This window comes from Erpetoichthys calabaricus, chromosome 2, assembly GCF_900747795.2.
Source record: "Erpetoichthys calabaricus chromosome 2, fErpCal1.3, whole genome shotgun sequence".
NCBI lineage: Eukaryota > Metazoa > Chordata > Cladistia > Polypteriformes > Polypteridae > Erpetoichthys > Erpetoichthys calabaricus.
This window is the reverse complement of record NC_041395.2, coordinates 250,897,155-251,185,512: the sequence shown is the minus strand read 5'-3', so window position 1 is coordinate 251,185,512 and position 288,358 is coordinate 250,897,155. Positions and strand designations below refer to the sequence as shown.

The following is a 288,358-nucleotide window of genomic DNA, read 5'->3' as shown; positions in this document are numbered from 1 at the left end:
TGGGAGAACATACACAGTAACTAGGCCAAAAGATAAGCCCAGGTACCTGTAGCTGTGAGGCAATGGTAATACTCGCTGCACAACAATGGATTTTTTTCCTATGAATAACTCTGTCATTAAAGGAATGTTTAATGTATATTTCAGTTTCGTGTTGCTCTGCATTATGGCATTGTCGCATAGTTTAATCTCCTCCATTTTTTTTCAATTTTCAGAGTTTTCCCCTAGCACCATCTTTGACTTAAGTTTTAGTCTCAAATTCTTGATTCCAACTGTGCAGAGATCCTGAGGGAACGTTTTTTCTACAGCATGGCGTGTTTCTGAAGACTCTTTATATGATTTTGCACTTGTTGGGAAGTTTACTTGTTTATTTTTAAGGAAATTTTATAAAAGTGCTTTAGATCATTTAAGATCTTTCTGCATGGAACCTATAATAAATTTAGAATGGTAACTATATTTAAGGAGAGTGTTAAAGTTTTACTGTTAAATATTCTAAATGCTCAAAACTAATTATGTATTCATTCACTTCTTTAGGCTATGCATTTCTGTTATTTCAAGAAGAAAGCTCTGTGCAGGCTCTGATTGATGCCTGCATTGAGGAGGATGGAAAGCTGTACCTGTGTGTCTCCAGTCCTACTATCAAGGACAAACCAGTAAGCTCACTCACTGTAGTAATTAACACCCCCCCCAACATCCACCTTCCTCATGGCGAGCAAAAATATCTGGTATCTTCTATACTGTAACTGGAATACCCAGCGACAACATGATACTGATCATTTTACTTCAATGAGGGTTGGTTTGTCTTGAAGATCTCACCATTGCCTTCTTTTTTAATTAGCTTTTAAGTGCTAATCAAATACAGTATGATGGGATGTATGTTACCATTACAAAAAGCTGTCAACTCCATCCTCTCCCTAAAAGTTTTATCTTGCTTATAGTCATTACTGAAAAATCTAAGTATTTCTTTACTAGCAGTTTATGAAAATATAGCACCTATTAAAGAAAATCCAGAGACGTGCTTTTTGAAAAAAGTTCAGATTGTATAGGTATGTATGTTCTACTTGTTCATGCATATAAAGAAAAATGTGGTTTGCTTGAGAAGAATACAAATACAGAATGGGACTAACACAGGCAAAATTAAGCTGACACACAGCAACATGTAAATTTCCTTTAAAATAACATAACATTATCATATTTGTTTAATCCAATCCATGGTTGCACAATGAAGAGATTTTAAGGGCTGGTTTATACTTCATGCTCAGAAAGCATATGCGCACGCATCATTGGCTGCCATGTATTCCCAGTGTTCATTTGATGCATTCTCTGAGCACATCCTCAGAAATTAACGTGACGTGTATGAGTTGCAATACCAGCAAAAAATTGGGGGGCACAGTGTGTTCAAGTTGGAACCTGACATCAGATTTTTGTTTGTGCATGCTTCAGTGTTTGATGAATGGTTCAATGTGGTGAAGCAAATCATCAAACTTAAATGCTGACATACAAATGCATTTGTGGTGTTTTTATACATCTATTTCTTGTATAGGCAATACAAGTGTTGCATATTCCCATCGTAATGACACAATATATTTTAAAGGTCTCACATATCACTTTCTGTGCCTTTTTTTTTTTTTTTCTGCAACAGCATCAGAATGTACGGAAGCATATTGGAGCCACAGAGAAAACAAAATATTTATTTTGTCATTAATGTAGAATGTTGTAAACATCATGTTAAAATTGACCCAGTTGTTAATTGATTTGTGGTTCTTGGGCTTCCGCCCGCAGTGGCAGGCAACGATTACCAGACAGAATACATTAAACTTATGATATTCCAATTCTCTACACATTTAGAATCCTTAGATTTATATCACTTGATATCACTTTCATGATGAAATCTGTTAAAGCATGTATGTTACATTTTACAGCTAAATCGTTAACTTCATTTAAATTATTAATACTGTTAATAATTACATATGTGGGGGCTCTGCTGCCTAACAGTAGGGAGTCAAGTCCCTGGTGTTCCCTGCCAGGAGTTTGCATGTTTTCCTGGTGGGTTTCCAGAGTGTGCTCCAATTTCCTTCCAAGGACATGCAGGTTTGAGGATCTGGTGATGCTGAAATGATGCTTGTGCATGTGTATGCTTGTATTGCGATGAACCGATGTCCTGTCCAGAGATTGTTTCTGCCTTGAACCATTTGCCTGCTGGAATGGGTGTGTCCCTGGATTGATGGATATAGTCATTAAACATCCATCCTTTTCAGAGATATTGTAGCAAGGTGTCCTGGGAATTTAATGGATGTTTCAGGCAATTTTACAACACATTAAAGCAGAATGTTGCTTTGTCACTGTTATGATATCTCGCAACTGCTACTTGGTAGAATCCTCCAGATTTACATAAAGTGTGCACGCAAGTATAAACAGTACACTGCTTGCGTAGCGGCAGCATCCGCAGGCACCCGCATCACGTGAAGTATAAACCCGGCCTTAGACGGCATATTAAAATGTAACACAGACTGCTGAGGTGCAAGTGTTTTAAAGGCACTTTTCATCTGGTGGTTTTGTGAAGTAGAAACCAAACTTTCATACTGTATGTTACAGTTACATAAGACAAGAATAACTTTTATCAATTGTTTGACCCTACTTTGTTCATTACATTGTCAATGGAAGGTGGAGAATATACTAGCAGCTTTAGGTACTGGGATGGGACACTAACCATTATAGGGCAATGACTGACACTTGGCCAATTTAGAATCAACAGTTAGCTTAACAAGATTGCATTTGGAATGTTAGAGGAAACCAACATGGTTGCAACGTCATGCATTTAGTGACAAGGCCAAGAATCACACCTAGGTCTTTGGAATTATTCTGTATGCTCATTACTACATGCATACACCAAAGGTTCTTGTGACCATGGGTTAGCTCTTTGCTAACTTTGACTAGTATGTTACCTGGTTATTTGTTACTTATGAGCCTTGGCTTAGCTGTTTGATCATTGAGAAGGCATAAGGGTAGGACTTTGTAATTAAACGGACAAAGAAACAGGAACATTTATTAAACATTTAGACAGAGATGTTTGTTATTAACTTGTGTTGAAGTTTTAAGAGAAAGAAAAGGACCTGAAATATACTTGGAATGAGTTAATTCTCATGTACATCTTAGTGACATTGACATCAACTCTTAAAAAAAAAAAAAAACAACAAGTTTACCGTATTTTTCTGATTCTTCACATGTATATGTTGTCACATTTTATCTAACAAACTGTTTCTAAAGCACTAGCTTCATCAAAGTATAATATTAATAGTGGCAGTTATTGGGCCAATTTGTGGTCTATGTAGCGTATTAACATGTATTGTATTAAGTAGTATCAGGAAAGGGCTTGACTCATTTTGCAAGAGAAATTAGAAAGAAGTGTTTTCATGAAAGATGCAACATGTTTAAACATTTGAGTCAAATGGTCTTTGTATGCAAAAAAGTGTATATTCATTGTCTGTTTCAACAGTGTTTGAGGTAAACTTAAGATTTTAAAAAGCATACAATGAATTTAAAATGAATTAAAGCTTAAAACGTTTAAGCAGTCATTAAATTAAATAATAGTAATTAAATGTTAAAATTTTGGTAAAACTAAGTATTCAAAGTATAATACTCCTGTAATTTATTATCCCAACTTATTTTAATTTAATTGAGTTTAAAATGTGCTGTATACACAAATAAACTACAGCACTTCAATATCCAGTGTATTGACTGCCTGATAAAAATTAAAGCAGTATATAAATGCATTACATAAAAATGTATTAAACAACCCAAAACTGTCATGTCATTGACATATTAATGCTATAATAATTACTAAATTTTTAAAGGTTTTTTTTTTTTTTTTTTTTTTACAATGGATCTCCAATTTTAAAAAAAATGTGTGAAATACTAAGCATTCATTGTAAACTGTTAAGCTATTGTAAGGCCAACATTTTAAGTGAAATGAAACCAGAGAATCCTATTTTGTTGATAAAAATAATATTTTCCCACCCCAAGTGTGCAGTTGGGGTAAAAAAAAAAAAAAAGAAAATCATTATTACTAGAGCAAAATCTACTGGAACAATTTTGCTCAAAATCCTTTACGTTTCTACTAATTTATAGTGCTAAGAGTAAATTCAGAATGAGTCTTTAGTTTTTAAGTCACAATATCCATTCTTTCACATAATGAGTTATTTTCAAAGTGGTCAAATATTGCTTGTGGATGCCTACAATATATACATCCATTGAAAACTCTATAAGTTTACAATGGATTTCCTATTTGTAGAAAAAAAAGATACTAGACTTTTTTAAATTAAGCGTGCTCTTTTCTCATGTCGCATATTCTATTACATTCAGTTTTGCTTATATGTTAATAATTTATATTAAGTAAGTAATGTTAAATTGTGCTGAATATTAATGTCAAAAGTTGTTAGCATGATTACCCCACACCATTTTCATTACAGAAGTAGTATATGGCAAATATGTATTTAATGTCTAAATGTAGACCGGAAGGAACCTTCAAACTCAGGGTCAAACATTTATGGTTCTTTTCTTCCCCCCTCCATTCAGTCACAAAATGTTTTCTCTTATAGGTACAAATCCGACCTTGGAATTTAAGTGACAGTGACTTTGTGATGGATGGCTCCCAGCCACTTGATCCCAGGAAGACCATATTTGTAGGAGGAGTTCCACGACCACTTAGAGCTGGTAACTGAAGTTTTACCAAATGTAATAACATCTCTTCTATGTGCCTGCTATGAATTATTTTCATTAGTACTTTCTGATTAAAGAAAAAAAATATAAGCTGTGAATGAGGAAAAATCTGTAATTTACCACAAAGCTTTATTATTGGTTCCATCCATCCATTTTTAATACCTGCTTCAACTTGCAATGATGCCTCAAAGCTCCAAGTTCTTGGAGTTGAAACTTTGCCTGGGCTTTATCTGTATGGAGTTTGCATGTTTTCGGTATGCTTTTTTCCCCCTCTGAATACTGATATTTTCCTTCCACATCTCAAAGATATGTGTGTTAGACTAATTGGAGTAGCTATGATATGAGTGAGTAATAATAATATAATAATTCTTTGCATTTATATAGTGCTTTTTTCACTACTCAAAGCACTCAGCAATTGCAAGTTAAGGGCCTTGCTCAACAGAGCAGAGTCTCTATTGACATTTACAGGATTTGAACCGGCAACCTTCTGATTGCCAGTGCAGATCCCTAGCCTCAGAGCCACCACTCCGCCTTAGGTGTGAGTGTAGGTATATGGATCAGTGTGTCCTACTGTGTGGACTAACACCCCATCTAGGCTTGGTTCTGGTGTTCTGCCAAAGGATTAAGCACATTCAATATTTAATATAATATCATTAAAAACTAACATTCTGAAAAAAGTAGTGATTCATTCAATTGTATATCTTTTTATACAATTGGTAAATTGGGATAGGGTTAGTTAATTAATAAGAAAATGTATAAATAATGAACAATTGAAATGATAGAAAGTGTAATTCAAGTATAGGTTTATTGTCATGTGTACATATTACAGTTAAATCCTTAGTTGCATGCCTCCTCATAAATCTGCCAGTAATACAATACCAACAAAAAGTCCAACATAAAAAAGCATATATGGACTGCAAAATATATAAACTCTCTCATATTTGTATACACACACACACACACACACACGAACATGGACACTATTTGTTATGGCTGTGCTGGTACTGCACATTTAGCAGTGGTTCTATATTAATCTATTTCTGAGGTTGCATAACAGTGCTCAAGTATTCAAAATAATGTTTTCTTCTTTCATTATGTGTCAAGGATGCATTTATACTTTGAGCTAATAAGCAAGAATGAGTCATATCCCTGTTCAGTTCACTCTTTTGTACCAGGTTTTTAGAATGTGGAAGCATTACTCATTTTAAGTTTTTATTTGAACTGTTTTAGGTCTTCTGTATATGCATGTATTTGTGTATATTGGTGGTCCCCAACTCCAGTCCCAGAGGGCCACAGTGGCTGTAGGTTTTAATTTACTAACCCTTTTCTTAATTAGTGACCTGTTTTTCCTGCTAATTAACTTCTTTTGAATTCATTTTAAATGACTTGTTTTTTTGGGATTTTTTCCCCTGAATTTCTTCATTGTTCCTCCACATTTCTTCATTTCTTTCCTTAAATGGCACTCAAAAAGAAATGAAATGTGAAGTGAGTGAGCCAACAGAAGACAAACTAAGTCAGGGAGTTAATTAGGCGCCAATTCTTGTTGTTAATTAAACCTGTTTTTTAATTCCATGGCTTGTTGCTGCTCTCATTGTGCAATAGCATACATTTCTGAATCTGTTGATTTTCTCTTTTCTGTGAGCACTGTTAAAATGTTTTGGGGACCTGAGCAGATCATCATTCTTGAGACCTTCATCTTTATTTTAAGATATTGTATGATGGACACAGTTTTCTGGTCATATTTGACTCATTTTGTATCTTATTATTGTTTGGCTGCTATTAAGGAAAAAGAAACAATTAGTCTGAGTTATCAAGTGAAAATCAATTAAAATTAATTCAAAAGAAGTTAATTAGCATCAAAAACAGTTCACTAATTAAGAAAATGGTTAGAATTAAGACCTGCAGCCACTGTGACCCTCCAGGACCGGAGTTGGGGACCATTGGTGCATATACTGTGTGTACTGTATGTCTAGGTGTCGTAAGTACATGTATGTGAGCAATGGTTGCTTAAATACAACATGGTAGTCAATTTACTTAATTAAACCAATTACTAAGTATTCTGTTGTATTGTTTTGTTCAATGTAAACATTACTGTATAAAGCTGCTTCACTTAATGTTCATATCCTGAAAGGGTATTAGTTTACTTCTCAAATACCTTCAGTTAGAATCTTCCCAAGTCTGATATTTCTCTTCCGGTGCTACAGAAATACCAATACTTTTCCTATACTTTTATGACTTATTTTGCTCTATGAATTTAACTCTGGCTGATGAAGTGGTTCTTGACCATGCATTTTCTGAGATACATATTATTTAAGTAAACCATAAAGAACTATTTATCTATATACATTTTTTGCAGTAAAGCTTTAAAGACCAATCCAAACTGACGAGTAAACCCACCCACCAAACTTCTCAACCCAGGATCATCATTTTCTTCTTTCAGCTGCTCCCATTAGGGCAGGGGTACTCAAACACGGTCCTGGAGGTCCGCAGTGGCTGCAGGTTTTTGTTCTAACCCGGTTGCTTAATTAGAAAGCAATTTTTGACAATAATTTAATTTCATGGCTCGTTAATACTTTTACTCTGCTATGTCAGGTCATTCTCATATCCTGGATTTTCTTCCTCTTTCTAAGGATATCATCCGAATGATCTGAACGCTAAAATGGATGAGTGATTCTTAGTCCTTCACTTTTTTCTCTTCACTTTCCTTCCAAATATTTAATTAAACCAATTAGTGCACGATAAATACAGAGGTGTAAATGGTAACAAGCTAAATGGAGAAATGCTGGTCTCTTTTGTCATTTGCATGTTACTGCTAATAAGGAGCAATTAAAAACCAAGACTACAGCTGTTTAAGACTAAAATAAGCAATAAGGGTTCAAAATCTTAACGAGCGAGACAACTAAAGTGAAGCAGAAGTGTTACTTGAGCAGTAAGTGCTTCTTATTAAGCAATTGGGTTGGAGCAAAAACCTGCAGCCACTGCGGACCTCCAGGACCGTGATTGAGTACCCCTGCATTAGGGGTTGCCACACCTTTTTTCATATCTTCCATATCTTTTCAACTTTCTCAACCCAGGATGTACATCAAAAAATAAATCCCTTGGTTTTCAGTTAGGATCCTTGCCTCACAGAAAATAAAATCTGTAATGGTTATTTAGGAAAATGGATTTAATGGTACAAACACAATTCTTCTGCACTTATATACAGTAAAGGTTTTATTCAATACTTGTTAAATTAGTTGTGACTGTGAAATTTGCAGTTCTTCTGACTGAAGTTATCATCATTTTATGAACTAGCAGTGCTATACAGTAATACTGCTAGCCAGTGTTCTTGGGAAGTGCTCTGATTAGTCTTCTGTCTTGCAGTTGAACTAGCTATGATCATGGACCGGTTATATGGAGGGGTCTGCTATGCTGGCATTGATACTGATCCAGAGCTTAAGTACCCGAAGGGTGCTGGCCGGGTGGCTTTCTCCAATCAACAGAGTTACATTGCTGCTATCAGTGCACGTTTTGTCCAGCTACAACACAATGACATTGACAAACGGGTAAGCGCAATGCTGCTGATTAACTTAAACGCATGAAGCAGGGCATTTTAGTGGAGGGCTGTAATGAGAATTATTTATTCTCCTTTCTGCTGCTTCCCAAACCCCACCTAACACCCCCACCCCACCCCAAATTTCATTTGCTTGATTTCATCTTAATCCGACCAGTACTGTATTTCAGAGATTTTTTTTTTCCTCTAGTGCAAGAAATATACAGCATTAAATATTTATTATTTGCATTCTCACACATTGAATATTATTTCACTACAGCTTTCAAAGTCTGCATTTAAGTAAATATAAGCATGAGCTTATAGGAGTCTAATGTATCCAGATTCCTGGGTTGAAATTCAGCACTTGGTCATTGGTTTTGTGTAGTCTACATGTTCTCCCCATGTCTGTATGGGTTTTCCTTCCACATTCTCAAAGATGTGCTGGTTTGTTGAATACCAATTTCAAACTGTCCCAGTTGTGAGTATGTGAGTGTGCGGGCTATCTGAAGGAATGGCCATCTGCCAGTGACTATAAACTGGATTAAGTAGGCCTCACAATATTCCTTTATCTGTGTATATTATTTTTTAATCTCTGCAATATCTCTTTCTGCTAAAGTGGGTCTATTATTTCATTAATGCAATGTTGATTATCTAACAATATTAGTATATGCAGACCTTTACTTTAAATGCAACAAGTGCTACAGGAATACCTTTTAACAATATTATTGTTAACATTAAAAATGAAATGACACTATTAAACTTATGTAAATTCTATTTTAAAATGAGCCATTCATTTTCCACTAATTAGGTTTTTTAATTTCTCTGCTTGTCAAATGATGCTGTGTCAGCAGGTGTTGTGTAAATAATGTTTAACTTTGAATAGTGTACAGAAAATCTGTCAATGGATTTATTTTTTTTGGTACTTTGTATTTAATGTAACTATGTCACTCTTTTTTAAATGTGTTTCTTCTGTTCCACTCATCTGGAGAATTACTTCAGTGTCAATGTAATTTTTTTGTGGGTTTAATAAATTCACTATCTAATTCTTTACATGAATTGGAAGAGTTTTACAAACCCATTTATGTCTATGGCCTCATGTTTCTTGATATTTTAACATGCAAATAAATATAATGTTGCATCATATGAATTTAAAAACTGCAGTACCATTTGTTATGTAGAATATACAGCAAAGATGATACTGTATTCCTGATTTTGAATGGAAAGAAAGTAGCCTCATGTAAATGACTTCTTAAAGGTGTCGAGAAGTGCATTCTTATTAAATTACGTATAACTACAGGAAATATTCCTTGCCCATGAAACAGGACTAGTATATTAATGCAGTTGCAAAGTTAATATAGTTTTGTTGTTGTTGCTTTGTTTTTGGTTTTATGAGATACCCAGTTAGCATTGTATCATCAAGGCCTATTGAAAACCCTAGCACTTCATGTTGAGCTGTACTTGTTTGAAAAACTAACAAACCTTTAGATAATTGCACAAAAATAGAAGTCATACATGTAAAATTTGTCCTGGAGGGCCACATTATTTAAACCACTTCCAGGCCAATTAAAACTGTGAGACTGCAATCAGATTAATGAGTTAAGATTAGAAAAACGCTACCAATATATACTGTAAAAAGGGAAAGTAGTGGTGCCTGTTACAGCACTGGTTGTAGAGATAGAACGAAAGAAGCTTGCTGTTTAGTTTATATTTGTTTGCCTTATGTTGTCTATAACTTTGTGAATATGGTTTCTCTGTCCTTTTATTTAGAACCCAATACATTTTAATATAATTTACTAGTCTTTGTTTCAAAATATTTGAAATAAATAATCAATTGCAATGTGTTTCTTTTAACAGTTGGGCTGTAATACATCAAACCCATATGCATACTTGTGCTTCACATCTAAATTTCTCTTTTACTAGTGTTAGATCTGGTGTTTTGTTACAGTGGTGATATACAGTATATTGTAGTTAATCATCTGTCAAATAGAAAATAGCTTTTGCTTTGACACTGTCCCTTAAAGCCACTTATCTTTATTTTTTTTGAATGAATGAAATTTTATTTTTCGGCATCTTGATGATTATATAATCAGTATGACAGGCAAACTTTTCTACACTTGGGGTGGTGCCTTCAATAAAATTTAGTGTTTCTGAAATCGTGAATCAATTTAATTATGCATTGGTAGAATTTACTCAACTCGTTTTTGATCAACCAGTTTATTAGGCACTCCCATCTAACAACATGTTGTTCCCCCATTTGGTTTCAGAACAGACTGAATTTATCAGAGTGTACAATACAAGGTAACTAAAGCAGCATACAAAGGTACTACACTGTTTTGACTCCAGTTGTCCCATAGTTGTTGCAGACTGGTGGTTGGTGCTTATCTACTTTAAATAATCTGTTCAATTTAATTTAGTTGAAACCATGACATTTAAACTGAATTCATAGCCCTTTATATGAAAATGAGCATTTTCCAACTGAAAAGTTTATTTGCTGCTATGAAGCAAAGCACCAGATTGGTAATGATGTTCATATGTCCTGTGGTATTAAAATGTTGCTCTGCTTAGATCAGTGAATGTTTTGTGTGCCACAAACATATACACCACATGATTACATAGTCACTTCAAACTTGCATTGCTGACACCTGGCAGGATGGATTCATTACATTTTTACTATGTTTTACATCAATGTGGATTACAAGAAACTGAAATTCTTCAGTCCAGAAGAGATTTATTTTTTTCAAGTTTTTAAATAGAACATAACTCATTTGGGTTGTGAGCTGCTATAACCTAGCTGTAATAGATTGTCGCATGCTGTGCATTATGATGTGTATTATGATGTGCCTCTTTTTTTACCACCATTTTACATATCTGTCAGTCGGACTACAGGCTGTCTGTTAATCTGTCTTACTTTTTTTTCTTCAATAATAATATGATTACCACTGGCTGGGAATATTTTGGGTGGTGATCAATTCCCAATACATCCATTATGTCATTGTGTTTGAAGACTTCATCAAGGTAGCTGTTCCTTATAAAATAATTACTTGTTGATGCCTTCTACCATGTCACATTCAAAGTCACCCATTAGCTTTACTATACCATTCATAGCTGTGCTCTGAATACCATTATCTGTGTTTACTACGGTGTCCTTTACTGTACCAGATTCTGTACCAGAAAAGGAAACAAGTGTGTTTATAATAACTTGAAGAAACAATTGAGAAGAAATGGCCCTGTATTTTCCATTAGTTGCACTACAAGAGTGTTTAAGAAACTGTATAAATTGTTTCTCATCTGCAAAAAAGCAGACTAATAGCCTACCGAAAATGACTCGGTAAAGAGGAAAAGTATAAAAAATGGTTTGCAAACCCATCACATGCAATACATGTAATATATGGACTGTTGTCCAACTTGGTGAGATCTTGGATTACATATGTGATAAATCTGTGAAAATAGCAAAGGTTAGGTTAGTAGCTGCTTTTCAAGAGCACTATCAATAGAAGGCTGAAGACCCAGGTAAACAAAAGAGAACAGCAACAAGAAACGGACCACATCATATAAAATTTGTAGTCATGTAGTCAAAAGAGGAATAAGACACCACAGCTGTACTTTGCTTGAAAACCACGAAAAAAACTTTATTCAACTCAAGTTAAAGTAAATGAGTGGCAGAAAAGGGTCTTACTCGTTCCTCTATCTTCTAGCCAGCTCCATATGTAGCAGAGATCAGAAGTCAATTAACAGTGTGTTGCTTACCTGGAGTGAGAGTTTCCCACATAACACAAACAGTGGACAAGCTACTGATGAGGGAAATTTAAGATCTCTAGTTACAGCTCATGTTGGAACAAATCATATTGCTAAGTCTGCTACATATTCCTTGCAGAGACTTTCTGAAACTTCTGGGACACAAAAGGTGAAATCATTGAAAATGGTGAGAAGAACATATGAAATGAACTGAACAAGCATTTCACCAAAGTGTTTGGAAGGGAAGAAATAATTGGAATGTCCAATGCAGAAGGGAAACAGGCTCAGACTTCATATACTGTATTTTAAATTAGGATCTGATGGGATTTTACCAATTGTAGTGAAAGAAGTGAAAGATGTCTTTTATAAACCCTTACTAGGCACATATGAGCAGTCATTTGAGAAAGGAGCAGTACCTGAGGATTAGAAAGTTGCAAATGTGACTCTAGCCTTTAAGAAGGGAGACCAAATGGATCCTGGTAATTACATATCAATAAGTCTTACTTTTGTACTATACAAGATTATAGAAGTTATAATAAGAAATAAATTAGAAAAGTACCTATAGAAAAAATATACTAAATAACAGCCAACATGGATTTATGAAAGGAACATCTTGCCAAACTAGTCTTAGATTTTTTTTTTAACCGGCAACTGCAATATCTAACAAAAGCAAAACATACAACATAATTTACAAAGACTTTCAAAATAACTTTGTGTAACTTATGGACATCAGTAGAGTCCATTAGAGGTCTGTTCTGAACCAATACTTTTTTTGGATTTATATTAATGACAGATTTTGGTATAGTAAGTAAATATGTGTAATTCGCAGATGGTACTAAAATTGGAGGAATGACAGACACTGAGGAGCCAGCAAAACAATTCACAAAGACTTAGACAATATGCAAAAATGGGCAAACTCTTAGAAAATGTAGTTTAATATAGACCAGTGCAAAGTACTACACATAGGAAAAAGAAATGTCAATTATAAATACAAGATCAGAGCCATTGTCCTAAAGGAAGCAACTCTGAAAAAGATTTAGGGGGTTATGTTGACACAACATTTTCATCATCTACACAATGCGCAGAAGCTATTAAAAAGGCAAGCACAGTGTTAGGTTATTTCATTATATCTCTTGTGTATAAATGAAGGGATGTTGCGCTCAGACTATATAATGCACTAGTGAGACTACTTCTGGAGTACTGTGTGCGCAGTTGTGATCACCACATTATAAGAAAGACATAGCATTATTTGAAGCTGCACAGAGCAGTGAAACCAAGTACCTCCCAGAAATGTCCTAGTCCAAAAGACTTGGAGAGTTAAATCTGTTTAGTCTCAAAGAGAGGAGGCTGCGAAATTCCCCAAGGCATTCATAAAGTAGATCCAGAAGAATTATTTCCGCTTACTGGTGAATCGCATATTTGAGAACACCAATGTGTTTAGTATTAAAGCCAGGAAGCATTTCACTACTGAAAGAGTTGTGGGAATCTGGAAAAAACTAGCCAAACATGTAGTTGAAGCAGGAACCTTGACAAATTTTAAGAAATATCTGGATGAGATATTGGGACAACTTATCTATTAGCTAAACAAACATGCTTGATGGGCTGAATGGTTTTCTCTAGTTTGATTTCTTATGTTCTTATATTGATGGAAGAAGCAGACAAGCCAAAGCAAAGATCACCCGTGGACATAATGTTTCATTATCACATATTCTCACTTGGCTAGTAATAGTGGCTAATGAAACAAAATGCTGATTTGGAGCTGTAATTAGTCATTCACTGGCCAGAAGAATGGAGTTTTCCTAGTTAGAGTGAGGTCACAGTTGAATGCAATAATCTCTGATTCCAGCAGAGCAGGCTGTCAACTTAGAATAAATGAACATATTCAGTATGTTTTAATGCACAAGTTCAGCACACACGTTTTATTTCTATTTTTTTCTTTTTCCGTGTGGGAAACGCCTTCCCCCCATTTCCCACCTGTACACCACAGTTCACACCACTGCACAAAACACTTTTTCTTTTCTTCTTTGTCTTCCTCTCTCTCACCTCCACTCCTCCTCCAGTAAGCTTAGTCCACCTTCTCCCGACCCTGGATCCTGGAATAGTGGCAGCTGGCTCCTTTTATAGGGCAATTCGAAGTGCTCCAGGTGTCCGACGACCTTCTTCCGGCAGCACTTCCTGGTTTGGTGGAAGTGCTGCACCAAAGAGCTCAACAGTTCCGGCAGCAGCCCTGATGGCACCCAATGAACCCAACAGGGCTGTGCCAAACTAAAATTAGTGAATTCCAATATAATTCAGGATATTTTCATTTATACCAGCTCCTTAAAGCTGTTTTTGTAGCAACATTCTTTTAAAGTCTGATTAAAAATATTACTAAAGAGTAACATTTAACAGATTAGTCAAATTCATTCATGGTGCTTTCATTTTCCAAATATGTCCTTCTTTTCACATTTATTCCAACTTTAAAGCCTCCTGTATGAAATCAGACTTACCAGATTTCCACTAATCCTCCATTCAGAACTCCTGTTAAATAGGTTTTGTTTTGGCATTTTAATGGTTTCTTGCATGAGTGATCTCACTGTGTTACTGCTTATGCCTGTGTACAAATCTATGACCCAGGCTGCTGTTACCTGTACTCTATACATTTATAGCTGTAAAACAGCGTTATATTCTCCAATGTACAATTCAAATATCTGATGTGTGCTTATATTTATGGGTTATACTAAAGAACATTAGTTTGCCAAATGAATTACACATATTCATTGTTTGCAGATTCATAAGTAGTAATAAAGTATACTGATTTGATTGTCCTAACGATTGCATGTTTCTGTTAACACAGTACACGTTACATTAATAGGGAAATGTGCCTAGTCCTTCACAGTATTCAAACACTAAATACATCTTATTTTGGTAATTACAAATAGATCAACTCATGTCATCACTGGTATAGATAAGCCTAATAGCCACTTTGTTCGAATCTTGTGTTGTTTACTTGCCACAACTGTTAGCATTGCAAGTCCTCTCACATCCCACAGTCCTATATATGTAATTGTGGATGCATGTGAGTTGCATCCCAGAGCAACCCTGAACTGTATAAACTGGTTAAAAAAATGGATGGATTCATGGACTGATGGACATCTGTAGAACTGCTTATTACAATCGTAGAATGAATACAAAGCCTCCATTCATTTATCAGGTCTGTGTAGGATACTATTTAAAAGTGATTAATCTCGTTATCATTTCATGTCCTCTTTGAAATGTGTGACAATACAAGTTAGATTACATCTCATTTGATCCGTAACATTATTTCCCTCTCAAAGCACGCACAATTAACTCCATAATGGGATTAAAGTGGAATAACACAAGTGTGTATTGCATTTTTTTTTTAAATAAAAAGTACGATTCCTGCAATTACATGCTTAAATTTTCTTGTACAAACACAAAAACATTTTTAGACATAACCTCTACTGTTTTTCGACTTGTGTTGATGTGGTGTTGTATTATCAACAATGTAAGCCATTTGTACATGAAGTTTTTTGCTCATGTTTTTATCATATATTATTGTGCCTTCCAGAGTAATTTGTCTACTTGCAATGATGCATGAGTGTAGTACCAATTTTCTCTGCACTACACTGTGAAAAAGCTGGTACCAATACATTTTCAGAACTTTGGTACCAAATTAGTACTGAAATATTCATTCTTGTTACATCCTTAGATCCAACTACCAATCCAATCACTCAAATGTATTTTATGTATATTGAATTTTTAGCGTAATTTTGTATAAATGTTTCCACTAAATAACTTCAAACCAGCCAGTCAGTCATTTTCCAACCCGCTATATCCTAAAACAGGGTCATGGGGGTCTGCTAGAACCAATCCCAGCCAGCACAGGGCGCAAGGCAGGAACAAATCCCTGGGCAGGGCACACACACACACACACACACCCACACACCAAGTACACACTAGGGACAATTTAGGATCGCCAATGCACCTAACCTGCATGTCTTTGGACTGTGGGAGGAAACCTGAGCACCCGGAGGAAATCCACACAGACATGGGGAGAACATGCAAACTCCACGCAGGGAGGACCAAGGAAGCGAACCCAGGTAATTAGTGATAATTACAATAGTAAATTCAAATGTTCTGTTTTTGAAACACACAAGTTTATATAACAAAAAGTGTTCCTGTCTTGACCCCAGTATTGACAGGTTGAGCTCTGGCAACCTGCAACCATGATTTGAACTAATCTTTCATAAAAGATGGATAGGTCAAGTGGCAGTGACAGATTTCTAGGTTTGAGTAATATCAAGGTAAAGAGAGTGCAATTTGGTTGACCAATCATAAGGGATTTTGCCAATTTTCTTTTTTTCTCCCTGAACAGTCCCCCCACAGCCACACTATCATTTTGTTTGATAACACACGTATAGGTTATTCTTTTAGATTCTTTTTCGTTATTTGTGGTGCACATGCGATTATATAATGTTTCAGTTAGCATTCCCACATTTAAAGAGTTTTCTGATCTTTTTCGAATTGCCTGACGTCTTTAGGAAATATATCTTTTTTTCTTTACAAGGTCTGTTTTTTTTCCTTTTGGGAGCTCTTTTTGTTTGATCCTTGTGACTATTTAGCTTTGGTTCCTTTCTTATTGTATTCCTTCCCTCCATTTGTAGTTTGTAATGATTTTTTTTTTTTTTTTTTACTTCATTAGTTTTTTTTTGTCTCTTTAGCTTTGAAGCAAGTCTTTAGAGAAAAAGAATGTTTTTGGAGACTACTTGGTATGATTTCTGTAGCTTCACCTTCTCTTAGGCTTAGTGTTATGGTGAGAGCTCCAGCAGCCCTATTCGTGAGTGTCGTCCATCACAAATCAAATTAATATGGCAGCATGGCGTTTTCTTTTTTACGGTAATTCTAACTGCATTTATGATAAATGACCATCATGATGTAGTCATTGAAGACCTTCCTCAAAAAAATGAAATTTTTTTTTGTCAGTAGAATTACTTTGGGAGGGGGGGGGATACTTTGACAAAAACACAAAATTACAGAATGTCGCACAAAAGACATTCAGATTAGCACAAAGCTAACTGCAAATTTTGAACAGCATTTGAAAAAATTAACATTTAAATATATATGAAGTTAGGATATGAATATGACAGCACTATTTTGAAGGACCAATACTCTGAGGAAGAGAAAGTAGCTGGTGGAACAGGGGATAAATGAAACTCATTGATAGTATATCTTTACTGTGATGCCATTTGTGCTCATCAATGTGAGATCTTGCCATTTGGGCTGAAAAACAGTAGAAATAAATTTTACATTAATTTTATTACTAGTTTGTACTACTACAAGTATTTCCCAGTTAGCTACGTAAACTAAACCTGTCAGACAAAACACAGATAAAAATACTATGATTTGGGTAAATATACAGTATTTATGATGAAATACCTATAGATTCATTGTTTGATGTTTAGATAAAAAATACTGTTTTAGTATTCAAGCCATAGTAATAGTAATAATGATGATGATGATATTCATTACGTTTGCCTCATCAATGTATTTGTCAGCAACCAGTACAGGTTAAGGTAATATCACACTGCCAAACTGCACTCTCTACAGCTGTGAACTGACAATTTATAAAAGATGCTGTGCATAATGGTATTGTTATTAATAATTATGAGTTTGCATGTGGTGGTATTTACACTATGTCAAAAGTGCAGAATCAATTGTAATATTAATCATGGTAAATAATAGCTATTACAATGTACATTTAAATAAAATAAATCAGACACCAAAAATAATTCAAGATGTTACACTTGATGTTTAATTGATTTTTGGCACATCAGTTAGTTTATGATATTTTAATCACAGTTTTTCAAACAATAGGCATTATGGATGTTTATTATATTGTAATACTATTGTCAAAACTTTCCAAGACATCTGCAGAATTTACCACAAGTACTCCTCTGAAAATGCTTGAAGATGTGCTGCAGTTACACACATCTCCCACCTTTCCTCTACTATGCAAACCAGAAAGGTGCCACTCATACTGTATGCCTGTATCTATTGGGTGAACTTGAAATTCTTTCCCAGCCTGTTCTCATTCCACCTTAAACTCTTAGACAGAAAAGGTACAAACAAGTACAAGTGGTCACTAGAGCACAAGATTACAGAGAGGTGTACATGCCCAAAGTACAGTTGTCTTTACCACAGTACGTACAACCCTAGCAACAACTCACAACCTTATCTCTGAAAGTGTGTCATTTCCACTGTGATGTACAGTAATACTAGGGCCTCCAATATAATAAAATTGAATACTGAATTTGTGAATAAATCATTTTGATATTTTCATTATTAGATACAAACACAATTTTTATTTATTATTGGTTTGGCTATAGTACACATGTTGTGATGTAGTAATCTGACACTGTTCTGTGGATCTTTCCTGCCTATGCTTCCACTAATCTGGCATTACACCCTACTCTTACCATTTTGTCTTGTAAATGAACAACCCACATTCCTCCACATCACCATTTCGGACTAAGCCCCGGCTGGGTTATGTGGTTTGCCTGAACACCAGGCACCTGTCAGCAAATGCCATCTCTTTGTCTGGCTCCAGGTGTGGGTCCCACTAATATTATCCCATGAAGGGTATACTATTTTTTAATGTTTACTGTCATGAGGGTCATTGTGAATGGCTGTTTGTTTGATCTTTCAGCCCAAACCTGTTTGCCAAGGGAGACCCTACCAGGAGCCTAAAGCTCCTGACGATCTAATTCTGAACATTCCCAAGGCACACAAGCCCCACCACCACAGAAAGGTGCGTGGGAGTATGATGTGTTTTGTAGATGTGGAAAAATAAATGTGTCAAAATAACACTGGGGTAACAGGGCTGCTCTTGTGTGCTTTTTGTTTGACTTTTCTTTGACTGCAGTGAGAGCTACTCACTGTTGGTGTCAGACTCCATTAAGGCTGTGTCCTGTTACCACTCCTGTTTGTGGTGCAAAAGATATCAAGGTGTAGCTGAGGATGTCCAGTTAGGGAGGCTGGGGGTAGCACTGTTGTTTTATGCAGATAATGATGTCCTTTTTGCCTCATCTGACTGCGACATTCAGCACACACTTGAATGATTAGTTGATGTTAGTGGTGGAGTCCAAGTTTCTCTTTCTTACAATCTTGCTTACAGTGGATGGCAGAAGGGGAACGTGAAGACTGAAAAGCAAATTGAAGAAGTGGCAGATATTTAGTGAGTTGAGTGCTGTACCTTTGCAAGGTGGTGAAGCAGGAGCTGTTTACCAGTCAATCTACAATTCTGTGCTCACCTACACTACTGTTAAAAAGTTTGGGGTCACCCAGAAATTTTCATGTTTTTGAGAGAAACTGATATTATTAAGATACCACTAAATTAATTTAAAATATAGCCAAGACATTTCTGGTGTTTACAGTGGCTAATATTGCTTTAAATGACTGATTTTTAATTTATTATTCACATATGGCTGTAAAGAGTTCCTTCAGTGTCCTAATGGTGAATTCCCTTAGATTATCTGTAATTAGTCATGTTTACAAGTCAATTGGTTATTAGAGAAACCTGCATTATCACCACTGAAACCTGTTATTCTGTTCAAGCTGAAAGTTACTGGTGTTGCTAAAGTTCAGTTCTAGGTTCAAAACAACTAATATGAAACAGCTTTCTCAAGAAACGTCATTTTTTTTGGCTTGCAGAATATGAAGGCTATTCCATGTGACAGAAACTGAAGATTTATTTTTATACTGTTTCTGCCTTGAGAAAAGAGGCAAAACTGGATCTAACTAGTATATAAAAAAGGTAGAAGACCCATGTGCACAACTGCATAAGATAAGAAAGACATCAGAATTTGTAGTTTGAGAAACAAATACCTTACTTGTCCTCAGTCGACTTCTTCTTTAAATATATGCCACATACTGTTCTCATCAGCAACAGAGAAAAGACTATTCTGGGACACTGAGTTTCAAAGCTAAATCCACATGTGAAACCAGCAAATATAAAAAGTTAAACTGGACAACAGAACACAGACAATGGACAGAAGATGACTGGAAAAGTGTTTTTATGCTCAAAATCCTGGATTTGTCTTTCTCTGTTGTAGATGACATTGGTATTTGGTGTGTATTTAAAGAAGAAGTCAACTGAGTGTAAACCTGTAAACAAACTACAGACTCTGGTGTCCTTGTCCTCTTACGCAGTTACCCATCTAGGCCTTACCCTTCTTTTTCTATCCTGGTTAGAACCAGTTTTCCATCTTCTCTCAAGACAGTAATTGACACCATTTTATGAAATTTTCAGTTTCTTGACAATCTACCTTACTTAGACCAAATGTGTGAAGCATGTTGAGCTTATTTGGCAGGTCATAAACCTAAAGTTAAACAACTTGTTCCTTAAGCTGATGTCACGTTACACTTCTACCTGGAGGGAATGTCGTATTACACAACTGTGCGACAGCTTTCTAGCACAATTTCACATTTTTAAAGTACCACTACCATTCTTCTTTTTTTGATTGACAATAACATACAGCCTGACAGAGACGGTTCTCATGCAAAAGGTATACGGGTATGGCTAGTTTAGTTCCTATCTTGCCGTTCTTTTTTTTTTTTTTTCTTTTTTTCATTCTATTTTAGAATGTAAAATACAAGGCAGCTGGATGAGCCGCTTTCCTGTTTGCATGGTCCAAAACACCCATGTTTTTATTCCTCATCACTGCACTATATGCACTGTAATTCCAGGTAAGTACTAAATGGTTGTAAGCTCTCATGCACACAAAACCCACCCCTAAAATTTTTCTAGGCAAGGCTGCAGACTAGTTTGACTGAGTCACTGGGTATCCGAGACTATGCAACTGCCCTCCCCCCTCACCAAGATTATATAAATGTACTGGAATAGTCTACTATTGCAACATGCCCCATTCTCAGTTATACTTTAACAGAGACATTTTACCATTTACACGCAATTCTAGCATTGGATGAAATAATGTTCTACAGAATTGGTAAAATGAGAGTAATGGATACGTGTTGTGCTGAATTTCAGTAACACAAAAAGTAAACGTAAGAAAAAAGCAAAACAAAGGTAACACAAAAGATATCTAATTTTAATTTCTGCATGTATGTGTGTGTCTTTTTTTTCCCCTTTCAGGTTGAAGTAAAGCCATATGTCTTGGATGATCAGATGTGTGATGAATGCCAGGGAGCTCGCTGTGGTGGAAAGTTTGCCCCATTCTTTTGTGCCAATGTGACCTGTCTGCAGTATTATTGTGAATATTGCTGGGCAAGCATCCACTCACGTGCAGGCAGGGAGTTCCACAAGCCCCTGGTCAAGGAAGGAGGAGACCGACCTCGCCACGTTTCTTTCCGCTGGAGCTGAAACATTGGCAAGCTTTCATTACTGGCCCTGTGACAGCAACCTGAGCTGACTAAACCAAGGAAAGAGCAAAAGGAGGAATGCAAAATCTACTGCCTCAGGGCAGGGAGCATCCTGAAAATTGGTGCATTCTTCCTCAGATTCAACAAATAAAAATATGGGTCTTTCATTTTTTTTTAATTCATTTATCTCGACCTTGGTGTCTGATATATTGAAATCTTTAAAGTTTAACTGTACAGAATTTGCACTTTGACGCACCTAAACATGCAACATCTGCTTGGTACTGAAATAGTCCTATTTTAAGTCACTTTTCCATAGTTTTCAGTGCTTTTCTGTCCTTAATAGCCAATGCCAGGCTAATTTTTGAAGTGGTTAAAATATACAGTATATCTATTTTTTTATTTTATATATTGTTTTTCTATCATTTTATGTGACTGGAGCATGCACTTGTTTTCACAAAGGTTGTGATTTTCCCCCTAGGGTTATACACCAAAGGTATGGAAATAGGAAAACAAAAAAAGTAGTTGGCAAAATATGTAGCAAAACAAATTGTCAGCAATCAGTAGTTTGGAAGAATTGAAAAATACACACATTAAAAATAAGCCTTTATTTGCTCTCCATTTTGACTTAAATAATACCTCATAAGCGCAATTTGATTTATTTTTTTATATTTTTTATTATTGCATTTTTTTTAGGTTCTTTAGTGTTATGTAAATCTGTGCTGCAATAGCTTTTTTGCTGCTAAGTGGTATTACTAATACCATATTACTTTATTCAGGCTAGAATTAAAAAAAATAAATAAAGAATATGTATTTAATAAAGTTTAAAAGCTGCTGATGAAATGAAGCAGTACAGCATGAGGCAAATCTAAAGGAAGGTCAGTAGATATTTTGACTGCATGTATGATCAGTTGGCTGCACGCAGTACAACTTATTAATCATGTCTTTTATATAAGTTTGCCCACTGTGCGTGAAGGATTTAAGAATATAGGTGGTCGAAAAATAATTTATTTACAATAGATAAACATATAAAAAAGTAAGCAAACAATTGGAAAATAACTGACAAAAGGCATGTCGTAATTTAATGAATGTGGATTTAGAATCCATGTCAATGCATTAACAAGCCACACTGAAATATAATTATGAGAATAGCTGTAGTAATATATATCCTTCAAAAATATTTTTATGGTAGGTGAAGCAATTTTGCAGTGATCTTTAATATACAAATGTGCAATTTTTTTAAATAGTAGGGTGATTATGCCTAGTACTGTGATTTGCTATAACCGTTGTTAATGTCTGGCATACAATATATCTAATGCTCTAAAACACTGCTAAAATATGTGTGTGTGTATATAATGTACTTAAACACACACACATACATACACAAAAATACACATACATGAGCTCGAGTATTGTGTTGATTTGGTTATTTGCACAGCTTAATATGTCATGCTCAGAAACCAAAGAGCTCACAAAATGACTTTTCTTCAGACACCGAAAATGCACACAGAGACACACTATATACATTATATGAATCATTACAACATTTGTCAGACAAGGTAGGCACATTTTTATTAGTAACTAGATGGTTGTAATACATGGGTGTTGGAAAAGAGAGATTGTGAACTGTATATACAAAATCATTGCTCAAGAAAGGTCTGAACAAAAGTCAAAATGGAGATATGTATACTTTCTGGGTTTAGAAAAAAATCCTACTCCCTTAAAACCCCAGATGCATCCTGCAAAGCTTGAACTATTTACACTTGACCTGCTCTGGTAGGAATATGATTAGCACAAAATATTTAATCGCACGTGGGATGGGTGTGAGGCTGCTGATTGCATTGCAAGGAAGCCAGTGTACTATTCATTACAGCATTTGCTCATGAGCAGAAGGAGCGTAGGAAATGGATGGGGGCAATTGTGTACACTAAGTTCTGTGTTTTTATTTTCATTTTATTTTTTAAGCAGCTGTGGGACAATCTGATTGGATATGAACCCACAAGATTAAGTTTAGTTTTTAAGTCTGTGTTTTGTGGTATTTTTCTTTTGTCTGATTTTGTCCTTTTTTTGTCTAGCTGCAAATATCTTCTTGAGAATGAAGGGGATTTGTTTTTGAAAAAGTAGACAAATACTGCATTTTATATTGGGAAGATAATCTATCACTTTAATTATATTATTATTATTACTAATATCCCTTTGGAAGTTAACTCTGGGCTTTACTTTGAGATGGATGTTTTTGCCCAGTTGGGATTTTTTTTATGTTGTCACATTATCTGTAAATGACATTTTGTTATGCACTACTTTTTTGTATCTGGACAGTTTCAACAGTCAGCTGAAAATATTGGTTTGCTTTTATTTTTATTTCTTTTTTTATTATTACTTTTTTAGATAATGTGTGCTTTCTGACTGACATGATCTTTTGCAATACCTCAATTTTGAAATAAGAGAATTTGATATTTTCTAAGTAAGTTTATTCAGAAAAAGATATATATTAATTTAATTCTGCAAGAAAATGATTTAACAGATAAGTAATTTTATTTTTTTCATGCTTGTTTGCTTTTTTGTTAGATATTTTGACAAAAAAAACTGAAGGAAATAGAGCTTTATAATTTTAATATAATGAGAAATAGTTAAAGTACAGAGTCTACCTAAATGCCGTGGTTAAAACGAATGTGTCTGTAAAGAATTTTCCCCTCATCTGCATTGCCATGGAGTTGTAAAATAATAGCTATATACAGAGAGAATATGGAGGAAACAAATACTGATTTTTTTTTTTGAAGTCAAATAAAACTCAAGGTGTATAAATCTCAACAAGGTGCTGAGAGACAATTAACTGAAGATATTTCCCTTATTTTGTAAATATAATTAATCATTTATTATGCTGACCAGAATTGTGAAAGAAATCTTCTGTTCATGTTATTTTTTAATAAACTTTTTTATGTTTCTAAATAAATATATATTCATACATATATGTATATATATATTCATACATATATGTATATATATGTGTATATATATATAATATACTCCCTTTTCTTTTGTAAAGAAGTGTCCCAATTTTTGTTTACTTGATATTCAGAAAAAATGAGGGTATTAGAGTGATAAAGAATGATATTTTTTAAAAATACAAAGTGTTCAAAATGTTCATTGAGTTTAGAGCCCAATGGCGCATCAGGTCCTTGTGTGACCTTCTTTTCATGTGACACTTGAATTAGTCTGATTTTTTTGAAGGCAAACTGAACATCAATTATGTGTTGTAATGTGCAATACTGTTTGTACTGTTTGTATAAAAGAGAAAAAAGGCATAAATCTACTGCAGATTTATTTTCATTGCAAACATTGTGATTCACAAAGATCATTTTCTACTGTATATGTACCTACTCTTCATGCTGGTATTTTTTCAATAGTAATGTAGCCTTTGTACTGAGAAAAACAATTTTCATTGTTATTTTTAGAGAGATTTTTTGCTAAAAAAAAAATGAAAACATATTAACATTTTTCATTTTTATTTTGTATTTTCCTTAAAACCTTTGTTTCTCAGCCATTAATGTAGTCGTTTCTGGGAGAGACTTTCATATCTGGTCAATGTCATTAATATTATTTTGTATTTTTACTTGGAATAAATTAATTTTATGATGCTAATTCTTTAAAAGTATATTTTGTTTTTGTTTATTTTTGATGCAGAATATCTTTGTAATAATGTTACTAAAAGTGTCTAGTTTTTTGAAATGCAAGAGCTTTATGTATTAACTTGCTGGTGTGGTTTACAATATGTAAAATGACAAAGAAAATGGTAATTTAGTCATGTACATGTAGCATGATTGGAGATGTAAATGAATGAGCGGGCAATAAAAAAGAGAGAAACTGAATGCAGCAAACAAAATTGTTACTACATTGTGATGGGGAAAATGTGTTTCAAAAATATGGTCTTTGGTTAATTATAGGGATGTCACAATTGAACTGCATGATGTAACCACTCATTTTAGAACCTATTAATGAGTTGGCTTTTGCACTTTAACTCAGTGCTCCCTTTTCTATAGGAATTACAATTTTTGCAGTACAGATTGATTTTATTTGGGATGTTTTTTCCACTATTTTATTGGCTTACGTGACTGTAAGTTTTCATTCCAACAAAGGTTTTAATTACCGTGTATCTGTACTAGATTGCCATAACAATGTCATCTGCATGGAATTTGATTGGAGGAAGTTCATACAAATAAAACATCAATAAGTCACAAACAATAGTAGTCATGATTATGCATCAGGCTCCCAAACACTAACTTTAACACAATCTGCCGAATGTCTAAGTATGTTTATTGTACAAAACTCTTAAGGTCAAGATTGCAATTTCACATACAGTACATATGTTAACTAACTGTGACATGCACATTCTGACATTCACTTTTGGGATTCAAAGCAGCTTATTGTGTTCATGATGTTTTGTAAATTACCAAAGATTTTAATAAAAGTTGCAAACACGAGTGTAATCAATTAAGTGATATTTAAGCAAATTATATGTTACTAATTAGCAGACATATTTTAACACCTTGTCACCTAAACAGAGTTGCAGGATCTTGCTTCAATGTGTGGTGTGCAATTCCTTAAAGAATTTTTCAATTAACATACTAAATTTACAGCTGAAAATTTAATCAATGGGTCTTCCATAGTAAGTTGTTTTTTTTTTTTTTTAATAAAATCCTTGGTCTAGAAGAATGCCCTAGACTGTTCATTTCTACTCCAACTTGAATTTCTGAATCTGACATCAACACTGCCCTGAAATTATAATGAATGGTGCTGCTTTATGTTCATTAACTCGTCAGTTAACTTAAGTTATGCCTTTTGTTGAACATAGGAAGTGAACAATAGCACTGTATCATGTTGGAATTGCACGGTAGTTTGCACCTTTACTTGCTAATTATCCTTTAGCTAAATAATTAGAAATAGTCAATATATAAAATAGGAACAATCCAGAGAGGTTTGCAGATAATGAATTCTCTAAACTCCAAGACAGCTGTGCATATTTTTGGTTAATTTATGAACAAAGCTTTGGTAGAAATTTAGAACTAATTGAATTATCTGAAATGAAAATTGGCAAAGTTGGGTTCTAGCCCAGAACAGATCAAATTAACTTTTCACATTAATTGGAATGAAAAGCTGTTATTGATGATGATACCAAAGTACTCTGGCATAACAACTATCAACTCTCTCTTGGTGTTTGAAAATGATTTAAAGAGGCTGTGTGGCAAAATGGCTAAATCAAGGGACTATAAACTGTAAGGCTGCAGGTTCAGTCCCTGTCACTGGAGGGCCCATGAGCAAGTCAAAATGGCTGTGCTCCACATTTAAACAGTTGTATAAATATTCTCTATTTGTAATATTCCTTGGAATGGTGTTCACTGTACAAAGGTGCTACATAAAACATTTTTAGTGAAGAAGAGAGAGTAATATTTCATATTTGGACTGTTATGCCCTTTTGTGAACTATTAGTGAACATAAGCATTTTGCTTTAAACAACAGCACAATTCTGCACTAGATGCTTTCCACTCAATTAAAACAGACTTCACCATCGAATTTAAAATCATAAATTCTTAGTGTTATATTTTATTGGTCTATATAATAGTTCTAATTTCTTCATATGTTTCATCTCACATTCCTGAGACATTACGCTAATTAGGGAATCTAGATTGGCTAGGTGTGGGTGTGCATGAGAGTGTTTCCCATGATTAACAGGTTTCATGTGGATAATTAGTTTCTGCCTCGTTCTTAGCAATTTGTGACGTAATAATTTAAAGAATGATATGGCTGGATTCAATTTTTATAGAAGCATGTAAATTTGAACACACATTCCTACCACCCATTTTAAATCTGGACGTTGGGCATTGATTTTAATACAAACCTCTGTTATTAATAGAGTTCACAAGTTCAGTGTGTCCTATTGCAGAGTAAAGTTCTCAATTGTATCCCCTTTGCCACATTAACTAATACAAGCACATTCTAATTTGCTGTCAAATAAGGCTAGGTTGGCTTTCATCAATACCTACAGAATAAACTCCCTCTGTCTATTTGTTCCAGTAATACTAAAATTATATTTTAATCACATTATCACCTCAACATTGTGACATCCCTAAGTAGATGGTATGTCAAATGATATTTCATATAGGTGATGATGACAACAAGTGTGTTTCTTTATGCTTCTGCTGTCTTGTTTGTACCTGTTACCTTTTGTACTAGTTTTTAGAGTCAGGATAACCACTGTTTTATTTTTTGTATTACTAACCAAACTGTTTCTCTCCAGCTTTGTGCAACAGTGTTATCTGCATCATGCCACTGAGTGTTTTTGGCTCATTTTGTGACTCAACTGCTCTATACCCTAACAAACTGGCAACTGCTGTGCTCAAGAAGTTGGGGATGAAGTGTTACAGTGGTGGGTGGGCCAGACATGTGGGTTTCACTGGATACTGTTAGTTTGTGGCCATTTATTTAATGGTAAATGAAAAAATGAAGGCACACTTTGATATCCACTTTTCAAATATATTGTTCTGTTAGGGTATACAGTGTTGTGGTGTGATCTTTCAGCCATATAATTGACAGCAGCTATTCACAAAGGTTCTCAGACAACCACTACTTTTGAGTGTAACTTTTCAATTACTTGTTGTTTATTATTTTTAATTTAATTTATTTAGTTTTTATGATTGGTTACCTTGAAAAGGCTTTGATTTTTTTTTTTGGCTTGGAACTCTGCTTGTATGGAGCTATGGTTCCATGTCTAAACATGGAGCTCAATACTGCTGTTGCTAACAACTGCTTAAAGTTTGTAGTTTGGACCTTTTTCTGTACTAATAAGCAACTCTTATTAAACGTAGCTGTATGACATTGTGAAACTTGTCATGTTTTGCATGGCCTGGACAGCTCTGTAGAACTGGAAAGAGAAAAGGGGTGGGAAGGGTAATAGAAAGTGCACAATGCATGTGTTTATTATTATCATTAATATTAAACCATGCCATTTAAGGACACAAGCACAGTTTGGAATCTAAAATGTGATGCACACTCTTGAGTAGGGCAAAAAACTTTTTTTTCATTGTTATATTTACTAAACTTCAGCCTATCATGAAGTACCAAAAACGTTTTGTGGATGGCAGTAGGCAAGAATGCCATAACTGCTGTTTTTTTTTTTTTTTTTTTCCCCTATTACCTTGGGAAATGATCATTAAAAGATGCCATCCTTATACAAGTTATACAGTAGTTAAACTCACATGTATTTTTCTTTTTGACCAATCTGTGATTCACATAAGAAGTGTAAAAAAGTGAAATGCCAGTGACCATGTGGGAAGTTTAACAGTCTGGGATGATTTTGAGGAGGAGGAGGAAGCTAGTCTAGATATTACCTTGATTATAGCCCACTATAGTAAGTTTCGGCACAGACTGGAGGGATTATATGTTTCAGCTGGCCTAAGATGACTTGCATTCTTCCCAAAGGAAATTCTAGTCTGACCAACTGAGTTACTTGAGACCTGTATCATTATGCATCTGCAAAATGCTGCGTAAAGGTCTTTCTCACACTGAAAAGAACTTAGAAACGTTTACAGCTGTATACCCTTCGTTAGACAATGGATGCAGGCAGTACAGCCAAAACGTTCAATTTCTAACCTTCTTTCCAAAAAAAAAAAATTTTTTTTTTTTTTTTTTGCAGAGTAGAAGTAACCTGCTATTTTTTTTTCAACTCTTGTCTGTCCCCACTGTGACTGTCTCAAAGGAAAAGGATTATAGATGAAATGTGCAATCGAGCATCCTCTGCGAATTGGGTGATAGTTTCTATCTTCCACCAAATACTGCCAGAAAAGAATCTGACTGTTCCTGAGCCACTTTTGGACAAAGTCCATTCAATACATGGATGGATATAAAGAAATCATGAGTTATAAGGTATTAAGTAATTAAGGAGTAACTTCATTTTGTGTGGTGTGAATCATTTATCAAACAAGTCATTTAGCTTGCCTTTTCTCAAACTGAGCACATACCGCACATGGATTATATGAAAGTGACTTTGGTCACAGTATTAAATGCTTGGACTGTAAGGTTACCTTGGCTATCTTTGATTCAATCACTAAAAAATAAGGAGTGGTCTCCCCTAGACTTTCTCCTATACTCAGATATGGGGATGGATATTTGAGTAGTTAACTGCAAGACAATATTTTTATATTATATACTTTGAAGAACCATCAACAACAAATCAAATTAATCTATTGAACAATTATTATAAAAGTAAGGTTGAATACATAGGACTACAGCTGCATGAATAAAAGGTAAAGTACCACTTCCGGTTAATGGAATTAGCCCAAAAGCTGTTAGAAATCTACGTTTTGTACCTAATACTTGTATGCCAAATTTGGTTGACCTAAGTGAAAGCGTTCTTAAGTTATCGTGTTTACACACATGCACACACACAAACATAATTCCAAAAACTGCATTTTCGGATTCAGGGAGGTCTAAAACATCGAAATTCATCAAAATCTCGAAACTGAGAATTACAATACTTTCCCTATACTTCGTATAAGAGGAAGTCAGGGAGGTGTAAAACAAATTCTCGATATCGAATCTTTGGACGATTACAATATGAGGGGAGGTATTTTTCGCACGTGGATTAGTTGTTTAGCCGGATGTAATTGTTGATGATTTGGCCTGATCCTGGATCTGTCGGTTTTTCGAAACTCTTGCTGGAAGTGTTGTCATAGCAACATATCCTAATCCTCAGACCTGGTCGGAGCAGGTTTGTTCTACATAAATAAGGATTAGCTCACACACGTAATCAGTGTCCGTGTGTGGAATTCATTCAGTCATGGCTTCGCCATTCATGAATGAGCGACCAATTGATATTGGTGCGCAAATTATAAGACGAGAATTTCATATAGAGAGGGGTTTGCGCGATCAGCAAGATCCTTTATTGCTCCTGGAGGAAATTCTTTTCGAAAGATACCGCTTTAGCCAAGGGGGAATATTGTACCTCAAAGATTTATTAGCACCTTATATTCGAAGTCAAACTAGGCGAAGTCGGGCTCTCACAATCACACAGACAGTATGCATTGCTTTGAGGTTTTTTACAAGCGGCACTTTTTCATATACTGTAGGTGATGCAGAAAATCTGTCTAAAAGTGCAGTTTGCCAGGCAAATCGTAAAGTCTGTTTGAAAACCCGAAGGAAATATTTCAGAGCCATAGTGTTTCCTGGACCACCTGCGTGTGCAGACAATAAAAGAGGCATTTCATGCCATTGCAGGTAGGTAATACACAGGTTAAAACACCCACAGTTCCATGAAGAATCTCAATCAGCCTAACAATCTCATTACCCAGGATTTCCAAATGTGATTGGGGCACATGGGACTGATCAGAGTGGAGTTTGATCAAACATTATTTGGAAAATGTACCTCTCCTCCTGATGAATAATCAGAGAAAGTCTTCATCAAATATTTGACCTTCGTCAATATCTCGTTGGTCAGACACAGGTTCAAGGGATATAACATTCCCTGCAACTGACCCAACAAAAAAGAGGGCTATATGGAACATACCTATGGCACACACGGAGGACAAATATATGCAATTACCATCCTTTACCTGAAATGAAGTGACCACTGCATCCTGCCACTGGTTATGAAGAGGAGCTTCCCCCTGGAATGCCCTCAGAAACAGGTTGATGGGCATTTTGCTGGAGAGCCAACTCTTCTGCAGGGGTTAGGTCTGGACCGCATGGACTGCCACCTGTTTTTTGCTTGTCTGCCTTCTTATTAGCTTTAAAATTAATGTTTTTTATATTATATATGATTATTTATGTAAACAATTCTTTAAATAGTTATATACCAATATTTACCAGTTTGAAGTATATTCTTGTACTTCACTTTAACCTGTTCCCATGTTCTCCTTGTGCTCACATTTGATCTGGAATTATGACATATTAAATAATAATTAATCTGACACATAGGAAATGAAACGCTGCATTCAGTAAGTACAATGCACACTACTTCGCGTTTAATTTGTCGGCCACTTTTTGCCAGCTGTCTTTTCTGGTCTGGGCTGCTTTTGCAGTGCTATCCCTTGTGCATATTAAATCTTGAAATTCTTCATGTCCTTCGAATAAAAGGTCTTGCGCCGCGTGTGTGAAAAAAAAAAATGCGCCCGTCATTTTGTTACAGCCTATCAAAGACTTGCTATCATGTTTTCTAGACTCACGCGCTTTCATCTCAGATGACTAGATCCAGCTCCACTAATCTAATACACGGCTGCGTTTGAAAAACCGACCTATCCCGGATGAGTGTCACCGGCATTAACTTATCCAAGATGAGGCACCTGATCTCGGATGATTTAAGCGACGTACGAAAAATACCCCCTTTGTATAAGAGAAAGTAAAAAATGCATGTAAACAATTACACTATTAAAACTCATCCACTAACAAGAAAGAGTATGTAAACATTTACTCTGAAATGAAAAGTTAACCTGAATAAGTTAATCCGTCAAAAGTATATTAGTAAACAGATTTCTGCTTTTGTTGAGTCTGCCATTCATTGTACTTTCGCCTCTACGAATCAGTCAGCTGTCAGAAGCATCTTTCCTTATTATTACTTTTTCGTTATGATTGAACAGTGATTGACATCATAAATCAAGCCACAGGGCGCATCATATGTACAATGCGTAGAAAACCACATATTTATGATAATGGTGTTTATGTGGCTGGATATGAGCCCCCGATGCTTGGTAAAAAGCGAAAATGCAAACTTTTCTCTCCATAGCGCTTTGACGCCTGCCTGCTGTTGAAGCATTATAAATGGTTTCGGGTTTATTTGCTTCAAAAGTTGCAAATGAACTATGTTTTCTTACAAGTACTTTTGCATTATCCGCTCGCACATCAAACCTGATTTGTTGTGTCGGCTTTCTAAATTCATTGTCATTTAGTGGCGTTCTTGGGTTAACTAGTACTAAATAAGCTGAGAACTTAAAAGTGTTTCTCTTTAAAGTAAACGTTATTGAAAATGGTAAAATACTTTGTGCTGCCTGCCAAAGCTCCACATACGTATAACGTACCTGTCAAAATGCCCAGATGCATACTTGCGATGGGACGCCAAAAAAAAAAAACCGCCAGCGCGTTGTTGACCCTTCAGTTTCGGCAGCGCTCACTGGCTCATTTCCTGGGTGATAATTTGGCGGTTAAAAGGCGGGGTTTAGTGAAAAGTGAAGCTGTCCGCCACGTTCCACGATGCTTCTACACTAACTGCGGCCCACAATGCCTGTTACGTCTACGCAGTGGGTGTGCGCGATGTTATATGTGTTACATGGCTAGTAATACCAAAGCGATCATCTCCATCTATAATTTACTGCTTAATCTGAACAAGTATTTGTAGAATCTTGTCAGCTTCCCACACTTTTTCATCAGTGTTTGTGTCTCACGCATCAAAGAAGCCAATAAAACACCTTAACTAAGTCAGCGATATTCAGTTAACTCACTATAATGGACAGCTAACAACGGTATGATGAACCAACTGTCTTCTCTACTTGAAAAAAAGATGATTTAACGTCATCCTTAACAATAAAGTAATTTAGTGCCGAGTGTGACCTGCCAGAATTCCAGAAAATGCAGATAGTGAGCTGTCAAGGATCTACTTTGCAAACAGTTCTGTAACTTTCCTAAATTTGGTCTTATGACAGAATTTTAAATCAGTGAAGTCTATGAGATCTATGACCCCTGACAGCCCCGAATCCCCCCCCAACTCCCCATCAGACGCCCTTGGTATGTTTTCACTCCCACCCTGCCAAGTCTACTCAGTAGTGCACATGCACTTAAACCAGGAATCCTTTATCATTTTCAACAAGATAATAAATAGATAGATCTATAGATCTTTATTGTCATTGTCACTTTTACAAAGGAACAACGAAATTGAAGGTGCTGTCGACTCATTGTGAGGCATAAGAGAAAAAATAACAAACCGAATAGTAATAAAAGTACTTTACAAAATATACAAATTGCACTGGTTGTCTTAAGGTCTATATTGCACATTGGCAGAATGATATGGAGTAGTTTTATTCTGAGTTCAGGGCCATGATTGCTTTTGATAAAAGCTGTTTTTAAGGCAGTTTGTCCTGATTTTCATTGTTCTGTATCTCTTGCCCGATGGCAAAAGCTGGAAGAAGCAATGACCGGGATGTGATGAATCCTGTGAAATGTCTATTGCTTTTTTGCAGCATCGGGAGATGTAGATTTGTTTCAGAATTGGGAGGGTACAACCAATTGTTCTGTCCGCCGTCCTGGCGACCCTGTGCAGCGCTTTCCTTTCTGAGGAGGTGCAGCTGCCGTACCACACACACAGTCCGTACGTGAGCACACTCTCGATGGAACAATGATAAAAGTCAAGGAGCAGATTTTTGGGGAGATGCTTATTTCTGAGGATTCTCAGAAAATACAACCTCTGCTGCACCTTCTTCAGCAGCTCCGCGGTGTTGGCGCTCCAGGTCAGGTCATCCTTCAGCTCAATGCAACACTCCAAAAATAGACGACTTTCCTTCACGTTGATGTAAGTAAAAAAAAAATTTTAATTGTTTGCTTCTGTCGTCGATTTCACATGCGGCTACATAGCTGCAAATATTTACAACGGTGAGATTCTCAACCACCTGCCATACACCCCTACCACGCAACTATGATGAGACCTCCAAAGCAAAGAGCCCCTGCTTTACATACTCATTTGAACTGTGGTGTCCCCTACAGCCTATGTCAAGACTTTCCAGTGATTTTCAGTCTTAGCCTTCATTTAAATCACCATATGAATGCAGAACAAGATATAAATGACTATAACACAGAAATATCGTCTACCCTTTCACTATTTTAATATCGGTGGATAGTTCAGTAGCCTTTGGATTCTTCCGCCCAATCTGCAGTTACTTGTTAAAGGAGCTTTTAAACCAGTTTGCGTTTGTCAGAGAGTCGTAGACTAGTTGGGTTTGAGTCACATTACGTGACCGGCTTCACGGGAGCGCTGCCGAATGCCACCCACTCCCTAAGATTATGTAAATGTAGGCTACAACTGAAAAGTCGTGTAATGTGACTTGGCCTTAACCCAAGGAAACATCCACAATGCCTCTCCACATGCGCTTATATGTACAGTATATCTTGCTGTATGGCTACAAAATATTTTCTTTTCTGTAAGTAGAGTGTAGAATTTCCACATTTACTGTCTTATATTGGATCTGATATTCATATAATTTAAATTAAAAAAAAATTAAACCTATTTACCACTCTCCCCTGAAAATCAAGCCAAGGAGAATTTTCTGAACCTACTGTTTTCACTCATTCCATTAGGCCAGATACTGAATTTCCTGGGAGTACTTGCTTTAATGTTATAAAATAGCAGTAGTCTGATAACAGCCATTAGTGTATCGGTAAACATCGATCTTGACTAACACAGCCACATTGATGATAATTATCTAATCCTTCCCATTTCAAGTCTTGCTTCCCAGGAGCAAGATCATTTCATTATTGGGTTTAATAAAAGTACTAAATTGGTCTTCTCAGTGTCTGTAATTGAGGCTGGTCAAGGGTGTTCTTTGGAAAGCTGGATAAAGTGCTTCAAAGTTTCAAACGTGTAATGTGCTGGGTAAGTGATCGTTTCTCCAAAGGAGTACTTCAGTTATGAGCAGCAGCCCAATTAGTGTACTGTGGAAATAATAGTTTAGTGCACCTGGATCTGAACCTGCCAGGGATAAGCTGTGCAGGTGGCCGAGGCCTGTCTGAGGAGGACAGAAGTATTTGGAGAAGCTGGCATAAAAGCGGCTCCACAATTACCACATTGCAAATTGAAAAGCACAGCCTACTTCCCTTCTCTCATTCTGGGATCACCTGAAGCATTGACACAGCTGAAAGAAAAGCAATACTCTCATTTTCCTTCCAAAAATTGCCAAGGAATCATCACCAAGTTTCCGGCCTACATCCAGATATTGCTTGACATACTAACGCAGAGTGACATAAGTGGGTGAAATGACAATGACATCTCCCCTTTGCTTTAGAATTGCTGAGCCTTCTTTCATACCTAGGCTGACCAGATTTTGATTTTCTCAACATGTGACACAATTCATTATGACAGTTAGTGTGGTACACATAAAATACAGCAAAGTATTTGGGAGATTTATGCTCTTTTGCACATCATTGTATGAAGATTGTCATCATCAAGTGTTTGTTGATTTAGTGTTGAATTTAGGATCTTTCTTATGCTTCTGATTTGTCTTTCCCACACTCCACCTTGATGAGAGGCTGATGGTGGATTGAAAATCCATTTGATTTCTTCCTGCATCATAGCGTTGCCGATTTTTCCGTGTTCTAAGTTTTTAGTAGCTTCTTGTAGCTCTCTTTCTGCTCCAACGAAATTTGTTCCATTGTCTGAGCGCATGATTTTAACTTGTCCTCTTCTACTCGTAAATCGGAGTATGGCTTGGATACAAGAATCAGTGTCTAGGCTATGTGCAATCTCTATGTGCACAGCTCTGGTTGTTAAACAAGTGAAGATTACTCCGTACCTCTTGACTAGACTTCGTCCTCTTTTGACTAGAAAGGGGCCAAAATAATCGACTCCTACATTAGTGAACTAGAATTTACTAGAATATGCACATCATACTGAGGATAAGGGGGCTTTGCACCCGGCTTGCTTCGCTCGCCAAACCCCCCTGGCCTGCGCTACACTCCAGCCACTTCGTGTCTCCGCCGCTTGTGTATGAAGATTTCACTTTCACCTTACAACAAATCTTTTAATCCTCGCGGATTGGGAAGAAACACTTTTCCCTGATGGCAACATGAATTAGACGATCTATAAGTCTCCGACTTGAAGTTTAAATCCAAACATATATTCGATCTCTTTTCACTGTTCCCTTATTTCATCGAGTAATAATTTCAGTTTTTTTGCGCTAATGCGATCTTTACTGTCATTGTTTTGTGACTTTCAAATTTTGGTACTTTCATTATCGCTAACCTGCTCTGCGTTTGTATCGCGCCAACGGTTTTGAATTCTTTACGACGTTCTACTTTGTCATCTACTCTTTGTCTTTTCTTTCTGGCCCCGGGTGTGGTTAAATCTCTTGGCACAAAGTCTCGTCTCGTGGGACGTGAAAGTACCTCTCTGAAAAAGTCTTGCTCGTCTCAGGATTTTTTTATTATAATAGTTCATGATTAGTCTTGCTCTTATCTCTCTATATATAAAAGAAAATCCTGGAATGGAAAGCAAATGCAAGGCTACCATACGTGATAATCTCGAAAGACATTTTAAAGACCCGCGAGACCAAGGAGACTTGCCACGGTGCGTCTCGCGGGGACCGTAAACATGAGACTTGGTGCCAAGAGATTGTCCCAGGGCCGTAGCAAAAAGGACAGCGGCTGTACAGGCTTTAAAAAGATCAATTCTAATTATGCTTCTGGCTGTGAAAGAAACTGCACCCTCATATTTGCTGTGGTGCCCAATAAGTCAGTCTTGGTGCTCCATGTATCTGTTCTCTTCCACACAGAATAAAAAAGGTGAAGCAGGGCTCAAAGGCTCTGTAACTTAAAGCTGCAAAAATAGCTGAAGTTTTGCCTGGCGCTCTTCCCAATCACAAAGTCCTCTGTAAATGGAAGGCAACAGTCAAGGAGATGTAACTTTGGTGTCATTACATTCAGTATCCTTACTACACCTCCTAGTACTGAGACGTCAGATGCTTGCAACATGTATACATCCTTTAAAATACCTAATGTTTCTGATAGGCAGTGCCACAGGGAAAATGAAAATGATTTACTTTATTTTGGTTATTGTGAAGTGGAATGAACCACATAATGTACACATGCCAGCACAATAAAGCATAAAAACTGGCTTTCCCTTAGCACTATGACCAAGGCTAAACAATACAGCACCTGGCAACCTTTTTAGGATATCCACCTTAATAAAAGGTTAATTGTCTGTCTGTGTGTCTGTGTCCATTCAGTTGCTATGTTTATGTCTTTCTGACAGATGGCACATCACAAACATTTGTAATAATAAAATGCATTGCATTTGTCATTCCAACAGTTGTAGTAATGCAATTTATTTCTACAAATGCCTGTATGGTGTGCCAGCTGTTGGACTGACAAATGCAATGCATTTTACGTGCATTACAAAACACATGGCACCCTGGAGATGTTAATTCTGAGGTCTACATTGATTATTTAGATTTCAGCTCATATGAGATGGGTAGCACTGTTAATAATACAAGGGTAAATCAAAAATAAAAAAGATGATTTAAAAATTATATGGTAACCACAATGGATAGAAGCAGACACAATACGGCATGTTTACAGTGACTTATGGGTAGTCGGATTACACACAGCACAGTGCTCTGCCATTAGTCTAGTTGAAGCCAAGGTCAAATGAACATGAACGCTCACTGCAGAATTACACCATTATTGGGCAACATGCCATAGTGAGATTTCTTTGAGCAGAGGGAGTGAAACCTGCTGAAATTCACCGAAGGATGTTGACTGATTATTGAACTGAAAACAGAATGACTCAATGTAGCATTATGAAGAAGATCCAAGTGTTTTGTTACATAAGATGATTCTAAATTGTCCCTAGTGTGTGCTTGGTGTGTGTGTGTGTGTGTGTGTGCCCTGCGGTGGGCTGGCACCCTGTGTTCGCTGGGATTGGCTCCAGCAGACCCCCGTGACCCTGTAGCTAGGATATAGCGGGTTGGATAATGGATGGATGTTACATGAGATGACACATGGATACACCACCGTTGGCTGGAAAGCGAGAGGCAAAGCATTCAGTGAAAACCCCTCTCTTCTCTAGTAAACAAGAAATTCAAACAACATCCCATCGTCAAGAAATCATGATGACCTTTTTTGGGACATGTAGGGTCCTTTTCTGGCACATTTTCAGGAATACAGACAACCTGTGCAACATACTGGGCTATGTTTAGACAAAAACCGGCAATTCAGAGCAAAAGAAGTTGAATACTGTTAAAAGCATTCTTGCTGTCCCATGACAATGCATGTCCCCGTACAGTAGCCACCACGGTGGAGGTAATGCAACAGATGCTGTTTGAACATCTTCCACATCCACCATACACCTTGATCTAGCACCATGCGACTATCACATATTCAGTCCACTTAAAGAGGCTCTGTGTGGCCTCAGGTTCACCTCTGATGACGAGGTTAAGGAAGTTGTGCAGACCTGGTAGCAGCCGAAATGCGTCTTCTCTCAAGGAATGAATATGGGGTACATCAGACTTGCCAACCACAGTTGTTGATGTTGTTTCTGGGCAAACAGTGTGCTGCCTGACAGAGCTGGCACTATACAAAGGGGTTTTCTTTTTCCATTTTGTTGTGGTATGCAAAACATGAGACATCAGACAGACAAGGTTCTCTTCGGTTTACAATTTCCAAAACATCTGCATTTCCTTGCATTGTACTTCCAGATGAGCATTCATTGGTTATCAGCTCTCAGGTACACTCAGCCTGCACCTATGACTAAAGACAAAATCAAACATGTTTGAGATTAGTAGTTGGATTTGAGTCACTGGGCATGTCACATTACGTCACCGGCTTCACAGGAGCATCGCTGAATGCCTCAGACTCACCAAGATTGTGTAAATGAAGGCTATGACTGAAAACGTCTCATAAGTTGACATAGTCCTTACAGGCCAGACCTCACACCAAGTGACTTCCATTGTTTTGGTACTTCAATGTAATACATGATGTCTAGAATGTAAAATTCTGGCCACTGCACCTTGATACAGACTACATGTGAGCTGAGATCAGTGCTTTAGCGTCATGTTGGAACAAATGTCTGGGTAACTACACTAGAAGGCTGTACTTAACGTTTTGTTTTATTTGTAAAATGTAGGTTTTGAATTTATTCTGAATAAAACAAAAAATTCTATTCATATACCACCGGTCAAAAGTTTAGAACAGCTAAGTTTTTCCAGATTTACTTCAAATTTTATAAGTTGAAATGTTATGAATAACCTACAATGGTGAAAAGGTAAGCAGTAAACTGCTAGATGTTTAAAGTTTTGTTTAGCAAAAACTGAAAAAAAGGTAATATTAGAATATTACAAACAAGGGGGCACCGCCCCCTGCTCGCTTCACTCGCCTACCCCCGGTGTTGGGTAATCCGAAATACATTGATGAATGTATGAGATATATTGGAGTGTAAAGGTGTAGATGACGAACAAAGGAAGTATATTCATTAATCCTAATGAATGTTCACTAATAGTGGACTCATTACAGAATGCGTTGTCAGCTAATGGGCGGAATTGTTTAGCGGCCGTCTGTCGTTCCTTTCTTTGCCGTTTATCTATTGACTCTGCTGTTTCAGAGGCGCGTTGTAGGCGCCTACGTTCATTAATTGTATTCACGCGGGCTCGCTTCTGTATGTCCGTTAGTTGAGATGTTTCATTTTGGAGCCGTGACTCCTTTGGTTGCGTTGTTTGAGAAACGCGTTGTAGGCGCCTGCGTTCATTTGTTTTATCCAGGCGGGCTCGTTTTTGTAGCCCCATTAGTCGAGCTCTTTCTTTTTGGAGCCGTGCCTGTGCCTGCTTTGCTTGCGGCATTTCAGACGCACGCTGTAGGCGCCTGCGTTCATTGATTTTATCCAGGCGGGCTCGCTTTTGTATCTCCGTCAGTTGTGGTCTTTCGTTTTGAACCCGTGCCTGCTTTGCTTCCGCAGTTTCAGGCGTCTATGTACATTGTATTTGTCCATGCGGGCTCGTTTTTGTAGCTCCGTTAGTCGAGCTGTTTGGTTTTGGAGCCGAGACAGTTTTGCTTTCGCGGTTTCAGATGCGCGTTGTAGGCGCCTACGTCTATTGTTTTTATCCATGCAGGCTCGCTTTTGTAGCTCCGTTAGTTGAGCTGGATCGTTTTGGAGCCGTGACCGTGACTCCATTAGTTATCCGTTGTCTATCGTTAGTAATATGGATAATTGCACTTACTGTTAATACGGAGCGTTTTCTGTGGTTGTACTGTTAATAATGCATCACTGTAATGTGATTCACATATGCTATATGGTTTGGACGTGTGAGGATGCTGTACGTTTAATACGGAGAGTTCGTTTATTCTTATTACCCAGACCATGCTGTGTAGTGTGGACGTTTAGTTCAGAAGCGCGTTGTAGGCGCATGCGCCTTTCGTACTTTCTCGCACCTTCCGTACTATCTTTGTGGACCTTTGCGGACCCTGTAGTGTCTTCCGTTTGACTCTGGGGTGCAGTGCAGAATCCTCTTTTCTGTGTGGTGTTAGTTGAGTTATTTCGTTTTTGAGCCGTGACTCCTTCGTTAGTTGAGCTCTTTCGTTTTTGAGCTGTAGGCGCCTGCACACTATGTCTCCTGCGTCCATCGCCGTGTACCTGGGTCCATGCCTTCCGGTTTACCATTCTTGGTTAGTAATATGGATGGGCCTTCTTCAGGAAAAAATGAATAGGTTACAACCTATGGATGTTCTGCAGCAACTAAAGTAAATTAAGCCTTGCATGTTGAAACAAACAATTTGCACAGGTGTCCCAACTTCTGTTGATTACTTAAAAAACCTCTGTCTGTCTTAAAGCAGAGTTGGAATGGACTGCGTTACTGCACCCTCTGAAGTACTCCTTGGACAATATTATAGCAGTGTAGAACAAATAAACAAAAAAAAAATAAGTCAAGGAATTGGCCTAACGGTTACCCGCCTAAGATGCTTGCCCCATGCAGCCCTGCCCTTCTGCAGCAGGACAGCTCTCAACAGTATGTGTAGCTGCTGGTAAGTAAGGCAGGATCAAGCACGGGTCAAACGCATGCCCCGAAAGAAATCTCTTGGTCTAAAAGTTCATTTTAAAAGATTTAGTGAAAATTCAAAGCAAACAGTCCACATACAAATAAAAAAAAGGGTTGTTACATATGTAGAATAAAAGGCAAAAAAAAAAAATTGAAAAAAGTCTTTTCTCTAAACTTAGCTTTCTGGTCAAACTTCAGTTATTTTCTTATTTAAAGACACTTTACTTCGCCTTCAGTATGCTCTAATCATATGGAACTAGACGTTCAATAGAGCACGTTGCATTTCATACTATTAGGCACAGTTTAAAACCATGTGCCCTCCATGCCTTACATACGGCAAGGCAGGTCACTAACTGAGGCTAATCTATAGTCAGTGAGGCTAGAAATAGTTAGAATGTACCATTTCAATTCAGCTTGGGGGGGTTATAAGAGCCTCTCATAGACTATGCACTAATATATAGGCAAACATACAATATAACTTAAATGACTAACAAACGGCTCTTACAGTATGCCTTTTGGTTATTTTAATTTCAGGAAAACACAAATATATCTGAACTGACTTTAGCTTTGAAAGACCATTTTCAAGAATAAAAAGTGTTTTCTTTAAATAACCATTTTAGTTTTATTCATACAACTATGGACTTGATACACTTTTGCAGATTGTGGCAACAGGAGTAGGATGCATGAGTTCACTGAGGCTTGGCCTCCACAAATACATCTGGGATAGTAATGACAGAATTTATCCTTCAGTACAATAACATTTATTGAAACTACAGAGGCAGGAATTCAATGATGCTTGTAGACTTAACAAAAAAAAAAATAGAGACTCATCTCGTCCCTGGAGTCAACAGTAGGGGACTGGAAATCTCTGTTGTTACAGGACTCATATTCTTTATGAATGTTAGTCTGTCCACAGAACCGCAAAATAATGGCGGCTTATGATTTGCAAGTCGGGGATGCTGCAACTCATCAGCTGAAGGAAAGGCACTGTGTCCACCAGCCAATTGGGCAGGAGCTGCGACAAATTTACTAAGTGTCCATTTAATTTCTGGATTTGGAGGTGGCTCAACAGGAGGGGTATCTCATTGATGGAGGACTGACCCTGTACGCCAACAGGAAGGATAGGGGAGGACATGGATGAGGAACAGCTGTACACTGGCCACCACTGGGCATGAGCCTCTGCTCTCTGTTCTGCAGCCTAGGATGGGCTTGTACTGGCAGCCTCCGAGCCTGTGATGGGATCAGCACTATATACTCAGGGGGCTGTTCCATCTAACACTGGCTGTTATAGTTCTGTGATTGTCATGCTGGCCTTGCAAAACATCATGGAGCACTTTGAAGAGAGAAGCAGCCAACCACACAGTGAACTTTCAGGGATAAATTCGGCAAACAATGTCTCCAGTGAACCCAGAAAAGCTGCTGTGAAAAAACAGTACGGCAAATTTCACTGATAAACATTATTATCTGAGTTTGTGGATATTTACAAAGCTTTTTGTGCTCTTGTTTATCAAGTTTTGTTTTGGCTGTTTGAAGTTGGCTTCTCTTTGCCTTCAAATTTTAACAGTTTCCTTTAACTTGTCACGTGATTTTCTTGTTTCACGGATTTGACTTTTGCTTGTGAACATTTGCTTTCTTGACCCAGCTCTCTAACATATAGTTTGCACTCATTTTTAAAAGTACCATAACAGAAACTTGGATCACGACGAAAGCCCTGAAATTCTTTAGCTGTGGTAATCGATTTTCAGAACAAGTTGTGGATTTAATCTCAGCTTCTCATTAACTGACTGAATAATTTGAATCCCTCCATCCCACAGTTATGTACACCACTGACTGGGCAAACATTGTGTATATTACTTTTATATTGGGTGATAAGCCATTTGAAGGGTGTCCATTCTCTATGACTTTTGACTATCCCAGTGGTTATTGTTTTGAAGTTAGTTTGCACAATTTCATGGCCATTTTTGACCTTCCTGAACTTGCTGAAGAAGTCATTGATTGGTTATTAAATTTCAGACAGGGTGATCAATCAAGCAGAGATTCTGTAGTTACATTTAGGACTACAGAAACATATGTAGGCTGGAAAGAGTTCACCCTTATTCTACTATTCAGAAAAGAACTCTCTCCTGTAATAAAGGATCTGCGCGGTAGTCACAATCTAAGGGAGCTATTGAATGATCTGATAAAAATAACTTTTAAAAGTAGGGACTTGTTTAAATGAAAGAGATTTTGATAGATGATTTGAAAGAAGGATGTGGTGCAGAACATGTGTTGCACCATCTGCATCTAAAGAAACCACTAAACCAGCGGAATTAAACAAGATTGCCGTGCAACCTAAAGAACAAAGATTGTATGCCCTATGTTAGGTGCATTTCTATATAATCCAAGAAGCACCTACTGCAATAGCCATGTCTGTCTGTCTGCATGAAAGAACTTGGCCCTGTCTAGACAGACTTTGTTGAAATTTGGCTTGCTTATTTTTCAACCAAATATGTTGGTTGAATTTTAATTCAATTTTTTGAATTTTAATTCAATTTCCTTTCAGTTCTCTTAAAAGATCACATTTGCAAATGACATTGTAAAGTACTATTAAAAAGCAAATATTTAACACATATAGTCTAGTAACACATATAATTGCACTCTATGAATATGACTATTACAAAAATATTTAATTAACAAAAATGCGATAATGGATTCTTGGATAAAGCAACTAAAACATGTGAAATGCTCCAACTTTGGTATCAGTTAACACAGTCAAACAAGGCACCTGAATGTTACGCCATGTGTATATTTTCTAACTTATTTTAGTTGTGGGAACCCTGAACATGTAATCGCTAACTGCCCGAAGCTTCCAGGAAACTAAAATTGATGTTGTATTTGAAAGTATGTAGGATGGATGTTTGTAGCTCTCGTAACAGCAGTTTTCCACAATTTAGTAAATGACATATTCCAAGGTATGTTACGCACCTATTCATTAGTTTACATTGACAACATTCTGATTTGTTTCAAAAAAGTAAAGCAGATCACATACTACAGTTTCAGGAATTATTAATGAGACTAAGTGAAAATAATTTGTTAGAAAAGTGCATATTTCATAAGACTTGTAGGTCTTACATGTTCTGTGCACTCAAGACAGTTTAAGGATTTCTCACAGCTGGAAGAGGCTTGCAAGGAATAATGAGGAAAACAATTATAAAACAAGAATTCAAGGACTTGAAGCGAAATGCAAAAATGTTTGCAACCTGTGATTTATCAAACGGGATGTTACTAAGTACCGACGTAGCAAAGTGTCCAAACTTTTGCAAACAGCACATTAACTCTCATTTAACTTTTTTTCAGTTCATTAGTTTACTACTCTGCATTAACATTTTCATACAAATGCCATTGTTTAGTTTGTTTGCTATCAAAGTTGTATTTACTATTTTGAAATATTCAAATGTCAACAAAATAAGTAATTTGGCCAGGGTGTCCAAGCTTTTGCATGGAACTGTGTTTCAACTCTTATCAAAACATCCAATAAAAATTGTGTTGGATTCTGGAGTATTTGATCAATTTAAAAATTTACTCACACACATTACCATTCTTTGACATTCTAATCTATACCTTCAATTTTTAGTTGAAGTTGATACATCTAGCATCAGAAATTTGCAGTCTTTTCTCAGAATTTCTTGACACAATCAAGGTGCATCCGGATACATTTTATTCTGGGACATTGACATCTACTTAACAGAATTATGATGTTGGGAATCGCAAACTGCTTGCTATTAAATTGCCTTTACAGGAATATTATAATTGACTTGAGGGAACAGAAGATCCATTTATGATTTACTCTGACAATACAACAGTTTGCAAAGTAATAGACAGCTATTAAAGAACAACTGAATTCAAGGCAAGCCAGTTTTGCTCTTTTTTAGGCCAATTTGGATATGTGATCTCTTATAAAACAGGAGAAAAGAATAGTAATGCGGATGTCCTATCTTGGATATTTGAACTGGATGAGTCCTTAACTGCACTTGAACCTATCGTGCCATCTGATCATTTTTGGGTCTTAAACTAAATTGATAATCCTGAACATTTGATTACTAAAATAAAAAAAGCTTCCTCAACCTCCTCCAACAAAATGGAAGACAAGACTCACATTCCTCCAGAATTTCGAAACGTATATCAAGCTAGAGAGCTAATTCATAGGTATTTTAGGTGGTAAAATATGACCTCTGACATATATACATATATATAGATAGATAGATAGATAGATAGATAGATCTCCACCAGGGCTGCCCTTTGTCACCAATTCTGTTCATAACTTTTATGGACAGAATTTCTAGGCGCAGCCATGGCGTTGAGGAGGTCCGGTTTGGTGGACTCAGGATTGGGTCACTGCTTTTTGCAGATGATATTGTCCTGTTTGCTTCATCAGGCCGTGATCTTCAGCTCTCTCTGGAACGGTTCGCAGCTGAGTGTGAAGCGGCTGGGATGGGAATCAGCACCTCCAAATCCGAGACCATGGTCCTCAGATGAAAAAAGGTATAATGCCCTCTCAGGGTTGGGAGTGAGATCCTGCACCAAGTGGAAGAGTTCAATTATCTCGGGATCTTGTTCATGAGTGAGGGAAGAATGGAGCGTGAAATCGACAGGCGGATCGGTGCGGCATCCGCACTGATGCGGGCTCTGCATCGGTCTGTTGTGGTGAAAAATGAGCTGAGACACAAGGCAAAGCTCTCAATTTACCAGTCGATCTATGTTCCTACCCTTACCTATGGGCAGTGACCGAAAGAATGAGATTGCGAATACAAGCGGCTGAAATGAGTTTCCTCCGCAGGGTGTCTGGGCTTTCCCTTAAAGATAGGGTGAGAAGCTCAGTCATCCGGGAGGGGCTCAGAGTAGAGCCGCTGCTCCTCCGCATCGAGAGGAGTCAGATGAGGTGGCTCGGGCATCTGATCAGGACACGCTGGAGGGACTATGTCTCTCGGCTGGCCTGGGAACGCCTTGGGATTCTCCCGGAAGAGCTAGAAGAAGTGGCCGGGGAGAGGGAAGTCTGGGCATCTCTGCTCAAGCTGCTGCCCCCGCGACCCGATCTCAGATAAGCGGAAGAGGATGGATGGATGGAAGGATGGATAGATAGATACACAGTCATAAGAAAAAGTTTGGGAACCCCTCTCAGCCTGCATAATAATTTACTCTACTTTCAACAAAAAAGATAACAGTGGTATCTTTCATTTCCCAGGAACATCTGAGTACTGGGGTGTTTTCCAAACAAAGACTTTTAGTGAAGCAGTGTTTAGTTGTATGAAATTAAATCAAATGTGATAAACTAGATGTGCAAAAATGCAAAAATTTGGGTCCCCTTGTAATTTTGATGATTTGAATACATGTAACTGCTTAATACTGATTACTTGCAACACCAAATTGGTTGGATTATTTCATTAACCCTTGAACTTCATAGACAGGTGTGTCCAATCATGAGAAAAGGTATTTAAGGTGGTGAATTGCAAGTTGTGCTTCCCTTTGACTCTCCTCTGAAGAGTGACAGCAAGGGATCCTCAAAGTAACTCTCAAAAGATCTGAAAACAAAGATTGTTCAGTATCATGGTTTAGGAGAAGGCTACAAAAAGCTATCTCAGAGGTTTAACACTAGAATTACCAGAGCCTATGAAAAAACTCGTAAATCTGGCCCACCTTAAATCCGTTCGTATCTCTCCGCCAGCGTCTTTTGTCTTGTAAATGTGCCGACTAAGACAAGCAGCCGGCAATTCCATCCCCCCACCGTCGCAGAAAGTTCACAAAATTCTTCCAGCTCATGCCTTGTTTGATTATCTGGGAGTGAGTGAACTGCTGGAGTTTTAGAGTGGAAATAATAGATCGTTATTTGGAACACATGCATTCATGTGTGTTCCGTTTCTACAGTAATCTGTGTAAAAACATTGTTAAAACAGAAACTTTTTCATATTTTAGTAATAAAATGTTACAAAATGTAGGCATATAGAATGTGGAAAGATCAACACTTTCACAAAAGGTTCAAGGACGATACAACAGCTTCCGTGGCATAGCGGTAAGATTTGCCAACTTGTAATCAAGAGTCCCTGGTTCGATCCTGACTGTCTCCTGTATTTGCTGTTTTCATTAGTGAGCTGCTCTTATTGTTAATATTATACAGTACACACATACGTTTGGTTTGCGTCTGTAACAGACCGTGTACATTTATAGTACTGTACTTGTAAAAGTTACCTTTTTTTTCACTTTTATTCTCTCAGTCACGATCACCATACATACACTGCCCTAGGGATATGACGCTGTTAGGGATAGGATAAAGGGAAAGATGACTGCAGCAATGTACAGAGACATTCTGGATGAAAACCTGCTCCAGAGCGCTCTTGACCTCAGCCTGGGGCGACGGTTCATCTTTCAGCAGGACAACGACCCTAAGCACACAGCCAAGGTATCAAAGGAGTGGCTTCAGGACAACTCTGTGAATGTCCTTGAGTGGCCCAGCCAGAGCCCAGACTTGAATCCGATTGAACATCTCTGGAGAGATCTTAAAATGGCTGTGCACCGACGCTTCCCATCCAACCTGATGGAGCTTGAGAGGTGCTGCAAAGAGGAATGGGCGAAACTGGCCAAGGATAGGTGTGCCAAGCTTGTGGCATCATATTCAAAAAGACTTGAGGCTGTAATTGCTGCCAAAGGTGCATCGACAAAGTATTGAGCAAAGGCTGTGAATACTTATGTACATGTGATTTCTCAGTTTTTTTATTTTTAATAAATTTGCAAAAACCTCAAGTAAACTTTTTTCATGTTGTCATTATGGGGTGCTGTGTGTAGAATTCTGAGGAAAAAAATTAATTTAATCCATTTTGGAATAAGGCTGTAACATAACAAAATGTGGAAAAAGTGATGCGCTGTGAATACTTTCCGGATGCACTGTACACACTGTGTGTGTGTATATATATATATATATATATATATATATATATATATGAGAGAGAGAGCTATCTCTATGTATTAATTCTATGGGGGGGGGGGGGGGGGGGGGGGGAGGGGGGAATACCTACTTCAAAAGATTTGGCCGATATATTTATGACATGTTTCATTTACATGGACTCCTTCCTTCCATTGTGTTGGACAGAGGTCTTCAATTCATATCCAGTTACCACCTGCAGGCTAATGGGTAAACTGAATCAGCAAATAGGGATATTGATAAGGTCCTTAAATTGTATTTTTATTACCACTTGCAGAAATTGCATGCAATATATTATACCACTCTTCTAAAGGTATGCCCTGTCAGATGTCTATGGTTTCAAAGCTCCTTTATTGAATTTACATTTTACCTCTTCAACAACACCCAGCCTGGCTTAGTACCTGGCCAAGTTACATAAAATATGGAAAATGTTCAGGATGTACCTAAAGGCGGCAGATACCGGACCATAGGCGTTGTAAGGCCCCAGAGTTTTTTGCGTCACACAAAATGTATGGCTCGCTATGTGGGACATCTGCCCCAGTGTTTCATCCCATAATATGGCTCAATGATTTAATGGACCTTATTTCATTATTAAAATGGACATGTATCACTTCTTACAAACTTGCTTTTCCTTATCATCTTGAGATCCACCCAGTGTTCCATGTATCTCAGTTGCAACCTGCCCATTCTATTCCCAACTATCAAATTATCTCTGGTCCACCTTCCAAATCAAGTTGATGGTAAACAGGACTTTGAGGTGCAACACACTTTGAAATCCTGACGTAGAGGGTCTACAGTGGAATATCTTGCACACTGGAAGTGTTTTTTTATTTATTTATTAATTTAATTGTAATCATTCCATACATATAGATTAATTCATAACAAGAAAGAATTAAAGACAAATCAAACCCCACCCCTGAGAAGGAGAGCTTAGCCAAAGGAGAATTACTTACGGCTTTTTAATAGGGCAAAACTAAACAAAAGAAAGGAAGAAATATATATAGGTAAATAAATAAAAAAAAATTTAAAAAAAAAAGAAATGGAGAAGGGAAATAAAACGGTAATAATTATTTCTCTCATTCTAAAATATTATTGATCAGATCCTGCCAGGTTTTGAAAAAATTCTGTACAGATCCTCTAACTGAGAATTTGATTTTTTCCAATTTCAAATAATATAAACCATCGGTTTCCCACTGACTTATCAGAGGAGAATTAGGATTCTTCCAATTTAACAAAATAAGTCTGCGTGCCAAAAGTGTAGTGAATGCAATCACCGTTTGCTTGTCCTTCTCCACTTCAAGTCCGTCTGGAAGAACACCAAACACAGCTGTTAGTGGGTTAGGAGGGATTGTGACCCCAAGGCTGTCTGAAAGACACTTAAAAATTTTGGTCCAAAATGATGTTAATTTGGTGCAGGCCCAGAACATGTGAGCCAGTGAGGCAGGAGCTTGGTTGCAGCGTTCACAGGTTGGATCTTGCCCTGGAAACATTTTGGACAGTTTTAAGCGAGACAGATGAGCTCGATATATAATTTTTAGTTGAATAATTCTATGCTTTGCGCATATGGAGCTCGAGTGAATTCTCTGCTTTGCTACCTTCCACTCCTTTTCTGATATATTGATTAAGAGATCTTCTTCCCAATGTCCTCTTGGATCTTTGAAAGGTAGGGACTCTAATAGGATTTTATATAATGCGGAAATAGTGTTTAATTCCTCGAAGTTGACCAGTATTTTTTCCAGCATGGTGGAGGGTACGAGGTGAGGAAAATCGGGCAGTTTCTGTTTAACAAAATTTCTAATTTGAAGATAGTGAAAGAAATGTGTAGCTGGGAGGTTGAATTTGGAACGTAATTGTTCAAAAGATGCAAATATGTTGTCTATATAAAGATCTCTGAGCATTTTAATCCCAAATCTTTTCCAGGTATTAAAAACTGGATATGTTTGCGAGGGTTGAAAGAGGTGGTTTTCTTGCAGAGATGCCGCGGATAAAAGATTTTCCATCTTAAAATGCTTTCTAAGTTGGTTCCATATTCTGAGTGAGTAAAGCACAATTGGGTTATTAGTATATTTGCAATAACTTGCATTTATTGGGGCGCAGAGCAGGGAGTATAAAGAAGTACTACAGGATTTTACTTCTATTGCGGACCAAGCCTGTGTATGTTCATTTTTTTGTGTCCAGGTTTTTATGGCTTGTATGTTTGCTGCCCAGTAATAAAACTGAAAATTAGGTAAAGCCATGCCACCTTCTGCCTGAGGTCTTTGTAGGGTCGCTCTTCGGATACGTGGGTGTTTTGAGTTCCAAATGAATGAGGTTATTGTTGAATCTAATTGTTCAAAAAACGATTTATTGATATATATTGGAATGTTTTGAAATAAAAAAAAGAAGTTTAGGAAGGATATTCATCTTAACAACGTTAATTCTTCCGGCTAGAGTGAGATGAAAGGTTGACCATCTATGCAAGTCTTGCTTAATTTTTTCCATACAGACGGCAAAATTTTGTTGACAAAAAGCTTTATGTTTACTTGTGATATTTACCCCTAGGTATTTAAACTGATCTTCTACGGTAAAAGGTAGGGTGTCCAATCTAATATTATATGCTTGTGAATTCACTGGAAAGAGTATACTTTTATTCAGATTAATTCTGAGACCAGATATCTTTTGAAGTTCTGTGACTGCTGTTAAAACTGCAGGCACAGTGTTTTCTGGGTCTGATATGTATAAAATCATATCATCTGCATATAGAGAAATTTTCTGTTCCAGGCCTTCTCTGATAATCCCCTTTATCTGATAAGAATTTCGCCAGTGGTTCAATGGCGATTGCAAACAGCAGTGGTGACAAGGGACATCCTTGTCTGGTGCCACATTCTAGCTTAAAGTAGTCTGAACAAATGTTGTTAATACAAACTGAAGCTTCTGGATTGGTATACAGTAGTTTAATCCATGCACAAATATTTCGGGCCAAACCCAAATTTTTCCAATGCAGTGAAAAGGTAGTTCCATTCAATCATATCAAATGCTTTTTCTGCGTCTAATGATAATAATATCTCTGGGGTGTTTGATTTTGCTGGTGAATATATAACATTAAACAAGCATCGGAGATTGGAAGATAGGTGTCGGCCTTTAATAAATCCAGTTTGATCCTGTGATATTACCGAGGGCAGCACTTTCTCCATCCTTCTAGCTAGAATTTTTGAGAGTATCTTAACATCATTATTCAGGAGTGAAATTGGTCTATATGATGCACATTGTAACAAGTCCTTATTTTGTTTAGGAAAGACGGTGATTAATGCTTGACGAAATGTTTGAGGTAGTATTTGGTTGTCTCTAGCTTCTGTAAATGTTTCCAATAAGAGGGGGAGCTAGCGGAGTGGAGAATTTCTTATAAAATTCTACAGGGTAACCATCAGGGCCTGCTGATTTCCTGATTTGAAGTGATTTTATAGCATCTAGTAATTCTGTTAGTGCTGAGGAACTGGATAAACCTCTGACGCTTAAAGCATCTATTTGTGGTGTCTAATGTATCCAGAAATGCATTAGATTGTGTGTTGTCTTCTTTGAACTCAGTAGAATGTAAGATTTATAATAATCTCTAAATGTGTGCATTATATTTTTATGGTCAGTGATTTCTTCTCCATTCGTGTTGGTGATTACTGGTATTGCATTGCAAACTTCGTGTTTGTGAATTTGTTGAGCTAAAAGCTTATTAGCTTTTTCTCTGTGTTCATAGTAATGATGACTTATAAATAAGTTGTTCAGTTTCTTTAGTTGTCAAGATGTTGAGTTCTGTATGCAGGGCCTGCCTTTTCCTATGACGCCTGGCTTGTTCTTCATCTATTCTAGTAACTTCGCTTCTTAGCTCTGACAGTTTCTTGGTTTCTAATTTATTTCTGTGGGAAAGATATGAAATAATTTGTCCTCTTAAGTTGATGGTAAACAGGACTTTGAGGTGCAACACACTTTGAATTCCTGACGTAGAGGGTCTACAGTGGAATATCTTGCACACTGGAAGTGTTATGGACCTGGGAAACATTCCTGTTTGTTCTTTGCATATTAATGCCTGTTGTCCTATGACCTTTACATTGTGTCATCTCTCTAAGCTGGACAGAAGTGCCATGAGAAGGACAATGTTATGACAGTCATTCTTTTTAATTTTTTTTCTGAATAAAATGAATTTTCCAATATTTTTCTTTGGTTTGACAACATAAGGAATTGGAATATGTCATTTTATTTTTAAAGTAAACTTGCTGAGCGCTTGGCATTATGACTTTGCTTCCCACTGACTATGATTTTCATACCCCCCCCCCCTTAACGTTGCTATTCTTGACTCCGGGGTTTGACAGTTACTTTTCTTGTGAATGATTCATATCCTAGTCCTCCTCTCTAATACAATGTACCTATTTTTAGCTAGGTTCAAACAATGAAATCGTTGAAATAAATATACGAGGGTACGTTGCATTAGTTTTTAAAATAGCCTTGTATAAGCAATTTGCATCCTACTCAAAATTATTGAACAAAGCTTTCTCAAGGTTTCAAATATTTCTGCAAAAATTAAGATTTATACACTGGTCCAATTTTACCTTAAGGATGTCTTATTACACTGAACTGGGAGGCACAGCACTACAGTAAAAGGAATAACAAAGATGCAATGCAGTCAAAGTGCATCATGCCAGTGTGATGTCACAACACAAGGACTGATTTTACATAGAATCAAAATGGTTTATGCTACTACAGGAAATGACAAAATTGCATGTGCACAGTAAAATCATCAGGAGAGATTAGTAAGATACTAAGATCAAATTTAATGTGTTGAGTAAATAAAATAATGTTCTATGTAGGATCATTCACTTATTATTTATGCTCTTGTTAAACTGGAAATTAGACTGAACCTACTAACAAATGAGCATAGAAAAAAAATAATTTGGCACCCCAGAGTGCTCAAAAATGATACCCATGGATTACCAATAAAATGAAGTAGCAGAACACCATAATGTTGTTAATACAAAGGTTCCAAACTATGTCATTTGCTATGGAACTGAGGAAGATTGGAAAGAGTACATTGTATAAAAATGCAACGCAGACTTAATTATGTTCCATTTTTTTCTTGGCAAGCTGGTTCTTAAATAAAGTGAAAGGCTAAGGACCTCAGTTAGTATTAGTCAGGGGCAACTACATTACTGTAACTGAACAACAAAAAAGGTTTCTTTATATTCAAAAGGAAATGAAATGTACCACTTTTCAAATTAAACATTTGTTCAGAAGCAGCAGATATTGAGATTATTAGAAGTTGGACTGCAAATCTCAACTGGATGAAGTAAAACCAAACTTCTGTATTACTATTTATCAACCAAATTACATAATCTATGGTTGTTAACATCTGGTTTGCACACAGCTTTGAAGAGACGCTCCTCTTTGCTGTTCTGTTTCTGAAAAGAGGTGCACTCACTTAAGTCTCAGCCAAAATACTTTGGATGATTTCACTACTTATATAAGGAGAGAAAAAGTAGTAGTAGTAGTAGTAGTAGTAGTAATACATCCTCCAAGCCAAGGTGAATAATATGGATACACCCTTTGGTGAGGTGTTGATCACATGCAGAACCTCACATGAAGGTCTAACAAGGGAAGAAAAAGAACGCAGTCACAAAATGACTTTTTTCCTTCATCTAAAAAGAAACTTTCTAGTTATTAAGGAAATAGTATATTACAAAAAATAAAAAAAACAATGCAAAGAGAAAAAAAACTCAATATAATTTATTATAACTATCTGCTTTGACAAACAGTAAATACATAAATATTTACACCTAAATATTTAAAACTGAATTTGAGTCAATATTTAAACTATTCTTTCCCTTTGCCATTGCTAACAATATGACTTAACTGTAAAAATGCTGACTTGCAACACTTTTAAACAGTTATTAAATATACATTTTAAAAAACTGTGTGAACGCCAAAACAAGCCCATCACCTGGACATCAAATGGATGACCTGATGAAAGTTTACCATTTATTACTTATATACATGAGCTGGACCGAGAAATCAATCATTTGAAGTAAAAAAGAAAACAATGAAGAGACGAGGTCTGCTAATGTGGAAACTGCAACTACATATGTGGAAAGCGCAGAAAGAATGAAATTCAATGCTTTGAACACAAGTTAAACATATTCTTCTTCTTTTTCAGTATGATGTCTAAACTTTTAAACACAGATTTAAACATAAAAAGGTGAGCTTTTACTTGTTTACCATAAATATCTGCAGCTAAAGAAAAGCCAGAACTGAAAATATATTTAATCTTTAAGACTGGTAACAAATAACAGTCAATGAATGCTATAAAAACACCCGTCACTGTATGATATTGGCGATACTAAAGACCAAACCAGCTGGGAGCTCTCCAGCTAGCTATAGTGTGACTATATGATAAATATAAATTTGTAGAACAGTTCAAATTAAGACACATTTAACTTTGTTTTGCAAAATACAGTTATTCAAGTTGAACTGATTTATTTTCAAAAAATGTTATATTCACATCCATCTCAACAAGTTCACTATATGCTGAATATCAGCAAGTAGTCGTCAGTTTTACTTTCTCCTGACTTGTCTCACACAAACATTATTTTAGAGAGTGCATGAAGGTATCCAGATCATATTCAGCATCATACTGCTCTTGGCTCCAAAGATCTCCAAGGTTGTCAAGGATGGACTTCATTGATGCTTTTCCTGAAGTTCCAGGAGTTTCTGCCTTCTCTTCTGTTTTGCCCTACACATACACACACACAAAAAGTCAGAGTTTAATCATAAGTAACAAAAAACTGAATGAAGGGAGAGCATTATGTGCATTAAGGGACAATTTGGTCAGTGCTGGCCTACATTAAAAACACAGAAAATGTTTTACTTTATTTTACTTGATTTTCTATCAGACTTTATGAAAAAACAAAAACAAACGATCCAACTGAATACACAGTTTAAAATATGCATATAACAGGATATTAGGGAATTTTTATTTTAAATATGCTTAGTACTTACTACAAGGTAGCAAAATTATTGTTAAGTAGTAACTGAAACAATAATTAAAAATAATGAATATTGAATATTGATAATTGAATATTTACCTTGTCAAGAGTAAACAGGTTTAGCAGCTGGTCTGTTCCCATACTTTGCAAACTAGCATTTTCCTGGCTTATGATTGTGTTTGCAATGCTCATTTTAAATTTCTGCAAACCCATAATCTTCTCCTCCAAAGTTCCTCTGGTAATCAGTCGATAAACATTGACAACACGTTTCTACAAAAGTTAAGTAGTACAATTTTTAAAATGAGAATTTTGCCATGAACAACAAACACCACCAAAACATAAATTTTAGTAACACAACTCACACACATACACAGCAAAAGACGAGATCACAGGTAAACCTATGATTTAGATTGAAGCCAACTTCTTTACTTGCTAAACAAAACCACCTGCTAAAATGCATTAAGTACAAAGTGCATGAACCCTACTATTTTGTAATACCTTAATGTATAAAGTTAAAGCAACCAGAACAATTTCTCTTTAAACTGCTACATTGCAAACCATGTCAAAACTAGCCTAAAAACAAGCAAATAAAAGACACAAAAGACTGCAATGCAGCTGGTGCCTGTAGAGCTGTGAAAATTCTCTACCTGTCCAATCCGATGTGCTCGGTCCATGGCTTGTAAGTCTCTCATTGGGTTCCAATCATGCTCCACAAATACTACAGTATCTGCTCCAGTAAGATTTAGACCCAGACCTCCCACATGAGTGGTCAACAAAAGAACATCTATAGAAGGATCATTATTAAACCTGACAAAAAAAAAATGGTGCAACCTTAAGCAAATGTGCCTTTTAAAACTTAATAGCATTTTGAATGCTACAATATCTTGTGACATCATTTAACTATGTTTAAATACAGTAAAAAAGGGGCTGTGGATACAATTTGGAAACAAATTATATACATACAAGTTCTTAATTATATATAATATGAATGCTGAGGATAGGCCAATACACATAATACAAGCAATAATAAATAACTAGAAACAAAATTAAGTGTGCATATGGGCAAATTCATACAGTCCAATTTATTGGGCTGCATGGAGTTTTTTTTTTTGTGCTCAACAAAAATTTTTTATAAACATGATCCCACTTCCTATGACGGGCTGCACAGTGGCACAATGGTAGCGCAGTAAGTTGACCTGGGATTGCTTCCCGGGTCCTCCCTGAGAGGAGTTTGCATGTTCTCCCCGTGTCTGCGTGGGTTTCCTCCGGGTGCTCTGGCTTCCTCCCACAGTCCAAAGACATGCAGGTTAGATGCATTGGCGATCCTAAAATTGTCTCTAGTGTGTGCTTGGTGTGTGGGTGTGCTGTGTGCCCTGCGGTGGGCTGGCACCCCGCCCGGGATTTGTTCCTGCCTTGACCCTGTGTTAGGATATAACGGGTTGGATAATGACTGACTGACTGACTTCCTATGACAGAATGTAAGAAAATATATAATGCATTCTTGTTCTTTCTTTGTGGTTGTTATTATCTATAATATTCCTGTCATGTTAAAAATAATCCAAGCTATATGGTTATTTTAGAGTACATTTTCAAATGGGTTGACATAGGTCATACACAAGATTATAAATTTCAGAGAACTAGTAATTAGCAAAAAAGGAAACAGGGAAAAAATATAAAACTGACTGCCACAAGGAGGTTCTCATATCATGCTGCCAATTCCAAGAGGTAACTTTATTCAACATATAAACAAACATTTTATACACCATTCTTCTATAATGACCACCAGCATTATAGTGCAAGGCTGTAGTCAGTCAGTCATTTGCTAATCCGTCTAGTCCTAAGCAGGGTCGCGGGGGTCTGCTGGAGCCTATGCCAGTTAGCACAGGGTGCAAGGCAAGAACAAATCCTGGACAGGGCGCCAGCCCATCACAGGAAGCTTTACTGCAATGGGTAACAATAACTTTTCAGATTTGGAGCACAGACAGTTTTGGTGACTTCCTAAAGTTCACAAAGGGAAATTAAAAGTACAAATATAATGTTTAATTCCCAGAACCTCAGCACACTGCTTCCTCTTAATTACAGTGTTAACATCTATGACTAAATAAAAAAATCTACAAAATGTTACAGTAGTAGACAGTTTTGAAAATTGCACAAAAAGAGTTAAAGTCATACATTAATAATAAATATTTACTTTTAAAGCAATGCTGTTGGTGGTGGTGGTAGTAGTAGTAGTAACAGTAAGAAAGTGTTTTCCAACACCTACCGTGCTACAATGGAATGTCTCTGGCCAGCTTGAACACTGCCATCCAGCCTAAGATAGGTAACTGTAGGAAGATGTGGCTTAAGGAGATCATGCTCTACGATGTCCAGCATACTTTTGAGCTGGCAAAATATGAGGACTCTGTGCTGTGCAACCACTGCTTCTGTACCACCTTCTGTTGCTCCACCATTGCCCAATCCACAATCCATAAGCAACTGAGCAAGACAAGAGGAAATAAATGTTATAATTGTGTATACAGACATGCACACACACACAAAAGGTTATCATAGTTAGTGTCAAATGGGCTTACAGTTCCAATACGGTGGCAAAAACAAAGTAACCCAACATCCATTGCAGGCAATGTGCAAGGACAATGACACACCCAAGATGGGAATTCAATGTCCTATTTCATGTATCAACCAAAATTCTCTTTCAAACATGTATGAAAATCAAAATACTCCAAGTTATCCTAACTAGTATAGCTGTTTAAATACTTAAAATGTAACAAGTCTAACAATCAAACTGTGCTAAACTAATTTCTGCTAGATCTCTACAGAGAATTATTTTATTGTGCTTAAACCTATAAGGTACTATGCATCAAAAACAATTGTAAATATCTAAATTACCACGAAATGCTACACCACATTAAAAATGATGAACATAGTTGTCTTAGATTATCTAGTCTTTGCCAAGGTAGTTTATGCTGGCCTTGAAGTGTACATAGACAGAAGCCGCCTTTACACATCACTTTAAAACATGCATTATTTTCCTAAAAGTTCCTTTATGAACCACTTATGACATACTTTTAACAAGTCAAAAAAAATTCTCACACCAAAGTACATGAAACATCAATATGTCTCTCTATTATAATAAAAAAAATCTTGGGTCGATACGTGATGTTCTCGGAAGACACTTTGACGTCCCATGAGACAAGGCAGTGAGACAAAAGGAAAGCTGCTGTACAGGCTTTTAAATGATTGACGCGCAGCATGACACGCAGAACACACAGCTCAGCAGCAGCAGCAGCAGAAAGGCAGCACCTCATCCATCTGCATCTCCTTAGCGTGCGTTCTGCCCCACCCCCCTTCACAATGCGAGCGGCAGAGACGCGAAGTGGCTGGAAAGTAGCACGCCCTGGGGAGGGAGCCTGGTTGGAAGGGGGTGAACGATTGAAGCGAGCAGGAGGCAAAGCCCCTTGGTTGTAAAATAATTTAAATAATAAATATATTTAAATAATAATCCAAAAATTGCATTTCTCTTTCTAGTAACAGGACTGGGCACTGCTAGTGCTACCATTATGGCACAATACATTATTATTACAAATTTCAATTACATTTTGGTAACTAATTACAGTTTCCTTTTAACTTACAGCTGCAATCTTGCTCCTAGAAGGTACAATAAAACAAAGTACTACAGCTAATAGGAAACTGCCATACATTTCGTGTATCTTGACAATCCCCACAATCTGATACAATACAGAACACACACACATTGGCATATTGTCTAATCTTCATTCTAGATGATCTAAGCATTAATATTTAAAATTATAAACACACGCACACACAAATACACATTAACTTCCATTAAACTTATTATAAAGAGGTAATTATCACTAGACCATTACAACACTGATTTCACAATAAATTTTTTTATAAACTTTCATATACAAGCAAAGTATTATAGACACTTCAGTTCATATATTGAGGGAAGTTCAATATTAGTCCAAAATAAAATTCAAAAAATAAACGAGAAATGTTTATTATATTCTGTAAATTTAGTTTCCTAAACTGGTGCTCATAACTTCTAATTATTATTATTTTTTTTTTTTTTGACAAAAAGACACTTTTTTACCTGTTTCAATGCAGAAAGCTTTGGTGCATGCTGAATATCTTGTAGTGTAGTCCGCTGGGCATTAAGCTGCTCAGCAATGCGCTTGTACTCTGGATGTACTGGTGTCAAAACTAGTGCTGGATGATTACAAAGCTTTCTTAAATACTGTAGAGCCTGCAAAAAAAGCACAGTGTTTATAGGTGTCTAGGCACAGCTTGCTGTGTTGAGTCCTCAATATTAAGATTGCACTGTTTTCCAGTTGAAGCAAAAAAGGAGAATGTACTGTTTGTCATTTCTACTTAAATGATGAACTTCAATGACAACAGCCACAAATGAATTATTAGATCAGTTACTAAATGAGGAATTCCCAGTTAAATCATTAAAAAAAAAAAAAAAAAAAAAAAATCACACTGAAAACATCACAGTATATCAATACTGTATCTTTCAAAAAGCCAAACCAAAAACCACTTTCCACCCCACAACCATAGCCCACCACCCCCACACAAATACTTTACACTGCATCCTCAAAAGCCACAGTAAAAAAGTTGGACTTTGGCATGATTGAAATTTCAGAACTGTGGGAGCAGTTCTACCATCAAAAGGTAGGGTATTCCAAAGTTTTGGGGCAGCCACTAAAAAAGCTTCCACTGGACAACCAGCTGAGCAACTGTGAAATATTTATTAAAAAAAAAAATCAGAAAGTTTAGGTGGTGGAGATGGTTATTGCCCGTTACTAACCTAAACGCTGCATTTAGAACCAACTGTAGCCAAGCTAAAGAGGACTGACTGAGAACAAAATACAATGAATACAGTAGTCCAGCTGACTAAACATAAAAACAAGGATAATGGTCATCAGGTTTTTAGTTGATAGAAAAATGCTTACTTTTAGCTATATTTCTAAGGTGGAAGAAACTACCCTTGACCTCTGCATGTATCTATCCGTCAAAACAGAAGGAAAAGTGGAAAATGACCCCCTAAATATCTGTATATGATTTGTTATATAGGGAAAGAGGACCAAAGTTGTTAACGAAACTGCCAATAGAAGTAGGACAACCAAAGAGCAGCACTTCTGTCTTACTTTCATTTAACTGGAGAAAATTACTAGCTAACCAGCATTCATTTTCATTGAAGCAATAAAGGGACTTGGGTATTGAGCCCTTTACTCCTTGGCTTCACAGGCAGATACAGCTGTGTGTCATCAGCCTAACAGTAAAATGCAATATTATGATGTTGAATTACTGATCCTGAGGGAGGGGGACAAAATGGACCACATGGTACAGTAGCAGAGGAAGAGAAAAACCTTCCGATATTTACGAAAAAAAAGATCAGTTATTAAGATAGGATTTGAGTATGTAAGGGCAGTAGCCTGAATGCCAGCCAAATGCTCCAAACAAATTAACAAAGTAGTATGGTCATTTGTATCAAAAGCAGCACTTAGATCTACTAGGGTCAGACAGGCGCAATCCACAGCATCAACAGTCAACAGAAGATTATTAGCCACTCTTTAACAGAGCAGATTCTGCACTGTGGAGTGCTCTGGAACCTGATTAGAATACTTCAAAAAGGTGATGATTGTTTAGGAAAGCCAGGAACTGTAAATGGACAGTCTTTTTCTTAACTGTATATAAAAAGGGTAGGAGATAGGACAAAAACCTTAAAGAAACTTTAAGATCAAGATTAGGTTTTTAAAGATAGGCTGGACCACAGCAGTCTTGAGGATGGTTGACATAGTACCCAACACTAAAAAACTGTTTATTATGGATAAAATTCTTAGACCAATGATATCCAAAGCCTCTTTTTGAAGGCGAGAAGGGATAATTCCTAAAATAGCTGCTAGGCTAACACCCAGACCAATAGTCCTTGGGGAAATGAAGTTGTCACAATCTGGAGGAGAAGGTTCAGCAAGGGGGCTAAACTCACTCAGTTTAAGCCAAGTTTCAGTCTCAAAGAGGAAATACAAGGTAAAGAGATTGAGTATGACAGTTGGAAGTGATCTTGTAGTTTCCTGCTCCATTAAGGATGGCCCAAGTAAATTAATTTCTCTTGTAGTAAAAGAGGCCATTAAGTAGCATAACAAATACCAATGATCTAAAACTTAAAAAATGTTGATAGAGAAAAGTATTTGAGAAAAGAAAAGAAAATACCACATACCTGAAACACGTGACCAGCAGCTTTTAATTTAGGCTTTTCAACTTCCTCTGAGATAGACACTGTTGAAATTGTCTCATCAACAGTAACCTTTGCTCGGGACTTTGCAAAATCTTCATAAAGCTGTATCTTTATATGCAAAAAGGATGAAATTTAGGTTATTACATAAACTAAAAAAAAACACAGTATTAGCAATGGAGGACAATGTTTTTAGTTAATTAACTTTATAGGATTTCTAAAGCAATAATGTATCTGAATATTTCAAATGATTTTTGCATGTATGTCTCAAGCTGAGAAATATTATAGTTTAAACATTTAAAATAATGGGTTGTTCACGGGTGAGGGAAGAATGGAGTGGGAGGTTGACAGACGGATCGGTGCGGCATCCGCAGTAATGCAGGCTCTGCAACGGTCCGTTGTGGTGAAGAGAGGTGCCCCTTGGGTGGCCCGTGGTGAAGAGGTGCCCCTTGGGTGGAGCAGTGCCTCAGTTTCCCATAGGGCTCCCTGGGAACTGGAGTTGGGTGCAGCCCTGTTGAGTCCCTGCATCACACCCGGAAGTGAAGCCGGATCTCTGTGATCAAGCACCTGGAGCACTTCCGGGTGAACTATAAAAGGAGCCAGCAACCACCACTCAGAGGCCAGAGTTGGGTGGAGGTGGACAAAGCTTGCTGAGGAGGAGTGGTGGTGGTAGAGAGGAAGAAGAAGAGTGCTTGGTGACTGGACTGTGTTGTGGCTGGAGGGATTACGGGGAAGACGTGTCCTCCAGCTGAAGAAAAATAAATACAGTGATCCCCCACCTATCGCGGAAGTTACGTTCCAGACCCATCAGTGATAGGTGAAAATCCGCGCTATAGAAAGACTATATAAATAAACTTTTTTTTTTTTTTTTTTAATAGTTTAAGCCTTAAAATACCCCTCCCATACGCTTTAAACACATGTAAACTTATTAAAACGCACTTTGTAAACACATATGATATGTGGATGTCGGGCTAGGGATATGAGTATCATCTCTCTATTATAAAAAATCTTGGCAGGGAGACGAGGCTTGATCTTCTCAGAAAACAATTTGACATTCCGTAATCTACTTCTTTGTATTAATTATTGTACATAGCTACACGGGCTTCAGATTAAAACATACCAGTATATCCTTATTTTTTCACATTTATGATGACATATTTGACACTTTAAAGTAAACTTCTAAGTTATGCATCGGAAGGTTAAATACCTACTTGTAAAGGACTGAGACTGCAATAATAATCTTGAATAATTTTGGGTGGCAGATCCTGCAGTACGTCCTCTTTCATTCTTCTCAAAAGAAAAGGCAAGACTTGACGGTGCAAAGCTTCCATTGCAAGAACCCCTTTCCGAAGTAAATAGTAACAACAGTAAAAGTTATTAATCTGCAGTTCTTTTTTAGATTACTGATGTAGCATGTTTCAGAAAACAGTCATGTTATTGCACCTACCTGCCTCCTGCTCCCTTGATGAGCTTCTAGCATCTCTGCTTGCCAAAATTGGTTTCCCATAACGAGCTGCAAACTGGCGTTCTGTACCCAGAAATCCTGGCATTAGGAAATCAAACAGCGACCAAAGTTCCAGCACATTATTCTAACCAAAAAAAAAAAAAAAATACACAGCTCGATCAGTACTGAAACTACCAATCCTGATGCATATAAACCATGACAAATAACTAATACTGAACCATAAAACTACAATTTCTGCTATACTACTTGTGAAAACATAGTTGGGTGTGACAGACTTTCACAACAGCAAAAAAACGTAATATTTACAGGATCTAAGCACCAACTTAGAAGTGGATTTTGTTTATCTCTCAAAGACGTGTACTGCCTCAATGATGGTTTTTCTAAAAATAAAAAAGTATCTTTACCTGAATTGGTGTTCCTGAAAGAATAACCCTGTAGTTGGCAGTTAATTGCTTTACTGCTTTTGAAAGCTTTGTTTTTCCATTCTTAATGACATGGCCCTCATCAAGGATGCAATAGTTAAACTTAATGTTACTGAAAAAAGAAAAACAAAATAAATGTTTCACTTTAAAGATGATTATATATATATATATATATATATATATATATATATATATACACATACACACAAACAATACAGAAAATACACACAGTATATACTGCATATACAGTACATATGAGGGATGTTCAAAACGTTATGAGACTGAATCTGAAAGGGCTACTCTTCAATGCTTATTTTACAAGTGGCCAAAGGTTTGCTCTTGTGTACTAAAATATAAATAAGTTTGTTTTAGATTTGTAGTTTGTGTATGTATTTTACTTCAGAATCATGTCAACAAAGAAACCTAAAGCAACAAAATCAATACTGTGCTATTGCTGAACTTCTAGCACTAGAGAAAAATATACCCATCCTTCTCATTTTGTCTGTGTAGCAAGATTCCCTTCATATACCCCAGTCAAGAGAAAAAATTGTGAGTTGTGGTAAGACAACTTTTTAAGATGAGCTAATATCTGGATAGCCTCTTCTGATATCAGCATCAGAAGAAGATGTCACTGTGGAGCAAGTCGTCAGAAAGTGGGATCAGTTATGGTATAGATGAATCTATTCTTCGGAAACAAAATAAAAAAGAAATTGGTCTCTGTATGTTACAGTGTTACAGGGCCCAGAATGTAGTGTGAAGCATTACAGTATCCAATAGTCCAATGAGGATCTCAAGGTATTACCATTTCATAACTGGGGATTACAACTGGAAACATCACTATGACCCAGAGTCCAAACAGCAATTGAAACAATGGAAACATTGTGACTCTCCTAATTTAAAGGTCAAGGCCAGTGACAGAAAGTAAAATATTTTATGATGTTGAAGAAATAGTGATCACATGCCTGAAAAGACCAACCTAATTAGTCAGTATTATGCTACTTTGGTGTTTGCAGCAGGCAATTGTAAAAAAAAGGTAAGGAAAGCAGTCAACAATCCACTTTTTGCTTTATGATTATGAACCTGCTAACACTGTATACATTGCAAAGACTACTCTATGAAACTGTGGATTGAAAGATACGCCATAATCCACCCCATGTGACTAATACCTATTCCCCAATCTGAAGGAGCTACCGCCATTGGATGTGCTATGTCAATGAGGAAGACATCAAGTTAGCGTCAGAACACAAAAATTTTCGGACAAGGTTTGTGAATTTTTAGCAGGTGTATTAATATCCACTTAGATTATACGGAGTGAAAACAAAAACAAAAAACACACACTTATTTGGTTTAATGGGTGTTTGTCTGAACAGTTCAGGCTCAAAATCTGTCAAATATTGAAGGCTGCAACCATACATAAGAGACCCTGAGTGAGCAAACAACAGTATTATGAAACACTACTAAATTCTTAGTCTTCTCACTAAAAAGACACAAGTTGTCTTGGACTAAACAAGAGGCGACATCAAATTCAAAGGCAACAGTTACAATCAGATTTTAAAGCTACTTCATTAATATCTACACACAATGCAGATACAATTTGCTCCACTCCTACAGATTGTCTTTAGGAGTAGTTGTTTTTTGAGAAGGAACTGCATGTTTCAGGTCCTGTCATATCTTCCTATTATGATTTAGGACTGTACTTTAACTAGGCAATTCTAAAACTACAAAATGTATTCTTACTGTATACATTTTGAATCATTGCCTTGCTAGATGACCGGTTATGTTTAAGCTTTAGCTCAGAGGCTTAGGGACTGACATATTCCTGAAGAATGCACTACAGAACAGAATTCATAACTCCCTTGGTATGGCATGTTATCTAGATCAAGATGCAGCAAGGCATCCATAAACCATAACACTACAACCTTAATTGACTGCTGGATTGTTAACTTTAATTGCAATGCAGATTAGCTCCACAAAATTAATCAGTATTTACTTAATAAATTACCTGAAAAAGTCAATGTCATTTCGCACAACATCATAAGAGGCAACCACAAGATTGTGTTTTTTCACTTGGTGCTGCAGCCTAAAACAGAAATCAGTGAATCAGATGCAGTATCATTTACTAGTCAAGACAAGCCTTATTTATTAAATTAAATCACTAAGCCCATTTAAAAGATACAAAGCTAATTTACTGGCACAGTAAGATATTTGATATCTGCAACACCTTCAATTTGAAATAATAATTATTAATAAAGTAAGGTAATACAAAGATAGATGCAACTAAGCAAATTATAAATGTTGATAGTATGTTTTTTATCTTGCTTTCAAATGAACAGCACACATTAACAGATACTACTGTTACTGTTGAATATACCTTGGAACTGTCCTTGCAGTCAAATGTACTCTAGACAGGAAATTTGTCCAGTCTTCATTTGTGAGTTGCAAACAACAGTGTCATAACCATATCAATATATTTATTTGATTTTAATCTCAAGTGTCTCATGTATGATTGGTCATATGGTATTTTATCACCTGGAGATGGATTTTTGTACTTTTAGGACTTGGTGATGACTGGAAATTAGCTATGGCTAAAACTATAAATCCACAGCATTTAAAGATGATGTACTTGTTATCACTATAAAGTTACATATGAAGTGCTTTTGACGGCTCCTATACAATGTTATTCATTGAACCTCTGTGCACGTGCTTAACTAGTCTTTCATGTATCCCCCCCCATATTCACAAATGAATAAAGCAGCCATCTTCAAAACCTAGAGTAACACAATTACCTAATACCGTATTCATTATCTATATAAACACACACACACTTTTCTTCCAAAAAAAAAAAAAAAACCCACACACAGTTTACATTTTTCAATATTTTTTATATAACTTCATTGCATAGTAATAATTAAATGTCCATAATAAACGTTTCTCATTTAACAATTATTACTTTGTATCCTTAATGTCTAAATGAAAAAAACATGGTAGTAAAAAAATCTCTATGTCTAAAGACAGAGCATAAAAACCTAATGTCACCATAAGCATACATACAGTATCTAATATTATAAATTATTTGTGTTCCTACATGGCAATAATCATTTTCTAAACCCATTTAGCCCAATATAGGGTGATGGGGGAAATAGCCAACCCTGATAACAGGGCATGACAGAAGAACCAACCAGCAGGCTAGCACAGTATGTGTGAGTATGGCCTACTGTAAATCTATCTTACTGAAATATCTCTGGGATTTGTGGAGGTGGGGGTGGGGAGAATTGGAGTACTTACAGGAAAAGTAAGCCATGCACTGGGAGAACATGCAAGCTCCAAACCTCCCAGTTTTCCTAGACCTTTGAAGCAGCAGAACTAACCAGATTGTCCACTCTATAAGAATACCAGTTCTCATTTTACTGTGATTATATACTTATGTACACGAAAATGTTCAAGAAAGTTTCACATGATTGCATAGTTTTTCTGAAATGTATAACAGATGAACCAATATAAAAGACTAAACAGCAGCACAATACAGTTCATTTTGTCAATTCATATTTACCCACCAATAGAACTAGATCAGCACTGCAACTATCTGTATTCATAATTCAATGAGCTAGTATTCAAGTTACAAATGGAACAGAACTTAAAATTTATATTTTGTAGCATAATTATCATCCTAATATAATTTAGTGGTTGTTTATGCATTTCTTTAATTGGAGAACCAGTCAATTTGTAATTCAGGGTAGGTATTAAACACATAGAACTGTGGTTTTCATTTCAGTTGCTTAGCCACTGGACTGCACATCTGAATGTTAAAAGGTTTCTCAGCTATGAATAAGACAAGTGAAAGACAGATGGAGAAAGACTACATTTTTTAAGTCACTCTTCTAAAAAAAATGTGGTATGCATCCAAGGAGGTACCTTGCTCGTTCTGTGGGAGGTCCTGTATAATGCAGTGGATTCAGGTATTCTCTGGAACAAAATTTCCCCACTTCATCTACCCAATGCCCTGTCAGTGTTGGAGGGCAAACTACTAAAGAAGGCAGGGGGCTGCAGTCTGCTGCCTTAGACTTGGCATACTCTTGAGCCCTTCATAACAAAAAGGAATACAGTGAAAAGACTGATGAAGAAAGAAAAAAAAATACTGCTACCTCAAAAATGTTCTGCAATTTTTTTTTATTAATTACCTGAGATAGTGGTCTCCAGCCAAAATACAAATAGACTGTAAAGTCTTTCCAAGACCCATGTCATCACACAGAATGCCATGTAACTTGTACTTGTTGAGAAAAGACAACCAGTTAACTCCATCCTAGGAAACGGCAGAAAATAAATTAGAATTGCAAGGGTTAATCAGAAGAATTAATTAATTGCAATTTAAATGATTTTGTGCTTGAAGTAATACAATTTAATATTAGATATTCTTCGTCAGAAGTGTAGATGCCAGCTAAGTCTAATAGGCAAAGAATGCCAAGAATAAAATTTTCTACAGATAGCATGTTTTTTTTTCCCCAAAAAAAACATGCTATCACAATTTTTCAATTCAGGAAAAAGAAATTTAATGCAAACAATAAATATTAAAACCTTTAAAAAAAAAAAAAGAAAAAAAAAAAAAGAGTACTAATAGATCTTGCCTCCTTGTTATAGCTTTAATGAAGGAGGTTATTAATCATACCGAAAAAAAATCACTACTTAAGCAAAGCAAATCAACAAGCCGAATGTAGTGTCACACACGTGCGACTAGGAGTTAGCTGAGTAGACCAAGTGGAGGTTAATTACTCGCCAGGCCAGGGGGTGACGGGGTACACTAAACCTACCTCTTATCTCTGCAGGCTAAATATGGGAAAACCTGCCTGATTCAACATCAATTCCAGTTCCGGTGCCCAGACTGATGGTCCCTTCCGGTTCTGGCCAGATGACATCACTTCCGCCTTTCAGCTTATAAAGCTGCCAACTTTCCTTAACTATTCATTTTAGTTCAGGACTCTAAACAGTGCACGAGTGCTGTGTCAAAACCCTTTTCCAGCCAGGAACAATATATGGGTGGGTGGCTGGTTTAAACCTTTTTGCGTGTGTCAATGCTATTCATTTCACAGTAGCTAAAGTACAGAATATTGATATAAAGGTCTTATACCTGCTGATATTTTCTAAGTTCTGCTTTGATAGGAACAGGGATTTTGTAGTTCTCTAACTTCCTCCCATCCAAAAGTTGCTCTAGGAAATGACGTTCTCTGGCTTTTTGCCTAATTAAATCTTCAGACATATGGGGAGGATCCGGAATCCCAGCCTGATAAGAAACCAAAATAAAATGGGTTTAATATAATTTCTTAACTACACTAGTTTACCACATATTGAAAAACAGTTAGGACATTCAAATGTTGATTTCTATTGGTATGTTTTTTTCCCTCTCAGCCCTGCATGGATTTCTTAGAATCATCAATGCAAATGTCTAAAGTCATTAAAATGAGAAAGGCTAACTTGATGTTAAAGCTATTTCACAACAAAGATATCAACTTGTTTTTGCTTAACACAACTTCAATTCTTTATTTGATTGAATGAAGACTCCAAAGTTAAAATAATGTTTCAATCCATACAGTCTTCTTTTTCAACACAGAAACGACCATTTTTTTTTTTTTTTTTTTAGATTTTTTTAAATTAAGCAAAAAAATGGATATTGAGCAAAATGCTTAAATCCAACATTACAGGGCTTGGGGTGAACTAGTAAGCAGTTTTGGCCATTCACTGTTCTTGGTTTGCAAACAGGAGCATAGCGGCACATTGCTGTCTGACTTCGAAGGAACATCCCAGTTGTCTGTAATGCTGCATCTATTTCATCACCAAAGTCTCACTGTATATGTACTGTACATAAGCACTAACAATAATCCACGGGGGACAATACCGCTTCAAATTTGTATAATTTATACTGCATTACAAAGAGTAAGAAGAAGCCAACAGAACAGGAAGCACTGTGTGAATACAAGGAGGCAACTTGCTAAGTATGTCTACTTTAAACCTTATAAAACAGTGAAATGGCTGCAAACTGAACCATGTGATAGTTTATTGTTTAAAACAATAGCCTAATCCCAACTGATCTGAACACACAAACTGTGCTGTCTCTTATAGGTGTGCACATACTATAAGCATTCCAGCTGAATAAAAAAACTATTGCAAGTGTCTCTCACCTATACCCCTCCCCCCTTTCTCTTATCAACCTAACAATAATGTATATTAAGTGCACAGGCGTAAAATGGCTGCCATCGCATCATCCAGGTGGGTGCTGCATATTAGTGGTGGTTGAAGTGGTTCCTCACTCACTAGGCAAAGCACTTTGAGGAGTGAGAAAAGTGCTATATAAATGAAAAAGAATTATTTATTATTATTATTTATCAAGTTGGGCTAAACTGGTAATATCTATGTGAAAGTCACCACTTGTCTTCACCTCAAAGTACTAAGCCAGCAAATCTCTAATACAATTAGAGAGAAATTTGGGGAAGAAAACTCCACAAGCTACAAATAAAAATGGATGCATTTAGGGTGTGGTAGGAAAATGTCATGTATAAGCGGCAACAATGCAAGTATAAAAAATTAATATGTGCTTAGCAAGCAGTTTGTAAGCGGGTTCAGTTAATGTATGTACACTAAACATGATACTATACACTTCACTCACAGCAGGACAGAGTGTGTTAGCATTTTTCTGCTAAAATTTTGCATTCACTCTCATTTTAAGACACATTTTACCAGGCAAGGCTGTACAGGGAAAGCCAGGAATGAGACACAAAAAGTCCAGTACTATTTTCTATGTTGGAACTAGTCAAAATAATTGGGGGTGGAGGGTTGAAGCAAGCTAACTTATGCCAAGAATGTGGCTGTACACACCTTTACCTGCTACTGTCCTTTGCCCTCTGTGAAAAAGAGGCCAGAGTCTACCTAGAAATGTGTCTCAGCTATGCTGTTTTAAAGACTATAAGACTTGGTGTTATACAAAAAAATGATGTACAGATAAATGTTATTTCAATGGTATATTATTCTCTTGCCATTCAACAAAAAACTGTCAGTACAGTAATTACTGCTTCTATAATACAGTTGTGTTCCAGTTTCCTCACTATTTTTGGTTATTCTTTCACTCCTCAAAGGTCATGCAATTTTGAATTGTCCTCAGTGAATTCTCTTGGCTATCATTAGCTGGTTGGCAGCAGCTGTCCAATGCTATTGGAATAGGCAGCAAGACCCTCAAGTGGTTAAGCAGGTTTGAAAATTAACAGATGAAGGAGTCCTCGTGACAAGTCATCCAACATAAACATTTACTGTTTCATGAGTCAGTTTATTTTTTCATGCTGTGTGTTACTTTAATACAAATTAAATATGACTTCATTGAGTTCTTTGGGATTTAATTGCTTTGTTTGGGTAAATGTAAAAAATGAAAAAAAATCTCAACCAAATATTTTTGTCCAGTTTTAAATTCCTTCTGTTAACTTCAAAAACTCACCCAAAAGCCACAAGAACATGCCAACATGATTACAAGCTCTGTTGTTGCCACAGCACCTGACCAATAGACAAGCACCTTCATGGAGTAGTGCTCATCGTCGTCATACCGAACCGTACCCTTTGGCTTCAGAAACACCAAATACTTTTTGGATTATTTGGTAAAGGAGGACTTTAACTACTTTTCCAGTAGGGAGGTAGTGGTTCGACAGAACAATACAATTAAAAATATCCCCACACATCACAACCACCATTTGACATGGATGCAATGGATCAAGTTTTTTCAGACATCAGATAGAGAAAACGTTTATTATAGAAAAGACAAACACGTATCTTTGTGTTTTACATATTACGTCAAGCAGTTGGTTGAAGCCTTTTCTCTTTTTTCTTGTTGCATTATACTTGCAACAAAGTACAAGCTTAGTCTATTTAGCTCAATTTTATTTTCACAAAGAGCTAATATTTAATTATGGAGTACCTAAAGCATTTTTGAAAAATGATGGGCAAAAAAGGGCAAATAAGTCCAGGAGAGAACACTTTGTTCAAATAAAGCAGTACTAAAAGTATATATAAGGAAGTTTAATTTTCTTTAACAGGATTTCCAAAATGCATCACTTATCAGTTTGTATTACAGTTCGTATTCTTTAGAGAATATACATATACATTTACAGGAGGCTCAGGAATTAAAAAAAAAATAAGTCTCTTCTATTTAATTTATTTGTGAATTAAACTCTGTTACACCTGTCTTGTCATTGAAACTCTTGGCTAAGATATTGTGAAAATTAAAATATGAATATATAAGTTTTTAGACAATCTACAGTAATAGAATTACAATAAATTCAGTTGCAAGGATGCAAAAAGCTTTCAATTACTAGTCACACTACCACCTGGTTTCAAAACAAACCCCGTTTCCCTCACACTGCTCTCAAAATTATGTAACAATCAGGTTATTAAAAATAAAATATAAGCATGTGAATTAAGCAACAAGGCTGCAATCACATGCTAAAGTAATTTTAAAAAGGCAACTGTCATTACAATAGCCAACTGGTCTGTGTCATTCACAATGATAGGCTTCATTACAGCATAAGCACTGCAAATCTAATGTCAATGGTACATCAAGGCATAGCAGTGATGAAACACAAAAAAAATTACTGATCACCTAAAAGCCTACTAAACAGTTTAACGGCTTTAGCTGTAACAGCGTCAAGATCTTCAAGAATGACTGCTGATGCAAAATAACTGTAAAAGGTAATTAACACAGTGGATGGCAGGCTAATCAATGCCAGATAAACGTCCTGGAAGGATAAAAGGAAACAGTTCCTGAAATGGAACATAATCTTAGCAAAGCTATTTAACAGAAGGAATGTTTTCCAGAAAGGCTCTAAATCATCTTGAGTGTGTCCAGATAAAAAGCAAACAGAAAATGTGAACATTATATATTTTTCAGTATCAAGTTAACAGTTCGGTCCTATTAATGATCAGTAGGCTAGAGCATTGTGTGATTTTTTTCTTTTCAATGTTGAAAGACCTAAGGAAAAATGAAATGAAATTAGCATCTTTGACACTTAAATCAGATGTGTGGACAGATGAACATACAGGACAGCAGATTCCTGTGACAATCACACATTAAAAATGACTGGACCCCTGTAGTGGATGTGTTGCAGACATGCTGCTTGCCAGTCACACCGGCAGTTAACTTGCTGTCTATATGCAGGGCTGCTGAGATGACTTGTTTTTCCAAAATCCTTTCTAACATATCCAATGCGCTGTTCCATCACGTGACTATATCAATCACAAGTTTGTCTATTGGCAAGTTGAATAAATGCTGCTTCTCTTTAAGCATGTGGTTAGACAGCTGTACTGTTATGATGGAAAACGTTTGCAACACACTCCACCTGGCAAAGCAAGCGGGCAATTGCAATTTTCAGAGCAGCATGCTCAAACCAGCCGACTTGCAGTAGCTCCATAATACTGGCGTTATCAGTCACAATGGCCAATTCTATTTCTTTTATGTTCTATTCATTCAATCCGCCACTGTCAACAAGCAGCAGCTTTAGATCATTTTAAAATGTTTGCTTTTTGTCAGAGGACATGTTTTCGAAACCGATTAATTTGACTGCTACAAGTGAGCAATTGAAGAATTATGGAAAGACAAGTCTAATTCAAGATTATTTTAAATGCCCAATAGGGGAATAAATTTGGCTAACAGTTTAGTTGAAAGGAATAGGATATTGAATGACATTTATTATTTAAGAAGCAATATTTGATTATTCACAAGATAATACAGATGTTTTATAAAGTAGATTTCAATGCATTGCATTAAAACAAGGACCCCTTCTCCAATAATATATTATGCATATGTTATGAAGTCACTATGCAGACAGCCTTCAAATAAAGTGTTACTGAAATTTGTCACATTATATTAATGTTCTCTATGCACGATTAAGTAATTTCTAAAAAAAGTCGCCACTTCAAATATATCAGTGCACACTAATTCAGTCAAGATAAAAATTGGGACATCAGTGCTGAATCCCGGCACTAGTACATACAGTATATAAACCCATGATATATATTATATATATATTATTATTATCTTTTTTTTTTTTTTAAAACCTCTAAACATTAAATAAATTCCTAGAATTAGACAGAGATCCGGCAGCACGGTGGCGCAGTGGGTAGCGCTGCTGCCTCGCAGTTAGGAGACCTGGGTTCACTTCCTGGGTCCTCCCTGCATGGAGTTTGCATGTTCTACCCGTGTCTGCATGGGTTTCCTCCGGGTACACCAGTTTCCTCCCACAGTCCAAAGACATGCAGGTTAGGTGCATTGGCGATTCTAAATTGTCCCTAGTGTGTGCTTGGTGTCTGTGTCTGTGTGTGTGTGTGTGAGTGTGCGCGTGCGCCCTGCCCGGGGTTTGTTTCCTGCCTTGCGCCCTGTGTTGGCTGGGATTGGCTCCAGCAGACCCCCGTGACCCTGTAGTTAGGATATAGCAGGTTGGATAATGGATGGATAGATAGAGATCCAATCATTACCATCCTTTCCTCTCCCAACTTACCTCTAGTGGCATTAATCTTATCAGTGTAGCAAAACACTGTGTAGCCATGAAACGCACGCTGTCCGTTTGATCACTCATTCTACCAAGCACAGGAACCACCAAAAGCACAATATATGGTACAATATCTACATCCAGCTGCTCGATAACACCTATAGGATTTAAAATATTAAGGCAAATAACCAGAATGGAGAAAAAAAAAAAAAGGAGAAATTAAAACAAAAATACATCCATATCTGTGTGTATATCTGTACTGTTTACATTTAAGAAAAACAGTAACATGTAGACAAAATTTTCTCCTGCTCCTAGCTCTTCTTTCTGTAAACATTTTTTTAGATTATCACTATGTCCAAAAATTTCTGAAAAAATATATCATATCTACTATTTAGTTGGCAAGAGGCAAGAATTTGGTATAATCTAGAGTTCATTGTACAGAAACAACCAGTACATAACCACTACCAGCAGCGTTTTATTAGATCCATATATAAATAAACTTTGTGGGATTAATATATTGTAGGTTCTTCTATCAAGATCACCCCCAACAGATCATTAAGAATAACAGTGGACAGTACAGTAAAAAGACACTGATATCCATGGCATATGAAACAAGAATCTGAAAAAGAGATTTTGGATTCTATTGCAGATCAACTCCATAATGAAATTATAAATGGAAAGAAAAAAAAAAAAACAATTTTAAAGATTTTAATTTTCAGTAAATAATAACTAATAATGTTTTCCAGCATTTGATAAAAGCCCAAATTTGAGTCACAAATACTACTGTGTATATATAACATTCCCCATCTGTAAATGTAAAGAAGAAAATAAAAGTACTTGAAAGAAAATTAAAGAGAAGAATTTACTGAAAACTACTTAAAAACAAAATAAAAAGGATACACGCCATTGCTTCAATTGCTCCTTCTTGCTTGGTGTTGTCATTAATCGCCCCAAGCCATGGAAGAATCTTCTCCAGAAAGATGTTCATTGTTTCTGTGGTAGCAATTTTGCTAAGAACACCCACACATCGTGCTGCCATGTGTCTTACACCAGTATATGGGTGTTGTAAACACATGCAAAGATGAGGTAGGCGTTCAAGCAGCTGTTTAAAATTTGAGAGAGAGAGAGGAAGAGAGAGAGGGCTTATCTTAATCATGAATCCACAAATTGTTAATGCAGAAAAGGACAATGAAAATAATTAAAACAATCATTAAACAAATACAGTATTTCCAAGAAGAGTGCTTAATCAAAGTTGAGTAGCATAAGAATCTGTTAGTTCAGAGTGAACTAAATGGCTTGCCTGAAAACACTTAAGTTTTAATAATAACAACAGATGCAGTTTGGCTAAAAGAAAAATGTCACTTAAAATTACTGTTCTGGCCCACTTCCAAAATGGAGCCCCAATACACACTTATAACCTAACGTTATATTAGTTAAAATATTTTGGAAAAAAACGACAGGCTGAATGCTTCTACAGGCCAAATGTCCTCTTTAGGGCAGCACTTCTGATGAGACACCTAACGCATGCCTCAAAGAATCGAAGTTAATCCTTGTCAATTTATGCATAGTACCAACTTTTCCACAGAGATCAGCTTCAAAATGTAGCCAGTTAAGAGTCCCTCTTTTTGATTTAGGGATTCCCCCCACCCAACAACCATGCTTGCAGTATTTGTCTTTCTCAGAATTATTCCACCATCTTGACATAAAATGCATGTTTGCAACAAATTCAAACCTTAACCTTATGTTCCCATAAGTATTTTATGGCTGATTTTGAGTTATGTTTTAGAATGTTACCTTCCCAAAACATCCAACCTCTTTTAATCTCCAATTCTTTCAAAGATGCAGAAACATTAGCTTGTAGAACTTTGTGTTTAGCCATATCCACACTTTCTTCTATTTATTTTCAGTGCCACTGGCTATCATGCAATCCAAAAACAGAACACTTTCACTACATGCCGAATGGTCAAAGTGTTATTTTTCTCAGAGTACATTTTTTGTGGTTGTATAATCAATCATTTACAATCTGTTTAATAGGTCCACAATACTTTGTTGAAAAACACATTTGCCTTATCTATACATAGTTTTTCATAGATAGGCACAAAGAACGTTCTTTGTCCCCTGGTGGAAATTTGACTTTTTACAGAAGCTCCTTAAATAAAGATTAAGTAAATAAATATACACACATACTTTTGGTCTGAACACACACTCGAAAGACAGAGCAATAAAATTCAAAAGAAAGAAAAGTTCTGACTTGGTTGTCACAATCACAATGAGGTATGATGTACTGCTGTTGGTAGAAAGGGGCCCCAGTATCGTTTTTTTGACACAATTTAGCTGAATGATTAGTTGGCTGAAAGTACTTAGTGTCAGACAGAGGATGTGCAGCTTTGATCATAATGGCATTCAGTTCTGTTTTAATTTCCTCCTTCGCTGCTACCTCCAGGGGGTCAAGAGTATGTCCTATAGTTGAGGATTCAGTGGGCCTCTCTTGAAGTGATGTTACCAGTCAAGCACACCACAGTGTAGAGACAAAACAAAAAAATAGCACTGACCATCACAGAATTATAGAAGATATGAAGGGTGTCAGTTTTATTAGATGGTGACCTGTGACCACCAGAATAATGAGGAAGTAGAGGCTGAAATAGCTACGAATGACTGCTTCCAATTAACAGACTGGGAAATTATGTGCGACTGAAATGGGGAAAATTTTGAGAGACACTGTCACTAAATCACAGACTATATTAACCTCTGTTTTGACACAGAGGTACACACTAAGATAGTGTGTTGCTTTTCAAACAACAAGCCCTGGATTACTAAGGAGCTAAAAGATCTCCTGAATGAGAAAAAGAAAGCATTCAAATCCAGTGAAAAAGTAGCTTAGAAATTCATACAGTGAGTGCTAAAGAAAAAGCTAAATGAAGGAAATGAAGCATACAAAGCTAAAACAGAAAACAATCTCACTCATATTGTGATGCAATTATGGGAAAGTCCTAAAAGCAGATAATTTTTGTGTAAGCCAAATTGTAAGGCTGCCATAATACTGAAAATCCACCAATTCATTACAGTTAAACCCTTCTATGGTCTTTGGTAGTGGGCTGTATATTGCATATATGACCAGATTTTCTGTGACTTCCAAGTCTAGCCTTGACTTCAACAGTTCCCCTTAACTTCACATCCTAATTATGTTTCTGGCATTGAAAATTTGAAGTTGGAAACATAGTGTTTTTATAGCCTAACTTCATTTTTAAAAATAAATAATTATTTTCAACTCGAAAGATGCAAAGGCAGCCACAGATGTCGAGAGTGAACATGGCATCCTGAGAGGATAGAAGGCCGAGGGTATTCACTGAAGCCAGGTGATGGCAATTCCAGGGTTGAACAGAGTATGAAGACTTGCAATATAATGTTGGAGCTTCAGCAGATTTTAAAATACTATAGGTTTTTCAAAAGTGAAGTTATTTTAAAAACACATTTTCCAAGCTGCATTTAAAACCCCTTTAAAACTTGTCTAGTCCCCAACATATGCATCTCTGTTTATAAGTAGATAACTAAAAGTTAAGGGAAGGTGTACCTAATAAAGAGGTCATTCAGTGTATACTTTAGAGATTCAGCTTTGAGTTTCTTTTTCTTAACAAAAAGTTTGCTGCAAACAGAAAAAAATACTATTTATATAACAAAATGTACCACATATACAGTGCATCCGGAAAGTATTCAAAGCGCATCAGTTTTTCCACATTTTGTTATGTTACAGCCTTATTCCAAAATGGATTAAATTCATTTTTTTCCTCAGAATTCTACACACAACACCCCATAATGACAACTTGAAAAAAGTTTGAGATTTTTGCAAATTTGTTAAAAATAAAAAAATTGAGAAAGCACATGTACATAAGTATTCACAGCCTTTGCCATGAAGCTCAAAATTGAGCTCAGGTGCATCCTGTTTCCCCTGATCATCCTTGAGATGTTTCTGAAGCTTAATTGGAGTCCACCTGTGATAAATTCAGTTGATTGGACATGATTTGGAAAGGCACTCACCAGTCTATATGAGGTCCCACAGTTGACAGTTCATGTCAGAGCACAAACCAAGCATGAAGTCAAAGGAATTGTCTGTAGACCTCCAAGACAGGATTGTCTCGAGGCACAAATCTGGGGAAGGTTACAGAAAAATTTCTGCTGCTTTGAAGGTCCCAATGAGCACAGTGGCTTCCATCATCCGTAAGTGTAAGAAGTTCAAAACCACCAGGACTCTTCCTAGAGCTGGCTGGCCATCTAAACTGAGCGATTGGGGGAGAAGGGCCTTAGTCAGGGAGGTGACCAAGAACCCGATGGTCACTCTGTCAGAGCTCTAGAGGTCCTCTGTGGAGAGAGGAGAACCTTCTAGAAGGACAACCATCTCTGCAGCAATCCACCAATTAGGCCTGTATAGTACAGTGGCCAGATGGAAGCCACTCCTTAGTAAAAGGCACATGGCAGCCTGCCTGGAGTTTGCCAAAAGGCACCTGAAGGACTCTCAGACCATGAGAAAGAAAATTCTCTGGTCTGATGAGACAAAGATTGAACTCTTTGGTGTGAATGCCAGGCGTCACGTTTGGAGGAAACCAGGCACCGCTCATCACCAGGCCAATACCATCACTACAGTAAAGCATGGTGGTGGCAGCATCATGCTGTGGGGATGTTTTTCAGCGGCAGGGACTGGGAGAATAGTCAGGATAAAGGGAAAGATGACTGCAGCAATGTACCGAGACATCCTGGATGAAAACCTGCTCCAGAGCACTCTTGACCTCAGACTGGGGCGACGGTTCATCTTTCAGCAGGACAATGACCCTCAGCACACAGCCAAGATATCAAAGCAGTGGCTTCAGGACAACTCTTTGAATGTCCTTGAGTGGCCCAGCCAGAGCCCAGACTTGAATCCGATTGAACATCTCTGGAGAGATCTTAAAATGGCTGTGCACTGATGCTTCCCATCCAACCTGATGGAGCTTGAGAGGTGCTGCAAAGAGGAATGGGCGAAACTGGCCAAGGATAGGTGTGCCAAGCTTGTGGCATCATATTCAAAAAGACATGAGGCTGTAATTGCTGCCAAAGGTGCATCGACAAAGTATTCAGCAAAGGCTGTGAATACTTATGTACATGTGATTTCTCAGTTTTTTTATTTTTAATAAATTTGCAAAAACCTCAAGTAAACTTTTTTCACGTTGTCATTATAGGGTGTTGTGTGTAGAATTCTGCGGAAAAAAATGAATTTAATCCATTTTGGAATAAGGCTGTAACATAACAAAATGTGGAAAAAGTGATGCGCTGTGAATAATTTTCGGATGCACTGTAAATTGCCTGAAAATTTAATTACTTCTTTTGTACCTGTACACAGTTTTGGGAGTAGACACCAATAAATCAACTATGACAGTCACCTTTTCAGTGCATGTGATTAAATTCAAAGACAGGAATGAAGCAATGAGTGATACTTTTTCATGCTAAATGTAAACTTTTACATTATTTAAAAATATTCTGATTTGCCAAACTTTGCTCAATTCTGAAATCCATCTATGGCCTTCATATTTTAAAAAAACCTTGCTTAAGGTAACTAGCCTTTACTTTCTCTAACTTCCAATTCTTAGGAATCTCCCGGTCTTGTAATTAATATAAATGTAATTTTCCAGTAATTTCATTCTTTGAAAGTCAAAAATTTGCCTGTTTATGTATCTGAATGTCTTTTTGTACTGGATTTGATTTATTTTAATGAAGTACATTGTGCACTGTTAAGTGATGTGTGAAAAGACAAAAAAATTGGATAGGGCAGATGTGAGGATGTTATGTTAAATGGCTGAATACATTTTTTTTGTATAGTCAATTTCTTTAGAATTATACTAAGCCTATTAAAAAAACACACAAAACTACTAAATACAGTTTATACACCACATGGTAAAATTTAAAGAAAGAGGATGACAGTTACTACACTGGAAAAGTATTTGAAAATAAAGCTTCCAATACCTTGCTGTACTCGTTTACCCTAGTAGCTAAGGCTTTGAAACAAAATCACATTTAGCACATAAAAACTGGCAGTAAAGAGTTATTAAAAAAATAAATTCTCACCTGAGGATGAAGCTCTGAAGCCATTGACCCAGCTGTTATTTCTAAAACTTGCAAAGAATTAACTAGATCCTGAGCAGCACTATCGCCCTTTTCTACCAGAGCCTGTCGATCTAATAAAATGAAAATTAAAAAAAAAAATTTAAACTCAGCATGGCAAAGTTCAAAATGAGTATTACAAACCACAACATTTTTGTGAACACACTATATATATATATATATATATATATATATATATATATATATATATATATATATATACATATACAGTGGGTACGGAAAGTATTCAGACCCCCTTTAATTTTTCACTCTTTGTCTTATTGCAGCCATTTGCTAAAAATCATTTAAATTAATTTTTTCCCTCATTAATGTACACACAGCACCCCATATTGACAGACAAAAAAAATAATTCTTGAAATTGTTGCAGATTTATTAAAAAAGAAAAACTGAAATATCACATGGTCCTAAGTATTCAGACCCTTTGCTCAGTATTTAGTAGAAGCACCCGTTTGAGCTAATACAGCCATGAGTCTTCTTGGGAAAGATGCAACAAGTTTTTCACACCTGGATTTGGGGATCCTCTGCCATTCCTCCTTGCAGATCCTCTCCAGTTCTGTCAGGTTGGATGGTAAACGTTGGTGGAGAGCCATTTTTAGGTCTCTCCAGAGATGCTCGATTGGGTTTAAGTCAGGGCTCTGGCTGGGCCATTCAAGAACAGTCACAGAGTTGTTGTGAAGCCACTCCATTATTTTAGCTGTGTGCTTAGGGTCATTGTCTTGTTGGAAGGTAAACCTTCGGCCCAGTCTGAGGTCCTTAGCACTCTGGAGAAGGTTTTTGTCCAGGATATCCCTGTACTTGGCCGCATTCATCTTTCCCTCGATTGCAACCAGTCGTCCTGTCCCTGCAGCTGAAAAACACCCCCACAGCATGATGCTGCCACCACCATGCTTCACTGTGGGGACTGTATTGGACAAGTGATGAGCAGTGCCTGGTTGTCTCCACACATACCGCTTAGAATTAAGGCCAAAAAGTTCTATCTTGGTCTCATCAGACCAGAGAATCTTATTTCTCACCATCTCAGAGTCCTTCAGGTGTCTTTTAGCAAACTCCATGCGGGCTGTCATGTGTCTTGCACTGAGGTATGTGTGGAGACAACCAGGCACTGCTCATCACTTGTCCAATACAGTCCCCACAGTGAAGCATGGCGGTAGCAGCTTCATGCTGTGGGGGTGTTTTTCAGCTGCAGGGACAGGACGACTGGTTGCAATCAAGGGAAAGATGAATGCGGCCAAGTACAGGGATATCCTGGACAAAAACCTTCTCCAGAGTGCTAAGGACCTCAGACTGGGCCGAAGGTTTACCTTCCAACAAGACAATGACCCTAAGCACACAGCTAAAATAACGAAGGAGTGGCTTCACAACAACTCTGTGACTGTTCTTCAATGGCCCAGCCAGAGCCCTGACTTAAACCCAATTGAGCATCTCTGGAGAGACCTAAAAATGGCTGTCCACCAACGTTTACCATCCAACCTGACAGAACTGGAGAGGATCTGCAAGGAGGAATGGCAGAGGATCCCCAAATCCAGGTGTGAAAAACTTGTTGCATCTTTCCCAAGAAGACTCATGGCTGTATTAGCTCAAACGGGTGCTTCTACTAAATACTGAGCAAAGGGTCTGAATACTTAGGACCATGTGATATTTCAGTTTTTCTTTCTTAATAAATCTGCAACAATTTCAAAAATTCTTTTTTTTGTCTGTTAATATGGGGTACATTAATGAGGGAAAAAATTAATTTAAATGATTTTAGCAAATGGCTGCAATATGACAAAGAGTGAAAAATTGAAGGGGGTCTGAATACTTTCCGTACCCACTGTATATACATACATACATACATACATATATTATACATACAGTATATATATATTATATACACACACACACACATATACACAGTACTGTGCAAAAGTTTTAGGCAGGTGTGAAAAAATGCTGTAAACAAAGTGCTTTCAAAAATGGAAGTGTTAATCATTTATTTTCATCAATCAACAAAATGCAGTGAATGAACAAAAGAGAAATCTAAATCAAATCAATATTTGATGTGTCCACCCTTTGCCTTGAAAACAGCATCAATTCTTCTAGGTACACTTGCACACAGTTTTTGAAGGAACTAGGCTGGTAGGTTGTTCCAAACATCTTGGAGAACTAACCACAGATCTTCTGTGGATGTAGGCTTCCTCACATCCTTCTGTCTCTTCATGTAATCCCAGACACTCTCGATGATGTTGAGATCAGGGCTCTGTGGGGGCCATACAATCACTTCCAGGACTTCTTGTTCTTCTTTACGCTGAAGATAGTTCTTAATGACTTTGGCTGTATGTTTGGGGTAGTTGTCCTGCTGCAGAATAAAATTTGGGGCCAATCATACGCCTCCCTAATGGTATTGCATGATGGATAAGTATCTGCCTGTATTTCTTAGCATTGAGAACACCATTAATCCTGACCAAATCTCCAACTCCATTTGCAGAAATGCAGCCCCAAACGTTCAAGGAACCTCCACTATGCTTCACTGTTGCCTGCAGATACTTATTATTGTACCGCTATCCAGCCCTTCGACGAACAAACTGCCTTCTGCTACAGCCAAATACAGTAATCCCTCCTCCATCGCGGGGGTTGCGTTCCAGAGCCACCCGCGAAATAAGAAAATCCACGAAGTAGAAACCATATGTTTATATGGTTATTTTTATATTGTCATGCTTGGGTCACAGATTTGCGCAGAAACAAAGGAGGTTGTAGAGAGACAGGAACGTTATTCAAACACTGCAAACAAACATTTGTCTCTTTTTCAAAAGTTTAAACTGTGCTCCATGTCAAGACAGAGATGACAGTTCCGTCTCACAATTAAAAGAATGCAAACATATCTTCCTTTTCAAAGGAGTGCGTGTCAGGAGCAGATCATGTCAGACAGAGAAAAGCAAACAAATCAATAGGGCTGTTTGGCTTTTAAGTATGCGAAGCACCGCGGCACAAAGCTGTGGAAGGCGGCAGCTCACACCCCCTCCGTCAGGAGCAGAGAAAGAGAGAGAGATAGAGAGAGACAGAGTTTGTTTTTCAATCAAAAATCAATACGTGCCCTTCGAGCTTTTAAGTATGCGAAGCACCGTGCAGCATGTCGTTTCGGGAAGCAGCTGCACAAAAGATAGCAACGTGAAGATAATCTTTCAGCATTTTTAGACGAGCATCCGTATCGTCTAGGTGTGCGAACAGCCCCCCTGCTCAATTCCCCTACGTCAGGATCAGAGAAAGTCAGCGCAAGAGAGAGAGAAAAGTAAGCTGGGTAGCTTCTCAGACATCTGCCAATAGCATCCCTTGTATGAAATCAACTGGGCAAACCAACTGAGGAAGCATGTACCAGAAATTAAAAGACCCATTGTCCGCAGAAATCCGCGAACCAGCAAAAAATCCGCGATATATATTTAAATATGCTTACATATAAAATCCGCGATGGAGTGAAGCCACGAAAGGCGAAGCGTGATATAGCGAGGGATTACTGTATTTCAAATTTTGACTCATCAGTCCAGAGCACCTGCTGCCATTTTTCTGCACTCCAGTTCCTATGTTTTCTTACTTGAGTCGCTTGGCCTTGTTTCCACGTCGGAGGTATGGCTTTTTGGCTGCAACTCTTCCATGAAGACCACTTCTGGCCAGACTTCTCTGGACAGTAGATGGGTGTACCTGGGTACCACTGGCTTCTGCCAGTTCTGAGCTGATGGCACTGCTGGACATCTTCCGATTTCGAAGGGTAATAAGCTTGATGTGTCTTTCATCTGCTGCACTAAGTTTCTTTGGCCGACCACTGCGTCTACGATCCTCAACGTTGCCCGTTTCTTTGTGCTTCTTCAAAAGAGCTTGAACAGCACATCTTGAAACCCCAGTCTGCTTTGAAATCTTTGTCTGGGAGAGACCTTGCTGATGCAGTATAACTACCTTGTGTCTTGTTGCTGTACTCAATCTTGCCATGACATGAAACTGTCTTCCAAAACCTCACCTTGGTAGCAGAGTTTGGCTGTTCCTCACCCAGTTTTAAGCCTCCTACACAGCTGTTTCTGTTTCAGTTAATGACTGTGTTTCAACCTACGTGTGACATTGATGATCATTAGCACCTGTTTGGTATAATTGGTTGATCATACACCTGACTATAATCCTACAAAATCCCTGACTTTGTGCAAGTGTACCTATAAGAATTGATGCTGGTTTGAAGGCAAAAGGTAGTAACACCAAATATTGATTTGATTTAGATTTTTCTTTTGTTCGCTCACTTTGCATTTTGTAAATTGATAACGATAAACAATCATTTATATTTCTGAAAGCATTCTTTGTTTACAGCATTTTTTCCACACCTGCCTAAAACTTTTGCACAGTACTGTGTCTATACATTATATATATATATATATATATATATTATACACACAGACACACACACACTGGAACCTCGGGTCACGAATGTCTCGGACCACGTACAAATCGGGTTACAACCAAAAAAGTTTGCCAAACTTTTGCATTTGTTCACGACCACACACTCGGGTGACGAACAAGCCAGTTTCCCTTTCAGTTCGTATGCGCCGATGATTTCCACACATGTTCAGTCTCTCCCTGTGCATTCCCTGTGCAGCGAGCAAGCGAGAGAGGGGGCTGGCTGCGTAAGGCCAAGAAGGCAGTTAAAGAATGCACTGGGCTTATTTTTAAAGAGACTGATTCGAGCATTGTTTTAACTTTGTTGTATTCAATGAAGACTCTTTTCTATTGGATTTTCACCTCCAATTCACTTCTGTTTACAGCGATCGGTTCGTAGCGTGCATTGTTGCAATTAGGGATGGGAATCGAAAACCGGTTCTTGTTGAGAACCGGTTCCCACTATTTCAATTCCTTGGAATTGTTTGCCATTTTTGCAAACGATTCCCCTATCAATTCCAGTTGCCTCGAATGACGTCACCGCGTTGCGTAGCGTCATTTACCCAGCAGGAAACATGGCGCCTAAGCGGCACAAATGCTCAAAAGTTTGGTTATACTTTACGAGAAAGGATGACAACAGGGCAACTTGCAATACTTGCAAAGTAGATATTTCATCAAAGGGAGGAAACACTACGAATATGCAAAAGCATTTGCACACAAAACACGCGATAACCTTAAATGAATGTTGTGTTTTTGATCCACTCCGGACTAGTGAATCTCAACCCAGCAGCAGCGGTAACGTTTGCAGGTCCTCTCCCGTTAATACGGCAGGTAACTAATCAACTAACATTGCATATTATGTTAGCGCGATTTGCCTTATTGCAAAACCTGCTATTACTGTGCATTGCATTTAGATGACCATGACGAGAGAGACAGACAGAGTCTGGCTGTCTCAGATGCTGGCAGTTCTCGCTGCAGTCTACCGGTAGCTTCTCCTTTCACAGAAGCGGGGAAAAGTAAAATGACACAGGCCAGGATAGAAGAATGTCACCGCAGTTTGTGGTAAAAGGCTTGCACCCATTTGCCACAGTAGATGCCCCCGATTTTCGGTAAGTGAATGTGTTTAATTGTAGGCTAAGTCAGGGAATGTCAAATTTGCGTGTTCTCCTCTTACCGGATGTTTCATCCGTTTCCATTTCTGAGCTGAAACATGTGTTGAAGGCAGCCGTTACTGCAGATGGATGGGCAAGTTTTAGTCAAGATCATTACCTCACAGTAACGCTGCATTATGTCAGGAATGGCCAGGCTCAAGAAAAAGTCCTCAAAACCAAACCAGTGTACCACGCACAGACAGGGACAGCTGTAGCAGAGGAGACTGATGAGATCTTGGAGGAGTATGGTATCAAAGACAAGGTTGTGGCAGCCACTGTTGATAATGCGGCCAACATGGATGTAGCTGTCAAAATAGTTGATGGTTGCAGAATTGCACTGTGCACAGTTCCATTGGACTTGAGTTGATTGTATTTGTTGCTGGCTGATGTAGTTTTATTTTTGAGTGCTCAGCTCATATATACTTTTAAAAAGGAGAGTGTAAATGTTACTGGACATTCTTGTGTAATTGCCACAAGAATAATTTATGTTATACTTTGTTATTGCTACAGAAGAATATTTATTTTATTATTATTTTACATTTACACATTTTTTTCTGGGGACCCCGTGGCACCCCATCGAGGAGCCGTAGACTGTGGATCTCTTAAGATCTCACTGTTGGGTTTGTAAGGTCATGCTACTCCTAAATTTCTATCTTGTTCAAAGATATAAAACAAAGTTCTAAGCTAATCGACCCGTGTGTTCTCCTTTTTTAAAAATAAGAATCGATAGTAGAATCGATAAAGAATCGAATTGTTAAACAGAATCGAAAATGGAATCGGAAATCGTGAAAATCTTATCAATTCCCATCCCTAGTTGCAATGTTACTTTCCTTGGTTGTTTATTAAATTACAGATTTTTCAAATGTTCATGTTTTTCCCTGTACTTAAAACTCATTAAAAAAGTGTTTACAGCGAGCGGTTCGTAAGGCTATAGCATGAATTCTTGCAATGTTACTTTTCTCTGTTCAAGGTTTTCTCAGTGTTATTCAATGTTTTTACATTTAGTTTACTATTATGCTGTGCATTCTATGGTATAATTAACTATTTTTATGCTTAAAAATCTTTAAAAAAATATATTTACATACAGTTTGTACGGTCTGGAACGGATTAATTGTATTTACATACAATCCTATGGGGGAAATTACTTCGGGTCATGACCAAATAGGGTTACGAGCAGAGTTTTGGAACGAATTACGGTCGTGACCCGAGGTTCCACTGTATTGTGTGTGTGTGTGTGTGTATCACACACACACACTCCCAAATTGCCCGGCTGTTTCGCATTTTGGCCGCGAGGTGTGGCCAAAGTCCGAATTACTAGAAATGACCAGCATATATGCTATTTTGGCCGGCCATTTCACGAAGTGGCGAGAATTCCCTGGCCAAAATTTGATGCGCTGATGTAAGACTGTCCGCTCAAAGTGCAAAGATACTTAAAAACTTTCAGATGCAGATTCAGAATCGAGTTTTCCATTCTGCGCGAGAAACTGCTCAAGGTGGGTCTTGTTCAGAAAGTGGATGCCACTTAAGATGGCCTTCCCCTTGCCCAAACACTAACCTGAAGGTCAATAAAATAGGTCCCTGTTGTTAAGTCACTATTTTAGAGCTACAATGTTAACAGAAATATGAAACCTACTTATATACCTAATCTTAATTATTGTGAAACAACCAAGTGGCGTCCACTTTCTGAACAAGAGCCGACAAGGCTACACTCTATGCAATTGCACTACTAAGTACACAACAAATTGCTGCTTATGCCTTTTTTCTTCTGACTTTGGCCGATCGCCCCGTGCCAAATATATATATATTACACACACAAAGACACAGTGGAACCTCAGTTTGTGAGTAACTTGGTTTACGAGTGTTTTACAAGACGAGCAAAAATTTTTAATAAATTTTGACTCGATAAACGACCGAGGTCTTGCAGTACGAGTAGTATGTATACACTTTGTCTGCTGAGCGTCATGTGATCACAACTGAGCTGATGGTTCTTCTCTCTCTCGCTGTGGGATTGTGGGCAATCGTCTCCTATTCTCCGTCTGAGTTGGCGTGCCTCACTCATATAGTCAACATCCGTACGAGCGTATAGTTTACTACAGCATTAGCATTGTGACTGTGTGTGCATGCGCATCTGTGTGTGTGTGTGTGTGTATGTATGTGTGTTTATGCGCGCGCTCGTGTGTGTGTGTGTATGTGATGCGCGAGTCCCCGTCTTGCACCCTAAAACACGAAGCTGAGTCTCAGTACTTTAGCAACACCAGCTTTATACAGCTTGAAACAGACACAGTGCAGTTATTTATACACAGACACAGCAGTCAGGCAGGGCCCTGCACATTTATAATGTTCCTTGTATCACCCATCGACGGCAGGCGCTTATAGCATGTCTGCGATCTTTTCGGATTCGCTTTTACGGCGAACTGCTACAGCGCTGGGTGCCTGCGGTTGCTTCAGGACGCTCTTCTGCGTGTCGTCCCGTTGGGTGCAATCCCACAAGAGTTTAGAAACTCACTCACACTGGCCATGATTCTTTTCAAAGGTAAAGTGCAGGTTAATTTGTTTTATGTATTTTTACTTTATATTTTGTATTAATTATTTTTATATGAATAGTTTTGGGTTGTGGAACAAATAATCTGAATTTCGATTATTTCTTATGGGGAAATTCACTTTGATATACGAGTGCTTTGGACTATGAGCAAGTTTCCGGAACGAAATATGCTCGCAAACCGAGCATAATTTATAAATAATATGTGTCACATTTAAATGTTCAGAGTTGGTGCAAATTATATTGTTCTTCTGTTGAAAAGTTATATATTTCTATTTCATTATGATTTCTATTAACAAAACAAAGCAGTATTCATACCAAACTTCTGAGGGTCAACAGAGCTCTTTAGAGGTCCAACCATGGAATCCCATAAATAAGGGAGGTCAGGGGTCAATCTCAATCCAAAGTGCTTGGTTACAGTTGTGAGTGCAAACTCTGCTCCCCTTCTCTGCACTAAACAAGGCTTCTTGGTCTAAAAAAATAAAAACAAAATTACAGAAATAATGGCAAATTTCTACTGGCAAAGGGAAAAAAAACAAAAACAACAGTGCCTACACATTGAAAAAAATATTTATTATTCTTCATATGTAATCTAAAGGTATTTTGTTCCCTATGGCACGGCATACAGGTGTAATTTAAAAAAAATATTTACTCAGAGCTTACACTCTTCAGGTAAAAGCTATTTAGCAATGTATGAGTTGACTTACCTCATCAACATCTCCAGAGATACTACTTCCAGCAGGATGTTCCCCAGCTGCGTTTTTAATAGCCTTTGGTGTTGGACCGCGTCTGCTTGTAATGGCAAAGGCAGCTTTTTGATGCCGGTATAGTGTTATAATTCCTTTTATCTTGTTAACAGTATGATGCACCCCATCTTTTTCATAATTGACTCCTGTTAAAGTAGAATAGTATTCAAATATAATTTGTTTGTACATTTTGTAAGTTAAACTAAACATACTTTCCTGCAGTTACTGAAACCCTTTCTCAAGATGATCTAAATAAAAAAAAAACAGCATCCCTCTTACATGACTGCTTACCAAGGATGAACACTGTGTACTCCGATAAGGTGGTGACTCCTGCCAAGCAACTAGAGTTAGCATGACAAGTTTAATTTATTAATTTATTGATTGTATATCCTTAGAAGATCCAATTCAGGCCACAGGGGCCTGGGCCTGGGCCTGTCCAAATAACTAGGCATTAGTGGAAGTAACAAGCATGGACTAGGCACCAGTTTATTTCAGGCCACACTCACAAACCTACATCAGTCATATCGGGCCAATTTAGATTCATCAGGAAAATTAATATACATTATTGAAAACTCACACAGACATGGGAAGAACATGTGCACTCCACAGAGAGTGACTAGGGTTCACACCCAGTCTCTTGGAGCTGTGAGGCACTGTGCTACCATGTTGCTCGTGGAGTCTCCTCACAGTCCTGACTAAGGAAAACAGAATTTAAAAATGGATAAAAAATAGTCTCCACCCAAAATACAGCTGTACAAACTTTCTCAGAATATAAAATGAGCCATTACTTTTAGTATTTTTTCACTTTTTAATTTTTTACTGTAGTATTAGCTTACTTCTTACAACCTTCTTTGAATCCCAAATACTTTGATTTTATGAAACCACAAACATGTCTTTAAAACAATTTTAGAACAATGGGCATAGGATCAGAAAGATAAGCGATATAAATAAATAAAAAGCCAGTTAAAACCTTAAAGCAGTGTTTCCCAAACTTCTTTGTTATGGATCACTCACAATTTGTAATACACTAATGGAACACTTATATTAGTGATTATTTGCATAAAAAAATGAAGGTCAAGTGTAAATTCACACATAAAAACAATAATATACATACAGAAATTACAAGAAGGAGATTACAGCTGTGCTTACCTTGTAATACCTAATATACCAAAACAACAAAGTATATTTTTGAAAAGAAAAACAAAAGGCAATTTTTAATGAGATCAAAGGTTGAGTCTTTGAATCACAAATTCTTTTACATCAGACGCAATGTAGAAAAGTTCAATCCTCATATCTAGTGTAGCATCAAGTCTATTCCTATACTTTTTTTTTTATAATATGAAAATACAGTCTCGCACAAACAAGTCATGGTAAAAGGTAGTACTGTATACCTGAATTACTCATTTTGGGAACAACTTCTGTTAAGCTAGCCCAGAAATTATTTAATGGAAATTCCTTATATTCCTGTTTCAAATCAGAGTCATTATTAAATCAATTAGGCTTAGTGAAGCAGACTGACTTAGCTGTAACTACAAATGGATTTAAAACCCAAGACTTCTCAGTGGGCTAGGGAAAATATTTCAAGAGGGATGTTTGCAAATCTCCCAAGTGCTGTAAAATTGCATTAGAAACTTCTTTGTGGATTTAGAATTTATTTCTACCAAAAGACTGTGTAATATAAAGAAGCCAAATTATTTTGTTCAACTGAAGATATTCTAGTTTCTTATTGATGGATGAAATTTTTTATGCTAAAAATTGTCAAATTCTTCCCTTGTATTTAACTGCAAAAAGTTTTATTCAGCACATTAGCTACTTTGTTATGTCGTCAAAAAATCTGTATTAAGATATGTAACAGTATTATTTGACAATTTTACTGCATCTACTTTTTTGCTCAGACTGCTTGTTTAGCATGCATGTTACCAAATATCTTTTGTACAATACTTAATAATCATTTCTCCAATAGTGTGAGCTTCACCATTAAGTAACTTGTGCAAACTGATGCCTGTTGCATTTTTATATTCTGTTTTAACAAGAGCAAGAACTTAAGGTTTACAATTTTCAAATGAGTTTCAATGCCTCTTAAAAATATATGTTTGCACACCATCATTAGTTTCTAAGTGTTTATGAAGTTTAGTGCAAAGCAAGAAACTGTTTCAAAACATGTAAACCCAAAATTCAAGCATAATGACTGTTACATTACATTTGTTTTGGTCTCTTATTAGTTGAACCCTATTTTTTACTGTTTGTTTTGGGGGAATAAAATACTGCAATTGTTTTTCCTTGCCTGTAAGGCAGGAAGTGACAATATTAACTTCACTGCTGCAGACGTAACTTCATAATTATGAAGACAATTCACTTTGGACACAGTAACTATTTTGTTTCATGTACTTGAACTAGGCTAAAATCACACACAATGTCATTAGTCCTAAGCACTGTACGGATCTCATGCCAGTTGGCAGTAAAAACATCATAACTGTGACACTGAATGAATATGGATACTGTTGAAATGAAGACACACTGTAAACTTATAGGATGAAAAATGAGAGTCTATTCATTTAAGCATTCACATTATATTTAAACAAAGGTGACCAAATTACAAAAAAAAGTAAAAAATTATGATGCTACAGAAACTAAAGAATTTTTTTTTTCAAATTACCATAGTCATTTCAATAATTTTTCATGAACATATGTGTAAGTTGGAACACAGTTTGGGAAACACTGCCTTCAAGAATATACAGTACATTTTATAGAATTAGCAATAAAGTAAAATTAATTTTAATAGCAAATATTAATTTTTTTAATGTTAATTTTTTTTAATGTTAATATTTGTTGTTAGGCATGCAAATGAAGGTATGTCAAGATAGATCGGAGGTTAACAGTAATTGAACCTGTTACAAGCAATACAGAAGGGGAGATTTTCCAGCATGGATGGAAAGCAAAGATTAAAAGATTTGCATAGTCTAGAAAAAATATAATACACGAATGGGGTTAGTTTTGGGGAGTTGGGAGAGTTATCTGACAATCATAATGACAATCATAAGAGAAATATTGAGGACAATGAGACTATATAGTCTCATGCCTATGGCAATTTGTGATCAGCTCAGAAAAAATAATTTGGAGGGTGGATTAAGTTGCACACAAGATTCATATGCATATAGCAAACAAACATTTCTCTATGAGTTATCTATTGAAATGTACTGAGTGACAGTAGATTTCTAGAAGGTACTACAGGAGAGGAAAAGAGACAAAAGGTTATGACTTGGGTAAAATTCCAATTATTATGGACTGAAAATGTATTGAACAAGACATACCTTTAGAGTTTTCCTGAATGATGGGGTCTGGCACTGGGCATGCTGCAGATGGAGTCACTAAAGGATCAATGCACACAGAGCTACAGAGGTTCTTAATAATTTTGGGGTTGGGACAGGGGGATCGATGAATACACTGCTGAAGCAGCTTAGCAATAAAGGTTGCTGCATAACACTGAACCAGAGTATTTTCTTCCTTCTTTGTGGCTTCCATAAGTGGTTTGATCACAGGGTTCAGTTTATCTGGAAGCAGCTGTAAGTTTACAATTGCACACGCAGTAAACATATGAACCCTCAAGTGAAGAATCTGCCACTCCTGATTGGTTTCGGTAACAGTGATCTGAACCTGCTGTCTTTTACTTTCCAAATGCTGCAGTGTTTTAGACTTTATATTTAGAGCTGTAGTGAATTCATTGAAAATGGATGTAACCTATATGGGCAGAAAAAAGTTAAAGACATGTTAGCAACCTCACATTAAGAAAAACAGAAAAGTACGATTAAATTATTTACTAAACAATTGAACTTGTCTAATAAAAACAATCAATCAAATGCAACTGTTTTAAGGGTCATATTTACATTTAGAAAAGTGTTATATTAGTGGCATCATCTAGCTAATTAATAAAGAATCCTTAAAACAATATTATATTATGCTATTGGTAATCTTACATTAATCCACTTACCAATTCGCTTGCTTGATCAATTGTGAAGACACTGCAATTAATTTTATTTTTAACATCAATGTGTGCATCAGCTAGTAAAGTGATCAGTTGCTTGCATTCATTCTGCATTCTTGTGAAAGGGATGGCTATCTCGTCATAATAAAGATGCTCTGACAAAATGGCCAATAATCGTGGCTGTACTGCACTTGACACAGCAATACAGTCCTATAAAGTTAGGAAACAAAAACACAGGAACACTGTTTACTGGTAAGTATAAATGTAACATCAACAGAACCACTAAGGTAAAAAAGACATAACAAACACCAAAAATTTACCTGAAAATAGAAAGTAAATTTGAAGTATCCTTAGCTATTAAATAAAGACTTATATAGTCCATTGTATGAGATAAAAATGAAAACTACAAAACACTTAAGATCCCAAATATTAATTTAGGTGTCAGGGTAATGTCCCCAACGTGGTCATTGCACTTGTACAATTTGCTTAATCCAGCGACACATTACATGATTTCTGGTCAAAGTGGATGTGAAACGTGACAAGAGCAGCTGCTCATTTTGTCACTTGAGGATGTCAGTTTACACAACTATGTATCATAGGGGATGCCAAATTAGACATCTCCATGATAACTTTCCAGCAGTTTCACATTTCTGAACCCTTAAAACCATGCAGGTGACTTAGTGCAGTATCTCATTCATATTCTCTCTATTATATATTGAACACCAAGGTACAATTATAAAGTAGGTACAATTATAAAGAATAGTTAGCCAAAACTGAAAAAAAGAAAATAACTAAGCTTATCACTCAGTTCTGCTGCAAAAGGTAAAATACACAGGAAAATTTTAATGTATCTGAAATCAATGCAATTTACATTTATTTCCAAAACAAGCTAATAAAAAGTTACGATAATTGTCAGGGGAAAAAAAAAAAAACTACATACCCATGTACAGCTAGGTCCATAAATATTTGGACAGAGACGACTTTTTTCTAATTTTGGTTCTGTACATTACCACAATGAATTTTAAATGAAACAACTCAGATGCAGTTGAAGTGCAGACTTTCAGCTTTAATTCAGTGGGGTGAACAAAACGATCGCATAAAAATGTGAGGCAACTAAAGCATTTTTTAACACAATCCCTTTTAACTGCCATATTTCTCCCTGGAGACAAATAAAGTTCTATCTATCAATATAACAATAGAATTACTGTTCATTTTTCGTAAAAAACTGTTATATTTAACTTTAGTAATGTTGGCTAAAAAGTGCTAATAGTATAAATAATGAATAATGTTAAGTGTAAGTCTTGGATAGAAAGAAACTCACTATATAAAAAGGATAACTCCAATGTTGACATTTTTACACACAAATGACACATTTTCAGATTTAGGTAACAAATTACAGACTAGGCAATAATTGTTTCAGGATAAATAAAAAAAGACTACCATTTGATGTTTTAAATAAAGCAGACTAACCTTCTGTAGAGCTGCCCACTCACAAAGTAATAATGCTACAGCAATTCGTTGCAAAGCAGATTTGGAGTTGAGATGAAAAAGCAATAGTTGAGCAAGTGACTCAGATGGCCTAATATCCTGGTTCATTGCATTAACCTCAGGGTCACATATACAACAGCAGAGTGCGCCCAACAACCTTTTAATACAAAAACAGCAAAATCTTAATTACAGAACACTTTGTACAAGGTGTGATAACGGAGTTCCAAGAATTCCTGAACAGGTGTTTAATTAAGCAATATGAAATGAAGGGATGTGCTACAATATGGTTGAGCCTTGTGTGTTGTTAAAAAGGTGACATAAAAATAGCTAAGAATTGACTAAATTTATAAAAAATATGCTTTTTGATTCAGAAAAATTAGCTTTGCTGGATTATACAATGACACACTCACTGGTATTCATTTTATGGCAAAACACAAAAAATACAGAATTCAGGAATAAGTGAATATCATCCTGAAGCGCATTACAGAATAAAGGTTAGAGAAATGGTTAAAAGTATAAATGTTGACTCACTAAGTACTGAGTATATATGCACAAGCAAAAACTCTAATGTTATAGGGTAAGTAATGATACATAATTTTTATGAAGACTTTCCAAAAATGTACCTTTCACATTTCCTATAAAAATATATGTGTTTCTTCTTCCCCCTCATACAATATAATTTAAACCTTAAAGCTAACATTTTTTCCATTTTGTGACAATATTTGACAAATTTAAATTTTTATGCTTGACAAATTTATCTGTTTGGTAACAACTGGACAATTACCCGTCTATTCTATATATGGCAATGAAGGTATAACAGTGTGTATAGTTTCCTCTATACATGTAAAGTAATCCCTGCCCTGTATAGAAATATTTTGTTATTCTGTCACATATTTCAATTGATTTTTTTTCCCATAATCTTTAAATATAAAGGAGCATTACTACAGGGGTTAGAAAAAATATTACAAAGCAGAAAACTTCAAATTGAAAGTAATATTAATCCACTTGTTTATTAGGTTTAAATATTGAAATCGCAATTACAGTAATCCCTCACTATATCGCGCTTCGCATTTCGCGGCTTCACTCTATCGCGGATTTTATACGTAAGCATATTTAAATATATATCGCAGATTTTTTGCTGGTTCGCGGATTTCTGCGGACAATGGGTCTTTTAATTTCTGGTACATGCTTCCTCAGTTGGTTTGCCCAGTTGATTTCATACAAGGGACGCTATTGGCAGATGGCTGAGTAGCTACCCAACTTACTTTTCTCTCTCTCTCTCTTGCGCTGACTTTCTCTGATCCTGACGTAGGGGGATTGAGCAGGGGGGCTGTTCGCACACCTAGACGATACGGATGCTTGTCTAAAAATGCTGAAAGATTATCTGCACGTTGCTACCTTCTGTGCAGCTGCTTCGTGAAGCGACATGCTGCACGGTGCTTCGCATACTTAAAAGCTCGAAGGGCACGTATTGATTTTTGCTCGTTTGTTTTTCTCTGTCTCTCTCTCTATCTTTCTCTGCTCCTGACGGAGGGGGTGTGAGCTGCCGCCTTCAACAGCTTTGTGCCGCTGTGCTTCGCATACTTAAAAGCCAAACAGCCCTATTGATTTGTTTGCGTTCCTCTGTCTTTCTGACAGTCTCTGCTCCTGACGCGCACTCCTTTGAAGAGGAAGATATGTTTGCATTCTTTTAATTGTGAGACGGAACTGTCATCTCTGTCTTGTCATGGAGCACAGTTTAAACTTTTGAAAAAGAGACAAATGTTTGTTTGCAGTGTTTGAATAACGTTCCTGTCTCTCTACAACCTCCTGTGTTTCTGCGCAAATCTGTGACCCAAGCATGACAATATAAAAATAACCATATAAACATATGGTTTTTACTTCGCGGATGGCTCTGGAACGCAACCCCCGCGATGGAGGAGGGATTACTGTACTTGTTTTTAAATGGCATAAATTAAAAATAAATTATGCATATGAAGTGGAAAAAATTAATAGTTTATGTGATTGAAGTTGTGTAATATATCCACATAAGCCCAATATTTTACAAAAATAGTAATTTGCACCATTCTTTCATGCTAATTTTAAGTACAAAAATATTTGGGGAAACAAAATCTGCAATCCAAGAGTTAACATGTACAAAAGCAACTTATAAGTGCTACAGATTTAAAGTTTATTATTTTGATATGCATGCCATTTATAATTGCAAACCTAATATCTCTGGAAAAAAAAAAATCACTTACTTTGCTGCCATCATCCTAGCTCTCATAACATAGTAATCCCTTGTTGTGAAATCTTCAGTAACAGTGTCTGCTCCAGCTATATACTCCTGAATCACTTCTTTAACCTGATTTGATCCCTGACGTGTTTTTCCAGAGGATTTTTCCTTTCAAATATTTACAAAAAAAAAAAAAATGACTACATATGTAAAACTACCTATAGACAAATAAGATAGATGGGCAGTTTTATTAACAGTTTATTATCATCATCATACACTTTGTAGAAAACAATAAAATCACCTAATCAGTAAAAAAAAAAAAAAATCCTTTTTTAAGCAGTGACCAGCTGAAAGTTTTTTTTAATCAAGGTTAAAACAACAATCTAATAAAAAACGTTCATATTTTCAAACTCAAATTGCAAAGGGGTTGGTGGAAGGTGAACATACTACACATACACTCGCACCTCTTACTCAAACTAGACTAGACATACTTGACACAAAGAATTTTGATCGACTACTACAATGAGTTATTCAGAGGTTGTTAAATTTTTTCTCTATGTAACCATCAGCTAATTCAAAATGCTGTGGACAAAATCATTACAAGAACTTGATTCTGGTTCCCAGTTAAGCCTTGGGCTGATTTCAAAATCCTCCTTCATACATATAAAGCCTTAAATGGCCAAGGCACTGTTTATTATCTGAACTTATCACTTACAAAGCAGAACACACATTAAGATCTCAAGATTCCCGGCAAATCAAAATTCCAAGGATTACCAAATAACAGTGGGAGGTCACCATTTTACCTACAGGGCCTGAAAAGAGTGTGGAACAATCTGCCTGCTTATAAAAGAGATGCTTCTGGTGTCTCTGCTTTTAAATTTAGGCTGAATTTATCATCTCTGAATCCTGCTGTGGCACCTAGTGCCACTGCTCTACTTCCAAGCTGATTTCCTGCTGATGGGAGGACACCTCTGTTACTTGGAGCACTGGAATCAATGGATGAAGAAATTCTATTTTCACATTAGATCACAATCTCTAACGTAGAATGCCTAGGAGGGGGTGGGTGGCCATTTGGCCTAGGTCTCCAGGCCTTTGATACCTGACCATGGATCCCCAGATGTTTGCTTTTGGCATTTTTCTCTTCCTTTCATTCGTTGTCAACTGACCATAGCTCAACAACTAACTAATGGACATATATTTTTAAGTTCCATTTATTTTATTCAGTTTCAGACTATTTTGTTCTTGTGTCTGTTAAAACAAATGTCTTTATGTGTACTCATCATGCAATTAGCTATTTGTAAAGTTTACAATTGCATTTATCTGTCAATTTGTTACAGTGCTCAGCCTGCATAGAATGAAAAGTGCTATACAGAAATAAACTGAACTGAAGACAGAAAGCAGCCATGAATAGAGCACCAGCCCAACCAATGGCTCCCTTACTCATAATCACAAAGGGTTCCAATATTGAATTGCCAGTCAACCTAACAAGCACATCCTCAGGTTTGTGGGGTGGAAACTGGGATAACTAGAGGAACATCTATGCTAAAATGGATATAATGTGCAAATTCCACACAGAAGAATAAATCACGTGTAAGATTCAAGGCCAGGATGACAGGTCTGCTTTACAATGTGCCAGCAATATTATATACAAATATATAATATTACTGAAAGTCAACATTTCTTTCCCTCCACCTTCATGTTTTCCTATTACACAGGCAACAAATTTCCCATTTACATACCACCAGTATCCACTAAAGCCAAGCCACCATTAAAATTTAGATTTTGCCATTTTATACATCTCCTTAAAATGACTATACAATATGGCTGCAAAAGATATTTAAACACACATTTTAATAACTATCTTTTGTGCTACTAGATAAAAAAATCTTTAATAAACATTGTTTGTTTCTTTTAAGAGACTCCAAACGATTTCCAGAAAGTACAATATATACACAGATGCAGTGCTGTAACTTGGCAATAATTCACAGCAAGCACCCCAAATCCTCCCCATTCCACAAAGCTACAAGTGACTCTGCCAGCTTCGGAGGTTAAAATTAATTTGGTACTATTGATTGAAAACTATGTACAGATAACTATCATGACCTTCAACACAGGCAAACTACTACATTTTAAAGCCAAAAAATGGAACACAAACACACACACTCTTAAAGAGTCAGTTTAAAAGTCACCAGTCAACATTGACACATCCATGTTTGGGATGTAGGAGGAAGAGAAATACCAGTGGAAAAACTGAAGCAGACACAAGCAACAACATGCAGAGACAGTGCCAAGAGGACACTGGAACACTAAATAGGGCTGTATAAAAGAATCACACTCTTCTTCATATGCAGGTAAAAAATCTTCAGCCAGCAATAACATTTCATTTACATAAGAGTGTAATCAAAAAGGTTATAGAACTTCTTAAAGTTTTAAAATTAAGTGATACCTTTGATCTGGCCTTCACTTCTAGTAGCATGTTCAAGTCAATTGGCATGTGTGATGGCTGCATCATCAGACACAGCCAGGCACCCATCCAGGGACAAGCAGCAGCAACTACATACTGAAGTGGAGCCTGGTGCAACAACTCACTCCAAACCTATGAAACACATGTTAAGTAACTACTAGGTGGTATTAAAGGTTGATAGTCAAATCATATTAATGATGCATTTTAATATAGCTATAGCAACACAACTTAAAATACCTAACCTTTTGAATTAGATCCAGAATTTCTTGATTGCTTTCCAGAATACAAGACTGAAAGATGTGCCTCAGCATCTCTTGTAAAATAGGGGTTAGCCACACAGCACAATTCTGAAATAAAACATGACCCTTCAAAACCCTATCCTAATTATATTACTGATTTTCAGTGAGAGTAAAAGTGCTACACATACATGGTTTTCTTTTGATAGAAGAGTGTACAGTGTTTCCAAGGCTGCTTTTCGAACAGATGCAATAGTATGGCGGAGAAATGGCCAGACACGTGGTACCAGGATGGTAAGTGATAGCTGAATACTAAAAACATAGAAATCAATGAAATTAAATAATTTTCAGCCACCAAGTACAAGTGCAGCTTTATTTTGATGTATCAGATAAGCTGACAAAATTAAGAAAATATTACTGACAAATTCTGAAAGAAATAAGCTAAATATTTAATAATTAAAATTGCAAAAGAGATAGTTAAGTATTTAAGAATACAACATCAGACTTTACTAAAGCAAGGGACTTGCCTGCACTGTCGAACTTGAGGATAGGCTAGCAGAGAAGACAAGAGTGTCATTATGCTGTTGGTAGATGCAGTTAGATCATCAAGCTCCAAGAGGGCATCCCACAATGTGTTAACAATGAATGGTACCTTTATATTCAAAAAAGGAAAAAGAAAAAAAAAATAGGATTTTTTCTTCTTTTAATATAGTAACAGCTACTAAATTAAATAAATCCTTAAGGAAAAAATGACACATGCAAATACATTCGTTCATGTGTAAATAAAATATAAAACAGCAAAAAAAACACTACCATCATTTCATCATGGCATTAAAAGAAAAAAAAAAAAAATTGGACGCGAGCATCAGTACGCTTTGCGCCCCAGAAACCAAGTTACCTGAACTATTCTATAACATCTTAGTAATTATTTACCGCTCTAATGCAGATGTTTGATTATAAAAATAGGTCATTACAATAGCAACAGATTAGAAGAATTCATAATTAATTGCAGAACTACAGTATTTGAGGGTTCCTCTAGAGTGCCTTTTTGTCTTGCACGATTTGGCTCAAAAACTAATCGGCACATTGTCTTCTCAAGTGTAGTATTTTTCCGTCCAGCCATTTCAGCTCTAGACCGTCCTCAAGAAACTGTGACACACACACACACACACACACACAGATAGAAACATACACACATCATCGGGATATCAATGTTTTTGGTATCAGGGGACCCTATAATGTAGTTATCCATCGAAAACCAGAGATTGAAATTTTTGACTAATCTAAAGCTTTTGCTCCTCCACTATAGATATACTATAATATACATTATGGTGGTGGAGGGTGCAAAGCAATAAATTAAAAAAAAAAAGATGAATAAAAGTTGGTGTTTTCAGTGTGTCGTTGAAAAAAACACCAGGTGATGGCACCATTTAGAATGAGCCCAGCTTTCTTCACAATGTCCAATAAATTTGGATAAACAAATGAAAAAGAATTTAACACTCAATAACATCAAAAAATGCAACTACTTTACATACTTAAGAAAAAAATTAGTTAATATGACTGATCAAAGTAGCAGCCTAAATAAAATTATTATTCTTTCTGACATGAACCTACAGCTCAAGAGAAGATTCATCTCTCAACATGATAATGACCCTAAGCATAAGGCCAAAGTGACACTGGAATGGCTCAAAAACAGAAAGGTGAATGTTTTGGAATGGTCAAGTCAAAGCTCTGATCTTAACCTTATTGAGAATCCGTGGCACTATTTCAAAACTGCTGTTCAGAGGTGCCAACCCACCAGCCTAGAGGATCTCTATAAATTTGGCCAAGAAGAATGGGGAAGAATCACTCCTGAACAATTTGTAAAACTGGTGCATACTTAGTCCAAAAGAATTAAGGCTTTTATTGTAGATAAAGGGTTATGCCCAAGTATTAATGTGTAGGACAGAAATATTACATCAATACTTAGCTGAGCCTCCTTTTGCAAATTTAACAGCCTCTAGACACCTCCTATAGCCTTTAATGAGTGTCTGGATTCTGGTTGGAGGTATTTTTGAATATTCTTCCATACAAAATCTCTCCAGTTCAGTTAAATTTGATGGCTGCCGAGCATGGACAGCCTGCTTCAAATCATCCCATAGATTTTCGATGATATTCAAGTCAGGGGACTGTGACGGCCATTCCAGAACATTGTACTTCTCCCTCTTCATGAATGCCTTTGTAGATTTCGAACTGTGTTTTGGGTCATTGTCTTGTTGGAATATTCAACACATGCATAACTTCAACTTTGTAACTGATGCTTGAACGTTATCCTGAAGAATTTGTTGATATTGGGTTGACCCTTGACTTTAACAAGGGCCCCAGTCTCTGAACTAGCCACACAGCATGATGGAACCTCCAACAAATTTGACAGTAGGTAGCAGGTGTTTTCTTGGAATGCGGTGTTCTTCTTCTGCCATGCAAAGCGCTTTTGTTATGACCAAATAACTAAATTTTTGTCTCATCAGTCCAAAGCACTTTGTTCCAAAATGAATCTGGCTTGTCTAATAGAGCATTTGTATACAACCGGCGACTCTGTTCGTGGCGTGAGTGCAGAAAGGGCTTCTCTCTCATCATTCTGCCATACCGATGTTCTTTGTGCAAATTGTGCTCAATTGTAGAACGATGTACAAATACACCACCTGCAGCAAGATGTTCTTGCACGTCTTTGGAGGTGATCTGTGGGTTGTCTGTAACCATTCTCACAATCCTGTGCATATGCCGCTCCAGTAATTTTCTTGGCCTGCCAGACCTGGCTTTAACAGTAACTGTTCCATTTCCTGATTACATTTCTTAAAGTTGAAACGGACAGTTTAAACCTCTGAGATAGCTTTTTGCAGCCTTCCCCTAAACCATGATACTAAACAATCTTTGTTTTCAGATCTTTTGAGAGTTGCTTTGAGGATCCCATGCTGTCACTCTTCAGAGGAGAGTCAAAAGGAAGCACAAGTTGCAATCGACCACCTTAAATACCTTTTCTCATGATTGAACACATCTGTCTATGAAGTTCCAGGCTTAACGATCTAATCCAATCAATTTGGTGTTGCAAGTAATCAGTATTGAGCAGTTACATGCATTCAAATCAGCAAAATTACAAGGGGGCCCAAATTTTTGCACAGCCAGTTTTTCACATTTGATTTAATTTCATACAACTAAATACTGCTTCATTAAAAGTCTTTGTTTGGAAAACACCCCAGTACTCGGATGTTCCTAGGAAATGAAAAACATACCACTGCTATCTTTTCTGTTGAAAGTAGAGCAAATTATTATGCAAGCTGAGAGGGGTTCCCAAACTTTTTCATATGCTGATTTACAGCATTAACTAAACATGATTAGCTTATGAAATTCTTCAATGCTTAACTAATAAATGTTTTTAGCTTTTAACAAATGCTGAATTCTGTACTTTAAATATTTGCAGCATGAATGTGCCAAACTGATTTTGAAACAAGCCATTGTGACACTCAATAATCCTTCAAAACCCTGTGTTGATTACAAAATGTGGACAAATAAAACCTAAAAAATGTCAGCAATTATAATAATTCTTACTGCTGAAAAGAGCGGTATTTTAAACATTACTTTTTTCTATTGTTGGAATACAGTAAGAGTTCATGAATCAGCACTACAGAGATAGCACTTAAGTATGCTCAAAATTTACAAAACTCACAGACTGAAGCAGAAATGCAAATTTTCTCCCATTTTCAGGTTTATCATGATAAAACATCTTACCAAATTAAGGTTTACTTTCTACCTTGTATTTTAATATTACTTGGCTGATGCCTTTTTTCCAAGGTGACTTGCAACATTTCAGGTATAATTTGTTATATTTCTTGTGTTTGTCCAGTTGGAACACAGGCAGGTGAACTGACTTGGTCACAAGGTATTAGTAGTAGGATTTGAACCCACTACCTCAAAGTCTGAAGTCTACAGCCTTAACCACTACACCACATTGACTGCAATGACATTTGCTCAGAAAGTTCAGCAAAACATTTTTTTATTGCTAGTAAACTATTACAGTTTTCTTTGAACTTACTCATGAGATGACCAGATATAATGACTACATTCCTCATTTTTAGACACAATTTCTTCAACAGCCTTGCACCGCAGAGAAACAAGGAGCGTACCCCCCTTCATTTATCAGGTTGAATTCTACACTCCAAACCAATTCGCTCTTACTTCAATAACCTCTTTCTCACTTACAAACTTTTTCCAAACAGACTTACAGTCCTGTTATCAATAAAAATCCGACAAAGTCCGATTTTTGTGCCATTTTTGCAAGTACTAGAAATAAAGAGTGTTTTTGTGGCGCTACAGAAGTAGGTGAAGCATTTCATTATCCACAGAGTTATCTGTTAAAAATTTTCAGTTAATTTTGACTAAAGTATAAAAACTATTGGGTGGGAAAATATCGATAACCTTTGCAGTTTCTCAAATGCACTGCAACTGCCTGTTCTCCATTAATACTAGCATTAATAAATCAACACTGAGAACATCAAAAAAAATGTAACCTCTGGATATACACATTCATACACATCTCCTTCAGATAGCACTAACATACCGTACATTGTGGTGTCTGAATTTTTCAGTTCACAAAAAAATTATACTACAGCAAAGCATGGCTCAAGCACCACATAACAGAAATATACTTTCCAAAAAATGTTTCCAGCAATTTGATAAAAGGCAAGATAACTTTTTTGTTTCCTCCACAGAACAAACTGGACACAAACAAAAAGAATATAATTCAAGAATGCTTTCAAAGCTTGATAATGTTATTTTCCCATGACATTTTTTAAACCAATGATTACTTTGTGACCTATAAAGAAATATTACCTTATCTGCCTGAAGCTGTACCAGACCTTCAACAACTGGTATAAGTGATGCCGCTGCCACAGCCCGAACATCATCATCTAGATCTTGAAGACCCTCAGTTACTGCTGGTAGTACTTTCGGTAATAATGACTTAATCATATCCTTTGCATAAAATTAATTAAAATTACACAATTAAACATGATCATTTTATCTTTTAATACAGTTACAACATTGGCCTTACAAGAAAAAAAAAAAAAAGTCTACTTAGATACAACAAGTCTAGTAATTTAAAAATACTCTGCAGTTTTGTTCTTCTCAGGCAAAAAAAAATTAATATTTCATCCCTCTATCTTTTACCAGAGCCCACATTTCCATTTCAGAATTGAAGGAAGTCAAAGGATATCTCAGATCCTTCTAACAACCAACAAAAACATTATCTTGTATGTACGTTTTGATTATTATCTGTTAAAAACCTTGTCTCAAAAACATGAATATATATATATTTATATCTGAAGGATCAGTGAGATACTTTATTGAAGTAGAGGTTAATAGTTCCAGCACAAGGTTGATACAGCTACAATCAAAAATATTAATTCTGAGAGTCAGGATTCTTTTAAGTCATATATGTTTCACAGATGAAAATGAAAGAAATTAAGATAATGACATGACACTTTGCTGATATGACCAAAAGAAAACACCGTACCTGTCGAACTGCAAGAGCATATTTTATCCCAAGAAGCCCACCATGCCTCACTTCCCACTGTTCTTGGGTTAACAGCTTCAAAAGGACATCTACAGCTTTTTCTACTCCAGCTTCACTCATGTGCCTCAATGCAACACCTAACGTCTGAGCACAGGTTTCACGCACAGGAGCCACAACCTAGTTATTATGTAATATGAAAGGGGGAGGAGGTGTGGAATGCAAAAGAGAAAAAATTAAAACATTACATTCAGGCACGCAATACAGCATGCTAAACAAAATACTCACCTCATCAGATACAAAATCTCCAAATCGATCAAGTGCAAAAACACAAAGCAGCCGAATAACTAGATCTTCTAGCCATTCCTGATGTTGCTGCTTCATCTTAAAGAAAAGGATAAAATGTAGTTCATACAAATAACAAAGATAAAGAATATCATGCCAACATATTGGTCAAGGATGACATGCACAGTAATAAAGTAAAAACCACAAAATCTTAAAGACTTTTAACCTTTTTATGGATGACTGTCAAGTAACTGATCTGTGAGAGAAGTTATGAATTGGAGTAAAATCAATGCAAATGTCTGCCTAGTTCTTACACAAACAATCTACTTGCATCCAAGAAAAAGTCTAGTAGTACACCTTTGAGAAATACTAAATTTAGGAAAAATGTAATACTAACTAAACAGTGAACATCAAATAATTTGCAAATCACAATTATAAAACAGACAAAATAATATATACATAATATTAGCCCTTGGCATAAGAGGAAAATTTAAAAAGACTCAAATAATTATTGTGTAATAGTTGTCCAGTACAATACTTTCTGCAGTTAGTGTAACTTGCCTTATATAGGAGTGCTTTAAGCTCTAGTGGTGAGCTAAGAGTAAAGCAAAACGGTAAAGCAGCAGTACCAAACAAATTAATCACTAACACACAGACCTTTCAAGTATAATTGCAACAAACTGCAAAAATGTAAACAACTTTCAAAGAATTAAAAAAAAAAAAAACAAAAGAAAAAGTATTCAGTTTACCTCTTCTAAAGTGCTTTCTACTAACTTTCCACCACTACTTCCATGATATTTCAGAATCTCACGAAGTCCAGTTCCTGCACCATGGCGTACCTTAAATTTAGCAGAATACAGATGGATAGATGGTACTTTATTTGACCCCAAACAAAAATTAAGACTTTACAAAAGCTCAAAAAATATATCATAAAAAACATAACAGCAATCTAACAACAAAGACACAAAGATATCTTGCTTAGCTAACAAGAAAGCTATTGCCATCAAATAACAGGCTTGTAGGGAGTATTATGGATCAGATTGTGGTTAGACCCATCCAATGGTGGAACAAGTTTACATGTAGAGGCTTCTTTGACATTTAAACAGCTGGTCCAAGTGGTTGTGTCCATGAGTAGAACATGACACATACTCGTGCAAGTTTCTCATATTTAACAAATGTCAATTTTTAATGTATTTCAAGCATGATACTATTTAGAACACCCCCTTTCAATTTATAAAGAAGAGATAAAAGTGTGTTAACTCCCCTGTAAATGAATGTTGTGAAATTCAAATCAAGGATGCAGATTTGCATATGTTTACTCAAAAATCTAGTGCTGTAAGTCTAAGTTTAACTTCAAGATTAATGTTAGGAATGGAGCTTAAATATTGTTATAGATCGAGTCCCTACACAAATGAAAAGATCAAAAGACTAGACAGAATTAATCAATTTGGGCATCTTAAGTTTAAGATACCCATTTATTTTTAACCTCCCATTAAAAGTAGATTAACAATTTTGATTTTACAATCTATTGATGGCAAAGAAAGAATTGCCTTAAAGAAATATAACATCACTAGCCAACCCGCGGCGTAACATACGCCGCATAATTATGTATTGATGGGTGAACACTTGCTGAATGACACAGTTGTCCAAATGGGGTGGGTTTGTGGATACCACTGTGAGTGAATGAAAAGATGGACCTCTGGAGAGAGCAACATACAATTGTCCGTGACTGAAAGCGGGATCGTCTGTGACGATGGAGGCCACACTGGTGAAAGTTACTTCGTCGGTAGGGATAAGTTTCAGCACTTGTTCATTAAGGTGTAGCGAGTCTTCGTTGTTGACGCTTAATATAGCTTGCGTACTGAGTTGTTCCGGAGTCACAGTTGAGAAACTTTTTTAATGTCTTTTAAGCACAGGGAAAAAAATGAACATGTGAAACATCCGTAATGTAATAAGCCACCAAGAAAAGTAACATTGCAACAATGCACGCTACGATCCGATCGCTGTAAACAGAAGTGAAAACAAAATCGAGGCCAGTGCATTCTTTAACTGCCTTGTAGCGCAATGGTAGTGCTGCTGTTTTGCAGTAAGGAGTCTGTGGAAGATTTTGGGTTCGCTTCCCGGTTTCTCCCTGTGTGGATAGCGCTTTGAATACTGAAAACACCGGTATATCAATGTAATGAAGTATTATTATTCTTATGCGTCCAGCGCTCTCTCTCTCGCGCACCTGTATGCGTGTGTGTGTCGCTCACTCTCTCGCTGCACGTGTTCCTGCAGGCATACCAGTAAGTGAATGAAAAGATGGAACTCTGGAGAGAGCAACATACAACTGTCTGTGACTGAAAACTGGTTTTGGCAGATACATTCACATCTTTTTGAAAGTTTGGCCCTGTGCCTTATTAATTGTCATTGCAAAGGCAAATGTTACAGGAAATTGTCTTTGCTCAGATGCACACGCAGGCTGGCTCTCTCTCTCTCTCTGTAACATTGCAGCAGCTGTATAAACACTTTTTTTTAAATGAGTTTTAAGCACAGGGGGAAAAAAAGGAACATTTGAACAAATCCAAACTTTATGTAAAAGCCAACCAAGATAGTAACATTGCAGGAGTTCACCATTTTTTATCAGGCGACTGACAGTAGTGGAGTCAGGCACAGAGAAGGTCAGCTGCTGAGAAAGCGTCTCGACTGTTGCAGGGCGGTGAAGCAGGTGAGACGCTAATGAAAAAGAGGCACAGGGCTTATTGGTTTTTAAAGACTGCTTCCTTCATTGTGTTTTAACTTCAGTTTTAAAGGATTGCGCGGCTCTCTCTTGCGCTGCCTGTGTGTGCCTCTGTCTCTCTGTGGCGCTGCCTCTGTGTGTGTGCGTGGCTCTCTCTTGCGCGCGCTGCCTGTGTGTGTGCTTGTCTCTCTCTGGCGTTGCCTCTGTGTGTGTGTGCCTCTGTCGCTGCCTGTGTGTGCGCGCGGCTCTCTCTCTCGCGCTGCCTGTGTGTGCCTCTGTCTCTCTCTGGCGCTGCCTCTGTGTGAACCAAGATTCCACTGAGGTTGACTAATGAAAAGTCAACGTGGCTCAGAGCTGCAAGTGGACTGTGGCACAGACAAACAGAAATGACGGCATGTTTTTCGAGGCGTCGCGTCCGAGTTGGTGGGCGTGGCTGTGATTTTTTCGTCGTATCCAATGGTCTAAGAGTTGGTGGGCGTGGCTCCTTCCTGCGTGCGGCATTGGCGTCTTCCTTGTCGGCCGTTTAGTGAATCCACGCCCCTTCCGGCGTGCTTTCCATGGTTGGCTACTTGTCTTCTGGCTTAGTGAATTATATATATATATATATAGATTATTTCAGCAAAGGAAAAAAGTCAGTTAACCTTTGTATGGTCAGGGATAGGGAGTTATTTGTCAGTGTTTTTTTTTTTAAGATATAATGGAAACAGGATACAGTGGCACAGTGGTAGCGCTGCTGCTTCGCAGTAAGGAGACCTGGGTTCACTTCCTGGATCCTCCCTGCATGGAGTTTGCATGTTTTCTCCGTGTCTGCATGGGTTTCCACTGGGTGCTCCGGTTTCCTCCCACAGTCCAAAGGCATGCAGGTTCGGTGCAATGGCAATCCTAAATTGTCCCTAGTGTGTGCTTGGTGTGTGGGTGTGTGTGTGTGTGGGGGGGGGGTGTGCCCTGCGGTGGGCTGGTGCCCTGCCCGGGGTTTGTTCCTGCCTTGCGCCCTGTGTTGGCTCCAGCAGACCCCCCCCGTGATCCTGTGTTAGGATATAGCGGGTTGGATAATGGATGGAAACAGGATACAGGTTAATCCATAGTTAAAAGTAAATAAATAAAAAATGAACCACAATATAGTGAAAACTAACAAAGTACAACTTCACCATACTGATCCAACTTCTAACATGTGCCTCTTGCATACTACAATTTACAAATTAATGGATACTTGCCTCCCAGGAGGGATTGAAAAGATCATTACATAGTTCCTCACAAAAACTGTCCAGTGGCCATTCATTAGACTGAAAATCAAAAAAATATCAAAAAGCATTTTTTTTAATTATATTTTAGAAATTCAGCTATGAAGCACAATAACCTTTGTACACTAGAATTACTTATTGTATATAAAATCACAACATGCTACACACCTCATCATGTAAACAAGAATTATCTGGTATGTTGTCTATTAAGACTTTAGACTCAGTTGCTGGTTGCTCAATAACAACATTTGTTGTTTTTCTGCGCTTTTCTTCTGGCTCTCCTTCAAAACTGTCATTACTTTTGAAAAAAGAAAAAAAACATTAACTGTACAAAGAGTAAATAAAAACCTGCTTAAAAAGGACAGGAATAAAAAGATTTACTTAATTTTAAGTATCAATCTTTGAAAAGGAAGTTTCATCATAGATCATAGATAAATACCCGAGAGGCTGAGGCAGTATCAGACTATAGGGCTACACTGTTACTAAGAATGCCATTTTTTACCAGCACATTATTGTTACATGTATTACCTGGTTTGGCAGATTAGGTAAAATATAAATGTGAACTTTTGTATCTTGGTAGCAGAAACATGGAATGCTGGCTTCTGATTAAGTCAGCATTCTCATTAATCTTGTTACAAAGATCAATCTGCCATCATTCTTGTTTAGAACCAGAGAAATGCTTGCCCAGTAGTACAAGTGCCACTGCTACATGCATTCAGGTTAACAGATAAGTTGTTTGTTGCATCCATAATGTGCTTAATGTTTCAAGTCAGAACTGAATATCTCAGAAGATTGTTTAAAGAGTTAAATGGGTCAAGATCAGATTTTCAGAACAAAGAAATTAATGAATAGAGAATATATAGGAGGGGGAGGGGGCAGACAAAAAAAAGATATATACACCTCTCTCTCTATATATATCTATCTATATATCTATATAGATGTATAGATATATAAGAATCTTGGGAGGGAGAAAAGACGTGATCTTCTCGGAAGACTCTTTGACGTCAAGCAAGATAAGGCAGCGAGACAAAAGGACAGCTGTTGTACAGGCTTTTAAATGATCGACATGCAGCGCAACAAGCAGAACACACAGCTCGCCAGCAGCAGAAAGACAGCAGCTGATCTGACCTCAACTCATTAGCGTGCATTCAGCCGAGACTACTTGCACGGAAGACACTTTAAAGTCCTGCGAGACAAAGAAGTGAGACAAAAGTACAGCTGCTGTACAGACATTTAACTGATCATCGCGCAGCGCAACCTGCATATCACGCAGCATGTCATAAGCGGCAGCAGCTGCTGTACTGGCTTTTAAATAATCGACGTGCAGTGTGACATTCAGATCACACAGCACGGCACAAGTAGCAGCTGGCTTAAAGGACAGCTGCTGTACAGGCTTTTAAATGATCATCACGCAGCACGACATGCAGATCATGCAGCACGTCACAAGCAGCAGCAGCTGTACAGGCATTTAAATGAACAACGCGCCGTGCAACATGCAGATCACGCAGCACGGAACAAGCAGCAGCAGCTGCTGTACAGGCTTTTAAATGAGCAACAAGCAGCACGACATGCAGAATGGCACTAGCAGCCCCGGGTTGGTGAAGGTTAACTCATTCACTACAGCTTTGTAACTGGCAAATATCAAGAAAAAAAAAATGAATGAAATGAAAATAATCTCTTTAAATTGTATATCAGGTTAACCAAACACACACACACACACACACACACATTATATTATATATATTATATATACACACACATATCTCTCTCTCTGTATATCTATATAATCCAACATCTGTCTGTCTGTCTGCTTTTCACGAGAGAACTACTTGATGGATTTAGATCAGGGGCCTCATGTATAACGCCGTGCGTAGAACTCACACTATAACATGGCGTAAGCACAAAAGCGGGATTGTGCGTACGCACAGAAAAATCCAGATGCAGGAATCTGTGCGCACACATACTTTCACGTTCTTCTACTACATAAATCCCGATTGACGTGAAAAGTAACGCACGTGCACGCGCCTTCTGTCCCGCCCCAACTCCTCCCAGAATTACGCCTCTTTGAATATGCAAATCAATATAAATAGCCTTCTGTGTAAAGACAATGGGAAAAGCACGGGAGAAAATATAAGAATTTCAGCGAATACCAAGTGGAGGCAAAGGAAAAACGTACTATTTGTTGGTTTAAACAGTGGTATAATCAACAAAAGGAAGCTGATCGAGTGACAGAGTGTCGGAGAAACTTGAAGGCTCAACTTCACAAAGTCGCACAGTGCCCGAAATAAAAAAGAAATCACATATCAAAGTCGCCGTGAAAAAGCGAGTCGTAGCCCACCGTCTGAGTGTCATATGAAAGCTTATTAGGGTACAGACAAAAAAAAGGCACACAGTGGGGAAAAAAGCACGAAATGTCAACTTTAATCTCGAAATTTCCACTTTAATCACGTAGTTTATTTTGCCATTAAAGTAGAACATCATAAACTTCATCTTAAAATCGTTTAATTTACTAGTTTCTCAAATCCCATTGTAACTAAAGTGGCATGTTAAATGCTTTGTTCTGTATTTGATCTTCTATGTGCTCTGTGTGTATGAATCACTACCTGCTTTTTAAACGGGCTTTCTCTTTCTCTGACAGGACACATAATCCATTACATTCTTGATATTACAGCTCTCTGAATAATTAAAATACTGAGATGTATACGTGATATCTTTTTCATGATGATAGGAATGAAAGCATGTTATTAAACATGGGAACACGGTGGCGCAGTGCTTGTTCATGTCTCACGCAAGAGGCTTGCTGTGCCATGCGTAACCTTCAATGAAATAATTTATCACAGCAGTACTGTCTCTTTCAAACGTACTAACCTCCAATTCCTGTCCTTACTTTTCTTTCTCCAAAAACTCAATCGCCACACAATAAGCTATGTAATAGACGTGAAGCCATCTGTAAGCTTAGAACTTCGATTCTTCAAAACTTTTAAGGAACATTGAAATATCTTAGTAGTACGTGTTTAATTATTATATCCGTCTATCCTTCCAGTGTCGCGTCAGCACCAGCAAGAATACATCGCAAGGCAGGAACAATTACTGAACTAGCTAGCGCTGCGGCACCGTGTCCTCACATGTTTAATTAACAATACAGATTATTTAAATGAAGTTAAAGTTTTATCTGTATAATATAATCAACATGTTTTGCTGCATTTCGTCTTAGAAATGAATACCGTCATCACATGTAAATACGCGCTTTATAAAGTGGCGCAGGTTGTGCAATATTATAACTGTAGTGCAAGTTTACAGTGGGGTAATTGTACTTATAAGTCCAAACATTTCTACAAGGAGCACTTGATGGACTGATTTAGTGTGTTTAGACTTCTTGGGATGAAACTGTTTCTAAACCGCGAAGTCCATACAGGGACTAAAGCGTTTGCTGTGGCTCAGGCAGCGTCTGCTTCATTCTGTATACCGATAATTCTCTTTCCAATCAGCTGCTGCTGTGATTTCCCACTCAGATACAGTGCTATAAATACTCCGAGTGGTGCAGTGAGAGTAATGTGGAAAAAGATGATCTGCTGTGGCAACCCTTAACGGGATCAGCTGAAAGAAGAAGAAGATGCAGTGAGAGTTACAACGCTAAAGCAGTTATGGTATTTGGAATACTATGGCTATTCCCTGGACCATTATATTGCTGCAGGTTAATTACAATCAGATGCATTACACTAATAAACAATATGCAGTTAATTTCAGTGTATTTATAAAGCCGCGCCAGGAATGTGGATTTAAGAAAGAAAGGGTGATCACACAGGAACAGTAGCACTGCTTTGACACTGGGTGCCGCCAGTCTGCAAAACCGGGCGGATAAATTGCGTACGCCAAGGAATGAGTTACCGTGGAAATGTGCGTGGCTTTACGCCAAGTTTAGGTTTTATACATCGCGATTTGAGCGTGGAAAGGATCGTACGCAACATTTCTGTGCGTACGCACCGTTTATACATGAGGCCCCAGGTCTTTTTCAATAATTTGCTTGAACATTCCGGGTGATTTTGCAACTTATCGCGCTAAGTATCATAGTTCACTTGCGGTACTGATTTATTTACGCAAATCCGAGACAGACACAACGGCCGTTTTGATTTGTTTTATTTTTAAAAATATAAGTCCTAAATAAAAAGCAAAGCATCTGCTCTATGAAACAATGAAAGAGTACCAATACTTTTGAATGCATCTATATAACTTATGTGCAGGACAGAAAGTTTTTTATTCATTGCAGTAAAATGTCTCTTTTGGTAACAGTTGATGGGTGACATGCATCTAGAGTCATAAAAGAAAGAAGAGGTCCCCTACATAGAGAGAGAGAGGGGGGTTTGGGGTGGAAACACTACTAGGAGTGATGCCCAGGAAGTTCAGCAGACAGGTGCACCACTACACATATAATAAAGTACACAAGGTTGAGTAGATTTGGTCAGGACATTAAATGACATCTGACCTAAATGATGCCAGGTACACATGACCTTCGGACTGGGAAAGTACAGAGGGCTGATAAATGACAGACTATCTGTAGATGTTGTGATGAAGCCAGTATCCTGTTCTCTAAATATTTGTGGGCAGGGCATGGTCTCTGACTTACAGGAAACATGATCCCACTCCTCAGATGGTATGGGCAACAGATCATATGCCTTGCAACCAAGATTTTTATGAGGATCTTTGGTCTCAGCATGAAGAAACCTCTCTGTTTCATATGGATGCAAAGAAATATTTGAGAACAGTAATTTTGCCCAATGCTTTTTATATCTCTTAACAAATCCACAAAATAAAAAGTATGGTAAAACATTCACATTTTATGGAGTTAGACTGCTAAAGACAGCATGGCAGTTGTGTGACATTAAAATAGTAAAAGAGAACAGTAACAATTATGACTGAAGTGTTAGCGTCCAAGTGCTTTTGCATTAAATAAAATTTCCAAGGGTTAATTAACATGTTTAAATGATTATTTCAGGTGCCAATCTCCACTGTTATGATGTGTCAATTATTCTGTGTGCAAATGAATCCAAGAAAAGGTATCTGCTTGATCCTGATGAAACTAACCCAAACACTGTATTATATAATAAGAAGCTTATTTTTATAGCTTCCAAGTGGGCCTTTTTTTTTTTTTTATATAAAGGATCAGATCCTTACTTGATGTTTACAGTACTGATTATGTGCTATATATTGCAGCTGTGAAAAAAATGTGAAAAACACAGTAAAAGATTTAGTTTTAATAATAAGCATGTTAATTTTTAAGCATTGTCCATTTCCTTGAAGAAACAAAATCTATGCATGTAAAATCAAATGCAGTCTTGAGAATGTCAAAACACATTAAAACACTATATACAGTATAAACACCCACATTATATTTTTCAGGAACCTAGCTCCCTTCAATTTTGTATTTTTTTTGGAGGTCATGTACTTTAAGATTACCTCTTGTCATTGGAATCTACATCCCTTGAACGTTGCTTAGCAACTAACTTTGCCATTCTCTTTGCTTTATTCTTCTGTCTATTGCTCATTCCTGGCCGAAATTCAGAGTCAATTAATTCAGCAGCCTGCATCATCTGAAAATAGAAAGCAAGTTTAATATATGTATGACTACAGTTCACCCTTTGGGGGAGTACTGGCTTTTAATTATTATGCAAACACGCATTGGCTAAAAGCTTATTTTGTTACTGTGCTTAAGGAAAAAAAATACCTATGATTATGCTAATAATGCTATTTTAAATATATTTTAAAGTGTGATAACAATACATATTATAATGTTATGAAACAGTAAAGCCTAAAGATTTTCACAGATGCCTATAATAAGCATTGAATATTTAATCTGTTATCTTAGAGCATTTACTATTGATGTTCTCCAACTGGTGAAAACACTACAATGAATGCTAATAATGTAAATTGCGTTTTACATTATTTTCCAGGACACGAATCATACCATGTCTGCAACCCCACAATAACAGGGTCATCATGCATTTTAATGTATTAAAATCATGACAAGTCTTGACATGCAGAAATTAGCAACAGAAGACAGAAAATGTATGTACAAAAAGAGTAGATTTTCTCAGCAAAGAGGCTTTTCCTGTGTAGTCTCTGTGCAGATAGGACATATGGTTATGAGACTGAGCTCAGGGTTTAGCAATGCTATGGCCAAAGCTCCCTTGCACATTATTTAAGATCAAAAAAACAAAAAAAATATTCCCCAACAATATGTCTTAAAATAGCAGCTTCCTGTTGGAGCCTACAATACATAACACAACAGGTGCATGGTAATAAATGAAAATCAAGTTCTGATTAGATAAACTGAATTAATCCCATGGGGAAATTCAAAATGGAAAAACATTATGTTGGAATGACATGATGAATACAGCTTATTTCAATATATTCTTTGAACACAGTGTTAAAAAACACAGAGATAATCAAAACCTCTTTATTCAGACAGTGCCAAAATATTCCTTTAATTAATATATCCTTGTTTCAATGCAGGTAAAAAGCACAAAAAGATATTTTCTTACTATAACTAGAACAAATAAGTCAAGGTCTACTCCAAGCAGTTATAAACCCAATAAGACATTAAACATTGAACAATTACGTTCAAAATTCAACCTCCCAGCTACACATTTCTTTCACTATCTTCAAATTAGAAATTTTGTTAAACAGAAATTGTCCGATTTTCCCCACCTTGCACCCTCCACCATGCTGGAAAAAATACTGCTCAATTTCGAGGAATTAAACACCATTTCCACACTATATAAAATCCTATTAGAGTCCCTACCTTTCAAAGATCCAAGAGGACATTGGGAAGAAGATCTCTTAATCAATATATCAGAAAAGGAGTGGAAGGTAGCAAAGCAGAGAATTCACTCGAGCTCCATATGCGCAAAGCATAGAATTATTCAAGTAAAAATTATATATCGAGCTCATCTGTCTCGCTTAAAACTGTCCAAAATGTTTCCAGGGCAAGATCCAACCTGCGAACGCTGCAACCAAGCTCCTGCCTCACTGGGTCACATGTTCTGGGCCTGCACCAAATTAACATCATTTTGGACCAAAATTTTTAAGTGCCTTTCAGACAGCCTTGGGGTCACAATTCCTCCTAACCCATTAACAGATGTGTTCGGTGTTCTTCCAGACGGACTTGAAGTGGAGAAGGACAAGCAAACGGTGATTGCATTCACTACACTTTTGACACGCAGACTTATTTTGTGAAATTGGAAGAATCCTAACTCTCCTCTGATAAGTCAGTGGGAAACCGATGTTTTATATTATTTGAAATTGGAAAAAATCAAATTTTCAGTTAGAGAATCTGTACAAAATTTTTTCAAAACCTGGCAGGATCTAATCAATATTATTTTAGAATAAGAGAAATAACTATTACCGCATTTAATTCCCTTCTCCATTTCTTATTTACCTATATATTTATTTCTCCCTTTCTTTTGTTTATTGATGCCTTATTAATAAGCCCTACGCAATTCTCCTTTGGCTAACCTCTCCTTCTCAGGGGTGGGGTTTGATTTGTCTTCAATTTTGTTTGGTTATAAATTGATCTATTTGTATGGAATGAATACAATAAAAATTAATAAATAAAAATAAATAAATAAATAAATATGAAATCAGCAGATTCCAAACACTGGCAGACAGATAAATGCATCTCTACTATACACACTGATCAAATTATTAGGAACACCATACTAATACTAGTTAGGGCCTCCTTTTGCTCTCAAAACAGCCTCAGTTTTTCATGGCAGGGATTCTATAAGGTATCAAAAACATTCAATAGAGATTCTGGTCCATGCTGACATGACTGCATCAAGAAATTACTCTAGATGTGTCAGATGCTCATTTGGGCTTCGAATCTCCCAATTCTTCCACATTCCAAAATTGTTCTGTTGGATTTAGATCCAGTGACTGGGAAAACCACCGAAGAACATTGAACTCACTGTCATATTTATTAAACCAGTTTGAGACAGCTTTTGCTTTATGGCATGGTGCATTATCATGCTGAAAGTAGCCATTAGAAGACGGGTAAATTGTGGTTATGAACGCATGCACATGGTCAGCAACAATATTCAAATAGGCCGTAGTATTCAAGTGATCATTGATTGGTATTAATGGATCCAAAATGTGCCAAGTTAATGTTCCCCACATCATTACATTACCACCACCAGGTTGGACTGCTCTCACACAAGGTAGTTTGTGTGCATGGATTCTTGCTGTTGGAGCCAAACTCTGATCCTACCATCTACAGTCTTTAAACTGTCTTTTGGTGAACTTGTGTCCACTGCAGTCTTAGCTTTCTGTTCTTGGTTGACAGGAGTAGAATCCAACATGGTCCTGTGATTTTTGTTTTTGTAGTACATCTGTCTCAAGGTTTGATGTGTTATCCATTCTGAAAAGCTTTTCTACTCACTACAGATGTACCGAGTTGTTATCCGAGTTACAGTAGCCTGTCTGTCAGCTCAAACCAGTCTGGCCATCCTCCTTTAATATCTCTCATTAACAAGACACTTCTGTCAACAGAACTGGCACTCACTGGAAGTTGTTTTATTATTCACTAGGGGGCTCCGCCCCCTGCTCGCTTCGCTCGCCAACCCCTGGTGTTGGGAATGACAAAGAGCGTGATGTATGAATGAGATATAGAATAGTGTGACGGTGTAGATGATGCAAATAGAAAGCAAACAATAAAGTGTGTGGCACAGTGTAAAGGTTTATTGGAAAATTTCTTTGTACACGCCGTTTAAGTGTAAAAGGTAATTCCAGGTCAGAACTTGTAAGGTCAATGAAGATGGTCATTATCGTGATCAGAGTCAACTTTGTCAGAGCTTAGAAAGAGTTGTGTCTCTCCAGGAAGTAATGGAATGACTTGGGTATTTATGTTTTCCACATTAATATTTTTTGGACCTAATATAGTGCGTTGTGTTAAAAGGGGCATTTGGTCTAATGAGATCGCTGTTCCAAATCTCTCTGTAACTAAGTTGTCGCAGATAAAGGCTTGAGGAATTGTAATAATATGTGGCTGAAGTCCATCTGTATTGGTGAGTGTACCATCTCTCAGTTGTAATAAGCAATTGTTATGATCTGGTTCTGGACATCGTATCTTTTTTACTAACTGTATCTTTTGAAAGCAATGCCAATTGTCTGCGTATTTTAAGGTGCACTGAACAATAGCTGAGTGCATGGAATCTGGAAGAATAGCTAATCACTGTTTAAAATCTCCTCCTAATAAAAGTACCTTTCCTCCAAATCGAATATTATTATTCATAAACGTTTGTAGAAGTTTATGAATGGTGTTGAGTAAGTGACTTCATGCCATTGTACATTCATCAATAAACAACATTTTTTGAAGACGGATGTCACGTGCAGTGCCACCGTTAATGTTCATAGTGGATACCGATTTGTAGGATCTAATGCAGTTGATAAAGATTTCACTTTCAGGTACATCGTCAGTTAGAATCTTCTGTAGATATTCAGTATATGAATGTAAAGAAGGCAGTCTAATTTGACCCTTTTGACAACAACGTCTAAATGTATTACTTGTATTGCCAGTTGTTTCTTCAGGGAAGTGAACTGAATGACAATGATTGCAAATGACATTCATTAATCCGAATGAATTTTCCCGGTGTATGTTTTGCTTGTGCCGTTTGAGAGGCGCGTTGTTGCATATGTAGTATTTGGGACGTGTTGTTTTGGAGCTGTAATCGATTTGCCTGTGCTGTGTGAGACACCCGTTGTAGCCTTCCTTGCCGTTAACGTATGTCTGAGACGGGAGGTGTTTCATTTTGAATCTGTGCCTGTTGCGATGCAGCACTTTGATTGATAGTTTGCGTCATGTGGATCTAGGATGTAGATTTGTGCATATTTGCGTTGTTGATTTGTTTCAGGGTGCACTGTTCCAATGCGATGCAGTATTTGTGCACATATGGGAAAGCAGTATGGGCCATTGCCTTTTGGTGGCCTGATATTTACTAAAAGCAAATGAACTATTGTAGGATCTAACGCAGTTCATAAAGTTTTTACTTTTAGGTACATCGTTAGTTAGAAGCTTTAGTTGAGCTTTGCGTTTTTGGAGTCGAGACATTTTTTCTTTTAGAAATATGGATAAGTAATAAGGAGTATTGCACTCACTGTTAATATGGAGACTTTTCTGCGGTTGAACGGTTAATAGTGCCTTATTGTAATGAGATCCACCTATGCTGCATAGCCGTCTATTTTGTTGTTTCTTTCGTGTTCGTGTGTTTGTTCCTGTTATCCTTTTCTTTTCGTTATGTACCCGTGACCGTGTATTCATGACTTGTTTCTTTCTCAGCATCCGAAATATGGATAAGTAATAAGGAGGGTCGCAGTCACTGTTAATATGTTTCCTTTTCTGCAGTTGAACGGTTAATAGTGCTTTATTGTAAGGAGATCCACCAATGCTGACACCTATGCTGTCTAGTGTGAAGGTGCTGACGTTCACTTTAGAATATGTGGCTTTGGGTGTGACTTCTTATGGATGTGGGTGGGGGGGGGGGGATTGTTGAGGATTGTTGTTGCGCGAGCGTCTTCTTTCTTTTTGTGTTCCTGTGTCTTGTTGAATCCCCCTCTTTGTGTGTGTCCCGTCCCTCGCTTGTAGGGTCTGTGGGGTGGTTTTGTGTTCTTTTTTTTGTGTTCCATGGGCTTGTTGAATCCCCCTCTTGGTGTGTGTCCCGTCCGGTGCCTGTGGGGGGGGGTGCCTTGCTGTTGTGCGCGAGCCTCTTTTTTTTTTTTTTTTTTGTTTTTCGGGTCTAGTTTCGTGTGCAATGTGTTTCGTGCTTTTCCTGCGTTTGACTTTGCGCCTCATTTCTCCTTTTTGTATGTGCTCACTCCTTTTTTCTGTGGTCTTGTCCGCCACTCGCGGCCCCTTATCCGCCTTTGTCGCCCTCTTTTCTCCGCCTTTCTCCGACTCTCGCGGACTCTTTTTGCGCCTGCGCCTCTCGCGGCCCCTCATCCGCCTCTCTCGCCCTCTTTTGTCCGCCTTTCTCGGCTCCTCAGCCGACTCTCGCGGACTCTTTTTGCGCCTGCGCAGTACGTCTTTTTGCAGCTACGGCCCATGGCCGGATGTGCCTGCGTCCATCATCCGGTTTAGCATTCTCGGTTAGTAATATGGATACCATTCTGGGTAAACTCTAGAGCCTGCTGTACATAAAAATTCCAGGAAACAAGTAGTTACAGAAATACTCAAAGAACTCATCAGGCATCAATGATTTCACGGTGAAAATGACTGTGGCCAAATTTTTTCCCCATGCTTGTGTTTGATTTAAACATTAACTGAAGTGCCTGACCTCTTTCTGCATGAATTAATGCGCTGCATTGTAGCCACATGCAGGGCTGTACAGATGACTGCATCGATAAGGAAATTCCAAAGGTGCTTCTAATAATTTGCTCAGTGACTGTATACCTAATGTACTTTTAAAAACTTCACCAAATTGTTTTAAAAGATGGAGGTAAAGTATTAATTACTGAAATAGAATAATAGAGGCAGAAAAAGCAAAACAAAATAAGCAGGTTAGATTGCTGAATAGGTCATTCATATATTATTTTTACTCAATATGAGGCTTTTAAAGTTATTTATCATAATAAGTAAGTATTAAAAACAAATAAAGCAAACTCACTGTATGATTCCGTGAAGTCACAGAGCCGGGGGTTCTACCTACAGGTTGTTTTACAACTGGAAGTGGAGATGGAGTGTAATCTAGGTCCTCATCATTGAAAAGATCTTCCGTGTCCATTCCTATGGCAGCACCCATATCAAGTCCAAGTTTCTTTTGCAAAAGCTTCCTTTGTCTGGCTAATCTTTCCTTGGGATCAATTTCCCCTGTTAACATTAAAAAAATAATTAACCATATACCATGTATATTTTTACTATATACAAATTAGTTCTGTTTATTATAACAACATCTGACAAATTAATAACAATTATAGACTGAAATCTTCCATTACCCTAGAAAAACGTCATCCTTAAAATTATTAAACTAGATACTTGTTGATGTGATGCTACAGAAGGGAACCACCCCAATCTATTCTTTGTAATAGTAATGTAAGTGACAACCAGAAGTGTGTGAAGGACTGCCATGTAGACTCTTGAACACTGATGGGCCTTATACGGATTGCTGGAATAGAAATGGAATTGAAGAAGATGACACCGTAGTTTGGAAGTGGAAAGCCAAGAGATATGGAATAGGTGAGTGCATGGAGATACTGTATATTCAACAGAGATGTACTTATGTGGATGCATAAAAGAAGTAGCATGGTGAGGGGGTAGTTTGCAGGCAGCAAATGAGATGTTTGTTGGTGTAAAGCATGCAAGAGGGTATTATCACACACTCTTCTGGATACTGCATCAGCCAGCTGCTGCACTTCTGGTGCCGGTATCAAAACGGACAAGCTATAGCATTTTTCACACAATTGCTTCAAGACCGTCTCAAACTTACAGTAAACTAGGGGGCTTTGCCCCCTGCTCGCTTTGCTCGCCAACCCCCGTATTTGGTTTTCCGGATACACACTTTTAAGATTGTTTTTTCTTTGAATTGTTGCTATTTCATTAGTTTCACTTTTATTTCAGAACTTCTGTAAAAACAATATTTGTAATCTTGCGAGTCCCAATATGCTGAATCTTTTTAATGAGGTCAGGACAGGTTTCTCTTTTTGGAATTTCAGCACAGACAAAACGATCTTCATCATCAGCATTTAATAATTTTTTTTTTTTTTTTTTACAAAGTAACAAAGTAAGTAGAGTTCTGCATTGGACTCCTGTCTGTAAAGTCGTGCTATTTTCCTCTCACAGTTCCAAAAGTACATGGGTTTACTAAGGTGATACCCCAGCTTTTGTCTAGGTTTTTTTACAAGGGCTAGACAGAACGTTTTTGACTTCTGGGGTAAATTTTCGTTTTTAAATAATCAGACAGATAAATATATATACATTAACAAAGTAACCAATAAATGCATGTGCGGTAAACTCCGTTTTTGACATTCTCAAGATTCTTTATTTGTCACATGCATAGTTATACAGGACAACACACAGTGAAATGCATCCTGATCCGCTTATCAAAAACTGTGCAAAGTTAGAAGAATATCAGTTAGATTAACAAAAAGTCATAGATCGAAAGATAACAGTATGGTAGAACATAATAAATAAGTAAAATTAAGTGTTAAGGTGCAATAGTGTAGTAATTATTGTGCAAAACCAAAGTTAGACTGGTACATAGTTAAATGAGGCAGTTTGTTTGTTTCCACTACTGCGATCTTTACTTTTTTATATTTTCCTACTTTCATATCCTTTAACTTTCTCCACATGTGCATAGCACCAAGTTTTTTTATTTTTGAGCCTTTCTAATTTCCATGGTTTCATAGTCTCTAACCTGCTCTGCATGTGTTTAGCGCCAACATTTGTAAACATCTCTATGAAGTTCTACTTTGTCTTTTACTCACTGTCATTTATTTCTGAACCGGATTGGACGTGCTTTTTTTTTCCAATTCCACTTGTTCCGGGCTGATAATTACTTTCCTTATTTTCTGAATTTGCACCTCGATTATTCTTTTTTGCTCTTTTTTCTGTCCAACACATTTGAGTCTCTTTTCTCCGTGCTTTTCTTTATTCTTCGTTTAATCGTCGACGTTTCATTTCTACCCTATTCATTTCATTTCTACCGTATTGACCTTATACACTTTATATGCACTGAGCCCTGGAGCTGTGTGTGCTGCATGACTGCCTTTACACTACTGATTTGTTTTTTTTGATATTGTTTGTAAGTAGGGTGTGTCTTGCAAGACTCTCGTTCTATGTTCCCGTGAGACGTACCGTGGCAGGTCTCTTTCGTCTCGTGGGTCTTTAAATTATCTTCCGAGAAAGATCACGTATCGTAGACTACCAGGACAGGGGACAGGATTCCTTTTTATAATAGACAGATGATGTAAACTGCATTAATCAAACACTGTGCCTTAAGTCAGATGCTAAAAAGGAGAAGAGCTTCAAACTATATGTATTAAGCTACATCCACAATTACAAAGGTAATAGCCACACAAATTAAACATTTGTGTCTACTATGAACTTACAAGATACAAATGTGATTACATTAGGTCAGGTCAGGTCAGGTCAGGGAGAATGCACTGGCATTTTAAATTGCCGCACCCACCACACAATGAAACAGCTTGGGATCCTGGTTGGCAATTCCTCAGGCAGACTTGTAGACCGGTCCCACCATGCGAAAACTGAATATCTATCTGCCGCAGCAAGGTGTTACGTAGGCATCCCCTTCTACTGGGGTCCTCAACAATGAGGTTCTTGCGAGTGGGATAACACTTGGGGAATTGCGCCACATGACTGTAGTGCCGTAAGTGACGCCCCCTCACAATGCACATAATGTGCCTCATTCGGGACTGTCAGCAACCACTCATTCGACACAAAGTCAAACCTGCGGTACCCAAGGATTCTCCAAAGAGACACAGTACCGAAGGAATCCAGTCTTTGTCTCAAGTCACTGGATAGCATCCATGTCTCAAAACCATGTAAGGAAGACAGGAAGCACCAGGACAGTAAAGACTTGCACCTTCGTTCATTTGCATAGATATCAGGAGCACCATACTCCTTTTTCCAGCAATCTTATGACCCCCATGCTCTCCCAGTCCGTCTACGGACTTCATAGGAAGGGTCACCAGAGACATGAATGTCGCTGCCAAGGTAAGTAAACCTCTCATCAAGGTTGACACTCTTTCTGCAGACAAGCACACTGCTGATGGTTGTGCCCATGTTTATTAAAGGCCTGGATCATGGTTTTTATCCAGGACACTTGCGACAGCCGCTGGAACCCATGACCTTGCCCAACACCCAGTCCTTGCAAGCAATGACCAGAGTAGGGTTTTATAATATAAAAAAAAAAAAAAAATTAAAAAAAGCAAAGCAGAATTTCAATAATTCGTCATTAAACTTTATCCAGGAACAGGTTAATATTTATCTAAGTTTAATACTGCAATGGCACTGGACAGGTTATATAAGCTAGGGATGAATTACCAAAGAATGAGCTGGCATTACATCATTAATAGCAGGAGCACCTATAAAAACGGCAACTCTGCACTGTCACATGTGCTTATTCCAACTAGTGTGTCAAAAGGCAAGCGATCCTTTTAAGGATACAAGATATCTGAAACAGCCATGTAAAAAGCAGAGAATTCATCCATCCAACAAAGGTCTCTGTCTGAGCTAGCAAAACAGTGAATGCTACACTGCTACTTTATTGTAAGGGTCTCAATTTGTTTCCTCAGATGGAGGATCAAGCGCTATGTTGACATCTGCTGGTTTCGTAGCCGAAACACAGTCAGGGTCATTGAGGATTTTATAATCCTTCTCCTCACCTGGTGTGTCATCCTCCGTCGGTCACTTTCTCCTCTTCCAAACCCCGTGATCTTGTAAGTGGAACGGAAAAGTTGTTCCACTCAAATGACACAGGGACTGCTCCCTACTTCAGCAGTTGCCGCTCCATCTCAGACCCTGGCTCACGAAAATCCTCTCTTTTTAAAATACTGGCTACAAACTCAGGTATAGGGACTAATTGCAAAGCTTGCTCTCTCTGGATAGAGACAATCCATTTAGATCAGGTTTCCGCATTGGAGGGAAATGTATTAAAACAAAGTATCCCGTTGTATTTACACAACAATGCTCAGTTGTAGAGCTATCTGTACAATGAAACTTATTAACACTAGAATTCCTGAAGCCTACGATAAAACTTGTAATCCCGGCCCATCTTAAATTCCTTTGCACCTCTCCATCAGTGTCTTTTGTTTTGTAAATGTGTCGATCAGCACAAGCAGCCTGCTATCCCATCCCCCACCACCGACGCAGCTCAAGTCGCAGAGAAGATTCTCAGAGTTAAAGTCTGTTTATCTGGGTGTGAGGTGCCTGAAGTTGTAGAGGGTAAGTAATATATCATCATTTGGACTACATACAGTAGAAAAAAAACTGGGTTAGTGTACGATGCTGACACGACTGCTTGGGTGGTGCTACAATAAGAACTGCTGACTCGTAATCGAGAGGTTCCCGGTTCAATTCCAAGCGCATCCATTTTGAGTAGTGAGCTGCTCTTATTGTTACTACTATAGAATAAAAACCATACATTTGATTTGAGTCTGTAACAGCCGGTGTAAATTTATGGTACTTATAAAGACTATCACAAAAAAATCTTTTACATGAAAAACATTTATATATTACTTATATAAATGCCTGATTGAATGCTATTTACCTTGATTTATTTACTACTCTTCCTACATCGTAAACTAACGATGTAATGCTTCCTGTGTTTGATCGACACGGGCATGCTGACAAAATACATGTGTACTGAAGTGACTTTAGCTGCAGATGGACTTTAGCTGCAGATGGAAACTCCTGTTGCACTTTATGCAACTGTTGTTAGGGTTCTGCCATTGTCTAGAAACGGCACCATAAGCTTTATGACCACAGTCTCGGAAAGTCTCTCTCTTTCATGGGACAACTGGGTGATTCAATATGCAATCCACTTCTTATAGATGGATTTTATTTTGTGTGCACTCCAAAAGGGAGAGGTAGACTGACTCCCCACTCCTGATGTCACGCTTCCCCCTCCCTATATATCCTATATCTCCCTATGTATCCTATATCTCGGATTAGCATGAATATATTGCTCCTGCAAGCGAACTATGATTCTTAGCGCGATGAGAGAAGTCGCGAAATCAACTGGAATGTTCAAGCAAGTTCTAAAAAAAAAAAAAAAAAAAACAAAAAAAAAACCCCATCTAAACCCGTTCTCTTGTTCGCTAGCTAAGCGGATGTAAGGAACACCAGAGGCTGACGTGTGAGTGAGCTTGCTATGTCTCTCTCGGATTCACACACATAAATCAGTACCGCTAGTGAACTATGATACTTCGCGCGATGAGGGAAGTCGCAAAATCAACCCGGGATTTCAAACTCACATTCTGGAGGGCCAAAGTGGCTGCAGGTTTTCACTCAGGCCACTTTCTTTATTAGTTCCCAAGAAACTACTGCTAATGAAACATACTTAATTGGTCTTAATGTTAACTCACTTGCTTTTGTAGACTCAGAACCCTTAATTTTTTTTTTTTTTTTTTTAACTTTTTTCTTTAATTAGTAGTCAAACAAATAATGGAGATACCAAGTAAGCCAACACATTAACAACCTAAATTTATCCAATTTGCACCTCTGTGTCTACCATACCACATCCCTTTCACTAATATATTTAAAAGAAAGGTGATGGTCTGAGAAATACTGATCTGGTCTTATCCTTATGTTGCCCTCAGGAAAAAGAAATTCAAGTTTCAGAAATGTCTGATTGAGCAAAATGAATAATTCCATAACAATCAGAATTAACTTCTAATTAAGATATTAGTTTAAGCAACACTGGATGTATATGACTTAAATGGTCATCTGTTGGCTTGTTTTGCATTTCGTTTTTTTAGATGTTAGTTAAGAAGAAAAGAAACAATTAACAAGTCTTAACCTTAAAAAGCAAGTCAGTTAAAGAAGGTCAGTTAAAATTATGTCAAAAGATGTCTGTTCAATTAGTAGCAATAATTGGTCACTATTTAAGTAAAGGACTAGTAACACGCTTTTATATACACTAGAAAACTGAACCAAACATTACTCAGTTACCTAAAAAAATTATTTAAGTTATATTTTTAATTAATTAGCTGAGGGTGTAGGTGACAGAGGACTTCGCAACTACATTTATTAGCCTTCTTTTACTAGCAAACCTCTGTCATAGCCTTGACCAATCAAAACAGAAGTATCTACAAGAACCTCCAAACACTGCAGCACAAAAAAAAAATGTGATAAGCGATTTAAGGTGGTGTTTTAAAATGTTCTTTTTGGTTAAATGTGCATCCAAAGACTAAATCACTATACATCAAGTATTCTGTCAGCAAAAGTTAGAGATACAACCCTAGTCTGTAGTATTTCAAGGCAGCCGATTTTAATACGACAAGAAACTGCATAATTCATACTGAGGACTTTCTTTCACTTATAGCGAAGAAATCAAAATGAACCAAAAATATTCAATTTAAATGTAAACACAGCAACTGATACTACATTCTCTACACTGGTGGAAATATCTGCAATGTGGCACCTGTGAGAATGTATTTTTTATGTGTGTAACCAAAATGTATTATTTACATTCCCACAGATAAAGCATTTCAATATTTAGCATTGCAACTAAAAATAAAAACCTAGATTCCAGCCTTATATTGCAATACTTATGTTCATCTCAAATGGGGGAGGTGGGAGGGGAAAAAAACCAAAAAAAAACAACTTGTAGTTCAAAACTGACCTGCATATACAGTGTTAAACACTGAAAAGACTTTTTTTTTTTTTTTTTATAATTACCTGATTTGTCATCCTGCACTTCAAATTCTGCACCAGCCGATCCTAAGAGGGATGCCCCATGTTTCAGAAGGCGAGAAATATCAAACCTAAAAAAATTTAGGCGATCTGATGTTGAATCCTCCATGGAAGCATACAGGCTAGACTCTATTAAAACAGAAAAGTATCAACTAACATTTCGACATCATAATGAGAGAAAACACACATTCACTTTGAGAGACTACACAAATATATTTTTCAATTAGAACTAGTTTTAAAACGAAACATCCTGCACAAATATTTAATTTTGTTACTAGAATTCCAAATCCTACCTCCATGTCCTGGCACTCTGCATATTTAAAATGTACACACCTATGCCAATTCAAAGTTCAGGGACTCAAAAAAATACTGAAGCAACCTTTGCATAACAGTGCAAACACTTTGAATGTATTGCAGACATGAATCATTTCTAATCTTATTAACCTCCTTTGCACTGCAATTTATTCCAAAAAAACAATTAAAAAGCATTGCATTTTTTTGCATGAAAAATTAGTTTTATCAAATCTGAAAAGAGTAATAATGACACAATTAATAGTGGTAATGATGAATAGAATTATGCAGTGATCAATAACAAAAATAATAACAGTAATGATAATACTGCTAATGATGCCAAAACAGTATATAATGTCAAAATTAGTCATTTGTGTGGTAAATGTTAAAGCACGGTGAAAGACACAATATGGGACAATAATAAAGATAGATAGATAGATAGATAGATAGATAGATAGATAGATAGATAGATAGATAGATAGATAGATAGATAGATAGATAGATAGATAGATAGATAGATAGATAGATAGATAGATAGATAGATAGATAGATAGATAGATAGATAGATAGATAGATAGATAGATAGATAGATAGATAGATAGATAGATAGATAGATAGATAGATAGATAGATAGATAGATAGATAGATAGATAGATAGATAGATAGAGCATAGGTACAAGTTGGAGGTATATAATCAATAAGAAGCTCTGGATTGATGTGTCTCTCTTTAGTGGTAGTGAGGATGGAGGATGTACAGCAATGATTTGTTCAACAAGCTGACATGTAAAGTTTGCATGAGATAGTTTCAGTAGCTTTTTGTTTGTATAAGACAAATGCATTCCAAATGCACCATTCCACCAGATAACAAAATATCATTTTGTAGTATTTCTTTTGTTGCCTCCACATAACTGGATAGAAAATCAATTCTTGATTTGCACAATCTACAAGGCTTTGTAACCTGCTTGTTACTTTTTGCTGGTACAGTGACTGTACCTGCATTATGTACGTTTCTAAGAAGACAAAGATTTTACTTCCCATTTCAGTGCAAGCATTTTACCCTTTTGTCAAGCTACTAGCACACCTCACTGTAATTCAGGTCTACCAAAGTGTTCAGGCACGCCATGACGGTTGGGATGTACTGTTCCATATGCATCAGTCTTTCTTTACAACAAGATGTCAAATAGCTCTGGCGAAAAATAAAAATTGTCCATGGTTACAGAATAACCTTGATCCAGCAGATCTACCAAAGTCAGCACAGACGTGGCAAAGGCCGTACTGATTGCATTTCTGATCACACATTCTCCCTTTCCCTATAGAACCAAATTCTAAATGTATCCCATTTTAGATTCACAAAGCTCAAAAAACTTTATGCCAAATCTTGCTCTTTTTGATGCAATGTACTGTATCCATGACAATCTGCCCTCATAAGCCACAAGACCATCATCAATGCTGACATTGCGGTCCGGAAAGTAAATGCTCTGAAATTTTGCTGCAATGGCCTGGTATATCTCCCTAATTTTCTTCATTTTGGGTGCTGGAATGGTATTCTCATCAAAGTCTTCATTGTTGGTAAAGTGCAGATATTTCATAATTAGTGAAAACTTACACTCAGATGTACTCCTTCAAAGAACGGCAGCAGTGACAGCACCTTTACAACCCGAGTGATACTCGGTCTTAACGCTTACACAAGATGCATCTGTACAGTTGCCCGAGTGACACTCGGGATTAACGCTTTTAGCATTATTTACGCAGCCCGAGTTACATTACAGGTCTAACACTAAGGACGTTAATACAACGTAGATGGTGGTACGTAATAAATAAAAAGCAGACCATGGCATAATATTTGGTAACTGAGAAGAGTTAATTTTTAACGGATGCATGAGAAAAACACAAATAAAATAACAAAACGAAAAGGCCTAAGTGATCAGGTGGGAAGGATTTTAGTGGCTGTTAATCTCCAGTTGATAAGTAACTGGTCTTAAACATGGCCTTGGTCTTAAAAGTTTTTTCTGGTACACTTTACTGATGTTAACAACAGAGAACTTCTATGTGTTTTGCCACTTTATTGCAACTCAGTGGTAACTCGCCAATAATCAGAGCCTTCAATCAAAAACACAATGGCAAATGAAAAGCCATAAAGCCAGTTTTAGAACTAAATGAACCATTGCTCGAATTGAGCAATAATGAAGGCAATGAAAATTGGTCTTAAGATGTTGACATGGACAATGAAACTGACATCTGCTTGGTACTTTTCAACCTGCCAAGTTTCAGTGATGTTCACTTTTGGTGTCAGCTTTGTGCTACTGTTGACAATCCTGCATAACGTTGTTGCCCATTTTTGGGTAACCATGGTCTAAAGATGTCTGAATCATGACTATCTGGACTATTAAAAATTTATCAAGGATAGTCTGGTAGAGAAAATAGTTTCTGAAATGAACTGCTATGCTAAGCAGTGCCAGAAAAGTCAAACTAAACACTTTGCTTGTCTCAGTCACTGGCAGTCTGTTGCTAAAGATGACGCAATTACTTTTCAGTCTTCTCATACTGCAGAGCATAATCGGTAAAGTAGTCCAGAGATGGTACTGGTCAACAAACCAGATGATGCAAATACCTATTTTTGACAAAGATATGATGAGTGTCATTTTTCACTCATTATGAAACACCTGCATTTCAGTAATAGTGATGACTATGAGGAACCCAATCACCCAGCACCAAAATTGTACAAACTGGAATGGGTATCAAGTGATCATCAACAATATTGCGGTACCCGGATGGGGGTGGTACCCAGCCGGGACGCCCGAGAAGATCGGAGGAGAGCTTGTGCCTCCTCCAGACCTCGAGGGGGCGACCGCCCTGGGGGCCGCGGGTACAGAGCTGGGAAGCTCGACCCTGTAGGGGCCCGTGGTCACCGCCAGGGGGACCCCAATATCTGGAGGACCCTGGACCGCAGCACTTCTGCCACACCAGGAAGTGCTGGGGTTTTGGGGGTAAGAAGAGGAACAGGGACACCCGGAGTGCTTCCGGGGAGACAGCCGGCACTTCCGCCACACTGGGGTGTGTCGGTGGGAGACTGCCGGGAACACACCTGGAGCACATCTGGGTGCTTATTTAAAGGGGCCGCCTCCCTTCAGAGATGGACTTGAGTCAGGTGGAAGAGTGGACAAGGTTTCTGAAGGAGAGAAGGAGGTGGTCTGGAAGAAAAGAGAGAGAAGGCATTGTATTGGCCTGGACTGAGGGGTATTGGGGTTGTAAGTAGTGATGGATTGTATTATGGAGCACCAAAATAAATGTGTGCGGGGTGATTTAAACGTGTCTGCCTGTTTGTGTCCGGGTCATATTCCACAATATGTAGAAGGTATGCATCTCATGGATTAAAAGAGAAGGCTGTCGTGGATACAGTACACTGCATCCAAACGGACATGATTCGGTACCCGAACTACAAAGAGGACTATTTCATTTATGTTAGGTAGAATGCCCAAAGGGGACTGGGCGGTCTCGTGGCCTGGAACCCCTACAGATTTTATTTTTTTCTCCAGCCTTCTGGAGTTTTTTTTTGTTTTTTCTGTCCACCCTGGCCATCGGACCTTACTCCTTTCTATGTTAATTAATGTTGTAATTAATGTATTTTAATTTCTTATTTTGTCTTTTATTTTTCTTCTCTTCATTATGTAAAGCACTTTGAGCTACTTTTTGTATGAAAATGTGCTATATAAATAAATGTTGTTGTTGTTGTTGGTATCAAGTTCTACATGCTGTGTGTAGCAAGCTCTGGGTACATCTGTAACTTGATGCTCTACACTGCTAAAGGGACCAAGAGGGATGGCAAGCACAGGCATTATGATCGAGTGGGTCAGGCAATAACATGATACTCTGTCATAAAAAATTAAAAAATATTACAAAAATATCTTGACATCTGCTCAAACACTGCCTGTGTATATTGGTGACCGTTTTAAAACATATCAAATGAAGCATGTATACTAGATCTGCATCAGTACAGCTGTGGTTATGTTGACTTTTGATATGTGCAACAGAAACATTTTTTGTTGTTGAAAAAATAAAATCTATGCTTTTGGGTCTTTTTTCAGGGGTAAACGTAATGTTTAGGAGGCTATAAGATGGATGTGTAGATGATTTCATACAACCTAACCCACAAGTCTCCCACAATCTGTTAATTACTCTATTTCAAATAAAATATATTCTTGCAATAATACTATGATGATTATAATATACAGTGGAACCTCAGTTTACGAGTGTTTTGCAAGACGAGCAAAAATTTTTAATAAATTTTAACTTGATAAATGAGCGAGGACTTGCAGTACGAGTAGTATGTATACGCTTTGTCTGCCGAGTGTCATGTTATCACAACTGAGCTGATGGTTCTTCTCTCTCTCGCTGCGGGATTGTGGGCAATCGTCTCCTGTTCTCCATCTGAGTCGGCGTGCCTCACTCATAGTAAACATCCGAGCATTAGAATTGTGACTGTGTACACGCGCACGTACGTGCGTGTGTGTGTGTGTGTGTGTGCTCGGGCGCACGTGTGTGCTGTGACGTGCGAGTCCCCGTCTTGCACCCTAACACACGAAGCTGAGTCTCAGTACTTTAGCAACACCAGCTTTATTCAGCTTGAAACAGCAACAGCGCGGTTATTTATACACAGACACAGCAGTCAGGCAGGGCCCTGCACATTTATAATGTTCCTTGTATCACTCATCAACGGCAGGCGCTTATAGCATGTCCGCGATCTTTTCAGATTCGCTTTTACGGCGAACTGCTACATCGCTGGGAGACTGCGATTGCTTTGGAACGCTCTTCCGTGTGTCGTCCCATTGGGTGCAATCCCACAAGAGTTTAGAAACTCACTCACACCACCCATGATTCTTTTCAAAGGTAAAGTGCAGGTTAATTTGTTTTATGTATTTTTATTTTATATTTTGTACAAGGGGGCTTCGCCCCCTGCTCGCTTTGCTCGCCTACCCCTGGCGTTTTGAACCTGTGGCCGCTGGGCAGCCGTAGTTTCAGACGCGCATTGTAGGAGCTTGCGTTGTTTTGAATCCGTGCTTGCCATGCTTCTGCGGTTTGAGACACGTGTTGTAGGCGTATATCCGTCAGTCGAGCTCGTTCGGTTTGAAGCCGTGCCTGCTTTGCCTCCACAGTTTCAGACGGTGGGTCACGTTCGGCGTTCTGTACGATCCCAAGCAGCACATTATTCCTAACTTCACTCCGCAGTAGTGCCACGAACAATATGGCGGTGACGCCTGTGCCTTCACTACGCGGTAGTGCCACTCACAATATGGCGGTAAACGCCTTCCGTATTATGTCGGGTTTTACCATGCTGTGTAGGCGCCTTTGCCTTTCGTACTTTCCCGCGCCTTCCGACACGCGATGTAGGCACCTGCACCTTCCAGGTCTGCCTCCGCTGTGTGGTGTGGACGTTTAACTGTCGTTTTTTCTGCTTTTATATTCTGTATCTCGCTGTGCATGTGTTTCGTGCCTAGGTTTTTTTGAAGCTGTTGCATTCCAGTTTTCATCATCTGTAACCTGCTCTCCATGTGTTTGGCCCCGTTCTTTAACATCTTTATGACGTTTTACTTTGTTTCCTACTCTGTCTTTTATTTCTGACCTTGCTTTATCCTGCTTGCGGCATGTCAGACGGTTCGTAATCTCTCCCGTTTCACTCTGGGGAGGGGGGCTTTGTGTGGTGCCTGAGCACTATGTCTCCTGCGTCCACGGGCAGGTCCCTGCGTCCATATCCTGTTTACCATTCTCGGTTAGTAATATGGATTAATCATTTTTATATGAATAGTTTTGGGTTGTGGAACAAATCATCTGAGTTTCCATTATTTCTTATGGGGAAATTCACTTTGATATACGAGTACTTTGGACTACGAGCACATTTCCGGAACGAATTATGCTTGCAAACCGAGGTTCCACTGTGTGTGTGTGTATATATATATATATATATATATATATATATATATATATATATATATATATATATATATAAATAAATAAATAAAATACTTTGTAATAACCACGCTTATTGAAGTTAAAAAGTGTACTAAAAAGTAAAAAATAAGCGCTTTTATTACGAGAAACTTTTGCTAAGATTTTATTGATTGATGAAAAGTGCCCACGCTTTTATTTTACAAGTGATGTAGGAGAAACTTATTTTTTACTTTTGAGTACACTTTTTAACTTAATATAAGCGTGGTTTTTAAAAAGTATTATATATTACTTTCGACTTTTTAGTCTTAGGTTTGTTTTAGTATAATTTTGAATTTTGTAATCAATATTTTAATACTTACTTTAATATTTCTATCCGTTACTATCGCCATCTATTGTTGAAATGTAACTATTCTTCATATGAAAATATCATTTCTTAACTAACATAGATTAATTGATCAATTAGTGAAACTGATTATTGATTCATATATTGTCATTGGAAGTGAGTAAGTGTGCAAAATTTCAAGTCATTTGGACAATAGGAAGTGGGTTAAATATCGATTACAAGATTTGTACCAGACAACAAACAGATGAAGTTAAAAGAAGCATGGTAAAATATAACTTGGATGCTTCAAAATAGGCTTAAAGCAAAAGTGAAGCATCAGCCATAGATGCCTTCTAAAGTGTTGTATAGACAGAACAAGAACTAGAATTTCAGCCTTCCACATAGGACAGGTAAAGGGAAAAATATCAAGAGTACAGGAACCAGAGGAAAACTGTTTATGTGCACAAATAATGTAAACCCTATTAATTATGTAAAACAATGAAAAGCAATGATACATATCATCTACACTTGACTATTTGCTAAGAATAGATCTTAATTGCATGGGTGATTAGCACACAGATTATTTAATAAATTGTTTTTAATGCTCCTGTATGGTGTATGGAAGGTCTGAAAACAACTGATAAAATTAACTTCTTTAGCACATTCTCCTCCCCACATCTACTAACCTATGTCTGTTTTACTTGATAAGAGTAAATAACTATCTGCCTTTGTGTGGTTTGTTGAGCTGGGAGGCAGAGGGTGAGTTTTAAGGTAACAGAAGGGGAACAGATAACAGATTCTAAAATATTTTGGCAACATCCAAACACCAATACAAAGTCTTACAGAGCTTCTATTAAAGCAATGTAAGAAACTTCACTAATTTAATCTTAATCAAACATTTCTGTAATACTACATAATGCTATGAACAAAAGGTAATTCTGATGACATCAAAAGCAATGTTTTCCTCTATCAGTCTACACAGTGTTCTATAATTACGTTTTCACTATATATCTGCCATAGTATTGGCTGATAAATGTAATAAAAATTTCTCTCTATTATAAAAGAAAATCTTGAGACACGACTGCTGCCAAGAGATTTTACTCAAGTCCCGCAAGACAAGACTACTGGCAAGAAATTTTTCAAGTCCCGCCCTCCTCTCAACCATTTTCAACCACGCCCACGGTCCTCTTACCTCTCATTCGTGTGAATGCTTTTGTCAGACACAGTTCCTGCGCTCTCAGCTCTTATACATTTTTACGTTTTCCTCAGTTTAAGTTCCCAATAAAAGAAAACTTATTATGTCCAAATCTTATTGAAAAACTCAAAGGGTTATCAACAGAAGAAATGAGTACACGGGCAATCCTAGCACTGATGAAACGATGAAGTCAAATGAATTAACGCAAAAACTGTTGAACGGTTACACGGCAAATTGGTTAAATGCATATCAATAGACTATGCTGAAACAGTTGGTGGTGATGGTGCGGAACTTACAATAGTCCGTAGAATATCTACAACCGCTAACACCCTCTGGTCTTGCACCGGCCGAATTACTGTTTAAAGAAGGATGTATTGTAATGTTATTGTGTAATTTATGTCTGAGTGATGGGCTATGCAATAGGACAAGATTAGCTGTATTCAAAATTGGTCAAACAATTCTGACATGTAAAATTTTAACAGGTGACAAGAAAGGTAATGTAGAACATCTTCCACTGATAACAGACACCAAAGGAGATCTTGATATGCCATTCATATTAAAACTTTTACAGTTTCCCAGTTAGAACAGTTTTTGCTATGACAATTAACAAATAATAGGGACAAACATTCGAAAAAGTCAGTTTATTTATTAGAGAGAAAGAAACAATATTCACTCACAGGCAGTTATACGTGGTGTTGTCACGATGTAAGTCCAAACACGGAATCAAAATTCAATGCAATATTGATGAAAAGTTAATTCAAAAGTAAAAGTAAGTTTAAAAAGTACTTGCATGTCAATTTCAAAGCCAAACAGAATGAAAACATAACGCAATGAATACCTCTAACTCAATATGAAACATAATTTTCTTTCAATTTATTTATTACGTTTTACTAGTGCTTGGCGGTACACTGGTTCATACTGAAAACCGTTTTTTATTTTTGTTATGATATGGATTTTTCTTATACGGCAACACCGGTTTAAATTGCCTAAACAACGTTCGGAATATGGCGCAGCGGGAAACTGTTTAAGGGGGACCTTTTTCACTGCTACATAAAAACACATGCAACAGAGTACATGCATTAGTGGAGGTGTTGCGCGGGGGCTCTTTTTCACTGCTACACCGCTAAACACATGCAACGAAGTACATGCGGTAGTGGAGGTATTGCGCGGTCAAAATGGACAGAGAACATTCCGAAACTGAAGCAGACGATAAAGTTGAACATGATGACACAGAAGAACTTTTGCTGGAAAAAGGAACCGTGTCTGTAGTCTGAAGATACTTTGGATTTAAAAGGTCGGATATGGACCATTATGTTCAAATGTGTGAGCTGCTTCTATACTACTGGATAATACTGCAAGCCAAGTTGTACAGTGGAACCTCGGTTCACGAACATCTCGGTACACGTACAAATCGGTTTACGACCAAAAAGTTCTCCAAATTTTTGCCTCGGTTTACGACCACACACACACAGGCAGCGCGCGTGAGAGAGACACGCGCACACACACAGGCAGGGCGAGAGAGACGCGCACACACACACAGGCAGCGCGCGCGAGAGAGAGAGGCGCACACATACACAGGCAGTGCGAGAGAGAGAGAGAGAGAGAGAGAGAGAGACGCACACACACAGGCAGTGCGAGAGAGAGAGACGCACACACACAGGCAGTGCGAGAGAGAGAGAGACACACGCACACACACAGGCAGTGTGAGAGAGAGAGAGAGAGACACACGCACACACAGGCAGTGTGAGAGAGAGAGAGAGAGACGCGCACACACACAGGCAGGGCAAGAGAGAGAGAGACACACGCACACACACAGGCAGTGTGAGAGAGAGAGAGAGAGACGCGCACACACAGGCAGTGTGAGAGAGAGAGAGAGAGACGCGCACACACACAGGCAGGGCAAGAGAGAGAGAGATGCGCGCACACACACAGGCAGTGCGAGAGAGAGAGAGACGCACACACACAGGCAGTGAGAGAGAGAGAGAGAGAGAGAGAGAGAGAGAGAGAGAGAGAGAGAGAGAGAGAGAGACGCACACTCACAGGCAGTGAGAGAGAGAGAGAGAGACGCACACTCACGGGCAGTGAGAGAGAGAGAGAGAGAGAGACGCACACACACAGGCAGTGAGAGAGAGAGACGCACACACACAGGCAGTACGAGAGAGAGAGAGAGAGAGAGACGCACACACACAGGCAGCGCGAGAGAGACAGAGCTGGACGCATAAGGTATGAAGGCAGTTAAAGAATGCACTGGGCTTGATTTTATTTTCACTTCTGTTTACAGCGATCGGTTCGTAGCGTGCATTGTTGCAATGTCACTTTTCTTGGTGGTTTATTAAATTACGGATTTTTTCAAATGTTCATTTTTTTTCCCTGTGCTTAAAACTCGTTAAACAAATGTTTTTAGCCAGCGGTTGGTAGCGCTATAGTGCAAACTATTGCAGTGTTAGTTTTCTCTGTTGTTCAAGGTTTTCTCAGTGTTATTCAATGTTTTTACATTTAGTTTACTATTACAATGTGCATTCTATGGTTTACTTAACTATATTTGTGCTTAAAAACTTAAAAATATATATATATATTTACATATAGTTTGTATGGTCTGGAACGGATTAATTTTATTTACATACAATCCTATGGGGGAAATTGCTTCGGTTCACAACCAAATCGGTTTACGACCAGAGTTTTGGAACGAATTATGGTTGTGAACTGTACTTGTTTTATTTTTTTTCAATACTGTGTAATGTACCTGGGTACTGTGTATTAGTGTGACGATATGTTGACTTTATTCTCGACATTTCTACTTTATTCTCACCGTTTGTCAAGATTAAAGTCGACATGTTGACCTTATTCTCATAATTTGTTATTAAAGTAGAACATCGCAAACTAAACTTCGTCTTAAAATGAATATTTAATTTACTAGATTTTCTCATACCCTGTCATAAGTTATTTAGCACATTAAATGCTTTGTGTTAGTTCCCGGAGCCATGTTATTCGCTACTGCTTCTTAAATTGACCTCCTCTTGCACTAAGAGGTGGCGCTGGCAGCACACAGAATACATTAATTTCATGATATCCCTGCTCCCTGAACATTTAGAATGCTAAAATAAATACTTGCTTTAATGCATTTCATCATAAAAATTATATCACGTATTAATCATGTGGGGGCACAGTGGTGTGGAGGTTGCACTGCTGCCTCGCAGCAATGGGGTCCTGGGTGTTCCTTGCTTTGAATTTGCATGTTTTTCTGGTGGGTTTACTCAGCGTGCTTCAGTTTCCTTTCAAAGTCATGTAGGATGTGGAGATTTGTTATGCTATATTAACCCTGCTAGTGTATGTATTGCTCGTATTCACCCTGCGATGTGCTGGCGCCCTGTTCTGGATTTGCTCCTGCCTCGCACACAATGCTTGCTGGGATGGGCGCAACCCTGAATGGACGGCATAATTAAACATGTACTGTACAACAAAGATTTTTTTTTTTAAAAAAAAAAAAGTTCTGAACACTCCGTGGTCTAAGTTTATAACTAGTTTTAATTTCACAAACACGTTTATCGTGTGCTGATTGGTTATGTGGAGAAAGAAAAAGGAAGGATAGGAACTGGGGGTTTGGTACGTCATACAGACCACTCATGTAATAAAGAAAGCCCGCTCAGAAGAACATCCACTGAATTCTGTGTTTGTGTCTCCGAACACCAGATCACGAACCCAACATTTACACAATATTTCAGTTAAACCTGTGTGATACCCATTCATACATCCAGTTTTTTGGAGCCTCGTCACACCTGCCATAAAGTTCTCTACACTGAACGTAGACCTGGGGACCCCTTACTGCAAGGGAGCAGCACTACTGCCACACTACCATGCATGTTTAATACCTGCTTTAATACATTTCATCCTGAAAATTATATCAAGTATTTATCTTAGCATTCTAAATGTTCAGAGAGCAGGAATATCATGAAGTGAATGTATTCTGTGCGGCAATCGCTGCTTGTGCCTCCTCTTAGTGTAGAGGAAGTCAGTTTAAGAAGCGCGTACAGCGATTAACAACTGGGTCGGGTAACACTGAACACAAAGCATTTAATGTGCTACATTAACTAATGACGGGGTTTAAGAAAATCTAGTAAATTAAACATTGATCTTAGGATGAAGTTTAGTTTACGACATTCTACTTTAAATTACAAAATAAACTATGAGAATAAAGTGGAAATGTCGAGAATAAAGTCAACATGTTGACTTTATTCTCAACATATAGTTTTTTTTCCCCCGGTGTCCGTATTTTTTTTTTTCTTCACTGTGGCCCTAATATGCTTCCATAGGGCAACACCACAAATAGCATTATAAATGCAAGTTGCAGTTTTATTATTTATGTATATAGCTTAGCTTGAAGCTAGGTCCATATTAATGCAGTTTGCCTTAATGATGGTTCAGTTGGTAAAGATGTCATCACCAAGTTGCACTTGTTTCATTTTATTTTATTTTTATTTGGTGAATACTGTACCGTGTAATGCACCTGGGCTTGAAGTCTTGAAGTAATAGCATTATTACTGAAAGTTGCACTATTATTTATTTTATTGTTATTATTTATTAGTTTAAATATTATGCAGTTTAATGATGGTAAAGTTGTTTAAAAAGTCACTTTAACGTGTCAGTCGACAGAGATTGTTAACATTAACAGAAAGTGTAGTTGGTTTACAAAAAAAATTTACTCTTTATTCCTTTTCTAAGACATGTTCAGTGCTTTTGACAAGCACCTCTGGATATTTTACTAAGTCTAAATGCCTCTTTGAATGGTTGAAAATATGTTGCCAAAATTTTAGTTTAAGTTGTTTGCAAAATTTGTTCAATGAAAAGGTTCTATATTTTGACTACAACTGTCATGCAATGTGATTCCTTCTCTTCATTAGTGCCACCCTCTTGAAAACTATCACTTTATGGGGCCATGCAAACCTGTATTGATACCTGTGTGCACATTAAAATGTTTTTTTTGTGCAATGTACAATTCTCATGACAGTGGAATAGGTTATTCTTAGCCAGTCATTGCAGCGGAAAATGTGGTTAACATCCACTCATGCATGGGAAAAAAATACCATCCAATACCATGAAACCGGTATAATTTTGAAAAATACCGTGATATAGAATTTTGGTCATACAGCCCAGCACTACATTTTACTATTTTTTTTATTATGGTTAATTACTCGCTGTAATGTAAAATAGTTAGTTCTATTATGCATATGTAACAATTCCCATGAAAATAATCTGTTTAACACTAGAATTACCAGAGCCTACGAAAAAACTCGTAAATCTGTCCCACCTTAAATCGCGTCTTAAATCCGTTTGCACCTCTCCGCCAGAGTCCTTTGTCATCTAAATGTGCTGATAAACAAAAGCTACTAGCAGCCAGCTATTCCATCCCCCCACCGACTTAGAATGAACTTCTCCTAGCTCAAGCCTTGCCTTGATTTGATTACCTGGGATTGAAGTGGAGTTTTAGAGTGGAAATAATTCTAGCGTTATTTGGAATACACGCATTTCATGTGTGTTCCATTTCTATAGTAGGCTGTGCAAACACATTTTTAAAACAGAAACGTTTTTCATATTCTAATAGTAAATGACAAAATGTAGGCATAAACTATATAACGTATGAAGCCTGAAGTCCATATATCAAAGAGACACTTTCACAAAAGGTACAAATAAGAGAACACGTGCGCTTTCATTCAAAAATATATATAAAAAAAAAGCCGCGTTAGCATGCCGCATTGACAGTCTTACTACAACTGCCGCGGTGGCGTAATGGTATCAGCTCCTAACTGCGAATCAGAGGGTGGCGAGTTCAATCCCGCACGGCTCCACTTCGAGAAATGAACTGCTTTTATTCTTACAATTTTAGAATAACAACATAAATTTGATTTCAGTCTGTAACAGCCGGTGTAACTTATGATACTGGTAAAGGTTAGCTTTTTTTTTTTTTAATTCACTTTTCATTCTCGCAGTCGCATTCAGAATCAATCCATACAACCCCATCTGACACAGCTGGTTTCACATAAATAAAAGTGCACTTTTATTCAAGACTATAACTGAAGAATAAAGAAAGCAAGTTACAGTCGGTGGTTGATACAACAGCTTGCGTGGTGCAATGTTAAGAACTGCCGATTTCCGATCCGTGCTATATAAAATCATCACATTCAAATATTAACAGTTCCCACACACCCAAGGTCCGCCATTCCTACATTTACGACATGTGTACTTGTTGCAGTGTACACACCTCTCTGTGCTATGGTTCCTATTACAGTGAATGAGCACCTGACACTGTACTTTCTTCCCTGGGGGAAGCTGAGGTCTTAGAACGGAAGTTTGTTGATGCTGTATCATCTTTTCTTTTTCCATCGCCTTTTCCTGTAAGAAGCGACGACGAAGTTCCTCTGCAAGGTGAGCCATGAACACTCTTCTTTTCTCAGCGGACCCCGTGCATGCCTTATACAGTACGTGTGCGTTCATCGCTGCTAGGTCAAGGATGTTGTAGAACACAGCAACCGGCCACCTGCGTGTTCCTGTTCGCACTGAACAAGCACGCGCCTTCTGGTCCATGATGTCAACGCCACGCTGGGGAAAAAAGAAAGACAAATATATGTGACATTTTGAAGAAATCATTTTATCACCAGAATAGCACCAGAATACTTCGTCACATTAATATTTTTTTCATTAGCATACCTTCATGTGGTTGTAGTCTGTGACCGTGTTTGGTTTTTTTTTTTTTATCTTGCCCAATCTCCACATCATGGTGCATTGTGCTGAGAATGCAGACAGACTTCATCTTTTTGGGCACATACACTGTCAGCATGGCACTGGGAGATCTAAACACCAGCGTGGAGAATTGTTCGTGTACTGAACTGACTTTAGCTGCAGGTGGAAGTTCCCGTTGCACTTTATTCATGGTGCCAAGCAGAGTTGTATTGCGGTGCAGCAGTCTATTAGCCAGCGAAAGTGACGTGAAGAAGTTGTCAGTTGTTACGGTTCTGCCTTTTTGGATTGCGGCAGATTTGGAGACAAAGTACATGTGCAATGCCACTCCTTATTTAGGAAAAGATCCCAGTCGTCCCACGGGAGAAAGACTTTCCGAGTCTGTGGTCATAAAGCTTATGGAGCCATTTCTGGACAAAGGCAGAACCGTAACAACAGACAACTTCTTCACGTCACTTTCGCTGGCTAATAGACTGCTGCACCGCAATACAACTCTGCTTGGCACCATGAATAAAGTGCGACGGGAACTTCCACCTGCAGCTAAAGTCAGTTCAGTACACGAACAATTCTCCACGCTGGTGTTTAGATCTCCCAGTGCCATGCTGACAGTGTATGTGCCCAAAAAGATGAAGTCTGTCTGCATTCTCAGCACAATGCACCATGATGTGGAGATTGGGCAAAAAAAAAAAAAAAAAACCAAACACGGTCACAGACTACAACCACATGAAGGTATGCTAATGAAAAAAATATTAGTGTGACGAAGTATTCTGGTGCTATTCTGGTGATAAAATGATTTCTTCAAAATGTCACATATATTTGTCTTTCTTTTTTCCCCAGCGTGGCGTTGACATCATGGACCAGAAGGCGCGTGCTTGTTCAGTGCGAACAGGAACACGCAGGTGGCCGGTTGCTGTGTTCTACAACATCCTTGACCTAGCAGCGATGAACGCACACGTACTGTATAAGGCATGCACGGGGTCCGCTGAGAAAAGAAGAGTGTTCATGGCTCACCTTGCAGAGGAACTTCGTCGTCGCTTCTTACAGGAAAAGGCGATGGAAAAAGAAAAGATGATACAGCATCAACAAACTTCCGTTCTAAGACCTCAGCTTCCCCCAGGGAAGAAAGTACAGTGTCAGGTGCTCATTCACTGTAATAGGAACCATAGCACAGAGAGGTGTGTACACTGCAACAAGTACACATGTCGTAAATGTAGGAATGGCGGACCTTGGGTGTGTGGGAACTGTTAATATTTGAATGTGATGATTTTATATAGCACGGATCGGAAATCGGCAGTTCTTAACATTGCACCACGCAAGCTGTTGTATCAACCACCGACTGTAACTTGCTTTCTTTATTCTTCAGTTATAGTCTTGAATAAAAGTGCACTTTTATTTATGTGAAACCAGCTGTGTCAGATGGGGTTGTATGGATTGATTCTGAATGCGACTGCGAGAATGAAAAGTGAATTAAAAAAAAAAAAAAAAAAAGCTAACCTTTACCAGTATCATAAGTTACACCGGCTGTTACAGACTGAAATCAAATTTATGTTGTTATTCTAAAATTGTAAGAATAAAAGCAGTTCATTTCTCGAAGTGGAGCCGTGCGGGATCGAACTCGCCACCCTCTGATTCGCAGTTAGGAGCTGATACCATTACGCCACCGTGGCAGTTGTAGTAAGACTGTCAATGCGGCATGCTAACGCGTTTTTTTTTTTTTTTTATATTTTTGAATGAAAGCGCACGTGTTCTCTTATTTGTACCTTTTGTGAAAGTGTCTCTTTGATATATGGACTTCAGGCTTCATACGTTATATAGTTTATGCCTACATTTTGTCATTTACTATTAGAATATGAAAAACGTTTCTGTTTTAAAAAAGTGTTTGCACAGCCTACTATAGAAATGGAACACACATGAAATGCGTGTATTCCAAATAATGCTAGAATTATTTCCACTCTAAAACTCCACTTCAATCCCAGGTAATCAAATCAAGGCAAGGCTTGAGCTAGGAGAGAAGTTCATTCTAAGTCGGTGGGGGGATGGAATAGCTGGCTGCTAGTAGCTTTTGTTTATCAGCACATTTAGATGACAAAGGACTCTGGCGGAGAGGTGCAAACGGATTTAAGACGCGATTTAAGGTGGGACGGATTTACGAGTTTTTTTGTAGGCTCTGGTAATTCTAGTGTTAAACTGTACAGCAGCTTTCCCATACCCAAACAGCAGATCCGCGAAGTGGTTAGCACATAGCGCCCGCCCAGGGGTTGAAGAGGGAAGTGAGCAGTGCCCCCTAGTAAATTAAAAATAATAAGATTTGAATTTTAAAAGAACAATATTTAAATGATAAATGACTGAGACGTATTTGCAATTTAGTTTTGCATCCAAGTAAAAAATGTTGCACTTTCATGATGAGTATGCTTGTTAACAACAATTCAATTCAGAATATAGTGTGGTGTGAAATACTTGTTAATTTCAAATCAGAATACACATTTAGTCAGATGTAAATTAAAAAAAAAAAAATCTGGTGGACTACAAAAGAGGCAAAATGTCCCAGGGCATCTGTAGTAGTCTGAATTTAAAAAGGAAAATGTCTTTTTTTCTCAATTTATCAGTTTTAGCAATAACATGAAAGCTACCCAAGCAAAAATAAGCTGTTCTTGAAGTGATAAAAATAAAATATCAGTCCTAGGGCACTCCAACTTTTTTTTTTTTTTATGTATTTTTGAAACAATTTACTTATTACAGACACCGCATAACAGACTATTACAGACATGGACAAATTTGTTGGTACCCTTACAGCTCAATGAAAAAGCGCTACATGCCTCCTAAAAAGTGTTTAAATGAAAAACAAGTGTCCCATGTATACCTGCCTGCCTTTGATATGTCATTGAGTAAAAAGCAAAGCAAGTGTGAAAAGAGATCAAATATTGCTTATTTTTCAAAGAAATTCTAAAATGGCCAGGACACTTTTGTTGGTACCCCTAGAAAAGCACCAATAATTGTATTAGATCAATTTTTCAAACTAGCCATTTTCTTTAATTAGTGTCACAAGTCTCCAATCGTGCAACCAGTGGGCTCAATGGAAGAACCACCAGAAAAACGAAAAAGCCTGACTGGAATTTGCTAAAATGCACATTTGACAAGCCACAATGCTTCTGGGAGAATGTCCTTTGAACAGATGAGCCCAACCTGGAGCATTTTGGCAAGACACATCAGCTCTATGTCCACAGATGAAAACATGAAGATTTCAAAGTAGGTATCGTGTTCTTTTCTTTGAAACATGGGGGAGGCACGGTTATGTTTTGGGGCTGCTTTGCTGTGTCTGACACTGGGTGCCTTGAGTTGTACAGGGAACAATAAAATCTCAAAACTATCAAGATATTCTGGAGTGAAACTTACTCCCCAATGCCAGAAAGCTCTGTCTCAGTGGCAGGTCATGTATCCTCCAACAAGACAATGATCAAAAAAAGAACAAAATCATTGGACTATTCTGAAGTGGGTGTCTATGAGCCCCGATTTGAATTCTATTGAACATTTACGAAAAGAAATAAAATATGCAGACTGGAGAAGGCACCCTTGAAACCTGGCACAGCTGGAGCAGTTTGCTCTGGAAAAGTGGGACAGATGCAGATGTCTTATTCAGAGGTACAGGAATCGCTTATTTGCAGTATTGCCTCTATAGGTTGTGCAACAAAATATTAGGCTACGGGTCCCATCATTTTTGTCCATGACATTTTTATTTGTGTTATTATTTGAAATATTCTGTTGAATCAAAACTCTAAAGCAAAGTCTGATTTCTGTTAAATATGAAATTAACAATGACAGGTGCCAATTAGTTCTGTCAGTTTCAAGTTATTTCAGAGATAATTGTGGGTTCTTCTTTTTGTGGAGAGGTATCAACAAAGTTGTCCATTTCATTTTAAGTTTCATTTACAGTTCTTTTAGCTACTTTTTTATTCTGGAACGACTTGGATAGCAGGAAGGTGTACTGGCCAAAATGAAAAGTGTAGGAACATAAAAAATATATCTGACCACGCTCATGTAAAACTGAGCCCACTTACTCCAAATATTGGCTAGGAAGGAGGCAGCCTTTGACCAGGAGTCCCAAGTATGGCAGGAACTACCACATCACATCAATTTAAAGTCACCAGTTAACCTATGAAGAGGCTCACCCCAGAGTGCCTACCCAGAGAATGCTATTTAATCCATCTTACTCTTTACAGTCTGATATTTAGGACTGACATGTCCGTTTTATCTTAAATGCCGACACCTGCATATTAATTGGCACATATTCTAAATGTAAAAAATATTACATTTAGGGTGAGTAAAATGAAGTAAATGTCCACTTTTAATTGACATCTTACTTCTATTCTGTCACTGTTAAAAACTGAATTCCATTTACTATGCAATATTTTTTGTTAAAGTATTTTTCCACCTCTATTTTAACTCTGTGTGTTGAAACTCATCAGGGGATGCTTTTAAAATCCATTCTCTGTTTATTTACAAAATACAGCAATACTCTAGTTATTTGGCTTCCTTTTGGAGTTTTTTTTTTTTTTTTTGGAGCGTCATTTTAGTTTAATCCTGATACTCTGTATATCATTTAATTATCAGTATCATTCCTGGTGGCTCCGTAATCCGTATTAACCCCTACTTTCTCTTCTGTTCTTTATCCGGTTTTCTGTGGTGGCGATCTGCGCCACCACCAACTGATCAAAAAACCGTGATGTCCCTACATTGGTGGATTAAAGGCCAGAATTACACATGACCATCATCATCAAGTTTTTCCATGTGAACCCTGAATACAATGAGGACTGATTAAGGTAATTTATGTTAGGTAGAATGCCTAGAGGGGGCTGGGTGGTCTTATGGCCTAGGAATCCCTGCATATTTTATTTTTTTCTCCAGCTGTCTGGAGTTTTTTTTTGTTTTTTTTCTGTCCTCCGTGGCCATCGGACCTTACTTTTATTCTATGTTAACCCTAATTCTATTTTCTTATTTATTGTGTCTTTTTTCTCTTTCTTCATCATGTAAAGCACTTTGAGCTACATAATTTGTATGAAAATGTGCTATATAAATAAATGTTGTTGTTCAAAGTGTCATGGCAAATGCAAATGACAATTTGCGGGGAAATGCTTTTTAGGGTGTAGTAATTTTCATTACCTTGTTTAACCTTTGGAGTTGGATTCCACTCTGGAACATTCTTCACAATGGCCTCTACTGCTTGACCTGCTGCAACACGGGTATCCCAGTTAGAACTTCTTAAATAAATTAAAACCTTTGTGGGATACAAAAAGACATGTCAATTTTTAGGATTTAGAACCTTCTTTTATTAAAAAAAACTCTTAGAATCAATAAAATACAGTTATTCAACTGTAGTCCAGGAGAGACAGATTTTTATTGTAAATGATCTCTTAATCCAACATATATTATCATACTCCTTGCTTAATTAACTTCTTGCTTACTAGTTTATACATCTTATAAAATATAATATGTATTTTCTAAACAACATCATCTGCACAATAAACAGGACAAGTTTAGAAAACATAGTCACCATAAAGTTAGAAATTAACACTGCATTTATATAATTTTCAAATCCTGGATTAATATCAAAGGATCAGTGAAAACTGGCTTTAATCTGCAGTGGACTGGTAATCCTTATAGTAGACTGTCACAGCTCTACTTGTTCTTTCTCAATGACCTACTTTTTACTGAATCATTTAGGAAGGAAAAAAAAAAAAAAACACTATTAAACTAGACAACAAATATATGCATCAAAATGCAACAGAATTATTTAAAAAGATCACCAACATACTGCTACATTTAATTAAATCTGCTTGCACTCAAATAATTTGAGTGTAGATGTGGTCTATTAAACAAAATCAGTTCAAAGCTGAAAATAACCTGAATTGATCCAAAGCCGCTATGATTCCCCCAACCCCAAATAAGAGGAAACATTCCTGACTTAATTAATTACTAGAAAAGTTAGTAAATGAGAAGTTCCAATAAAAAAGAAACTTTTACTTAAGAGAAAGAGAACCAGGAAAGCCCACAATTACTGCAGCCCATTGGAATTCAAACTGTACAATCTTATCATGCAGAGTACTCTTGACAACACAACAATAATAAACTGCAGCAGAGGATTTAATACTAATTGAAACATGGATTAAAACATTCATGTAAGCAGTTGACATGCTCAGCTTACTTTAGCTAACAAATTGTTCAGTTCATGCGGATGCAGTTTGACAACATCTCCTAGCTGTTGAGCAGCAGCTTTTCTCGTCACCGGTGTGGTCCCAGTGTCCAATAAAATAAACAACCTGTCAAGTCTGTAAGTAGAACAAATAAAGAAAACAAATGTGCTTAAATGTAACTTACAATTGCATCATGTGTTTTTGTCTCACTAACATTTAATTCACAAAGTACTAAATACTGTATGATCAATTAGCTGACTTAGTCTTGACTTATCTATTGATAGTACACCTCTAAACAAATGACATGAACCATCAAACTGTGAACAAAAAAGGATAAAACTGTTGCTGTGTTTCAGGCTCCCAAAAATAGACGAAGAACTTAAAAAAACAAACAAAATTACTAAAGTTTACCAAGAATCACAGAAGTATTACTAATTTCTTGAAGACATTTCAGCTAGACTATAGTATACAGTGTTATGATCAGTCTTTAATAAATACAAAGCATAAAGTAACAATTATAGCCAGATATTGTGAACATTCATCTATTTTTGTGATCCAAGTTATAGTCACAAAAAAGCCAGATTGTATCCACATAGTAGTCAGTCTTTAATAAATACAAAGCATAAAGTAACAATTATAGCCAGATATTGTGAACATTCATCTATTTTTGTGATCCAAGTTATAGTCACAAAAAAGCCAGATTGTATCCACACAGTAGCCTGTGCAGGAACCAACTCTTAAAGTTTTATTCATTTAATGCAGGGTTCACACTAAATGTAAATCAACTCAATTAAACTAAGCTAATAGAATTTTCTATACATTTCCTGCAAAACCATAAAAATGTTGCAGGTTTACTTGCCAGCATTTGGATTTACAATAACTTTATCAAAACAGCCAGACAATAAGGAAACAAAAATAATATCTGAGTGACTACAAAGAAAACACAGCATACTGTATATACAATATCAGCCAAACCAGTAATCAAATTCATGAATGTTACACTCACTATTAACCAAAAATTTGCAATATAGTTTACATATGACAACATCTACAACCTGCTGATGATCTTAAGAATTAAAAGATAAGTTCAGTGTTTTCCAAATCAAAGTTATTTCCTCACAATCACAGCATCTATTAATCTGCCATAAAAAATAGCATTGAAGCATTTTTTTTTTTAAAGTTTATAAATACTTTGTCTATTCTTGCATAGTACAATGGGGTTTAAGGGTAAATGAATCTATACATAAATGAAAAAGCCTTAAAAGTTTATGCTTTTATTTATATTATTTTACATGACAAATTAATATATGCCATGACTGTTAAAAAAATAACTATGAATTGAAAAATACTGACTTTATTTAAATAGCACACATTTACACCATCTAATTTATATGAATCTACATATTGTACAATATTATGTTGATTCTGTGCTTTTATTAAACATAAACTGTTATTTTGCTTTTGAAGCTAAATTTTCTAAAGAGGTTTTCAAATGCCTCATATGTATAATATAACACAATTACTGTGTATGATGGCTTTAAAAAGAAATGTAATGTGAAACACAGAGTATTCTTATTTTGGGCCAAGTTAACAGTATATACCTAAATTGTGTGGGTATCCAATTTCCTTTTATTTTGTTTCATTAATAACTACCTAGCAATTCTGCCAGATTTAGTATTGCTCTACTTTTGTCAAACAGTTTTCTTTTTCTGGCCAGGATGGTAAAAACAGATAACTGCCTAATTTTATTTATTTTTTTTTTAATCTTCTGAACCCACATTAACTAATGTGGGGATGTCTGTATGATGATGTCATGTTCACCAATGTCCATATGGCCTTTCTGCAGGTTCCACTCCAAATTCCAAAGATATGTAGATAGATAGATAGATAAATACTTTATTAATCCCAAGGGGAAATTCACATACTCCAGCAGCACCTTACTGATACAAAAAACAATATTAAATTAAAGATTGACAATAATACAGGTAAAAAAAACAGACAGTAACTTTGTATGATGTTAATGTTACCCCCCCCCGGGTGGAATTGAAGAGTCGCATAGTTTGGGGAAGGAACAATCTTCTCAGTCTGTCAGTGGAGCAGGACAGTGACAGCAGTCTGTCGCTAAAGCTGCTCTTCTGTCTGGAGATGACACTGTTTAGTGGATGCAGTGGATTTTCCATAATTGATTGGAGCCTGCTGAGCGCCCGTCGCTCTGCCACAGATGTCAAACTGTCCAGCTCCATGCCAACAATAGAGCCTGCCTTCCTCACCAGTTTGTCCAGGCGTGAGGCGTCTTTCTTCTTAATGCTGCCTCCCCAGCACACCACCGCGTAGAAGAGGGCACTCGCCACAACCGTCTGATAGAACATCTGCAGCATCTTATTGCAGACGTTGAAGGACGTCAGCCTTCTAAAGAAGTATAACCGGCTCTGTCCTTCCTTACACAGAGCATCAGTATTGGCAGTCCAGTCCCTAAGGAGCAGAGGTTGGATTGTGTTGAAGGCACTAGAGAAGTCTAGAAATGATGATAATGCTTTTGACACAAAGGAAGTAACGAGTTACTATAGTACTATAGATTCACACAGCTCCTTAATGTTTCAATTGGCCTCTTTGGGCACTTCCAGACAAGCTTTCTCTTGCCTGGGTATCAACTTTGGAGAGAAAGAATGACTTTTGTAATATTCTGGTGCTGCTATATTTCTTCAATTTTTAATGGTTCTCTTTGGAGCACCAGGACATACATAATGCCTTCAAAATTCTTTTATGCTGTTCTCCAGACATGATCCTGTACAAAATGTATTTTCTTTACACCTTGTAGCACAAGAAAATTACCTTTTTACATTTAGAAAGCAACATAACATTACCCAACTTGCTTCTTCTAACTCTGAATGCAGGGTGATTTGGACAGCGGTTCAGAAATGTGCAGCAAAGTTATGATGCATTGAAATATCTTAATAAAGGACATTTTAGTAAGGGTGTGTAGACTTTTGTCTCTCACAGAAGGTCTTTACTGTTCTGGGGCTTCCCTGCAGTGCAGAACAACGTGCATTTTTGGATTATTCTTCTTTCTTTAAAACCATAGTTTGTGGGTATGCACTTTCAGGAAAGGACATATGCTGAAAATGTAAATTACATAAATGAACAAAGGCAATTTTATTTAAAACTGCTAAAGACTCATGTATGGGTATTTGTTTTCATTTTATCAGTTCTATGTACATATAAAATCATGGAATTTGACTTCTGGTTCTTTAAGTTAGTATTCAAAAAGTGTCATGAAGATTCTAAACCCAAATGTATGTGTAAAATAAAATTTAGGAAATGCAGTGACAAACATCAAACCTACATACTTCATTTAATCACAAATTTTCTACATAATTGCTACTAACTGATTTAGCAATGTTAAGGAATCTGTTTTGAGTGTACTTAATATTTTTCATCAACAGGAAAAGTATGCTAGCACTTAAAAGTTAGGGACAACTATCATTTCTGGAGTTATTTCTGGGTCCAAGGATAGCTGACAAGATCAAGTCAAAATTCAGTATTTGCCATTGGATGTGTGTCTGTCAATCGAGCATTATATCTTTGCAGTTGCCTACATTCACTGTCTTCATCTGGCATATTTCTCAGAATTATATTTCAAAAAGGCAATGTAAGTATACAATTTCTTCACAGTAGTTGTGATGATACCATGAAGAAAGAACTGGTCTGCTTGCATTGACTGAGCTGAAAGAAGGCCATCTTTTCAAATCTTTTCTTGGGATGGTAGAAGCCATTAAGGAAGTGATTATAAAATAATGACTAATGACCAATAATATACATCATTCACCAGCCCAGACATGTCAACTCAATGAAGCTATGAGATATGATCACAACGTTGTGATGCTTGCATGCAAAAAATATCACTCTTCTGTTTATTTAATACATTAAGAAATTGGTGATGGATCTGTTCTCTAAAATTTAAACAAATGCTAAATAGCAAGATGCTCCACAAAAAATAAAATAGAATTGAAAAATACAATATATTCAAAAGGGAACAACTACTTTAATAGCATCTATGCATGTTGATTTAACATACTAAACACTTTATTTTTACTATAATATCATCTGTCCAAGTACTTCACAAAAGCATGAAATAGACAAAAAAACAGTAAAGAGAAATACTGAATCAATTTAAATACAAATATACAACAAAACCGTTACTTTCATCTGATAGATTAACATTTTTTATACCTTAGCCAGCTACATACTGTACTTACTTGTTAGTTTAACATACTGTTGTACAAGTATTCTTAATTTCTGTTCACGTTCAATATAACAGCTATATCGGAGACTAAAAGAAACTTTAAATCAAAGCATAAGAGTAGCTTTTATTAGAATTTCACGTTTTTCCTAAGGGTTGTCAAAACAAACAATTTGAATAATTTGTTAACACTGGAGCAGAAAGTGAGTGGGTATATGCTGGGCAAAACTGGGCAGAAAAAAAACACACACACACAACATGGTCACAAAACTTGAAGATACCACACAGTATTATTTAAACTAAAAATAAATGTGTAATATTTTATTTATATATTATTATTTTTACACACACATACTTTAAAAGTTAGCTCAACATTGTGGCCAAATGGTTCTGTATCAAATTATGATGTCTGATTTACAATTTGAGAGGCTACATAAGTCCATTAAAACCTAGGAGTGTGCTAAAGAAAGCAGTACGTTAAAAACAAAACATATGCTGAAACTGAAATTAAAAAGCACAACTGGATAACACTGAAAATTAACTAGTTTCATTATTTTTAAGTAGTGTTTAAATATTAAAAGGAACCATGTATGTGCTTAAAAGATAAAATAATTAACAAAAAAAAATTCCAATCAAGTCTTCTTAAGTGAGGATAATGGCAAGAATGGTGACGAAGAATTAGTTAAACAATGTGGGTGAACCGTGATATGACAGACCGATCAGACGTTTAAGCAAGTACTTAGAACAAATGGTATATTTTTAAAAGCATAACTCCGATCTGTGCCCTCTTGTTCAATTATTTGGAATCCACTGAAAAGGATGGAACATATAAACAAGATGAATATCTAAACGAAGTGTAAGGCTTGAAAAAAGCATTCCTTGCCAAGAAAGCATATAAAATGCAAAAAAAGGACAAATGTTACTGTAAGCGAACCCCATAAACATAACAATACACAAGTAAAATAAAGAAGAGTACAAACGAAATCCCACCTTGACACGGCCATTACCAATGCAGTGAGTGAAAAAAAAATTCGATCTTGCTTGGATTTCTCAAAGACAAAAAATCACCATGTGGGGCCCAGCACTACTCCTTTTTTTGTTAAGCTGCAGCACGGCGGTGCTGAGGTCTTAGCACTGGTATGGCAAACGAGAGGCCCAGCTCCAGCGAGGACCATCCACCTTCAGGATGGTAGCGATCGGGCTGCTTTTAATTCATAGCCTTGGATAACATGTTTCCTTTCGATCTACCTAAAAGGAATGCCTAAAGTTAAACTTTCAGCTATTTTTTGGGGTTATTAAGAAAACAACTTTATCCTTCTGGGCAGGACCTAATACTACATTTAATCCGAATTAGAAATAAAGAGTAAATTTGATGTTCACTGGAAAGAACCCAGAAGCCTGGTTTTATATGAGGAGCCATCTTGCATTTATTCTTTCCTCCATCGTAGCCTCGCGGTGATTGGTTACATGGCCTAACCCGGACCAATCAGAACGCACGTTTCATAGCCACACGAAAGCAAGCTGTCTAAAAGGGATCGAGCGCTGCGCATCTACCAACAATACGAACAACTTCCGGAACACACTTCCGTTCTTTTTCTGTCATATTAAAAGTGGTAGGTGTATGTGTAACATGTCAGTCTGTCGTATGTATGTACAGTATATCTGTATGTATGTATCTATCCAGGGATCACATTTCCCTGAACATATAATTAGTTTGTCTTTGGTGGCTATTTTTTTTTTTTTGGAAAGTTGGTTGATGTTTGCATTTTATTTTATATTACGTAAGTCTGTCTTCTGCCAAATGCTAAGATGCCTTTTTACAAATCTAGTTGTGTTTATCTTCCACACATGTTCATTTTATTTTGTGCCCTTTCGGACATTGCTATAAAGAAATCTGTAATTGCCAATTCCTTTGTGAACTCTATTTGGATACAGTGGACAATTTAATTTCATTTTAAAATACAAAAAAATGCGTCTTTATAGTTTCAACAGATAAGGTGTCCCGACAGATTACTGACCCATCCCACCACTGTTCTCATCAGTATCACACAACCTTTTCCTACAAAGTTGAGTTTTATGAACCCATTCCATTTCAAAGTTGTTGTGAATCTGAATTCATAATTGTATTTATTCTTCTGTCTTTAATCCTAAAGTCAAAGGCATGTTGAAAGCAGTGAAATTTACAGATTTTATCAGGAAACGATGTATTCTTCTGGGGGAAAAATTGTAACATCTCACTGACCAGCTCTCTCATTGTACATAGGAAATGATTCTACAAAGGTTAATTTTATATGAAGTACAATTTGATAACCTAAATCATACTATTTGAATATATGGTATATATAATAGTTTTCAGGGTTTTATATATTTAAAATTTTAAACTAGGCAATGAAACTGTGCACTAATAAATCAACTCCCTTTTTGTTTTTTTAATACTATGACTCTTTTGAGGTGTATTCTGGACTACAGCATGTATAATAATGAATTTAAATATTACTTGGGTTTTTTTGTACAGTAGTTTGAAGCAGATGATCTAACCTGATTGAATTAATAAAAATTATGTATCAATGCTTTTAAAACGTGTTTGATATAGCAAATGCAGATTGTGGTTTCATATACTGTATCTGTCAGTGCACATCCTGTGTGGAGTTTGCATGTTCTGCTCATGACTGTATGGATTTTCAGCAAGATACTGTGGCTTTCCTCATGAAGATGAGTACATTAGGCTCTGGTATATAGACTGTCTGCATTTTCAAAAATATTTTAAATTTTGCTGTCTCAGAATTAGCTTTCCTAACAGGATGTTTTTTGTCATCTTCTCATGTTTACTTGTTATTATCATATATCTGTAATATAAGTGTAATAACACTAGCATAGAGCCCAGAGGGACTAAACCAATAACTTTAGTAGTCTTGATTGATTCTGAGAAAAATAAGATTTAGACAAAATAAAATCAATGGGTAAACTCTTTAAAACTATTGTACAGAAGCTCATTCTTTTTAGTAATTTTAACCACTTCTATATGAAAGTGTTTAATATTAGGTTTAAAACTAACTCAAAAATCTGTTTATTTCAATTCATCATTGTCAAGTCTCTGTGTGTTATATTAATCCTTCTTTGCTTATTCACATGTTTGAGAAGTGCAATTACACATCTGTTTTTGTTCATGGCAAAATTAATGTTTCCAGGGCGGGCTCTAGCTTTTTTGCTACGCAAGGTGAAGCCATAAATGCCCAAACCATATACCCCTGCCCATTTAGTATGACACTTTAATGAAAATCTTATTTCATAAAATGATGGATTATTTTGAATTTTTTCTCTTTGAATTGTGTTACTTATATAACATTTAGTTTTAATCTGGTAGTTTAAATTGATTATGAATCAATTTATATATTCATGTTCATGTAGGGCGGCACGGTGGCGCAGTGGGTAGCGCTGCTGCCTCGCAGTTGGGAGACCTGGGGACCTGGGTTCGCTTCCCGGGTCCTCCCTGCGTGGAGTTTGCATGTTCTCCCCGTGTCTGTGTGGGTTTCCTCCGGGCGCTCCGGTTTCCTCCCACAGTCCAAAGACATGCAGGTTAGGTGGATTGGCGATTCTAAATTGGCCCTAGTGTGTGCTTGGTGTGTGGGTGTGTTTGTGTGTGTCCTGCGGTGGGTTGGCACCCTGCCCGGGATTGTTTCCTGCCTTGTGCCCTGTGTTGGCTGGGATTGGCTCCAGCAGACCCCCGTGACCCTGTGTTCGGATTCAGCGGGTTGGAAAATGGATGGATGGATGGATGGATGTTCATGTATGCATTTTATGTGGACTATAGATGTTTATTTGTTGTAATGAATCTCACAAACCTTATTAAATAATACCAAAAGAAAATACCAGGTTGCAACAGGCAGTAGGCAAATGAATGTAAATTTGAAATTTGAACAGAACATACTTTACTTAAAAATGTTTAGACACAAGTAATATATAAATATAACAGTATAACATAATACTAGATAGGTTACATTTTGCAAAAAATACCATTTCTAAAATATATATATATAGTAGGGGGCTCTGCCCCTGCTCACTTCACTCACCAACCCCCGGGCGGGCGCTATGTGCTAGCCACTTCACGGTTCCGTCGCTTGCATATGGGGAAGCGGATGTACAATTTAAGCAGATTGTTATTTTCATGGGAATTGTTACATATGCATAATAGAACTAACTATTTTACATTACATCGAGTAATTAACCATAGTAGAAAATGTAAAATGTAATAAATTAAAAGAAAATTATGTTTCATGTTGCGTTCGAGGTATTCGTTCCGTTATACGTTTTCATTCTGTTTGGCTTTGAAATTAACATGCAAATACTTTTTAAATTTACACTTTTACTGTAAAACTTCAGTAAAAACAATACAGTAATCCCTCCTCCATCGCGGGGGTTGCGTTCCAGAGCCACCCGCGAAATAAGAAAATCCGCGAAGTAGAAACCATATGTTTATATGGTTATTTTTATATTGTCATGCTTGGGTCACAGATTTGTGCAGAAACACAGGAGGTTGTAGAGAGACAGGAACGTTATTCAAACACTGCAAACAAACATTTGTCTCTTTTTCAAAAGTTTAAACTGTGCTCCATGATAAGACAGAGATGACAGTTCCGTCTCACAATTAAAAGAATGCAAACATATCTTCTTCTTCAAAGGAGTGCGTATCAGGAGCAGATACTGTAATGTCAGAGAGATAGAGAAAAGCAAACAAACCAATAGGGCTGTTTGGCTTTTAAGTATGCGAAGCACCGCGGCACAAAGCTGTTGAAGGCGGAAGCTCACACCCCCTCCGTCAGGAGCAGAGAAAGAGAGAGAGATAGAGAGAGACAGAGTTTGTTTTTCAATCAAAAATCAATACGTGTCCTTCGAGCTTTTAAGTATGCGAAGCACCGTGCAGCATGTCGCTTCAGGAAGCAGCTGCACAGAAGGTAGTGTGGACACTTTTTGTGACTGAAGACAGAGAAGAAAATTAAAATTAGTAAAAACCTTTTATTGATACATACCAGACAAGGGTAAAATGACAGAGAAATACAGTCCTAGGACACCGCACTTCATCTGCCTCAAGCGCAGATATCCTTGCTCTTTTATACCTTTCTAGTCTCCTGATCGTTGACCACGTAAGCAATAAAAATAGCGTCCTGACTCATTTTGTATTATTCCAATTGGTAAAGTCCTTACCCTAAAGGTATATTTTCTTGTCACACACATCATTGAAAGAAAACTTCCAGAAAGTATATATGCTTTTTGTCACGTACGCAAAACACAAACAAGTTTGATCATTCTGTCCTATTTTCTGTACTTACACACATACATTTTGTTCAATTACATCATTTTATGTTTTTACACTCCTCCCTTTTTGAACAAAATGATGTGGGCAATATAATTAAATTGAAATGGTTGATGAAGGGGAAGGGGGGGGGAAATCGGATGGGGAGGAGAAAATGGAAGAAGCTATACGAGACATGTGCTCCTCATGTAGCATATATGCCCTTTCCATAGAGTCGGTAAAGTACTTAGATAGAGATCACCACCCACCACCCATCCTTGGGTAGCCTGAGAGGGTGCGGGTAACAGTCAACAGAGGGTGCGGGTAACAGTCAACAGAAAAAGTATTTTTAAGATAGCCATTTCTTGCAATGCGATGCGTGGATCCAGGCAGGCAGTCCTTCAACTTTCACGGCATGTGGTGTGGATAGAAGAATTTGGAATGGTCCTCTCCACCTAGGCTGATGCCAGTGTTTCCTCCGAGTATCTCGAACCAGGATCCAGGTGCCCAAGGGAATTGGTAAATCCTTAGAAGGTGGGCTGGTCCTCCAGGCTTGATTAACCTGCGTGTGTACTTCCTTCAACGAGGTTCGGAGACCTGCAAGACTAGAGAGAAGATCATTGTCCACAGTATGCAAATTCACATTTCCTACAACCATGCCAATGGGCATGGGACGTCCGGTCAGAATCTCAAACGGCGATAGTCCCAGTTGTCGGTGTGTCCGTCCCCTTAGTCCCATTAAAGCTAAGGGTAGTGCATCCGGCCATGATAAATTAGTTTGTTCACAAATTTTTGCGAGTTTAGCTTTTAAAGTGCCATTGCATCGTTCTACGATGCCTCCGCTTTGGGGATGGTATTTACAATAATGGTGCACATTAATTTGGAGCCAGGTGGTTAATTCATTTATAACGGAGTTCACAAAATGAGTGCCATTATCTGTTTGTAACTTTTGAGGGATACCCCATCTTGGAATAATCTCTTTAATTAGTGCTTTAGCTACTGTTTTGGCATCGTTGTGTTTTGAAGGGAAAGCCTCTACCCATCGGGAGAACGCATCGACAATCACAAGACAATATCGGTACCCTTTAGACGGGGTTAGTTCAATGAAATCCATTTGGAGGTGTTCAAACGGACCCATTGGATTAGGGGTAACGGCGGGACTTACCTGGGTACCTTTTCCCACATTAAACTTTTGACATATTGCACAGCGTCTGCAAAATTGCTCTGCATATGTAGAGAAACCTACAGCTTCCCAATGTTTTTCAACATCTCGAACCATGGCATCTCTACCTGTGTGATCGAGGCCATGGGCGATTTTTGCCATTCCTGGGAAAGAGGCTTTTGGGAGAAAAGGTTTGTTAGTGTGTTTATGAGTCCAGACTCCATCAGAGAGGGACCCTTCTTTGGACCATTTTCTCCTTTCGATATCCGTGGCTGCACTCTGTAAAGAAATAATTTGATTATCAGGATCCTGGTCATTTCTCTGTTGGAATAAAGAAATTGGTGTGTTATTATATGCAGCCTCTTTAGCAAAGTGGTCAGCTAATTCATTTCCTTTGCTAACAGGATCCTGTTTTCCTGTGTGAGCTTGACATTTAACAATCGCTAGCTTCGATGGTTTGGTTATAGCTTCTAAAAGGGATTCGATCAATTTCTGATGTTGGATGGGTTTGCCAGTACTGGTCTTAAATCCCCTTAGTTTCCATAGTGCTCCATGATCATGGCAGACTCCAAAAGCATACCTGGAATCCGTATAAATTGTTACGATCTTCCCTTCGGACAGCTGACATGCTCGAGTGAGTGCTACGAGTTCAGCTGCTTGTGCACTCAAGCTTGATGAAATTCGATTTGCTTCCAGCAGGCGGTCCCCTTGGACCACTGCATAACTGGTTGAGGGTGCTCCATTTTTCAATCGCAAGGAACATCCATCCACAAAAATCATTTCTCCAGTTTCTATAGGTGTTTCCTGTAGATCTACTCTAGGTTTTACAACCTTTGCTATTTCATCATGGCAATTATGTGGTTCTCCTTCGTTGTTAATTGGGAGAAGAGTGGCTGGATTTAAAGTGGAGCATCTTTCAATTGTAACATTTGACAAAGTACAGAGTACATTCTGATAGTGTATTGCCCTAGCAGTAGTGAGATGTGAAGTTTTGGCTTGTATTAGGATAGAATGTACAGCGTGAGGCACTTTAACTGTTAGGGGGCTCATGAGAACTACATCCGTGCTTGCTAATACAGCTTCTGTTGTTGCAGCCACAGCACGAAGACACGGAGGAAGTGCTGCGGCCACTGGATCCAGTTTTTTAGAAAAATAAGCCACCGGTCTTTGTTTATCTCCATGTTGTTGCGTCAGTACTGCATTCATAAATCCCTGCTTTTCGTCCACGAACAAAGTGAATGGACGAGAATGATCAGGCAAACCAAGCGCGGGCGCAGATAGAAGAGCAGTTTTTAGGTTACAGAGAGCCTTCTCAGCCTGTTCATTCCATTGGACCTGGCCAGAAAGGGGGATGCCAGGAGTATTAGCCAATTGTTGCAACGGCTGTGCTCTTTCAGTAAAATTTAGTACCCACTGTCTGCAGTAGCCCAGAATACCTAAAACAGACATAACCTGTTGTTTTGTGACCGGTCTAGGAAGATTTTGGATGGCTGTAATGCGATCGCTAGAGAGAGCTCTTGTTCCATACGTAATGTCATGACCTAGATATTTTACAGTTGTTTTGATTAGCTGCAGCTTAACTTTAGAAACTTTATGGCCATTGTCCCCCAAAAACAGCAACAATTTCTGGGTATCTTTTGTACAATCATCTTCCGTAGCGCTACATATCATTATGTCATCTACATACTGTATCAATGTACTACCTCTGTCCGGCCAAAAGCCTTCTAAATTTTGGGCAAGAACTTGTCCATATACACAAGGGGCTTCAGTGTATCCCTGAGGCATGACGGTCCATGTCCAACGGCGGTTTTGGAAAGTAAAAGCAAACCAAAATTGAGAATCAGGGTGTACAGGGATAAAAAAGAAAGCATTAGCTAGGTCAATAACGGAGAAGTACCGAGTGGAAGGAGGGATAGTAGAGAGGATAGTGGAAGGATTAGGGACGATAGGGGCCCTAGGGAAGATGGCAGAATTTACTTGTCGCAAGTCTTGTACGAAACGCCATGAACCGTCAGCCTTTTTTACAGGTAGAATGGGGGAATTGACTGGAGAGTATTCAATTGGAATAATGGCACCGCGTTTGACGAGATCGGAATGTACGGCGGAGATGCCAGCCTCTGCTTCGGGAGACAGAGGATATTGGGCACGGTGCGGGCGGAAGGAGGATTTCGGGTGGATCACCAGAGGCTCACAATGGGCTATCCTTCCATAATCATTCTTTCCCTGGGACCATAGTGAATCAGGGAGCATAGAGAGCCAAGAAGGGAAAGTGGTTTGCAATGAACAAGCAAAAGAGGAAGGACGGCACAAAGCGCGATGTACTAAAAAATCAGTTTGAAGCACCACTTTAGTTATTAAGCGGTCAGGAGTATCAAAAATACCTGGAGTAACTTGTAACCAGTCTGTTCTTTCAAGGCATTTTTCTACCCATGGTCCTATTTCCCCCCATTTAACAGTGCGTGATTTAGCTAAGGAAATATGAGGCACTGAGCCGCCAAGATAAAATATATGCTGTGAGCATGTAAGATGAACAGAAGCAGCTGCCTTTGTGGATGAAATAAAAACACAGGAGATGTGAAGGGTTTCGGGGCGAGTACCAGAAGTAAGGAAAGATTCTAGCCAGGGGGTGTCTACTTCTATAGGGAAGTATTGGGTAGTACAGTGTAAAATGTCAGGGCCTGTAAATTGGGAAAGAGACAAGGGGAAAAAGAGTGTAGGGCTTTGAGGAGAATGGTGTGTGGGGAAATATCTAAAGTCCAAGCTGCAAAAGAGGGTTTGGGGTAAGGGGCAATTTGACACAACAACTTGGGGGTAGAACAGAAAAAACCTTTGTCAGTCATAGAAATAGAAAGAGAAAGTTTTGTCATGAGATCTCTTCCTAAAAGGTTAACTGGACAGAGCTGATTTAAAAGAAAACGATGCAGTAAGGTATGTCCGCCAGGACGTGACTGGACTTGAAGAGGTTTTGATACTTGGAGAAGGTGAGGTTGTCCAGAAGCAGTAAGCACAGTAACAGTCTCGTTCGAGGCAGGGACCTTTGCCAGCGAGAGGGTAGATCGAGTGGCACCAGTGTCGATTAAGAAAATAGTCTCAGTGCCATCAACGAACAATGTCAGTAAAGGATCAGTCTCTGAATTATGGGTGAGCAAAGGTAGTTGAAAAGAGTGGCTGGAGGTCCCTGCGTTTTCCTATGGCCAGTATTGTTGGTCAGGAGTGTCAGAAAAAACAGGTGGAATAGGGGGAGGTGGGGGCTGTTGCTGTCTGTGAGGGCACTCCCGACGAAAATGTCCAGTTTCACCACAGGCGTAGCAAGAGTAGGAATTAACATTGGGATTAAAGGGAGAGGGAATAAAAGGATTCTTATTGTGGTCAACAGGAGGAACTCCAAAACCACCTCGTCCTCTTCCTCGTCCTCGTCCCCTTCCTCTAATGCCATATCCTCGGCCTCGGTCAGGAGTATTCCTGGTATAATAGTTCATCTGTGCTGCCAATAATTTGGCATGAGAGTCCGATTCCTTCTGCTTAGTTTGTTTTTCGGCATGTTCAGCATGTCGTTTGACTTCATCAAACGCGGCACTTTCCCACTCAATACAGGAAGTGCGGACCTTGTTTTGTATATCAAGGCGCAAACCGGAAACAAAAGGTGGAACTGCAGCTCGAGTGCGGTCATCAACATTTTCCAAGCCCGAGTGATTAGCCATAAGGTCTTGAATCCTATGTGCCCATTCATCAACCGTCTCGTCTCTCTTTTGTTTTGCAGCAGAAATTAGGGACCAGTCCGTTCCTTTTTTATATTTTTCTGCAATATTTTGTCTCAACGCCTCCCATTGTGGGTTAAATTCGCCTTCTCCACCAATCCCCTGTCCTTGAGTTAAAGCTGGGTTCCATACCCATGGAACGTCATTGCGGACACCCCTGCTAACAGTGGCCCATGTGGTCCCAAGCTTTCGACGAAGTACCTGGGTCCATTCAGCAGCGTTAGGCTTATACATGCTATCTAACTGATCAAGTTGTTCAACAAATTTTAGTCCTCCTACTTCCTTTGGATCTGGAAGTGCATTCACGACATCCTTTAGTTCTTGGATGTCCCAGTTCCGATTTATCATAACTGTTGTGGGATTTTGGGGTCCGGCTGGATGGGCAGGGTTATAATGAGGATTGGGAACTTCTATTAAAGGGCAAGTAAGTAAAGGTGAAGGATCAGAAGAGAAAAAAGTTGGAGCTGGTTTGTGAGTGGAGGTTTGACTTCGAGTGCATTTGGAGACGGGGGTTTGTCTAGTACAGGGTGGGTCATCACGATGGGTAGAGGGGTCATAGTGATCTGTGCCTGGGGGATCATCAGGGGAAACTTCTGCCAGTTGTAGTGCAGGGGGGGCAGTCGGAATGGGGGATAGAGGAGGGGATAATGGAGGTGCCTGAGGTTGGTACTGAGGAGGGGAAAAAATAATAGGATAAAGGGGGTCTTTATTTGGGTTATTCTTCCTTTTCCTCCCGTCTGCCTGTGGTTCAGTGCCTGTCTGAACTTTCTGTAATGTAATTAGTAATTCCTCTTTCTCCTTTTTAGCCTTTCCCTCATTTGCCCGCAACAATTCATTCTGTTTCTGTACTGCTTCTAAATTTCTGTCTTTTATTACTAATTCCCATCTATCGAACATATCCATTCGATACGGTCCACTATTATAACAACCCTGCTTATTCCTACACAGGATCTTCCTAGCTTCCTGTATTTCACTTGCATCTCCTGTCCCCTCTATCGGCCAACGCCCACCACTCTGTCTATTCCATTTCCTACATGCCTTCTTGAAATCTAAACCTGTTTTCTTTTCTATAAATTTCCTAGGAGACCCATTTTTACGGGGCGTCTGTTGATCCTCCGAAAATAATTCTTCCAGCATTAATGATTTTGATCCCCCTGTGCGGCGATTAACAGGCTTACTGTTATAAGTTCCCATTATGTCCCCTTGCCCTCCCGGGTCCTGTATTTAATTTTCCAACTATATACTGATTCGCCTAATCCCTTGTACGTATGAATCAGTGAGGTATTAAGTGTGCCACTCACTGTTCCCTTACTGTTCCCTTCTTTAGTCCCAAGGGGAGACACCTAACTATCGGTCCTGTCCCAGTTCCCAGGAGAACACGGTATTCCTATTAGTATGTAGATTTATTTATTCCGTCCTAACAGCAATCCTGCAATCTGTGCTCTTTTTCTGTTTATGTTTCCATATATATATATACCACCCCGTTACTCGTCCCGTTAGCCTGTCCGCTCACATCCCCGGATTCCAGCTCAGGTGACTTCGTGTCCGATTCGGTTCAGCAGAATACTACATCAATACGTCCAGCCGAGTCTAGGATATGGGTGAGGCCAGTATCCTTTCGTCAGACCTTTCGTATGCGTCAAACTGCTTGGGTCAAGTCTCCATCACCTTAAGCAACCTGTTGAGATATGAATATGACTAGACGGTCAACAGGAAACTCGCCCTCCCGTAATTTAGAAAATAAATTAAAAAAAATGTTCGGAAATTCCCCGGTGCTTACCCCAGCCTGGAAGTGTGCAAGCTCTGTCTGGAAATCCGTTCAGTCACCGTGGATGTAGCAAAGAGGAGACCAGGGGCTCCTCACGCAAGAACTGTTTCAGGACAGGGCAGTCCTAACTTTTGCCGTAGCTGCATGCTCTGCTGCCGGAGTACTCAAGTTGACGGCAGTCCGCTGGTAAGACGGATCACTGAAATGGTCTCGCTGGAGGAGTCGACCAGCCGTCTCTTGCCCCACGTCCGGGCGCCAAAAAACTGTGGACACTTTTTGTGACTGAAGACAGAGAAGAAAATTAAAATTAGTAAAAACCTTTTATTGATACATACCAGACAAGGGTAAAATGACAGAGAAATACAGTCCTAGGACACCGCACTTCATCTGCCTCAAGCGCAGATATCCTTGCTCTTTTATACCTTTCTAGTCTCCTGATCGTTGACCACGTAAGCAATAAAAATAGCGTCCTGACTCATTTTGTATTATTCCAATTGGTAAAGTCCTTACCCTAAAGGTATATTTTCTTGTCACACACATCATTGAAAGAAAACTTCCAGAAAGTATATATGCTTTTTGTCACGTACGCAAAACACAAACAAGTTTGATCATTCTGTCCTATTTTCTGTACTTACACACATACATTTTGTTCAATTACATCATTTTATGTTTTTACAGTAGCAACGTGAAGATAATCTTTCAGCATTTTTAGACGAGCATCCGTATTGTCTAGGTGTGCGAACAGCCCCCCTGCTCAATCCCCCTACGTCAGGATCAGAGAAAGTCAGCGCAAGAGAGAGAGAGAGAAAAGTAAGTTGGGTAGCTTCTCAGCCATCTGCCAATAGCGTCCCTTGTATGAAATCAACTGGGCAAACCAACTGAGGAAGCATGTACCAGAAATTTAAAAACCCATTGTCCGCAGAAATCCGCGAACCAGCAAAAAATCCGCGATATATATTTAAATATGCTTACATATATAATCCGCGATGGAGTGAAGCCGCGAAAGGCGAAGCGCGATATAGCGAGGGATTACTGTATTTGGAATTAACTTTTTTATCAATATTGCATTGAATTTTGATTCCGTGTTTGGACTTACATCATGACAACGCAACATATAACTACCCGTGAGTGAATATCGTTTCTCTCTAATAAATAAACTGACTTTTTTAAATGTTTGTCCCTGTGATTTGTTATTTGTCATTGCAAAAGCTATTCTAACAGGAAACTGTAAATGTTTTAATATGAATGGCATTTCAAATTCTCCTTTGGTGTCTAATGTTATCCGCGGAAGAAGTACTACATTACCTTTCTTGTCGCTTATTTAAAGTTTACATTGCAGAATTTTTCAATCAATTTTGAATACAGCTAATCTTGTCCTATTGCATAACCCATCACTCATACATAAATTACGCAATAACATTACAATACATCCTTCTTTCAACAGTAATTTGGCCGGTGGAAGATGGGATGGTGTTAATGTTTGTAGATATTCTACGGGATATTGTAAGTTGATGTTTTCATCTTCTGCACCATCACCACCAACTGTTTCAGCATAGTTTATTGATACGCATGTAACCAATTTGCCGTGTAACCGATCAACAGTTTTCGCGTTAATTCATTTGACTTCATCGTTTCTCATGCTAGGATTGCCCATGTACTCATTTCTTCTGTTGATAACCCTTTGGGATGAAATTCTTCAATAAGATTTGGTCGTAATAAGTCTTCTTTTATTGGGAACTTAAAGTGAGGAAAATGTAAAACTTTATAAGAGCTGAGAGCGTGGGAACTGTGTTTGACAAAAGCATTCACATGAATGAGAGGTGAGAGGACTGTGGGCATGGGCCGTTACTCGGAAATGTTTGAAAAAATCTCTTGACAATAGTCTTGTCTCGTGGGACTTGAAAAAATCTCTTGGCAATAGTCTCAAGATTTTCTTTTATTATATATATATATATATATATATATATATATATATATATATATATATATATATATATATATATATAAAATATGGTTTTTCACTGTTACAAAGATACAAATCACTGAAATTCAATTTTTTTTTGTCCTGGCTTTACGAGCAGGCATAATATACAGTACATAGTATTTAATATGCCATTCAATAAATGCCAAAAGTATAAAGTTTGTGCTAACCAGTTCAGAGATTAAGCAGAAATCCAGACTTGTAGTATTTTAGAAGGTTTCATTCCTGGCACATAAGCAATCCATTTAATTCTATGCTTGTAAATAATATGGAAAAAAAGGAAAGAAAAATATGTGCATATATCCAAAATTTATATCAACATACTGTTGAAATAAGGATGGATAATAAGAATAAGAACAAACTTCTTAAAAAGGAAACAGTTCTAGCACAAGTAAAACTATGAACTTACACCTGAAATAAGCAAATAAACAAGGACATTCAGCTTAGACAGAGCCCCAATGAAGCTAATTACAGTGCATCCTGGGATTTGGGAGACCACCCATAAAGTATTATGTGAAAGTAATATAAAACAATACAGCAGAGTTAACAGGAGTCGGGCAGTTGTACTGAGTCCCTATTAGAGGTGGAACCCAGGAATTTTATAGTCCTCCAAGATTCCAGTTGAAAAGTAATAGAGCACAGAGGGTGACAGTATAGCCAATCCTTTTATTATACTGTATATTTTCTAGATGTAAAAAAATCTAGTTCTACAGTCTGATGACATTTACTTGTATGGGTGGTCTAAAATAAACAATGAAACAGAACAGTTAAACTACATTAAATGATAAGAAAATTAGAATATCTTTACAGTACTTGTGACAGCTCTTGTTATACCAGCTCTGAAAAAGTTATCAAACAGTTCTTGTAACGGGAATAGAAAATAAATCTACAAGACCTGTATCAAAATAATTTTTCTTTATTTACAAAGGTACACAGTGCTCATGAATTCCAAAGAAACATTATATCCTAAATACTGCCACATACTGTGTTTAGAGCTATAAATGAATACTTGCTAGAAAGGTAATATGCTGTAAGTATAACTAAAGACAAGCATAGTAAATATCCGATAGTTTTATTTTTTTTAACCCTTCATATACTTACTTTTGATCATTAATACACATACCTTGAGAAATGTTACAAGTGAAATATTGCGAGGTGGCAAACTGCAGACAAAGCGACAAGGCACAAAGTGCAAAAATACAAAAAAGTACACACAGTGATTTTAAGAAGGCATTTGACAGTATGTCTGTCAAGAAGCACTATGTGCAATAATGAGATACTTTGGATACCCTAGGAAAATTGTGGCTATCACCAAGAATCTCTACAAGCAGGCCAAACATGTAGTGACGATAAATTGGAAGGTAATTGAATGGTTTAAAACTAAAACTGATCTTCAACATGGATGCCATTTATCTCCATTATCTTTCTTGAATTCATCATCTTAGGATTCATCATCTTGGAGCACATGATACTGGAGCTTCAGTCGGTGATTGAAGATAAACAGCCTAAAGTTTGAAGATGACATTGATTTCATATCAGCAGATAAGCCATGCCTACCGAAAATTACAATGGTAACTGAAGAAGTGGCCAAAACATGCGTGACATCAGCAAAGACACCAGAAAACCTGTAGACCATAGTGAAAGGAAACAAGTTTGAAGCAGTTCAGCCACTTATGTACCTTGATAGTTATATCACCAGTGTTGCTATGTGATGTAGCTATAAAGGCAAGACTAGGACTGGCATTAGCAGTCATAACAAAATTGCAAAAATTTCTAAGAAGTAAATAGTTTAATAAAAATAGTAATATTCTCCGATTAAGAGACCAAAGGAAAAAGGACAAAATGGAACACTAAACAGAGTAAGACAACAGAACACTATAAATCATTCATAACAGAATTTCTTACAATCCAAGTGTTGGTAAGTCAGAATGTGTATTTTATTTAATGCTGTCCCCCAGATTTTTCAACCTCCTAGTTCAAAATAGTAGAGTCATCCCTCAATGATTCTTTAAGCCGAGTTTGATGAGGTACTTGCCGGCCATATGTTTAGACACTGAATAGTCCCAGTTCAATGGACAGGGAACATTTTTGCCTACAGCTGTAACGGTTTTCGATGTAAAAGATGAACCATGTAGTGATACTGCCAGCTGCTGAATTAGTATAATGTTTTCTTAAACTTGACAGCTTTATCTGTTACTTTTATACATTGTAAATGTGTAGTCTAGTCAGCATACGATTTGGACTAAACACAGTAAAATAAACTCTGTGCTGCCTCATATCACTTCCAGTCTGAGGTCAAATCCTGCTCCAGTTACAGTTTACAAAGAGTCTGCACCATCTTCTAGGTTTTTCCCAGGTGTATCGATTACCTTTCATATAACACAGCCCAGCACCAGCATATTTGGCCAATTTAAACTTGCTTGGAATTTAAACTTGCTCTGTTACAAGTGTACCCAGCAGTGGACTACTGCCTCATACAGGGTTGGTTCTTGCTTTAATCCCTTGTTCAAGATGCTATGACTAGTGCCGTGCTGTAATGCATATGTTATCCAAGACTGGACTTCGCCCATAGCACCGGTAGTTTGGATTAAACCCTTGAATTGTGATAAACCTAACTGATTTAAGATGTAGCTTTGAAGATCGGAGTTGCTTTTATTTACAAGCCAGTAATATTTCCTCGGCATAGCACTAAGCTTCTTCGTGTGTCAGCTATTAAAATCGCGATTTAAATATTGGTCTAGAAAAATAACAAAATGCCATTGATTACTGAACATCAAAACTATATTATTTTGATAACTCCAATGAACAATGAGAAGGAATTAACAGAAAATCAATGTAATAGCTTGAAATTACTAGTTTTCCAATCAGAATTAGTGTATTTTTTGTCTTCTGGCTTTTACAAACATTCTCTGAGGTAGGGATCTGCACTGGTAATCAGAAGGTTGTCGGTTCAAATGCCGTAAACGCCAGAAGTGACTCTACTCCGTTGGGCCCCTGAGCAAGGCCCTTAACCTGCAATTGCTTTGTCCTGGGTAATCTGCATCCAGCCCTGCAAGTAGGCCCTCCAAGCTGCAGGGAAAAATGTGGGGGTTGGTGGCAGAACTGGCACTCCAGCCACCATAAAAAACCTCACACTGGTTCCATTCCATCTGAACTAGTGTGGTGCTGAGGTGTCACCCATTGCATGGCTGCATTCAGGTCTTAATCTGGGATCCTGAATTGATTTGTCATGTGGTGGGTGCAGCAATGTGCTCTATCAGCATGTGCTTCTAACATATGATCATAACAGCATCGTGTGGGTCTTTTATTTTGAAATTTAAAAAAGCTTTCACTGAAATTTAAAGAGTCAATGCATTAGGTAATTTCACTAATATGACTTTAAACCAAATATGGGTGGTTGTGGCCTTTGTACCTTAAGAAAGACCCTAAAAATAGCAAGTGAACAATATAGATGAGATGTCTTGTTTTTATTTAAATTAATTCTGTTCTGCATATATTTCAAGACAGAACACTATCGAATTGACTAAGTAGGAATGTGAGAATGAACAGAGATGTGAAGAAAATTATCTTTGTACTTATTATCATGGTAAGTAAAATAGTGAAAAATGGATGTTAGTGAGGTCTTCTTCCTGATCAGTTATGATGTTCTTTAATTATATTTGTGCTGTGTAGTATGAAAGTCTTAGCGTTTCCCTTCATCTGTAATGTCTATAACTGATGTAAGATTCCATCAAATTACTTAATAAACCTGGGAAATCTTAAATTGCCTATGCCATGCAAAGTATTATTTGGAAATAGCTTGGTTGGTGACACAACAGGGTGTGTTGTCCCTCCATTCCAGTGTGATTTTTGACTAGGGGGCTTCTTAACTGGATATGTTTGCCCTGTTTTCATGTTGTGGCTTCCTTGTGGTTCTTCAACTTCCTTCAACAGAGTATTGAATGTTGTTTGAAATCTATGTGCTTCTAAAATATCTTGGTGTGCGGAAGTGTGCTGGACCTCTTCCAGATTTAGTTTCTGCCTTTTACTTTTTTTTTTTTTTTGCATTTTTAATGATAGGATATTCTTAATTAGCTGTAACATTGATCTCATCATAAGAAGAAAGAATCCCCTAAACATTTATCCATTTTTAAGTTTCAGGGACATAGTGGATTCAGCATATGGTTGTTTGTATGGGTGCAGAAATGGCCCTCAACTTCCACATAGTCTCCTGTTTACTTCAAAGGTAGTTTAACTAATTCTAATTACATTATACCCTAACCTAATTTTTAAAAATAAATACTCTTTATGGGTATCTCCTAATGCAGATTTTATTTAATTTTATTCATTTACTTTTTACTAAAATAAGCAAAACTCTGGCTTTCATGTCAAAACTTCCATTAACTATACAGACTTGACTGGACCAATTTTATTGAAAACCTTCTTTCCAAATTAGGTAACACCAAGACAGCACAGTGGCTCAATTGTTTGTGTTGCTTCCTCAGAGCTCCAGACAGTGCTCAGCCCAGTCTGTCTCACTGAGAGGATTACTCATTGTCCATGACTCGGTGGGTTTTGTCTTGGTCCACAGAGTCCAGATTGGCCCAGTTTGAAAACAGGTAATGTACATGTGCCCTGCAATGAATTGAATTTCGTTTGTAGCTGGTTCCTGCCCCAAACCCAAAGCTGAAATTATCTCCCTCTCTGCACTAGACAATGTGGGTATACAAGATGGAGGGATATTTAGCAGTTACATTACTTTTTAATTTTGTCTGGTTACAATAAGTATTAGTTATAACCCAAAAATGGTGTTTCTGCCTTGTGCCCAATGATTGATGGGATAGGCTCCAGCTGCCCTGCATTCCTGCCATAGATAAGTGGGTTAAGAAAATGGATTGATAGATCATGTCATTGTGATTCAATTGAACCTCATCCTGAGAACAATATGCGTTAGACTCATACTTTAAAACAGAAGTGGATGGAGCTGTTAAAACCTGAGAAACTAGAATGGATCAAAACTTGTGAAGAAGTCAGCTTCTTAAATACAGTGGCTGCCAAACACCACCAATGTGAGGTGGTTTAATCAGTCCTTCTTATGCACTCTATATGGAGAAACATATGGCATCTCTGGCAAAATCAAAGTATAAAATGCATGTAAGTATTACATTATATACAGTAAATATGTGGAGGAAAGTGTTCACCAACAAAATGAGATACACCTTTTTGTATTATAATATAAATATATACAGTGTTTTCTTTATTAGATTATAAAGACAAGTGCTTATCTTTAGACTCATCAGATTATTTTGGTATTTATAAAGAAAATTTAGCATAGTAATAGTATCCAACTTAGAAGTGAAAATATACATTTTTGCATAAAATGTAGTCTTTTTCATGCTGCTGCTATCATTTTAAACTTGTCTTCGTGGTAATGTTTGAAGAATGTTTTTCCAAATAATTAACAAATGCATCAAATGTTGACATTTATCCTGGCTATGCACATTTAGAAAGCAATATCTGCATATCCAGTATGCCTTTCAGATTATGTAATTTAAATAATGTGGGAAACACTTAGCACTACAACAGTGAATATGTAGGTGAATATCACAAAAAATGAGGACTGAATAAATATATATATTTAGCCTACAAATATATGTATTGTATGTACATTTTTTATATCTGTGTACTGGAATGGATGTGGACAAGGGCACTATCTATATTACTAAACGACAGTTTAATTTATGCACAGCGGACGCACCGAAGCGCATGCGCACTGCACCGCAGCGCCCCAGAGTCAAACCTAGCGGCTTCCCAGAGTCAGTAGGTGGCGCCCAAACAACACAACCTGTAAACTAAACATGCTCTAATCCACTGTGTCAGCAGTCAGTGTCAGCAGAGGCAAAGGAGTCACGGCTCCAAATGGAAAGAGCTCAACGATTTGTAATACAAAACCGAGCCCGTAGTTCCCAGAGTCAGTGCTTGGCGCCCAAACACCATGACCTGTAAACTACACCTGCTCTAATCCACTGTGCCAGCAGTCAGTGTGTGTAAGTTGGAGTAACAGTAACACGACTTCTACCTAACGACACAGCCACAGAACAACAAAGAGGAGACCGCTTGGATAAAAACAATACACGGAGGCTAGGAGTCACAGCTCCAAATGGAAGGAGCTCAACGATTAGTAATACAAACACGAGCCCGTATGGCTACGACCTGTAAACGAGCCCGTATGGATAAAAACAATGAACGAAGGCGCCCACACAAAAGAAAACCGCTTTAGTACAAATATGTTTATTTAATTAAATGAAAACTTTACCATGGCTACGACCTGTGAACTAAACCTGAGGTAAAGCGTGCACGCCAGGTTGTACAGCCGCCCAAACACGACCGCCCACACCACCGCACCGGATCTGCCGCCATGGTCACTTCAGCCAGGGCCGCTGCTGGCCAAATGGGTGCCCTAAGCAGAAATTTACTTTTGTACCCCCTCCCCCAAATATTAGTTAGGCAGCCGTAACAGAGGTGAGGGCGCGCGCGTCATCACGTGTGCTTAGCCTACTCTGCGTTCACCGTAAAATGCAATATATACGTTTATATTTTTGTTTATTTGTATATGTATATTATTAATATTAATTTATTATTATAATATATAAAAACGATTTTTTTGAGCAGCTGGGATGGTGCCCCCCCTGGGAGTTGGTGCCCTACGCAGACTGCGTACTCTGCGTATAGGGAGCGGCGGTACTGACTTCAGCACGCGAATCCGCCGCCATCAGCAAACGACTTCTCGCTGATGACACAGCCATAGAAAAACCAAAAAGACACTGCATGGATAAAAACAATAAACGAAGGCACCTACAACGCGCTTCTGAAACACCAGAACCAGATGAGTTACAGCTCCAAAAAGAAACCGCTTTGGTACAAATATGTTTATTTAATTAAATGAACTTTCCCAGGACGCACCCACCCTCCATGATATTTCATCCCTCCAAGTATCGGAGGGAACAGAAAGTGATTGCCATTCTTGGATTTGTGATTCTTTTGAGAATCGCGGGCTTGCTGGTAGACAAGAAAAAGCAGAAAAACATAACACATCAAGTCTTGAATCCGAGATAGGCGGTGATAACACATCTTATCATGCCAGTGCACAGTAGTCCAACAGTAACTTTTAAGGCCTATAATTGCATACCTTGAAAGAGTTTTAGGCATGGGCACTTGGGAAAATAGTGACAGTTAAATGTTAGTGACATTGTTGTTTTCAAAGGCAGTGAAGCCTGGAAGGGTGTGATTGGGAGGAATGGCCTACTCGATCTGGTCCTGACTAGTACTCTGTTATTGTTAAAGAGGAGCCATCTGACTGAGGAAGGAGGTCTTCCAAGCTTAGTTACCTTGTGGGCTGTCTTGGCTAACATTTCCCTTCAACATTGCATGGAGGTCAGCGACGGTGCTTCTGGATTGGCAAACAGGAGTTGTGGGTTCCATCTTTAAGAAAGGGGACCGGAGGGTGTGTTCCAACTTTAGGATGATCACACTCCACACCCTCCCTAGGAAGGCCTATGCCAGGGTTCAAGGAAGGACAGTATGGCTGTTGGTCAAACCTTGGATTAAGGAAGAACAATGTGGATTTTGTCCTAGTTATGGACCACTGGAGCAGCTTTTTACCCTAGCAAGGATTCCAGAGGCTTTATGAGAGTATGCCCAAGCTGGACTACCTGTGCTTTTTTTTTTTGGACTTAGAAAATGCATACAACTACGAAGGTTGTGTGAGGGGAGGGGGTTGGGGGGTACTTCAGGAGTATGGTGCTTGTACAACTGGAGGGAAAGTTTGGTTGACTTTGCTGGCAGTAAGTCAAACTTATTCATGGCTATTTAAACATGTGTCAAGCAATTTTTCTTTCTACAATGAATGCATGGTGTTACTTTATGTAATGTGGCTTGTATGGAAGTACACCCTTAAATTTGGTTTATACTTGTATATGTTTGCAGTATGTTCACAGATTTAAAAATATAAGATAATCACAGCAAATTACACAACCTTAAATCATGTACAAGAACATAAATAGCAATGTAAACAAACAGTAAAGCAGAAATTGGTCTTACTGAATACATTTAATCAAAATCATGCTTATAAATTCTGATTGACTTAATATAGGTAAGATCAGTTAATAATAGAGCAGAGGAAAACAAAAAATTCAATTAATAGAATTCCTGGAGAAAATAAACACCTCAGGGGGTCTAGGTTAATTTGTAATGGGTAAAATCACAATTTTTCTGACCTAAGGCAACTGGTTCTGGGCATTGTTCAACTTAATACTGTTGTAATATAAAGCTCAAAACAACTGATGAAGAGTTGGGGTCCCATATGAGTATAACCTGTCAAAGCAGCAATAAAGTATAAATAAGTGTTATTCTACTTATGGTCATTCTATAAAAGTCTTTTATGTCCTTCAGGAAGGAGAAATGGGAATGGCAGAGGACAGAGAGATAGGCAGAATTTATCCAGGAATCACAGGTCTTCTTCTGGTTTGTCTGCTTGGGAATGTGAACAATGCAGACATATATGTGATTTTTGTGCCCTCTTCAACAAACCATCTCTGTTATTAACTTTGTTTAGTTGTAGTGAATAGTTATACCCATGAAACTGTCTTAAAATAAGTCTAGGGCTGTGTAAGTAATTGCTGAATTCTAAAATTTCCAAACAATTTAATGAATGATTAAGAACTATACATACAGTATGTCAACGTATACCCGCTTTCCCAGCCCAGCCAAATACAGCTGGTAGTACTTTCAAATTAAAGTCCTAGCCTATGTAATACTATTGACAGAAAGTTTAGAAAAATACCATAGTTCAAATATTGAATTTAATCTTCTGTCCATATACCGGACTTTTTTATCCTGAACAGCACTGCAGATGTTAAAATATGCACTAGACAAATCTGGGTTTCCCTAATGCATATCTGAGGATGGTACAGTTGTGCAATGTGTGAAGCATCGTTCCCTAAAAAAGTGCAACATTCCTCTAATTCCTCTAGCTGGATGATTTCCATGTGAAGTTTGCTTCTCCTTGTATCTATTAGTTGTAATGTATCACTCTGTGTGTGTTTGCACGAATGGTGTTCGTGATGGATTACCACTGCCTGCTGCTGGGGTAGGCTGTTTTCCTGCTGCCATCCCGTATAGGATAAAGCAGTATGAAAATTGTATGATTTCATGCATATTGGAATGTGTATTGTGTGTCTTTGCTTTTTTGTTTACTAAAACAACCTGTCAATATGATTAGGTAAAATAAACCTAAAAATTCTGTATAGCCTTCATGGTTTCTATTTCTCTAAACAATAGAATTTTATGAGTTTTAGTTATCGGCAGTACTGTTTTTCAGAACAGAACTCCACATCATTGTCCTTGGCATTTGTAATTTTTTCTTACAGTATGTGGTAAACCATATCACTAGCCAGGATCCTTAAATAAATATCCAGCATCTGACAATAAAGAGCTTCCCATAATTCATTATTTTGAGGTTTGGTGTTCTGCCTAGAGAGGTGTTATTTATGTAATTTAAACATAGCATTTTCAAACCTGAATTCCAACAACATTTTTTACATAACCTGTTTTTTATCTGTGAAATAAATACTTCATTAGGAATTGTACATTTTCCCATACTGTGTACTTCCTAACACCCACATATATATCTACTATTTTGACTTTAATGGATGGCAATGCTGCCTCACATCAAAGAGACCAGGGTTCATATCCTGGCTGCTTCCTGCAAGGACTCTGAATGTTATCCCTGTGTGGATTTTCCTCCAGGTGCTCCAGTATTCTTACAAATACAGTACATGCAGGTTAGGTGGATTTGTGATGGTAAACTGCTCTCTGATGTGTCTGTGTGTGTGTGCACTGTGCAATGGGCTGACATCCAGTCAGGGATGTTGTTACCTTGTGGCCAATGATTGCTGCAGTTGGCTCCAGGTTTCTTGTGACCCTGTATTCGATAAGAAGATGGGTGGATTTTTCCATTCTATTAATAAAATATAATACTTATATGTATTTCTATATATGCTGTTTTCCAAATACCATACCTTTTCAATACTGATTTCTGTTTAGGGACGTCTGTGGGATATTTTGTCATCTGCATGGTATTATTTTTTTTGAGCAAAATGTACATTCTTACACTCAAAAATATCAGTTAATAACTGACAAAATGAGATAAAGCAACAACTTAACTTTAGATATCCAAACAGCTAAGTGAGGTGTATGTTAGTGCATTGGTTTTAGCGATTACATTTGATTATCATGTAATTTAGATATACATTAATTCAGTCAGGATATAATATTTGTATTCTACTTAAGCCAAACTTGTTATGACATGCAGGAATATTTCCCAGCAAAGTGGACATAACATGGAAACCAAACCTAAACAGAACACTAAACCATCAAAGGGAGCACAGATGTGCACACCAACACGCACGCATGTTGACTTGTTTAAAGGTGGCTTGTAATCTAATAAGAGAATAGTAAAGAGCTAATAGTAAATCAGTATTCGCTAAAAGTTAGGTACAGTGCCTGAAGATATGAGAGATATTCTACTGATTCTACTGTTTATCAGGCAGTAACCCAGTCATGTCAAGCCTTCTGTAGGTTACAGTATTTTTTATGGGTTTGTATCCAAGGCCTGATTGTTAAACGTTGTGGAGTTTGCAAATTCTGCCCACATCTGCTTGGGTCTTTCTCAGAGTTCTTTGGTCTACTGATTCTACTGTTTATCAGGCAGTAACCCAGTCATGTCAAGCCTTCTGTAGGTTACAGTATTTTTTATGGGTTTGTATCCAAGGCCTGATTGTTAAACTTTGTGGAGTTTGCAAATTCTGCCCACATCTGCTTGGGTTTTCCTCATACATCTCCATAGATGTTCATGTGTGAGAGTGATTGTGTAAATTGGTGGGCCCTGTGACTAACTGGTTTCCCATTCTGGGTTGGTTTCTCTAAGCACTTGAGTGTGCCAGTCCTCTACAACTCTTTGATTAAGTACTGTAGGCTTGAGAATATTTGCTTTGCATGTTAATTAAACATCCTGTAGAATCTTGTTGAAGTTGCCACAATATTATTTTTCTAAGGGCTTCTTCCTAGCCTTGACATAGTACCACCTTATCTTATTGCTTTGTGAAGAAATATTTCTTTTACATGTTTGTGTTTTCACCAATAGGAAAAATCTACATTTCTGGATGAGCCTTTAGTGCTATGATTGCCCTCAGGATTTTATTAACATGATGGTCAGCTACTTCTCTCTACAACAGGGTGAAATCATTGTCTTGCCTACAAACTCATAATCCAAACTGGTAAGTGTTTGAATTTTAAAGGTTAAATTAGGAACATTGTTGAAGTAAGGAAAATTCAAGCCTAAGAAATAGAAACTATGATTTGGAATGACAAGAATGAAATGTTGATACAGTATTGCAATCTAAATAACAACTGACATACAGATGGTAATTAGATGACTGAAGTTCTTGAGGTAGCTGATTATCATTCAACAACAGACCATACAAGTAGGCAGAGTATATAACACATTACCATGTACTGTATGTGTAGTATGTGTATGAGTTAGATAGTACATGTTGTACTTGTTAGCTTTTTGTTTTTAATTTTTAATCAGTTTTTACTGAGACTTAGTAAAGTAAAATATCTGAGGTGACATCTATCCAAAATTCTGAATTTGGTTTAGCTAATTTATGTGCCTAATTGAAGATATTGCAGATTTTACTGGAAATTTGTGAGGAAAAGCAATCCTTTCATGAAAATTATTTTTTTTATTTAAAATTATTGTTGCTTGACACAGTTTGCCACATTCTTAGTAAACGAATGGCAGCTTTGTTTCTGTCATGATCACACACAGAACCACACATTACTGGGCACAAATTATTATACAAATGTAACAAACTTGTAACATTTTATAATATGTGATAGTATATTATTTCAATATTGCAAGCATTATTTCTGCACAGATTAATTGAATATCTAATTCCATTTCAGATATTCCCTTGACACATTTTCATCTCTTAATTGTAGCATATCAAAGAGTGTTTAATACAGTTACCAAGGCTGTACATTTAGTAATTGACAGTATGAGCAAGCTACATTAAAATTACAAATAATTATCATCAATAACAAACAACTGTTTAATATTGTAATTTATACATAAGCGTGTGAAAGCTTCTAAGTGTGCTGTAGAAACAATTTAGCAGAAGCTGAAAAGTGATGGTAATGTAACTGATATTTATAGAAACATGTATAGAAAGAGTTCTTTAAAAAGAAAAAAAGTGACTAGGAATTGACACACCGTGTTGGGTTGAATGGCCTGATCTTCCTAAAACTTTTGTGTTGTCCTTCATCCCAGATTAGTACAGTTGTAAGCTATTACAGTTTGGACCTCTTTAAAAGTCAGGAAAAGACATTGGTGTTCTGTGGTGGCCCTTGATATCCCTGCTATTTTGTTCAGGAAAGCTCTCTAGATTTTTGAATCTATAGTGAACAAGCTCTTACCATTCACCAGTATGATCAACATTTGCATGCTCCATGGTATATTGATCAGTCCTCATAGTGATCACTGTGGCTGATTGGTACAGTACAGTGGAAATCTAGGAGTAAAATTTTGATTTTCCTTTCTCTGAATTTAATTTGTAAAAATGTAAATCTATATAGAGTATTGGTTGGTTAAAAAGGAGATAATGGCACAGGAAAAAAAGAGAGAGAGAGAAACATGCACTGGCACTTTCTAAGTATTTTATCTTCCAAGTGTGTTGTATGTGTGTTCTATACATCTTTTAATATCCTTGAAGGAACAATAGTCAAGGTAAACAGTGAAGAAAAAAAGAAAAAGAAAAATGCAATCCTGGAGGAACTGGGAGATATTCCCCAGGATTCTACATTTCAGTAGGTACAGTTGCAAGGGATGCTTGACCCCGTATCCAGATAATACTTGCTTGCCAATAGAGGGCAGCACATAGTCCTTGGTGAAAATAAAATGAGGCATTTTCATGTGTAAAGACTGGCAATAATTTATCTCCTCCTGTGTAGATGGCAGGACAAAGTTCTGGCCACCAAGATGAGAAAGACAATGAGAGAAAACATATTGGTGGCAAATCATAAACAATTACTGCGATAAATTAAAAATCAACATAAGAAAACAATGTAAAACAAACTCAGCAGCTTCTCTAACTAGAGTGTACTTAGTAAAATAATTAGTCTTTAGTCTTGATTTAAACGATGAGACCCCTTTTTTTGCAAATTCCAGTCATTCAGTTTCACTGCTTAAATGGCAACATTAGCCTCAAATTCCTGTTCTTATCAGATTGAAATTGAAATCCTCATGGTGCTTTGTAGCTGTACCTTATCTTCTTCAATGTCTGACAACTTCAGCAATCAGAGATACTGTTCTCTATGCCACTGTTCTCCATGCCACAGCAAATTCCTATAGAATTTGTGCCCTTTCTGTTAGCTTGAACATGTCCGGCTATTCGCCCCTGACCTTTCACATTAACAAAATGTTTTTCTCATTGACCTGCTATTCACTGAATGTATTTGTTATATTTCAGCCAGCCAGTCTATTTAGTTCATTTTTGGTTCCTTTGTTTATGCTAATATTGATGTTCATTTAATTTCTATGTGTCTGTGTATCTTTATTTATGTTAAATGTGTTTTGTGAGCAGTCCCTCAAAACGTGACGCCACCTGCCTATTACTGTCAAGAGACTGCCCCCAGCCCTGTAAAGGTAGGGACAACCCACAGTCCCTTGAGCTCATTCTGAATGTGCTTATGGTGGTGGTTTTATTTGGTGAATATTTGGTGACTTCCTCTGGTGAATATTGCATTTTTGGATTTTGTGCATTGGGGCTTTGTTATGCTTTTGGAATTGCCAGTTTTGAAGGCATTGCCTTTTGTGTCTTTTGCCTTGTGCTACTCATAGCTTATTTTTGTGCTGTAGAGCATTTTTGTATAAACAAATCTTTTTATTTATAAAGATTCTTCGTTTCCCTTTTTGGTAAGGCTTTGCTTACTTCGGCAGCCTGAGAAGCTGAGCTGGTGGAAACGCAAGCGCAGCAATCGGAAGCAGAAACGAGGGGGGCACAAGCCTAAAAACTAACCCCACCAGACCTGCGATACCGTCCATTCTGCTCACGAACGTCCGATCGCTGGACAACAAGCTGGATTACATAAAGCTGCAGTGGGCCAAGCAGTGGGAAATGAGAGACTGTTGCATCCTTATTTTCACTGAGACATGGCTCCAGGAAAACATTGCAGACTCTGCCATCCAGCTAGATGGACTGACCATCTTCCGAGCAGACAGAGACGCTTCTTTGTCCAGTAAGACCCGCGGGGGGGAATGTGTGTTTATGTAAGCAGAGAGTGGTGTACGAATGCTGCCTCAGTTGCGCAACACTGTTCCCCGCTGATAGAGGTTTTATCGGTAAGGTGCCGGCCTTTCTACTTGCTGAGGGAATACAGTTGTGTGCTGGTGGTTGCCGTCTACCTCCCGCCTAGCTCAAATGCTAACCAGACGCTAGCGGAACTCTACGAGATCATCAGCAAACTGCAAACAATGCACCCCGAGGCATTTTTCATTATTGCTGGAGACTTCAATTATGCCAACTTGAAGTCAGTTCTCCCAATATTCTTCCAGAATGTGAACTTTGCTACTAAAAGGGGAAGCTGTCTGGACAATGTTAGCCCCCACCTCGGCTACTCAGACCATATCAGCGTGTTTATGGTTCCTGCATAGAAGTCCCTGCTGAAGTGCACTAAACCAGCCCACAAGAACATCAGAGTGTGGCAGGTTGGTGCTGTTTCAGCTCTCCAAGACTGCTTCGAATTGACAGACTGGGACATTTTCAGGGAGGCTGCTATGGATGATGACTTCATCAATCTGGAAGAGTACACAGACTCTGTGACTGGCTACATCTCCAAATGCATAGAGGATGTTACTGTTACCAAGGATGTTACCACAAGAGCCAACCAAAAGCCCTGGATGACGAGAGAAGTGCACAAGCAGCTCAAGATCAGAAATGCAGCCTTCAAATCTGGAGACAAGGCTGCCCTCAGGGTGACCAGAGCCAACCTGTCTCGTGCTATAAGGAGAGCTAAGTGGGCATACGTGCAGAGGATTAACAAACACTTTAGCAGCACCAGAGACACAAGTTGTATGTGGCAGGGCATTCAGACAATTATAAACTACAAGCCCAACTCAAACAGCAGCGATGGTGATGCCTCCCTACCGGATGAGCTGAACAACTTCTTTGCACGGTTTGAGGTGCAGAACAAAGAGCCTACAAGAAAAGCAACATCTCTCTCCACTGACCAGGTACTCTGTCTCTCCATAACTGACATGAAGAGGACTCTATCCAGAGTCAATCCTCGGAAGGCCGCAGGACCTGACAACATACCTGGTCGTGTGCTCAAAGAATGTGCCAGTCAACAGGCTGGTGTCCTCACAGACATCTTCAACACATCTCTGAGTCAGTCGAGCATGCTTCATGTCCACCATCATACCAGTGCTGAAGAAGTCATCAGTGACATACTTGAATGACTACCGACCAGTTGTCCTCACGCCAATCATCATGAAGTGCTTCGAAAGGTTAGTCATGTCACACATAAAGACTAATCTCCCTGCCTCCCTTGACCCACTTCAGTTTGCATACTGCTCAAACGGGTCAACTGAGGATGCCATATGCTCTGCCCTTCACCTCTCCCTGACACATCTGGATAAAAAAAGACACATATGTCGGGATACTATTCATAGACTTTAGCTCTGCCTTCATCACAGTCATCCCTCAAAAGCTGGTTGTAAAACTGAGCAGGTTGGGCCTGAACACCACCCCCTGCAATTAGATCCTGGACTTCTTGACAGAGAGGCCCCAGTCAGTTCGGATGGGCTGCAACACTTCCAGCAACATCACACTGAGCACTGGAGCGCCGCTGGGCTGCGTGCTTAGTCCACTGCTCTTCACCCTGCTGACTCACGACTGCACAGCCACGCACAACACCAACCACATCATCAAGTTTGCAGATGATATGATGGTGCTGGGACTGATAAGCAGGGATGATGAATCAGTATACAGAGATGAGGTGGAACGGCTGTCTGCATGGTGTGAAGATAACAATCTATCTCTCAATGTCGACAAGACAAAAGAGATAATTGTGGACTTCAGAAAATCACATCCTGCCAACAACCCACTCAGCATCAACGGTTTAGATGTAGAGAATGTTAGGAGTACCAAGTTCCTCAGTGTGCACATAACTGAGGAACTTACGTTGATGCATAACACCTCATCACTAAACAAGAAAGCCCAGCAGAGACTACACTTCTTGAGGCAGCTGAAGCGAGCAAGTCTTTCCTCTTCCATCCTCACCATGTTCTACAGAGGAGAGGCACCATTGAGAGTGTTCTGACCAGCTGCATCACTGTCTGGTAAGGCAGCTGCAACATATCCGACCGCAAGCTCCTGCAAAGGATAGTGAAGACAGTAGAGAACATTATTAGGGTGCCTCTCCCTTCACTACAGGACATATTTTACAAACGTAGTGTCCACAAGGCCTGCAGCATTGTGCATGACCCCTTATACCCCTCACATGGACTTTTCACACTTCTGCCATCCAAGAGAAGATACTGCAGCATCAAAGCCAGATCTGCCAGGCTGCAGGATAGTTTTTACCCCCAAGCTGTCAGACTCCTTAACACCATGCTGCCACCTGATATCTTCCACACTGCCTCAACCACCTCTAAAAACAGAACTTTTATACATGCAAGCCACTTTCCTGCAAAGACTAGTGTGCATGTAGAGAAAAACTGAAAATCTCATACTGACCTTTAAGTATTTTGACACTCTTGATAACCTGCTGTGAAACATTCTGACCTGTCATTGTTTACACATGTCTTAAACAACTATTATCATACACTGATTAAATGCTGTATTATCTATATCTACTAGGGGGCTCTGCCCCCTGCTCGCTTCGCTCGCCAACCCCTGGCGTTGGGACATGACAAAGAGTGAGATGTATGAATTAGATATAGAATAGTGTGCAGCTTTGGATGATGCGCATAGAAATAACAAATAGAGTGTTTGGCATATATTAATGTTTTATTGGAATATTTCTTTGTATATAACATTAGTAGTAAAGATGGTGTCTTGTCCTTTCATTAAAGACGGGCAGATTGTATCGTCTTGGATCTTGTTCTTTGTCCTTTATCAAGACCAAAGCAATTGTAGTTGCCGCTATACCTTCTGCATTTGCTTTTGTATTTGCCTCCTTTTCAACTTCATGTAGCATTTTTATAGACTTAGCCAATGGGTGATTGTTTATGACATGAGTGACGTTTCTCATTATAAGCTCTGTGCATTGTTTGTTTTCAGGAAGGTTCATGCGTTGATAGACTGCCTCATCTGGATCTAGGATGTAGATTTGTGCATATTTGCGTTGTTGATTTGTGTCAGGGTGCACTGTTCCAATGCGATGCAATATTTGTCCACATATGCGAAAGCAGTATGGGCCATTGCCTTTTGGTGGCCTGATATGTTTACTTTCAGGCACATCGTTAGTTAGAAGCTTCTTTAGATATTCAGGATATGAATGTAAAGGAGGCAGTCTACTCTGACCTTTTTGACAACAACGTGTAAATTCATTATTTGTATTGCCAGTTGTTTCTTCTGTGAAGTTTAGTGAATGACAATGATTGCAAATGACATTCATTAATCCCAAAGAATTTTCCTCAATAGTGGATTCCTTATTGAAGGCGTTTTCAGCCATTTGGCGTAAGCGTTTAACAGGTGTGTGGCGTTGATGTCCGCGACGGGCATGTTTTGCTTTTTGCGTTTGATTGCCTTTTTGTTGCATGTCCATTATTTGTGACGCGCAATTTTTTTCTTTTTTTTTATTCGCCTCCGCTTTGCGCAAAGTCCGTTTCAGTGTACGCTGTGCATTGTTTGTATCGAGCCTTGTCCGTTTTTGTATGTCGGTCATTTGAGCTTGGTGCTTTTCGCGTCTTGCTTTTTTTTTTTTCTGTCAGTTCATTTGCGCGTTGTTCACGTCTCTGTTCATTTATTCTGTCTCTTCGCTCCCTTTTTTGTATGTCTGATACGCGAGCTCTTTCGGTTTGAAATCGTGCTTCTTTCGATGCAGCACTTTGACACGCGCGCTGAATGCGTCTACGTGCATTGTGTCGGTCCATTTGGGCACGTTCCCGTTATCCTTTCCGAATCGCTTTGTACCCTTGACCGTGTATTCATGACTTGTTTCTTTCTCAGCATGCGAAATATGGATAAGTAATAAGGAGGATCGCACTCACTGTTAATATGTATCCTTTTCTGCAGTTGAACGGTTAATAGTGCTTTATTGAAAGGACATCCACCTATGCTGACACCTATGCCGACACCTATGCTGCCTAGTGTGAAGGTGTCGACGTTCACTTTAGAATATGTGGCTTTGGGTGTCACTTCTTATGGATGTGTGGGGGGGATTGTTGTTGCGCGAGCGTCTTCTTTCTTTTTGTGTTCCTGTGTCTTGTTTGAATCCCCCTTTTTGTGTGTGTCCCGTCCCTTGCTTGTAGGGTCTGTGAGGTGGTTTTGTGTTGTTTTTTTTTGTCTTCCATGGGCTTGTTGAATCCCCCTCTTGGTGTGTGTCCCGTCCCGTCCCGTGCCTGTAGGGTGGGGGGTGTGTGGTCGTACTTGCTGTTGTGCGCTCGTATGTTCTTTTTTTTTGGTGTGTCTAGTTTCGTGTGCAATGTGTTTCGTGCTTTCCCCGCGTTTGACTACTTTTATATGTGCCTTTTCCTTTTTTCGGTGCGTGCTCACTCCTTGTTTCTGTGGTCTTGTCCGCCTCTCGCGGCCCCTCATCCGCCTTTGTCGCCCTCTTTTGTCCGCCTTTCTCCGACTCTCGCGGACTCTTTTTGCGCCTGCGCCTCTCGCGGACCCTCATCCGCCTCTCTCGCCCTCTTTTGTCCGCCTTTCTCGGCTCCTCAGCTGACTCTCGCGGACTCTTTTTGCGCCTGCGCAGTACGTCTTTTTGCAGCTACTGCCCATGGCCGGATGTGCCTGCGTCCATCATCCGGTTTAGCATTCTCGGCTAGTAATATGGATTATTAGTAATATGGATTATTATATTACATATCTATTGAGTATATTCATGTATCTAGATTGCAAATACCATACATTGCATCAATGTTCATATTGCTAACTACACGTCAATATTGCTGCTACTTCTTTGTCTTGTCTTTGCACAATGTCTTGTTTGTTTTTTAATTGTAAATTTAAATCTTAATTTTAATTCTATTTTTAATTTATTATTTGCACTTCATGTTGTTACGCTGTGGACCCTGAGCTTCGCAATTTCGTCTATCTGTATACTTGTATGTGGTTGAGATGACAATAAAGTTCACTTTAACTTTGACTTTGACGACTTTCTAGGGTATGATGGTTTACCTTTTAGTGGACTTTCTGAGCTCTTTAGAATGTTTTGTGCTTCTGTATTCTCGAGTTCATTACAGTTTTTGTTTTATTGCACCATTTTCCATCAATTTTAGAGACTGTAGTGCAAATAAAATTCCAAGAAAGCACATTTTTTGAGATACTGAAATGAGCTGGCTATTTTTGTCAACAAGCACTAAGTAAAGTGACAGATTTGTGTATCAGTTATATTGTATAGTGTACTGAGTTTATAAGTGGCTTGATACGAAGGAATTTAACTCTTTTCTTGTTTTTAGATTTTGAAAAAAAATATACAATTGAACTAATGAGAAAGCATGGTCTGTGTTTCCTTAAGGTTTAAGGTAATCCATTCTATACATTTAAAGTAACAGCAGAATTTGTAAATAGGGCACACTAGGTTCTGTTTATGTGTACATATGATCCATCCATCCATCCATTTTCCAACCCGCTGAATCCGAACACAGGGTCATGGGGGTCTGCTGGAGCCAATCCCAGCCAACACAGGGCACAAGGCAGGAACCAATCCTGGGCAGGGTGCCAACCCACCACAGTGTACATATGATGCTGAATGTATTTTAAAGTCATTCACTAATAATTGTAATTTTGTTTTAGTGCTGTTGATGGGCATGGAGATTCTGTTATTTTTTTGGCCAGATCTTCTTTCTTTGTTTTTGCCCTTATTTTTTAAAACTGAGATTGTAGGTAAATTGATCAATAGATTTGTAAAGTTAAAGTGTCAGGTATCATTGCATGCAGAGAACATGCAATAAGAACACTCTAAGGAAGCAATGAAAGATTATCAGTTAGGTTATACAGTATGTGATTTTTGTTTTTAATTTTTTCATGGGATTAATGAAATTTATTTTATTCCAATCTAATCTAATATTTGTACACTTACATTTATAATCTGAGAACAGTATGCACTAATAACAAATAAAGTACACTTGGAAAAACACACAAATTGACATGTCACAAATTGTGTCTCAGCAGAATATCATGAATTTCTGTCAAAGGGTCCATATTTGGTGATGAGGCACCCCCAAAACCATGTTCAGGACTATGCAGGTTAGAAAGTGACTGACTGACTCTGCAAAATGATTAGAACAGAAAGAAAGGAACAATAGAAGAGTATTCGTCAGTCAAAATAATTGCTTCATTAATTAAACTAGTTAGAAAATGTATGCATGGTGTAACATTCAATGCATTTTGAGGACTGTGCAGGCCCTCAATGGACTGAGTTCATTAGGTTGGTCGCAGAATTTTTTTCAATCCATTTCAGAGTTATGTGGGCCAGAGGCTATCCCAATAAACTGGGCAGGACTCTACTTCATCACAGGGACCACTCTCAATCACACAAACACTATATTCACACATAGTGACAAATTGCAACTACTAATTAATATAACCTAAATAAAAAAAAAAAATACTTTTGTAATTCCTTCTGTGCTTGAGCATGACAGGCCAAAGTAATTTTCATGAAATGGAACTTGTAGAGCTGTTCAGTTATGACAAATGTTAAGGAATAACACAAATGAAAGGCAAACTTTATTACAGCTAATGACCATTAAGGAAATCAAATGAATGTAGCAGTTTCAAAAGTCCCAAACCCTTTTGAGTAACAGGTATGCCAACGCATAAAGCCTACCCTCTTTTGTTTAATGTCTGCTTTATCACATCATCTTTGGAAAAGTATCAGGCACGGAAAAGAAAAAAAAATACTTTCATAAATGAATCCATAGGAGCCCACACAGTGTTTGAATTGGAAACAAATAAATGCCAGTACTGTGTGCTTTTGTCTGCTTCTTAGTCATCCTCATGATGCTGTTCAAATTTAACACAAGTTCTAAATGAAGCATTCCCAGTCAAGAGTTTTGACTGCGTTATTATTTGTATGTAACATGGATGGTGCTATGGGAGGCTGTTCAAAATATATTGTGAGGATACTTGTGTCAGCATAGCAATGTTTAATTAGATGTACATCCTGTTAAAGCTGAGACATTTTGATATTCTTCAGTTATTTATCTGGAAACATAACCTGAAATTGGAACTGTGGCTATCAGAGGAACATCTGGTCATTCTAGTAAATTATAGTGTCAGTAAAATGTGAATCATTATTAACTGCAGATGATGAAGCTGAGAGGTTGCTTAAGTGTAAGGTAAATATTAAGTAAATGTTTATTTGCCCTGTGCACAGCGGTTTACACTCTTATGTAGATAAACTTTTGTTTTCTATGCTTGCATTTTATACTCTTATGGTTAGGAAAATCTCATGTGTTACAACTTTAAGCATACGGAGGACTGACATAATGAAGCACTACTCTTTTATTTGTGCTGAAGCCACTAGGAAGACTTCATAAAGCAGAAACAACTTGCTGGTTGTATAGGTTTTCCCGTTTGCACACATCTCGAATTGCAAATGGAGGAGGACTGCTATCCTGCAACCAGCCAGTAACAGCAACTTCCTACCCGTGCATGCAGTCTGTGGCTATCAGAGTTGAAAAAGTGGAAAATATCCAAAATATACAAGTTGGTCTAACTGGTGTCAAGGTAAAATCGAAACAGTAAACTAACTAAAATGGATGACATTGGAAGAATTGACATTTTGAAATTTTAAAACTGTGTACAGCACGATATGTTCAAGACAGCTTGATGAAAATCAATGTGTTTCTGGACAAATTTCCTTGAAGAATCGGTGTGCCACATTTTAACAAAATTGGTCCACGGGGGTGGAGTTGTTTCATGAGGACAGATGGACAGACATACAGACAAACACAATAGGTGCTTCAAGCATTATAAGTACAGTACTTAAAAAGTATGAACAACATCAATGGCTCTAACAAATGAGTTGTATGCTAAAATAATAACATCTCAGCTTTGATATAAACCATGTGACCAATGAGGCCTCTTTAATCTTGGTATGTAGGTCATTCCAGAAAATATCATAACTTTGCAGTATTTCTAAGACATAATACAGTTTTGATAAAGTATGAAAATGTGACATCTAATGGTTAAATCAGTGTCAAAAATGGATTAAACTAAAGTTGAAACATTTTCTATTAAGAATCATCAATATTTTTGCAGGTGATCTGCAACGAACTTTAGCCACATTCATGGCTGATTCCAGCTTTGTGTCCAGTGTGGCAGATGCTGAAAATGGATAGAAGAATGCCTATCACCTTACTATTTTCTTGACACTCATTTGCAAAAGTATTTTTTCTGAATATAAAAAAACAAATAGTTTTCAGTAATCTACTATTTTCATTCACTAATGTGGTTGATTAATGGTAAAACTGAAGAGGTATCATTCAGTTTATTTGATAGATTCAGCTGAGTGTCAACAGCAGACATGTGAATAATCACTGCAGTTTTTATTTTAATAGAAGTAAACAGAGTGTGTGGAATTTCAGATTTTTCTACAAGAGAGCTTATTAAAGAGATGCTAAAGTTAACCTGAAGAGTAGGCGTAGGATCAATCAGACAAGAAATGGCTCAAAATTTAGAAAAAAACTTACAGAAACACAAAGAAACAGATAATTGAAGTAGTAGTTGTTTGCAGAGCAGAAATAATATGGCAGTTATTGGTAGAAAGAACTTTTTTTTTTGAAAAAATGAAAATTTTCATGACATAGATTAATAGAATCAAGAAATGGAAAGTTGTTAGAAAACCATATTTAAGATGTATTAATGTGGTAATTGTGAAAAACAGAATTCTGGTATTCCTTGAAGCATAAGTTAGAGTACTATGAGGCATGATCAGAATGTTTTGAGCCTGTAAGTCACCAAGAGATTACATTTTCTGTACTGAAATGTGTAAATTACAAGTATTTGTAGTTTATAGTACATGACTTTTTGTTTCAGTACCAACTCAACATGATTACAGAAAAGTGCAAATTCAAATAGAATCACTATTCTGAAGTCCTAAAACTAAAGAACAATATTCCTTCGGAAATTTGTTCTCAATGAATCAGCATTAATCAGGGCCAGTCCACTTCTTACGCCATACTACAGAATACAATTTTGGCTGCATTACTCTCAAAGATGACCCAGCCATTGATACTCATGACAGTAGAAAATGTTTTCAATGTGGAACGAATTATCATGAAGAATCAAATTGAAACAATGGAAGCTGTAATGGAGGGCATAGATGTGCTGCCACCTTAGATGGTAGTGCCTTCCTTTTGTAGAATAATACTGGGACAGTGGAAGATCTCTCAGGGACATGTATTGCTCCAGTATGTAGGGTAGCAGCATACCTCCAGTTGTTCCACTTTTGGGGCAGGGTTTCATGGGTTATGTAGTCAGAACAGCCAGCACTGTTGCTGGAGGATGTATTGGAAAAAAGTCTCCCCTGTTATCCAGGAGCTCTGATGTGCTGGATGTACTCTGAGGTCTGGCTTTAAAAGAGTCTTCCTAAGTCTGTCAGATTTGAAGACGAGAGCATACCGTAAATACCCACATATAGGATGATGCCATGTATAGGACGCAGTGGATTTTTGACCCTAAAAACCATGGAAAAACCTATGTACCCGTTTATAGGACGCATCCTGATTTTGTGTTACCGGGGTACTAATTAAAAGCTGCTGCCACCAGCACCAGTGATTGTATCCATGTGTTTGTGTTAGGCTGGAGTAGTTGAGGAACACACACCTGGAGAAGAAGAAGGAAAAGAGGAAGATGAAAAAAGAAGAAAAAGAAATTTATTTGTTGTGTTGACTCATCTCCTTGGGTGATTTGGAGTCTGTGGAGAAGGAATTGTGCCAAAAACAGTCTTACAGAATAAAAACTATGAGTTTTACAGTTGTGTCCTGGGCTTTAGAATGCGGGATACTACGTACAGTCCAAAACTAAAGGGAATCTCCAGCAACAAAGATATTCAAGATCCTAGTCAGTGCCGGCAAGATTATGCATACAATTTTTTATGATGTTGATGGTGTAGAAAGTGAAGAAAATTGTTGACCATCTCACTAATGCTTAATGACAATATCCACAATTACACCATATGGATGGCTAAAGTTGCTCTGTGAAACTATGGACTTGAAGTGATGCCAAACCCACCTTCTTCTTTGAGCTACATTATATGTATGAAAATGTGCTACATAAATAAATGCTGTTGTTGTTGTTGTTAAGATTTGGAGTCCATGCGACTATCACCTATTTCCCATTCAGAAGGGCTGCCTCCGTGGGATGAATGCATCATGTCCTATACAGAGAAACAGTTCCATAAGCAAGTCAAAATGTTTAATTTGAGAGGCATAGAAAAGAGTTCTGAATTAACTGTATTAGTTTTAACTTAAATAATGCTGAAAAATAAAACTAATTTGATTTTTTTGTGGTGTTACTCCTGTAAGGTCAGGCTGAAGACCTTTTGATCATTCCTCACAGAAGAATTTTTCCTGTATAAGAGAGCTTCCATTTGCATGCTTACATAGTCTTTATAAGAAAGTTAAAATGAATATTCAACCCTGCTTTTGAAGTTAAGTGTTCCAGCTGATACACATAGTTTTTATAGCCTGAATACCTGGTGTAAATCAGAATGCAGGAAAAAAATTAATTTTTATAGTGAAAAGTAAGCTTCTGTAAAATGTGTACTGTATAACAGCTCATTAGAAGCTGTTAGATTAGATTTGACACTGATTGCATTTAAATGTTTACTGTACAGTATATCAAATATTACAAGTAGAAATGTGGTAGCATAGAAGAAATTATAACAAATAAAACTTGTCATCTGAGATAATAAGATAAGAGGCTCAGTGAATGCAACTGGAAGATTCCAGAGGAACAGGGAGTGGCATGAATGTGATCTTTGGAGTAGGGAGATAAATTAACATGTTGTAACAGATCAGTGCAGTGTTACTGGTTAAATACATTTTGCAAATGTGAAATTCTTGGGATTAACATGAGTAGCTAGATCACCCAATTTTGAAAAATTGGAACATGAGAAACAGATGATGTTATCAGGTCAAACAGCTCCAAAATAAATCTTGAAAGTTAGAGTGAACAATATATAAGCACAATTAAGGTTATGGGACCAGAGAACATTTTAGAACAGCACATTCTGAAGATTTTATATTTGGTACTGTCACAAATTTAATCATACAGATGGGACAACTAGGCACAGCAAAATTGCAGACCTCTCTTACCTAGAAGAAGTGGATTGCTACAACAAGAGAAAGTAATTTTCTCAGTGCTAGACTGCTCTACTCCTCACAGAACTCCCATTCTCTGTTCACTCTCCCTTAATCTGTTACTTGGACCATGCCATCCAAGTTTCATAGCAGTAATAACCTACAAGCGGTAAAATTAACAAAATTAGTATCTTGACTATTTAGTAGTTTGCATTCCTCACTGTTTTTTTTTTAACTATGCAATTTGGGGGTTGCATTGACAGTATGTGATAAATAGAGTGTTATAGTAAGTTTGTTATTTGCAGGATACTGGAAATGATTGTTACTGTTGGCACTGTAGCATGTATTAGTATTTATGCATTATTTGAATTCATCATCATCATTTTTTTCAATTTACTTATCCTGGTGAGCACTGCAGTAGCAATATTCTGATCTCGGCTGAACAGGACACCCTATCCATGGCATATTTAAGCACCTCTAGGGTATTTTCATAGATTCTTCCAGGCCACCATATTCTGGGACTGCCCAAGTGGACTATGTGTTATTACACCTTCCATAGGAAGTGTGAATGAGGTTTTATAATGACTTGTCCAGTCCTCTAGAAGTAGCTTTATCTTAATTTGGAGAAGCAGTGATTTTTAGTCCATGATCTTCTCATTCTGCAAAGAGTGAGCCCAGCAAAACTGCACAGGAACCTCATTTTGTTCACTTAAAATATATTTGCAATCTCTTATTTTTCATCATTTTTTAAGTTTTAGTGCTCATAAGTGAAGACAAGAATGTAGACTGCCAGTAAATCAGAATTGTCTTCTGAGACCATAGCTCAAACATGGTCCAGTATTATGTTTGTAAAATTACTACTTCATCCCTCACTCATAAAGAGTGTTGTTTAAAGAACTCAGTCCATCCTTGAAAAAAACAATAGAAATACCTTTCTTAAAAGTTAGTTGTATAAACATAAAATATGCCCTTGATAAAACTACTGAAGTAGATGTTTTAAAGTAATATTAATAATACTTAAGAATTAGTAAATGTAGGATCACTCCCCATTTTATATCCATCTTCTAAACCCGTTTATCCAGAGTAAGGTTGTGGGGATGTTTTAGCTTATACCAGCAAATGTAAGTCACAAGACAGGGAAAACTCATCACAGGGTGAACACACACATACACGCACACAAATACACACACACACACATTCAGGCCACTTTCAAGAACTATAACTTGAAACAGTGACATTCAGTGTGAGCAGACATCTTAATGATTGTGTCTTAATTCAGAGTGTTAGGCACTAATGGTCGTTATTTTTGTTCAAATAACAGAAACCTACATGAACATTTACACAGTTAGTTTATTATTAACATTAGTCATCAAAACAAACCCTATTAATTTTTAATAAAGTGTTTTACTTAGGCGTTAAACCTTCTATGTTTCACATTCAAAACTTTTGTTTTTTCTCTGAGCATTTCCAATTAGTTTACAATCTGTTTTGGAGTTGTAATAGCCACATGTGAAAAGGTGGGTGAACTATAGCACATGAACACATAAGTACACCCTCCCTGAAGCCTGTGGATCAGCACTGGCCCATTCGGCTGGTGGCAGTAAGGACCATATCTAAACACAGCAGCATTGGCTGTAGAAATAACTGAGACTGGGATTGCGTGTCTCCAACATCCATCTCCCCGATGTGGCAGACTGCCACAAGTAGAGTGGCTGAACATGCCAGAATTAGCTATGAAAATAACCTAAAAATTAGCAGTGTGTGTCACCAACATCCAGCCATTCCCTAAACATCCACTGTGAATTAGATGGTGTGTCAGCAACATCCAGCCATTTGGCTTGGTGTTGTTATGTTGTAGTTCAATTTGAATTGTTTTTTTCATGCCTTCATGTTATTAATGTTAGTTTTGTTTGTTTTTCATTACTTGTTTACCGTGTCTGTAAATGTGAGTCCATTACTTGTGTTCTATGTGTGGTGTCCTTATAGCTCTACTTGACTTTATTACCCTTCTCTCAGTTTACCTCTCTGTCAAGATGCTCATGTAACCAGAGTTTTACGTGGTTTTATCTCTCTTAAGAGGCATCTAAGGTACTTTGGGACTTTAAAGGCATTTTTAAACTTCTGAAGCCAAGACCCCTTACAGGCCCAAGTAGGACAAAGCTGGTCAGTAGATTTTAGGGTCAGGTTGTCTGGGGTCAGATCTATTCTGGGTAGGCTACAGGAGTCTCCAACGTCATTGTGTGGGTCTTTTTTGAGGTTTCGTGCCCTTTTTGCCATGTCTGGGACTCTGCATCATAACAAGTGCACAGGAATTGACTCTGTAGATCAGTGGTGAGCAGTGTCGGTCCTGGAGGACTGTAGTGGCTGAAGGTTTTTTGTTCCAACCTAATTACTTAATAAGAAATCAGTTATTACTGATAAAGCACCTATTGCTCAAGTGACATTTTCTGCTTCAATTTAGTTCTCTCACTTGTGAAGATTTTGAACACTTAAACGCTTATTTTTGTCTTAAACAGCTGAATTTAATGTGCTTAGTTTCTCCTTATTAGCAAAAAGATGCAAATGAAAAAGGAACCAGCAGTTCTCCATTTAGCTTGTATTTACACCTGTATGTATTCATTGTGTACCATTTGGTTTAATAAAATAATTAGAAGGAAATGAAAGAGAAAAAAGGGAAGGACTGAAAATTATTCATCCATGTTAGGCTTCAAATTATTTAGATTAAAATCCTGAGAAAGGAAAAAATACATGATACAAGAATAGCCTGACATTGCAGAATTAAAACACTAACAATCTATGAAATTAAGTAAGATTTGTTATTGGCAAATATTGTTTTCTAATTAAGCAACTGGGTTATAACAAAAACCTATAGCCACTGCAACACTCCAGGACTTATGTTGCTCACCAATGGTAAAGATAATTGAGTGTTAGCAGTGACATTTATTTCAAAATCATCCTAGATTTTTCATATACACAAAGCAGGGGGAAAGTATTTTAGCTTATTAACTTGAGTAAAGCATTCTGCATATTTGCATAGGTTTGTTTTTTGTTTTAATATGGCAGTGTCCAGCATAATATATTGTAATACAAGTAGCTATTTGTTTGAAAATTTAGGGAAATTAAAGTAAAAGTAAAGCATAAATATTCTCAAAAACATACTGAGGTACAGTAATGAAGTATGTCTACTTCAATACCATACAATACTTCTCATGGTATGCCATTTTGGGGTAGCTGCTCACTACTTGTATGAACAGAACAAGATATGGTTTTGGGAGAAGATTATGACCTCAAATTTGGAGTTGCTGATTCCCATCCCAAATGCAACACACTCGGCTGTGATTCATTTCAGAACACAAATGAAATTTCACTCTGATAAAGCCCAGAAGGGAATTGTCTGCAAACAGCAGAGGTACAGTGTTTAGGTTCCCAAACCAGATATTATCTCATAAGCAAGAGAGGAGACAAGATGCACCAACCTGCATTGGTCAGGAATAATTGGCATTAATTGTTTAGGGGGTTGTCAGATATTTTATTTGTACATTATTAATGCAAACTTTAAACATTCCTCAGGTTCTGCTAAAAGTTAAGGCTTGAATTTGTTCTCTTGACGGCAGTCCAATTGGTAGTGGAATTTTGGAATATATAAAGCCTCAAATCACTGTTCAAATTGGGACTTTGCATGAGGAAACAATAAGCTTGTTTATTGTACAGCATATCCATTTCCCATATTATATTAAAACTTCCATGGATACAGTAACAAATCCCTACAATTAATTCAGCAATAAAGAAATTATTCATTAGATTCAATATTTTAAAAAACACTGTTTAAAACAACTAATGCCAAATGTTCTATTTTGTAACTATTTTGAAATTTTGCTGAGTGATTAACAAGACTATCTGTACGTGTTCAACAAACAAAAGTTTTTGCTGTTACCTCACACAGAGAATATGACTGTACCATTGATCTTTTGCCTGTGTGCCTCACTCCCTTAAGTGTATGTTTATGCTCTGTCTAAACCTGATAGTAAAGCCATGAAAGCTTACATTTCAAAAATCTCCAAAATGAGTTTATTATGCTGTCTAATAGTCCTATAGATGCAAATTTTTTCTTCATCATGAAAAAAGATGAGGGTCTTCATCCTTGCATTGATTACTATAAGCTAAATTATTGTCCAGTTCCTCTGATTTCTTCTCCAGGCTACAGGAGCCATTTTTTCATGAAGCTAGATTTAAGAAGTGCATATAATTTAATATTCAAACAACATGTCTCAAATGATAGATAGATAGATAGATAGATAGATAGATAGATAGATAGATAGATAGATAGATAGATAGATACTTTATTAATCCCAAAGGGAAATTCACATACTCCAGCAGCAGCATACTGACACAAAACAATATTAAATTAAAGAGTAATAAAAATGCAAGTATAACAGACAATAACTTAGAATAATGTTAACATTAATGGGCATTATAAATATTGTGTAATGCCCTAATGATTGGCTAATGAACCAGCTGTTTTGCAATTATTTTTAAGTGACATTTTTTCATTTTATTTTAGGTATTTTTCTTAGTATTTATTGATGACTTTTTTTAAGAGATACGCAAATTCACATTAAACATGTCTGAGATACTGTTGTGATGTAAGATTTTGCATATAACTTGATAAATATTTTCTATGTCTTTATTTGTAATTTAGGCAAAGCAATGTAATTTAGTGTTACATGAGTGAGAAGCATTCATGTTTACCCCCACCAGGAATGGGTGTCTTTGAATTTTATGACAGAGTTGGGGGAGAATGTGCCTTAAACCAATTTGGCGAGTATTTCTCTGCTAATGTCTTTCAACCCCCACAAGAAAGCCAGGATGCTTAACATATGGTCTTGGAGGGTGGCAGGTGTTAAGATGTTCTATTCCCCCATTGGTCTGAAGTATGGTTGTTTGGAATTGGTTTGTATCAGAAGCCTTTAAGTACCATGATGTCCTACTGGCTGTAGGGGCTGGACAGAGAATCTATAAATCTGCTTGCTCAACCACATTCTATCTCTCTTACTAACCTCTGATGATGAAGAAGAAGCATCTCTCTTACTAACATCTGATGAAGAAGACTACACAATGAAGAGCACAGCTCGGCAGCCATATTGAACAGGCTTGTGGCCTGTTCTGAAGAAAGCTGAGCACCAATGATGCCTTAACTAGAGACATTTTAAATAACTAGCAAGTCTGTGTGCCGCCTGAACTACACATCACCATTTAATCATGTTGTATGGTTGCCACTATTCAAATGTACTGTGCATATTGTTATTATTTATGAATATTACCAATAATACATTGTTTAAATTATGACTTAATTCTTGCTTGTCTTTTACTACACCTAATTGCCTGAGGTTATAGATATAGAAGAGAAGGTAGGGAGAAGTTATATACAATAATACCTTATAAACAGTGGTAAATCTGTGGGATTAGGCATTCTGACAGAGGCTACATCTTAATAATACAAAGGGGAAAGTAGAGCAATATATTACTCTACCAAGACAAAACAGATACAATATCATTTTTTGCAAAATTAAAGAAATGGGAGGTTCAAAAGGATAAAGTACTGTCTCTGAGTTATGAAATCACAAGTACAGGATTAAAAATGTATCCAATTGGGTTACTGTCGTATTGAATTGGAAGCCACCCTAGTTTATTAAACAGGTGCAACAATTTGTTGTTTTCACCAATTATTACATGAGATTTATTAAAAACTCTAATACCATAATTTCTTTCATAACAACATTAACAAAGAAGTCATATAAAAATGTCATGGTCTGCAGATGCCCAAGTAACATTTGATACCTTCAAGTCATTATTTACAACTGGTCCAGTATTTAGACATTAAAAATACATCATTGCAATTTATTTTAGAATTGGACACATTCAATAAAAAGGATGGAGCTGTCCTATCACAGGAATTCCCAGACACAAATAAAGTTAATGTATTTGCAGACTTTTCAAGAAAATTAACCACAGTGGAAAAGAATTACATGGGCAATTGAGAATTGTTAGTACCTCAAACCGGCTTTCAAAGAGTGAAGACATTGGTTGGAAGGTGCTAAAGGCCCTGTAAAAATCTCAGTGGACCATACAAGTTTAGCCTACTGAAAAACTGCCAAAAGGTTAAATTGCAGATATGCTAGATAGACCCTATTTTTCAATAGTTTTAGTTTTACTTCAAAATATAGGGCAGGAAGTAAAAATGGCAAAGCTGATGTCCTTTCTAGATCATATAACCCAGATGAAGCCAATGTGGTACTGTACTTGAGAACGTAATTCCTTTTGAAAAACATTAGGTGGTACTACTATTGATTGTTCAGAAAATTTAGTTAGTGAAGTGTTACCATGATCCGTCCAGGAAGTGCCAGTGGGACAATATTATGTTCAATCTGAAATGAGAACAAGGGTTTTGGAATGGGAACACCTACTAATATGCTTGGTCATTTATAGGATTGTTGTGATCACAATGCTTGATTATTTTTTTCTTTATTCTTGCTGCATGAATTTATATATTTTTACATCATTTTGGATTTCATTTGAAACGTATTGATTAAATTAAATATTTTTAACATCTTACTGTGGCACCTTTTTGTTTTCATGTGTATGCTGCCATTTTGTGACATTTGCATCCAGCTGTTTCCCTGGTAACAAGACCCAGCAATGCACTTTCAGGGCATCCACATTCGCAAATAAAAATCCTACTTTGTGATTTTCTAAAAGACTCCTTTTGGTAAAAGGACCAGTTAACAGACTTCTTACTCTCATTCCTAGATTTTTTTCTTGGGTCCTAACAAAAGATTAGCTTGTCTCTCAGACTCTTACTTGTTCCTTACTCTGCTTATCGCCTGGTCATTTCCATCAAATCTAATCTGCCTCACTCAAGTCCCTTGGGGATTAATAAAGTATATCAAACCAAAAGTCAGTACAGGCATTACAAAGTCATTGAAATTATTATAATATTATTTTGGTGAGAATAAAATGTGGCAAGAAGTTCATAACTTCATTGTATCATGTAAAGTGTGTAATGGAGTGAAGCCTTCTTAGAAACCACCCCTTTGTTTTTTTTGTCTCCTAGTCATCCCTGGGAGACTATTTCAATGGATTTTGTGACAGATTTACCTATATCTGCCCTGTGATGGACTAGTGCCCTGTCTAGGGATGTTTCCTACCTGGATCGATCTACTTACTTCTCCAGGCAATGCAACTGTTTTGGTGTTTATTAATCATTTTTCCAAATTTGTACACTTCATTCCATTAAAAAAAATTCCCTTCAACCAGATAACTTGCAGATATCTTTATTATGATGGTAGTTTGATTACATGGCTTTCCATCATCAATTATTTTGGATCATGGTCTCCAGTTTGAGTCTTTCTTTTTGTGTTTCTTGTTTGCCAAGTTGGATTTTGAGGTCAATTTGACTTCTGATTATCATCCAGAGGCTAAAGACCAAAACTGAAAGAGTCAATTGAGACTTTGAGAAATTTCTCTGCTGTACAATTGATTCATGACAGTTTAACTGGACGGATATTCTGCCTATGGCATTGTTTGCCGAAATGTGCTTTAAAAGTAGTTTCTTAAAATGTCTCCATTTGAGTACCTTTATGTATATCACTCTTAGTTGCTTGAGTTTCTTTCCCTTATGTTATCAGTTCCTAGAGTCTGTCTGGAAGTTAGTTCGAGAGAGTTTGAAGACAGTGGAAACCACTGTTAAATGGTTTCCAGACTGGAGATCTAGAGTGGGCCCAGATTTTAGACTCAAAGAAAAGGTGTGGCTCTCTACACAAGATATCATCCTGAGAGTTCCATCCTATAACCTGTCTCCTTGATATATTGATCCCTGATTTTTTAAAAGGTTGTGCCCAGTGTCTTATCTTCTGGCTCTTCCTGTGCACTTTAAAATCTCTCTGTCATTTCATGTGTTGCAGTTGAAGCCAGTTTATTGTTGTTCTCAGCACACACAGGTACTCGAGAGTTACTTTGAGAGATGAACAAACCAGGAGTTGATAAGTGCACAATGCCTGATTTGTAAAGTAGGGTTCAAATTAAACACAAACATGTTGTTTCTTTTTATCCACAAAAGGATAACTCTGTATGTTGATAGTGCCATAATTATATGTAAACCACCATTAAGTCATTGACATGACAGTGTCCTGTGAACACAAAATAATATAACGTTAATAATATCAAGTCTAGTTTTGAAGGCTTGATGTTATTAATGCTATATTAATGTTATAAATATTATTAAAATGACACAGAAAACAAAAATAAATAATAAAAAATTAATAAAAATTAATAAAAGAGGATAAATACAATATATGTACAGTTGACTAAATAAACCAAATATGAATTAAAAAGAAACCACATTCATAACATGTGGTAGTCAAAACACCACTACAATATCTACTGGTTACAGGATTAATTATAAAATTCTGTTATTGACCTACAAAGTTTTAAATGGCCTTGCACTAGACTACATCAGCGACCTTCTCCATCTCTATGCTCCTGTTCACCCACTAAGGTCCTCTGATTCTGGCAATCTTGTTGTGCCCCACACTAACCTGCAATATATGGATGATATGGCCTTCAGCTGTACAGCACCCAGACTCTGAAACAAGCTCCCTAAATTAATTTACTATTTTACTATTTTAAATAGAATAAATTTTACATTTATAGAATAAATTTTACATTTAATGCTTTGTATAACCTTCATCTATCTGTTTCAGTTTTCTATTCGGGAAACATTTGTATCCAATGTTGCATATACCTGCTGTTTCTTTCTGAGATTCTGTGAAGCGCCTTGAGCATGGGAAAGGTGCTATATAAATAAAATGTATAATAATAATTACAATTATAATTATTATAATAAATATTATTATTATTATTATTATTAATAGCCTTGTTTAGACATTGGCCCAGAGCGGGTATGTCATACAACTAGAGGAAGTGCTGTTGCTAACAGTCGTCTCTTCCCTCTATATATGGTGTTTGAATTTGGTTCATATTGGGTATACTGTACATTACATAAACATCTGATACTAGTTGGCCAGGGACTCTAGGACTGTGTTTGGATCATCTGACTCCTTTTCAATAACCTGGCAGTGGTTCTACAATTGACTGATGGACAGTTGTTGTTGTTGGTTTTCATTTATGTTAGTTAATTTCTGCTTTGTTTTTGATGTATTTGAAAAAATCTGTGTCCTCATATGAAATAGTTCTGTATTAAGTGAATGGTATAATCTATTCTTGAATTTTGCATTGTACTGTTGTATTGCATATCTGATGTAGCAATGACAGACTGACCATCTAGCTATGTGAAGAGGATTACTTGCATTCTGTTTTGTGTATTGTATCTATTTTTGACACCCAGTGCAAACTCGGCCTACCTGGAAGGAGGTCTCTCTCTCTGAATTGCCTTTCTCCAGACGTCTTCCTTTTTTTCCAAAGAAGGTTTTTTATGAGGTTTTTTCCTTGTCTTCTTTGGGATTCAAGGCTGGGGTGCTGTCAATAAACATGGCCTGTTAAATTCCATTGAGGCATTCCTTGTGTGATTTTTGTGGGTTTTTTTTGGCTATACAAGAAATACATTGTTGTTGTTGATGCTGACAACAAAGACTTTTTGCCTTCCAGATACTGTATAAAAGAAAAAGTGGTTTTATTAGAATGGATATGTAAATTGATTTCTTTGCTGAAATTTTAAAGAGTTTACATAGATGCTGTAAGAACAATTTCAATCATAGTATTTTTTAAAATATTTTCATAATATATACAGTCCAGATATAATGTTAAGGATGAACAACATAGTTGTGTCCAGTAATAACCATCTCTAAATTATTCATCCCACTGTTCATTTACCAACTCATTGAATCAAAGGGTTGTAAGGAGGAGAGGCCTATTCAGGCAGCATTGGGTGTAAAACAAGAGTCAGCTTTGGATTAGTTATTTAGAAAATAAATGTGGAACAATACAATACTGAACCATTCATATATTGTTGTATATAAAAAACAATTTGTTAAATAAAGTTGTCATATAAACAGCAAAGACCTGTTTATGAGGTCCCAGATTGTCTCCAGGTTTGAGTCAGATTTCTCAAAGGACACTGCTGCTCCTACTCCCCACTCTCACTATAAGTGATGATGCTGAATTAGTTTAGCTTTAATGTGTGTGACTCTGTGTGCACAAATGCTTCAGTAGACTAGCATACTGCCTTGGATTGATTTGGATTGATTTCTGCCTTGCAATCTTTATTCTTGGATAGGTAAAAGTTTCCATCCATCCATCCATTTTCCAACCCGCTGAATCCGAACACAGGGTCACGGAGGTCTGCTGGAGCCAATCCCAGTCAACACAGGGCGTAAGGCAGGAAACAATCCTGGGCAGGGTGCCAACCCACCGCAGGGTAAAAGTTTCCAATGACCCAAAATAGCAGGTGTAAAAGTGGATGAATGATTTATTAGTAGTAACCTTTTGCTGTGAAATTGGTATATTTCTTTGCAAAATATTATTTTTTACATTTTGTTCACAACAGAAAATCCTTATATACATCACGAATTTTTAATGCAAATTTATAAAAAGATTTTTAAACAGTGTGATCAGTTTTCTCCTGTTCTTTTCCACTAGGTTTTCAGAATTTTATATAATTTAGAATTGCCTTACTTACTCTAGAGGGCACTGTAGGTTTATTTATTACAATTTCTAGCCATTTCACTAATCATTTATGTGATATTGGGAAAGGATGATATATAAAATTAAAGTTTTAACATTTTACAAATTTTACACATAACATTTATTCGATTTCATATTTAACTACAATATTAACTACTTACCAATGTACGCATGTTATCATACATATGACACAGGATATTGGTGAAAAATGATCAATCTTTTCAGTTGAGAGTTAACAAATATTTGACATTTTAATTGGAAAGTTTATTAACAAAGAATAACAAAAATACAAGGAGAAAATTATATATGATACAGTACAATGCAACTTATTTTTTGTATGACACTCTTCACTGAGTGGAAGCGCAGAGCACTATGAACAATTCTCATTTAAAATACAAGTATAGGTTATACTAATTACTAAATACAGAACTGCTATAAATGCAGATTTTAATCTTGGATGAAAATGTCCTTATTTTAAAACAGAAATTTAAAAAAGCATACGTTCATTAACTGAATTTCTTCATAGCCCGTGCTCTGAGGAAATCTGGTATTATCAAAAACAGGTATTTTATAGTTATTCAGTAAATCATATTCAGTAAATCTTGATAGTGATTTGGAAAATGTCACTAAATGCAAGGAACTTCTCTAGATACACATCTCTTAAAGTGATACTGTTCTCTGTTTGAACCTAGAGGTTTAGAGAATGTCTATCTCGACTAGAGATGACAGACAGTGTCTTGTTTTTGCCTGTGTACTGTTGAAGTCATTCTTTTTCCTTAGATATTAAACACTTGGTTTAAAAATTATTACTTTGGAAAATGCTATTTCTTTTTTTTATTTCTCATGTATAATATGCATTTGCTTTTTGGGAAGCAAAATTTTGATAACATTTCTTCTGTATTATTAGACATCTTTGTATTTAGTCTAAACTTGAAGGGGAGGGGTTTTCTTGGCTTGTTTACTGCTTTATTGGTCTGACTAAACAGTGATAAAGAAATTCAATAAATAGGGTGTTGTTTTACAGGCAGATTCATTCTCTGTACATAGCCACATTTCTTCTGTAGAACAAGTCAGGATTGACTTTGCATTTATACTGTAGTATGTTGTGAATGAAAAACAATCAAGCACAACCTGAATGAGTACTCTTGAGTTTTCCATACACAATCTGCAAAGTCAACATCACAGAAAGATGAATGGATGTGAAAAAACAATAAATACAATACAATTACAATACAACTTATTTTTATATAGCCCAAAATCACACAAGAAGTGCCACAATGGGCTTTAACATGCCCTGCCTTTCGACAGCCCCCCAGCCTTGATTCTCTAAGAAGACAAGAAAAAAACTCCCAAAAAAATCCTTGTAGGAAAAGAAATGAAAGAAACTTGGGAAAGTTCAAAGAGAGACCCCTTTCCAGGTAGGTTGGGTGTGCAGTGGGTGTCAAAAAAAGGGGATAAATACAATACAATACATAGAACAGAACACAAGTAATCCTCAATACAATATACTGTAATAGTGCAATAGAAATATTACAAGTAAAAGTACAATACGATTTGGATTCCTGGAGACCTTGGCCATCAAGCTGCCTCCCCCTTTTGGCCATTCCACAGCTGAGTCAGCGCTGGGTCAACCAATCCGATGAAAGGACTCCTCTACCTGATGATTCCTGCGATCTACAATCAGAGATGACTTTACCTTAGGCAGGCAAAACAATTTGGCAGTTGGGCAGTGGCACCAAGCCCCACATTTGAGTACCGAGAAGAGAAACAGAATAGGTAAGGGTTAGTAACAAATTATAATTATTATATTACTTATGTTTTAGTGATAATAACTAACAACAGAGATGCAGTCTGTACAGTTAATCAGCAGCTCTAGTCAGGATATGCTAAACTGGCAGCGCGCATGGTCACAGCGGCTCACGGCTCTCCTTTTCAGCGCTCTTTTTTGTTGTTTTTGTACTTTTTTCTTGCTTGTTTGTGCACGATCGGTTCACCTGTCAGAACCTTATAGACATCGGTGTCCAGTGCCAGACATCTGTTTCGAGTGTTTTTCATCACACACACAACATACCAGACAACATAGCGAGACCAGCGGGCTCTCCGTGGATTGTTGTCGGGTCTAGGAGATGGTGCAGACGGAGGAGGGAAAGGAAGCAGAAGTGGGGCCACAATCTGGCGTTATGCTTAGGCTAAAGAAACAACCACACAAGCCACCTCTACCGAGCCTGTATCTCACCAATGCCAGATCCCTGGTGCATAAAACGTATGACTTGGAATTACAACTCACTAGAAATCGCTATGTTCGTGATTGCTGTGTTTTGATTATCACTGAAACCTGGCTTCACCCGGGGATACCCGATGCTAGCATGCAGCTAGCAGGTCGCACTTTGGTCCACTGGGGCAGGATAAAGGAATCTGCTAAGAGCAGAGGAGGGGGGCTCTGTATTCATGTGCATGAGAACTGGTGCAACAATGGGACAATTATAGACAAACACTCTTCCCCTGATCTCGAGTACATGTCTGTAAGATACCGGCTTTTTTTTCTACCAAGAGAGCTAACAGTAGTGATTGTCATGGCTGTGTACATTCCACCCAACGCCAATGTAAACACGGCGCTTTCTCTCCTGCTGAACACCATTAACGAACAGCAGTGAGCCCACCCTGACGGTGCTCATATAATTGCAGGAGAATTTAACAAAACCAACTTGAAGACTGTACTCCCGAAATGTTATCAACATGTTAAGTGTTCTACTAGAGGGGAGAACACTCTGGACCATGTTTACTCCAACATCAAGCACGCATACAGAGCTATACCCCTCCCTGAACTCAGAGAGTCTGACCATCTTTCTCTCTTACTCTCCCCAGCCTACACCCCCCTCAGACGCAGTGCCAGGCCCACCATAAATACTGTTACAACCTGGCCTGAAAATGCACTCTCCAAACTACAGGACTGCTTTGAACAGACGGACTGGGAGATATTTGAACACCAAGAGCTGGAAACATTCACAGGAACGGTACTAGACTATATCAGGTTCTGCATCGGAAATGTGACTGTGGACAAAAACATTCGGGTTTTCCCAAACCAGAAACCCTGGATGACCAGCCAGGTCCATACACTCCTCAGAGTCCGCAACGCTGCCTTCAGGTTAGGTGACAAAGCTCTGTACAGGGCTGCCCGAGCCGCTCTGAAAAGTGGAATTAAAAAAGCCAAGATGGACCATAAGAGGAGCATAGAGTCCCACCTGTCCAGCCACAATACATGGGAGGTGTGGCAGGGAATACAAAACATCACAAACTACAGAGGCTGTGATGCAACAACAGGAGATCTGAATGCGCAGCTAGCAGAGGAGCTAAAGTGCTTCTTTGCTCGCTTTGAATCATCACAACAGCAGCACTCACCTGCTCCAGCCCTGCTCCCACCCTCACCGGGTTCACTGCACTACTCCACTCACTGTAAAGGGGCACGATGTCAGGCGGGTGCTCCTGGCTGTGAACCCCAAGAAGGCTGCCGGCCCAGATGGAGTGCCTAGTAGGGTGCTCAGAGCGTGTGCCCACCAGCTCACCTTTATCTTCACCAAAATCTTCAACCTCTCCCTAGCCCAGGCAGTCATTCTGTCCTGCCTAAAATCAGCCACAATCATTCCAGTGCCGAAGAAGTCTCCCATCACCAGCCTAAATGATTATCGCCCTGTGGCCCTCACTCCGGTAATCATGAAGTGCTTTGAGAGACTGGTTCTCCAGCACATCAAGGACTATCTCCCCCAAGACTTCGATCCCTATACCAATCTGCATATCTCGCGAACAGATCCACAGAAGACGCCATCGCCGTAGTTCTCCACTCTGTGCTGAGCCATCTGGAGCAGCAGCAGAACTACGTCTGGATTCTCTTTGTGGATTACAGCTCAGCTTTTAATACAATCATTCCTGACATTCTCATCACCAAACTGGTCACTCTTGGCCACCCCCCTCTCACATGTGTCTGGATAAAAGACTTTCTTACCAACCGGCTCCTGTGAGACTCGGCCCCCACCACTCCTCCATTCGCACACTGAACACCGGTATCCCACAAGGCTGTGTGCTGAGCCCCCTTCTGTACTGTCTCTACACCCATGACTGCAATCCGGCCCACAACAACAACCTCATCGTCAAGTTTGCTGATGATACCACAGTGGTCGGACTCATCTCAAAGGTAGACGAGACAGCTTACAGAGAGGAGGTCCTGAAGTTGGCAGCCTGGTGTTCAAAGAACAATCTGGCTCTGAACACCAAGAAAACCAAGGAGATCATTGTCGGCTTCAGGAGGCACAGCATCGTCTTAGCCCCACTTTACATCAACAGCGAGTGTGTGGAGAGGGTCCATACCTTCCAGTTTCTCGGTGTCCTTATCTCCGCTGATATCTCCTGGAAAGATAACATCACAGCAGTCATCAAGAAGGCTCAGCAGTGGTTACACTTCCTGAGGGTCCTCAGAAAGCACAACCTGGACTCTAACCTGCTACTGACCTTCTACCGCTCGTCCATCGAAAGCCTGCTGACGTACTGTATCACAGTATGGTGCGGCAGCTGCACCATGGCAGACAGGGAAAGGCTTCAGAGAGTAGTAAAGGCAGCACAGAAGATCATTGGCTGCCCTCTCCCCTCCCTGATGGACATTTACACCTCTCGCTGTCTCAGCAGAGCAAAAAACATCATCAAGGACAGCTCCCACCCTGGCTCTGATCTGTTTGACCTGTTCCCCTCGGGGAGGTGCTATAGGTGCATCACAACAAGGACAAACAGACTCAAGAACAGTTTTTTCCCAAAAGCCATAACCATTCTAAACTCACACATGCACTGATTACACAGTCTAGCCCCCCAACCCCTGGATTTCCTTCTATCCATCAACTGTTATTGATAATAACTGTGCAATATGTGTATACTGTACAATATCATTACTCTCAGGGTCCAACATCCACTACTCACTGCACATGATCATCATTTTTGTGCAATATTTAAATTATGTGCAATAACCCAATAGTGCAATAGTTATTATTCTTTCCATATGTATATAGCATCGCAGAACTTTTTTGCAACTTCTTTGCAACTTCTTTGCAACTTTTTGCAACTGTTTGCACCATTTGTTTATTTGTTTATTTACTTGTTGTGTTCTACATACATGTCTACTTATCTTGTTCTTGTAATAATTCTTACAGCAGCATTTTGGATTAATTGGAAGCTGTAGAAAGAACAGTTTGAACATCCAGTGAACACCGCATTGCAGTAGTCAGTCCTACTAGAAATGCATAGATTAATTTCTCAGAGTCCTGCTTATTTAGAAAGCGCCTTAATTTCCCAACATTTTTAAGATGTAAGAAACCTGATTTAGACAACTTTGTAATGTGCATTTTAAATGATATGCTAGAGTCAAAAATAACTCCTGCGGGCTGATTCAATAAAATTAATGGTGATTCCAACTGAGTTAAATGATGACAAAATACTGTTGCGATCAGCATCATTCCCTACAATAATTAACATCTCTGTTTTATCAGTGTTTAAAGACAAATAATTTTCATCCATCCACTCCTTTAATTCACTAACACAACTAATTAAGGACAACATTGGAAAACTTAATTTGGTCTAAAAGAAAGGTATAACTGGGTGTCATCTGCAAACGAGTGAAAATTAACATTGTTTTCTAATGGTAGATCCCAGTGGAAGCATGTAAAGTGAAAACAGTAAAAGTCCCAGTACTGAGACTTGCGGGACACCATATCTCATTTCTGTGTACGTATAATGATGGAGTACTGTCAGCACATTTCTGTACATACTGGAATCAATTTGATAAATAAAAACTAAACCAGGCAAAGATGGTGCCTGTAAGCCCAACCTTATTTTCCAGCCTGTACAGTAAAATAGAATGGTCAGTGGTGTCAAATGATGTACTTACTGTAAGTCTAACAACATAATTACAGTGGAGTTTCCTTCATCAGAAGATATCAGAATGTTGTTTACAACACGCGTTAGTGCCATTTCTGTAATGTGACTAGTGTGGAAACCAGACTGGAATTTCTCAAATAAATTGTGATGCATAAGGTGTGACTGAAGCTGATTGGCGACTACTTTTTCAAGTATTTTAGAGAAAGGGTAAATTTGAAATGGGTCTATAATTATTAAGTATATGTGAGTCTAGGTCTGACGTTTTAAGTAATTGTTTGATGAATGACACTTTTAGTGCATCAAGTACTGTGCCTTGCAATAATGAACTATTAATCCATCTTACTAACCGAAGGTTGTAAACCGGATATGGACGCTGGGCACTGGGCACATCGAGGTGCACGCGCACTGCCACACAATATGGATGAGCCCGCCACAGAGCAAAAAAATAGCGCAGGGCGCATCGAAGCGCACGCACACTGCCACACTGTAATGAGCCTGCCACAGAGCAAAAAAATCAGACCCCGCCACAGAGCAAAAAAATAAAAACGAGCCCGCCACAGAGCAAAAAAAATAGCGCAGGGCGCATCGAGGCGCACGCGCACTGCCGCACTGCAATGAGCCTGCCACAGAGCACAAAAAGCAAAGGGAACATTGAAGCGCATGTGCACTGACGCACTGCAACGAGCCCGCCACACAGCAAAAAAATAAACGAGAGGATTTGAAGGTTGTATTACAGTACAGAAACCCCAGAGGTCCACACTACACAGCATATTTGAATCACTTACAGTATTACAGTACAGAATCCCCAAAGGTCCACACTACACAGCATATTGGAATCACATTACAGTATTACAGTAATACATTATTAATAGTACAGCCACAGAAACGCCACCAGATGGAAAGAAATAATACACGAGCGCTCTGTATTAAATGTGAGTGCGATTATAATTCTTAACAGTAGTCGCCGTATAGCAAACGGAGTCACGGTTCCAAAAACAAACAGCTCAACTAACGGAAATACAAAAATGAGCCCGCATGGATACACACGATGAACGCAGGCGCCTACAATGCATTTCTAAAACAGTGGAGGCAAAACAGTCACGTCTCCAAAACGAAACAGCTCAACTAGTGGTAATACAAAAACGAGCCCGCATGGATAGACACAATGAACGCAGGCGTCTAATGAATAATAATATTCCATTTGGAGGAGAAGTACTTTTATTAGGAGGAGACTTACGACAGTGCCTGGCTATTGTTCCGCATGCCATGCGTTCAGCGATCGTTCAGTCCAGTTTTAAATACGCAGACAATTGGCATTACTTTGAGAAACTACATTTAGTACAAAACATGCGTTGTACAGATCCTGAATATACCAATTGGTTGTTGCAACTAGGAGATGGAAACCTTACCAATACATATGAACTTCACCCAGATATTATTCAGATCCCTCAAGCCTTTATTTGCGACGACTTAGTAACAGAGGTGTTTGGTCAAGCAATCTCATTAGACGAAATACCACTTTTAATACACCAAGCTATATTATGTCCAAAGAATATTGACGTTGATCAGATAAATAACCAAGTCATCGCACTGCTTCCTGGAGAAAGCCGCCTCTTTCTAAGTACTGACAATGTTGATTCTGAAGACGTAACTGAGCATATTAATTTCCCATTAGAATATGCTATTAGGAAACCTTAATACTAAACAAGGTTTATGCAATGGTACACGATTACGGATGTCATGCGCACTGCCGCACTGCAACGAGCCCGCCACCTGTAAACTAGACTTGCTCTAATCCACTGTGCCAGTAATGTTGATCACATAGCGGTCATTCAGTTTGGCGCCCGCCCCAGACTCCAGAGTCAGACGCAGCGGCGTCCCACCCAAACAACACAACCTGTGAGCTACACTTGCTCTAATCCACTGTGACAGTAATATAGATCACATGACGGTCACAGACTCTAACCCAGCGGCTTCCCAGACTCAGTGGCTGGCACACGAACACCACAACCTGTAAACTGAACTTGCGCAGCGGCGAGCGGCTTCTCAGACTCAGTGGCTGGCACACGAACACCACAACCTGTAAACTGAACTTGCGCAGCGGCGAGCGGCTTCCCAGACTCAGTGGCTGGCACACGAACACCACAACCTGTAAACTGAACTTGCTGTGCTCCACTCTGCCAGCAGTCGGTGTCAGCAAAGGCAACGGAATCACGTCTCCACACAACTAGACCGCTTTACTACAGATATGCTTATGTAATTAAATGACATTTCCCCAGACGCGACCACCCTCCATTATATGTCATCCATCCAGATATCGGACGTAACAGAAACTGATTGCCATTCTTGGATTTCCGATTCACTGGCAAATCGCGGCCTACTGGTAATGTTAAGAACAGGCATTGCAAGAACATCCATTGCACTTTTTACTAGTTTTGTTGGCTCCGGATCTAGGAAACAAGTAGTAGGTTTCATTTTAGAAATTAAAGTCAAGACTTCCTGCTCAGTTACAGGATTAAAATTTCTAAAATATTGAATGCAATGTGAGACAGGGTCTGCCAAGCTAGTATGCGGTTTGCACTGTGATGCTGCTGTCATTTTCTTGTTAAAGCAGTTCATAAACTCTGTACTGCTAATATCTGTTGGTATTTTGCACCATAGGTCGGAATTCCCTTTTGTTAAATTAGCCAGTGTTCTAAACAGTACCCGAGGATTTTTATTATTGCTATCTATTATTTTAGAATAGTAATCTGAGCGAGCTTTAAAGAGAGTTTTTTAATATTTTTTAAAACTCTCTGTCCATGCAATTTGAAAGACATGCAGCTTTGTTGTTCTCTATCTCTGTTCCAGTTTTCAACACTCTAATTTAAGTGCTCGACTGTTTTCATTAAACCAGGGAGAGTTTCTATGTGCTTTGATCACTTTTGTTTTAAGGGGAGCCACTGCGTCCAGAGCATCTCTCAAGGTCATATTATAATGTGATGTTAGCTGATCTATTTTCCATGTTTACATTTGATGTTAACTTATCTAAATGATTTTCAACATGTGTACTTGATTTAATCAAAGTATCTATAAATTTTGAAGCAGAATTACAGTCTAGATGTCCCAATGTGGGGTGGCATGGTGGCGCAGTGGTAGCGCTGCTGCCTCACAGTAAGGAGACCTGGGTTCACTTCCCGGGTCCTCCCTGCATGGAGTTTGCATTTTCTCCCCGTGTCTGCGTGGGTTTCCTCCGGGTGCTCCGGTTTCCTCCCACAGTCCAAAGACATGCAGGTTAGGTGCATTGGCGATCCTAAATTGCCCCTAGTGTGTGCTTGGTGTGGGGGGGGTGTGTGTGTGTGCCGTGTGGTGGGCTGGCGCCCTGCCTGGGGTTTGTTTCCTGCCTTGTGCCCTGTGTTGGCTGGGATTGGCTCCAGCAGACCCTCGTGACCCTGTAGTTAGGATGTAGCGGGTTGGATAATGGATCGATGGAAGTCCCAATGTCTTTGTTTTAATCTGTGAGTGTATTTGGTAAGGGAAGAACCAAATCAAACATAATTAAGTAGTGATTGGAAATAACTTAAATTAATGGTGTAATAAGCAAATTTTGAATTTCAACTTTGTAAGTTATAATTAAATCTAATGTGTGGCTATGATTATGAATTGGACCTTTGACAATCTGACAAAATCCTACTGAATTTTATAAATAAGTAAAACATTTGCTAAAACTGTCAGTTTCCACATCAATGTGTACATTAAAATCCCCCATCAATACTACATGATCATAATTTTAGCTAAATCAGGTAAAAGGTTGCCAAATTCAGTCATGAACAATGAATATAGCCTTGGTGGTCTGTAGAGTAGCACTACATTTGTGTTAGAATCTGTTTTAATATTTAAAATCAATGCCTCAATGTATGTGAAGTCGCCTACATTTTTAGAAGTTATTTGCATTTTGTTACAATGACTTATTCTAAGGCCTCCTCCTTGACCAGAATCTCTAGATTTATGAAGGAACGAGTATCCATCTGGTGATGCCTCAGCTAGGGGAACAGTGTCAGATTTACTAAGCCAGGTTTCAGTGAGAAGACACAGATCAGATTTGTACTTAATATAATATCATGAATTATTATTATTATTATTATTTACCAAAACAGCTTTACTTCCAAGAGAGCAAATGTGCAATAAGCAGCATTTAAAACTGCATACTTCTTTCTAAACTTGTGATATATTTTTTGTTTTAATTTGAACTAAGTTTCTATTACAGGTGCCCCTGGTGGAGCATCTGGTTTTATTTCTTGGTCTAATCATACACCTTATTTTTTGGTTATCAAGTAATTTAAGATCTGGCAAAACGTTCCAAATGGCTCATAGAGTGTACATACTTTACAGAACGGGGTCAGATTGTCATCTCCACTTAAAATATGAAACATATTCTTTTGAGGTTTGCATTAAAACTAAGTAAAACATCCTTTTAAATATGTTTAATTTCATTAATGCAAGAATGGAAGAAACACATGAACAGCTTTCATAAGAGGCTGTGTTTGTTAATGCATTTAATCTTATTCTATTTATTCCAATAGTTTTTCTTAATTTCCCTAGCCATCCATTTTTTTATCTTTACTTTTGGAGAGCATAACTGCACATTTTATAGTTAAATCAAACTGTTAGTGTTGGGGTCCAAAAGTACCAGATTTCAAATTAACATGTCAGTAACTTTACCAGCCATGCTTACTTTTATTTTCCTCTGAAATGTGCTTGCCTTTTTCATGAGTTTTAACGTATTTCTTTTGACATTGTAATTGTAAACTTCAGAAGCCAGATTCCTTTCCATTGGTCTGCTGTCTATTCAGTTACATGACATCTTCTATTCTTCCAGCTGTCACTTTCTGTCTTGCCTTTTTTCCATAAAATTAAGCTTATGGGATATAACAGTGCACATATGCATAAAAGTCTAAATTGAATTGCACTACTATAGCTGATCTAGTTTAATATAAACATTATCTAGCAATGCTGTGTTACTACACTTTTATATATTCTACCCAAAATTTGAATGTGCAAATATATATGCTGTGTTTTTATTATGTAATGTGTAATGCATTGCAGCCTGCAGAGGGTGCTCCTGCTGCCCAAATCCGACACTAACAGATGCAGGACACAAGTTCAGCAAACATGTTTTTTTTTTTTCTCCATGGGAAACACCTTCCCTCGTTTCCCACCTGCACAGTACAGTTAAAGCAGAAACACAGCATAAAACAGACTTTTCTTTGTCTTTCTCTTTTCTCTCTTTCTCTCTCTTCACTTCCATTCCTCCTCCAGCAAGCTTTGTCCACCTCCTCCCGACAGTGACAGCTAGTTCCTGTTATAGGTCACCTGGAATTTCTCCGGTTGTCTGATGATCTTCTTCCAGCAGCACTTCCGTGTGTGGTGGAAGCGCAGCATCTAAGGGCTCCCCTGGAGGCACCCAAGGAGGCCCAACAGGACTGTACCAAACACCCAACTCTCATGGAGCCCTGTGGTAATCCGAAGCACCACTGCATCCCAGGGGGGCTGCCATCTATCGCTCTGGGTGATGTAATGCCGAGCTCTCTCCCCACATCCTTCCACTATAGAGGCCTTCCAGCTAGGTAAGGGCCCTGGCTGTCCACCACAGTATCCATAATATATTAGGAAGATTTACTTTTATTGGAGTCTATTGATGAATTATGCAGTGTAGATACTTATAGCTCCGAATGTACATTATTTACAAAGGAATTATTCTGGACATTGGGTATTTATAGTTTACAAATGAACATTACTTACTTTAATCATTTATTGTAAAATTCAGCGTTTAGGAATGGGTACTACTACAGAAGAATTGTTTCAACAACTTTAAAGGTTTATTTGTGATTTAATGTATGATGCATCTCTTAAAAAAGTATCAAGAATCTCACAGAGGATTGATAGTGATCTGTTCATACATGATAGTGATATTTTGTATAAAAACAAGTTTGTTAAATAAAGATTTTATATCTTCCCAATTGGAAAAACATATCATGATTTCAATTATTGATTTAATGTCAAATAAAGGAGCATCAGATTTGGTTTGATATTTAATCTTTATATTTATTTTGCATCTGGCATACTGCTTTTAAGGTTAGGTAGCATAAAATAATCTTGGCCTAGGCACTCAATATGGAGGTTGCACATTGTCTCCATATCAGAGTGGACTTTTGTAAACATACTCCTGTTATTCTTCCAGATTTCATACACGTGTGTATTAACTTGGCCATTCTATATGGGTGTGGTATGACTGGAGTAAGGTTGTGTGTACCTTGCAATGAATTAGCCGACTTTTGAGGGCTATTTCTTGTGTGGCACATGATGTTGCCAAGGTTGGTACCAGCACCTACTAACTTAAGACTGTACAGGGTGAGTCAAAATTATGTTAACATATGAATGTCGGAAAAAATTTATTCACAAAACATACTTCATATATGATTTACAGGAATGTCTCAGCCTGTTCGCCATCATGTTCAACACATGTACCATATGTGGCACATAAATTGTCCACAAAAATTGTATATAATGACTCAGGCGCCGCCGAGAGTGGCAGCCTTTTCAGCAGCTCCGTGTACGACGTTATTTTTCTCTTTTTTATTGATCACTACTATCACTTTATTTTATGTGGATTCGTTCCCTGGACACACTTACTTTTACAACATGGGCATGGATTTTTTACACGCCGAGACTCATCTATTCATGTATTCAACTTCGAGTGCTGAGAACAAATGCCAGTGCCAGTGTGGTTCCCTATTTACCTGACGAGGTAAGAAGGCAGTATCATGGCAGCAGAGCCGGCACTAAGCTAAAAATGAAGCGGCTTGCGAGAAAGTGGCGTTTTAAGTCTTCGGTGCCTTCTGTGATTCTGGGAAATGTGAACTCAGTCTCAAATAAGATCGACGAACTGGCTGCGCTGGTGAAAAATGTCAGAACCTACAGAGAATGCAGTTTGTTGTGCTTTTGCGAAACGTGGCTAACTACCACCATCCCAGATGCTAACGTGGAGCTACCCGGGTTTAGCACAGTTAGAGCGGACAGAGATGCAAGTACCTGCAGGAAGCACAAAGGAGGAGGACTCGCTCTCTATGTTAATACACAGTGGTGTAACTCTGGACATGTTAACGTCAAAGTCTCCACTTGCTGCAGGGACATCCAACTGTTGGCCGTAAGTTTGCATCCCTATTACTTGCCCAGAGAGTTTGGACACGTCATTGTTGTTATTGTATACATCCCTCCTCGGGTGGATGTGGAGACAGCGAGTGACATCATCCATTCTGCTGTTGCTAAATTACAAACGCAGCACCCTGAGGCGCTTGGGCTAATCGCTGGAGACTTTAACTATGTGACGCTGGACAAAACATTACCTGCCTTCTCCCAGTATGTGGACTGTAACACCCGGGGAAATAAGACTATTGATTTACTGTATGCAAAATGTGCATACCTTGCAGTTTCCCATAAACACATTTCTAAATGAATGGCTGAGGTATTACTGTTGTGGTATTTTACTCTAAACAAAATGTACCTGTATGTGTGTTGATTATAGAGGACCTGCTGTACCAATAGCTTTTCTGCATTACACTTACAAGCCAGCCATGCCATCATATTTTCAATCTTAGCTAAATATCTGGTCCTAAGTTAAATATCACCCTACTGCACTTTATCACTGCTATCCTGTTATCTAGATTGACAATTATGTCTGAACTTTAATTACGTTTTGAAAAATTAAAATGCTAGTTTAAGTGTAAGTGGTACATAAAACTGCAGCCATGTGCCTTTAAGGAATTAAGCAAATTGTTTTTATGCCTTATGGCTTATAAAGATCTGGGAATGGAGCTTTCAGTGAGAAGTCTATTAAAAGATAGAATAAAATGGGAAAACTCCTAGTAGAAGATGGGTAACTCACTGCTTAAACAAAAGAATCCTCTCCCTGGTAGAAGGGGCAAATGGCACATGAGAATCGGGTCATACCTTAAACAAATGCACCAAAAGCTTGGAATTTGAACTTCCTACCTACATTTGTTTACCTGTCTCATCTTCAGCTTGTTCAAAGTGCAGCTGCCAGGTTGTTAGCAGCTTCCTGCAAGTGGGAACATCATATCTTGGGCTCTCTTCATTGGCTGCTTGTCAGGTTCAGGATAATGTTTAATGTGCTTCTTTTTGTTTTTTTAAAGAACCAAATAATCTGGCTTCTCTGTATATTTCAGATCTTCTCATCCAATATTCTTCTCATCCAATATTCTTCATCAAGGACACTTAGATCGTCTTCCCAGTTTCTCTTATCAGTGCTACATTTTCGTCTCATAAGGAAAGGTGACTGAGTTTTTTCAGTGGCTGCAACAAAAGCCTAGAATGAGTTACCTTTATTTGTCAGAACTGTTTCCACAGTTCTAACATTTAAATCCCGTTTAAAGACTAATCTTTTTTTCGGGCTTTTGGAGATGTAGAATAATGTATTTGCTTTGATTTTGCTTGAAAGTCATTATGTTGTTTAAGGTTTGGAGTTGGAGACCAAATTTTATTGCCTTTGTTAATATAGACTGTGGATGATTGTGGGTTCACTTCCCGGTTCCTCCCTGTGTGGATAGCACTTTGAGTACTGAGAAAAGCGCTATATAAATGTAATGAATTATTATTATTATTAGAGTTTTATTCAGTGTTTTTATGTAACAGTTTTAATTAACTTTGCACAGCACTTTGGTGCAGCTGTTTGCTTCATAAATAAATTTGATTGGATTTGACAAAGCCAAGATAATTTATTCTTTGTTTAGGGTCAGTCTTTTTCAGCAAGAACAATGATGCAAGGCCTTATGATTTGTATTTAAAAGTGATATAGGTCCACCAATTTGAAGAATAATGTTAATGTACTGTAAGATTTTTTGTATTCTTTTTATAGAAAAATAGAAAACTCAAGCTGTTTTCTAAATGCACCTGTATTGCTACTTGACTCTGTGGATCTGAGTTGGGATGAGCTGGTACAAGGGATATAAATGAATGATAAATCAAATAGTCATTTTGTAAAATACTGTTATTAACTGTTTTGTTTACAGACAGTAGTAAGACTAGATAGGTTGACTTAATGGAATATGGGCACCATGAGTCATCACAGGAATACATACCATTTAATTCCTCATTCGGTGTGTATTTGGATACTTGGCAAATTAAAATATTCCCAGTTGGAATAATTGTGGATGTATGAACAGCCCTGTCCTGGGCTGTTACCTTTACAACACAGAAACCGTCAAATTATTAAGTAGACTAGTGGCTCTCAAAGTCAGACATGGGGTATCAACGCAACTGCAGGTTTTCCTTTCAACGAGTTCCATAAATAATTTTTATCTAATTTATTTATGTCCACCTGCCTTGCGCTCCAGCTTCCCCACAACCCTGCTCAGGATAAAGTAGATTTAGAAAATTAATAAATGTATAGTTTGATTACTGTTTGATTTCTTAAGTTGTATGTTCAAGCTTCATTTTTTTTTTTTTGCAATATCCATAGCCAAACAATAAAATTAAATCTTGTTTTACTCTAACTTATTACAAAAAGCAGTGACATTTACAGACTTCACATTTGGGTGGCCAATGCAATGAATGAAATGTTTGAAAAGCATATATTACATACTAAAACAGATTTACAGCGTACTGAAATGCGTCCCAACACTTCCTTAAGCCAGGATGTCAGGACTTGGGAGAAGCAGTTTTGAGAATTGAATTACAAGTAAAAATGTAATTGTTTAATGGAACCAATGTGTAAAATACCAATGGGCAGATTTGTCTATGAGGAGAATAATGTGTCATGAGATTTTCAGTACAACATCACACTACAGTGTGAGTCAGAGTAATGCTCACGTCTAAATGCTGGTCAAGTTTACTGCATAAAACACACAAATTCACAACCTCGTCGATTTTTATTTTTAGCTGTTATGGGTCAGTAAATGTTTGTGACAAAATATCAATATAAACTGTATGTATTGTTGTGACCAGAGGAAAAAAACACTGGCAAAGTGAATAAAGTATGTTGACCATTTATTAACAATACCGATAGGGTATATGTTTCAGTACGCTGTGTACATATTTCAGTGTATGGTGTATGAGAGAAAATCTCACTATATAATGTATATGTTTCAGTGTGCAGTGTATGTGTTTTACTACATAGTGTATTATTTTCACTACACAGGGTAAGCATTTGGCTTATATACTTGTTAAGAATGAAATAAGTTGCAAATAGCACCTTATAGAAAAGAAGTAATATTGTAAACTATATGTTCAGTCAGTGTTGGTGCTAGTATTTTTGTTACCCTAGGAGAAGGTGTAAATAAGGAATTTTGACAGCAAGGTTCCTTTGTTGCAAGACCTTTTCAGGGTCTGTGTGTGCACTTTAGTGTATAATAAATTGAAGTGGGGGGATGGATGGGCCCCCTTTGTGTTATGTGCGTGCATAGGACTCGCCTCTGTAACCTAATGGGTTGACTGGCACTGTATCCATCCCTTCTCTCTTTTGAACTTTGCTAGTGCCATTGGTCATAGCTTGTTTTGGGCACACAAATCCAACTTGTCCTGTATTTCTGTCTCCCTCCCTGGCAGCTAGATTCATGGTTTATAGCACACCTTGATTGTGTAACCAGATGTTACTTCACCTTCAGTGAACTTTCCTTCTTTCACTTCAGAGCTTACACCATATATTGTACTCTCTCTTATCACAGTACCTCCTCTTATTCACTTGTCTGTCCACGCTATTGACGAGTGGCACTGTTGTGCTAGAGGTGTTTAACTAGCAGCCGCACTTGTCTGCGCAGAGCTGAAAAAATACAGGGTGCCTTAAAAGAGCCCATTCACTTTACCATTGTTATTGACAAATACAGTATCAATAAATAAAAAAACAAGGAGTGGTTAATATTCTTTTTTGTAGAACATCACCAAATTTTAATGAAATCAGTCAAAGCTTTTTTTTCAGATTTTGGGGGTATTTAGTTTTTTTTATTGTAGATGGGGTGTCTTCCCCTAAGTATTGATATATTCATATATCTTAGCAGATGCCTGCTGATCCACTGTAGTGACCCCTAATGGGGGCAGCCAAAAGTAGAAGAAGAAGAAGTAGATGCCTACTGTTATAGATGTACAATCCTGCCAACTTTCAGCTATTCAGCTAAATGGGAAATAGTGCTTTTGTTGAAGAAGTGAGTGTATGAGTCAGAGTCAGTCAACTTTGCTTTTTATATACATAGAGAGAGAGAGAGATTTGCTTTATATTTATTTATGTGTTGCACATAGATTCAGTTTGCATTTAAACAGATATAAAAGTATTTTTGCATGTACTGTGAATATAAGACGATATATGGGTTGCAGAACAAAGGGTTTTGAAATGTAAAGATGCAGAGACAAATTAGACAACAAAAGTACTGTTGAACATTTAGGAATTGCGAAACTGTGAGAGAGTGTTGAAAGAAGGCCTGTTTCAAATTTGTCAGTTTTGTATTTGTATTTTGTAAATAGTATTTGAATAGGATGAATCAAATGGAAAATATACTTTGTTGCTGCCGTTTATGTGTGTTTATGAGTTATGCCATCCTGCCTTGGGACCTTTCTCTACAGCAAGTCACCTGGGCACTGCACAAAAGCCTAAAGGACTCAACAACAGACAAGAAACAGGCCCTGTTCCTGCAGTAGCAAAGATTTTTGTTTGATATTATTGATGTGGTGGCTTCACAGCTGTGTGTTCCAAGATAAATCACCATTGAAAGCTAAGCTTGTCTGTTTGTTTTGTCTTACACTTCCTGTTTTGTGGTGTGTGGGGGTGTTTTTGGGCTAGCATTAGGCTCAAGATAACATTGAAACAATGTAGTTTTCATTGAGGGTTTATTCATTGCAAGATACAATGTTATTAGGGATTTTTTTCTTAACTCTATACTAATGTTAGTTTACAAGATTGTTCTCTTTCTCTCCTTAAGTTTAGTTTTTGTGATTTTGAATTATTATACATTTGGTTTCTCTTTAATATAATTGTTCATATCTAATTTTGTTCATATGTCTGTTTCTTTCATAAGCACCTTAGTATACTCGCAATTGGTTTATGAGCATTATATTTGTAATCTTTTTGTTCGTGATTCCATTTTGGTTTTTTTTCTTTATTCTCCTTTCTTGGAAAAAAAGACCTCTGTGATCTTTCTCCTTTTGAATAACATATTTTTTTTATGTATGCATTTTGTGTGTCTGTACAGTTGTGGTTAATATGAATATATTTTTATGTTAGCTTTTTTTGTATTGTATTTTGTATTGTATGGTTGTATTCTCTATGGTTGGTTCCTGGTTTGTTCCTGGTGCTTCTGGGACAGGATTTGGCCCTTCATAACCAAATTTATGGTTATATTTGTAATTTACAGAGATAATTTAGGTAAAGAAATGCATGTGCAAGACAAATATCGAGTAATCATATTGTTAGTAAAGAAATGTATATTCAGTGTAGATGACAAGAAAAGCTAGCAAAAAGGTTACAGCATACAGTCTTATTGATTATTATAGTGGCCTATAAAATTAGTAATCCGTTTTTTTCATACTAGACTGCATTATGATGGATAATCTTAAATTACCTAAGATTTTATCCCATCCCACAAAACACAATTCACTATAATGTAATGAAGATTAATAAAAAAAGAGAAAAACATACCTCATTCTGTAAGTCTCCCTGTTGAATAAGTATTTAGCAGATGCATTTGGCATAAATTAAATCTTGAAAAAGTCTTTATAGGCTTTGTTGCACACAGGTAGCTGCTGTGATTTGCAGAGTTTCTCCAATTTTACCTGTGAAAGGCTGAAATTGCTCGTAACTTTCAAAAGCCTTTTGGTGACCATGAGTTTGACTGGGTTATATTAGGCCACCTCAAACCACTGTGACATATTAGTGTAGTTTTAGATGTATATTTATTACCCTACAATTATTGCCTATTATGCTAAAAATGTCCGAAAATTACTAATACCAAGAACATTTCGCTACACTCCTAAAAGGCATAGATAATGTTTTTGGAACAATGTCTCATATTATGCTTTGCTCAGACACAGTATGACATATTCTTTAACACCATTATGATAATATCATTCTTTATAACCCAATGCTGAACCCTCACCCCTGAAATAAATAAAATACTTGCCCATTTGTGGTTACATTGGGAGGAAATCCTTGTCTGACAAAGATGAATTTCAAACCCTGTTTTTCATATGTACAGTTTCTCCCATATTTGTCATAAAGGGCTGTGACTCCTCTAGATTTGGAGCAAATGTCTTAATATGTCAGTTGCACTTCTCACATCAGTACTCATTGTTGGAAAACATCCATCACTGTTCTACAGAAATTCTGCTTTGTTGTCTCCGGTTTTTTATAATTTAACTTTACTGTGCTTCAGTGATTTGCAGTGTTCAAGTTCAAGTTTATAGTACAATCACATTTGTACTTGCATAACTCCTCAGAACAACAACAGAATTACATTATCAACAAAATGACACTAAAACACATACATAAAATAAGACCTGTATATATAATTTATATAGACTGTATACAATTTAATATGTACATATACAAAAACACATGCAGTATTATGATAAGATATTGAGTAAACTTATATACAAAAGCATGTTTAGTATTTGTTATTGTGATTGGCTGTTCAGTAATCTTACGACCTATGGATAGAAAATGTTTCTGAATCTGCAGGTGTAAGCTTAAAAGGTTCTGTATTATTTGACAGAAGGGAGGAGTGAGAAAAGTGACTGTGCAGGATGGCTCATGTCTTTAATAATACTTTTTGCCTTTTTAAAGCAGCAAGTTTTATCTCTGTATCCTGAAGAAAAGGCTGCTCTTGCCACTAATATTTTGTTCTGCCTTCATCACCCTGTGCAGTGTTTTTAAAATCTTGAGCTACTAAGGTGCTGTGGCAGGATGTTATGCATCCAGTAAGGATGGATTCCTCTGTTCACCTGTAGAAGTTAATGAGTACAGATTGATCAATTAAAGCTTTCCTCAGACATCTGAGGTACTAAAATGTTGATGTTTCTTGACGAGAGTCATCTTTATTACTCAGATGTGTTCAATGGAAATTATTTATGTTTAACTGCTGTACTGACTGTACTACCATCATGTGCACTTTCCTGTCTCACGTCTCTCTTCTGCGTGTCTTCACTTGGGTTGTTTAAGTGTGTCTTGGGGAATTCTTCATGTGGTTGCATCTGGGTTGTGGTTATCTTTCCAAGGTTGTACTCTCACTAAGGAGAGACCAGACACAGTATTTACCTCTGGCATGAAATCTCTTCCTATTGAGTCACCATAACAATTCACTTATAGATACATGTATGACACTGTTATTCAGTGCCTTTTACAGACAAATAATTGTGTTAAGACTGTTAAGGAGTCACAATTTAAGATGTGAATATATGTTAGCAGCCATTTTTTTGTTTTTATTTATATTTAATTTAAAAGGAACAGTAGAAGAACAAACACAGTGTCGCAGTGCTTTGCCTCTCATCTCCAGAGACCACGGCTGTTTCTGGCTGAGGTAGGACGGACTAACGTTACCCATTTTGCTTTGCAGTTTGTGATCCTTAATCAATCACAGATAAAGTGTCATATGGAGATGTCTCCTGAATGCACCATCTGAACTTGGTCAGGGCACCAAGAGCGGAAAGTCTATGATTGGCAACCTAGAGGCACAAAACTTTGCACCAATTGTCAGCCAAAAGGTTGTGCTTATGTACACCTAACAAAACAATGGTAGAATGCCAAGTTCTGCCTGTATAAGCCATTGCAAATACGAGATCTATGTGCTCTCCTCATGTGCAGTTGTCTTGGCCTGGCTGAAACTTCTGCTCCATAACAGGAACCCCATTGCCTAGGGTGTGGCTGTAACAAAGGCTAGAGTGATCCCTTTTACTCTGAAGAGTAACCTACTGCTGGACTGGAAGAGTGTAAAACTTGACTGTACTGGAGTTAGAAGAGGATGCCACAAGTTTGTGGTAAAATAAAGTAAAGCAAGTTGCCCAAGGAAGACAGGGATCGTACGTTAAAGCTACAAGTTCGTCATGCTTAAGACAGGAGATGACTGATCACCAACTTTAAACTTTATGCTAGAAGGTGAGGACACTGTGTGTAAAACCTCAAACAAAAAAATGAAGTGTTGCCTGCATCCAGAAGGTTTGACCAAGGCAAAGAAGGTAAAGAGTCCATGAATGAAGAAAGAAAAGCACACTTAACCTCCTTTCACATGTACCAGAGAAAGCCAACCCAGAAGGAACAAGGTATTGCCCACACCAAAACATTAGTACACCTACTTTGGTTTTGAGAAGTATAAATTAATAGAGTAAAACCAGCTATGGTACTATGGTACTGGTATATTTGTCTTATATTATCCTTAAGTTATTAGAAAATTACAATGGACAAATCAGTGAACAAATTTTATGCGTTTGTTTTCATGAATGCCACTGTTTTGTGTGTCTGGATGTTATGAACACCCATAAATGTATTACTAAGAACAAAAAACAGAAAATAACAATGAGATGGAACTAAAAGCTATGGAATGACACAGAATTGTAGCTTGAATATTTACTAAGCTCATATTACTCATACTACCTGACATGTGTGCCACCATCTTTTATAGACAGAATAAGTCTGAATATGTCAATAAAAAGTGAGAAAATCACATACAAAAACCCCAAAAATTAAATGAAATTAGACAGATAGATCATCGAACTGAGGCCTAGGGTGTCCTGGTGCCAAGTGCACATATGAACACCCCTATGCTTGAACATGGTGTTCGTTATGGACAATCCGTGACGAGCACAGAAGTCCAATAACAAAACACCGCTAGGGTTCAGATCGGGGGGGCCATTCCTCCCAATCACGCCCTTCCAGGTCTCACTGTCATTGCCTACGTGAGCATTGAAGTCTCCCAGCAGAACGAGGGAGTCCCCAGAAGGTATGCCCTCTAGCACCCCCCTCCAGGGACTCCAAAAAGGGTGGGTACTCCGAACTGCTGTTCGGTGCATAAGCACAAACAACAGTTAGGACCCCGTCCCCCCACCCGAAGGCGACGGGAGGCTACCCTCTCATCCACCGGGGTAAACCCCAATGTACAGGCTCCAAGTCGGGGGGGCAATAAGTATACCCACACCCGCTCGGCGCCTCTCACTGGGGGCAACTCCAGAGTGGTACAGAGTCCAGCCCCTCTCAAGGAGATTGGTTCCAGAGTCCAAGCTGTGCGTCGAGGTGAGTCCAACTATATCTAGCCGGAACCCTCTCAACTTCGCGCACTAGCTCAGGCTCCTTCCCCCTTCAGAGAGGTGACATTCCACGTCCCAAGAGCCAGCTTCTGTAGCCGAGGATCGGACCGCCAAGGTCCCCGCCTTCGGCCACCACCCAACTCACACTGCACCCGACCTCCTTGGCCCCTCCCATAGGTGGTGAGCCCATGGGAAGGGGGACCCACGTTGCCTCTTCGGGCTGTGCCCGGCCGAGGCCCCATGGGTGCAGGCCTGGCCACCAGGCACTCGCCATCGAGCCCCACCTCCAGGCCTGGCTCCAGAGTGGGGCCCCAGTGACCCGCGTCCGGGCAAGGGAAAACGCCGTCCAAAATTGTTTTCCATCATAGGAGGTTTGTTTAACCGCTCTTTGTCTCATCCCTCACCTAGGACCAGTTTGCCTTGGGTGGCCCTACCAGGGCATAAAGCCCCGGACAACAGAGCTCCTAGGATCATTGGGACACACAAACCCCTCCACCACGATAAGGTGGCGGTTAAAGGAGGAGCTGATCCCGATCTGAACCCGAGTGGTGTTTTGTTATTGGACTTCTGTGCTCGTCACGGATTGTCCATAACGAACACCATGTTCAAGCAAAGGGGTGTTCATATGTGCACTTGTCACCAGGACACCCTAGGCCTCAATTCGATGATCGACTTTGTGGTCGTGTCGTCGGACTTGCGGCCACATGTCATGGACACTCGGGTGAAGAGAGGGGCGGAGCTGTCAACTGATCACCACCTGATGGTGAGTTGGCTTCGATGGTGGGGAAGGATGCTGGTCAGGCGTGGTAGGCCCAAAACGTGTTGTGAGGGTCTGCTGGGAACATCTGGCAGAGCCCCCTGTCAGAAGTAGCTTCAACTCCCACCTCCGGCAGAACTTCGACCACATCCCGAGGGAGGTGGGGGACATTGAGTCCGAATGGGCCATGTTCCGTGCCTCTATTGTTGAGGCAGCTGACCGGAGCTGTGGCCGTAAGGTAGTCAGTGCCTGTCGTGGCGGCAATCCCCGAACCCGTTGGTGGACACCGGTGGTGAAGGATACCGTCAAGCTGAAGAAGGAGTCCTACCGGTCCCTTTTGTCCTGTGGGACCCTGGAGGCAGCTGATAGGTACCGGCAGGCCAAGCGGAATGCGGCTTTGGTGGTTGCTGAGGCAAAAACTCGGGCGTGGGAGGAGTTCGGGGAGACCATGGAGAACGACTTTCGGACGGCTTCGAGGAGATTCTGGTCCACCATCCGGCATCTCAGGAAGGGGAAGCAGTGCAGTGTCAACACTGTATATGGTGGGGATGGTGCGCTGCTGACCTCGACTCGGGACGTTGTGGGTCGGTGGGGGGAGTACTTCGAAGACCTCCTCAATCCCATTAACATGCCTTCCAATGAGGAAGCAGAGCCTGGGGACTCAGAGGTGGGCTCCCCCATCTCTGGGACTGAGGTCACCGAGGTGGTCAAAAAAACTCCTTGGTGGCAGGGCCCCGGGGGTGGATGAGATACACCCGGAGTTCCTCAAGGCTCTGGATGTTGTAGGACTGTCTTGGTTGACACGCCTCTGCAACATCGCATGGACATCAGGGACAGTGCCTCTGGATTGGCAGACCGGGGTGGTGGTCCCCCTCTTTAAGAAAGGGGATCGGAGAGTGTGTTCCAACTACAGAGGGATCACACTCCTCAGCCTCCCTGGAAAAGTCTATTCAGGGGTCCTGGAGAGGAGGGTCCGTCGGATAGTCGAGCCTCGGATTCAGGAGGAACAGTGTGGTTTTCGTCCTGGTCGCGGAACAGTGGACCAGCTCTATACCCTTAGCAGGGTCCTGGAGGGTGCATGGGAGTTTGCCCAACCAGTCTACATGTGTTTTGCGGATTTGGAAAAGGCAATCGACCGTGTCCCTCGGGGAATCCTGTGGGGGATACTCCGAGAGTATGGGGTACCGGCCCCCTTGATAAGGGCTGTTCGGTCCCTGTACGATCGGTGCCAGAGCCTGGTCCGCATTGCCGGCAGTAAGTCGAACCCGTTTCCAGTGAGAGTTGGACTCCGCCAGGGCTGCCCTTTGTCACCGATTCTGTTCATAACTTTTATGGACAGAATTTCTAGGCGCAGCCGGGGCGTTGAGGGTGTCCGGTTTGGTGGGCTCAGGATTGGGTCACTGCTTTTTGCAGATGATGTTGTCCTGTTTGCTTCATCAGGCCGTGATCTTCAGCTCTCTCTGGATCGGTTTGCAGCCGAGTGTGAAGCGGCTGGGATGAGAATCAGCACCTCCAAATCCGAGACCATGGTCCTCAGCCGGAAAAGGGTGGAGTGCCCTCTCAGGGTTGGTAGCGAGATCCTGCCCCAAGTGGAGGAGTTCAAGTATCTCGGGGTCTTGTTCACGAGTGAGGGAAGAATGTAGTGTGAGATCGACAGGCGGATCGGTGCGGCATCCGCAGTAATGCGGGCGCTGCATCGGTCTGTCGTGGTGAAAAAGGAGCTGAGCCGCAAGGCGAAACTCTCAATTTACCAGTCGATCTATGTTCCTACCCTCACCTATGGTCATGAGCTATGGGTAGTGACCGAAAGAACTAGATCGCATACAAGCGGCTGAAATGAGTTTCCTCCACAGGGTGTCTGGGCTTTCCCTTAAAGATAGGGTGAGAAGCTCAGTCATCCGGGAGGGGCTCAAAGTAGAGCCGCTGCTCCTCCGCATCGAGAGGAGTCAGATGAGGTGGCTCGGGCATCTGATCAGGATGCCTCCTGGACGCCTCCCTGGTGAGGTGTTCCGGGCACGTCTAACCGGGAGGAGGCCCCGGGGAAGACCCAGGACACGTTGGAGGGACTATGTCTCTCGACTGGCCTGGGAACGCCTTGGGATTCTCCTGGAAGAGCTAGAAGAAGTGGCCGGGGAGAGGGAAGTCTGGGCATCTCTGCTCAAGCTGCTGCCCCCGCGACCCGACCTCGGATAAGCGGGAGACAATGGATGGATGGATGGATAGATAGATAGATATATAGATAGATAGATAGATACTTTATTAATCCCAAGGGGAAATTCACATACCCCAGCAGCAGCATACTTATACAAAAAACAATATTAATTTATTGATTGATAATAATGCAGGTAAAAACAGACAATAACTATGTATAATGTTAATGTTTAACCCCCTGGGTGTAATTGAAGAGTCGCATAGTTTGGGGGAGGAACGATCTTCTCAGTGCCACTTATGCCACTTAACACTATGTGACTCTTCAATACCAACCGGGGGGGTAAACGTTAAAATTATTCAAAGTTATTGTCTGTCTGTATACCTGCATTGTTATCACTCTTTAATGTAATATTTTCTTTATCAGTATGCTGCTGCTGGAGTATGTGAATTTCCCCTTGGGATTAATAAAGTATCTATCTATCTATCTATCTATCTATCTATCTATCTATCTATCTATCTATCTATCTATCTATCTATCTATCTATCTATCTATCTATCTATCTATCTATCTATCTATCTATCTATCTATCTATCTATCTATCTATCTATCAGCTGAGTAGCAGAAGTAAAGGAGATAGGATATTAGTAGTATGTAGTAGCAGTAGTAGTAGTAGAGTATAGAGTACAGCGAAATTCTTACTTTCATGCCCAACCAATATGCAACATATTGCCACTTTGGCTGTAAGGTAAGAATTATGACTGACATTTCCATACATCCATTAATTTATTTGATGAACATGCCTAATCAAATTTCAGGGTCACCTAGAGGCAGAACCAATTCAAGCTGGGTTAAAACACACTGAAAATAACAAATAAAAGATAACACAAAAATATATTCATATTAACCACAACTGTACAGACACACAAAATGCATACATAAAAAAAATATGTTATTCAAAAGGAGAAAGATCACAGAGGTCTTTTTTTTCCAAGAAAGGAGAATAAAGAAAAAAAACAAAATGGAATTATGAACAAAAAGATTACAAATATAATGCTCATAAAACAATATACTAAGAATAACTGAGGTGCTTATGAAAGAAACAGACATATGAACAAAATTAGATATGAACAATTTTATTAAAGAGAAACCAAAATGTATAATAATTCAAAATCTATCTATCTATCTATAATAGTGTGGGGGAGGAACAAGCTGCTCAGTCTGTTAATGAAGCAGGAAAGTGACGGCAGTCTGTCACTGAAGCTGCTCCTCTGTCTAGAGATGATACTGTTTAGTGGATGCAGTGGATTCTCCATGATTGACAGGAGCCTGCTCAGCGCCTGTCACTCTGCCACAGATGTCAAACTGTCCAGCTCCATGCCTACAATAGAGCCTGCCTTCCTCACCAGTTTGTCGAGGTGTGAGGCGTCCTTCTTCTTTATGCTGCCTCCCCAGCACACCACCGCGTAGAAGAGGGCGCTCGCCACAACCGTTTGATAGAACATCTGTAGCATCTTATTGCAGATGTTGAAGGACACAAGCCTTCTAAGGAAGTATAGTCGGCTCTGTCCTTTCTTACACAGAGCATCAATATTGTCAGTCCAGTCCAATTTATCATCCAGCTGCACTCCCAGGTATTTATAGGTCTGCACCCTCTGCACACAGTCACCTGTGACGATCACGGGGTCCATGAGGGGCCTGGGCCTCCTAAAATCCACCACCAGCTCCTTGGTTTTGCTGGTATTCAGGTGTACTGTAGGTGGTTTGAGTCGCACCATTTAACAAAGTCCTTGATTAGGTTCCTATACTCCTCCTCCTGCCCACTCCTGATGGAGCCCACGATAGCAGTGTCGTCAGCGAACTTTTGCATGTGGCAGGATTCCCAGTTGTATTGGAATATGTATATAGGCTGAACAGGACCGGAGAAAGTACAGTCCCCTGCAGCGCTCCTGTGTTGCTGACCACAATGTCAGACCTGCAGTTCCCGAGACGCACATACTGAGGTCTGTCTTTAAGATAGTCCACAATCCATGCTACCAGGTATGAATCTACTCCCATCTCTGTCAGCTTGTCCCTAAGGAGCAGAGGTTGGATGGTGTTGAAGGTGCTAGAGAAGTCCAGAAGCATAATTCTTACAGCACCACTGCCTCTGTCCAAGTGGGAGAGGGATCGGTGTAGCATGTAAATGATGGCATCATCCGCTCCCACCTTCTCCTGGTATGCGAACTGCAGAGGGTCGAGGGCGTGACGGACCTGTGGCCTCAGTTGGTGAAGCAGCAGCTCCTCCATGGTCTTTATCACATGCGATGTCAGAGCGACAAGCCGGAAGTCATTCAGCTCACTAGGATGTGATACCTTTGGGACTGGGGTGATGCAAGATGTTTTCCAAAGCCTCGGGACTCTCCCTTGTTCCAGGCTCAGGTTGAAGATGCGCTGTAGAGGACTCCCCAGCTCCAATGCACAGGCCTTCAGCAGTCGTGGCGATACTCCATCTGGACCCGCTGCTTTGCTGGCACATTACTATTATTATTATTATTATTATTACATTATTTTTTACACACATTACTCTGCATGTGTGCAAATCCAGACTACACTCATTGATCATTATGATGGTGTGTGATTTCTAGGCACATGATGCACATACCGTATGACCCATGATATCATGATGGCTATCTACAAGATGCCTGTTTGCACTGAGCAGCATTTAAACATTAACATCAACTTTTGCTTCAACAAAACTAATTTAGAGGAACTAGTCTGATTTTTGAATCTCATTTTGATTTTTGACTTTGATTTCCAGTTAGTGGTTTGGTTTTGGTAAAATGTTGTTTGCCTATGCACATTTCTAATCTGCTTATTTACTGACAATTCTTTTGAATTTTCCTTTAAAACATCTTCTAGACAGCAACCGATCTTATTAGTCTGCTCCATAAGTCAATTTGAATGTGGCATTAGTAAGCCCTTCATTTAATCAATATGCATAAAGAATCTCACTGTTGAATTTGGACTTGTGCCTTATTGACAACAAGTGTAAGCTGCTTCAAGAGGCTTGTTTCTAACAGAATCCTTAACTGTATTATCATTTAAATAAAGCAACCATCTAGAGCATCACCATGACAGCATGGTATGATCATAAAAATACAACCTCAAAATTACTTCATTTATTCCTTACATTTTATTTAATTTTTCTGTTTAAATTATCATTTAAATAAAGCAACCATCTAGAGCATCACCATGACAGCATGGTATGATCATAAAAATACAACCTCAAAATTACTTCATTTATTCCTTACATTTTATTTATTTTTTCTGTTTAAACTAGAGTGGGGTGTCCAGGCCACTACCATAATTACTGCCACTAATGGAACACACTTCTTTTGCCTAATTATAATTGACTCATGTTTTACTCTCAATCAACAGTTACGCAATAATTAGATGCAAAGTGACCAAAAGAAAAGTTAACTTGTTACCTATGTGCTCATCATACAATAAATGTTTCAATAAAATAGATGAAAAGGAAGAAAACTGAAAGTCTGAGAAATATTGATTGGCTTGGGTCCACAAAACATATCTTGGTGTTGCTCTCAGGAAAAGAGAATCATAGTTTTTGAAATGTCTGGTGTGGTGGAATGAGAGCACTGAAAAGCCATAGGATTAAATAACGGGTATTAACAGCGAGAACTGGTTTCTAGTTAAGATACTGGTTAGAGAGAAAATAGGGGTTCTTGAGGAACTTGATTCTAAGGCCCCTGATTTAGCTTGTTATCTACTGGCTTATTCTGCATCTGATTAGCATTTGGCTGCTAGTTAAAGAAAAAATAAACTATTAATATTAAAAAAGCAAGTATTTTAAAATGAAAGCAAATTAAATCTTTTCCATTAGCAGTGGTGACTCTCAGGGTAGTGATCTGCACCGACAATCAGGAAGTTGCTGGTTCAAATCCTGTAAATCCCAGAGGTGACTCTACTCTGTTGGGCCCTTGAGCAAGGCCCTTAACTGCAATTGCTTCATCCTGGGTATGATGTTAATCTGCATCCAGCCCTGCAAGCAGGTCCTCCAACTTGCAGGGAAAACTCGCGGGTTGGTGGTAGGATTGGCACTCCAGCCAGTATTTAAAAAAAAAAAAAAAGCCTACACTGTTCCAGTTTGGTGCTGAGGTGTCACCCTCTGGTCCCAATCTGGGTGGTTCGTCTTGTGGTGGGTGCGGCAACATGCTGTATTCATCACATGCTCCCAACTTCCCCTACCCCCCATTAGCAGCAGTAAGTTCTTAGTAATGAAGAAAGTGGGTGGTGTGAAAACTTGCAGCCACTGTGCCCCTTCATTTTGACAATCCTGAAATTTGCCAATTTATACAGCAAATCTAAGTATCTAAAAATTGAAATGTTAAAATGTATTCATACAAAAGCAAAAATGTTCACCTATATTTCCTTTACATATTTTACTATGTTTGTATTTTTTAAATTATTGTCACATTAGCACCGTTTTCCTTTAAAGGATAATCTAAAGAAACAGTACTCATGACTAATTAATCATAACAACATTTGCTAATGTGATGTTGGAATTTTGTGTTATTAAACATAATGTCCCTGATCTGACACTGGGATGAAGCATTGTGAATGAATATGGTTAACATCATTTGGCATAAAGAACATACGCAGTTCACTATTCCTTATATGTATGTTTTATATGAAATATAAAATATAAATAAAAAAATAATAATATAAATAAAAATATAATAAAAATAATATGCTGTATTGTGGCAGCAGAGCCGGTGCTGAGATAAAAGCCAAGCGTTTAGTGAGAAAGTGGCGCTACAAACCTTCGGTGCCTTCTGTGATCCTGGGAAATGTGAACTCACTACCAAATAAAATCGATGAACTGGCTGCGCTGGTGAAAAATGTCAGGACCTACAGAGAATGAAGTTTGTTGTGTTTTAGTGAAACGAGGCTAACAACTAACATCCCAGATGCTAACGTGGAGCTACCTGGGTTTAGCACAGTTAGAGCGAACAGAGAAGCAAATACCTGCGGAAAGCAGAAAGGAGGAGGACTTGGACTCTATGTCAATACAAGATGGTGCAACTCTGGACATGTTAGTGAGCTGAATGACTTCCGGCTTGTCACTCTGACGTCACATGTGATGAAAACCATGGAGTGGTTGCTGCTTCACCACCTGAGGCCACAGGTCCGTCACGCCCTTGACCCTCTGCAGTTCGTATACCAGGAGAAGGTGGAAGCGGATGATGCCATCATCTACATGCTGCACCGATCCCTCTCCCACTTGGAAAGAGGCAGTGGTGCTGTAAGAATTATGTTTCTGGACTTCTCTAGTGCTTTCAACACCATCCAACCTCTGCTCCTTAGGGACAAGCTGACAGAGATGGGAGTAGATTCATACCTGGTAGCGTGGATCGTGGACTATCTTAAAGACAGACCTCAGTATGCGTGTCTCGGGAACTGCAGGTCTGACATTGTGGTAAGCAACACAGGAGCGTCGCAGGGGACTGTACTTTCTCCAGTCATGTTCAGCCTATATACATCAGACTTCCAATACAACTCGGAGTCCTGCCACGTGCAAAAGTTCGCTGACGACACTGCTATCGTGGGCTGCATCAGGAGTGGGCAGGAGGAGGAGTATAGGGACCTAATCAAGGACTATCTATCTATCTATCTATCTATCTATCTATCTATCTATCTATCTATCTATCTATCTATCTATCTATCTATCTATCTATCTATCTATCTATCTATCTATCTATCTATCTATCTATCTATCTATCTATCTATCTATTCATAACCATATGCTTACCCACTGTAAGAAGTAAGGCAGATTATTTATATTTTATCTCTATTATAAAAAAAAAATCCTGGGAGGGAGACTTGGGAGATGAGACGTGATCGTCTCGGAAGACAATTTGACTTCCCGCGAGAGACACTTTAACGTCACGCGAAGACAATTTGACGTCCCGCGATATTAACTTCAACATCATGCGAGACAAGGCAGCGAGACAACATTTAAAACAAGTTCACAGACATCTACCCAAGCAGTTGTTGGAATGCTTTTGGCAGACAGATATCATGTGCTCCCAGCTCTTAAAACAGCGACAAGCAGAACACTCAGCTTGCCGGCAACAGCAACAGGATGCCAGCAGATGATCCGACTGCAACTCCTTAGCGTGCGTTCAGCCCCCCCCCCCCCCCCCCCCCCCCCCATACACAACGCGAGCAGCAGAGGCACAAAGTAGCAAAAGGACAGCTGCTGTACAGGCTTTTAAATGATCAATGTGCAGCGTGACAAAAAGAACACGCAGCTCGCCAGCAGTAGCAGCAGAAAGACAGCAGATGATCTGACGGCATCTCCTTAACGTGCGTTCAGCCACCTCCCCTTCACAACACGAGCAGCGTTATACGTCCTGCAAGAAAGAGATTTAACCAGACCCAGGGCCGGAAATAAAGGACAAGTAAAAGTTTTAAAGTAAAAGTGAAAATAATGCATATGTAACAATCGTAACAATAGGTGAACAATATGTGAAAATAACAGTCTCTTTAAATTGTATATCTGGTAAACCAAACCCGGGGGTGGGCAAGCAAAGAGAGCAGGGGGCGGAGCCGCCTAGTTTATTTAATTTACAAAATTTAAAAGAAAACCTACACAAACAATATTAATTGAGTGCTACAGAAGAACTCTGTGCTTCTTACAAATGTTCAGTTTGTTTTTTGTATAAAGTCCTGAAGTGGCTGTACATAGTAAGTGTTGTTCTTCTGCTCTCATATAAAGATAGTGTTAAAAGTGCACTAGTTACAGCTTACATTTCCTAGTATATAAGGATTTCTCCTGAACATCAAAAAGGACCATGATTAATTCCCAGGGCTGTCTCAGTTTCTGTATTTCAGTAACTAATTTTATTTGCTAGTACTTTTTCTTATGAAAAACCACACACAACCACCACAACCATTTAATCCAATATTTACTGATACACATATTAATGATATAAAGCATGACATTTCATTTTACAATATGCTGAAATCAACTTGTAAAATAGTTGCAAGATACTGTAAACTTGCCAATTCCTTGCACTTCAATTAAAAGTCAAATGCATTGTGTCCAAAAAACTGAACCATTTCAGAAAGGTTATATCTTAGTAAAACCTGAAAAAAATGCTGTGATGTTTACAACAACAAATAAAAATATTTCTGTGTCTTCATAGAGATCAAAGTGTGTAAACCAACCAATAAATTAATATAGTGCCTTTTTTCTGGCACACAAAGTGCAAGTAACAACCTTGAAGTCCAGATTGGATATTGGTGGACAACATCTTGTAGCAATATGTAAAAAACTAAGACTATGCTAAAAGAAATTGCTGACATTAATCTATATTAGACATATATAAACGAAAAACCTCTGTGCGTGTGTGTGTGTGTATGTTGCAGTTGGTTCTACTTACGCTCAACCACAACCACTAGATGGCACATGCATGCACTTTCAAATTTTTTCAGCATTTGCATGCACCTCACTTCTCCTTCAACCCAAGCAGACAAACTCAGCTTTGTGGTACATGCAGGATGTACAACGAGCTACCATATGTTTGCCTGAGACAGGTTCCAGCCTGTCCCACTCAATTTGTGCCACAGCTGCACTCGACTATATGTCCGTCTCTGACTTAGCTGACACATCTGCAAGTTCACCAATATAGTAAAACTGCTAAGGAGTCTTTGGCCTGTTTTTTGTCCTGAAGACCACACGCAGCTAGTATATAAAACCAGTAACGGCACACTGCCCGAGAATGCGCTGTGAATACACTTTACTTGAACATTCATAGTTTTCATATTCTTTCTCATTTAGCATTCATTTGCTCAGAGGTTGATGCGCTTGCTGCTTCGTGAGCAGCTCTTCTTTTCTCCACCCTAGCAGCCCGCTTCTTCTCTTCTTTCGTCAGCATCTTTTCACATTAAAACTGATTAAGTCAGAGTTTGTGTTGCAATTACTTAGTAAGTTTTCTTTAATTTTTCACTTAAGCTAGCACTTAAGTCTTCAATCTGCCTCAACAATAATTTAAGATATGAAGATTTAGGGGAATTTGATGGCGAAGGTGGTAGGGAATGAGAACAGCACCCATATTCATGCGCCACACGGCTGCCCTGCTGGACGCTGCTGACAGTTGATTCTACAATAAAATAAAAAGAGGAATAACCTTGGAGGTCAATCATCACCATGAAAGTGGATAGTAGACGTCACGTGGTATATGTGTACCAAACTTCAGGTCAATAGGTCAAATGGTTTGCGAGCTACAGGTGATTTAAAATCCTGGACAGACAAACGGACAGCCACTGTAGTGTATTATATAAGAAGATGTACTTTCTATCTGTCTATTAGAGTGAAAACCAAAGTACCTATTTCTATAAAACTTTGCAGTTATTTTCAATTTAGTCTAAATTAGAATATAGGTTAATAGCATTTAAAATTTTCTACATATAAATAGCAATAAAGAAAACACATGAAAAGTTACCATCATCAGCTAAAATAATACTAAATGAATACCACTACATACAGTGCATCCAGAAAGTATTCACAGCGCATCACTTTTTCCACCTTTTGTTATGTTACAGCCTTATTCCTAAATGGATTAAATTCATTTTTTTCCTCAGAATACTTCACACAACACCCCATAATGACAATGTGAAAAAAGTTTACTTGAGGTTTTTGCAAATTCATTAAAAATAAAAAACTGAGAAATCACATGTACATAAGTATTCACAGCCTTTGCTCAATACTTTGTCGATGCACCTCTTGCAGCAATTACAGCCTCAAGTCTTTTTGAATATGATGCCACAAGCTTGGCACACCTATCCTTGGCCAGTTTCGCCCATTCCTCTTTGCAGCACCTCTCAAGCTCCATCAAGTTGGATGGGAAGCGTCGGTGCACAGCCATTTTAAGATCTCTCCAGAGATGTTCAATCGGATTCAAGTCTGGGCTCTGGCTGGGCCACTCAAGGACATTCACAAAGTTGTCCTGAAGCCACTCCTTTGATATCTTGGCCGTGTGCTTAGGGTCGTTGTCCTGCTGAAAGATGAACCGTCGCCCCAGTCTGAGGTCAAGAGCGCTCTGGAGCAGGTTTTCATCCAGGATGTCTCTGTACATTGCTGCAGTCATCTTTCCCTTTATCCTGACTAGTCTCCCAGTTCCTGCCGCTGAAAAACATCCCCACAGCATGATGCTGCCACCACCATGCTTCACTGTAGGGATGGTGCCAGGTTTCCTCCAAACGTGACGCCTGGCATTCACACCAAAAAGTTCAATCTTTGTCTCATCAGACCAAAGAATTTTCTTTCTCATGGTCTGAGAGTCCTTCAGGTGCCTTTTGGCAAACTCCAGGCGGGCTGCCATGTGCCTTTTACTAAGGAGTGGCTTCCGTCTGGCCACTCTACTTGGTGGATTGCTGCAGAGATGGTTGTCTTTCTGGAAGGTTCTCCTCTCTCCACAGAGGACCTCTGGAGCTCTGACAGAGTGACCATTGGGTTCTTGGTCACCTTTCTGACTAAGGCCCTTCTCTGTCGATCGCTCAGTTTAGATGGCCGGCCAGCTCTAGGAAGAGTCCTGGTGGTTTCGAACTTCTTCCACTTACGGATGATGGATTCCACTGTGCTCATTGGGACCTTCAAAGCAGCAGAAATTTTTCTGTAACCTTCCCCAGATTTGTGCCTTGAGACAATCCTGTCTCGGAGGTCTACAGACAATTCCTTTGACTTCATGCTTGGTTTGTGCTCTGACATGAACTGTCAACTGTAGGACCTTATATAGACAGGTGTGTGCCTTTCCAAATCATGTCCAGTCAACTGAATTTACCACAGGTGGACTCCAATTAAGCTGCAGAAACATCTCAAGGATGATCAGGGGAAACAGGATGCACCTGAGCTCAATTTTGAGCTTCATGGCAAAGGCTGTGAATACTTATGTACATGTGCTTTCTCAATTTTTTTATTTTTAATAAATTTGCAAAAACCTCAAGTAAACTCTTTTCACGTTGTCATTATGGGGTGTTGTGTGTAGAATTCTGAGGAAAAAAAATGAATTTAATCCATTTTTGAATAAGGCTGTAACATAACAAAATGTGGAAAAAGTGATGCGCTGTGAATACTTTCCGGATGCACTGTATCTGCTAGATGGCAACAACAAGTCAATAGTGTGCCTTATTGAAATTGCTCAGAAGGAATGGCATTTTGTTTGTTAAGAATATATCTTATCTTGTATTTTATTCTTATTGTTTTATGTATAAAATTTTAGATTTTTCAATGTATAAATATCTACTGCGGTGGGCTGGCGCCCTGCCCGGGGTTTGTTTCCTGCCTTGCACCCTGTGTTGGCTGGGATTGGCTCCAGCAGACCCCCATGACCCTGTAAATAGGATATAGCGCGTTGGATAATTGATGGATGGATAAATATCTAGAGAAAATAAAAACTGACAAAACTCTCTAAAAGTTGACAATGTTCACTGGACTTTTTGTGTTTTTTAACCCCAAAATCTTTAGAACACAGCATGATATTCACACAATTATTAAGGATTAAAAGAATTAGAAACTATTGTGCAACAAAACACAACCAATTTCAGATGTTTATGTTGACCATAATAATTAGTGTGTTTTTTTTAAACATTTAAGATTGTTGAAAAAGAATGAGATTTTTGTGCTTGCCACTCCATAACTCTTTAAAGGTTGATTGTATCAAAAATGTGTTCCCTCTTTTCTGAATGCTAATTTTATGACAAACGAAAATGTCAAATTCAGTTTTTGTCTATGGCAAATAATAAGTAAGCAAATGATCCATTTGTGATGAGATCCGTGTTTGAGCTGAAGTAACAGAAGTCTTTTGAGTCCACGGGATTAAGAGGGAGTGGGCAAGTTGTGGGGATCCACTGGGATTGTTTAGGGAGGAGGAGGTAGTGTGCTGCTTGACCTTCATTTGTCTCTCAGCGACTGAGCTGTGTGCTACGACTGTGGTGCATTCTACACATTCTTTAACATTTCAATATTATTACTGAACTATTGACATAATTATTATTAGTCTTCTACAAATTGTTCTTTGTTCCTTGCAAATTGTTTAAAATTACTATTTCTCTAAATCAAATACTTACTTTGCAGTACAATTCACAATTTTGTAAGGGCTTAATAAGCTCACAAGCAATAGATGCTGAATAATACAAAAAAAATGTCCTTCTTCTTTGATGAGGACGTCATAAGTGTCAGATCTGTTTTTTATTTGTTTTATCATGTTCCGGGTTATAGCCAGGTATAACAGCTAGTCATTTTTAAGAGAGATTCATAATTATAGAGTTATACACAAAAGTACAGACGCAACAAGTGGAGAAATGAAACATTGCTTTCATTTCTGGGAGTCTAAATGGTACTCATATGGCGATTTATTTCATTACAGAGAAAAATACTTATCTTCTCATTTTATTGGTAAAAGTCTGATATACATAACAGTATTATCTGGGATACAGTGTTTTGAAGTAGTCTTATTTTTATGGCTATCGTGTAGTCTTAGTGACCTATCATTTGGAATGTGGGAGGAAACCTGGAGTACCTGGAGGGTAACCTATGCATACACAGGATTCAAACGTGGGATGCTGGATCCCTGAGGGTAACAGTATCCACTGCACCACCCTCACAGCCTTATGTACTCATCAGAAATGTACCCAGAGTCCTTACCTATATTTCTAACTGTTATTGGCAAAATCAGTTTTAAAGTGTACTGTGTCTTAAGTTCAAGTTTGTATTACAGTGCACACATTACAGATCAGTAGACCATGCATTATTTACAAATAATTTGTATCAAGCATTTCAAGGCTTTATTAATAAATTAGTTCAATACAGTACTTTGAAGTTAAAGCATAACATCATGTTGATAGAAATACTGTATTTTGGAAAGCATAGAATGACTGTTCTGAAGATAATGGGTTGAAATCTATAAAGTTTGATGCTTCAGAATAGGTGGTTGGAGAGAGTGTGTCCAAAATAATTGAAATTATTATGGAGGATATGTACCAAGTGGCTACCAAGTGTTGTCGCAGAAGCCAACAGGGATCAAGTTTGCCTCCAGTTGCAGTATTTAAATCCTGGTCATATATGTTTCAACCCTCATGAAAAGTGTGTCACTAATCTGTCCTTGTATGAATGAGCATGTGCATGGAAGTAATGATGGACTGATACCTCGTGTCAATTACTGTTTTGTGCCCAGTGCTCACAGAATAACTTTTGACCCCCATGATTCTGTTTTAAAGTAAGTGTGTCCAGAAAATGAATGTTCTGCAAATGTCACAGATACTCAAGTTCATTATGTAGTTAAGAATTATTTGATGCCATTGCATATAATAAATATGTAACATCACTAAATCATGACCTTTGGTTAATTTGATAACAGTTTCAAAATTGCAAATATTATTATTGACAAATTTCCCTCTGGGGACAAATAAAGTTCTATCTGTCTACCTACCTGCCTGCAAACGACCGACCGGGAGGCATGAAAAGAGAGTATTGTGTGTGTAGATAACGCAGTGGTTAGTAACATATTGGATATAAAGTATATGTTGTTTCTTTTTGGATTTACAGTATTTTAATATTTTGACTATGACCTTCTTAGGTGTGTTCACATAAAAAACTACCATCTGCAGTCATCGTATCTATCTGTCATGTATCATGGTACCCCTCTTACACCCTGAGTGGCCCAGTACTGGGCCAAGCAGTCGTTTAAAATATTTTGCTTTATCATACAAGTGAACTATGCCACACACTGACCCAAACAATACTTCATTTGCAAGTGACAGATGCCGATTTCACACTCCAGTAATCAAATCTTACAATATTTAAGATTTACTTTTATTTTGGTATGAATCACACGTGGTGTTTCATAAATTGTCACAAAAATATTAGAAAAAATCTTAGTAATTATTCTGTATAACCAATACCTAAGTGTTATGCATCAATCAAAAAGTCCTGACCAATAGATTTCAACCATGTGATGAAACCTCCCACGGACTGAGCAAACGTGAGGTTCATGCTGAAAACCGGAAACAGTGTTACACTGCTCTTCTGATTTTTCGTGTCCTCTCACATGTTACTTCTTAAACCAATAGCAAATATCTAAAAGTGACACATTAGTACTTACAGTAGATTGTCCTGCTCAAACAAGTCCAAGCACATTATTGTATACAATGCATCAGTCATGAGATATCCTCCAAATAAGAAGAGTCACAAAGTGGCCTTTGTTAAGTACCACCTTACATTTCAGGTTCATTACCTCGGACTCAATAGGTCACACACTTGCAAACTTTATACTATTGCATGGCAGTGACTGTGATGTTTCCAGTGATACTTAGATGTACATATATGAACATAATAAGACAGTTGACGACATGTGTCATGAAAAAATACACTATTTGAAGCAGGAGTAAACAATATTAAGTTTCATGTGGGTGAGGTAGGAGGGTACTTGGGTGTAAGAGTGTATTAGGGGATGGGGTTCAGAGTTTTTATACGATTCGTTTTATATGCAATAAAATTGTTCTGAACCTGGATACCCATTGAGAGAGGTTTTGGATGGGAGAGTGGGGCCAATAGTGCCAAATGCTCTATTTATTTCTTTGTATTATCAACATGAAACTTTAGACAGGTATATTTGACATGTCTGGGAACACCTGAGAGGTGAAAAAAACTGCCCTGGCATTACTAGTACATGAGATATACTGTATCAGAAAGCATAAAATTGAAAATATTATTGTTAGCGCCTGTTTTTTCCTAGTTTAGTAGCAGCTTCTAAGTAAAGAAATATTTAAATTTGGCACAAATATATATTCTGTCACATGAGAAATTATCTATCAGGTTTTATGAAAAATTGACTGTCCTGCCTTTATTTTTTGAATAATAAGGCTTTATTTTGGGGTACCCAGACTCAGGTAGAGATTGATGAAAAATGCCCTCAGGGTGTAAGGGTGAACTTGTCTTAAAGTGGACTAATATTATAGAAATTTGGTATACTTATTCAAGGACATTTGTCAAGAAAGTTACATTTTCTGAAGTATTTGTAATTCTCTAATTTAAAATTGGGGAAATTATTGGTGAATTTTTAAGTTTGTCTCTCTTACAGTAACACAAAGAAATATTCTATCCTAATGTTCTATTCTCAATTACTCAAATAGTGTACTGTTTGAAATTTACTTTAAAAGTGCTTATTTCACCTTTTGTATATTTCACTCATTTACTTGTCCAATAGCTGTACTTCCTACCAAGGGCAGCAGCAGTAGTTAACTATTAGCTGAAATCAGGAGATGAAAAGGTAAGTTGAGATACTGTAAGAATAAATTAAAAGTCAAAGCAAACCCAGGAAATCAATAGAGCGAAGCAAACAAAAGCAAAGGAGCAAAGACTAACAAAAAGCAAGAAACAGAGCTGAGATCAAAATCAAAGAAAACCTAAAGCCTACTTGGATTTCAAGCAAATCAACACTAAGGATTAAATTGTTTGAAATATCCACAAAGTCCAAGAGGCAGACCTTTATACCTCTTGACCCTTGATGTCAGGGTTTCTGTGACCCAAAATGGCACTAAGAAAAAACATGATGGTGGCAAATTATAACACAAAATATATATATATATATATATATATATATATATACAGTGGTGTGAAAAACTATTTGCCCCCTTCCTGATTTCTTATTCTTTTGCATGTTTGTCACACAAAATGTTTTTGATCATCAAACACATTTAACCATTAGTCAAATATAACACAAGTAAACACAAAATGCAGTTTGTAAATGGTGGTTTTTATTATTTAGGGAGAAAAAAAAATCCAAACCTACATGGCCCTGTGTGAAAAAGTAATTGCCCCCTTGTTAAAAAAATAACCTAACTGTGGTGTATCACACCTGAGTTCAATTTCCGTAGCCACCCCCAGGCCTGATTACTGCCACACCTGTTTCAATCAAGAAATCACTTAAATAGGAGCTGCCTGACACAGAGAAGTACACCAAAAGCACCTCAAAAGCTAGACATCATGCCAAGATCCAAAGAAATTCAGGAACAAATGAGAACAGAAGTAATTGAGATCTATCAGTCTGGTAAAGGTTATAAAGCCATTTCTAAAGCTTTGGGACTCCAGCAAACCACAGTGAGAGCCATTATCCACAAATGGCAAAAACATGGAACAGTGGTGAACCTTCCCAGGAGTGGCCGGCCGACCAAAATTACCCCAAGAGCGCAGAGACGACTCATCCGAGAGGTCACAAAAGACCCCAGGACAACGTCTAAAGAACTGCAGGCCTCACTTGCCTCAATTAAGGTCAGTGTTCATGACTCCACCATAAGAAAGAGACTGGGCAAAAACAGCCTGCATGGCAGATTTCCAAGACGCAAACCACTGTTAAGCAAAAAGAACATTAGGGCTCGTCTCAATTTTGCTAAGAAACATCTCAATGATTGCCAAGACTTTTGGGAAAATACCTTGTGGACTGATGAGACAAAAGTTGAACTTTTTGGAAGGCAAATGTCCCGTTACATCTGGCGTAAAAGTAACACAGCATTTCAGAAAAAGAACATCATACCAACAGTAAAATATGGTGGTGGTAGTGTGATGGTCTGGGGTTGTTTTGCTGCTTCAGGACCTGGAAGGCTTGCTGTGATAGATGGAACCATGAATTCTACTGTCTACCAAAAAATCCTGAAGGAGAATGTCCGGCCATCTGTTCGTAAACTCAAGCTGAAGCGATCTTGGGTGCTGCAACAGGACAATGACCCAAAACACACCAGCAAATCCACCTCTGAATGGCTGAAGAAAAACAAAATGAAGACTTTGGAGTGGCCTAGTCAAAGTCCTGACCTGAATCCAATTGAGATGCTATGGCATGACCTTAAAAAGGCGGTTCATGCTAGAAAACCCTCAAATAAAGCTGAATTACAACAATTTTGCAAAGATGAGTGGGCCAAAATTCCTCCAGAGCGCTGTAAAAGACTCATTGCAAGTTATCGCAAACGCTTGATTGCAGTTATTGCTGCTAAGGGTGGCCCAACCAGTTATTAGGTTCAGGGGGCAATTACTTTTTCACACAGGGCCATGTAGGTTTGGATTTTTTTTTCTCCCTAAATAATAAAAACCACCATTTACAAACTGCATTTTGTGTTTACTTGTGTTATATTTGACTAATGGTTAAATGTGTTTGATGATCAGAAACATTTTGTGTGACAAACATGCAAAAGAATAAGAAATCAGGAAGGGGGCAAATAGTTTTTCACACCACTGTATATATATAATAACACAATATTTTTCAAGTCAAAGTTATTTTTTCACAAGCATACTATCCAGTGTAAAATTTTGCCAAATCGATATGCGGACAACAATTTTGGATGAGCCGCTGTGGCAGCCCCGAACGGGAACAGCCGAAAGAAGAAGACGACTATATATGAATTTGCAATGCAAAATTGTGTTCTAAGTTAAATGTTTTCTATAATTAAAAAAAAAAAAAATCTTGTCCTCAAAAAATTTAAAAATAAAATCAAACTTCTACCTTTTAAAAAAGTAAACCAATGTTCCAACAGGTGACTGAATCCATTTTTTCCATTAAGTGGTAAAATTCTTAAGCAAGTGTTCTGTCAAATGCATCCTATAAAAAGATACCCATGATGCTTGAGATACAGATATGCTGCAATTCTTGTGTAGTTTATAATGTCATCAGTGTGCAATATCTTGACCACCAAAACATCATAAAACAAAGAAACCAAAACAAAAAATGAATTTGGTGAATAATGACAAGTATCAGTAGAGTGAACTATTTTTGCTGTATACCCCAGCAATTTGGAATTTAAATGAAAACATTATGAAGCCACAGTGCATTTGGATATTTCTGTGGACATATACTGTACTATTTTAGAATAATACCACAATGTATGTTCTATCTACTAATATTTGATGAGCATAACTATTGGGATAATTTGCAGCTAGATGTGTTTTACTGGGTAGTTGTTTTCCATTTCACTGGTGGAGCACAAATGACAGAGCTATAAATGTTCTGTATTTGACTGGATTATGTGGTGTCTATAGGCTTAAACCAATGACAAAGTGTAAAATGGTCCATGAAATAACATTAATCAATTTGTAGTTTAAAATAAAATGTATTCAGTTCAATAACATAGAACACAATGAGAGCAAAATGAATAATTTGGAATATGTTGAAAAGAAAACGCTAGTATACATAGTAATTGGCAGCAACAAAGCTGGTTATTGAAAATACCAGCTCCACAGAATAGGGTTCAAGTCATCCTAGTATACTAGTCAGCCAAATTATGAAGGCTACAATGCAATAAGCGAAATTCTCCTCAGCTCAAAATCTAGAAAGGTCAGGCAATATTTTGCTAAAATGAGCAGAGATAAGACAGTCATATGACAGGTGAGGTGAAGATAAGGTTTACTAAAGAGATGACAAGATGGATTCAAGTAATCAACTGCAAAGCTACAATGTAGAGTCATAGCCTGGATGTGCATTGCTGCACTTTTGATTGGATCACTGATCTTTTTTGGTGATATAATTAATGGCTGCTGCAGCCATCAGTTTCAGATGTGGATAGAAATGGCAAAACATTACCCAAAATATACATGCTATGACTGCAAGCTATTTATGCAGAAAGTGGTAGGCAGAGGAAATAAATCTGCCGATTTAAGCCTATTCAAGTGTACATTTCACTTACTTAAAGACAGAAAAAAAGAAAACGGCATGGAAAATGCTGAACATGACTGGCAGAGCATCTCAAAACAACAAACAAAAAGTTTTCTGTTATTAATGGGAGTCAAAATTAATGTGGTAATGGAAAAAATGTTTTTTCTAAAGTGGTAAAAACTTATGTGTAGACATACTTAGAAGATGCCTTTTGGTACTTTTTCTTAATATTTGCTTTCTACTTCAGATGTGACAACAAAAATACCAATTTTTATAAATAGACACATTGTTATTGTTTTGCTTGTGTAGTAGCATTAATAATAAAATTACATTCTACTTATTCTGTATGTTCTGTCTTTTCTGTAATAGTTTCATTACATTAGCCACACAGATAATGTCATAACTAGACTCAATTGGAATGAAAACCAGAAGATAAAGTTAATCCTAAAGCCAATATTCTTAACTCTTGCTATAATTAATATTTTCTTTTTATTATTAAGTAGCATTTTTGGACTCATAAAGGCATTCAGAGGTTCAGGCAATTTATATTTTATACAACACATTCCCAAAGGGCATTACATTACAATGGCTGACAGATGAATAATCTAAATTCCTTAGACTCATACAGAATGTTTATTGCATCACACAGTTCTACAATAGTGTAATGTAGAGACATTCATATTACAGCTAGAATCCCAAATGCTTTAAAAAAAATCTGTATAAACTGAAAAAAAAAAAAAAAAATTGCATTTTCTTCCCAGGGTTCAGAGACATGTAACCTTACAATTTACAAATCAGCATTTTTCAGACTTTTTTTCCAGTGGGCGGAATACAAAAAAAGACAAATTGAAGTTAACTTGATTTTAATACATTTGGTTGACAGAAATACAGAAAGATACTAACTGGTATTCTTCTGTAAGACCTAATTGCAAGTACTCTAATAGAGCATGCTTTTCTTACTTCATTTTTTTCTGGAGGAGTATGCGAGTACTGTATTGAGCATGCTTTGTTTGAGGGAAGACTCCACCACAACATTAAAAACATTACTTGGCAAACCCTGATACACTTAGAGAAGCTGAATAACAAAAACAAAAAAAAAACCCTTTAAGTGTGTGTCTGGATCACCAGTCATAGTAAACAGAAACAGGCACCTCTGTGCAGAACGGACTTCATACTGTAAAGTTAAAAAGAACCTGAAATATACAATACTATAAATCTAGCTTCTTCTTTGATCATGAAAATTATGCTTAGATAAGACAAAAATAAAGAAATATTTTGTATATTTATTAGGGTATAAAACCAAGTATTTCTTCAAGCAGCTTTTTGAACACTTAAGTACAGTTTTGTACAGAATTCACACTCTTGAACGGGAAATGGATCAACAGTGGACACACAATTTTGTAATAAGCACTTCAATTAACCTATATTTGCATGTGCTTGGTTTCAATTACGTCACACTTGATCATTTTTCCTAAGAAACCTCATGTTATGATGGAAAAACCTTATTGTCAATTGTCACCTAGTTATTTTTGTCATTTTATTATAATACATAAAACATTAAGACATTAAAACATTAACAGACAGAAGCTGCTATGGTGATAAGCTATTTAAGGCAAGCACAATGGACATTTTGTTATTTGACATTATAAAATGTAGATGTTCTTTACAGTGTTACTGAGTTTTGTACTGTGGCCAATTTTCTTTTATTATCTATATGTGTCTTCATGAAGCTTGAATATTTTGCCTTTTTAGCAAATTAACTGTCAATCATGAACTTTTAACAAAATGGGCAACAAAGTGTATGCGACTACAGAATTAAGGAATAAATCTGTTGCATTGAATAGTGCAGCAACATCTTCATCTTACACAGAGGGTCAAGGATAGTTTCTTAGCTATTGGAAGTTATGCCCAGGTAAGCAAGTCACCTTACCTGTTATGGAGTGACTGGCAAGGGTCATGGGTTCAAGCCAGAGAATGGATAGAGAGCTGTGCAAAGAATCTTACTGGCAAAATTAATTTTCCAAAACCCATTTCCCCAAACCCCCATGTTAAGGTCACTGGAATTTGCTTTCATTTTAAAGCATTTATGTACTGTCCTCATTTTCACTTCTGATTTGATGCGATCATGTGACACTAGTGAAATTATTCCATGTTTTTGGAAAGTGATTTGGCCTTCTGTCTACAACTTCAACATTAAGAATGACCACATTTGATTTAGCTAGTCTAGGTTTATTGAGTAGCTTTAACATGCAACAATCCAGTAATGTCCTGTGTTCAGTACATCTGTAAATAAATATTTGGTACATGAAGCTCTGAACCTTAATTATTATATAAAATGACTCTAAGTGGGATGTCTTTAGCCCTATCTACAGCTGAATCAGTTTTCTTTGTAATGCAAAGAATAAAACCAAGTTAATCAGTAACAGGAGTGTTTAAAAATACTAATTAGTTTAGGAAACAAATGAAAAAAGAGAAACCTGAATTTATTTAAATAAAAAAAAAAGCCCACACCTATTTAAAGTGCATAGCACTTCCCAAAGTATATTCAATGTTTAAAAATGTGTATAGAAAAACATTAAATGTTCCCTATGAAATGACAGACACTCATTGTTATTTTACATAAACAGAAAAACAAAGAATAATATCTTATATAGTGTCAATGTGAAACCGGAACCAAAATGATCTCAGCTGAAGAGGTAATGGTTGGAAATGTTCAATATTCACTGGCGCATCTAAGACTGTACAGTAACCAATCCATCAGGAAGTTGAAACATTTTCAACTTTAAGAAAAAAAAAAACAAAACAAACAAACAAAAAAAAAAAATAACGCAACAATGCATATTCAAGTAATCGGTATGAAAGAATCAATTAAACCAGTACACTGTAATACTTCTGCAGTGATAATTATAATAAATATTTTATGAAGATTATTCTTGAGTGGAAGATTACATTCATTTCATTTGAGGTAGACTTGATCTAATACTGCAAACCATTTTGGTTATTAGAACCCAGAGTTGTCCTTATCCATTCAGCCTTCCTAAATGTACACATACATACATACCACCCAGATACTTAACTGTGTACAGTTTTCTAATTTCTATTATTTCAATCTGTATACAGATAAGAATTCCGTGGTTGCAGGTTTTCTGCTCTCTGCTCACCAGCAATATTAGTTAAAATAAAAAAAAAAAAAAAAAAAAAAAAAAAAAAAGCAAATCACAGTATCTCCAATATTAAAATCTTTTTAGGCATACATGTGAAAGAAAAAGTTAATGTTCAATCACTCATAGACTTCAATAATATTGCACATGCTGTTCAAGGATAGGTTACAGAATAATGCCAAATATTTTCTCTCTTTTTTTTTTTTTTTTTTTTTAAAAAAAAGCATAGGTTTGTTAAGCTTACACTTGACACATCTTCATGTAGTTCACAGAATGCTGTCCAAACCTGCAAATTTCAGTCTTCTTACTTAAATGTTAACATAAGAAAGGTTTTATAAACACTTTCTAAAAGGTATTTCCACAAGGTATTTTAGAGAGATGCATCACCTGTCGAAACAGGGTGCAGTACATGCATAGTGTCCATTAACTTGGTAGGCCCTGTTATAGGGCGCATTGACTTTAACATCCAAAGCAGCAGGTAGTGTCAGGCCAGTTACAGCTTGTATATGTCCATGAGGCTGAATACTGGCTTGTAAACCAGTAGTATGGGGCTGTATTGTGTATGCTGACAAAAGCTGCTGGCAGTTCTGTTGTTGATACTGGAGCGGTTGTCGAGAGATGTACTGGGGGACCGTCTGATGCATCTGTGGTGCAGCATTGACTTGGGTTTGTGCAGGAAACACTGTATGGCCAGTCTGGGAGTTTGGATGTTGAATTTTTTGTTTGTTTGCTTCTTTCACATCATTATCATGTGCACTGAAATACCAAAGAATTGAAACTAATTACAAAAGCAGAAAACATTTCAGAACTTGCATACTTTAAATCAGCATTTTTGCCCATTTTACTTTCTGGTAAAGTAGCACCCTACAATGACCATCTTTGTGACACACAGAATGGATACATGTAACTTCTTAAATTACTTAGTTAAATATCAGTTATGTTTAATTCATACTGTACTTTGAGATAATTACATCTGGATTAATCCTAAAGGTCCATCTAATTAAGCTGCTACTGACAACATAAAGCTGAAGCACACCAACTAAATATAATTCAGTCTTTATTATTGTAAACTAAGAATTTCTGATAAATATCTAAATAAACCAATATCTCTAAACATTAAAACAGCAAAACAGACTGAAATAGGAGTTTACTTACATTAACAATCGCTCTACACAGGGTATTAAAAGTTCCCAAGAATAGCCAGTAAGGCGGTGTAGTCGAGTTGGCCAAGTTGGTGATAGGCGAAGGATAATCCTTGAAGATCCTACACAAGCAGCAGCAACTAATGATGGAGCGTAATTTAAAAATACATGATCTGGTGAGAAGAATGCACAATATTAGTGATACTGCAGTACTATTGTAAATTGATCATACCTCACAAATTAAAGCAAAAAATGATATGCAACTTCACACACCAACAACTAAACAGCTCAATGTATAAATTGACTTTGTACATTTAATGCATCTGAAATTAATAATAGGCAACTATTCACAGAACACAAAAAGAACATTTTTACCACATGAAAGCAGATTCTAAAATAAAAACTGATATTGGGTTTATACTGTAAATATTAAAATTTGCATGGTATTTTATGATGTACATATTAAACCTGGTCTTAAAATTTTGATGTCTAAAATTAACTGCAGATAGCCAATACCTTGCAATGATACTTCAAGAAAGTAATCTCCATACTTTGCCATGTACAGTTTTGTTTTCTCCAGGCAAACCATTGGCCACCCATCATGTAGATCAGTTTCATGAACTGCAATTGATAGATAGTAGTCAATAAAGTGAGCAGCGGTGGGTAAATACAAGTTCCAATGAAAGGTCTCTAGCAGCAACAGTTCCATATGCAGAAGGCTTTGTTTTGTTAATACCAAGTTCATGTTGGTCATACAGCCCAAGCTGTTAAGTTGCTCAAGTTTAGGTACACGGTCTTCCTTTTCTTCAAATTTACCTTGCAAAGAGAAGAGGAAGCAATAAAAAGTATTTTTAGTATTTACAGTATTAAAACTATTAGCTTTATTATAGTGCTATATAAAGTATATGTTTAAATTATCAGAAAATAATTCATCTTCAACGTCTTTCTTTTTTGCTGCATTTGCATAAACTGCAAAGCACCTATTGTGATAGCCATGTCTGTCTGGCTTTATATCTGTCTATACGCATGAAATAACTCAGCCCCCCTACAAAATTAACCAATTTTCTAGAAATTGAAATTAAACTTAATATTCTGTGTGACTTCACCTACTAATTTGGCATTGTACCTTCACAGCAGTTACACCAACTTGCTTACTTTGTTTATTTTCCTATCTCCAATAGATACTACTGAAACCAAACAGTTCCTCAACACAAGTTAATTAAAAACCAGTAGACTGCGTGTGCAAGTAGAAAGTTGTGGTCAACAGCTGGTTGCGCACATGTGGGACCGCAAGTCCAGTTCAGTGTGTGCAGAACTGTCTGCATGCATCTCCCTCTCCACACCTTGGTGCCCTAAGAGCATTTAAGTTACCCGTTATGACTTATGAACCATAAGGCATGTAACCCATAGTGCAGAGAGTAAACAAACATCTAGTCAGTACTATTTACCTTACACTAATCCAAGCTCACAGCTCCATCATTTATACATAATGATTCACTATTTCATGGTCATTATACTTCACTAGGCACGGCCAGACGTCTTGGTGACAGGGACAGTCCTGATTTCAAGCTTCATTGCATCCGGAAAGTATTCACAGCGCATCACTTTTTCCACATTTTGTTATGTTACAGCCTTATTCCAAAATGGATTAAATTCATTTTTCCCCTCAGAATCCTACACACAACACCCCATAATGACAACATGAAAAAAGTTTACTTGAGATTTTTGCAAATTTATTAAAAATAAAAAAACTGAGAAAGCACAGTACATAAGTATTCACAGCCTTTGCCATGAAGCTCAAAATTGAGCTCAGGTGCATTCTGTTTCCCCTGATCATCCTTGAGATGTTTCTGCAGCTTAATTGGAGTCTACCTGTGGTAAATTCAGTTGGTTGGACATGATTTGGAAAGGCCACACCTGTCTATATAAGGTCCCACAGTTGACAGTTCATGTCAGAGCACAAACCAAGCATGAAGTCAAAGGAATTGTCTGTAGACCTCTGAGACAGGATTGTCTCAAGGCACAAATCTGGAAAAGGTTACAGAAACATTTCTGCTGCTTTGAAGGTCCCAATGAGCACAGTGGCCTCCATCATCCATAAGTGGAAGAAGTTCGAAACCACCAGGACTCTTCCTAGAGCTGGCCGGCCATCTAAACTGAGCGATCGGGGGAGAAGGGCCTTAGTCAGGGAGGTGACCAAGAACCCAATGGTCACTCTGTCAGAGCTCCAGAGGTCCTCAGTGGAGAGAGGAGAAACTTCCAGAAGGACAACCATCTCTGCAGCAACCCACCAATCAGGCCTATATGGTAGAGTGGACAGACGGAAGCCACTCCATAGTAAAAGGCACATGGCAGCCCGCCTGGAGTTTGCCAAAAGGCACCTGAAGGACTCTCAGACCATGAGAAAGAAAATTCTCTGGTCTGATGAGACAAACATTGAACTCTTTGGCGTGAATGCCAGGCGTCACGTTTGGAGGAAACCTGGCACCATCTCTACAGTGAAGCATGGTGGTGGCAGCATCATGCTGTGGGGATGTTTTTCAGCGGCAGGAACTGGGAGACTAGTCAGGATAAAGGGAAAGATGACTGCAGCAATGTACAGAGACATCCTGGATGAAAATCTGCTCCAGAGCGCTCTTGACCTCAGACTGGGGTGACAGTTCATCAATCAGCAGGACAACGACCCTAAGCACACAGCCAAGTTATCAAAGGAGTGGCTTCAGGACAACTCTGAATGTCCTGGAGTGGCCCAGCCAGAGCCCAGACTTGAATCCGATTGAACATCTCTGGAGAGATCTTAAAATGGCTGTGCACCGACGCTTCCCATCGAGCCTGATGGAGCTTGAGAGGTGGTGCAAAGAGGAATGGGCGAAACTGGCCAAGGATAGGTGTGCCAAGTTGTGGCATCATATTCAAAAAGACTTGAGGCTGTAATTGCTGCCAAAGGTGCATCGACAAAGTATTGAGCAAAGGCTGTGAATACTTATGTACATGTGATTTCTCATTTTTTTTATTTTTAATAAATTTGCAAAATCCTCAAGTAAACTTTTTTCATGTTGTCATTATGGGTTGTTGTGTGTAGAATTCTGAGGAAAAAAAATGAATTTAATCCATTTTGGAATAAGGCTGTAACATAACAAGTGATGCGCTGTGAATACTTCCCGGATGCACTGTATATGTCCCAATGAGTAACTGAAGAATATTGAATTGTTTGAACAGGCTGCCCATCTAATAAAATATTGCCCTGCTGAAACAATCATCACAATGTATTTAGAAAAGTGCATACAAAACTCCCAAGGGGATCCTTGCTTACCGCAGCTCCAATATATGCATAATAGCATGGTCAAAACACAGATGGGGAAAGCCTAATTAAGAACTCGTCTTAAATTTGAACAGCATCGTGTGACCAAAAACCTGAACAAAATGCCATTTGATTCCACTTTTAACAATGTGTAGAATCATGGTGGGTTTTTTCCCCCCTTCTAAAAAACTCATGCTCTGAACCTTCTTTGTTGATGATGAGATAAAGCATACATTAAACAAATGAGGATGGGCTTTATGTGAGCACATACAAGTGTCTCAGTTGAGGACTTAGAAAATCTGGACACAGTATAATATACTATTACAGCCCCACATTAAACAGATGTTCATAATGGCCACTTGCTCAGAGAAAGTTTTCCTTTTAGTTTGGTTATTCCCTAACTCGTCATAACTTTGCAAGTCCCATTTCAAGAAAATTAGTACAGCCAGACAAGCACAAGCAAAGATGAAATTACAAAACTTTTTATGTAGGTTAATTGCCAATTGCAAATTGTCACTGTTTGTGAATATATGGGGTGTGTGTGTGTGTGTGTGTGTGTGTGTATGTATGTATGTATGAAAGTGGTCTTAAATGAACTAGAGTCCTGTCCAGGCCCATTTTCAGCCTTATGCCCAATCCTGGCCAGATAGCCGTAGGACCCTGCAACCCTAAAATGGATTGAGAAGGTACTATAATGGGGGTCTTCGACTGCAACAGTAGCCCTCCAGGACTGGAGTCTGTTTTCATTCTAAACCTTAACTTAGTTACCAATATTTCAGCTTATTAACTCAATTGCCTTAATTTTAAATTGACTTCTTAAGACTCAAACCCCTTATTTGTTTTTCCCTTAATTAGCAGCAAACAATAGAGAGATACAAAATGAGCCAACACATGACAAGCAACCGGTGTCCATCATACAATATCTGAAAAGAGAGGTAAAGGTATCATTAATGTTGGTCTGCTCAGGTCCAGAAATTTGACATTGTTCTTAGAAAACAGTTTTGGAAATGAAGCAATTCAGAGGACTGGATCTTAAAAAAACAAGTCAATTAAAATGAAGAGAAAAAGTTTTTGCTGCGAATTAACTGGTCACTACTTAGGAAATGGGTTAGAATTCAAACCTACAGCCACAGTAGCACTCAGACCAAAATTAAGACCCTGGTTCTGGAGCCTACTTCCACAGCTCTTGAATGAACCTGAATATTGTGCCAGGTGTACATTTTATAACTTGCTTCATGTGCCGTCTATCCTAGTGTGTGAAATTGCCTTTAGGTGTGGTCTTCAACATGATGTAAAACACATGGGGTAAAAAGTTCAACATGCCATTTACAAAAATGCATTTTTCTCTGCAAGGAAATAACAGATTTGAGCTTTTTAAAAAGTCTTCAATTAATTCTAATCATCAATTAACCTTGGCCTCAAATATGGTCTGACAATTAAAGTACTTCAAACAGAACTCTAGTTTTGTATTTGGTAATGTTTAAAGCAGTAAACAACAGTAGTTATGTCTTCCAGGCTAAACACATGACTTATTCTTCAATGAGTATATCTGTACTCAGCATTTACTAATTTAAAAAAAAAAAAACACCTCGCAAACATATGCAGTTTTTAATATCTGGAAAACATTTGAGATTAAATTGCTTAGAGATCTTTATATAGACAACATCTTTGCATCCTATGAACAATTACATTCCAAATTTAAATTTCCCAGCAACACATTTCTTTCACTATCTTCAAATTAGAAACTTTGTTAAACAGAACCTGCCCGATTTTCCCTCATCTCCCACCTTCCTCTACGCTGGAAAAAATATTGCAGTCTCGAGGACTCCGACAGCATTTCTGCAATATATAAAAATATTTCAGTCCCTCCCTTTCAAAGATCCAAGAGCACAATGGGAAAATGATCTCTCACTGAACATATCAGAAAAGGAGTGGAAGGTAGCAATGCAGAGAATTCATTCGAGCTCCATATGCACAAAGCATACTGGAAGAATCCTAACTCTCCTATTCTAAGTCAGTGGATAACTGATGTTTTATATTATTTGAAATTGGAAAAAATCAAATTCTCACTTAGAGGATCTGTGCAGAACTTTTTCAAAACCTGGCAGGATCTAATCAATAATATTTTAGAATAAGCTCTTAAAGCACTGAGGAAGTAGAATAGATAGAGATACTTTATTAATCCCCAAGGGGAAATTCACTCCCCATTTCTTTTCCTTCTCAATTTATCTGTATCCGCCTGTTAAAAATAGTAAAAATAAATAAATTGAAGAATTTAAGTTTTACTCTGTAGGCCATGCTCTCTTTCTCAGGGGTGGGGGTTGATTTGTTTTCAATCATTTTTTTTTTTGTAAAAATTGATCTATTTGTATGGAATGATTACAATAAAATTATATATATATATATATATATATATATATATATATATATATATAAACACACACAAACACACCACACGGACACACACACACCATAAACAATAAAGACAAATTCTACACATGGAGGGCAGACAAAAAGTGCAGGTTATATTTTACTTACTAGCCAAAAGCAAGCAAGAGAGAGCCACCACATGGAGCTGTTGGACAGAGATGTCATAGCGATCCATAAACAAGTCCAATAAGTAGACAGCAAGATGCCTAGCTGCTGGGCAGAGTCTGAAGCGATTGCTTACTATGGCTATCAAGTCTGCAAAGTAACGCCTGAGGTTAAGCTGTGGAGACTGGCCTTTGTAAGATGGCAATTTTAGCTCCTACAAAAATAAAGAAAACCTGTTAAATCCTTAAGTACATTAGGACACCATACATGGTTATAGCAGAATACAGTTTTAAACATACTTTAACAAACTCAGAGGTGTAAACAAACAAACAATGGCAGAAACCAACCATGAATAGGAACAACAGGGCCTACTCTTCCATAGACCCATATTCAGCACAAAGTACTACGCGTATAGGAGGGAGGAAAATCAAAATACTCAAAGTCAATAAAGATAGAGCAGAAAAATCCAGATAGACAGCAACATGGGGTGGGACTCTTTGAGGTAATAGCACTAACAACTGCATTTCTTTTTTAAAAGTAGAGTTCAACCAAACTAATTTTTTAAAGCAAATAAATGGTCCACGGTTTGACACCAAAACAGGATACCAATTCCTTTATGCCACACTTTCAGAGCTAAGTTAACCCATACTGTGCTGCATAATTAAATCCTCCCACAAATTTCTGAAGAATTCCATTGTGAACCTGGGAACATTCAAATACTACTGTAATCACTTTGAGAAATACTGTATGTAAACAAAGAATCATCTAGTTATAAGGAAATTTTTTCTTTGGAAAAACCAAGAACATTTTCAAGATATACTGATCAGGGAAAAAATAAAAAAAACAATTAAAATTATACATCTCGTTCAATTGGCTCATCTGTCTATAGGAAGCACTTTATTTGGCAAAGTCAAATGGCTGTAGTGTCTGTCCCATATTCCAATACTAGTATGCTGAAGAAAACTAGTATGAGCAAATGCAATTGGAGAGAAGCAACATTCATGGATCATCAGCAAGTAAAATTACAGCACAACACTGAAGTCTAGCAAACTACTGTTTCTACTTTTAGCACATTTACACTAAAGGTGGAATCACACTACAGAACTCAAAAACTTCTATCTGGTGAGAATATAAACTTTAAAGGGTGTCAGATTAAAGAATTAGGAATCGCCGGATTCGAGTAATTACACAATTCGTTCACAACTTTTTGCCAAGGTTCCAGAATTGAAAGTTGCACCATCAAAGTACTGTAATGTTGAATTATTTTGGCAGCAAGTCAAAACCTTAGAATAACAGAAAATCATGGTCAATCTTTGTTTTCCACTTTGTCAAAACATGTAAAACAAGAAACACTAAACATAATCTGAGATGGCTCTAAAGTTCAACAAGTCTCCCCTCCATTTGCACAGGACAAAATGCTTACCCATAGCTTGTGGGCATTTCTGAGGGAGAGCTCATTGGCTGTTAACTCTCACAGGATTACTGCAGCAGGCTGGCCTCTGAAGTGAAACTAGTTTGGTTTTAAATGGCATTTCTTTAAATGGTTGAGGCTTAAAACTTTGAATACCTCTCAGATGCATTATGTGTTGAAACTTTTCTACTAATGTTTACAATATTGTAATCCTGCTTATTTTCTTGAAGCAAACACAAGAAAGATGACAAATCAAAATTGATGGATCCATTCATCATTTAATCAGAATCCTTAAACCCACCTTATGAAATTATGGTGCTTTATGCAAGTGGTAACATGTCCTATTTGTAGGCACATTATTGCTATCAAAGCTGCTTAAAACTTGTCACTTAGCAGTAACTGGAGATACACTAAGCCAGAATTACACTACATTAGAGATAGCCATAGCTTTCATTTACATAATCTTAAAGCAATCACAGGAAGTTGTACACCATCACAGCACACATCCATTCTCATCAAATATAGTGCGACAACTTCAGTGATTCAGTCATAATGCTCTTATGATTTGCTAAAAACAAAAACCAAGTGCCTGTGAAAGAAATGCAGTTGCAAAGCTGAAGGTGGATATATAACAGCTTTCTTTATCTTCACTCAGCCTGCTGCGAAGAAAGTAAATCAGCATAAAGTCAACTGATTAAGTGTTCATTCCGAGACACGTAATCCATCCAGACCACATAATTTTTTATCATTAAAATTCCAGATTATTACCAATGACTGGCCTGGACCATGATTTTTTTTTTTTTTTTTTTTTAAGTGTTGAGAGAATTGCCAAATGTCAATTGTTTTGACTGAATTATGGATAATAGTATCCAAGTTTCATTAACAGTTATGGAACTCTTCATAAATTTCTCCCAGTTTTAATTTATTAGCTCAAGGTTGTTTTTGGAACACAAGATGCAGTAATACTTTTGAGACATATCATTATGGAATCCTAAAATCTACAAATGTTCCTCTTGTTTAACTATTCAAAAAATAATGGATTCAGTTGAACCATATAGTGCCTGTATCCATTAGGACTTCCTCCATGTTGATATTTTCTTTAACTTTCCTCCGGTTGTTGATGCTGAAGGTTGGCCTGATCAGTTGTCATCTTTCACAGAAGTTCTGACACAAGGAAAAAAAAAACCAACAACTATCCTCCCTCTTTATAGTGGAAGATGGTATGCATTAACTAGACAATAAATCATTAAATGGCATATTGCTCCCTAGTGTTACTCATGCTACCACTGAATGTGTTAACAGTGTTGAGCATTCTTGTTTACTTGTCTATGTTCTGAAACAAGAAGCATACACCATACATTCCATAAACATTTATATCACATTTTAGTATACACATTGCCCACTTGCAAAGTAAGCACTACAGAATTCCTCTTTTGGGGTCAGGTTCAAAACTTTTTGATAACCCCCCCCCCCCCCCCCCACACACACCCACACGTACATTTGGCTATACAAATCAATTTCAGAACAATACTGGATGTAGTCCTTTGTTGTAAGGAATACAATGTAGGAGATTCAGCAGTACTTGAATGTTATTGTCAGTTAAAGCCTCACATTTGACAGTTATAACCTCAATTATAAGAAATAATCAATTCAGCCTTTTAAATGTATACAGTATATCCAGAGACAGTGCTATAAAATACATTTTGGTGAAAGTATTTGAATTGTATAACAATACAAAACACTGGCTAACTCTTTAGCTTCTAATTTTGTACAAGGTGAAATACATATACACTCAAAATGTTAGGAGGTGAAAAACAAATTCACAAATTTTAATGTAGGAATAAATATTCCAACAGTCCGATATATTTAAATTACACACGTATTCTGAACCGGATTTCCTCAGTACAGAGTTGTAAGGAGCCACAAGCAAGGAGTATATTGTAGAAGTGAGGCTGGGCAAGAGGATGGAATATACAGCAACTGGCCACTCAAACAAAAATTCCCAGTTTAGAGTAGTCCATGCACTGTTGACTGTACCCCAGGTCCCTATAGAAATTTCAGCATGAACAAGACAAGAGGTCATCCCACCCTGGATCTAAATAAATCCAAAGCATTGTACAGGGAATACCATTATACAAAATAAATTGTTTTCAACCCACCCCACCAGGACATTAACATTGAAATGTTCAGAACTACACTCATAATACATCTGCTACCCTTCTGCCAATGCAAACTGCATCAGTGGTAACCAAGTCCACTGTAGATAAATGCAAAAGACATGCAAGTATTCTTAGTATATGAAACTGTGCCCCTGTACTGGATTAAATGGGTTTGTCAACAGACTGATGCACCACTTGCCATTGCTAAAATATTACATTTTACTTAAACATACTGTATTTGTTGGAGATTCTTCTATATATTCACTGTATCAAACTACCGACTACTGGTCCCCAATTGCACCTGGCATTAAAATGTGTCCAGTGTTTGCATCATGTCCATACAGAGAGCCAATATCACCCTCCCCACACAAAATTCCAAAAAAAACTTACTCTCAAATGGTTGTTAGATGTGGATAGAAAATGCATTTGCATTTAGACTTGTCTTAAAGGTAGCCAGTATATGTTCTCGACCATCTCCATTTCCTATCACAAGTTCATTTACTCATGACATTTAAAATTTAGTCAATTGCTAACTTAACTCAAATCGACAAATGTACAGGTTAATGCAAGGTGTAAAGGGGGGCATTGTATTCCATCATAAGCACTAAGTTTCATGCACAAAATAATGAAAAAAAAACATTTTTTTGCCCATCAACATGAAAAATGAAAAAGTTCGTTTGGGAATGTGATTCTAAGAGTTATTTCCATTAGTTGTGTATAAAAATTAAGTAGCAAGGTAAGTAGCATGGTGTAGTGGTTAAGGCTTTGGACTGCAAACCTTGAGGCTGTGGGTTCAAATCCTGCTATGGACACTGTGTGATCCTGAGCAAGTCACTTGACCTGCTTGTGCTCCACTAGGAAAACCAAAAGTAAAGTAACCAATTGTATCATAAATGTTGCAAGTCGCCTTGGCTAAAGGCATCAGCCAAATAAGTAAATGTAATGCAATCAAAAAGAACAAAAACAATGTCATATAGCACTTACCTTACTTTCCTGAACACTCTCAACTAGCTTATTACAGATTTCTGAGTCGGTAAAATCATTTGAAAAAATGAAAAATACAAGACAAATTTGCAAAATATAAAAATGTAGAATTTTTTGCTAGCAAAATTTGAATGTTGCAGCATGCTTCAGCCTATGATGAACACTTGGAGGAAAAAAAAAAAACCTCCATTACAGAACCCAGCAATTAAGATTTAGAAAAAGAGATGCATCATAAGGAACTCAATTTTAGATCAGTAACAACATTTTTTGATTAATAACAAGTATTAACAAAACGATTTTTTTAAAACAAGCATTGCAAGCTTTTGCAGATTTTATGGCTTTTAAATTAGCCCTTAATATGAAAGAAATCAGAGGGTGGTGGATGGCAGGGGTCAATGTTTATAAAAAAATGAAAGAGTTAAACAACATGCATTAAACTGGACAGCAGTGCCAATATACCACTTGCTGGAGCAAATCAAAAAGTTACAAATTAAATTGTCAGTACATCTCTTAAATGTGTTCAACCTACTTTACTGCGGAGAGCCTGGTATATGTCTGCAGCCAGTTGTCCTTTCCACCATTGGCCCTGAAGCTCCATGGGAGTATCAAGATGTCCAGCAGGTCCTGAACACAAAATCGTACGCTAAGTGTTATTCATGCGAAATGCACTTTTATTTCACCTCAGGGTCCCTACTTGAAAACACTCGTACGGAACCTCAGAGATCACAATTATTGAGTCTCAAGCAGTTAACTAAGTTTCTACCTTCCTCCCACCCAACAATTCCAAGCATCAAATCTAAGTACCTTACAACTTCCTTTATTCGACTTCAAGACGTGGAATAGATCTACCCGGGTTACTTTAGTCCAATATAGCAACCCATCAGCTTCTCCCAACTCCCTCTTTTCGAGTCTGTTATTGCAATTTGCAGGTCTTCACAACTTCTGATGATAATAATCATTATCAACCCTACATTGAAATCAGACGGAGGCAATCCATGAAACGACCACGCGTACTTAACTTTTCCTCTTTAATGCAGTTCCTAATTTAAAGAGTTGACAAACCGATGGCACAAAGAGCACGGCCTCCAATCATAGCAAATCGGGAAAGGCTGTAGACGCCGATGGAACAGTGAGGATCGCAAAGCACTCACCGTACAAGTAGATGACAAAAGCTGCAGCAGCCACCAACCAACACTGAGAAACTGAGCAGCGAAGGCGTTCTCGTTTAAACTTAAACCACATCTGCTTTTAGTTTGTTGTGAAAAAAGAAAAATCAACAAAACAAAAACTTACCTTTATAAAGACATTCCTGCGATTAACCCATTAAATACTGTTAACGCCGATTAAAAACTTTTCTTCGTCTTTTTCTTGAAAGGAGTTTTAGCCTGGCTTGATTTGATTTTTTCTCTGAAGCTGCTTCAGACGCTGCTCTTTAGCTAAACGCTCCATGTAAAACTTTATTCAGTCTTCACACACACAGTTACTTTTCGCCCCATTGTTAAAGGGCTCACTCAGTCAGCGGAGTAACATCAACAGCCAAACACATGCCGGGGAGGTTCTTACCAATCCGCAGTCCCCTTACACCTCCCGTCTGGACCGGCCTACCAATCATCAGTTGAGATTTATACATGTCGACGAGCAGCAGCAATTCGGGGCCACAACTGCTGGCGAGAGAAGTACTGTACAGTGAATGACTGAACCTCCGCGGCTTCCGTTGGCGAACCTTAAGTTTTTTTGAAGATTCGATCTTTCACTTGGTGCAGAATATGCAGCAGCATTCAACTCTCAAGTAAACTATATCACAAATAAGATCACAATGAAAAGGAGATATTACTTGTATAAATGTTTTCAACTTAAAGTAAGTGAAAAAGGCAGTGAATCTAGATATCCCCGTTTCCACCCCACTTTGAGCCCAGGAAAGCCAACAGTGACACCTGAACTGTAGTTGCCCGAACATCTTAAACTATGCGTTTATGTCTTATACGAAACACTGCAGAAAAATCCACAAGGGCAGTTAAGTATCTTAGATTTAAACCTAGCGATATAACATTCAGTATCATGCAGCGGTAGTTGAGGTACCAGAATCGAGTATAGGGTGCTCCACAATTTGCCACGCTGCCCACTAAATTGCATTTAAGGGTTTCAAAGGTTTGCTGTGAACCCTGCTCCACATGGAAAAAATGTGATTTTATTTGATGTATAGTTCTTTTACCCTTTGCTTTTGTTTGAGTTCTGTTTTTATCAGGCTACATCACTGCAAATTTGGCGCCAAAGTGAGTGTTAAACATACAATTTACCATTCCCGTTTCCTGCAAAAAATTATATGGAGTAGCATTTGTACCATTACACCTACTTGCATTACAGTATTTAGTATGACTTTTAAAAAATTCACTAGCTGTGCTATCTGTCTAAGACTGTTTGAAATGTAAGCAATCAATGTAGACCTCAGCATTAACATTTTCAGTGCACCATGCAATGCATACAGTATGCCATTAGGTATGGGATTCGTAAAAGCAGTGTTAATATTTTGTATTTGGTTACCAGAGGTGCAGGTTTCATGCCAAACTGGGCCATTTTTGAATGCAGGTTTGATTCGATGGTGTGTGCTTTTTTTGTTCTGTTTTCAAAGGAAATGCCGCCGGCCACATCAACAGTGGAGAAGGCCCTCTCTACCCGGACTTTGATATCAGCAAAACTCTTAAGGTGAAATGTCAGCAATGCCAAAACTCCAAGGGGAAAGTCAAATCAAAAAGTTTTAATTGTTCCCTCAAAAATAAAATTTTCTTGCAAATCCTCCATCACTCCAGCCTTTGAATGTTTAGTGGAAAGTAACCAGACTTTTGTATCCCAAATCTTTGCTTCAACTCAGGGAGACAATGTAGCACATTAAAGCTAACAACTATAAGTCTTACGATGGGTAGACATTTTTTAATGTAGTTATACCTATTCTTGCTTCTACGCACGCAGTATTTTATAAATCACTGACAACCACACAACATAAAATGCACCCCCCTGCTTAACTGTTGGCAAATTCTCTCCCATATTTTTCCAAAAGAATGTTTAGGGGTCATAGCCAAGAAATTAGATTTGTTTGATTCACCAGTCAAGAACAGTGATTATCAAACTCAGTCCTGGCTACCATTGGTGGGTACAGGTTTTTTGTCCAATCAGTTTCACAATCAGAGTCATTTTTACCTCTTATTGATTTCATTTAACTAGCAGCCCTTGTTTTCTCTTCTCTTATTCTGCATTCTGAAAAGCACCAACCGTGTGATTTTTACCCTTACAAATATTTGTATTTTTGCTATAGCTTTAAATGCTAGACTCTCTTTTGTTGTTTTCCTATTAATTTGCCTTTTTAATGTGTGTTTTTCTCCTTTAATTGTATTCTAATAAAAATAGCTAATTAACAGAGCAGACACCCGAGGAAACTACTACTTCAACATCAGACGTACTAACATGCTCATTAATAAATAATGGTTTACATAATCTGAACACTTAGAAAAGCAGGATTAAATGCATGATGAGGAAAATCTAAAAAAAAATGAAATAAAAAACACTAAATTGTCCACATTATCCCCATACATAAATGCTTGGTACATTCTAATAAAGATTTACCAAATCTAGTTTTGTAATTTCAATATTGACCTTAAAACAAGTTGGTTGGAACAAAAACTTGCAGCCACAAAGTTTCCTAGGGACTGAGTTTGAAAATACTTTGTCTTAAACATTGTATGACAAAAACATTTTGGAGTTGCCCAATGCTTATTTTGCATACTTTAGATGTTATATGTATGTGATAATGTCATAAGAAAGCTTCCCAAGCAGATTATTTTTGTTGCACTTTTGTCAGCTAACTGGTTTTGCAGGCTTAAGCAGTGATTAGAACATTAGAACAATCTAGACAAGAACAGGCCATTCTGCCCAAAAGGCTCATTGATGTGATTTACCTGAGTGTTGCAGTATAACATGAAGTTGAAATTTGAGAAGCCCTGAAGTCCTACTTTCCACCACAGTGCTTGACAATTTATTTCATGTATCTTTAGGTCTTTGTGTGAACAAGTCTTTCTAAAACGTGCAAAATCTGCTATTAACAAGTTTCTAACCATGTCCCCATGTTTTGAAGAATTTAACAGCTAGAATCCACTGTACTAATTCCCTTCGTAATTTTAAACGTTGTGAACAACTTTGTTCACGTCACCTCTTAATCTCCATTTGCTTAAACTGAAAAGGTTCAACTCCTTCAATCTTTCATCATAGCTCATAACTCTTAGTCCTGGAATCAGCCTAGTTGCTCTCCTTTAAAATTTCTCTATTGCCATTATGTCTTTTTTGCAATATGGAGACCAAAACTATACCCAGTTCTGTACGAGACCTCACTAGTGTGCTATATAGATTAAGCATAATACCCCTTATACTCCACGCATCATACTGAATAACCTAACACATCCTATTAGCCTTCTTGATCATATCTGTTCACTGTCTTGATGTAGACAGTGATGAGTCCAACATGACTTCTAGATCCTTATCATAGGTGTACTTTGAAGTTTCAGACCCCCTGTTGTGTATTCCAATCTTGCCTTATATTTACTTGTTACAAATCTGCCCAAGCCTGTATGCTGTCCAAATGCTACAACAATTTAGCTGATTCTGTATTATCTGTCCTTCTATCTAGTTTGGTATCATCTGCACACTTAACCATCTTTTTGCAGATGGTTCAAGCATTTTGAAAAGATCAGTGGCCCCAGCACTGATCCTTGAGGGACACCACTTGAATACCATCATGAACAATTCTTCCTTTCCTCTACAGGAGACACTTTCTTGGAGTATTTTTAGCCACAGGCTCATTCCCCATAGTGCAATAAGAAATGCTTCTGGGGATATTTTTGCTTCCTCCTGATGTCCCACTCAAGCTGAAAGCAATAGGAAGATAGTACAGACTTGATCTAGTGCAGTTATTTTAGCATTATATTTATCATATTACATGGTTTTATTCTATTGTCTTATGTTGTATATTGAGTTGGTGACTGTATATTCTCTGTTTCTGTTGCAGTATGCATTTTAATCTCCCCTTGGAAATCTAATCTAACCCAATCTAAACCTAATCCTGAAAAAGTTCTCCCCACCATAGCCCTTTGCTTCCAATGGTTGGCTAGTTTTGTTCCAGTTTTGTACTCACCTACACACCATGCCTTGAATTTCCACTTCTTTTAGTTTGATCACTAACTTTTCATGTCGCACCTTATCAAAAGCCTTCTGAAAATCATGTTAAATGATATCATATGCACCTTTCTTGTGGTATGGTTTTTTCCAACACAATTTTCCCTAGCTAAAGTACTGCTGACTATTTACTAATACATCTTGTTCTAGACATGTGCTGTCTGATCTTTACCTTGGTAATTGCTTTCTATTAATTTACCTGTGATGCATATTAAAGTTACCAGCTTGAAGTTGCTTGGCTCAGCCTAGTCACACTTTTCATACAATAAGTTAAAAGTTTCTAACTTCCAGTCTTTAAGGATTTCCCCAGTGTGAGCACCTTGCTGTTATGAAGAAGCACACCTGAACAAAAATCTGTTAACATTTTCCGTAACCTTCAAATGCTAATGCAGTCCAAACTATCAAAAAAGACTCCACACCATTGTACTGCCACTACCCTGGCAATGACTTTCCAAGCTCCAGAGAAACCAATCTGTTGTATTCTAAGAAGAATGGAACTTAGTTATCATTTGTGACAAATTGCAGCAAGTTGTAAAGTTTAATATGTTTCATTTGGCAAAAGAATTCTAGATACTTAGTTCATAGCTATATTAGCTGCAGCTTTTTGTTCCAACTGCTGAAATAGATGCTGCATATAGACTTCTTGGCTTGTTAAATTCACAGGAGCAGAGACCATACCTCACAAGTAAACATCAATAGGAATAACACTAAGAAAAACAATGTTGTGTACTTGCAATATCCATTTTGTGTCTCATTTGTTCAGTTCAGAGTAATTGCTAATGACTATCCTGGCAACATTTGGCATAAGAAAAAATGCAACTCTAGATAATGTGCCATTCCATTGCTGGGCACACTCATACACAAATTAAAGCCCACTGCTAAGCCAAATTGGAGTAGCAGTTTAACATATTAGGCCTCCAGTATCATTTTTTGTTTTATAACAATGAAGGATTGAATAAATCCTAAAAATATAGAAATCAAATGTTTTGAATAATGAATACTTAATAAAATATATTTTTTTATATTCCTCCCTTTGTCTACTTTTCAGTGTTATGGAAATGTGTTAAGGTTTTTTGTATCATGGTTGGAGTTAGTAACTTAATAATTTTATTTATTCATAACTAACAGAAGGCAAATGTACTGGCAAGAACATTTTGTATTGAGGGAGCATTTTTTAAGTATAAATATCCTGAATAAAAATAAAAGCTGAAAATGTAGTATACTATATATAAAAAATATTACAAAATGCTAACTGAGAAGTGAAGGCAGTTTTATACCGAGTTCTTTATTAGCAGGAAATGTTGATATTGTTGGATTTTCCTGTAGATTTTGTTACAATAGGTTCTAAGTAATTTAGACAGAAGGATATGCCTTTTGAAGTTAAACCAGCTAAGTATTTCCTGCTTCTGTTTTGTGTTTTTTACATTAAGTAGTAGTATTTAATCTTACACAAGGAAATTATTGCTACTGGATTATTGTGAAAAACAGTATTCGTTGATAATAACGTCCAGCTTACTTGTCTGTAAATAAGCTTATTTTATCTTGGTTAGCAGTTGCATGTGTTTGAAGACTCTTTTCAAGTTCCATATTCATATAATCACTTTCCTTGTGCTAGCCCTTTCTAGATATCATTTATTTAATCCTTCTTTCAATTTTTAACACAGTATGTTAAAGCACCAACGTGAGTTGAAGTTTGCTTAGATTTAGTATTTTGTAATAATCAGATACAATTGAGTGTGTAGAGGTGATTGAACCACTAGGGTCAAGTGACCATAGTATAATATTATTCTCAGTATTTTGTAAGAGTGTGGATGCAAAGACTAAAATTGTTAAATTTAACTTTGGGAGGGAAATTTTGAGGAGATGCTGCAAAGTCTAAGAAGGATAGACTGGGATAAGCTTTAAAGTGTGGAGACAGTCGAGGAGCAGTGGAGCAGATTTAAAAATATTTTAGGTGTATTGCAGGACAGGTACATACCTAAATTTGGAATTAATAGGAAATTTTAAAAAACTCCACAGTGAGTTAAAAAAGATGCCGCAAGGGAAAAGACAGTTGTATAATGCATATAAGACTGATAACTCCAAAGTGAATTGTAGGGTGTATGAGAACGTGAGGGCAACCATTAAGAAGGATATTAGGGAGGCAAAAAGACAATTGGAAAGGAATATAGCAGATAAGGCAAAAGACAACCCTAAGAGATTCTTTCAGCACTTTAGTAGTAAAATAACATTCAAGAAGGAGGTGAAATGCATCAGATATAGTAAAGGGGAATTAAAAGATACCGTGAAATAGCGGACGCTCTAAACTTGTATTTTTCTGAGGTCTTCTCAAGTGAGGAAGTGGATAACCTCCCAGTGGTAAATAGGACCACTTAGGATGTACTGAAGGATTTAGAAATTTTAGAGGGAAAGGTACTGCTCAGATTAAATAGACTGAAATCAAGGACCAGATAATATTTACCCTCGAGTTCTTAAGGAGGCTAGCAAGCACATATATAAACCCTTCACACTTATTTTTAGGAAGTCGCTGTGCACTGGGGAGATTCCAAAGGACTGGAAAGTGGCAAATACCCCATTATATAAAAAGGGTGATTGAGCAGATCCAAGCAACTATAGGCCAGTAAGCTTAACATGCATCACAGGAAAATTGCAGGAATCATTAAGGATAAGATTAAGCAGCACATGGCAAGTACAATAGTTTTTCTGAACAGCCAGCGTGGTTTCAGAAGAGAGAGGTTGTGTTTTACTAACATTCTGAAATTCTTTGAGGAAGCAACAAAGAATATGATCAAAGTGGAGCATATGATATTATTTATCTTGACTTTCAGAAAGCATTTGATAAGGCGATGAATTATGAAGAAAGATTTTTTAAAAGAGCTGAGCCTTTTTAGTATAAACAAAAGAAGATTAAGAGGTGACATGATTGAAGTGTTTAAAATTATTAAGAATTTCCTTACAGTACAGTGGATTGAGATGGTTATTTTAAAATGAATTCGTCTGGAACACAGAGACACAATTGGAAACTTGTTAAGGGCAAATTCTTGCACAAACATCACACAGAGAACCATAGACACTTGGAATAAGCTACCAAGTAGAGTGGTGAACAGTAAGACTTCAGGGATTTTCAAAACTAGACTTCATGTTTTTTTAGATGAATTGGATAGGACTTCCAAGCTTTATTGGGCTGAATGGCCTTTTCTCATCTAGACTAAAATTGACTTAAACTAAGCTAGTAGGGTGAGAAGGTGATGTGAGATTTATTTAGACTTGACAAAATTTTTTCCTTATGAGTAAAACTGCTTTTTTTACCAGATTGAACTGTAATTTCATACATTGCATACCGTATCCAAGACTTCCTCAGGTTAACTTTTGTATGTTGAAACAGGTCTGTCTGTTGCTCTGACATGTTCAAACTATAGTTAATTTGAACTCCATTTATTTTTTAAATAATGCTCTTTGCTTAGTATGGGTTTATAGTGCACACACATATTTACAACTGTAATGCACTCACAGCAAATCAGTGAACCATACAACATCTATGTATGTGAACATGTGGTACTCATTAGTGGTAATAACTGACAAAGTCACACTTCTGATGATCCAGGTCTGCTGGCCTGCTTCTCTATTCTCAACATTACTCACACAATTTCATCAGTGTATGCTGAACATGATAAGAAGAAGCAGGTTGAATTCTGAAGAATCCAAAGGCTCTCAATAGCTCCGATATCAATTTCCATGGGCAGAAGTAGTAGTGTAACAAACTAGTATTGGTACCAATTGCCACAGCAGAATAGAGAGAAGAGGAAAAGAATAAAAGAGGCTCAGTAACAGCTTATAATGTCTCAGAAGCTTTTATTTTTTTATTTTTTTTGAAAATGACTATATAGCTTCTGTTTCACAGCATATAGGGACTCCATGTAGAGATTAATGTGCTCTGTGTATTGGTGCACCAAGTTTTCTTGGTGTCATTGAGACAAATAGCTGTCCTTCTTTTCTTAGTGTGGTCCATGCATAATAAGTTTTTGCCCTTCTTATAAATATTGAGTACCCTTCTTTTGTGAAGGTGGTTTGCAATTGTGGATAAAATTGTTTAAATTTGATTGAAATTATCTTTGGTAGAGGTTATAGTGTCTGTCTGCACAAAGAACAGTATGCATTGGTTATATTACTACTGCATATAATTCACTTACTTTTCCTGATGATGTTGCAGTTATGCTGAAAATACACATATTTCTTTCTAGAGCATTGTTCCTTATAATATTTAGAATATGTTTTGCTTGTTATGCCTGTTTCCTTAAGAGGCATTAGTTCTTTGGAAATGTGTTCTTTTTAATTGCGGCGTTTTAATTAACCTGAATTTAAATAATTATAAATAAAAAAGGTATTATCCCCCTCCAACATGCAATAAGACAGTTACAAGAATACACGAGAAGTAAAAAGGATAATCTAGCTCTTTATTGACGGGTTCATGCGGTATTACAAATGGGAAGCTTATGACAGACATATCAAGCATGTGGGAGACTTGACCTACGCCGTCTGCCAACTTTCGTCGACACGCTGAAAGGATTTTAACCGGACAGGGTCCGGCCTCGGACAGAAGACATACTCTTCCGCCCGGCAGCTTCAAAAGTGTTGGTTGTAGGTCCATCCTTATATTGGGTTGCTCCATGTGCAGGCTCTTGGCTCCGGATCCAAACAAGGACATGAAAGGACTCAAACCCCACCTTCAAAAATACAGGAATAGCACAATGCCTACATACAGTTCTCGTTCTCCCAACAAGGAAAGTGTGCTGACAGAGGACAGAAATATACTAGTCTGTCTTTAGGCTGACTATTCAATTCTCCAGTTGTCTTTTGGCTCTCTAGTCCTGTGGTTGGCTCGGCAATTCTAAATGAAGATGTGGTGCCCCTGTGTACCATACTTGGCCGGCCTGTATGTATGAGTCCATAACAGTGGGCACAGAGAACAGTGACATTAAACTTAAATAACAAAACATAGCATAACAATGCCCAGCCCATATGGATTTGAAGTTCACAGATGTCTGATCTGCTTGCGCTTCTGTTGGTATGGAGCATCTAAGTATAGCCAAAACACCATACTACTTAACAAAATGGGAGATAATTGGCTTACTCGAATGGTTTAGAGTTGACTTGCAGCCAAGAGATGAAAGCAAGGCCTAGAATATAGTGAGATGATATACTTTATCATGAGTCAAATGGATGCTTGCATTGCTAACCTTACAACATGTAGTGTTATAAGGTTTGTCATAGCAGTGAGAATGTGAGATTCTTCTTTTTTTTAAAGTTTTATGTGGATAGGTGTGACCTTAGACATAATAGGTAAAATAATCACTGCCCACTATCCACTAGGTTATGGAGTTTTTTAACATAAAATTATGAGTGGCCTGCCTGATTTGACCACTAGTCTAACACACAATGCTAATAATGTCTCTCTATTATAAAAAAAACATCTTGGAAGGAGACGAGATGTGATTTTCTTGGAGAGACACAAGTCCTGCGAGATGAGTCTTTGTGCCAAGAGATTTAGCCACGGCCACAAAGAGTAGAAGACAAAGTAGAACGTCGTAAAGAATTCAAAAACGTTGGAGCGGTACACATGCAGAGCAGGTTAGAAATAATGGAAGTACAAAAATTCGAAAGTCTCAAAAAAAGGATAGTAAAGATCGCATTAGCGCAAACAAATGGAAATTATTATTCGGTGAAATAACGGAACAGCAAAAAGAGATCGAATATATTGTTTGGATTTAAACTTTAAGTCGGAGACTTGTAGATCGTCTGATTTGTATTGCCATCAAGGAAAAAAAAAGTAGTTTTTCTTCCTAATGAAGAGGCGTATCTGCGAGAATTAAAAGATTTGTTGTCTGGTGAAAGTGAAATCCTGCAAGAGAAAATTTCAAGTCCCGCGAGACAAGAGCTTATGCAAAGAGATTTTAAAAACTTCTGCTGATGAAAAGGTAAAAGTGAAAAGAGATAAAAATATAGACATAGGTGATATGACAGAAGTATGTAGATATTGTCTGGCTTTAAACTTTAAGTCGGAGACTTGTAGATTGTGTAATTTGTGTTGCCATCAGGGAAAAGTAGTGTTTTTTCCCAATGAAGAGACCTATCCGCGAGAATTAAAAGTTTTGTTGTTTGGTGAAAGTGAAATCCACATACGCGAGCGACAGAAACACAAATTTGCTGACGCGGAGCGCAGGTGGGGGGTGTTGGCGAACGAAGCGAGCAGGGGGCAAAGCCCCCTAGTTTCTAATTAAACTACTCCTCAGCTATTGACTCTACCATAGCACAGCTTAGTGGAATTACTTTTTAGATCTTGTTCATTAGTTGCTTATGGACACAGATCATGTAAAGAATAAATAGAATATGACCTAGATTTTAAAAGAAATGTGCAAAATATGCCTTTGGTATCAATTTTATGTTCCAACCTTGACTCTTAGTTCATTGGGTGTTGATTTTATACACACACAAAAACACACAGTCTTACTGTATATAAGTGAACTACTGTATGTGTCAGGATTATAGTAATGTTTTTGTACAAGACAGATAAATAAACAGATTATACTTTATTTGTTCCAAGGTGAATTTAGCTTTTCCAGATGCTCAAGAAATATAGAAATATTGTAATAAACAACAGCAACAACCCCCACCCCTAAACATAAGAATTACACAAATGAAGAAAAGACTTAAGTTTGGCTAAAGATAAAAGAGTGTGTCACAGTAATATTTCACAGTGACACATTACAAAGGTGCATTGCCATAGGTACTGTATAAAGGAACCACAATAGTATGGCTTGAAAAATTTCTGTTGAATAATTAATTGGCTAAAAGTACTTAATGATAGTGTGTCATAGAATATCTAGCACTGTTCATAACGCTGCTCATCTGCTACTACTTCTAGTGTGTCAAGAGACTGAAACTGCCTTCTGCATTAGCTTGTTGGTTCAAATAGCCTCTCTTGAAGTGATGTTATGGGCCTAGCACAATGCAGCGTAGATCACACTATCACAGAATTAAAGATAATGTAAATGATGCTACATCCCAAATTAAAGGAACCTGACAAGGTAAGAAGGCGGTATCATGGCAGCAGAGCTGTGATTCTGGGGAATGTGAACTCAATCTCAAATAAGATCGACGAACTGGCTGCGCTTGTGAAAAAAATTTTTTTTAGTGAATTTCCCCTTGGGATTAATAAAGTATCTATCTATCTATCTATCTATCTATCTATCTATCTATCTATCTATCTATCTATCTATCTATCTATCTATCTATCTATCTATCTATCTATCTATCTGATGAAAATATAAGAAATCATGGAAAAGTACTAATGTACACAACTTTTACTAAATTATCAGACCTGATACAAGTCTGTGTAGCATTACAGTCAATAAACGTTTAGTCAAATAATAAACCATCTATTATCAGCTCCACTTAATCCATATGTTCAGGGCACTATTACAATACTTATAGAAGCAATTAAAGATTAATTGTGTAGCATTATAAACTGGAAAAATGGTTAAGAGTCGATGATTTCCACAGATGTGTGGGAAAATGTTACTCTAAAACTTCATTGCTTTGTAGTATCCCTTCATCTAGAATAATGCTGCAAAGGCCAAATACTGTATCTACAAAACTATGTGTTTATTGAATGTAAATAAACACATGAGAGGGATTAACAAAGGGATACATAAAATAGTAACAGGATGAAACAGCAAATCTACAGTACATCCTCTCTGTGTCTATCTGTGCAGTTCTTTGACATTTGCCTATCTGGTGAGGTGACTCATCTACATTCCCACGTAATACAAAGGCACTCACTTACCCAATGTCTCTTTTTCTGTCTCTGAACTCTGGCCTCCTATCGGTTAAGCATAAGTCACTAGTCACTCCCTGACTCCTAAAAAGGCATAAAGCAGGCATTAAAGTCCTTCCTGGTGTAGTTTCAGGCAACTCCAAGAAATCACTTACAGGGTCAGCAGTGCAACTTGTAAAGCTCAAACCTTCTCCCCAGAGACCTCTCTGGTGGCCCTAGGTACCCTTGCACCTCCGAGGCCCCATTTCATCCCAATTTCCATGCATTTTTGGTGGTGCCCATGCTACATGGAAAACATATTATACAATGGGGCCTATTGTATTTTACCCAAGAACTTCAGTCTACCATCTATCAGTTTGGATGACTTCAGTGTCCATGGAGTAATTCCTTTAAAGCTACCATTCAGAGTTGTAGGGCATACTGCCCTCTGCTATTGTTCTTTATCTTGCACCAGGATGCAAGCATATTCCCTTATCTTTATAAGGTCTTGTTTAGCCCAACCCCATCCCGTGTCATAATGAGCAATGCCATTTTCTAAAACTGGTTGTTAGGTTCAGTCCTGACAGCTCACTGAAAGTCTTTGTCCTAACCAAATATTTTTTGACTACTGCCTTATTTAAGCACACTTTTATTTCCCAGTTTCTATGTTTTGGTTGCCAATCCAGAAACTATGAACTCAGTTTGCAAGTATTTGTGCTTGTTACTTGGGGATAATATACATATATACTGTATTTAAGTTGGCTTTTTATGATTTTCATTGTTCTCATCACCAGGATTTTCATTAAATGTTTCCAGGAATTCTGGTTGTTAAGTCATTCCTTACAAATTATGCATTCAGTGTTGTTTTTACATAGTATAGAGAAAGTATAGAAATCGTGAAAAAAGTTGACCTCAAGATTTTGATGAATCTTGACGTTTTAGACCTTCCTGAGTCTGAAAATACCATTTTTGAAATTGTGTCTGTCTGTGTGTAAACACGTTAACTCAAAAACACTTTGACCTAGGTCAATGAGATTCTGTACACCTGCTTTATATCAAATATAAGGAATCCTATCAACTTCTGGGTACTTTAACAGAATACTTTCGTGAATTTTCAAGTAAACTATGGTCAGATAGATGATTCAAATTTATATGTGAAATATATATGTATACACAATATTAAAAACTGCATTCAATATAATGCATATTCTTTCAATAACTATTATTAATTTTATTTTAATTTATACATCATCAGTTTAACAATAATGTGTAAACATTGAACATGCCATGTAAATATAAGCTGCTACGTCCCCGTCATGTTCCTGGTAATACATTTAATTTTATGATTTTTTTTTATTTCCACCATCATTATCATAATTAAATGTAGCTAAAGGCAGTTTTACCTATAGCAAGTTATTGCAACAAGTATTACATAATACTAACACTTACACACTACGTTTTTAGGTGACTATAACTCTCTTTACTTTGCAAGTAATCTAGATAATGCATATGTAAGCATGAAAAAATTCCACCACTGTTTTCGACCTCCCTAAGTGCAAAAATATAATTTTATTATAAAGTTTGATTATAAATAGAGATACATGATTGTGTATCGATATTATCAATTAATTATGATGAGAAACAAAGAGATTTCATATTTGGTCACGGACTATATAAAGGACTGTGGGAGATCCCAGAGTTGAGCTGAGCTGGGTGGAAGGGTGGCAACGCGTCTGGGAGAGTGGAGGATTGTTTATTGAATTGATTATTGCGTATTTATGAATATTGTGGAGATGAGGGTTCTTTGTGCATATTATAGTCAGAATAAATATTATATTTGGACTTTTATCTGGTGTCTGGCATCTGATCAGAGGGTTCAAAGGAGTGAGAGCACACCCTATCTGTCACACCAGTTAATTTATCAGTGAAATCAATCAGAGATAAAATAACTCATTGATTATGAAAATGGTTGAGAACAAAACCTGTAGCCACTATGGAGCACCAGGGATAAATTTCAGAGCCACTGTTCTAAACAAACTTGCAAATTGTTGTATGAGTTTTTGATTTTACAGACCTCCACATGATATGGCATGCAAAATGTATATGGGGCTATTGTTGCAGAGTTGAAAAAAATTGTGTGTATACACATGTACTGTATATGCATGTGTGTAATTTTTTTTGTTGAGGATAAGGAACTGTCATATGTAAAATGTTTAAAACCAAGCAAAGGTATGGTCTGCCCTGTATCTACATAAGATTATCAGGCTAAGTAACATCATGTAGGGGAACTATAGATTATAAGAATTTTTCATTCAATTTATTCATTCAGTTCAATATTTGCTTTTCCTAGTGCAGATCATGAGAAGTTGAAGCCTAACTTGTTAAGAATGGAGTCAAGTCAAGAACCATAAAGGTAAAGGTTTCTCTTGTTTTGACCATATGTAGGAGTTAACTGGAATGAAGTAAAATTTAGTTGAGCCAACGTAACAGAAAAGGGAATTTATCTTTGAATATACTGTATCTCTTTGAGTGTTTTGAAAATTAAGAGTAACTTCAAACAAAACAAAAGGAAATAATGAAAAAGTGGATCTGGAAGTAAGAATTGTTTATTTTTTGGAAACAGTGAATAATTTTCTGGTGGGAATTGTCAATAATAGAGGAGGGCTGCAGTGATTTCAAATTTGGTAAACTTGGATGTAGGGCATTGTAGAATGTACCTTTTAAAAATGAGTCCTGTTGTTAGTCATTTCACACTATTAAAAATATGTTGTGAGAAATTAAGTGAAAATTATACAGTGGTTTTTGCATGAAAAAAATATAATTGGAAATAGCTATAAAAAGGTTTATTAAATTTCAGGGGAGCTTCACCAAAAAGCATTTACAATGGTTAACAAATTAAGAGAAACAGATAAACATGTATATTACAACATCTTATGCGACAGCACATTACAGGATTACATTATGTTAGCTATTTTTATTTATTTATTTATTTATTTATTGTTATACAGGATTATTCATAGAATATATTACCACAAAGTGCATAGATTTTTTTTAGGTTTCTAGAAGAATCCTTTATTTATTCAACTGGTGTGAAGTTAATCTTAAAAACACATACTTCAAGAATGGTGTTTGTGAAATACACTACACACTGCTGATAAGCAATATTCCTCAGGCCATATATCATAACCTGTATACATGGGATCTTCAAATATAGTAGAAATGTAAGTACATCTTGTTTGGAAATAGTAATAATGGGAACAATGTTTCAAATATGAACATTCCATAACAAAACAAACATTCATTAATGAATTTAAACACTATGGAGTTAAGCAAATTTAAAGACAAGTGCAGGTGTCAGATTTTTGATAATTTGCCTGTACCCAAAATAAAGGAGGGTTTAAACTGTAGTCAAATTAAAATGCTGCCTTTATGCCAAAACACTTTTAGTCAATCTTGCATTCTTGTATTTGCCAACTTTTTTTTGTCATGTGCAAGCTTGGAAAACTAACACATTCAAATAATTTGTATGCATATTAATTATGAAAAAAGAGTTATGGTGACACATGCATTTTGAAACTCTTCTTACCCAAGAACAGCTAAGCTAATTTAAATTATTTTGTATTGCTAAAATCAAATTTACAAGAATGCACATAGAAAATGTCCTGACAAATACATATTATGCACAGTAGAGCTTTATCAGAAATCAAAACAGACAGAATCCATATACAAATAACAAAATAAAGATGGAAAACAAAAATATTTAAAACATGGTTCTTGTTAAAGACAAACACAATATGTAAAACTGAAGTCTATTCAGTCTGGGTGGGACTAAGTGTAAATAGGCAGACTTTAGTACTGCTATAAAACACCAATTTTGCAACAATAAATCTAGGAAATATTTCTAATCCTATAGCAAGTGTTACTTGGGCTGTGAAAGCCGTTCTAAAAGCGTTAGTCCCGAGTGTCACTCGGGCAAATGTACAGAAAGCGTTAGTCCCGAGTGTCACTTGGGCAAATGTACAGATGCATCTTGCATAAGCGTTATATTCGAGAATCTCGCAGGCTATAAAAGTGCTGTCAGTGCTGCCATTCTTTGGAGAAATTATATCTGAGTGCAAGTTTTCACTAATTATGAAATATCTGCACTTTACCAACAATGAAGACGTTGATGAGAATACTCATCCAGCACCCAAAATTAAGAAAGAGATATTCCAGGCAATTGTAGTAAAATTTCAGAGCATTTACATTCCGGACAGCGATGTCAGCATCGATGAAAGTCTCATGGCTTATAAGGGCAGACTGTCATGGATACAGTACATCGTGTCAAAAAGAGCAAGATTTGGTATAAAGCTTTACAAGCTTTGTGAATCTAAAACAGGATACATCTGGAATTCGGTTCTGTACACAGGGAAAGTGACAATGTTTAATCTGAAAACCAATCTGTACGTCATTGCTACATCATCAGTGCTGACTTTGATAGATGCTCTGCTGGATCAGGTTACTGTGTAACTATGGACAATTTTATACTTCGCCAGAGCTATGTGACATCTTACTGCAAAGAAAGACTGACACATATGGAACAGTGCATCCTAACCTTCTTGGCATGCGTGAAGACTTTGGCAGAGCTAAATTACAGTGAGGTGTGCTAGTAGCTTGGCAAGGTGATGTGTCAGTCAGTCATAATCCAACCCACTATATCCTAACACAGGGTCACGTGGGTCTGCTGGAGCCAATCCCAGCCAAACAGGGCGCAAGGCAGGAACAAACCCCGGGCAGGGTGCCAGCCCACCGCAGGGCACACACACCCACACACACCCACAAACCAAGCACACACTAGGGACAATTTAGGATCGCCAATGCATCTAACCTGCATTTCTTTGGACTGCGGGAGGAAACCCACGCAGACACGGGATCGCCAATGAGTTTGCATGTTCTCCCCGTGTCCGTGTGGGTTTCCTCCGGGTGCTCCGGTTTCCTCCTACAGTCCAAAGGTGAAGTGTTTGTGCTGAAATGAAAGGTCAAGAAAGATGTTTGTCATCTTAGCACTGTACATAATGCAGCTACAGTCACTGTACAGGCAAAAAGTAACAAGCAGGTTATGAAGCCTTGTAATGTGGTCGACTACAATAGCACAATTGGCAGCATAGATTGTGTGGATCAAGAATTAATTTTTGATCCCGTTATGTGGATGCAACAAAAGAAAACTACAAAAAGATATTTTGTTATCTGGTGGAACAGTACATTTGGAATGCTTTTGTCTTACACAAACAAGAAGCTGGCGAAACCGTATCTCACGCAAACTTTATATGTCAGCTTGTAGAAAAAATCATTGCCGCACATCCACCTTCCACACTAAAGAGATGTGGTCGACCCAGCACATCACGGATTAATCCAGAGCATCTTATTGGAAAACATTTTATTGATTATATACCTCCAACATAAAAAAAACAGAATTCAACTCATGCCTATGCAGTGTGCTGTTCAAAAAGTGATAAATCTGGAAAGAAAATCAGAAAGAAAACATTCTATTATTGTCCCGACTCTGACGTTGGATTGTGTCTTTCGCCATGCTTTAAGATTTACCACACAAAGGACTCATTTTGAGATTATATACTGTATTGGCATCATTAGTAGTATTATTACTGTTATTATTATTTTTGTTATTATTGTTAATTTAATATTATTATGTTTATTCATTGTTACTATTATTATTTGTATCATTATTATACTTTTGAGATTTAATAAAATGTCATTTTTCATGCCAAAAAAATGCAACGCTTTTTACATGTTTTTTGGAACGCTAAGGAGATTAATCCATCAACATATTTAATGTGAAAAACGTTCTTATCACTCTTCCAAGAATGGGGTTATTCGCCTTTGAGACTGCTTTGGCAAAAAAAGGTATGGCAATAAAGGATATTTTATAACCATGTCTGTACACCAGTATCAGTAAAATTCTGATTTCCATGGCTTTACTGTGTGATTTCCAACAGTCCATTGAGCAGTAGCATTTTGAAACATATACACCGGTTGTGGAATATATGTAGACATTACAAATGTCAGCACACCTGGGTAATGGTTTGGCTGTACATAAGGATTTCCAGTATTATGAATATCCTTAACTATAGGTTGAATTTCATTGCTTACTTTATGTAAATAATCCATTTGCTGGGGAACGGAGGTAATCTAATGAGGCGGGCAACCAGGACTAGTATTAGAATAACTGATCTGTGCCTTTGTGATATCAGGTCCAAGTTTCAGTTTTCTTTCTTTAAAACTAATTGACTGTTCTACATTAGCTGTAATGTCAATACATTCAGTATATCTATGCCCTTTGCAAATGATACCTCTTTATGTAATTATTTTAACTTCTTGCACAACACCATATCATGCAAAAAAAAAAAATCTTTGATTTCATTTCCATCACCTTCATGTCAATTCCACCAACAAAAATTTTATTGACTGTGATTCTCTCTTTGGGCAATACGTATTCATTGGCCATTTTTGTGCAAGTTAAAATCTGGGAAGCCTGTTCCACAAAACTGTGTTAATGGAATATGATTTCTTTATACTGTAAAGCTAAATAAAAGCTTCTGATTAAATGACTTTCTTCAAATGTTAAAACACTCTACTAATTCAAACACCACAAGAAGCATCCCACAATAAACCTACAAGTGCTTTACAAATTAAGCAAGGATATATTTAAAAAGAAGCAGTAAATACTTCCAGTTTCAGCTACATGTCACTTTAGTTAAAAACTAAAGTGTACAAAAGAACAACTGAATTTCACAGTAGTTTCGGGAGGAAACTTTAGTACCCAGAGGAAACCCACGCAGACACGGGGAGAACATGCAAACTCCATGCAGGGAGGACCCGGGAGGCGAACTCAGGTCCCCAGGTCTCCCAACTGCGAGGCAGCAGCGCTACCCACTGTGTCACCGTGCCGCCTCCTGTTATTTCAATTTAATGAAAACAAAATTTGTCTTGTTTTGTTTCTAATGTTCGTTACATATATGCCTGTTCCAAAAATGTGTATGGACAGAGTGGGGAAGTTGCTTCCAAAGAGGGATATGACAGAAAAAGTTTGAGAAGCATTAGCATAAGGACAATGGAGAACTGACCGCTTTTACAACGTGCAAAAGATTGCTCCTGTTTTGCTGTTTCCCTTACAGGTTGATGATGGGTATAGCTACTTTTTAAGAGTTGCTGTCAACCCTTTTTGGCCATTTCCCTGGTATCCGTCTGGGGCAAATACAGTACTATCTATCTATCCTAAATTATCTTGAAGATTTTGTTATTAAAAAATAATTTCCAGCCGAATGACACTCAATTTTTTTATACTACATGGAAATCTACAAATCTTAAATTGCCTTATATCTACAATCAAATAAGGACAAATGTCACACATTTCTGTCAGCTAGCATATGATTTCTATAGATAGAATTTTGCCAAATACAGACTATATGTGCTTGCTTTTCTTAATCCACTCTGTTTAACAAAGGCTTTTGCCCTGTGTTGAATTTCAGGTCCAACTTCGTGGTATTCAAACTTTTTGGCATGTCACACCACATTGTTTGAGCTTATGTGTGCTTGCTTATGTGGATATTCAATTTTTGTAATTACTAATTTCTACTTTAGCCATACTTAATCTTGTGTTGGTTAGTGCAGAATGCTATAGATTGAGAAATAGATACAGTGTTTACTCAATTGTGTGTGCATAGATTGGAAAGATCTTCAGCTTTTAGGCTGGAGAAAAAAAAATGCAGGGGTTCCAAGGCCAATAATCCGTCCAGCCCCTACTGGCCATTCTACCTAACATGATTACTCCTAAATCAAGCCTCGTAGATTTCATGATTCACATGATGGGATTTGATGGAGTTGGTCTCATGGACAGCTGAGATTCCCGCCTTCATTCCATCATCTCAGGGGGCTGCATGGTGCCTAGATCAGGTGGTGGTGGCACAGATTGCCACCAAAGAAGAACCAGAGAAAACAACTGAGAATAGTGGATATTAGTACAGATTGCAGATGCCTGAAGAATATAATTCTATGCCCATATACTTTATTGGGAATACAACTAAAACATTATCTTTGATAAAGCCATATTAAAAGAATGAGTTTTAGCAGTTTTTTTTAAATGTTCCACAAAGCTAGCTTGTGAAGATGTGGACAACTTTCAGAACTGGGCAAACACCTGAAAAATGCAGTTTAATGTAGGAAAGTGTAAAGTGCTACATGTGGACAAAAGGAACATCAATTATAAATTTAAAGTGGGAAACATCGTCATATAGGAAACAACCTCTGAAAATGATTTAGGGCATTATGTTGACACATTTTCATTGACTAAGCAATGTACAGAAACAACTAAAAAGACAAATAAAACGTTAGGTTATAAAAACTGTTGAATTTAACTGAAGGGACATTATGCTCAAACTATATAATGCGCTAGTATGGCAGCCTCTGGAGTATTGTGTGCAGTTCTGGTCACCATGGCACAAGAACAACATAGCAGCAATTGAAGCTGTGCGGAGGAGAAGAACCAAGTACATCCCAGGACATATCCTGCTCTGACAGACTCAGAGAATTAAATCTGTTTAGTCTCGAGTAGAGGAGACTGTGTGTGGACCTAATGCAGGTATTTAAAATCCTCAAAGGCATTGACAGAGTAAATCCAGCAACATTCTTTCCACTTAAGGGTAATCATGTACTTGAGGACATCAGTGGAAATTAGGGGAAGGTCCTGTAGGACTGAAGCCGAGAAGCACTTCTTTATACAAAGTGTTGTGGGACTCTGGAACTACTGAGACATGCAGTTGAAGCAGAAGCCTTGACATCATTTAAGAAGAATCAGGATGAGATGTTGGGACAGCTTAGCTATTAGCTAATCAAACAGGCTTGATGGACTGAATGGTCTCCTCTTATTTGTCAAATGTCTTTATGTTCTATGTTCTTATGTTCTATAGTTACAGGAAAATATATATTGCTCATTGTTCTGTGCTCTTCCTTGGCTTCAATTATGATTCACGGTACTGACCAGAGGCTACAAATTAAACTCCAGATTGCTAGTCTTACCTTTATCAGTTCCTTATGCGTGACCTGACATAGAGTCAGAATGCTATGCTTTACTCATTTTCCTTACTAAAATTCTATATACTTCACAGATGTTTGTGCATTATAACAAAATCACATTCACTCCAGATGGCCAACAGCTATTAAACTGATCTCAGATGAATTTTCCTGAAAAAGACACAAATCATCTGTTAAAGATGACTTTGTTTTTAAAAGATTGGACCTGTTTGTTGTGACATTTAAATAGCACTCTGCTATTATGGTCCTGGAAAGCGATAGTCCTTACAGAATTGTTTGAACAAAAACAAAGCATTGAAATCACTACTGGGAGTCAAAAATGGATTATCTTGTCATGACTATAATAAAGTCCCAATAGCTTTTCCAGTCCAAAAACAGCAAAGTTGTGCACTGCTCCCATTAGCCCACAATTCTACCTGACTGTCCATGTTGGAAGATTGTGATTGATGGCATCTGCAAATGGCTCTTTATTATTAGACTTACGCAGTGTTATTTTAAATTGCCTGAGGTTGCTCTGCCTTCATCGGTTACTGCTGTTAGTAACAGTGTTCAGTTGTCTAGGAAACCTGGAATGCTTTTTGTTTGGTTATTGTGCTTAATTTACTTCCTTAATGCTGGTTGCATTTCTACTAGAGAAGAATATTGAACATACCATTACACATTTTCTTGTTGCTTTTATAGCCACACCACACACAACTACTGATTTTTCACTGTTTGAAACGCTAAGATGTGTACTGAATTGAATGTGGTGCCATTATATTAGTTGATGTGGGCCTATGGAAGTGAGATAGATAGATAGATAGATAGATAGATAGATAGATAGATAGATAGATAGATAGATAGATAGATAGATAGATAGATAGATAGATAGATAGATAGATAGATAGATAGATAGATACTTTATTAATCCCAATGGGAAATTCACAGGATAAAGATACAGGATAAAGTAGGGCTTGAACTCCACTGGTGTAAAAATGGAGCAAAATGGCAAACAAATCTTTGTGCATGTGCCAAACATTCACTCCCATACAGCAAAGCCATCCAGGGAACATTGGAGAAAGTACATACATGCTTGGTGTGGAATGCGCTGCACCTTATACAACTTAGCCTGGATTTTTTTTTTCAGAGCAGTGTGTGACACCAGTTCCAACACCATTCCCATTTCATGCACTCAATTTCTGAAGTACATTTTAGTTATTAAAAGGTTGTGAATGCTGAAAGCCAATATGGCTTAAAGACTATGAGATGGTGAATTTGGTGCAGTTCAAATTGATTGTTTTTTTTTCTTTTTCCAAAGATTTTCATTCAGGTAGTTTCTTTAAAAACTGCTATTTAGAGTAGTTAATGTTGGAAAGCAAGTGGCATTGTATAAATGGACAGTATACAGTATAACAGACTAATTGAGAAATAAATGAAAAAGATAAGTTAGCAAGGTGGTGTTTGAATGAGAAGTTGAGTGCATAACAAAACAGTCGCTTCAAAAATTTCAAGTCCCAGTTTGTTTGTTTTTTTACTTTAGAGATAGGCTTTTAAATTGTGAATACCAGGGACTAAATGTGAAATGTCTGCAAGTATCCTATGCACATATTTTAATTTGTTTGTTCTTGATAATGTTTTGTCAAAGTTTTTTAAACATGAGTAATTAATTAGTTATATACATTGTAATAATGAGAAAGAGACATGCATAAAGGTTTGGGGTTTTTAGCCCCGTATACTGCAACAAAATCTTGGTCAGTAGTTTCACAAAACTCAAAAGACATCGAAGAGTAGGAAGACGGACAGTTTATAGGGGAGGACCGGAAATGAGAATGTGGATTGCTGGGAAAATTGTGGTGGTGTATGGGAGTCTGACGTCATCGATGGGGAAGCAGAGGGAAGAAAGGAACCCAGACGTGTGCAGCTCTTTAAGTCGTCCGGGCGGTCTTACGGCGGCGGTGTCTTGGTCTTTCTGAAGAAACAAACAAAGACAGGTTAGTACGTTGCTGTTGTCCCCCGGCAGGACTTGTCGCGGTGCAAATCGGGTCCTTAAGCTGCTCCCCAAGCACTCGTGCATGACATGACCCCCCCCACCCTCAGCCCAGGCCCATCGGGTTGGGCGGCCCGAACCGAGAGGTCGTGAACCCGAGAGAGTGCATCAGCGTTGGCTTGCAGGTTACCTCGGTGATAAATGACAGTGAACTTATATGGCTGCAGGTCCAAAAACCACCTGGTGACCCGAGGATTCGATTCCCTGTGAAGGGCCATCCCCTGGAGGGCTGCATGATCCGTCACAAGGGTGAACTCCTGGCCCAGCAGGTAGTACCGCAGGTGAGTTACTGCCCATTTGATGGCCAAGGCTTCCTGCTCCACCGCGGCATACCTCGTCTCCTGGTCCAACAGTTTCCGGCTCAGGTATATCACGGGGTGTTCAACACCGTCGATGCTCTGGCTCAGCACGGCACCAAGACCTATGTCCGAAGCATCGGTCTGGAGGATAAAAGGAAGTGAAAAGTTAGGAGTCCTTAATACAGGTGTTGTTGTGAGGGCCATTTTTATGTCACTGAATGCCCGTTCCGCCTCTTCATTCCACACCATATGTAAAGGGTCAAGTCTGTCAAGGGTGCTGCCCTCTCAGAAAACCGAGGTACAAACCGGCGGTAGTAGCTCACTAATCCTAAGAAGGCTTGCACCTGTTTCTTGACTATTGGATGGGGCCATTCCAGGATGTCTTTAACTTTAGAACACTGTGGCTTCACCAGCCCTCCTCCTACTATGTAGCCCAAATATTTGGCTTTGTTCATCCCAAAGTAACACTTCCGAGGATTGATACGTAGCCCAGCTTTCACTAGCATCAGGAGGACTGCGTAGACCTGCACTACATGTTCCTCCCAGGTGCCGGAAAAGATGACCACATCATTAAGGTAGGCAGGCACAGTAGGACTGGTGGGTCCTTAGCAATCTTTCTACCAGACATTGGAAAGTTGCCGGTGCCACGTGCAGCCCAAATGGGAGTACCTTGTATTGCCAGTGTCCGCTAGGGGTGCTAAATGCAGTTTTCTCTTTTGAGGATGCCGTTAAGGGAATTTGCCAATACCCCTTCGTCATGTCAAGAGTAGTCAAGTAACAGGCCATCCTTAGTCTCTTGAGGAGCTCATCCACTCGGGGTATGGGATAGGCGTCAAATTTGGAGACCTGGTTAAGACGTCTAAAGTCATTGCAGAATCTCTGTGACCCGTGTGGCTTGGATACGAGGACGATAGGACTGGACCAGGGGCTATGGCCCTCCTCAATGATGTCCATATCCAACATTCGTTGAACCTCTAGCTCCACCTCAGCACGTTTTGCCTCGGGGAGGCGATAGGGCCATTCCCTGACAACCACCCCTGGGTCTGTCACTATGTTGTGCTGAATCAGTGAGGTCCGGCCTGGTGCTTTGCTGACCACTTCTGGGACTGACAGGATCGCTTTTTCGAGCTCCTGTCGCTGGTGGAACGACAAATTTGTACCGAGGTTAAGCATGGTTTTTTCTGAGAAAAGGGAGAGGGCGAGGCTGGGAGGAGGGCACTCTTCCCTGTCCTTCCATGGCTTCAATATTAATATGATAGACCCTGTCACTCAGCCAATGGTTTGGTTGACTCACCAAATAGTCGATGAGTCCCTTTCTCTCTTTAACCTCGTATGGCCTTTGCCAATGGGCCAACAATTTGGATTGGGAAGTGGGCACAAGCACCATTATGCAATCCCCCAGCTGGAATTTGCGTAGGGAGGAGTTCCGATTGTAATTCCGGACCTGCGCTGCTTGAGCCCTGGACATGTGTTCTTTAAGTAGAGATCGAATTTTATGCAATCTGTCTCGTAACTGCGTGATATATTCTAAGAGGTTGGTGGAGGGAAGTGCCTCCCCTTCCCAGCCATCTTTTAGTACATCCAATATGCCCCGGGGTTGGCGTCCATATAGCAACTCAAAAGGGGAAAAACCCATGGAGGCTTGAGGCACCTCCCGGTAGGCGAAAACTACTAGGGGTAAAAGTTGGTCCCAGTTCCTACCATCTGTGCTGACTACCTTGCGGAGCATCTGTTTGAGTGTTTGATTGAATCTTTCTACGTGGCCATCTGTCTGTGGATGATAGACGGATGTCAAAAGATGCTTAATCCGGAGCAACTTGGCAACCTCCCTGAACGTATCCGATGTAAAGGGTGTACCCTGGTCCGTGAGGACTTCTTTAGGTATGCCCACTCGGGAAAAAAACCCTACTGGTTCCTGTGTGATATTCTTCGAATTAGCAGCTTGCAGGGGAACTGCTTCAGGGTATCGCGTCGCATAGTCAACCATGACTAAAATGTACTTATGACTACGCATTGAAGGTTCTAAGGGTCCAACTAGATCAACACCGATCCTCTCAAAGGGAATATCTATAAGGGGAATCGGGATCAGAGGAGCGCAGTCCCTCCAGGGTATCTGGTGAAGCTGACAGACTGGGCAGGACTGACAGAAACGCTGGACCTTATCATTGACCACGGGCCAGTAAAACCGGAGTTTTATTCTCTCCAGGGTTTTTTCGGCCCTGAGATGGGTGCCCAAGAGGTGGGCTTGAGCTAGTTTGCAAACCTCCTGCCGGTAGGTCCGTGGTACTAACAGCAACTTCTGCACCTCACCTTCATGCTCCGCAACTCAATATACCAGCTCGTTATCAAAAACAAAGTAGGGTCCACGTGGTGTGGAAGCTATTGACAATATGTCGTCCGCGGACACGATAGCATTCCGGGCAAACTTCAGGGAATCATCGTTCCACTGCTCTCGTTTAAATGATGCTGGCGAGTGTGTCAGGAATCTGGTCTGTGGGATCACCTGCCTGCCCCGGATCCCCACCCGGTTAAACTTGCAGGTTGAGGTCTGACGCCGAAGAGAGCTCCCCCAGGCCGTCTGCGTCATCATTAGTTGCCAAGGAGCATGGCGTGGGAGCAGCTGGAAGGCCCCTTGACCCTCCATAGTCAGACCCAACCTAGGTATAGGAGTGGTGATAGCTCTACCGCATTTATTTTCCGACCAGTCTTGTCCCAAGATAACTGAAAAGGGGGGCTCCGGCATTACAGCAACCAACAGTTGTTTAGGAGTCCCTTCCCAGGTTATGTAACACTTTGCGGACTTATATGATCTGGTCTCCCTGTGCACACATTTTATGCTCATTCGTTGAGCGACCCATTGTCGCGGTAGGACATAACGGCGAGCAACAATGGTAATGTTATTCCCGGAATCAAATAACACTATCACCGAGTGCCCATTTAACAACACCACTCCCGTATTTGTGACTGCCAGGGGGTTCGACAAAGTACAATACCTCTCTCCTTTGGCCCAGCTGCAGTCCATGGGTTCTGTGTTGAGAGGACAGGCCAGCAGTAGGTGTCCCAGCTTGCCACACTTGAAACAGCGCGGCGGCTTGGGCATCCAGTCTCTCGGTCTGGCCGGAGTCTCCGCGACGCGGTGGTTGGGTTCAGGAGTGGCAACACGTCCCTGTCGGGTCCCATGAGCCGGCTTCTCAGACCCCCCCCCGAGTTGGTGACCACCAGTTGTCTCTCCAGGACCTCCAGAAGGCCATTCATGTCTTTGAACAGGTGCCTCCGGACCTGCTGGGTGAGGTAATCTGACATTGCATGGATCAACCCCTCACAAGCCACTTGCTCCACCACCTGGCGAGCCTGGTTTTTATCTGGCCATAGCCAGCACCCGAGCTTGCCCCAATATTCAAATGCTTGGGCCCTAGCCAGGAGTTTGGGGTCGAATCTCCAGTGCTGCCATACGCTCGCCTGCTGGCCGGAGGTCATGCCGTAGCGTTGATATATCTCGGCCCTCAGGAGGTTGTGTTGGGCGGCTTCCTCCTCGGGGAGATCATGATAGGCCCACTGCGCAGGCCCCTTTAGATACGGGGCCAAAATGGACGCCCACTCCGCCTGCGACCATTGGTTCCGGATTGTCATCCTCTCAAATATGGACAGGTACGACTCAGTGTCATCTGCCTCTGTAAGAGGGATAATCGGAGGTGGAGGAGGCCTCGTAGGCTCCGGCCTTACTGCTTCCGCCGCTGCCAGCTGCCTCTTGGCTTCGGTGAGCTCCACCTTAGTAGCTGCCTGCTCCATCTTGACGGCTTGGAGCTCAGTTGCCAGAGTATTGAGGACTGCATTCAGGTCCTCTCCTTCACTCATTTTACGGATTTCCAATCCTGCCGGCTACGCCACTGTAATAATGAGAAAGAGACACACATAAAGGTTTGGGGTTTTTAGCTACGTATACTGCAACAA

The 288,358-nt window shown here is 37.9% G+C and overlaps 3 protein-coding genes across 11 annotated transcripts in view; 1 reads left to right on the top strand and 2 right to left on the bottom strand.

The window, feature by feature from the left end:
• cpeb3 (cytoplasmic polyadenylation element binding protein 3) overlaps nt 1-28,242 on the top strand; it is a 194,212-nt gene extending 165,970 nt beyond the window's left edge. For all 6 annotated transcript variants that reach the window (XM_028795348.2, XM_028795349.2, XM_028795351.2 and 3 more), the window contains 4 exons: nt 532-650; nt 4,596-4,710; nt 8,080-8,261; nt 21,138-28,242. In XM_028795348.2, the coding sequence (XP_028651181.1) occupies nt 532-650; nt 4,596-4,710; nt 8,080-8,261; nt 21,138-21,365 (644 nt within the window). In that variant the 3' untranslated portion in view covers nt 21,366-28,242. The remainder of the gene's footprint in view (nt 1-531; nt 651-4,595; nt 4,711-8,079; nt 8,262-21,137) is intronic.
• Nucleotides 28,243-53,821: 25,579 nt separating this feature from the next.
• Nucleotides 53,822-153,620, bottom strand: btaf1 (BTAF1 RNA polymerase II, B-TFIID transcription factor-associated). 2 transcript variants are annotated; one of them, XM_051922156.1, is made up of 38 exons: nt 153,225-153,620; nt 148,006-148,129; nt 146,964-147,078; nt 127,306-127,449; nt 120,554-120,756; nt 114,354-114,487; nt 109,068-109,197; nt 108,873-108,941; nt 105,689-105,778; nt 104,943-105,038; nt 104,658-104,834; nt 103,976-104,116; nt 99,637-99,761; nt 99,301-99,421; nt 99,116-99,220; nt 98,856-99,005; nt 96,435-96,577; nt 94,177-94,351; nt 92,713-92,916; nt 92,036-92,462; nt 88,686-88,870; nt 88,297-88,450; nt 79,843-79,952; nt 74,650-74,851; nt 73,759-73,907; nt 68,358-68,510; nt 67,414-67,535; nt 67,148-67,315; nt 65,238-65,315; nt 63,218-63,347; nt 62,796-62,937; nt 62,560-62,690; nt 61,334-61,459; nt 59,204-59,356; nt 57,356-57,567; nt 55,740-55,899; nt 55,192-55,362; nt 53,822-54,839 (listed from the first exon to the last, which is right to left on the bottom strand). In XM_051922156.1, exons 1-38 carry the CDS (start codon nt 153,236-153,238, stop codon nt 54,693-54,695), a joined length of 5,580 nt encoding a protein of 1,859 aa, XP_051778116.1. In that variant the 5' UTR covers nt 153,239-153,620; the 3' UTR covers nt 53,822-54,692. The 2 variants fall into 2 exon arrangements, with proteins under 2 accessions (XP_051778116.1, XP_051778117.1); XM_051922157.1 differs by having other exon boundaries at nt 120,596-120,756.
• Nucleotides 153,621-248,615: 94,995 nt separating this feature from the next.
• ccnj (cyclin J) lies at nt 248,616-261,522 on the bottom strand. 3 transcript variants are annotated; one of them, XM_028795344.2, is made up of 6 exons: nt 261,256-261,522; nt 260,492-260,586; nt 255,412-255,622; nt 250,089-250,388; nt 249,586-249,745; nt 248,616-249,186 (listed from the first exon to the last, which is right to left on the bottom strand). In XM_028795344.2, exons 2-6 carry the CDS (start codon nt 260,558-260,560, stop codon nt 248,814-248,816), a joined length of 1,113 nt encoding a protein of 370 aa, XP_028651177.2. In that variant the 5' UTR covers nt 260,561-260,586; nt 261,256-261,522; the 3' UTR covers nt 248,616-248,813. The 3 variants fall into 3 exon arrangements, with proteins under 3 accessions (XP_028651177.2, XP_051778441.1, XP_028651178.2); XM_051922481.1 differs by lacking the exon at nt 261,256-261,522 and adding an exon at nt 260,767-261,239; XM_028795345.2 differs by lacking the exon at nt 261,256-261,522 and having other exon boundaries at nt 249,586-249,712; nt 260,492-260,753.
• Nucleotides 261,523-288,358: the final 26,836 nt, after the last annotated feature.

Excerpts from the sequence above, each read along its gene's own strand:
- btaf1 (XM_051922156.1), bottom strand. Across the intron at positions 99,221-99,300 it reads TTCTATCAAAAGAAAACCAT|AATTGTGCTGTGTGGCTAAC; the intron begins GTATGTGTAGCA and ends GTTTTATTTCAG. Across the intron at positions 65,316-67,147 it reads CCTCCCACAGAACGAGCAAG|GCTGCAGCACCAAGTGAAAA; the intron begins GTACCTCCTTGG and ends TTTCTGTTTTAG.
- ccnj (XM_028795344.2), bottom strand. The coding sequence starts at position 260,560 with ATGGAGCTTCAGGGCCAATGGTGGAAAGGACAACTGGCTGCAGACATA. Across the intron at positions 255,623-260,491 it reads ACCAGGCTCTCCGCAGTAAA|GAGCTAAAATTGCCATCTTA; the intron begins GTAGGTTGAACA and ends TTATTTTTGTAG. Across the intron at positions 249,746-250,088 it reads TCTTGAAGTATCATTGCAAG|ATCATGTATTTTTAAATTAC; the intron begins GTATTGGCTATC and ends TCTTCTCACCAG.